The following is a 233233-nucleotide window of genomic DNA, read 5'->3' on the forward strand; positions in this document are numbered from 1 at the left end:
TTCACATCCAGCCCAGCTTTTAGCACGTGGGCTCCTTTACCAGGGCATCTCCAGACTTGGGAGAGAAGCTCTGGTGGGCGCTGGCAGCCTTAAGTGATTTGCAGGATTTTGATTTGCTTGCAAATATACGTGTTTGACAAATTGACTCCTGGGCTTTTTTCTTTTAGTAGCACAGTTCTGGACCTGGCCCCTGTCCTGGAGGAGTTACCTACAGGTGAAAGTAGCACTGGAGAAGAGGCCAGAGTTTGGCCCGTAAAATATGCCAAGGAATTTATTTGCCTGGCATCTAAACTTCCACTTCAGTTATTTCCACATTTGCAAGGAGATGCAGTGATTCCTCTTTTCTCATTGTATTTTTGGTCTCTACCACTTCTGGGGACATGATTGAAGAGGCAAGCTGCAGGCAGTGACTAATGAAGTGGCTCAGATGTCTTTCCATGATGAGGCAGCCACCGGTGTGGAAAATGCTGCTCTTTTTCTGGGGGGATTTTTGTCTCTCGCTGCCTGTTATAGGGAACCCACTTTCTTGTTCTTTATTTTAGCCTTCAGCAGAGGAGGAAGATGAGGAAAGGGGTTTTCAGGCCAGTCAGCAGGAGTTTTTTCTAGAGCTTCAGCAGATTCTCACCACAGTGGCACTCAGGTTAGGCTGTGTTTCCAATTTCCCCCAGTCTCAGCTGTTACAAATTTACCCAGAGTGGTCTCCCCATGCAGCCCACCACCCCTACCACTGTCATGAGTCACCTGTAGCCGAGGGACTTGGAGCTGAGGCACTAGGCAGCGTGGTGAAGCAGTAGCAGCCCCCAGGCTGATGATGTGTGGGACGTGCAGGCAGGTGCGTTGGTAGAGCATGGAGTGGCTCTTGTGGTGTGTGCAATGAGAGCAGCAATTGTTGGGTCCCTGGGTTTTGCGTGTGTGCAGTGTAGGTGCTCTCCTTGCTTGTGATACAGCTGCCTTTGGCTTTTATTCATCAAAAGCTTGGTCTGTCCATCAATAGAAATTAATGAAAACTAGACAAGGAAGCTGGGGCAGAACGTGGGAAGAAAGCAGAGAGAAGAGAAAATGAAATCTTGTAATCGTAGGGGAGCAGGGGAGGTGTGACATTGGCTTTTATGGGCAGTATGCTCGCTTTGTGGGTCTGGTGAAGGGCAGGTCACTGGGAACACTGCTGTTCGGTGGAATTACATGGGCAAAGCCTGACCCACTCTGGCACTGAGGTGTTGTGTGGCAGCTCTGCCCCAGGGGCTCCCCAGCAGAGGTAGGTCTGTGGCAAGGGGAACCCTGGCCCCAGGAAAGTGACCCAAGGCTCAGTACTTGTTTTTTACTTGTTACTTGTTTTTTTCCCAGCTTTGGGACTACAGTGGTGATGCTGGTGCAGGAGCACACACAGCAGAGGCACAAGCTGCCACCTGGCCCCTCCTGGCTTTCAGATTTTTAACTGGTACTGTGCAAGGCACCTGGCTTTAGGCCTGCTGTAACTGGTGCTGCATCTCCAGAACATATGCAGCCCAGCCTCCTCCAAATGTTTGCGTGTGGACAAACACGTGAGAGGTTTAAGAGCAGGAAAAGCTAATTTTATTTTATTTATTTTTTTGCTTCCTGGTTGGCCCCAGCTTTCAGAGAGGTGTTAGCTACGAATCCTGACAATTAGCAGACAGTTGGAAAATGTTTTAGAGGGCCGTGGCTATTTTGGCTGGAGGGTAAGTGGGGGTGAAAGCAGAAATCCAACTCGGTGCTATGCTGGTTGTTACTGTCCCTTTTATTATCCGTGTTCCCTTTGATGTGGAAACGTTGGCCACCCTTGCCCCCTGGAATGGTGCTCAGGTGTAATTATGTGGGACATCTGTCTGCTTTGAGCTGGTGCTACTCACCCCCTTCTCGTCAGGGCCAAATTTTGTATGCTCCATAAAGCCAGTGCTAAGCTGCACTTTCAGGCAAAGCTGCCCATGCGAAAAGGAGCTTCAGGCACTGCAGCACACATGGAAATTGTTTGTGCAGACTTTCTCCAAACTCCTGTGTTTGAGAACGTCCCATAAGGAGTCCAAACACTTTTACTAGAAAAGGATTGTTAACAGCCAGTCCGTCACAGATCCTGAAAGTGTTTGTTATCTTGAGCTGGAGCTGTAGATAGGAATGGAGTTGCTGGGTCCTGGCATTTGGTGCTCCTCCAATCAAGTACATCGTTGTCCTTCGAGGAGTGAGCATTAAATAAATAGCTCTTTAACAGATCAGAGTTGATTTGTCGTGGAAAAAAAAAGGGCTGCTTTGCTTGCAAACTTTTCAGTCTCCTAAGCTAGGTGTCAGTTGTAATAATTCTATTTTTTTGAAAGGAAACATGATCAGGTCAGCATTATCCCTCCAGTTTAGGCTTTATGTAATAGCAAACCTATTGGAATCACTCGATGATCAAAAATAAAGATCAAGTGAAGACTTTCTCGAGGAAAAAAAGCAAATGTGCCTTTGCCCATTGTGCTTACAGCCTTGGTATTACAGCCACGGAATGTGGCAGAGGAGATGGGCTTAAAAGCATGGGCAAATGTGAAACTAATTAGCCTGGTGTCATTGTCCAAGCTGAATGAAGTGCTGAAAGAAAATAAACATTCGCAATGAAACCCAGCATGGATCTAAACAAATTCTTTCAGCTTTAGTAATAATCTGTAGTGCTTCCTTAGTAAATGAATGACTGGGGAATTTTTTGTTTGAGCTGTGACTGTACTCTGACACCAGCAGCGCCGAAGCTGCACAGCTATGGCACGGACCTGCTCTTCGAAGGGCTTTTGCCACGGCGGCTGGGCCAGGCTCTCTCACTTCTATCAAAGTGTTTCTTCATGCAGGCAGTCGCGGCAGCTCTGTGTCAACGAAGCGTGCAGCTGCATGCACGGCTTTTCCTGTTGCTTTGGACTCCTGCCTTTTAGAGATCAGCCCATAAACAATTATGTATTTTTTTTTAACTTTGCTTTGCAGCTAGTGTGATCCTCGAGCACCTTCATTTCCAGAAGCAGCCGGTCATTGGCTTTCTCCTTAGATAAAGAATTTTTCATACCCTGCCCTGTGAGCAGCTCGTTTGCTGCGAGGATGACTGTAGCTGCAGTTACGTCGGCTGCGAAATTCCCAAGATTCCCATCAGCAGCCTCGTTTAAACATCCCCCAGCCCTGCTATAAACAAGCGAGAGACGCTCGCCCTGCACCCTGGCCGAGAGCCAAGGGCATCGGGCGCTCCAGCTGGAGACAGGAGGGGAGTGCAGAGAGGAGTGTCAAGTCATGAATCACCGCAGCGAGGACCGACAGCCACCGTCAACAAAACCAGGCGAACTCGGGGCTGGCTGCTTAATTAAGCGGTTTATTTCTCATCAAAGTGACAAGGTGCAGGCGAGCCGGAGAGGCAGCAAAGTGCTGCTGGCGAGCTGCTGCCTTTGCTCTGTGCACGTGGGGTGCCTCCTCACCGTGGTCTTCGGCAGCCAGATACCAGTAGGGCTGGGGATGGAGTTTACGGGCCCCTTGGCTGCTCCTGGCTGGTTTCCTAAGGTGACAGAGCCTACGTAGTTGTGCTGTTTACCTTGGGGCCCTCCTGGCAACTTCTGAGCGTATAGGACAGCTTCAAGCAGATTGGAGAAAAGATTAGGAATTTCCAAGATTGTTACGGATCTATCAATTTTGTGATGCTCTGCGGGTGGAAGGAGAATGGGGCCCAGGTCAGTGCCTCGCCACGGCAGAGGCAGGGAGGGTGCAGCCGATACAGAGCTCATCTGGTGGCTGTGCCCTGTGTGTGCAGGGTGCACGTGTTGGTGCGACAGCCAGCACACGCATACACCAGGACTGGCCAGAGCAGGGAGGGAAAGGAAAACTGGGGAAGGGAAAACTGGGATTAGTGCGGTGCAGGAGAGGCATACAGGGGCACAGCAGACAAATGCAGAACAGGCTCACTGGCTATTTTTATCTGTTCCAGGATCCTTAGCCATGCCAGGTTGCTAAATTCTGTAAAGAAATCTGTATGGTCTGTGCTCACCAGCAGAGGCTTAGAAACACCTCAGTAGCTCCCTGTTCGAGGTGTGAGACTCGCGTGGCTGGCTGCATCCTGAGCAACTTTGTTAAAGGGCTAGAAGCTTGAAAACAGTGCCTCCATCCTGAGGAGCTTTGGGGGATTTAGGCACAGCCCAGCAGCTCCTGGCAGGTTTTCAGGGTGGCATCGCTTCTTTGCTTGGAAACTTCTCAGTGCCTGGCCTAAATATGCTGTCATCCCTCACGTATATGGGATAACAATGGCTGGGGGGATGTTCCATGGCAAGTGAAGCTGCAGTGAAATTTTCCCTGGGTTCTGCCTGTGCAGAAAGTTCACAGCACCACAGTATAATTTCTTGGCACAAATGGCCTCGGACCCAAGCAGGAGCCGTGTTTTTTGCCTTATGGTACATCTTACCACATTGCTTTGGAAGGGCTGCAGCTCTGTTTTGCAAGGTGATCTCCCGCAGCACAGCCGCTGCCAGGAGATGCTCATGATTAACTGCACGCCCTGGGGCGTCCTCCTTCATCCCAGCCTCTCTGCAGTGCTTCCCACCTGGGCTGATCTGATGGGTTGCCTGTGTCCCGTGACTCTGGGGTCACCTTGAGCAGAAATCCCGTGCTTTTTTCCTGAATCGGGAGTGCACGGCCTGGTGTGTGTGACCAGCTCCCTCCCGGTTGCTGTGCCCCCTGCTCCTGCGAGGTTATGCGAGGAAAGATGAAACTTTCTTGCCAGAGGCAGGGGAGCGAATGCAGTCTCCAGCAAACCTGGAACAAGGAGCAGCTTGGAGAAGGTGTGCTTCCAGGCCACGTGCCAGCGCTGAACCAGCACCAAGAAACTGCGGCAGGTTTACAGAAATGCCACAGGCGAAACGAGAGCTCTGGTAATTCACAGGCTCCCTGGGTCTGACAGGCAACCATCCAGCCTCACCTCTTGCATAAGACTGGCCCCTTCATTTCGTGTAGTTACCCCTGTCCCACACCCAATAAGATGTGCTTGCCAGCAGTGCTTTTGGGAAGTCAAACAGCCCTGGTGCAGAACTGACTGGCGACAGGGAATCTACCACTTCCACCGGCTGCGCAGCCACGCTCCACAAAACAGCATTTTATTTCTAATCAGGAATTGCCCAGTTATGGCATCCGGCTGTGGTCACCATTCTTCCTTTCTTCAGGAGATGAAAGGCTTTCTGAGTGCCTCGTGTTTGCTCCGTGGGACTGCAGGGGCATAAAGGCACTTTCTTCTGCCTGAGAGGCCAAGCAGGTTGAACTTCCTACGGGGCAGATGGAGCAGCTGGCAGCCTCTGGGGTCTCTCTCCCCACTCCTTTCCCCAGTGCTCAGCAACCCTTTTAGAACAGGGAAGTAACGCTTTTACCATAGCTGTATGTCAGCAACAAGTATCTGCCATTGCCCCTACCCACCAGGTCCTCCTCTGAGTGCCCGCTGTAAGGCTGGATTTTAACCCACGTTCCCGAAGGGAAGTGCTCGGAGCCACTCTATATGATGCAAGGTGCACGTTGAGGGCCAAAAGGGGTTAATCACTACAGGGAAATGGGCTCTGTCATCTACACAGAGTGGAAGAGAACGAAAAAACTCTCTAGCAGGGAGAAAGGGAAGAGGGGCCCTTGCTGTGGCCCTGCCAGTACCAAAATAAATCTCAAAGAGGGGAAACAACAGCAGCGGAGAGCTACTAGCACGAAGGCACAGCAGAGGAGCAGATCTCTTCATGAACAAAGGCTGCCAGCTCTGGACCTTGGTGGTTAGTTTGCTTTGGTGAGCCCAGTAACCACTGGTATGTGCTCGTCCTTCTCACCAGCGGGCCGCTCGCTACACAGGCCAAGTGGCGACACTGAGGGCAGCAGCCTAAAAGGAATGTAGTTGGATCAAATGCTGGATTTAAACCAAGCCCGTTCTGTTTTGGAGCAACTAAACCGTCCGGTGGGCTGGAAAAAGCTCTGGGGAACCTTGACCAAGGTTGCTAGAGAGCAAAGTCGCTGAGAGTTTCCATCCAAAAAGGATCCAGGCAACATCTCCTTACAGTAAACAGCGGAAAGCCTTGCAGCTCCGTGATCTTTAAGCACAAGGGGGAGTGGATGAGGCTGATGGGAGCAGGCTGAGAGCCCTGGGAGGTTTTATCCTGACAGAGCACATCTGTGGCGGAGAGCTGCCAGCCTGCTGCGAGAAGCCATGGGGGGACATCTCCGCTCGGAGCACATGCCGTCTGCCTCTCCGGGGGCTCCTCACACCTTCCTGGACAGGACCGCAGGCGGGGAGGCAGCTCAAACCATCGGCAGCATTAACAGCGAATCTGACATCTGGGCTGGCCAGTGGAGCAGCCCAGGCATTTGGTTTGTTTATTTTCCTTAGGCCTTTGGCGCTTTTGCTCTTCGCAGAAGAAGGCCCGAGTGCGTTGCTAACACACCGCTCGGGGTAAGCACTAAACGAAACTCCCACTGTTTGCAGGAACCGAGCTCAGGCATTTCTTAAACAACTGCTTCATTGTGATTCTTGGACAAATTGAAACAAAAATTTCTTCCCTGCAGCACTGTTTTTTGTCTGTTTTGCTGATAGGCCATCCTGTAGCTGGAAATCTCCAACGTATTGAAGTACGCTGCTTCTGCTCTCACTCGGCCTAACGTGACACTCCGGAGTAATTTCATTACCATCAGCAGAGATACTTCCTCTGTCCACTGGCACGGAGCTGGTTTGGACGTGAGCCCCACCATACAGAGAGCAGAGCTTCACCTCTCCCCCGCTGCAGCTCGCAGCAGAGGTGAACTTGCAGGAATGCAGAACACGAGCGCAAGACTTCTGGGGACTGGAGAGCAGCTGGCCTTCCTCTGGCATGAGAGTGGCTTCTTCAAGAGCAAGTTCTCATCTTGGTGCTGCTGATTTCCCCAGTGCATCATCTACAGCACCATGGAAATACACCTTTGCTTGGAGAAGCTCTTCAGAGGCACCACTCTTCTTTTTTTTTCCTCTCTTCTATTCCAGATCCTCTCGTTGGCATCCCAGTACCTAGCACCATGAGCCACATGCTCTTTCAGCCTTAAAAACAATGGTGCTCAGAGCGTTAGGCTCTTTGGAGGAGCCAGGGCCTATTTTTTAGCCGAGCAGTTGAGGAGGTGTAGGTACAGTGTGTGGGGATGGTGTCTGAGCAGCCCGTGGCTGCCGAGATGCTGAGCAGAGCTCGGAGTCTGGCAGGGGGAGGTTCGCTGGTCCCTCAGGGGTGTTGCAGGGAGGGGGCTGGAGTGGGTGTAGCTGGTGATATGCACAGGCAGCCAAAACCTGGTGTTGTAATGTCTGAGACGGTCTGAGTTTGGAAAAGGCCCCGATGATATCACCCTGCAGAACTGTTAGCAGCAGAGTGCAGGAAAGGAAACATTCACAAGTCCTTTCCAAATCTGTAAGGAGAGGAATTAACGCTCCTTCTTCCCATACATACCACACTGCTTGGAAATGGCCTTCATTCATGACCAGGCATCAAAAGAGACACGGCTCTTTCTCTTTTCTCCTTGCTGCTGCCATCTCTCTGCCACATGTGGCAGGGAGTGCTGAGGACGGAGGGTGTGAGAGCAACGCCTCTTCTGTACTGTCTCCCTGCATGCTGAACTCCGCATAGCGTCCTGCAGTTCTGCTTAATCTACTCCCAGAAAAGGTAAACAAGCAGTGGAGTTTTCCTCGCTGCCACAGAGGTGAAGTTCTGCAGGAACCTCACCAAGAGGTGAATTCTGCAGGAGCCCTCCTGTGCTACCTCTCTGCAGCTCGCCGTGTCCCCTGTGGTCCTGCATAGCCCCTGGCCGCTGTCTGAGCCAGGTACAAGTCCTGCACCAAGCCCTGCTTGACTGCGAGGCTTCCTCTGAATGTTTTGTCTGCACAGCACAGCCCTCCCGCTTCAGAAAGCCTCTCTTTCTGGAGGTGGGGAGTGAAACCACGCAGGGAATGCTTTGCTGCTCTCAAATCTGCTTTTTTAGCGTGACCCACCCGCTCACAGGATCACTGGGAGGGTGGGAAGGAGGAGCTTGTGGCTGGAGCCAGTTCATGTGAATCAAGCGAGCGATGTCCTGCATAGCCCAAGGAGCATGAAGAATGATGTCAAGCAGAGACTGCCTCAACGAGCAATTATCTCTGTGGCTGCTCTCAAACCAAAATGAGGAGAACGTCTGTGAGATATTTCCCTCTATCGTTTCGTGTAGCAAGACCTGCAGGCTAACGGGGCTGTTGTGTCACGCTGAGAGAAGTGAAAGCAGGGCCTGGTAAGCTGCTTTGGCAGGCAGAGCTTTCTCTTTTAGCCACTTGCCCATGGCCAGTGCACATTCTTCTTGCTTTCCCTCCTCTCCAGCATGGTAACGTGGGCTTCTCAGTAGCATGGGCTGCTCTTCCCCTTCCACCTGTGGTGGATGGGATCAGTGTGGGGCTCCTGCCGTCCTGCTCATGAAGAGCCTGCTTCACGTGCAATTTAAGCAAAGGGTAAGGCAGATAACAACCCTTCCCTGAGGCTTTCATAAAACCTAGTGTCCCGGACTCACCTACTCCAGCAGGGACACTTGTTGGCAGACTGGCTGAACAGGGCTGTGATGACTCGTTTAAGCTTGCTTTGGTAGCAAGCAAAGTGCTGCTCCTAAGGAACCAGAAAGCTAAGAGGTAGAACTGATTTCCCTGCACCTTCTGCTGCTTTCTGGAGTGCAGCCCAGAGGACGGCAGCGGGGAGCAAGCTAGGGAGGGAGTCTTTGTCGTGTGATGGCTGCAGGATAGACCTGTGCAATTTTCCTCTCCAAGGAGGAGAGAGCGAGCCTTCCTCCAAACAGCTCCCCAAACATTGTGAGCTGAATTTGAGGTAGTTGGAGCTGTTGACAGACTGGGAAGATAGATGGAGCATAATGCTAGCCAGTTTAGCCAAAAGATGACTAAGGTGGGGGAAGGATTGTTGACTCCAAACATCTGTGAGGAGATGGAGATTGCATTAACAAAGGAGAAAATTTAGACAGGAAAGTGCTTCCTAGAAGCGAGCTGCGTCTCCCCAGGGAGGGGGTGGGGGTCCCATCGCTGGCAGGATGGGAATGGCCATAAGTAATGACAAATCTAATTCCTTGCCATGTAATGATAACAAATAATGCAGAATGAGTCTTGATAAAGAGCTAGATTCAACCTGGTAATAACCAAATGCAGGGTCTGATGCTGGCAGCGCGTGCCTCGCAGTTCTGATGACTGCCTTGAGCCATAAAGCTTGTATTTAGGCTTTTCTTCACTCAATACTTTGGATCAGGGGTAAATGCAATTCCCAGGCCCCTTCTCTGATTTTTTTAAATAATAATTTTAATTAATTAATTAATTAAGAGGAGGAGGAGTGTGGTACAGAAACAATCAGTTTGTGCTTTATTTGGTGGCAGTGGGATCCCAGGGACCCCTGCACAGCTTTATGTCACTCTCATGCTGTTTGGAGGGAAAAGATTTCCCAGCAGAGAAAGCAGAAAAGCAAATTTATGTTTTGGAGGAGTTGCTCTGTGACATGAGCCAGGGGCTGGAGTTGGGACTCGAGTGGACAGTCAGATCCAGGAGTATGTGAGAAGCACTTCCTCTGAGGTGTGGCCAAGACCCTAAATGCCCTGGCCAAAGGGAGCCCTGATTGCAAAGCAGGCAGAGCTGTCAGTGAGATGAGCAGCTGGATCTGTGGGCCCAAGTGATCCCCAGACACCAAATTACAGGGCCAAGAATGAGGGCTCCCCTGTGGCTAGCTTCTTGGAAAGAGACTAGTAACAACGTCCTATTTATACACCATTCAGAAAGATGGGGTTAAGGCCAGGGCTCTTCAGTATTTCGGGGCTTTGGCTTGGTCAGTGATGAAGTCTTGGTTTAATTTGGTAACGCTGGAGCAAGGTGGCAGCATTTTGTCTTCTTTGCAAACCTGAAACCTTGGTTTCATTTAGCGTGGGCTGCAGTGCCAGTCCTGGAGGGTTAAAATGTGAAAGGGGAACACCCTCCGCTTGTGCCCTTGACCACTTGGTCTGTTGATGATTATCTCCGAACTGGTAGTCATAAGATAAGGGGGAAAATGTGACAGTGAGGGTGCTGGGAGAGCTGAGGCAGCCCTGCACATCACCTGCCCCGCCAGTGTTAGAGGAAACGGGTGAGTCAGGGCCTGGGAGGGCAGCAGGGCAGGACGGAGGGGCAGCTGCCCTACAGGCTCCCGCTGGGAGGGCTGAAATGCTGCCCACAGGGGTCAGCCTCTGCCCCCAGCCAGCTCCGGGAGGGCTGGGGGAGAGGAGTTCCCAGCCCTGCCCTACAGGAACCCACCTCGTGGAAATGTCAAACCAAAGGGCACTTGACCACGTAGAAGTGAGGTATGAGGAAGGCAGGCAAGGAAAGGGGCTGGTGGCTGAAGTCACTGTTTGTCCTGGGGCAGGTTTGTCTGAGTACACACTTCAACAGCCAGATGAGGAAGATCATCGTCTACAGGGATCCCGAATAAGGGATTTTTTTTCCGCTGGTCACCCTGCCCTCACACAGCAACCAGACCCCCAGCATGCTCCTGGCATGCACCGGTCAAACTGCTATGCATAGCCTGGGAGAGCTGAGCACGGGGGAGAAAGAGCAAAGAGCTGGTGCTGGGCTGGATGGGGTGGCCAGGAGGGTTCAGCTCCCCGTGTCCTTAAGGCTGGAAAGACAGAAGTAGTGCCAAGTGCGCTTGGGTTGGTTTTCCTTGGGTGAGGGACCGACATGGCTCTGTTAGACAGCTCGGTACAAGGAAATGGGTCACAGACCACAGTAACAAGTGCAAAGAAGGGTGGGTTGACATGGGACAGGGCCAGCCTGCAGTGGCAGTGTACATCCACTGGAAAATTAGCGGTCAGCTTTCCTCCCAGGTGCTACAGATGGGTGGAAGAGCCCCAGCCAGCAGCACTCACTCCAGATACATTGTGAAAGGAGCCACAGCCAGCTGAAAACCATTGGCAGTGTCCCCTGTCACTTCTTTGCTTGTTGCTTGTGGATGAGCTTGCTGAGAGCTGAGCAGCCGTCCCAACCCAGCGAGCCCCAGCGGTGCTGCAGCACACCTCCCTTTTGTGATAGACCCCCTAAAATAAGCAAGTGTGGGTAGTCCTGGGCGCACCCACACCAAGACATCTCCCACGGCCAGCTGCTGAGCTGGTGTGACACTGCTCAGGAATGTCCCTTAATGGGACACCAAACCGACCTCGCCTCCAGAAGAGGAACCACCACATCCCCACACGTCCACCCTGATCCTACAGCACCAACCAGCCTGGCTGTGTGGGTCTCTGCCCGGGGCAGGCACAGGGGAAGGGGCGTCCCTCCAGCATCCCCCTGCTTTGGGGACCCAGTCCCAAAACATCCAAAGGATGAAGGGAGAGTCCCATGGGGCTGAGGCTGGGATCGATCCAGAGTGCAAGCTTCCCCTCGCCCCTCCCTAATGCAGACCTGCCCTGAGCACCATGAGGGCCGTGGAGAAGTTAGCCCTGCAGCTGGGGAGACATCTGTGATCTGGCGGGGAGAGGTTCTTTCCACAGAGGCTGCTGTTTCTGCATGACCTCATCTGGGCTCGCCGAGCCTCTGCGCGGTGACTCACGGCGTGCACGGTCCTTGGGTCGCTGCGGTGGGCCGCAGGGCTTCGAGGTGGCTTTTTGCTCTTCCTAGGGGACAGCTCTCCTTGAGTTGGGTGCCATGAACTCTTTGACACTTTCCCAGTTCTGCCTGGTAAGATCACCACAATCCGCAGCACCCATAGATTGTCATCCTAAGACCTTCTGAGCAACAAGCCATACATTATTAGCCAGGCAGGGCTTGCAGTGGTGCAGGATGAGGCCTGTATGCACAGCTCTCCTAAAGGAGCCATTGACAGCTCTCAGGAATTACAGACCGAGGAGCCACCAGCGTGGGGCAGCCTGCCTTGTCAAGGTAAAGCCTTACAGAGCTGGGTGGAGGGGAAAAAAAAAAATCTGGTTTAAAAATAAAGCAGAAGCTGGCCATTTATGGCGAGGCAAGCACTGGCTTCCTCATCAGCCTGCGCAGCACCCACGGAAAAGCTTTTGCCATCCGTAGAGCTGGCCCCTCGGCCTCGGGGCTCTCCTCCCTACCCTGCACCTCTTGGGGCAGCTGAGCCCCGACTCCCTGCAGGTTCCCGAGCTGCAAGCACTGGGCCATGGGTACCAGATTAGCTCCTTTTTTATTTCCTTTCATTTAGCAGGATCCTGCAGAGCTGGGCAGCTGCCAGTCAGTCTGTCAAGACGCGAACTATTTTGGGAATTTTTATGATGGAACAATATTTTTTCGGTAAACAAACGGAAAGCTGTTAAACAGGGACCTTCACCTCGCGGCTCCCGGTTCAGCTCCCTCACTGCTGCGATGCCACAGTGCCTGCACTGTCCGCGCTGCAGAGCTCCCTTCATGGCTCCAGCAGGGGCAAAACAAATAGCTTTTTTTTTTTTTTTTTTCCCTTTTCATGAACTCCTCGACAAAAAAAAATATATATATATATAAAAAAGAGAGAAGAAAAAGAGTCATTTTGGCTTAAGCAGCAGAAGCGTTCTCTTGGTGGACTTAACCCCTCACACACCTGAGGGCAAGCTTTGTGCTCTTGGGGCTGTGTTACCCCGCTGTACAGCAGCCAGCCCCATCCCAGGCTGGATTTCCTCAGGGCTGCTGGAATACAAATCCAAGCAGCAGTGACATGAGGCTGACTGTGCACAAAAGGAAGACTTCCTTTTTTACAGTGCCTGGTACTAGGAAGCCCCGATGGAGTCACGGAGTTCATGGAAGAGGAAGGTGCTTGCGCAGAGCTGAGCAGTGAGAGGAAGGGCAGAAACCTGTCCCGCTGTAAAATGGAGGTACCACGTCTCTCAGGGGACAAGCCTGCAAGGGGCTGCTTCATCCTTTGGGCTGAAAGATGATGGGCTCAGCCTGGCTTCGTGATCCCTCGTGTATTTGTGGCACTGGAGAACCCAGCTTTACGTGGCACAGGCTTTGGGGGAACTGGTTGATGCCAGTCGGCTGGAACAAGCCGGGACATTTGTGTGCACTAGGCTGCTCCGTGCACGCTTCGTCCATGTCACAAAGGCGTTTTGTGGTTTCCTTCAGTTCCTGGAACATCCAGTCCAGCTTGTACAGCAGCGCTGGCTCATGCAGGCCCTACTGGCAGCCCCTTGGCTCCGGAGCACGCGGATCACTGAAGAGTCTCGAGGGATGCCACTCTGCTTCTCTCTGCCCCTTGTTCCACTGTCAGGCTCATCGGGGAGCCGTAGGTTGCCCCAGTCAATGCTCACACTGGGATCTTTTGTTCGCCCCATCCCAATTCTGCCTCGGGGTCTCTCCTGTAACTCATTAGCTGTTCTCACTCTGCTACCAGTGCCTCTCTCAGAGAAGCCTGCAGTAAAGTTCCACCTTCTCCCTGGCCAGCTCTCTTCCCTCCTCCATGGCCAGCAGCAAGCCCTGCACTTTCCTCTCTCATTTTCCCATTTCTTCAGCTTATTCTTTGTTTTTACAGTCTTGGCAGGTCAGCTCTGGAGCCTTTGCCCCTTGCCTTTCTCCATCACACTCTGGCACATCTGGGAACTCCTCCCATGCCCATTCTGACAGTCTGCTCTCTGCCCTGTAGGAGCACAACTCACAGCCCCTCTGGGCACGCCTGTGTTGAGAGTCCCAGGAGTGCTGGAAGGCATGGGGTGAGCATCCCAGGAGCTGCGGCACTGGTGCTGCATGAGAGATGCACACTGGTCTTCAAGCCCCCTGGCATTTAGGGGGTCCCTGTTTTACAGGTGGAGGTACAGAGACCAATTTACTAAATTTTTTGGATCCCAAGTCTACATTTTAAACAGACACCTAAGCTGTCAAAATCCATGCAGCTCATGTTTCCTGTGATTACAGCTTCTACTGTCTGTTATTGGAGCCTCACTCCTACTTCCCCTTCCTGCTTTGGCTTCCCTCTCCTCACCCGCTGACTTCCCCTGTCTTTATTGTACCCACACGTTAGTGCCACGAAGTGAATTTTGTGTGCTTCTCCAGTTCCGCAAGGAGAAGACATCCTCCCTCCCCAGCAAATAGCCCTTTATCTCTTTCTCCTGAATCGTTTGTGCTCCTCTGCAGGGCGTTCATTCTCTCTCGAGCACTCAGCGGGTTACCTAAATCAGTGTCACTTATGCCTAGCACTCCTGTTCCTCCTGCTCAGCCTCATTCCTTCCCTAACGAAGGCTTCCCTTTGTGCTGCAGTTTTTTGCCTCCAGCTGTTACCCACCTTCAAGGTCCAGCTGCACTTTGTCTTCTTGTCCTCTGGCAGTCTGGGACTTGCCACACTGGGCAGTCCTACAGCGAGTCACGACAACGCAACACATTTGACTTACCTCATGCCTCTCTGGGCCTTAGTCTTACCTTTCCAGCTCCGTTTTCTTCACGTCAGGCTCTCAGGGCCAGCTCTGTGGGCCTCTGCTTGGCTTTGAGCATTTACCATGTACAGGCACAACAGAATATGTGCTTTGTGTCCCTGTAGATGCCTTGTAAGTGGGAGAAGCAGGGAAAAGGTCTTGAACGGTGGCACTGGCAAATTGAGTGCTCTGCTCAGCAGCACAGGGGCCTGCCTCGTCTTCGGTCTCTCCGCCTGTGCCTCCGTGAGCGATGTTCCTTCTCTTAGCTCCCAACCTGCAGGCATCTCCTGGACCTCTGCTGTTTATGACACTGCAATTTGTTGCCTTGGAAATAAGTGCTGTTTTATCCCAAACAGAGCCTACAGATTTGCAGCGCAATCCCGCAGGAGGAGCAGATGGTTTCCCCCATCTCCTCTGTCTTATTTCCCACTGTCCTCGTCTGCAGTTGGATGACAGGAATATGTGATTCAGCACAAGTGTCCGTGGCCCAGCTATAGCTACCAATGTAAACTGGGGAGCCGTGCTTCTGCTGGGATGTGACATGCCTTTGGGTCTAGCATCATCATTTTGGCTTCTTGTAAGCGGAACTCAATTAAAACCCTAAAATAAACAACTTTTCTTGCTGACTTCAGTGGTGTCCATGAGTGAAGCACAGAAAGAAAGTTTGGCACCTGCAGTTTCTGTTTCTCAGGACTTTGTAGTATCTCTTCTTCAGCTTTCAACTCTCTGCAAGCTCATTTTGTTATTTCATATGTTGCACTTCAGACAACGTACCTGTGTACTCCCTGCAGACACTGCGTTTCCTCACCTGCAGCCCTCCTGGGCTGAAGCTCAGCTGCAGTTTGGTGCTGGCTATGCGAGGTAGGACTCGGGGAGCCGGGTGGGGGATATGCCTTCATGCAAATGTGTCTTCCTGGAAGCAGTTTTCAGGAGAAGTGTTGGTACTGGAGCACAGTGGGGTCATGGATCTAATAAGCACTTGGGGAAGCAGAGTTGTGGGGACTCTGTAGGGCTGAGGAGCCCAGGGGATCTGAAATGGCTGGGGAAATGAATGCATCCAAGGCTGAGATTAATTGCTTTGCAAACAGTTCTGTTTCCATTCTTTGCCTTTACTCTTTGTGATTCAGCCTGATTTGTTTGAATTCTGCTCTGAGGCTTATGTCCTACCCAGCACTTTGCTGCCTGGGTGCTGTCTTTCATTGCCAGAGCAAGTGGGAATGAGTAAATTTAGGCTGGAGATTAGCAGAATGTTTCTTCCTTTCATAGCAGTACGATCCCTGAGAAGCTCTCTAGTGGGAACAGCGAGAGCAAAACCCAAATTGGTTTCAAGACTGAGCCTGGTTAGTTTATGACGAGGATTAAGTAAGTGATGGCGTTAGACCTTGTGGCTGGGTTCAGTGATCTCACATCTTTCCCAGTCTTACCTTTCTGGGGGCCACTTAGGTTTAAAATTCATTTGGAGATGAGGAAATTGCCCTCAAGGTTCAAATGTTCTGAATTAGAAATGGAAAACTGAGCTGAGACTACTGAAAACTTTGCTTCTTGGTTATCCTTGCCTAGAAGCAGGCGAGCTGCAGAGCCAGGGCAAGCGAGGAGGCTGACCTGTGGAAAGGAACAGAGGTCCTGTGGTTTGGGGAGGAGATGTGGCATGGCGAGGGCAAGGCAGGGCCCTGGGGAGGGCGGCTGTGAGTGATGGGGCGAGGAAGGAGGGCTGAGAGCAGTGCTGGGAAGGGGGTGTCGGGGTGTGCAGGTCCATGAGATACGGCTGGCAGGAGGGGAAGGGAGCGGGCTGCCTTTCCTGTGCGCGCTGCATCTGCCTCTTCTGCTTATCGCTGAATTTATCCTGTCTGCAGCGGGCAGCTGACTAAGGCTCCTTGTGCTGCTCCATTAATCTGTGGCTTTCCATTAACAGGCAGGTGCTTGTACCCGGGGGACCACCATGCTGACTGCCAGAGGTTCCTGGCACCGGGTGCCAGGGCGTTAAGCAGCCGGGCTGCGAGTGTGCAAACAAACAGCGAGACCTGTGCTAACAGCCCTGCTTTGTGCTAGCGGGAAGCACAGGCTCCAACTTCTTCCGATTTCTCACCTGTCCAGACTGGTACAGAGAGAAAATGCCTCTTGGAGCTGCAGCGCAAACCACACCTATTTACAGTGGATTCCCCAGGGCCCTCCTGTGGGGTATTAACCCTCCAAATGCTTCCTTCACATGGCAAATCCCCCACCTGGTTTTCCTGGGGAAACCGGCCCTCCTGCTGCCGCAGAGACCTCCTCTGTTGGCGGCCCAGGGCATTGGCTCCTCCGCTGCCTAGAGCAGGTCCCCGCTTTTCCTTCCTTCCCTCCCCATCTATCTCTGTCCTTTGGCCAGCTGTGTGCTGGGGCTCTTTCTGCGGGAGCTGGGCTCCCCGACACCGCTCCCTGCCCAGACAGCAGGGCTGCCCCCGCTGCGTTGTGTTTTTCTCAGACCCCACCACGTTTCCCTGAGATACCAGCTCATCCCTCCCCCTCCAAATACCCTTCAGCCCTCTTCCCGGTCTCACTGTTTGCTTTCCCTCTTTTCCCTGGTTTCGGAGCTTTCTGGGAAGGAATCCCGTGCCCCGGCCTCCCCAGTGTTGTGTTGTTGTTTTTCCCTCAGTCGCTATGGGCAGGGACCTCGAGCCCGAGCCAAGGAAGGGAGGGAAGAAGGGAGGCAGAGAGAGAAGGAGGGAGCTCGGGGGGGAGGGACGGAGGAAGCCAGGAAAGCCAGAAGGCAAAGCGTGCAGGGGAGCAGGGTGAGGAAGGCATGGGGAAGGAATGCAGTGGGGAAGGAGGACAGAGGGCCTTGTGCAAAGAAGGAGTTTGGGGGAAATACCCGGGAGAGGTTTTCCATTGGTCCTTTTATTAATAACGCTACTGCAGCAGACAGCAATCTCCCGAGGAAGGCAAGGAACCCCCCATCTGCCTAGGATGCGAGGCAGGAGAGGTTATTCAAGGCAAAGAGACATCCTTCAGAAAACGAACATCCGAGCCCAGAGCAGCCAGCGGGAGCACAGACTGCAGCAGGGAAGATGCAGGATGGGAGTTTGGTGGGTATGGAGAGACCGTGAAGCATAAAGACCCAGAAAAAAAAAAATAAAAATATATAGGATCTTATGTAAGTCTGTTGGAAGTGAGAAGCCTGGGAGAGGTCTGACAGACTGTCTGGGAACAGGGAGGAAAGTAGAGCAGCTAAGGGAAGTAAGGACACTGCAGGAACGCTAAATCATTCCTATACCCACAAGAAAAAAACACAACCCCTGTAATAGTGCAGTTCAGGGTGCAGATGAGGCACCCTCGGGCAGTAGAAATTATAAAAGGAACTGCTGGTGTGTTGGAAATCAGCAGTCCCCGGGATCGGGCACCAGCGCCTCGGGAACAGAGTGACTGATGGGGACCAGCAGCTGTGCACAGAAATAGGGGAGGGCAGGGTGAGCCAAGGAATTGCAGACACAGGACGTGTTTCAGTGCCAGGTACATCGGTCATTTAGGGTCTGCGTGTCCCCTCGGCACACCCACCTGCCCTGCTGCACAGCAAGGGAAATCTGCAGCTCGCTTCCCTCCGCGAAGGAGAGTGGTGCTCCCGGTGCTGCCAGAAGTTATGCAGCGTTTCCTGCTGTAGGAAGTGCAGCAGAGCACGGATTTTAAAATGGGGTGTGAGCAGGGTCCTTCAAAGGAGCTTCTCGACGAGGCTAAGTGGCCACGAGGTGATCTGTGCGAGCACTGCTGGAATACTTCAAAGGAGGAGAAGCCCGAGGCCCCGAAGGCTTGGATCAGCTCATGCCTGGGAACCATGCAGGGACGGTTTTATAGTCGGATGGAAACCAATCCAGATGTGACTGCAGAGCCACTCGGGGAGCCTGGGATGCACCTTCATTGGGATAATTCTCTGTATGCTTCTCATCACCCATGCTGGGAAAAATGGGGGAGATGCAGGCAGATAACGAAAGCCATTAGGAGGATGGAAACGCTTCCATGTGAGCAGAGGTTGCAAGAAACACAGCGTTTGAGTTTACAAAGAAGATAAATGGTAATAGGATATGAGTTGGATGGGACTATAACTTTTTTAGGAGAGGCTATATACTTCAAAGTCTAAGCCAATGCCTAGCTGACAAAGATAAGAAGGAAATTCCTCTCTGGAGAGGTTATTCCACAACTGTCCAACAAAGATTATTTAACTGAAGGATCCAGCCCTGCCAGAGGCAGGCTCTTAGACAACATTTGCCAGCCCTGGTATCTAATCAGCCCTGTTTTTATAAACAAGCAGCTTGGGGATCAATCAGCCTGTTAGTCCGTGTCCCTCAGGGCGCTGTCTGACCCCCGTGGGCTCAGCACTGACCGTCTCCAGCCCAGACCCGGCCACTTTCCCCAAAAAGTTCCCAGTGGTGACCTGGGGACAGCACGCCGTCCTCTCGCTCCTACTGCTTGTGTGAGTCGTCCTTCTGATCCCCGGCCCCATTCTGCAAAGTGACTGGGAGTAACTTTAAAAAATAAAATTAAAAAAAAATAATAATCAGATTAGACATTAATAGGGTTGGGTGAAGGGAAGAGCTTCAAATGAATTGTGGCTGCAATGCGCAGCCAGAGGTGGCTGAAGGGCAGCCAGAAAAGGCTGTAGGACGTCCCAGGACCATCGTTCAGCAGATGGTTTGTGGTGCTGTCCATCAGGCTAGCAGATGAGCCTAACGCTGAAGGCAAAGCAAGGAGCTGGGAGCACGGGAAGCAAGTTTACGAGGATCTGGGTGATTTAGGAGATGGGTGATGGATGAAAAACACCGCTTCATGTAGCACATGTCAGAGGGCCAGTGCGGGAGCAAGGAGCCTGTCCGAGGAGAGACCATGACAAGGGAATTTTACACGCGGGAGGTTAGTGTGTAAAAATTAACACCAAGCATGTAAAACTGTGCTTTGCGACTCCTCTGCAACCCCCCCCTGTGCTGGTGCAGCTCTGCTGTGCTCTAGAGTTCGCTCTGTTCCTGATAACTTTTTGGCCCCCGTGTTGTGCTGCTGGGCTGTGTTTCCACATCCATGAGCCTTCACCTTCTGCACACTTTATTTTGAACAGAAACGCGCACATCGCCCCTTCGGTGTGAGGAGAGAGCCGCCTTCCAAGCGGCGATGTGCTTGACAGCTTTTTATACTTCGTGCAGTGGAACTTGTGCTTTTTTTTTTTTTTTTTTTCCCCAAAGCCTCTCCTGTCTCTGTTGCAGATGCTGCCATTCCCGCTTGGTTAATTTGTCTTTGTCAGCACATGTTTCCACAGCAGTGGCAAGACTGACCAGCCCGAGTAGGACGGCCGTGTTTACCCGAGCGCTCGGCATCCTTCGGCAAGCAGTCTGTTTGCTGGAGACTTTGCTGTTCACTTTTACCCACTGAAGCCACAAATTCTCAATGAATTCCTATGCCTTTTCTAGCCCAAGTGAAACCGTATCTGAAAAGTAAACATGTTTTGTGTTTACATGAGGCAAAACCCACTTTGGGAAAAGAACAGTTCAAGCACAAGTGGCTGCAAGAACGAGGAAAATTCCCCTGTGAGACGAGAGTTCCCAACTCGAGAAAGAATGATGCAAGTCTGTCCCTCGAAGCGTGTGCGTAAGCACTGTCCTGGACAAGGATGCTTCCCTGGAACTAGCCCTTAAATAGTTAAGAGTAAGAAATCACAGGAATAACTCAGACTGTCATCGTGACGGAGGCTCAGCTGCCACCGGGACCTGCAGAGGGGAGTCAGGGAATTGGGGCTGGCTTTGGGGAAAGAGGAGCAATGAGGAGGTCAGCATGCGAGGCTGGGGCCATACATACATGTATCTGTGCTGCAGGGGGATGTCTCAGCTCTGCCCGCTAGGAAAATGGAAAAATCAGGTTGGGAAAACGCGTGGAAGAAAGAATGGGCAGAGCTGTCTTCCAGCCCCAAACTGAGGAGGGAAGATGGCACTTTCTCACCATCCCCAGGAGCAGGAGGAACCGTGCTGCCCTGGGTGGCCCAGCCAGGCCATCAGCCTCCTCTGAAATCCCCGTGCTTTTCCCTCTCCTTCCCCTCGGGATGCAGCAGTTGCAGGGGAGCTGCTGTGGTCTGCCCTGAAGGCAGCTGCGTGTGAATTGCTGGCGAGATATTGTTTGTCAACCACAGCGGGCTCCTTCCAGCTCAAGGCACTGCAAAAATCTGTCCTATCTGATATAGGAAGGGGAAGGAATGCGTATGGGAAAAATACATTCCTGCGTGCACGTCGCCCTTCCCCCTGGGATGAGGTGCCAAGATTAATGAAACGTTGGGGTTGGATGCAAAGGTGTGCAGAAAGTGTTCGGCCTCTCTGGAAACGAAAAGATAAAAGGCTACGAGCACGAGGAGAGCGGGAGGGAAGACAGACGTGCAGTGTCCTGCAGATCCAGGCTGTGTCCTGTAGGACAGCTTGGGCAAGGAGCATCCCGTGTGGAAGGGGGTGGCTCCGGTGCCCTGCTCCTGCTCAGACAGCGGTGGGGAGAGCGGGGCTGCGCGGGTGGTGGGTGATGAGCAGCATGCACCGCTGGGGGTGAAAAGAAATCAACTTTGTGGATGCTGAAAAGAAGCAACGGGGGGAGGAAAACGGGCTGGGGTGGGTGGTGGGAAGGACAGGGACTTGTGCACGGACTCGTGTGGCTCAGCAGGGCAGCTTCCCCAGCTGCTGCCCTGTTTCTCCTTCCCAGAGGGAAGGGGTTTTGTCCCGGAGCGGAGCTGCTTTGGCAGCAGCAGCACATCCAGTACCTGCGGCAGGTCCTGCGCGGCCCTGCGGAGCTGCCCTCCCACAGCACTTCGGCAGGTGGGAGAAAGGGCCGGTGTTAAAGAGGAAGGAAACGATTCAAATCCATGCAAATCAGTTCGCAGGAAGCCCGCACTCATCACCTGCCACCTCAGTGCTAGGGCACGAGGCCGGGGAGGTGCCTCGGGGGGCAACGTCCCCTGGGGGTATCCCAGTGCCAAGCCGGGAGGGAGCCCGAAGCAGCTGGGCAGGGGCTCCCCAAACCCTTCTGCTTCCTCTCCCCCCGGTGAGGGGCCGGTGACCGGAGGGCCGCCACCCCCCGGCTTCACCTCTGGGAGCGGGGAGAGGCCGGTGGGGGGCTGCCAGAGCCGCCCGTGCCGTCCTTCACCTCCCGGGCCGGGCGCTGCGTGGTGCCGGGGGGGTGCGGGTGCCGGTACCGCTCCCGGTGCCGGTGCCGGTGCCACCCCATCTCGGCGCTCCCCGCCCCGCGGCCCCGTTCGCTCGCCCGCCCTCCCTCCCTGACGTGTGGCGCTGGCAGCCCGGCCGGTTCCGCATTCCCGACCCCTCCCCGCAGCCCAGGGGCCGCTATATAACCGGGGCTGATGCAACCCACCCCGCCGCCCGCCACAGCCCGCGGGAGGCGCGCACCGGGGCGGCGGGGGGCGGCCGGGGCGGCCCGGCGGGGACCGGCACCGGCACCGACAGCGACAGCGACCGGGGGCGGCGGAGCCGAGCCGAGCCGAGCCGAGCCGGGCGGCGGCGGCGGGGCTGAACCCGCAGCCCGCTGCCGGGCCCCGCGGGCATCCCGGCGGCCCGCTCCCCGTGCACGGTGGGTGCGGGCACGGCGGAGCCGGGAGGGAAGCGGGGGTGGCCGGGGGGAGACCGGGGAGCGGATGCCGGGGTGGCCGCGGGGCGCTCGGGGCGCTCGGGGCGCGGGGATGGGGCCCCCGGGCGCGGATCGGAGCCCCCCGCTCCTTTTTGGGGGTGCGGGGAGGAGCCGAGCTCCACCTGCCCGTGGGGTGTGCGGCTGGGGGGCTGCGGGGAGCCCCGCTCGCGGTGCGGGGTCCTGGGGTGCTCGGAAAGAGAGGGGACCCCCCGGGACCCCCCGGGATCCCCGCCGCCCCGTCCCGAGCCCGCTGGGGCAGCCGGGCGTGGGGCTGAGTGGAAGTTGTGTTCTTCTGCACGGGTTGCTCCGGGAGGCACTTTGCTTTGCTTTTTTTTCCGTGGTAGGGAAATAGGGTTGGGAGCAAATTGGGGGAAAGGGAGAACTAGCAGGAGAGCAAGAGCCACATTATGTTTCCATTTTCCTTTAATGAAGGCCCTGTGGAGGTGTATTTGAAAACACAGGGTCTCCTATGCCTTCAAGGAGGGTGAGAACACTGCGCTGGCTGCTTCCAGGGCCATATGCAGCGTATGGTGGCCAATGAAACGGGGCCTGGCTCGTTCTGTTGCTTGTCTTGGCAGCCTCCTTCATGGCTTGTATTACCAGCCCTGGAACACAACCACTGCCAAACTGTGTGTGTGTGCGCGTGTGTTTGGACTCCGAGAGCTCGGCAGAAACAAATGCTTCAGCAGCTCGGAGCAGGATTTTTTAGCTGGTTTCAGGAGAACTCGCAGGAAAAACTCGATCTGGAGGCCGTTGCCAGAGTCCGCGCGGGGAATCTGGTGGTTACTGCTTTCACGGGGACATCTGGGAATGCCAATGGTTGGAGTTCACATCCTCGGTATGACTCCTGGTGATTCAAAAAGGGAAGAAAAAAAACTGCCCATCTGGGGGACGAGTGGGTGGGTGCTGGAGCTGCCATCCAAGCTGTCCTTGTGTCAGGCAGCGACTGGCTGCCGTGCTCCTCGGGTCTCTGCGATTTCCCGGGGCGGCCAGGAGCTCATGGCAGGTTGCTGCTCCCTCTGCCCGCTGCGGCTGCTGCTCCCTCCTGCTTACAGCTGAGCACGTCCCTCCTTACAGGGTGCCAAGGTCTCGGCTGTGACCCTGGCTGAGGAGGAGGAGATATCCCCTCCACCTCAGCAGCGTGCCCAGCTGGGCTGTTGGAGAGCAGGCAGCGCCAAGCATCCACCGGGTGCTCTCCTTCCCCATGCTGGTGTTGCCAACTTTGTCTGCTCCACCTGGGCCAGGTAGCGGGCAGCACGCAGCATCTTGAGAGCCTGAAGCTGCCCAGAAGCTCTTTGTGCTGCAGTGGGCTGTGCCTCATTGACCTGGCCCCAGCTCCCCCAGGACCAAGCCGTGGTGTGTGGCAGCCTGTACGTGTCCTGCGGTGCCCATGTGGCAAGGAGCAGGCACAGCAAGCCTGCTGCCATCTGCCTTTGGCTGCTTGCGTGGGTTTCTCCATTGCATGGACTGCCCAGAGCATCAGTCCAAACCCTGCAGGCTATTTAGCATGCAGCCTGGGAGCCAAAGGCCTGTATGGGCCTCTCAGCCGAGCGGGGCTGCTGCAAGCCAGCCAGAGCTGGTCTTTATATGGCTTAGAGGTCTCTGTGGATGACCCTGGCATTCAGGGCACAATTCTGAGGAGTTTGTAGGGGGGCCTCTCATCTCTGAGGCCACCCTTGCCCCTGAGGTTGGAGCTCTGTGCCAGGGGAGGGCTGTCTTCTTGAAGAAGATTCCAGCCCTGACCACATGCGGCTGTGGAAGGTCCTGGGGGATTTCAAGAAGTCAGTTGTTAACCTCAGTGCCTGAGCTGCAGCCTAGCTCAGATCGGCACACTCCCTCCTCCCCACGTCCATCTGAACTGCTGTGGGTAGGAACAAGGTCTCTTCTACCTCCCTGTTGTGTGCTGCTGTCCGTGGAGCGGTGCCGCGTTATTAAATGTCTGCCACGCTCCATGCCAAAGCCATAATTAATGGCAACCTCCTAATGCAGTAGCTGCGAGGAGCCTTGGCTGTGCTGGGTGCTGTGCGAACCCCTGCTGGTACAGGTTGCTTGAAGGTGCTGCATTGCAGTGCTAGGGGTAGCGTGGTGCTCAACTGGAGCTTTCTGCTGCCCTGCCAAGGTACGGAGGAAAATGCTGGAGGAAGGAGGAGGATTGAGCTGACTGCTTTGCTGATGGCAAAGAGGGGGTTATTGCTAAAGTTGAGGACTGGTTTCTTGCCTTCTCGTAATGGGAATAAGAAGCCAAAGCAGCAGACAGGCAGGTATGTGGGGGCTTCACACGTGCCCTGGTGAGGCTGCCAGCTCTGGGCTGCCCCTTGGGTGCAGTGTCAGGAGCTGGGTGCCTCCCTGGTGGAGGAGAGGAGGGAGGCAGCAGGGCTCTCCGTGTTCCTGCTCTCAGAATGCTCCTCGCAGCCTTCTCCCTGTGAGCAATTCAGGCGTTCTTCTGCCATCTGTGTGAAACCAGACATCCAGGGCTGAGCCAGGCTGCTCCCACTCAAGAAAACAGTCTAGATTTCCATCTCCTGAGGATCTCCTCCTCCAGAGCTCCTTCCTCTCTTCAGCATGATGGCCCGCTTGGTGGAGCTCAGGGATCCGGGCTGGGACACTACACGGAAGGGTGCTCGCAGACCCTGCAGCTCTTTGTCCACCACGTTGCCCGTGGGAGAGAAGGAACAGGAGGAGAGAAGGAGCAGCTGGGGGTGTCTGTGGGAAGGGTTCTTCTTTGCCCTGGGTTGCAGGAGCTGGCTGCAAACCTCTTGGGATGGAAGTGCAGTGGCAGTAGTGAGGCCCCGTGGTGTCTGCCATACAGAGGTGGCACGCTGCAGCTCGGCACACCTGGTAAGCCACGCTGTGAGACCTTAAACTGGTCTTTAGACAGGGAGCAACCTCCCCAAATGCCTTGTAGCACTCACTAAGCAGTCCTACCTCCTTGCTGAAGGGGGGCCTTGCAGAGTTTAATCCCAGTGGGTGTCACTGCAGCGCCTCAGTGCACCGCGGGTGCTGGGCTGTGCACCCACGGGCTCAGCAGATGAATGAATAAACGCACAGCGCCTGTTAAAGTCCATGTTTGCCAGCGCTGCTGCACGGGTGTCTGAAGGACAGGTTAGAACCAAAGGGCTTGGCTGTTGCTGTGTTTTGATGGTTGGCAAATAACTTTGATACGGATCGGTGTGGCCTTTGGCACTGGAAGTAACTGCTTTTAAAAATGCAGAGCAGAAGAAGTTAGGTTACAGGGTGACCTGCTGTAAGGAGCTCCTTCCAACGAGGTGCATCTGGTGTTCAGAGCTGGTGGCTGCTGCCTGGGAGTGGGAGCATATCACATTCTAGAAAACAGGGAAAAAAAAAAGGTAATTGCATGTTCAGGTACTTTTGGCACTGGGCATATGAGGTGTGGCTTTGTGCCGTCAGCGTGGTAGCGTTAATGCGGCGCTCACGGGGTGCTGAACTGAATCTTGATATGGAAAAGTGTTTGTGGGCTCCACTGGCCCTCAAGCCCCTGCAGCCCCCCAGCCAGAAAGTCCAGATGGGGAAAAAGCAAGTGGCTCCGTGCTTCAGAAAACAAGTGATAGCCAATTGCCCTGTCTTTGTTTAGAAAGTTACATTCTTGAGGCATGAGAAGTCGGGCATGTCAGGAAAGGGCTTTCATATAAATCATCCTTCTGCCAATGAGAAGGAACTGGAAAGATGCGGTGTAGAGCATACAGACTGAGCAAACTTGATAGCCAGGAGCTAAAAGCAAAAGTAAAAAAAAAAAAAAAAGGATGGTAAAGCCATAGTAAATTCCAAGGGACCGCAATTTGCTTCTCATGGATGGCAGCGTTACTTCTGATCTCCAGAGCAGAATTCTCGCTTGTTGGCCGTGAACAGATGAAGGGCTGACTTAGAGCCCAGGGCTCCAGGACTGCACGAACAAATGGCAGCAGTATGCTAAGTGCTAACGTACTGATGAAGAGATCAAAGATAGCTGGTACGGGAGGTTGCAGGCTTTGGCAGCGCTCCGACGCATGGCAGCTGGCAAGTAATGGCAGGCACCCAGGTCGGGCCTGGCGTGGCAGAACAACAGGCAGGCAGGGCCTTGGTTCTGCTGGCAGCGTGGAGAAGGGCTGCTGGGACAGACTGCCTTATGGCACTGCTTGTTAGCCTGGAAAAAAGAGGAAGAGGCTGATATTTACAGTGGCAATCCCCCCCGGCTGGCAGTAGGTGCCAGCCTGGCTCTCTGAGCATGGGCAGGGTGCTGGGGTCAACCACTGCAGATGTCAGAGCGTGTGGTAGAGCTTGTGCTGGAAGAGACTGTGATTTATAGCCAGCACTATAACCAGAAACTGAAAATAAGGTTGTAAACAGCTCCCACTCTCACCAAGGAAGCTGACAGCACAGATAAGGCAGCAATGGCAATTTAAGGTGAAGTGACGGGTGTCTGTCAGAAAGCTGCTTTGGTCTTCGCTGTAGGATGGTGCTGTTGACAAAGCAGCAACTGCATCTGGCTTATAAAGAAGCAAACCATGCGCTTGGCTAGGTGAGGATGCACAGGATGCTCCCGGGGGAGTAGCAGATACAGACAAAGTCAGCTTCTGCACAGGGAAATGAATGTGTGACTTCAGCACAGGTAGGCATTCCTCTGCTGGTTTTAGGCTGTGGGTAAGAATAGCACTGAAGAGGTGGCAGGAGGGGCATGAATGTAGGCTAGCAACCAGAATACAAGCCCCCAGGGACCCTGGGCTACGTGGATTATGCCTACGCACGTTAGATTTATGCAGTAACTGCTGCGCAAACATCAGCTACCTCAGAAAAAGGAAAAAAAAAAAAAAACAACAAACAACAAACTCAGAGTCCCCAGAAAAAGCAACAGAAGTCAGTATGGAAAACAAAACAACAACAAAACCACAAGGAAATAAAGACTTAAAGTGTAAGAAAAAGAACAGAAGCATATGCAGGGACAGTGAAGCTGAGCAAATGTGTGGGTCAGTAACAGCTCGGTAAAGCTTCTTCCCACTGGGCAGCTGGCTCCTGAAAAGAACAGACCCCAGCAACAGGAGAAAAACAAGGAGTGCTCCGTGCTGCCTTTAATAAAACATTAAGTGAGCCAGTGTCACAGACCGTTGACCATAAAGACGTGGTTGGGGGACAAAGGACAGAACGTCACTGCTGTGAAAAATGCTGTGAAAAATGCAGCAAAAAGGTGAGAAAAGGAAGCTGTACTGTTGTCAGCTTTTTGGAGATGAGGCTGCAGATAAAATAACTGAGCTTGCCAGCAGACTGCAGGTCTGAGACCTGCAGTTCCAGAGCGAGGATGCAAAAGGGACTGCAATAATTAGGAGGGTTTACAGACATTTTGGCAAAAGGTCAAGTCGTGTGTTCCAGCGCTTACCCAGAACAAGGGGAGGGTAGGAGCAAAGCTGAAGAAGTACAAACTGGGTTTTGACCCATGAAATCACGTGTTGACCAGATTTTTGCTGTAAGGTTAGTTGCTACGGAGAACATTGAATGACACAAGCTGTGCATCGCTGAGCTGAAGTTTTAAGAAAGCCTCCTCTGTCTCATAATTCACTGTGGAGCATCTTGAGATGTTGTGGCACAAAATGATGAATAGCATCAGTGCAGAACGCACAGCTACAGGGAATGTAAACTGGAGCAGCTGGCGTCATGCAGATACCAGTGTCAGATGGAAGACTACACATTCTCTTTCCCCTCGCTGCTTTGCTTTGCTGTTGGCTGCGTTATGTGAAGAAGCATAGCTGATACAATGCAGGAATTGTGTGGTTGTGCAGTAGGACACCAGAAAGCTAGGTTTTACTGAGGATGCAACTTCTTTCAGCTCATGTAAGGAGCCATTGAAAGACCGCCTGGCACCGAGGAGAAAAAAAAAGTTTGTGTTAACAACCAGTTATGAAAAGAACAAATCTAATAAGAGTCCCAGCTAAAGCACAGTGTTAGAAAGTGAAGGAATCAGAGGTGAGCTGGTTCACGTTCCCTAGAAATAACAAACACTGCAAGGGAAAATCCAGGGAGGAATTACGAACTGGCAATGCACCAGCTGTATTCACCACTTCCAGCAAGATCTGGCTATTGAAAAGCTGCAACTTAAAGGTCAAATTCAGATCTTGCACCTCAAAGTTATTTCTGTCCTAACATGCAAATGTGATAGAAATATGCTGGAGCTCTAGGCAGGCATGTTGGTGTCTTCCAGAGTAACAGCCTCAGGAATAAGGCCAAATATTCAATAAAATTACATCTTTTGGCATTTTTAACATGATCGAAGTACAACTTCTTACCTGTAGTGTTATGCAGGGAAGTAGGTGAAAGTATTTGGGACTTGGGTACCTGGGAACAGAAGTAGTTGGACGTGAGAGTCCCTGCGATCAGCAGCGATGGTGCCTGCGGCTGTGGTGCTTCAGGGCCTGGGCTGGATTAATGCTCACTGCACCCTGCTCTGAGGGGGGTGGCATCTCTCCTCATTCCCTCGTTTTTGCGGTTACAGCTCTGCTGGAAATGGTTTACATTCCTCTCCAAGGTCTAACACAGCTTGACTCTTGGCAGTTCTTGGTGTGCTCCTCAGCTTCCTGACCCCTGTGCTGGACCCCATTTGGAGGAGCCTTCCTTCTCGCCTAGTTCTCAGCTCGTCCTAATGTGCAGGCTCATGTTCTGCTGGGTGCCTCCTTGTGCTTTGGTTTGAACAGCTTTAGAATTAATTTAAGCTGATGCACGTGTGTTGTGGGCTTTGCCAATGCAGTAACTGGGTTCAGGATAAGTTGCTCAGGCAGCAAAACAGGTACTGGGCCAGCTCCTTCACTCAGGCTCCTTCAAGGCACATAAAGCCACTAGACCAAAGATGTAGAGGGAGAGGGTAGACCAGACAGAGCATAACATTTTCTCAAATCCTTAGCAAGCTTTCCCTGGGGAGCTGCTCAGAGCTGGAGTGCAGGGTGGCACTCAGTGCTCAGGTAGTCCCATAGCCTGGAAGAAAAAAAATAATCTCCCTCCTTATTTCATAAATTATATTGACCATGCATTCTCTGTAGCTGAAGACCTGGACTGTCCAGCCTGGCATGTAGATACTCTTGCTGTCATGATGTAAAACAATTAATTAAAACCGGGTTCCCCAAGTTGAGAACGAATTTAAGCATCCAGCAGTGGGCTCGAGTCAGGTCCCAGCCTGAACCATAGGAAAGGGTGGGCCAAGGCCCCAAATCTGTGTGTGCCAGCGCAGCTCACAGCATTTGCAGGAAGGAGGCTTCAGGGTGTTCGTATACCTCTGCCACGGAGTCCTAGTTTTTCATTATGTCCAAACTTTTCCAAGCTGGAGGTGGGTGTCCATGGGACTGCTGCTGGGGGTGTGCAGGAGCTGTGCTGCTGTTGGTGGGCCTCTTCCCAGTGCCACCGTGTGTCACCGTACTGGTGGTGGCTGGGAATGGGCTCGTGATGCAGTGCATGTAGTTATCCCCAAACAGCAGTGAGATAACTCCGCTGCTATGTCCTGTGGCAATGTGTCGGGGGAAGGTGTCCCCCGCTTTGCCGTGTCACCTCACTGGCCAGGCGCTGCCCTGTGGAGAGGGACAGTTTCTGAGGAAGATGGGAGGGATTTAGGCAATACCTGCTGGTGTTTTTGGAAGTGGAGTGCAGCCTAGGGCAGGACGGTGCCTGGTTTCTGGGTATCTTTGCTGCGTGAGGTCTGGATGGCAGGGAAGGGAGGTGGCAGCTTCAGAGCACTGCTGGCACTGCAACATGGAGTTACAGCTGTCCGCTTTGGGGAGTGCTCTGGAGGAATAAATGCTTCGGATTGTTTCAGGGCTCTGCAGTCCCAGGGAGTTGATATGTAGTCTCTTCTGAGGTCAAGCGTCACTACCAAGTTTTTTATCATCAGACGGGCAGGAGTCTGTTTCATCAGGTAGCATCACTTTCCTTCACAAGTCACCCATCTCTCCTCTCTTTCCCATCTGCTCCTTCTCATGCTGCTACATCCTTGTGCAGATCATCTCCCCCCAGCCCAGCATCCTCCCCCTGCATACCAGCACGGGGAGCGCTGCCTTGCCCTCCCCTTTCTCGTCTCTCCTGAAAGATGACCGCAGCAGAGGGCTTGCTTCCTGCTCACTGCGTGCCACTGCCTCTGTATGGTCATGGTGCTGCTGCATTTGCTTTCCATGCTCTTTTTCAAGTCCTGTTGGTTGCCTTGGGACAGCTCACACTGGCACCTGGGTCTCGGTGGCAGGTTAGAGTGTATGCCTGCTTACAGATTCTGCAGTTTGTAGGTGCTCTCTGATGCAAATCCCTTGGTCTGTCACACCAGGCCGCCCTGCACAGCACTCGTGCTGGGAGCCGTGGAGCTTTTGTTTGCCTCTCTGGTCTGGACTAACCTGTATGAGTGGCTTTCCTTCCCCCTCACTGCTCATCTGTTCCCTGACATTAACTAGTACATCAACTAATCTCCTGGGCAGAGAGACGTGCCAGTGCCAAGAAGTCCTTACCTTCTCTGCTTGTCGTGTTTGAGTTTGACTTGCACTTGCTGACCTGTGTGAGCAGGGGGTTGGACAAGGTGACCTCTAGAGGTCCCTGTGCAACTCAGCGCTCCGTCACTCCTGTCCCACGCTCGGCTCTGCGCACGTTCGCAGCCTGGTGGTGACAGATCTGCCACCTGGGGTGGCTAGTGCTGGGCAGCTGTGGCAGCTGCCTTGTTAACGTGTGTGTGCCTGCATTTAGCACAGCTGTACTGCGTCAACCAAAAGCCTGCATCACCCCTTGCCCTGTTTCTCAGTGTCCAAGAGTGGCTGCTTGGGAAGGAGCAGGGCGAGCATGCCTTACCCTTTCCCTCATGCATCTCCTGGCTCCGGCAGTGGGTGCTGCCAGCTTGCAGCCCCTCTCCCCTTTGGGGTGACTCCCAACATGGGGTGGGATGGGGTGGCTACCCCCAGGCTCCCCGTGTGGCTGTGTTTGGGGCAGGGGAATGGTGGCTGCATGGACAGCAGGTGACTGCATGTTGTAACTGGGTCACCAGAGTGTCCCAGGCCTGTTACACAAGCAGAGACAGGCTTAGGTGGTAGCCAACAGCCACCTGCTCCCTCTGCCTTTTGGCTGATAGGACAGCTCCAGCTCTACAGGCTTCTCAGTTGAGGTCTCATTTTATTTCTGTATCTCTTAGCCAGTTGTTCTGCACATTTCCTGGTAACTCCCTTTCTTCTGCCTATGAGTGACTTGCCAAAGCTTGTCCCAATCCTATTCTCTTTCAAGCTCCAATTTTTTTTTTTTTTTTTTTCTCTCCTGATAGAAGAAGCCTTTTGCACATTGCTCCACTTCCCCTCCCCTCCAGCCTTTGTTTCCTCGTGTTTGTGCTGGGCGATGTTTGCTCAGTGGCGGGTTTCTCCCTCAGCAGCTTTTCATTGTTTTATCCTCCATCCCCGTGCGCTGTGCCCCGACCCCGGTCAGCAGGCTCAGCCTGCCCAGCCGGCAGCCAGCCCGCGGCACGGTGCGGTCCTCACAATGCTCGTTTCTTCTCGGCCTAATACCTACGCATTAATCAAAACGCAGTAAGAGCAAAACCTTGATCTTCGGCACTCCAGACAAAGGTGTGCCAAGACCAACAGCCCATGGGACCACATCACTGTTGATCCTGTAAGTCCCTGCACCAAGCTCCTGTTTTTCTGGTGCTCTGCCTCTCAGGTCTCTTCTTCTTCCTCATCTACATGCCAGTAGCATGTCCTTCCTAGCAGGATTTGTATATTTTGGTCTCTGCCACCCAGCTTGTGCTCATTCCTTGCTTTTGCCATCCCTGGGGGAGAGCGGCAGCTTTCCCTGGGCCTGTGGAGCCGGCTGGGTTCGTGCCACGTTGGAAGCGGGGAGGTAACGGGCCGTGTCTCTCTCCCTGCAGCCCGCGGAGCCGTGTCCCCTGCTATGATGCCAGGGCAGATCCCCGACCCGTCGCTGACGGCCGGCGCGCTGCCTGGGCTCGGCCCCTTGACGGGACTGCCTGGCACCGCCCTGACCGCCGAGGAGCTGAAGTACGCCGACATCCGCAACATCGGGGCCATGATCTCGCCGCTCCACTTCCTGGAGGTGAAGCTTGGGAAGAGGCCCCAGCCCGTGAAAAGTGAGGTGAGGCTGGGGGCTGCTGGCTGCGAGCGGCCCCGCAGATGGGCAGGGGCTGCTCCCCAGGGGTGCCTGCCACTGCCCGGGTCGCTCTGTGGGGCTCCTGGGGAAGGGGTGGTGGGCGGCTGCTGCTCGGTCCCATGGGCTGTCACATCACGATTGTGTTATAGGGGCTTGGGAGGCACTTGCACAGCATTTTCCTTGTGTGCTTGCCTTGTGTTTTGTCTGGCTCTTTCAGCCTTGCTGTGCTGGTGCTGCTTGTGTCAACCAGTGCCAGCAAATGGAGCTGGAAGTCCATCAGTGTGAGGCCCCAAAGTGGTGAGAGTGGTGGCTTCGGTCAGGACTGTTTGGTAAACAGCCCTAATGAGCAATCCTCTTGCTCCTGCTGGAGAATACTTCAGACAATGCCGTGTGAGGATGGGGCATTGTGCATTGTCAGGGGTGCTCAGTCTGTGAGAGGTTGTCCATGGTGAGCCGTGAGCAGATGAAGCAGCAGCTCCAGGGAGCTCCGAATGAGTGCTGACACTTGGTTTCACCCAAATCTTATGGTAAATGCTCAGCAGCATCCAGGCCCACCCACTGGGAGGGTTCCTGATCCTTTGCACCCACCCCTTGTGGTGGACTCCTGCTGGCAGAACCTCTGCCATCCAGCCCATCGGTCACCTTTCAGTGGAGTGCTGTGTCCAGCGGTGTCCTGGCAGCTCACACTGTGCTGGGAGCCAGCTGGAACCCACCTGGGAAGGGGCTTGGCAGCTCCATAAGGATGGAGCAGGGGATGGGGTGCTGCAGGAGGCCAGCAGAAGACTGGGAGATGCTGAAGGCATTGGTCCCTCCATGGGCAGTGCAGTTATGAGTTGGCATCTAAAGCCAAATGTGTCCCAAGCTCCTGGTCTGCTACTTCTATAGCAGCTTGATCTGCAGGGAAATGTGGAGGAAAGATGAGGGGAGCCCCACCAGCAGCCCCCAGATGGCTGCCTCCCCTTGTAGCCTCTTCCTCCCCTGCACGGCCCGTGGAGCCAAAGAGCTGAGGATGGCAAATGGAGCTGCTCCTGGCATGGGCTTTGCAGCAAAAGCCTGGGAGAGCCGAAGCAGTAGCTGCTTATTCCGTGAGTAGCCAAGAAGCAACCCATGCGTAATTTTGCAATGCAGCCTGCAGCTGCTCTCCTCTTGCAGGGAGATGGAGCCTGGGGAGGCTGGGTGCTGGCATGTCATGCTCAGTGCAGAGCTGGGGAAAGGGCAGCTTTTTGCCCTGGCACAGGGGTGTTTGTCCGTGGCAGTGCACAGAAAGCCCACGTATGGGGTGGTGGATGCACTGTTACCATCCCTCGTGCCTGTAACAGAGCTGAGTCCTAACCCCCAGCACCAGGGCCATGTCACCTTTCTGAACTGAAACAGAGGCAGGAAGGAGAAAAGCTGCTTTCTTGAAGTGGCAGGAGCTGTAGGACAACAAAAAGCAGAGCCAAGAGTTCAGGCTGCTGCTATCTGTGCTGAGCCACTCTCTCTGAGCACCTGTGGGCCACATCTAAAGGGCACGGCCCTTCGCTGGCCCCAGTGGGTGTAGGGGAAGCTAAATTGGGCAGGAAAGGGACACTTACTCTTTGATCCCTAATGGGCAGAGCAACTAGGCATGGAAATGTGTCAGGCAGTTCGCAGGGAGACAGTGAGGCTGGTGCTCTCACTGTTCTTCCAGGAAAAGGCAGCAGAGCACGGAGTTAGAGCCTGCCTGGTCGCTTCTGCAGATGCCCATCACAATGTAGTGAGAGCTGGCAGCTTCTGATGGGACATGGGGGCATCAGCACAGATCCCATCCTGGTTCTCCTAAGCATAGTGCTGCTGTGGCAGAGGGCTGGCTGCAGCCTGGCACTGTGGGAAGTCTGTGCGTAGCTTGTGCTGCGTTTGCTCCCATCTAAAATGGTAAATTTGGTATAATGCTTGAGAAATAACATAGAGAAGATGCGAAAGCTGTTAGTGCTATAAAACTTGGACATTGTCCTTTAGATATTAGACATGCAGCTTACTTAATTCTGCCCAGTTAGCATTTCATTCTGTCCTGGCACATCACATCAAGATGTTTTGATTAGAGGAATTTTGATTCTGTAAATCAAAATCCCCACACCCACCACCACTTCATGCCTATTGTGTTGGAGACCTCTTGGCTTCTTATAAGGTCCCTAAGCCCAGGTGTGAGAGCAGTGAGGCTGTTCAGATGGCGTGTGCTGCGAGAGGCTCATCTGGGAGACACATTCCTTGATCACGTTGGGGAAGTACGAAGGGAAGGATGTGGCCGCCTTGGCAGGCTGGAGGTGCCCTAGAAGAAGGTGCAAGTAGACTGTGGAAGTGATCATAAAGTAAATGTGGCTGCCACTGTATTTGAAAGGATGTATGCTGTCAGCTGCCAACTGATAGGAACAAGGCAGTTCAGTCTGACATCTCAGAGTCCCAGGCCAAATGCTCACGGTTATTTTTGGGGTCTTAAAGGCCCAAAGGGTCTTTTCTCCACTGCTGTGCTGCAAGGTGTCACGTGGATACTGAGTTTATGAAGATTTCTAGCACTCGCAGTTCTCTGGAGAAGGAACTGGTTTGGGTTCTCGGCTGTAAGCGTGCCACAGGCCACTTACACAGACTTTTCCCTAAGTACTTTGATTATGGGTTTCCAGCCCATAGGGCTTATTAGCGTGGTCTGTGCGGTTTGAATCAGATAGCAGGGAGTGACTGAGTCATGGCAAACAGCACCGGCACTGCTGTGTCCCGTGTCCTTATTGGAGATGCACCCCACTGTCCCCACCTTCTGGGGTGGCCTGGTGGCTTGGCCCCCAAGTTGAAGGCACATCAACGTTAGAGGCTGTGGCAGCGACACGTTTGGTCCCTTGTAAGGGTTGGACCACGTCACTGGTGACCACTGGTGAGGGTGGCAGTGGGGCTGCCAGGGGCTGCCAACCTCCTCCACTTGATGGCTCTGACCTGGGCTTCTCCATCTTGTTGCAGCTTGATGAGGAAGAGGAGAGGAGGAAAAGGCGCCGGGAGAAAAACAAGGTAGCAGCAGCGCGATGTCGTAACAAGAAGAAGGAGAGGACAGAGTTCCTGCAGCGGGTGGGTGCCCTGACCTGGAGGTGGGCTCTGGGCCTGGGGGAAAGAGGGCTCTGATGGTCTGCCGGTGTCTGTGCTGGAGCAGGAGCACCCTTGGGAATGTGGCCCAGGACAGGGGCCTTCTGCCCAGATTCCTGGAGGTTTCCCCATTCAGAGGCCAGGTTCCCTCTGGCCGTGACCCCAAGGCAGAAGAACACTCCCACCGCCTGACTGCTTTTCTCTAAGGGCTGGTGGGATGCAGGCAAAGGACACAGCTGGGACAAGGAGCCATTTCACAAAGGCCACTCCTTGCTGACAGGGGGATGAACCTTTCAAAATTTAAAAATGCAGGTTTGTTTCCTGGTGTCCTTCCAGCCCATGGAAAGCAGCCAGGCAGGGTGTTCGCTGCCCTAGGAGCTGGCTGTGGGTTGGGTAGGAACTGCCCGGAGGAACCTGGTGTCTTAGCATGTCCTCAGGCTGCTCCTGTGCAGCACGGGCTGAGGGGCAGCACTGAGCAGAGGTGGCTTGTTGGCCAAATACTTCTTGCATCTGTTCTGTTGAAGCAGTCACATGCAGTTGTGTTTCTGCCCTGTTAGGAGTCGGAGCGTCTGGAGCTCATGAATGCGGAGCTGAAGGCCCAGATAGAAGAGCTGAAACAAGAGAGGCAGCAGCTGATCCTGATGCTGAACCGGCACCGTCCGACCTGCATCGTGCGGACAGACAGCATCAAGACACCCGAGAGCGAAGCCAACCCGCTGCTGGAGCAGCTAGAGAAGAAGTGAAGGTGGCACTGGGCCAGGAGGAGGAGACAGTGGCGCAGGGTCTTCCAGGGTCTCTAATGTATGTACTGTATGAAGAACTGTGCACCGAGGCCTGGTGCATCCAGGACCCAGTGGGCTTCCTTGGGAACTATGGACCAAACAAATTTTGGGGGCAGAGAAGATTGGGAACCTGTCAACCGTCTACTCTGAGGCTGAACCCGGGAGCAGGGCTAGCGGCGCGGGCGAGGGCAACCTCTCTGTGATACCTCATCGCGGCCCTTCGGCCTGCTCGCGGCCCCGTGGCCCCACGGCATGGCAGCACGTCCTGCGAGGAGGAGGAGGAGGAGAAGGAGAGGAGGAGGCACGGGAGGAGCTCTCGCTTCATCCTCTCTCTTCCCCACAGCCCCTCAGCGTGCCGGGGAGGAGCGGGGCCCGCAGGTGGCAGGGACGGTGGCGGAGCGGTGCCTGCAGCACTCCCGCCCCGCCGCGTGCCGGAGCCGTCCCTGGAGGCCGCCGCCGCTCCTGGCGCACACTCCACACGAAAACCCCAACCGAAGAACCGCAAACACTTGACGCGGCCCCGTCTGGTGGGCAGGCCTGTCGGGGCTCGGTGGCGCAGGCGCCCCCCACGAGCACACTCTCAGTATAATGTTTACAGCCCAGCTGTCCGCGTCGGCCGTGCTTTTGAATGCACATTTTTACACTTTTTTTTTTTAAGATATTTTTTACAAAGTTTTTATACAGCGATCTCTATATGGATTTATATAATCACTAGATGTGATCCCATAGAAATGTATGTTATGATGGTCTGTTTGTTACAAATGCATATGCCACAGTTATCTCCATTGTGTTACTTGTCCGGCGGCGTCCGGCTCCTTCCCCCAGCACGCTGGGAAGGGGGTCCAGCAGCCCTCTGCAGGGCCGTCGCTGCCGTCTCCATCCATGTATGTCCTTCATAATACTCAGTTCTGTATCTCTCAGTAAATGTTACCTTTACATACACTGTCCTCCTGTGCTTTGTCTGGGCCAGGCTGTGGTGGGCTTGGCATCATGGCAGCAGCTGCTGGGTTTCTGGCTGTGCTTGGGTGAGCAGGATGGGGAAGCTGATCCCAGAACTGTCTTGGTGCCTCTCTGTGTTAGTAGAGGAGTTCACCCCGGGGAAGCTGAGAGCCTCGGAGGTGGCTCTGAGCGTAGACGATCAAGAAGCAGCTCAGTACTGCACCTAACAGGGCAGGCAGGACATGACTGGAAGGCTGGAGGTGTGAGACACAGGAGCTTGAACTCCTTGCAGGGAAGACAAAAGGTAGGGGAGCTGTTGCAGTGCTGTGGTGGTGGCGATCCCTTTCATGGAAGGCAGTAGGAAGACCTCTGGGCCTCCACTTGGTCCCAGCCCTGCCCCTGACTGATGTTCTGGGAAAGCCGACCCCTGCCCTGGGCATCAGCCAGTGCCAGGCACAGGGATGTGCAGGTTCAGCAGATACTCAGCTGGGTGGTGGTGAGGTGCTAGGACTAAAGGGATTGCTGGCATTGAAAGGACATCCCTACATGTACAACCAAGCCCTGTCCCTACATTGGTGTATTTCTGAGCCCTACATCCACAGGCAGCGGGAAGGTACCTCAGTGTGGACTGGGGCAGGCCCTGTCTCACCCATGGGACACCTCTGGGCGGTGGTGACCCACGTATCTCGTGGGGCAGTGGTGAACACAGTCATCTCCCAGCCTGGTGTCATACCCAGTGCGGATGAAGTGACTTTGATGCAAATGGTGAGTGAAAGAAGTTTTCAGCATCTGGTATAGATGCACATTCCAGCCACTAACACTGATGTGGTGGTGGGGACAGGATGAGTTTGCCCTAAATGTGGTAATAGCATGGGAGGAGGTCTTCCCTGAGCACAACTGCTTCTCAAATGCATGTTTATCTCTGCAGGTTCTTCTTCTACCCCCTAACCTCCAGTGATATATTACATTGGTTCTTTGCCTGTCCCATACTTTCTTCCTGGATTTCCCCTCCCCTTCTATAACTGCTGTCTTTGGGACCTCCCAAAATGCTGCCAGCTGCCTTATTGAGTCTGAAGTCTGCTGGATCTGTCACAGGCAAATTGTTGCCACGGAAGGATTTGTTGGCTGAGGTGTGCTAGAGGGATGTGCAGGGAAGGGATCTGAAACAAAGCTGCTGAAGAAAAGCAGTGTGTGGCCTGGCTCCCACTGCCTGCTGTGCAGCCCTCGACAGCCAGGCAGCTTTCCTCCCCTGCTGCCCTGCCGCGGTGGCTCCGACCTGACCCAGTCCTTGCTACTGAAAGGACGCAGAGCACTTCTTGGGCCTGCTTCTCTCTTTGGGACTTCATTTCCCTCTGCAGAGCGTACAAGGTAAGGAATTTCCAGCCCCCTGCAAATACCAGTTTCCTCTTTGCTGGTCAGTGGGACATCGGATGGGGCAGCCACATTTATCACATGCTTTTTGCTCACCTGGACAGCCTGTGTGCTCATCCTCAGGTGGAGACTCCCCCCCACCCACCACACACCTCCAGCAGCCCTGATAGTGCCGTGGGTGCAGGCAATGGCCCTTCTCTGGCAAACAGCCACCCTGCAGTAAAACTGCCTGCTATGAGAACAGCTGGCTTCAAAGAGAAATGTAAGATGCCCTTTGAAACCAAGCGCACCAAAAGCAGCCAGCAAAGGCAGCAGCAACGTAGTGGTGGATCCCGGAGCTGGCGGTGGGGCTCTCTGGATACCGCTGATGGCTTGGCCGTGCCAGGGAGGGCTGGGAGAATCCAACCCCTCTCAGAGGGGCTGTGGAGGCTGCCGACAGCTAAGGGACTGAATGGAGTCAAAGAAATTTGGGCAGAATCTCTGTCACACCACAAGGAGGTGAGATGAGTGGCTGCTGCGCGGGGCTCTGCAGTCCTACATCAGCTCTTTGGGGGCACAGCTTGAATTATTTAAGTTTTTTCTTGTCACTTTTCCCTCATTAGGAACAGAGACCACCGGGGATGTGCATGCAGCCCCATCTGTGCTTGCACCTTGGAGGAGCCCAGCACTTGCCAGTGCCAGCGTGGTGCTCCCAAACCCAACGCACAACGATGGCAATGTCTTCCCAGCCGCATCCCATGGTGCACAAGGGATGATGATTGGGGACTTACTTACAAAGGCCATATCTCAAAGGCCACCCACCCACCCACCAGCAAGGTGGATGGGTCCCGTGCCAGCGCTGCCGGAGGCCGCGGGCCTCCCTCCTGGTGGCCTCTCAGGTGCTGCCACCAGCAGGAGGAGCTGCACGGCCACAGCACCAGCACACCTCTGCTCCTGGGGGGCCTTGGCCAGGCTGTGTGTGCGCCCACCTTGCCCAGTGCCAGCAGGACCTGTCCCCAGGGTCCAGATTTTGTCTGAAGTCCGGGCAGATGAGCCCGACCATGTTTCCTGCCTCCATCTCCCTGGTGTCTCATGGCAAAGCCTCTCTCACCTCTTCCCCTGCCCACAGGGGAAGGTGGGTGCTGCTCTGATCCAGCGCATCAGGCCTGAGGCAGTGCTGGGGTGATGGGCTGGGGGTTGCTGTGAGTGCTTCACACCCTCTGCCTGCCTCCCTTCTTCTCCTGGGCAGCAGAACCCCAGTTTCCCCAGTTCTGCAAGCCCACCAGCTTCTCACCCCTCTGTCTTGCAACCATTCCAGGACAATTGAGCAGCCCAAAGCTTGCTCACGGCTCCCTTCCCTTCCTCCTCCTCTTGCCCTCTCCACATCCCCTTCTCTGGCACCCCTGCCTGCAGGGCTTTCTCCTGCCAAGGGCATCCAGCCCCTTACCACTCCTTGGGCAGAGCAGGCTCTCAGGCCATTACTTTGCAGTTTTCGATAGCATTGCTCTCATCCTGAGTTTGAAAAACACCTCCTCTGCCCATCTTGGCAGGACCGGAGGGTGATTCCGTGACATGCGGTAAGTGTTATCAGCTGATCTTTGGCAGTGACCTGCCACTCTAGTTTCATTATGAGCCAAGGCCACCAGGTATTCACTTATCTTTCTCTCTATTGGCTCTTCTATTCATCTTGCTGGAAAACAACCTCTGAAAATCCCCAGCCTTGCTATTTACCAAGAGCCACGGAAACTGCTTTCATGATCAGGGGTGCCAGCGTGCTCTGAGTGGCACCAGCGCAGCCCATGGCTGGCAGCAGGACCGGCAGCTGGGAGAGGCTCAAGCGCCACCAGGATGGCTGCAGAGCAATGAGAAAACAATCCTGCTGCTTCCCCAGGCCTGGAAATACCGCCTGGCTCTCCACTGCCTTTGGGCATTTGTTTGTTTCCCCATCTTTGGCTTCTCCAGGAGCAAGGGGACAGTCCCAGCCCTGCCAGAAGGAGCATCTGTGATGTACCAGCCAGGCGCTGCTTCCAGAAGCCTGCGTGGCTCGAAGCAAAAGCACACGTTGGGTCTGTGTGACAGCGAGGTTTCGCTGCCGCCTGTCACGTCTCAGATGAAGCTTCAGGAACGGATCCTTTGCCAGTAACCACCACCTTGCGCTGATGTTATCTAGTTTCTGCAGAATGAACTTGCTGAGTTGTCATCTGTGGCGCTGTCAGGGGAAGTCCTGACTCCTGACGCTGCAGTTCCTGTGGCTGCTCCGCCAGCACCCCAATTCCAGCAGCACCTCCAGGCCAGGCAGATCCGCTGGAAATCTGCTGGAGCAGGTGAGGCCAGGGGAAACAAGGCTTTGACACAGGCCTGTGGGCTCCTAGAGCTGGTGGAGCCTCTGGGCAGGCTAACGCCAGCCTGGTTGCTGCCCACATCTCGCTGCAAGGTGCTGCTGAATGCTGTAGGCCAGCGACCTTGCGCTGGAATGAGTCTGTGGGCATCAGTGGGTGTCTCACGGTGTGTGGATGAGGTGGCCTGCCACACAGACAAGCCCTGTGGGTGCCAGGCAGAGTCACTGACATGATTATGTAGTCACCTACTGAGTGAGGCATCCCTCTCCTTTGGTGGAGGCCTCCCCTGTTACCAAAGTGACCCAGTGCGTGCATCACTTCTAGCCCACAGCTGTTGCATGTTTCTGAATGAGCCAAGATGCCAAGGTCTTGGCATGCAGCAGCGAGGTGGCTTAGATGTGGCTTCATGCCACACCACCAGCTCGCCAGCTGATGTGCACAGGGCTTTAGGAGCAGTGCTGGGTGCCACCGTGCTGGGCCTGGCCACCTGGGATGCACCATGGGCACTTCTGTCTGCCCGATGGCCTCCACATGCTGGGGCTGCTCGGTGGCCAGGCACTGGTGGTTTGTAGCTCAGTGAGAGCATGAAAGGATGCCAGGCTGTGCTCCAAATTCAGTGGATGCCCACCTGGCTGCACAGCAGTGGGGAAAGAGGAAAGGTGCCTGAGGAATGGGATGAAAGAGCCCGTTTGTCCTGTAGAAAGAATGGGATGGAAGAGAACCTCTGTCCTGCCAGTGTAGATGGCTGTAGGACACCTTGCCTCGGGTCTCGTGTTTGCTTCTGGTTGCCCCGCTGTGAAAACGGGAGACCTCCAAAGATGGGTGCTGACCTAAATCAGGGGTGTAGCGAAATTTCCCTATGCGGAGACTAAAAGTCCCAGCAGTTTAGAGTGGAAACTAGTGAAATGCCGTGTGATAGAGATGTACAGAGCAATGCCTGGCTTAGAGATAAGTCTGTTCCTCTGCTCACCCCCTCACAAGATGTTCAAAGAAATGGAAAGACAACTCATTTCAAGCTGGCAAACTGACACGCTTCTTACAGAGCAACGAACTGCTTTGCACAGGTGGACAAGGTGCCTGCTGGCCAGCCACTGCAGAAGGCTCATGAAGGACAAGGTGCTCATGGAAAACAAGGATGCCCACAGCTCAGGTCAAAGGCTGACCAAAAACATTTGGAAAATGGCATGGCTCTTGGAATAGCATGGCTCTGGAATTCAGGGGAAGGTGGTTCTGCCTTTTCCTGTCCCCTCTTTGAAGCCGTTGTTGGGGTTGTTGGGGACATCAGGGGCCTCTTGTGCCAGGGCCTCATGGCACCACTGCGGGCAGGGCTGAGGCTGCGGCCCCTCTTCCTTGGCCCACCTCCCAGGCACTGCTGGGGATGACGCCCTGATAAATGGGGGCAGAAAGGGAGAAATGGCATATCTGGCCCCCTAAGCGAAACGCAAAGCAGCTGCTGTTGGGCTGGGAGCAGGCTACGAGCAGTTGTGCTGTTCGCAGCCATCCCCTGCTGAGAGGGGTGGCTTGAGTCTTATCTGCAGGGACATGCCCTGAGGAAGCTGTGCCCAGTCCTTCTGGACATATCTTAAGGTGACGGGTGGCATTGATGAATGCTTTTCTCTGAATGGAGTCATGCAGCAGCCAAGTAATACATTCAAGAGCCGTGCATTAATTTGGGAGATGAGTAATGCGTTCACCCCTCTGCCCCCACACCATGGGGCATGGCAGCAGTGCCCAGTGAGCACCAGACACCCCTCAGGCTGCGGCCATCCCACGGGAGCAAAACGTTGGCTGTTTGGTCACTGTGGCTGGACACACTGCAGCACAAGCACAGGTCCAAGTCGAGGTCCTGCTGTCACAGCGGTAGGGAAGGCCTGCGTGGCCTGGAAACACACGAAGGAAGCTGGGGCTGCGGCCCCCTGCCAGCACCGGTAAGCGTGCCCCTGGGTGGATCAGCCATTCTGGTTAAACGGGTCACTGCCCTTCCTCTCTGGGCCTTCCCCATCATCGCCAAACGAGACTGCCACCGAGATGAGTCAAACCGTCAGACAACATCTGCGGCCCCGCAGTCCATGCGCTTGGATAGTTCTGCCGGCCCCGTGCAGCAGAGGCAGAGAAGCCCTGCTCCACCAGCAGCGTCTGCATGTGAGGCCTTTCGCAGCCCCCGGGCGGCTCATCCAGCCAGGCTGGGCAGTGGGGTCCATTCCTGGCTAGAAATGGACCAGGGGCTGTGGAGGAGGCCATGGGAGAATGGTCGGCCTTGGCTTCTCACTACTCTGCCAGGCTTCGGGATCTGCTGGCCTGGGGAGTTGGGTACATGTACACCTGAGCTTGCTCCTGAGCTGCTAAGCCCTGCCAGGGACTGATTAGAGGTTGCTCAATTAATTACCCAACCCGATGGTATGTACAGGATGGCAGACTGTGGCTGACCCCCTCAGCAGCCTGGGGCGAACACCAATTATCTGTGTCTTGAGCCTGAGGCTCTGCCAGCAGCCCTCCCCCCCACTGGGAGCACATTGGGAGTTTACTTTCTGTAGTTTGCTTCTTTTAACACATAGACAGCGACACGCCAGAAGAGTACTAATGACATTTAAAAAAATAATAATCATGAAAGTGTCATAGATGAGTACTGAAGAGCTAGAAATTGCCAGAAATGGCTTTGCCTGGGCAACCTAGTGTCAGATACCTTGCACATATGATCACCTCCTGCTTTTTGCCTTGGATGGCCACCTCTTCATCCCCCAGGCTGGACCACAGCCAGAGGGAATGAAAAGCTGGCCCACTGGGCTGCCTCTTTTCTTACCAGGGCTGAGAAACTGCTACCAGGCAAGAAAGCAATGGCCTGTAAAAAGAAAGAAGGTTTCCTGGGCAGGCCCTTAGTGCCTCCCTGGAGAGCCGCATCTGCCTCAAAGTAACTCGGTGAGCTGCACAAGCAAGTCTTTCACAGGAGCAGCCACTTGTTCCTCATTTGCCAGGTCTGGGTTACAGAAGAGCTAAAAGGTTGCACCTGCAGTTGCAGACATAGGGAGCTGGGGGTTGGTTAAACGAATTACTCTATAGAGCCAAAAACACTGAAGAATTAGATTCTAGTTGGTTAAAACTGTGTGTCTAAAATTAAAGAGTACTAATGACCTAAATCCCTCTTTGTCTTGTGTTTCACGGTGGTGAAACAGGGATAACTCTACCCCCTCACCTGGAAAGGTGGCTGAGAAAACCACTTCATTAGCAGTGCTGAAGCACTCAGATGCCTGAGTGATGGACCCTAGAAAGGGTCTGTGGAGAAATGGAAAAGCAGGATGTCGAAGCAGGATCTGACCCCAGGACAGTGAGAAAGGTAATGCAGCAATGCCAGGGAAGGAACCTTTGTGGATCATGCAGTTGTGGAGCCCAGCATGATATAAACAGCCCTGGGGATGGAGACAAGCTCTTCTGCCAGCTGGGGAAGCCACCCACGGTGCAGAGAGGACCAACGCGTGCTACCAGAAGGGGATGCAGCAGGATCTTGTCTGGTAGGGAGTAAGGACTTCATTCAGCACCACCATTCACTCTGCATCTCTTATCAGCACTGTATCCTACACGAGTCTTTGAACTCATATGGGGAATGATATGCAAATTGTTGTGATTGTCCAAATATTGTGAGACAGTATTTGCATGAAATGTTACACACGAAGCAGAAGCAACCTCGGCGGTTTACAGGAGGCTGAAGCTGACAGCTTCTCTGGGCTGGATTTTTAAATAGCACTATTCACTAAATGGTCATGCAAAAAAGGTGAGTGAGCGGGATGAGGTGAGCTGCAGTTCGAATGCTGCTGTTGAAGCCTGCAGCAGGTGGGAGGGCTGGAGCAGTAGGTTTATGGGGAAGCTGCAGCTTCAGCTTTCTCTCCTGTGTGCACAGGCAGGATGCAGGGACTGCCTACAGTTAAGACCTGACTCTCTTAGCAGCTTTATTTATTTATTTATTTATTTATTCATTTTTAACAGGTCTCCTTATTTAAACTCTGGGAATGCTTCTCTAACCCATCGTAGAGAGGCAGGATTAAACCTGGACCGTTTCTGACAGAGGTTTGTTCCTTGCTGCTTCACGTGAAGGGGATGGAATAACTTTCCTGAACGGCTCATCCCAAGGCCTTCCTAACCCTTAACCTGTTTCAAACCTCTGACCTGAATCTTCCTCACCGCTGTTGAAGCCTGGTTTGGCTGCACAGAAAACAGCTGACCACTCTTTCCATTACAACATATCAAAGACGGCTTCTTCCTCCCCCGCCCCCTGCCCGCCCCCAGGACTTCTCTTTTCTAGGCTAAACAGAGCCAGCAGCGTCTTCACTCCTTCCTCTTAGCACAGGATTTCGGTGTGTTCACCCCTTGTATTGTTTTCCTCTGGGCTTTTCTGCTCCAGGGCTTGGGAGGAGCCGTCGCCCCCTCGCATCCTGCACCCCCAGATGTGATCTGTGATGCTCTGCAACCCCCGGATATTTCCCTGCCATTCTGCTGCCTAGCTGGTTATTCCCCAGTTCTTCTACACACACCTCGTGTCGCTTTACATTTGCATTTGTTCTTGCTGAACTGCACCTTGCTGCTGCCAAACCATTTCTCCGGCACTCGAGGTCGTGCCCTCTGACCTCTCATCGCCCGCACACCCCGAGATAATGGGATCCCTTCGGCAGGCTCTGCTGCTGTTCACGAGGGACCGATGCAGAACTGGGTGGCCCCTTCCTTCCCCTAAACTCCTCTGAGAGTTATCCCTGCTCTGTAGGTCTGCTGGCACGGCAGTGGCTTAACCCTTGTAAGCTTTTCCAGTGGTGCTGATAACAATTTCACAGCTGCTGTGATTATGATCAAGAAACCTCAATGATCCCAGAGAGAAAGTCAGGGGATGCTATTCACTGAGTACATTTAGTCACCTAAAAGAGGTTTAGGGATTAGGGCTCTGGCTCCTGAGCTGCCCCCGCCAGCAGGGCACAGCCTGGGCTGGGACAGCGGGCTACCAGCTGGGATTCCTCCATCAGCCCCAGGCTGTCCATAAAAGCGCAGCTAAGGGCAGGCTGTGGCACAGCTCCAGACCTTCCTCCTGCGGATCAAACAGGATTTTCCTGCAGAAAAGTCGGGGCCAGCTTTGTGCAGACTGCCCAGCTCCCACCTGGACACCCAGCTTTCCGGTGCCATGCCCTGCCAATGCCGCCTGCTGTCACCTTTTGGCCGCTTGGGACTGCCAAATGCCAGAGGAGGGAATTCAGCTTATTTGCCCAGAGATGGGGCAAGGACATTTCTCCTTGAGGAAGGAGCTCCCTCCATCCTGCCCTGAGCTACAACAGCTTGTAGAGCCCTCCTTCGGAGGGCTCAAAGGAGCTGCTGATGCCCGAGTGGTGGTGGCCGGGTGCCGAGGCGGTCTGTGAGGTCTGCTCGGTGCGGGAGGAGCGTGGGTTTCCTCGGGACAGCGGGAATCCAACGGTCTGCTTCCTGGAAAGGAAGCGCCGTGTGGGGTTGCAGGGTTCAGAGGAAGTGTAGCGGTGCAGCGAGCAGATGGATGGTTCAATGGTTCAGCTGCCAGCCAGCAGCTTGGCAGCCCCGAATTCACTGCTCCGCTCAGCCCTCTTCTCACCAGCGCCCTGCATTGCCTTTGGGGGCTGTGAGCTGCTCAGGTCATAGGGCCAAGGGTAGCGCAGCGGTGCCACAGGGTATTCTGAAGAGGAACACGGACTAAGGCTGAGCAGCCGTGACACTGGAGCCAGGCCAAGTGGCTTCCCCGAGCCACCAAGCCGGTAGCCAGCCCCACATCCCTGTGCTGTCTGAGTGCCAGGGCTCGAAGAGGTGCCAGCAGTGCCCACACAAATCTGTGCTACGTGCCAAGTCTGCTCTCCTCTGCGTCAGTGTGCTCAGTGCTGCCCCGAGGCTGCCAAATGGAGCTCCCAACGCTTTGCCCTGATGACAAACGCATCTCAGGTGCCCTCGCTGATGTCCCACTGCAAACACTGCTCACCGCGTGAGGGGCGCTCACACAGGGCTGTGAGGCGCTGGCACAGGCTGCCCAGAGGAGCTGTGGCTGCCCCATCCCTGGAGGTGCTCAAGGCCAGGCTGGATGGGGCTTTGGGCAACCTGGGCTGGTGGGAGGTGTCCCTGCCCATGGCAGGGGGGTGGGACTGGGTGGGCTTTAAGGTCCCTTCCAACCCAAACTGTTCTGTGATTCTAAAGCGTGGGCTGCTGGGGCTGGAGGTGCAGCACGGGGCTGGGCAGCAGTTTGGGCTGCAGTATTCCTGGTCAGGGAGCAGAAGGAACTCCCACCAGTAAGTGGGAACTGGGAGTCGCTGCTTTCCACAGCGGTGAGTTACTGCTGTGACAGAGCAGGGGAGGAATAAGGGGCCGTGCCCCAAGCTGGGTGCCCACAGCATGTTTCTATCTCCCCATAGTCCTGTCTTCTGCTGCCAGCTGTGATGGAAGGGGCTAGAGGAGAGCAGGAGGGAGCCAGACCTGTACACGACAGGCTTGTGGAGTACGGGCACGCTCATGCTGAGGTGTGGAGTGAGAGTTATGTCTCAGGCTTAGCTGCTGGCCCCATAGGGCCATTACTCTCTACCAAAACCAGTCCAAACGTTCTTCCATCCCAAGCCTTTCTTCTTAGGTGGGCCTTGATCACCGCACATACACAAGGCACTGGTGCCTGCTGAGGGTGCTGGTCTCCTCCTGGGACATGCTGGGGGTGGTGGAACGGGGCGGGTGGGCTGCAGGATGGGGAAGGCTGCCCAGGGACTTCCCAAAGGGGCCGGGGTGGCGCTGGACCAGCCAGGGCGCACCGCTCCTCCGGCCCCTGGAGTTTCTGGGGCTCCCGGCACCACCTCCTCCGCGCTGCCCTCCTTTGAGGGTCCCACTTTCCCAGCCAGGGCCGGGGCTTTTCTTCCCTTTACATCTCTGCTGTTTGTCTCGGAGAAAACCCATCTCGCTGTTTTTCTACCGCTTGAAGGTGTTTTTCGGGGGTTTTTCAGGCTATTTTGAAGCTCGTTTTTCCCAGATGTGCTTTTTTTTTTTTTCTGCTTTTTTTTTTTTTCTTCTTCTTCTTCTGTAGCTTTTCTTCTTCGCCTTAAAGTTTCCGGCCACGTGACTTTCAGCTTACATCCCCTAGGTTCTGAGAAACCACAGGAGGCCTGAGACCTAAAGGGAAGGTGCAGAGCTCTGAGCAGAGAGCAGAGAAAGTAGCAGAGCGCGGGGCAGGAGGACAGCGTGCCTCCGGGACGGGCTCGCGCAGGGAGGCCAGCCAGCATCCCAGGGCAGGCAGAGGAGGACAGGGGGCAAAGCAAAGGGAGAAAGAGAGAAGCCGGGCACACCGTGAGCATAAAGGAAGCTGAAGAGGCCCTGGGAGCCAGAGACGGGAGCCATGCCCCACAGCTCCGACAGCAGCGACTCCAGCAGCTCCAGCCAGTCTCCCCCTCCCAGCAAGCAGGTGAGCAGGGAGCCTTCCCCAGCCCTCCCCTGCTGGCCTCCAGGGAGGGCAGGTGGCCCTGGGTGGCCGGGAGGAAGTGTACCAGCCCGGCATCTGCACCATGAGCCGTGCTGGGGCTTTCTAGGAACGGTGACGGGGAGAGCGGGATGCGGGGCTGAGCCGGGAGCAGTGCCCGCTGAGCGGAGAGGAAGCCCCGAGAGCTGGGGCTGAGCCAAGGGCAAGATGAGGGGGTCCCGGGACCCCTGGGCACCGTGGGCCCTGTGCTGGGTGCTGGGTGGGAGGCGGTGAGCAGGGTGCTGGTGCTTTGGGGAGTCTGGCCTCGCTGGAGCAGGTGGCTCCGGGGGACCTGCCTGCTTCTCTCTGCCCTCACAGCGCTTAGGGACTGGGAAAAGCCCCGCTGCTAACAGAAATCCCATCGCCTTTCTGGCCCAGCTTTATTATAGAGATCATTTCCCGTCTGCCTAGGGCTGGTACCACCAGCACCTACCCAAGACTTTGCTCAGGAATCTCTGGGTTGATCAGAGCAGGTGATTTGGGGCGTGCAGCCCACAATGGGGATGCCTCCTGGTGGAGAAGGGGATGGAGCACAGAGGCTGCTAAGGGCTAAGGACTGGGCTTGGTGCAGGGCTTGGGAGCTGCTGCATCTGAGGAGCTGGCAGGGCAATGAAGGCAAGGATAAAACGGTTAAGTTCAAAGAAGAGAAAAGATCTTGGGCGGGGTGGAGGGGGGAGAGGATGTGGACAGACTGATGGGCTGGGAAGATAACTTTTGTGGCTGAGTTTTGTAGTCCTGTGGGGGAGCAGTGATGTGAATGTTAGAGAGTCCACAAAAGAGGCAGTACCATATGAAAATAGAAGATGAAAGGGTCTGTGTGACGGTTTTAACTGTCAGGAGGCAGCAGCAGGACCAGATCTGAACAGAGAAGGGAGCTGCACGGAGCTCGTGACCTGGCACCGGGAAACCCAGCTCCCCTCTGCCCGAGGGGCTTGGGAGATGCTGCAGACACTGCCGAGGGGCTGAGAAAAGAGCAAGCACAGAGACAGGAGAGCTGCAGCAAAGGAGGGCTGGGGAAAAGGCAAAAGCCTGGAGCCTGCCTAGTTAAACATGCAATGTCTTAGGGAGCTGTGCCACACCGTAAGGGTCTGCAAAACCCTTAAAGGCTGAGGGAGAGGGGTGATGGGGAGGGGTTGGGACCTGCAGGGATGGAAGGAGGAAAGCACAGGCTGAACCTCTGGTAAGTTGCTTTAGCCAAGGAGCTGGAAGGACTGCAGTGCCATATCCCTGCAGGGAAATGGGGAACAAAGAGGTTTTGTGGGCAAGGAATTCAATTTGTCTCTCTTCTGGAGAGAGGTCCTTGCCCTGGTCCCTCAAGCCACATCCTGGGCACTGGCTTCTTGGTGAAGGCACAGGGGTCATCAAACAGCTGTGCCAGGACGGTTTGGGGATCAGCTTTGTCCCCCCTGGCATCTGAGATGCCAAGAGCATCACATGTCCCTGGGGCAGGGCTTTAGCTCGGTGCTGGAGAGATGTGTCCCATGTCCCGTGCTTCAGCAATGTTATCTGCGGTGTCCCCTTCCCCACCTCCTGCCCAGCAGGAGCGGGGAGAGAACATCACACTCATTTCCATGCCTCGTGTTTCCCTAGGACTCTTCCGATGACATGAGGAAAGTCCAGAGGAGGGAGAAGAACCGCATTGCTGCCCAGAAGAGCCGCCTGCGGCAGACCCAGAAAGCAGACACGCTGCACTTGGTGAGCGCTCCCGTCCTTCCCCATCCCCGGCGCTGAGGGCTCACACTGGGAACAACGTGCTTGCACCCTGGGGACCTGGAGAAGTGCTCAGTGCGGGCAGGGCAGGAGCAGGGGGGCCAGGGCAGGATGTTGGTGGCAGTGCCGTCGCTGAGAGCACACAGCCCCAGCACCGGCAGGTTTTCTCCACCCAGATGCCCAGGCACAGTCTTCCTTCAGCAGGTCCAGAGCGAAATCCTCCCGTTTATCCACCAAATGTCACGGGGACTTGTTCTGTGTCACCAGTACCATTCCCCTCATCCCCATGGGTGTCCTTGCTGGCAGACACAGGCCTGCTGCCAGGATTCATGCCTGGCAGGTCCTGTCGTCACCACCCGTCAGAAAGGGGGATTGCCACCGAAGCCCTCGGTTTAGCAGGCGGTTTAGTAACAAGAACAAAACTGATCTCTCAGTCTGACATTACCAATTTCCTCTCCAAACCTCTCCTGACAGGCTCAGGCAGAAGCTCTTCAAACGTGTGGGCTCGCCTGGGCTGGTGCTCCCTGGGTTTGTGCTTCATGCCGTCACTCACAGCAATGCCATGGTGCACAGGGACACCCCTCTGAGACGGTGGCACTTTGTGTCCCTTGGTATGGAGGGCGGTGCCCTGCAGAACCAAATGGGCTTTGCCCCTGATATGTCTTCTGAGGCTCCACACTGTGTAGATAGATAAATATTAATCAGTTTATAATATTGAAGATGTCCCTATGGCAGGACTTGCATCCCTTCCTACCTCTGAGCACTGTGCAGTACCTGGGGGCTGTTCCTCTTGCACAGCATGGATTTTCCCTGCTCTGGTTTCACTCTCACTGTCCTGTTCTCCTCCTGTGGTACCCTGGTGGCTCTTCCCAGCATGAGGGACTACGAGGCTGCATTTTGGGAGGGATGGCCACTTCTTGCTGTGTGTGTGTGGGCAGTGTCAGAGCACAGGGGTGCTTTGTGTTCGTGTGCTTTGCATTTTGGTAGGCGCAATCCCGTGCGTTTTGCGAGCCGTTGGTGAGCAGGATGCAGAACATGCAGAGACCGTCTGTGTCCCTGCCCAGGGCTTGGCTGCCCCTTGAAATGTGATAGGCTGGTCTTCAAAAAAACACCCTTTGACTTAGCAGTCTTTGTATTCCCCAAATCCCCATTTTTGGGATGGATACTTGAGAAGTTGGTCCTGAGCCTTTCCCTTTTCATCACGCCCTCAGTCCATGCTGGCAGTGGGTTTCCAATGGAGATTTCTCTCTTTCCTGAGCAGCTGCTGGTGCTGCTAGAGCAGGCACGGCTCTGGGCCGACTGATAGGTCTGTCAGCAGCGATGGCTCTGGGAGACCGTGCCTGAGAGGGATGGAGGGAGAGCCTTTCCTCGGGGCTGGTGCTCTGTCCAAGGCCATCCTAGAGGTGGACTTGAACTCTTCCCTCAGGAAAATCCTGACTTGCTGTGCTCCATGAGCTGCTCTTCTCAGGGCAGACAACAAACCACCTTGTTAAGAGCTGTTATGAGGTGCTCAGATGCCACCAATAGCACAGATTCCTACCTTCCCCAGGGGCAGGGACACAATGGCAGAAGCATTAGGACTGTGCCTCTCGGGTGCAGTCCTGCCCAGAAGAGCCTGGGCTGTGGAGGTGTCGCAGCATCTCCACCTGCCCCAGGGCTCCCAGCTTGTGCTTTGAGGGGAATGAGTCAGCGGGAGGCTGGCCCGCGGGTGATTCCCGTCAGCTCCCGCGTTTGACGTCAGTCACGATTTCCAAAGCATTTTGTCGTGTCCCGGAGATGCTCGTTTGGTGCTGCAGCTGCGTTTTACCCTCTGCATAGAGAGCACGCACCTCCAAAAGCCAGCATGGTGGCTGGAGAGGTGACAGCTTCGCTTTGCCAGGGACCTGCTGCAGCTCTCCAGGGCCTTGGTTGAATTCATGGAGCCCAGCACCGAGTCCTCCCTATCTCCTTTGATCCTGCCCAGACTACCGGAGCCTGGGATGCTCCAGCCTGGAGCTGGCTGCCTCTGGGCAGCAAAGGCTGTGATTTTCTCCTCGAGGCAGGGCCGAGCATCACCATCAGACCCTTTGTTGTTATCCTCATTAACAGCAGCAATACTTCGGTTCTTCTCAGGCCTCAGTTTCTCTTTTCTTCTGACTCAAGCGTCTCCCCCTCCTCCCTGCCGGGCCGCTGGTTTCCCCGGCTGCTAGCAGGAAGCAGTGAGTCTTTTCTTTCCAGGGCAATGACAGGTTTCCTGTGGCAGGTGGTTTTCTGGTTAAAGACGGCGGTTATTCAGCGCGCCCTCCCCCCGGCCGGGCGGCCCGGGAAGCGGACGACGGCGTGCGTGTGCGTGAGAGGGAGCGAGAAAGCCTGGGCGGGCGCACACCCCAGTCACTTCTCGTAAGCTGGGGCCGGGGAGCGCGCCGGGGCCGCCAGCATCGCGCCCGCACCCGGCCAGCTGGAGGAGGGGGGTTTGCCCAGCCACCGCTCGGGGCAGAATTTGCCGGAAACTTGTCATTTTGGAAACTGCTGGGCTGAGAGGTGCGGGGACAGGACCCCAGCCCCGGCACGGCCACCTCCTCTGCCCGCTCCCGTCCTGCTGGTGGGCGCCTCCTGCAAGGAGGTGGGTCAGGGAGGGCTGCATCTTGTGATGCTTAGGTGTGTCCTGATGCGGGGCAGCTCCTACAGACCCCACACACAATTATCGGGTACCACACTGCACCCCAGGGCCTCCCCACTCACACCTACAGCTGAGGAACCCCCCCTGTTTTTGTCTCCCCAGGAGAGCGAAGACCTGGAGAGGCAGAACGCAGCCCTGCGCCGGGAGATCCGGCAGCTGACGGAGGAGATGAAGCACTTCACCTCGGTGCTGAGCTCCCACGAACCACTCTGCTCCATCCTGGCGTCGCCCCCGCCGCCGCCCCCAGAGGTGCTTTACGCCACGCACTCCTTCCACCAGCCCCACATCAGCTCCCCGCGCTTCCAGCACTGAGCGGCCAAGAAGCAACCTCGTGGGGCTCGCTTTTCCATCCGGAGAGGGACAGACAGACAGACAGACGGCCCTTCTCACAGCATGTATGTACTCTGAGTGACTTTGTCCAAGACTTGTTCCCCGTGCAGAAACGGCAGGGCCACCAGGAGGCATCTTCGGGCAGTTTCCAGCTTGGATCCTGGGAAGAGGAGCATTCGCAAAAGGGCACCAACCCCTTCCCCGGTGCTTGCCTGGGGACCCCGCGGGAGCGTGGGCACGGGCAGCCCCCGTGCGAGCTGCAGCGGGAGCAGCGGGAGCTCCGGGCAGAGGAACAGAAGCAGGGGCAGAGGGGAAGGTTGGGGGCCATAGACTACCAGGGCAAAACTGGTTTATTTTTGTAAAATAAAGAATGAAAATGCTGCGCGCTTTGTTTTTCAACAGGCCCCGCATGGCACGGCGGGAGTGGGGCGGTGGCAGGGGAGAGCGTGGAGTTCAGGGAACAGCCCCATGTCTGCTGATGTCTCATCTGCCTCATTTCTGAGCAGCAGGGACCTGGGGGGTGGCCTGGGGGCTGCAGAAGCAGCACGGCCGGGAAGGAGCACGGCAGTAGGGATGGGGGCGGTGGCACTGTGCTGGAGGGGATGGGGAAGCGGGGCCTCACCCTTCAGCGGGACCTAACTCCCGCTCTGGCCAGCAGCACCAGCCCCTGCACAAGGCTGAAGCCTCCTTGCCAGTGCAGGTCCTGTTGCTAATATTGGTTCAGGACTGCTGGCCTTGCCGAGGAGCATCAGCTGCCATTTTTTCAGGATAAGGTACCAGAAGCAGGCTTTTAACTGAGGAACTGAGCTAAATGCCCTCAGTTTCTACATACCCTTCATTTCAAGCAAGGAGAAGGGGCATATTTCCAGGTGGGTTTAGACCCATCAGACTAGCCCCGAGAGCAGTCAGGAAAAGCCTGTAGTATGCTGTGCTGTGTCTGTTTTCACCAGTGGGGTGATAACAAAGCCATGTTGTGCCTGAGGGAGCCATCCTCAGGAGAGGTGCAGGAAGCACAGCCATTTCTCCTGCCGTGGCCTCTGAAGAGGTTTGAGAACCTCCTGCCTCCAGCTGGAGTGCCAGCATGGAAAGCACCGTGGATGGGGATGCCTGGGTGGGTGTCAGCTCATCAGCCCGGTTTTCAGCACCCTACAGAAGCAGTGCTGGCACAGGGGAGATCACGCTGGGATGCTCACACACAGGAGAGGATGGTGGCAGCAGGGGTATAAGACACCCAGACTGCACCTACAGGCTCCATGTTTGAAAAAACAAAGCCTTGGGAGCCGCTTCAGTTGTCTTGCACCTCCTCTCTCTGCTAGATCTCACACCAGGAGGCTTCATGCCATCTATTCACGCAGCAGCCAGAGCTGCTGGTCCCCTGCACAGGCCTTGCTTGGAGCCACCCAGGCTACACAGGCCCTTCCCAAACTGCATTTCTCAGGGATTTGGACCTTTAAGCCTGGCAGTGATGACCATCCTGAGCTCTACAGGGGTTTACAAGGCTCCACTTCTTCTCCTTCAGCTTCCAGTGGGTTTGCTCCTGGATTTTTCCCTTGCTCTGATGCACTTGTGCTTGCTGGGTGATGCAGAACCACAGAAAAAAGCTCCTGCTGCCTCGCTTGGGGTTGCTGTGCAGGGCACCATAGGCTCTCCCTCCTCACTGGAGGATGCAGCACAGCACCAGCAAAGCCTGCTCTGACTTACGATGCAGCATCACTGACAACAATGTGAAACCACCATCCCTGCTGCCAGCCGTTGTGCTTTCCGTGGCTATTAGAGGCGAAGCTTGGTTTTAGCTGCAGACGGAGACGGTCCGAGGCTGGTGCACAGGTACCACGCAGACACAAAGGCACTATTTTTGTTGCAGAGCTGTCAAGGTCTGAGATGCTGCAGCCTGGGTGGGGTTCTCTGAAATGCCCACAGAATTGCTAGACTACTCACTGGTAACGTCTCAGACTTCTTACTGCAACTCAGAACGAAAATAAGTGGTAAGCGGTGAGACTGGGAGACGGGTGTGCAACAACATCCTCCCCAGAACCTAAACAATAGTCCTGGCATCATCAGCCAGGGTGCCCTTCCCCTGCATGGCTGCGAGCTGGAAGGCCTCCAGGCAGCTCTGTGCTCGGCTGCTTCGGCCACACACTCGGTGTCGGCGCTAGGCCAAGCAACTTCCAATCTGACTTGTCTTTTCCCCACTCTTCATCACAGGAGATGATTTACATGGTTCAAGAGCCTCTCCGCTCTTTCTGGTTATTCTTAGGTGTCCCAGAGGCTGTCTTGCTGTGTTGTGAGGAGTGGTTCCCCTAGGAGACAGGCCCGAGCACCCAAACAGTGGGGACAGCACATCCGCTCAGGGCCACCACGCTTTCTGTCAGTAGATGATAAAAAGGTTGCCCTGAGGCTATGCTGCACAAGCTGCTTGTTCAGGCAACGTGAGGAGATCCCATCACTGCTGTACCTCTGCTGCTTCTTGTTTCTCTTTCCCAGGCTCCTGGGCCCAAATAGTTTTAATCCCTGTCCTCTGGCATGGCCCTCACTGTTGTCACCAAATGGGCTGTTAACAAGCTCAAACGAGGAGTGAAGGACAGGGTGGTGGCCCGGCAGGGCAGTCATCTTCCATTGCTTTGATTGCAATTCTCTTTGAATTTCATTTCAGCGGCATCTTGCACTTCTAAAGGGCCTTGAGAGCACTTCGTGGCCATGCCCAGCCTCCAGGGGCAGGGTGCTGCTCCCGGGAAGGTGACATGAGCACAGAAACTGGGTGCTGCTGGGCCTGTTCCCATCCAGGCAGGCTGCAGCCATGTGTCGGTGCCTTTCTGCTGCACCACGTTGTCCCTCATTTAGGTAAGAGCTCTCTCAAAGCAGCGATGAGGGCTTGCAGCAGGCAGAGAGGCTCTTTTTGAGAGGAGGAAGGCCAAGTGGAAAGATTGCTCTTCTTTGCTGTCACAGCCTGCCGAAATGCTGCATTTGTGCTGGCCTCTGCTGGGCACAGGCTGAGCTCTCACAGCCCAGAAACCTTTCTGGTTGCACTCCTGTACGGCACAGTGCCTTCGAGTTCAGCCTGGCTGATACCAGACCCCGTGGAAAAAATGGGGAGGATCAAGGTTAACGTGTGTGAAGGCTCCTGCTATGGGACGGTCAGGTCCCGAGACATTTGGGGGCTGAGAGAGCAGGGAAGGCAGGGAGGAGGTGGCAGCCGCTGTGGATGCCCTTCAAGCCTTAGCAAAAGTTGTCTCCAAATTTATGTATTGCCCAGTGTCTCCTCTGCAGCAGGACGAAACAGAGGCACAGAGCTGCTGACACAGCCAGAAGCTGGAGAAGGGAGCAGGAGGACACGAGAGCTGTGTTTTCCCTTATGTCCTTCACGGAACCTCGGCACCTCCCACAGACCACGGCGCTCAGGCGACTCCGCAGAAGGGCAGCAAGTCACGAAATACAGAAGGTGCACTCATTTTCTTCCTTTCCATCTCCCTGAAAAGCACGTACTCAGCACTTCACAAGGATTCAGGCTCAGCATTTCAGGGCTGCTTCTACAGTAAGATAAATAAAGATATGACACCCGGTGCTGACGTAAGCCTAATGTACCTCCCCAGATGGGAAGCCTGGGGCACTATTTATGCCTGGTATTCCCTTTCTGCTTCATCCTCCCCAGCTCAGCTGCAGGTTCCTGATGGGCTCGGTGTCAAGGTGGGGAGAAACAGAGCCAGCCCAGGGGAAAGTACATTCCTCCTATTGAATCAGGCTGTTATGGTCCCAGCTGTCATCACTGTGATGTCCTCCCTCCAAATTTATATAGGTCAATTTGTTCAGTTTTCTCTCTCAAGGGGAGAAAAAGGGATAATACACAAGCACAGCATGCAAGGAGCCAGAAGAGAAGTCGAGGCCTATGTCTTACTCTGGCAAAGGACAGACTAAGCAGCTCTGCTGCCCACTTTGCTGTGGCTCCAGAGTATTTATACACTCCTTTTGCAAAGCCTGTTCCAGAAGTCACTTCTCCTAGTGCTGCCAGCCCGCATCAGCAAGAGGATCATCTCCTGTATGCTGAACCGAAGCAACAGCCCACAAAAGAGACTCCCTCTTGTCTCTTAGAATGAGCATAGTGTCCAAAGCAGCACTTGTACAAGAATACTGTCTGGGTGCTGATAGTTCAGAGTTCAAAGAAGATCAGGAATCACTGCTGAGAAACAAATCAAAAGCTGGCAAGGAGAGAGAAAGCAAATGTGGCGTGAAATAGTGAGATTTTCTCCTAGAAAACAGCATGGTGCTTGTGTGGTCTGTGTCCTTGCTCTGCTGTGTTGTTGCCACCTTGTTTATTAATGCTCTGGATGGGATCTGAGCAGGGAGGCAGCGACATTTATATACCTGAGGTTGTATCAAAATCAGGTTAATCACAAGGTTTATGAGGTTAATCAAAAGCCTACCAAACTAAGCCGTAGGCAATGCATATTCATTTCCTGCCAGAGCAGGGTCAGAAGCAGTGTGCTAAGGTTCCTACATAACATCATTTTTCTTGAAGCTGATATTACAGATGCCAGCTGCTGAGACTCTTACCACTTCAGAGACATCCATGCAGTACAAGGGGCGTTCCTCCCAGCCCCTGCACCAATTCTTTACTCTCTCCTGAGCCCCAGTGATGGTACCCTGGTGCCCAGTACTTGTTCTGGGTTTCTCCTTTTTGCTGAAGTGAGAGTGGGAGGAAGAGGAGGAACACGCCTGAGTTCAGTACTGAGCCACATACATTTCCAGCACTCTTTAATTATGAATTCATTAATGCCAGCTGCAAGCATTAGGAGATGAAAACCTTTTTTTGTGTCATTGGCATGAACTGGTATGACTCACTGAGATCGAGGCTGGAGGATGCTGAGTAAGAAGGGTTTATATACTTCGAAAATTTGGCATTTGGGGTTAATCTGTGACCCTGATCTGGACTGGGGATGTAAATCTAGACTGTGGCTGAGTTTTGAGTCTAGCTGGCTCTTTTTTCACTTCTTTTATTCTGCACTGAGCAGAGAGGTGTTCATGCTCCATGTGCGTGCCTGGTGCACAGCAGAGAAGGGAGGTGGTTTTGCTCCAATGACAGAGCCAACAGAGACCGTGCGTGGCTGTCTCCACGGCCTTTCGCAGGAAAAAGCTCAGAGCTGGGCTTAGAAGCTGAAGCAGCACAGCCACACTAACCACAGATGCACACTTTTGGATGAGAGATGGTTCTCATCCAGCCAGATCTGAGCACGGGGCAGAGCAAGTTGATATCTGTCTGCAGAAGGCCATGCAGAGGTACCGTAACCGCCTTGTGTCTCAAGGGGTGTGTGCTAATCAACAACCAGCACATCTGAGGAACCAGGGCTCTAAGGGCTCTTCCACCCTGTACACTCCTCTTTTGCCTTTTTCTTGCTGCAGGAAGGCAGATGTGAATATTAGCACACCAGTTGTGCAGCCCCATGTACTCTTTGCAGCTCAAGCCTGTGCGATTCCTCCGTACAACACCACACCCGAGCTGGACCTGAGCACCCGAGGCTGGGTGCTCAGAGTCATCCCCTGACCAGCTGTGGTGGTTCTGAGGCCTGCAGTCTCCCTAGGTGAGATTCCAGGTTGTGCACCCAAGCCTTCCTGCTTTGTGTAGGGGAATTTTTTGCATAATTTTGAATGTTGCAGGGCCTGTGCACTGCACTTGTAAATGTAGCCCTTCGTCACTGTGTCCCCGGATCTCTACACAAGGAAAATAAGAGGAAAGACTCATAAAGGTTTAAGGTATCCAAATAATCGTCTATTTAACCCACGGCAACACACCAGGCCACTGGACTTGTTAGCTGTGCTGGCTCCCGCTTTCTGAAGGCCGGTGGGATGCAGAAAGCCACAGGTGCCAGCAGAGGGCTCGCAACCTTCCCTGCTCTGGCCTGGAAAAAGGGTTTGGGCTCGGATCCTGCTGCAGGGGCTGGAGGCTTGAGTGGTGGCTTCTGAAGACCTCCACTAAAGCACTTGGGGCGCTGGACCCAGTGGCAGTGTTGTCTCTCCTGGTGGGACTGCTGCAGCACTGTGGTTACGAACACATACTGCTCTATCTGCAATTTCTAAGGTCAGGAGCTAAAACGCCTTCAAGATGTTTCCCCAGCCGCTGTCCTTATCAGCCTAAACCCATGTGCAGCCCAGCTTTCTCCCTCTTTCCTTTCTTCTGATAAAGTCACTGAGTTTTAATGTCTAACTTCCCTGTGACAGCCTCCCCTGACACAGACCTCGCAATTTTCCCTGTTGTGAAAGGGGAGGTCTTCCGACATTGTTTCTAGACCTTAATCCCATCAGTCAAAGACGCGATAAGGCCACCTAAGGGCTGTGCTAACTAAATCTTTCAAGTGCAATGATAAGAGTTAAGAGGCACAAATCACTTCTGTGAATTTGAGAGCGAGGGACATCTTCGGATCCTGTGAGTGCACACATTTCCCATTCGGAGGCCCAAGCTTCCTTTGAAGTCTCTGCAGGATCTGCGTGGTTGGAAGATCCAGTAGATCCCTGAGCACCCACTTTTCCTTTGGTAACATTCACCTTTTGGCCACCTACTCCTTGGGCCTCTGACCCAATGTGGGAGGGAAAAGGCATCACGGAATCACTCTTCTGAACAAGTTTCTAAGGTGCTTTCCTCACACTTTCCAAGCCAACTCCCACCACCCGTTCAACGTCCTTGCCTGTCACTAAGGCCTGTTCTCATCCACCAGAAATCAGAAAGCTGTGTTATCACAGCCAACATCATCCCTAGACTTATGTCTTTTGGGTGACCTTTGAGAAAACCAAGCTCATTCCAAGGCATATTCTTCACCCCTTCCAGAACGTAAGCTGCATATCCTCACTGGTCACGAAGGCAGAACGTATTCCAAGAGTGTCAGAAGCTGGCTTTTCCTGAGGTCAGTAAGGAAGGCAGAAATGTTACGCTCTATCTGATGGCCTAATAAGTTACATTTAATTTGCGACCTGCCTCTGGTTTAGTGCCTTCCAACCTTCACAGATACTTTTGGCTACAGAAATCTGCAACCTCTGTTAGTACTCGTGCCAACCTCGCTACACAGGAGATTTCCCTCTAGCTTTAAAATCCACTTCAAGGGGTTGTCCTGAAATATAAATAATTCTTCATGGCTAAGAAATTTTTATATAAAGAGGCTGTGATTGGGGAAATCCAAAGGCAGCTGCTGTGCTGCTTCTAGAAGAGAGAGAGGCTTATCTGAGTAGAAACAGATGCAGCAATGAAGAGGGGAAGAAATGCAAAGCATAGGAGTTTTATTTTTGTCCAGAAATTGGCGAATGATATAAAGGGGTGATTGAAGAGTTCATAAAGCCAGAAACAAAACCAAGCAGCCCAGAAACCAGAGGAGAGGAGTTCTGGGAAGTGTGGGCCTATGTATATGAATGATACTCGACTGAATTGACTGTGGGGGATTCAGGGCTGCTTGGCTTGACAGGCTCCAGTCACCAGGGTCTGAGCGCGGCCTTCATGCTTCTGCTTTCAGCTGTTATTTTCAGTAGGGGCTGTGTTTTAGTCATTCTTAATTTACTCTTTGACTTTGCTGGTTGGACTAAGACAGTGGTTTGCTGTGAGCAGAAGGATTCCTACTTGGCAGGCTCTGCTCCTCTATGAATTTTTTGGTGGCAATTGGTAAAACTGAGGAGTTTAGGGAGAAAATTAGGAGCTGAAGTTGCGACTAGGAGGCAACTCAGGATGGCAGACTGCTTCTGACTCTACTTTGGAATAGGGTTGGCAGTAGGAAGAGAATCAAAGAGTATTAAGTGTATTACTTATTCCCCTCATATATCTAAAGATTTTTCTGCACGTGCCCTTTTTCTTCCTTTAGCCATGTGAAGAAATATATCTGCCCTCAATGTTTTCCTAATGCATACCAGTATCAAAACTTTTTTTTTTTTTTTTTTTTAATTACACTCTTTTTTACTTTTTCTTTTTCCCTTTCTTTTCTGTGACCCAAGCCCGCAAACAATGCTTAGTCCTGGATGGTCACTGATTTCTTCCTTTCTGCTGCCAAGAGCTCTTTGTCTACAGATTTCCATACGGGACACAACTCCGTTATTCTGGGTTATTCCTGGTTTACAAATTAGAGATGCCAAGGACGGTGATAACACTTTCAGTTCTGGACAGCTAAAGCTACAGTCCTGAAGTTGTATGACCTGCATACAAAATGTAAGTGATGTTTAAATTGGTCTTGAACAACACAAAAATAATGTCTTGCCATCTGCAAATTTTGCTCCCCCCTCTGCTTTCAGGATTATTAACAAACGACACTCCTCTGAGCAAATGCAGTTTGTCATGCTAAAATTGTCTGTTTATTTCTATTCTTGATCTTTCTTTTTCGACCAATGATATTCATAACCTCTGGGTAACTTTGATTTCTTTATGATATTGTGGGGAATCTTGTAGAGATCTTTTAAGATTTGATGAACCTAAAAGGTAAATTTCTGTACTATTTTATCCTCACAGTTCTCAGACTAAATAGCTATTGGGCCATGACAGTTCTTTTCCATTTCACCTCTGCTCTCTGTGCCACTATCACTCATCACATTCCTGATAAATTTATATTATCAGGAGAACAAATTCCTCTGTCCTTTCTGTTTTCTCAGCCCAGAGCTTGGAGTAAATCTGGATGCCTAAGCTAACAATAAATGGAACTGAAAACCTCTTTTCTGGCTCTTGCTTCTAAATTTGCCTTTCTTGGTTATTATTTAAAAGGCCGATGTTATTGTATGTTGTACCAATACTATGAGCTCCCCAGGTGAGGCTGGAGGCTCACTGGCAAAGCCATGGGCAGGTGACCTGGAGGAGCAGAATAGGATGGTTTGCAGCTCTGCTCAGAGGTGCTTTTAGCAGACTACACAGAAGGGGTTGCACTTGCTTCCAGCTGTGCTTTCTGGCCACTCCTGTGAGTAAGAAAACCCACAGGTGACAAGATATGACCTTTGTGAGGATACGCAGCAAGAGCCACTTAAGGTGACTTTTGCTCTCCTTGGAATTCGTTTGTCCAAAGCTTCTCTTCTTTTGATTGCATAGCAGGTAACGATAAAAAGGCACCAAAGCTGAGCATCTGCCTTAGATCCTGGCAACAGTCAGGTGGATAAGGTGGAGGATGGCACCAGTACATTCTGATAGGGGTCCACAAAGTAAATACAAGCCAAAGAAACATCACTCTTTCATCTGTGGCCTAAGATTTTGTTTCAGATTTTGTTTATGACGTCCTAAAGACAGGTCATCACTCACATATTTTCAAGTGAACTTTGAGCTTCTCGTTTAATGCTGGAAGAGAGCTGAACAACACTAGCATGCAATCACGTCCACGTTTTAACACTTATGCTGAGCAATCTTTATACAATTCAGATAACAATGTTAATTAAAAGAATTACAGATCATAAGTGATCTCTAGGCAGCAATCTGCCATGGTGACATGTTCCTAAAGCAATTGGAAAACACAAGCTGACTCACTGACTGAGAGTTCCCTGTGAGGATGAAAACAAACATCACTTCTATCTGCTTTGCTTCAGTCGAACTGAAATGCTTTAATTCTGACTTCACTGCGTGTTTCATTTCATAGTGTGCCCCAGCATAAAAACTCACTGAAAGCCAACTCAAGTGAAAAACAAAAACGCTTCCTTCTCCAGATACCCACCGCGGCATTTCAGACTGGGTCAGAGGCTGCACACACCCCCACAGTGTTGTCCCTGACCAAAATTCTGGGCCAATCCACAGCCTTTTTGTGACTCCTGTTTATCTATGTCTACTGCAGCCTGTCTTGCACCAGGCATTAGAAAGCACGCCAATAACCTCCCCTGTGCCCTCGAACATTGTGTCCCTGCCCGGTGCTTATCTGTGGGCTCTGGCGGGGGCCTTGGGCAGCCGGCTTGGTGTGGGGATGTGTCCCCACGGTCTGCATTGAGGGCATGGGCTGCCTGGTGCCTTCAATTCGCAGAGGGGCACCTTGGTGTTTGGGGGGGGGGATCTTTTGTTTCTGCTCTGAGGTGAGCAGTGCTGAGGGCTGAACACTCTGGCGGAGGGTTGAACACTACAGATGAGGGCTGAACATCAGGGCTGAGGGCTGAACACCCTTACTGAGGGCTGAACACCACAGATGAGGGCTGAATACCAGGGCTGAGGGCTGAACACCCTGACTGGGGTCTGAACACCCCGGCTGAGGGCTGAACACCACAGATGAGGGCTGAACACCCTGACTGAGGGCTGAACACCCTGACTGAGGGCTGAACACCACAGATGAGGGCTGAATAACAGGACTGAGGGCTGAACACCCTGACTGAGGGCTGAACACCAGGGCTGGGGGCTGAACACCCTGACTGGGGTCTGAACACCACAGATGAGGGCTGAACACCAGGGCTGAGGGCACAACACTTCCCCATCGCTCAGCCTGCCCCCGCAGCAGCGTGCCACAGCGCCGGGGAAGGTGCTACGATTTCTGGGCGCAGACCCGGGGCTGGAGCACACAGCACGGCGGCCACCCCCCGGGGACCACCGGAGGCCACCGCCAGCCCCCGTGGCCCTGTCAGCGCCCCTCCACACGGCGCTCCCCGCGGCCCAGGGGCGGTGCGTTGCGGCGGGCGGGGCGGGAGGGCCGGGCCGGGCCGGGGGCGGTGGCAGGGGCCGGGGCTTGCCGGCAGGGCGGCCGGGAGAGGTTCCCCGGCCAGGTGCTCGGTCCAGCGGCCGGAGCTGGCTGCGGGGAGCCGAGCGGGGCCGGCATGGTGCGGCAGAAGAGCCTCCAGGAGCCGGCGGAGCCCGGCGGGGACGAGCGGGGGCCGGGGGTGGCCGGGGAGGTGCGGGTGTCCCGGCGGCGCTGGGCTGTGCTGCTGCTGTTCAGCAGCTATTCCCTGTGCAACGCCTTCCAGTGGATCCAGTACGGCAGCATCAGCAACGTCTTCATGCGCTTCTACGGCGTCAGCGCCTTCGCCATCGACTGGCTGTCCATGAGCTACATGCTCACCTACATCCCGCTGCTCTTCCCCGTCGCCTGGCTGCTGGACAGGAGGGGTCTGCGCCTCATCGCCCTCACCGGCTCGGCCCTCAACGCCCTGGGCGCCTGGGTGAAGCTGGGCAGCCTGCGGCCGCCCCTCTTCCCCGTCACGGTGCTGGGGCAGGTCATCTGCTCCCTGGCGCAGGTCTTCATCCTGGGCATGCCCTCGTGCATCGCCTCCGTCTGGTTCGGCTCGCGCGAGGTCTCCACCGCCTGCTCCATCGCTGTCTTCGGGAACCAGGTACGGGGCGGGTGCTGCCCAGGTGGGGCTGGGTGACACCTGGAGGGGACCAGGGAGTGCCAGCGGGGCAGAGCGACAAGCTGAGGAGGAGATACACAGAGCCTCGGTGTGCTCCCTCCTGGAGGGATGGAGCCAGGGGAAGAGGCAACTGGACAAAGCTCCCCTCGGAGCCTGTATGGGGAGGGACACAGCTTGAATTTGGCTGTGGGGTGGATGCGGTGGCCAAGGTGAGTGGGATCTGGGTCTACGAAGTTGGAGGCGGTACAAGGTCTGGCATCAAGCAGTGCTGGGCCTTGAAGTCTTCCCCGTTTCCCTCCTGCTCCCCTCTCTGTGAGCCTCTGTGCCAGCGGTGTGGTCAGATAGCACCAGGGATGGAGTGGAGAGGGAAGCGTGGTGCTGAGAAACATGCCTTCAGCTGAGTGTCCGGCAAATCTCAGGGCTGTGGTTGCATTGGGATTTGACACGGCAATATCCTACTCCTGCCGACTACTAGATGGGGCGAAGGAGAATAGCTGCCGCCTCCTTGTGACTGGGCCCAGGGGAAAAGGCCTTTAACCAACTTCTCTCCCTTAAAAGTAAGGCACGGAGTCTCCACAGTTGTTGTGAAATGAAGCGAATCTTCCACCAGGCTAGGAGGACGTAAGGCCTCTGAGCACACTTGTATAAAGGCAGGTCAGGGAGGCCAGTGGCTCACGCTTGCTCAAGCTGTAACATGCTTTTCTGGTAGCTAGCTGGTGCTTGGAGGAGATAATTTTTTCACAGTTTTGAAAGGATCAGGGAAATGACTTGCTGACCCTTGCATTGGAACACCCACTGATCCCTGCTGCTTGAAGCAGATAGACTAATGCTGATGCAGCACAGAAGTGAGGCCAGCTCTGTGACATTGGCATGAGGAAGAGGGAAGTAGTCTGGCATTAGCAGCTTAGCTAGACCCGTGCCTCCAACTTCCAACACTTGATGTAATCCCTTCCACGTGACTGCACACTTCCCTCAGCTGACTCTGGTTTGGGCTGTGGGTGGACACCATTCAGATTTTGGTGTTTTTTGCCGTTTGGGTAGTTTGTAAAGCATGGTTCTTCCTACAGCATACAAAATTATCAGCAAGATCTGAGGTCTCCTTTCCCCTAGATCCTGCCTTTCTGTACTGATTGAAATATTGCTGTAGCAAAAAGAGGTGAATGCTCGGAGATAACATTTGAGGAACTGATGTTTGTGGAACTGTGTTAGGCAGACTCTGGCTTACAGCTTTTGGAAAGAGAAATCATGCTCACCTTTCTCTGAGTGAATCTAAACTTTCCTCTTTCACTTTCCTCTTTCCACCCAAGCTAGTGGGCTGTTTTTTATGTGTTTTAAATGAATCTTTAGAGTGGAAGGCATTTAACTTGGCATGAACACTGCTGATTTAGGAGTAAATAAGTAACTGAGCATTTCACTGTCAGACTTTTCCTTTTTTTTATTCAGGTGGAATTACTCAATAGTGTGCATAAGAAATCCAAACAATGAGGTGTTCAGCCTGTGCTATGTGCGTAGGCAGTATCTTCATCGCCCTGAAAGGGGTGGGTTAGTCTAACAATTGTGAAAGGCAAACTTTGGTTAGACATTTGGTTCTCCACACTGCTCTGGGGGTTGAACTGACATTGCAGTTAGGCCACGGGTCAGTACATAACCCTTGCTTTGTAAGCCCAGACTTTCCTTTTAGAGAATCAGGGAGACAAGAAATGGCAATGACTAAAGGCAGGGTGTACTCCATAGCAAAGACCTATTCATTTCATTCCCTTAATCAAGGGTTCTGATGTGCATAATTACAGTGAGTTAAAAGTAGCTATTTTGCTTAGCAGTGAGGTTGACCAAGGGGAAGAAATAGAAGCTTCCCTTTTTTTCCTGAGTCTGTAGTTAAAGAGTATGTTTTAGGGAGTGACAGTGAAGGGCACAGTATGGTGGGTTTGTAATTTCAGTATGGCAAATTATACCCTCTGCTCATTCATTCACAACTGTGTGGTTTTCTTTTCAGAGCCGTGTTACTTCATTACAGTCCAAGTTAAAGATCCTCAAGGTAGACATCTCTGACATGCTTATTTATCAAGTGCCAAGCACTAAGATCCCTATCTGGCAGAAGTACCAGCAGCTACAGGGGTGAGCAGAGCAGTTTGACTGCCTCTTTGTTTGATACACCTGCATCTTTATGGTCCTGTCCACCTTAAACTGCACTCAGCAGTGCTGTCCTGAGGGGAGCCCTGCTGCTCTGCTCATCCGTGACTTCTGGGCTGATGTCTGCTCAGGACACGGCAACTGCTTGCTGTGTGACAGTAACCTTCGGGTTCAAGCTCAGCTCTCAATAGTAAATTATTGAAATGCCAGGTGGTGTGTTAAATATCTTTAAAAAAAATAAATAAAAATCCTCTTAGATAATATCAGATTCTCCTCACGCTTTTCTGGTCATGGTGTGTTGGCTGTGGTATCACAGTGCAAAGAAGAATTAGAGCACTCTCACAGTCTCTTTATTTACCCATTTCTCGTATACATTACATTGTACTTCTTCCTATTTTAACAGAGAAATGCACTAGTTGTTGCATTCTTTTTCCTTGTCCATGCACGTTTGTATATGGGTTGGTATAGAATGGGATTTATTTGTAAATTGGATACTTTGACACGAGATCGTTAATGTTATTCAAATATTACTATCAGCTTATTGATTTAAAAGACCAAGAAAATCTACATTGGCATCTTTCTTCAGGCTGAAGTTCTAGGATAAGGAAATAGAAGTGATGCCTTTCAGCTGTGTTTTAATTTGTGAGGAACTTGACTGATAAGCATCAGAAATGCAGCCGTGAGTGGCAATGGGTCTTCTACGTCATCAGCAGTGTCACCTGTGGAGGAATGTGGTGCTGGATGTCTGCATTAGTCCTGTGCACGAAGGTTGGGTGGGAGAGAGTGGTATGCATCAGGGCTGTGCTGCTTCCAATTCTTGTGACTATTTGAGATACATGAGCTGGAGCCAGCTGGTCAGGTACTGCAATTCCTCAGCGCTCTGCATCAGCTCCTGTGGCATGTGCTGGACTACCATGCTTGGGCAACTCTTGTTCAGGCCTGTTGGCGTTAAGAGCACTGTGTTAACCGTGTTGTGCTGGAGCAATGAAAGACATTTGTGTTTGTGACTTTGTATTGCTCTGCCACCAGCATATTTTTTTTTTGTTTGTGTTGATTTTGACTAAACCTTTTTCCTGGTTCTCTCCATTCTGACTGAGGGACTTGGGGTAAGGATTCAGGCTGTTGGATGATTTTTCTGCTGTAATTTTGATGCTTCATTTTTTAGCAGGAGTTGATAGAAGTTGTTGATAGACTAGGAGGAAAGAAAACTTCAATTTTATGCTTGTCTCTGCCCGTGGGGGGGAAAAATGATGCAACAGCTTACTAATCTCCAGGTGGGGTCTGCCCTTGTTCAGATGGAGCTGGGATGCCTCTGTGACTTAGGTGATTTAGGACTTCTGTTAAAGAAACAGCCTGAGGCAGAGATTTTAGGTGCTATCTGCATAGTGCTGGGAGCGTTAGTCTAGCAGTAATGAGGTGATGGCTTTTGAAGTGAGTAAAGCAGATGATAAAGCATGAATGAAATGTTCTCTCTCTTCTGGTAGGTTCTTTTCTTGTGTTTTGAAATGAGGGAAAGAATCTGCAGGAGGTGGTGTGGGGTGAGTGTCTGGGAGTAATCAGGTCTGCGACATCTGAGTGGCCATTGCTTTTGTGCTGTTTGCCTCCTCGCTAACCCTCTTCTGTGCTGTTTGCCCTTCAGGTAAGGCAGCCTCTGAAAGCCCAAGAAGCGTGGAAATGGAGTGTGTCCAGTGGGATTCATCTCTTCAAGCAGACTTCTTCCTAGAGCTCATTTGCTCTTCCCTCTCTGCTGAGGGGCTCCCCATCTCTTCTGATGAGATCTGATCCCTGTTAGAAATAGGGACAGGGGTAGTCAACCTCACATGCCTCCGTAGTCTGGCCCTACGTCTCCTGGGGTTTTAGCTCTTAGGACAGAGAAGATTTTACTGAGGAGCCAGTAGTGGCGATAGTTAGAGGTGATATTTTCCAGCCCTGGCTCCTTTCCCTTCCTGCAAAGAAGGGCAGGGTGGATTTGGCCATGGGGATCACAAGGAGCACTATGTGGGCAGCTCCCCGAGATCCTGGATGTGGCTCAGTGTGGCAGAGTGTGCTGACCAAACAGCGACGTGGCTATCCCAGGAATGCCCAAGCTTCTATAAAGGGCACAGGAACCTGAAATTATCTTTCTGCTCATTTCATCTGGTGCTCCCTCCCCAGCCACACGCCAAAAGCAGCTCACCCTTTTCCCTCACAGAAGGGGACAACTTTTGGGTTTTGCTGAGTTGAACTAGCATGGGAGTTAAATGAATGACAGCAGTGTTTTTGCTGGGAGGGGCTGCCCTATGGCACCCTGAGTACTTGCCCTGCAGGATCCCTGGAGGCTGGCTCTGTTATGTGACTGTAATAGGTCCTTGACCCAAGTGTCATCCCGGCTGAGTACTTCAGCAGCTGCTGAGGTGGCTGTTGGAGCCGAAACCCCTCTTCTGCTTTACTGTCTCTTATCTGCTGCTGCTGTTTTGCTGCGTTGCATTTCTTCCCCAGTAAACCGGGCGAAGGTGTGTTCGGTGCTGAGAGGCCCCAAATGACTTGCCTGGAGAAGTGGCCTTCGTTATCTGGCATTGTATCGCGTTAAACAGTATGAGGAGATGATGCCACAGAAGAAGTATGATGAGGAAGGAGTTTACTTTGCTTCCAGAAGAGCTTTGGTTGTGCAAGTGCAGTTTGAAGAAATAACTTCTCTCTCTTATCAGTGTGAATGGATTAAAAAAAACAAACAAACAAAAAAAACAGCTTAAGCTCTATCTTATCTCTTCGTGAGAGCTGGATTACATTTTTTCCTCTTGCCACTTGGGTCCTTTCTGCTTCTTAAAACACTGCTAAAAAGGTGACTAAACTGTGGTATGCAAACATTTAAGTACATTGACCTCAACGGGCCTGGATTTCAGTGGGCCCTTATGCCACTGACAGAAATACTGAAATCCATGGAAGAAGCATATTCTGGGCAGCAATGCAAATAAAAATATACTGGGTAGGAAGTGGCAGCTGCTGCTTTGCACAGATCTTCTGCTGTGTGTATTTGGTTCTACTGTAGCCCTTTTGCACAAAGGCAGCTGGGACCTGTGCTAATAGCAAGGGGCTGGGAAGCTGGTGTGCAGTAGGAGTCACAGGGTGTGGAAGGGGGTGGCTGTCTGCTCTCTGCAGGTTATGACCCTGTAATTCCCTTATCGCAAAGGTGAAATATCGTGGTTACAGCATGGGAGACACCTGTAGTTAAAAAAGGAGGAAATGCTACAGGGCAGAGCTGTGACACATGGACATGAGTAACAGGAGAAGCTGTGGTGCCCAGGACTTTGGAACACGTGCCTCTTCCGAGGGGTTTCCAGGGTGAGTGAATGTAGTGAAGATCCCGGTCCGATGAGTTTTATTGCCTTGGCAGAACTGTCCGGTGTCTGTACCGAGTGGGGGTCAAAGTCCCCCTCCCATATGTGTGAGAGCAATGCACGGGAAGGGGAGCCCTTCTGTTCGCTTTCCTAAGGGTAATCCTGCCGTGACAAGACGTGGTGTCCAGATCCAGCAGACTGTGCTGCTTCTTCCTCCTCTTGCCAGTTAAATATGTGTCCTTTTGCCACTACCAGTTAGATTCTGCACTGGTTGGTACCAGAAGATCGCTAACGTGGGTTGTGCAGCATCCTGACCTGGTCTCACCTCTTACTGGACTCCGTAAAACGATTCAAGTGTCACTTGTTTTCTTCCAAGCATGATACTGCTCTTGGCTTTCTAGAGGATTCCTCATCTCCTTGGTCGCTGTGGATGTCGAGGATTAGAAGGGTAGAACAGCTCCAGTGGTGTGTTGACAAAGGCAACAGGCTCTCTTTGCTGAAAGCAGGTGAAGCCCTTGGTTATTTTTTTCACTGTGAAACAATTCTTTGGAAAGGTGCAGTGCACAAGTGCATGAGGACATGGGAGCATCTGGCCTAGGTCAGGCAGCTCTGGGGCAATCAGTGGTCCCTGGTAAGTGCTAAGGAAAAGAGAGAGGAGGATTTGCTCTGTTTTCACTAACTCAAAAAAAAGTCTCAGTTTGGGAAAGTGCCTTCCCGCATTCCTGATTTGAGTGTTTTGGTAAGGGACCAGAGTTAACGGTTTGGTGTGTTTGTGTGTGAGTAGCGTGGGTTTTCTGTTGTCTCGTTCTTCTCAATGTTTGGATGAATCCCATCTGGTCCTGCCACCTCATAGAACAAACTGACTGCAATAAATTGAATAAAGCCTTCCACTGATAGCACTTCAGACTTTTTGCCGTATGAAGAGGTTCTATCGAGGTGGAAGCTTCCCCAAAAAATCACGTAGTGAGTGCTGATGCAAGAGTTCATCTAGTTCTCCCTGTCTCAGATGTTTTCCTTCCATGGTGATCATCTTTTGGCTGTCCAGACTTCCTGGCAGGCTTCCTGATTGTGCAGCGTATGAAGCTTTTTAATTAGTTTGTCAAGCTGTTCCCCAGCCTTTTTTGGCCTAATTATGGCTTGACTTTAGTTTGGTCCAGCTTGCTGTCTCCTCTTTTTCTTGCTTGAAGAAATGAAGCACAGATTTTGAGGTGTGTGGTGTTCTTTTTTTTCCTTCTTTGCTCTTTAACCGTGATTGCTTTTATTTCTTCTGTTCTAGAAGTGTTGATAACGTTCTGTACGCTTACTCTGAGCCCCTGATGTGGTGTCTCAGTGTCTCTGTGCAGTCTCAATGCCACCTGCAAGCGGTTAGTTCCTTTGTCTTTTGAATTGCCTTTCAAGAAGCTTTCCTTTTAGACAGTTCCCTCTTGCAAGTTAAAATTGCCATGGTGGTTTGGAGCTGTTTCCACCCCCCAGCTCGTGGCTGCAAGGAAGCTGAATGTGAGTGCAGTGCAGAACCGTCTGCTAATATTGGTTGTGGGCACGCTGTGCTGCCCTAGGCCTGAATCATGAATTGTGCCTCTCAGAGGCTGTCTTCACAAGAGGGTATTTATGGAACCTAAAAATGCAGCCTCTGCATCATCCTTGTCATGACGCTTACGTAGCCTGCAAGGGCATTGTCACAATTTCTCTGTGTTGTGTTTTTTTGCCTTTGCAATATGTCTTTTTCTGCCTTTTAACACTTTAATCGACCTTCCTGGTGTGGTGGTCTCTTCTGTCAATGTTCCTGCTTGCTTGGGGATTTTATTGGGCTTCTGTATTCCTGGTGCTGACTCTTAGTTTTCTTTAAGGTGGAGACCCGCTCCTCCATCGATCATTCATTTACAGTTTCTATGCTGATTCTGCACTGATTATCATCCTTTGGCAGACTCTTGGTATACAGTCAGATAAATCAGACATCCCATTTTCCATTTCAAGACCTTGGGTACATGTATACCATCGTACTTGCCACTTGCTCTCAATTTTATCAACTGTTTTGGTGGATGGTTGAATATGAAGTCAGTGTTGGGACTGCACCTTGACAAAATTCAGGTAGGAAATAGATTCTTTCCGTTGTTTGTTTCTCAGCCTTTGGACTCTGCTGTGGTTGTAGACCTCCCTGTTATTCTGTTTAAATCACCCCAAAGCCGTAAAATGAAGTGCCAGCAGGCTGCTTCCTGCAGGGAGATTCATGAGGATCAGGACAGTGCTGTGCATTTTATGGGTGTGGGGATGCTCTTGTGTTGGAAGACTAAGGAAATGCTGAATTTTGGGAGTGAGACCCTATTTGTATAGGTCTTGGAGACCTTGCACAAAGGTTGGAGATGCTAGTTTGTGCCCTGGTGAGAAAGACTGCACTATGAGCCCTAATGGCTCTGAGAGGGGTAGCACAGAGCGTTGCAGAGCCAGCTTTGGTTTCCCAGACCTGATGTGGGAACTGTGGAGAAGGGAGAAAAATTGTTTCTCTGCTGTGAAGGAATGTTTAAATTTTCTTGCTGATGGGTTACGCTGTTGTCTGTTGGGTTGGTGGTGACAGGGGTACTGGCCTGCTGAGAACCAAGCTGAAAATCTCTGTGGAAGGTGAAGTAGGTGTGGTGTAATACTCATCATGATGTAGAGAACTTGTCTTTGTTGCTAAAAGTGCAATGAATAATCCAGGGTATCCCCTGGGAAATCTTCAGTTTTAGCCAAGTCATGGGATCTCCTCTTCATAGGATTAATAATGTCAGTGACCCTGAAATATAACATGTTTCCTAGTGCTATGCTGGCATTTTTTTTTCCCCTCTACCTTCTATTTTTCTCGCAGGTTTAAGAAACTCCAAGTGGACAAGCGTTACCTTATCTGGAAGGGGAACAGTGAGGACGAGCATCCTTTCGTGGTTAGGAAAAATTGTTCAGGTCTTCTGAAAAGCCAACAGAAGTATCCAGGAGAGCTGAGTAAGCCCTTTTTGATAGGCGGTGGCTATAGGACTTCTCAGAGATGGATTTACGAATGATGTGTAGAACAGATTCTCAATATCCTTTTTCAGGTAGAAGAGGATAGAGGGAGACCTGAAAAGAGTGAATCTTGACTGTGGCCCCAGAGAAACCTCCCTTCTTCCTCTGCATGTTTTGTCGTGGGTCAGCAACTCATGTGAGCATCATGTGATTGTTGCAGCAGCAGCTAGCACAGGAATCCAGCCTGGTTCTTCTAGGAATGAAAGGGCAGTAAGGCAAGGCAGCAGTTTCCAGGAAGCAATTTATAGACCTCATTTGGTAAAAGGTGGAGAAGCCCACGTGGAACCCAGTAGGTGAGGGCTGGGAGGGCTCCAGTCTCCTCTGGAAAGGAGCAGTGTTGAAAGTTGTTTCCTTGAAGCTTGAACTTCAGGGAATGCTGAGAAGCCCAGGGTGGCTGCAGTACTGAAGCATGGCTGTGTCCCGGGCTGGGCAGGCCTGCTGGAGCAGCAGGACTGCACTCTGGCCAAAATAAACTTGCTGCAGAGACAAACAGGCTTCTGCCCTCTGGATGTGCTCTGGCTTCAGTGTAAGTGCCTTTTCTGTGAAGCTACAGGCTTGATTGCCTTGTACAGAGAACAGGGAAGCGTGCAATTTAACAAAAGATTGGGGCTTGAAGCCCCTAAGCCAACTGATGGTCAAGCTCACGGGTAGTCAGCGAGTCTCCCGTGTCAGCAGCCAGCATGGGTTGGGAGAGCAGCCCTGAGCAGCTGTAACAGCCAGGGGACAGGCTGTGTCTGGACAAAGCTGAGCTCTGGCAAGTTCAGTCCTGTGTCGGAGGCTGCCTGTGCTGTGTGGGTGTTGGGAAGGCTTGCCTTTGCTACTGGTGGTATCTGGACTTGTCTCAAACTCCTCCAGTCCTTGGCTTACTATCTGGGGACATCCCAGTTTGCGTTTCACTTCACTGTGCTTAATGAACCCCTGAATGTTCTCGCTGCAGAAAATGGCCTGTACCGGCGTGGCACGTTTGTAGTCTCTTGGTGACTCTTCCCACCAGGTCCTGGGATGCCCCGGTGCTGGGAACGAACTCAGCACAGACGTCTGCTGCAATCTGGACCTCGGTATTGCAGCCTCCCAGTGGAGGAGGGCACAGTTTGACACAAAGTTTGGTCAGATGCTGTTGAAAGTTACATGTCCTTAAGCTAAATGCTGTCTCTGAGTCTAGCAGGCAGCTCTGTTTGATCTATGAGTGTTCTCCCCGTCTCAAAGATCCACCAGCTGGATGGAGGAGGAGGAGGGCTTGTGGGGAGTTTGCTAGAGAGCACAAGCCCATTCTTGTCCCAGCCAGCAGTTGTGGCACCTAGGATGTGTTTGTTCTGTGACCTTGATCCTGGCCAGTACAGTGGCTCTCCCAAAATGAGTCTGTCATCGTCCCCGAAACATGGAGGTGTGATGGCAAAAGCATGCAGAAAGTGCAAGGAGTTTTTGCTAGAGGGCAAGGCAGGAGACCTGTCTGAGCCTGGGACAGGGACAGGGCTCAGGGTTGTTCTGCTCTGTTCTGCCATGCTTGGCAGTGACGTGGGCACCACAGTCCTCAGTTTTCTTGATCCTTGCTTTCCTTGCCTGCAGAGTAAAACCAGTTACGTGAACTGATGCTCTCCAGGGACTCTGAAGACGCTGAGCACTGGATCCTTCTGTTGGGCAGCATTATTGTGGGGCAACGGATCTTCGTTTTGCTCATGGATTCCTATCTGGTGTTTCCCATGAGGAAATGGTACATGCAACGGGCTTAGTTTGAATATATTCTGGTTTCCATGCTTTGCATATTACCTCCTGTCAGCGTGAGGATGAGGGCAGTGGCTGTAGAGAGGCTGCACTGGTGTAGCATGAGTAATTTTTTTTTATACTGCTGGTCTGTATTGGTTCAGTTAGCACTGTACCAGTAATGTGAGTGCTTTTCTACCTCCCAGCTAATGGTACAGCCTGCAAAGGAGATTGGAAATCTTTGTTTCAAGCAGGGATGAGAATGGCTGCATGGCCACCCGCTGTCTCTTTTTTTGTGTCTTCTCAGTCCTTGAATCTGTTATAAGCTCTTCTGTGTGCCTTGTTACTGTCTCCAACACCATGTGTAGGATGAAACCAGGAAATGGGAGAGGAAAAAAAGTGTTACTAAACAAAAAAATGTGTTTGCCCTGTACAGAGCTAAGTGTGCAGAACCTCTCTGAGAGCAAGCAGGAGCTGAGCTCGTGTATGGCTCTTTTCCTGATGTCTGAGAGCTTGCAAGTGCTGAGGAGGGCCAGAGGAGGAGGTAAATACACTCCTTGGGAACTAGATGGTGATTGTAACGTGGCTGTAAAGGGAAACAAAACACAGGGGAGGGGGGGAAAAAAGGCGGGGGGGAGCTTTTGTATGCCTCCTCTTGTCTTTAGAGTACTCCAAATGTGCACTTTGGCTTCAACTTCATGAAGAGAGTGCTCCCAGGCATCAAAGCAGCTATTTCTCCTCTTTCGAGGGCTGGCACTGAAGGTGTGTGCCATTTAGTGCTGCTTGTCGTCGTGGCAAAATGTGCTCTGCTGCAGCTCCTTGCTGCTCTGCTGGAGGAAACAGCTGTTGAGTGAAGACCCCCAGTGTCCTCACCGAAGTGTGTGCTGTTGTGGCAGGAGCTCCTCGGCTGGATGTGTGGGGCTCTCAGCACAGCAGAGGCCACAGCTGCAGGGTGTCTTCTTGCAGCCCTTCAGAGCCAAGTGTTTCAGCTGGGCAGTTGCCAAGCCCCATCGCGCAACCTCGACATTTATGATGCGTGCTGTCAGCACTTCCTTCGCTCTCAATCTTTGTCTTTTTCTAGGTTCTCCTGGTGCAGTGGGAAAGGCGTGAGTGGTAGCAGGGTGAGCCTTGTCTCGGGAGGGAGCTCCCTCAGAACCAGCGTCATAAAACGGCTGAGGCAGATTGATATCTTACTCATCACGAGTGGGCAGGGTTCTGCCTCGCGTCACCCCTTGCGCTTGTCTGGCCTGAAGGGAAATAGGTTCAATTCATTAACCCAGTAGGGAACTGTGGTGTTTTTTGATGGTGTCGTTTTCTGCTGTTTTTCATGCGCCAAGCCAGCTGAGCAGGTGATCAGGTCAGCACCAGTGTGGGCGCAAAATAAGGAGCGGGATGTGTATGTGCAGGGCAAAGTGTGGGTATGAGAGGACAGGGGAAGCAAGAACTCCACTTTGGTGGAGGCAGGTATTAATCCTACTCAATTCTGCTCTAAAACCTTGCCTTGAATATCCTTATAGTTGTGAGTTTGGTGGGGGGGACCTCTCGTGGCCTAGTTACGGTGGGTAGCTGGCTTCTATCTTTCAATTATTAGGTGGTGAAGGGGATTTTCTCCTCGTAGGGGAAGCTGGAGGAGGCCAAGTTGAGGTCTTACTGTGTGCGGGAGGATTGCGTCAAAGGGCTGAGCTCTGAGCTCGTGGCGGTGTCGTGGTTCCATGTCACACCTGTGTCTCCTCTCTCTCTCCTGCTCAGCTTGGCATTGCTCTGGGCTTTCTGGTCCCTCCTGTGCTGGTTCCTAATGTGGAAAATGTGGAGAAGCTGGCCTACCACATAAGCATCATGTTCTTCATGACAGCAGGCGTGGCAACAGCCCTCTTCATCCTGGTCGTCATAGGTAAGGAGGTGGGAAGCGTGTGTGTGAAACCAAGTGAACTGAGATCAGCCTGAGTGTGAGGGGCCCCATGGGGTTGTGAGTGAGCCTGCCAAACTGTTCATTTCAGCCTTTGATTGCTCACAATAAAACTCTGGTGTGTATAAGTTCTTTAAAAGCCAGTCTTAAAAATACTGCAAGGTCCTCATCCTTCTTGCCTGCAAACAGGGTGCTTGGGGCTGATTACTTCTTAAGGGTATGGAGGAGGAGGTAGATTGTCTTGCCTCACAAGAACATGCTGTTCCCAGGAAGGGGAAAAAAAGGTAACCAGTTACGAGCAGGGTGAAGAAAGCATTACAGGCAGTAGACTTCGTGGACTCCTCTTGCCAGCTTGTTCATGTTGCCTGATCACTGAGTCAGATGTAGACTTTAATGATTCACAGGTGGGGAATAGACAAAGTACAACAGTGACTGTGCTGCCCCTAATACGGCAGTGGATCACCTGCAACTGGGATTCCTGGGTGCTGCTTTAGTGCGAGTTAGAGACAGCAGACAGCATGCCCAGACTGAGAAGGGTCAGGCCTGAAGGTTTCCCCCCTGGCAGGAGCTGTTACTGGGGAGACTCTGTCTTCTCCTGTTCCTGGTTAACTTTGTGCACAGAGATCAAAGCTTAAGGATGATGATGTGTTTTATACACTTTTACTAGCCCCTGTGGTGTCCCTTGAACAGCTCAAACCTCAGCGTGTGCCCAGGCTCCCCAATTACACTGTTACAAACAGGTCTGCCTTGTGTCTGGTTTCAGTCTTCAAGGAGAAGCCCCCATACCCTCCGAGCCAAGCTCAGGCCCTGATCCAGTCGCGACCGACAGTGGAATATTCCTACGTGCAATCAATCCTTCGTCTGCTCCGCAACACCAGCTTTGTGCTGCTTATGGTCACGTACGGTAAGGTCTGGCTGTTCTGGGCAGCCATCACTGCTGGACGTGCTTAGCTTCTCCCTCCTTCTCTGTGCTGTGCCAGGGCAGTAACTGGCCTGAGCTGTGGTAGGGGACTGTAAGGATAGCTGTGCTGCCACACACCAGGGTCCTTCTAGCTCCCTCCAGCAGTGGTTACAAGGAAATACCTAGAGGACAGAGGTCAATGCGTCCCACTAGATAATTTTTTTTTTTCCCAGCCTCTGACCACTTCCTGTTCAGGGGATTTTTTTTCCCCATAGTTGGTTAATAGCTTGACTAATCTAAGTGCTTGCCTAAGAAAGATACGGAGCTGTGTCTGAGTGCGATTTGCCGCACTGATGGCAAGTTACTTCCCAAGAAAAGTGTGTGCTGGCAGGCCTCCCAGCAGAGGTGATGTGGAGCATGTAGGTGTGCAGGCTGCACCAGCCTCTTTGGCAATCCCTACGAAGCAAATGAAAGGGGGGATTGGAGACCACGTACTTCTGCCATCTGTTCTTCCACGTTGGGCTTGCTTCTTCTCTTCAGCAGTGTTGCCCTATTTCTCTGAGGGGAGTTTGTGTTGAATCTGTTCCTGATGCTGAATTGTCGCATGGAGAAGCATTCTTCTCTTTAGCAGAGACAGAGGAGGCCACTGCAGCCTACGCCTGTATGATAGGATAGGATAAACTCTAGGCAGCTGTTCTGCTGAGAGGTCTGTCCCCATTTCCCACCTGCTTGCTGCGGAAGCTCCTCAGGAGGAAAGATAAATAGTTGTTGAACTTCTGTGGTTCCCCTAGCAGCTGTGCCTAAAGGACTTTGAGTGATAAGTCAGGTTGGAGAGAGCGTGGTGGCTTTGTACCTTCTGGGAGTGCTGATGGGCTTTGGACCTGCTGAAATCTCTTCTCCCTTCTCTCTTCTCCTCCCTAGCAGTAGGCTTCTAGCAATGCCCCTCAGACCACCCTTGGGCTCCGCTGGTTTGCGTTGCAGCTGCTCCCCACTCTAGTGCCTGATGACCTCTGAGAAAGTAGAAAAGTGGAGATACGAAAAACTGTCATTGGCAGACTGGCTGTAAAAGCTGGATTGTGGCATCTGTTCATTCACATGCTTCAGGGAAAAGAAAGGGGAAAGCATTAATTCTAATAGGGATAATCAGGCCCTGGAGGAGAGAGGCAGACTCTCAGTACGAAGAACATGTTTAGAATCTGATCTCCGTGAGATAATTCCCTCCTGGCAGTCACAAATGATGTGGAAAGCATTCAGTGGGTCATAATCCTGTCTGCCTTCCAGTCGTCTGTGCATTTATTCTGCTCCTCCCTATGTCAGCCTCCTGTCAGACTCCAACTTGACTTTCAGGCTGCTGGCAGTGAAGATAAGGTGACTGCTACTCAGAGAGGGAACTAAGCAGTGAAACTTTTTTTTTTTTCTTTACTAGCCTGGCTTTAAAATGGGGACTGTTTTTCCTACTCAAGTCAAAAGTTATGTTGGACAGGATTTAAGACAGCTGCAGCCAAGTGAGTGCAACTGAATCATCTTCACTGTTTAACACAGATACCTGCAGCCTCTTGTAGCTTTTATATTAACATAGTGTGAGTTAGGGGTGAGAGTGGGATATCGCCTGCTGGTTCATCTCCCATGGCTGTAGAAAGATCGGGGGCCCTCACACGATGCCAGGTCAGAATAGGGCTGCAGATATCTGAGGTAAAGTGATATGACCAGCACCTGCCGACTCCTTTCCTGCGGGAAGATTTGCAGTGCTGGAGACATCGGTGGCACTGCATCTGTGTAGTGTGGGTGAACTGTTTCTCAGGGAACCCTCAGCCTGCCTTTTCCCAAAGACTGTTGGCATTGCTTCAGTAAAGCTGAGGCATAACGCAGGGTGGGCATTAAGGGACTCTGAGTTCACTGGGTTGGGCTTTGCACTGAAGCCGTGTGTAGCTACGGAGAGGCAGCGGGAAGGAAAAGGGTGGGAAAGCCTGGGAAAGGCTTGTGAAGTGGGAGTGATGAGACAGCTCTGAAGAATCAGCCTTTGGAAAGGTGATGGGGCAGTGAGGAGAAGGCAGGGCAGCTGAGGAGATCTGCACAAGGAACCATTGTGCTGGAAGATGATGAAGGTGAAGAGGAGGAAGAGCAGTAGTCTGGCATGTAACTAAGCAGCGTAGTGCCTACAGGAGAATTGAGTTCTAGTCCAGGGCTTAATAAGGGCTCCTTTTGGAGCCTTGGGCAATAAGCTTCCCCTTTCTGGCCTCTGTAAAATAGAGGAGACACTGTGAGGTCTCAAATGTTGTTATGCAGCACATTACAAGCGAGCCATGGTAACTAACCAATGAATCAGGTGGGATTGGATCTTCAGATGTCTTTTTCTTAGCTTCTAGACCTGGTTTCCTTGTCTGCATGGGCAATTGGGCGCTGCCACTGGAAACATCCCTCGCCTGTTTTACAGGCATTCAAACAGCTGGCTGTAACTCACAGAGAAACTTCACCGAGCAACTGTGACATGTGAAAGGCGCACTTCATTTGCCAGCCTTCACAAATGCAAATCGGGCACATTGTCTCGATTCTTAGAATATTTTGTCTGACTCTGGTGCCAAGTGTTGCTGCCAACTCCGCAGCTCTTTCTACCCGGCTTGGGCGAAGGGGCCCTTCTTTGGGAAGCCACATACATCACCCAGCCTCTGCGGAGCTGGCGTCCTGACAGCATCAGCTGTCATGGTCTGGCTGTCCCTGGCTGTCCCCACCAGGTTGCTGTCCTCTTGGCAGGGTGGGAAGCAGGGGCACACACATGACTGGTCTATGTTTATGCCCAGCTTTGAGGTGAAGCAGTAGTGGGCAGAGGAACTGCGCTGGTCTGTGCTGAGAGGTGCTTTTGGAGCAGGGACCCCTGTTACAGGCAATCGGCTTACGGGATTACTTGCATAAGGTTCTTCATCTCTTCTGTCCCATGAAGCTGTGGAGTTAGCTCTGCTGAATGCTGTTGAGGAGGGTGTGCGAAGGAAGTGTGGTCTCCCCTCCTGCTGTCAATGTGGTGGCTCCTTGGAGCGCTTCAGGAGCTGTGGAGGGCAGTGGGCTTGCAGCCTCGCAGGGGAGGAGTGGGCTGGGCACAGCAGGATCGCTCAGGGCTTCAGGAGTAGGGGAGCTGGAGTTGCAGCTCAGGATTTTGTTCCTTTTGTCAGAGCTCTGCCTGCTAGACTGCACTTCTGTATCGTGTATTGCCATGTTGCTGCTTTTAGCTGAGGCTGAAAGAGGAAAAGTAGGAAGTGGGAACTTGACATGTGTCTGGGCTGTCAGGATGGCAGACGTCTGAGCCAGAATTTTAAAACCCATGCCACCTTCTGGAGCCTAGAGATGTGTGAGCTGCGGTGGTGAAATGCGTCCCCATCCCTCCCCCTACCAGGATCACTGAAGCTTTGAAGAGAAACTAACTGCAGATGTAAATGACTTTCTGAGAAGAAAGTTGAGTCGACTGTTACAGACCTCATCCACCTGGGGAAGGTTTCTCAGTATCACCCAAGGTGAGAGTGGAGCCGTTGCAGTGCTGCTGCTCCAGTGCCCGTGTGGATATTCCACGTGGATATTTCCACAGGGGGGAAGGGGAGATTCTTGTTTTCTGTGACCTTCAGGAAGGCATTGAGCTCAGAGTTGCTTGAATGCTGAAATGGAGCGTCTGGATGGGGCTTGACCAGTATCTCCCCCAACGGTTTCCATTCTCACCTTGGGTGATACTGAGAAACCTTCACCAGGTGGCTGACGCCTGTAACAGTTAATCTAACTTCCCTTTCAGAAAGACAATTACTTTCACAGTTGTTTTTTATTTTTTTTTTCAGGCTTCAGTGATATCTTGTAAAAAATATAAGCCTGTTCCCATGCAGACACAAACGCCAGGTGCTTGGGGGAAGTGCTGTCTGTGCTTGGCCATCAGCTCTGCTCCCACTTGCCTCTGGGTATCTCTTGGCTTTGGGAGGCTGTTCTTTGCTGCCTGTCAGTAGGGAGAATGGTGTCAGGTGGTTCTTTGGGAAGGAAACCCCGCTGGTCAATGGCACTGGTGTTCACTGAATCCCAGGCCCTTTTTAGAGGTGTGATGCTGAGGTGGGTGCTTTGCCAGTGTCTTACTTTGGCTGGGGGGAGGAGAAAGCTCCACTGCTGAAGCTGCCTCTACCTATGTGGGGTGGGTTGAGACCCTACAAAAGACTTGCATGACCTTTCAGTACTAGAAATATGCACAGCCTTTCTACTTCTTCAGGTAAGAGCCATCCTGAAACTGGAGGGTGCTTCCTCCTGCATGCTGAGATCTAGTTGTCCTTGGTCTGCGTTGCTGCCAGTAACCTCTGTCCAGCCAGTCCAGCTGGCTCTCCTGATACTCTGCTGCCTTGTTAGAGGACACTGTCCCGAAGGTCTCGCTGCCCTTTCACAACCCCGCAGGAGAGTAGCCAACTGAACGTGCTGCGTTTTTATCCCCCCTCAGGTCTGAATACAGGTTGCTTCTACTCCCTGTCCACTCTGCTGAACCGCATGGTGATCCATCACTACCCAGTAAGTGCACCCAGTTCTCTTGGCCCTCTGATGCTTGCTGTTCTCCAGCCTGCCGTTGTCCACCTGGGCTAGCTGCCCTGTGGGAAATACAGCATTACAGCACTTCTGCCTGCCTCTGGCACAGCTTGGCGGGCTGGCTTGAGAGCATTGGTTCTTTCTGTTCTTTACAACACCTCGTGAAAAAGCAGGTGAGCTCTAGAAAAGACAACTCCTTTACACCCTAAGTGGATGTGAGTGTTTTCTTCAGGTCCCCCTGGCTGATCCAGCCCAATCCTGATGCCAGCAGGCATTGTAGGGTTTATGCTGACTCCCCTGAGAGTGCCTGTTGGCCAGTGCTCACCTTTTTGCTGGGCTGGTTCAGAGGGAAGTGCCTAGGCCCAAAAGGGTTCTTGCTTCTGGTTATCATGTTAACAGGAGACGTTTGTGGGACACTGACTTTGGTGTCTCTTCCTGTCCGGGTTCTCCACACCTCGCTTGTTGTTGGCTGTGACTTGGCTCCTGCATTTGTGTGTGTCTTACCACAGGGGGAGGAGGTGAATGCTGGCAGGATCGGACTCACCCTTGTCCTGTCGGGGATGGCTGGGGCTCTGATCTCTGGCCTCTGGTTGGACAGAACCAAAACCTACAAGTAAGTCCCTTATTTGCCTTTGTGCCCCTAGTGAATCTGCTCTTCTCCCATTCTGTACAAGGAGCAACCCAGTGCAGCTGCAACTCAGCGGTCTAAGTACTGAATCGCTGGGAGAGGTTTGTAGGAAAAAAAACCACAGTTCTTGAAAATCCAGTTAGTCTAAAGTGAAGTTTAGAGGAGCGTGTTCGTTTGTGCTGGACCATACAGGGTCTGGTTCTAGTGCTCCCTAGGGAAGCACAGGGAGAGGATGAGATGGGCTGGCAGCTCCTTTGCCAGGGATGAGAGAGTTCTTGGCACAAGTGGAGTAATGACTGTACCAGACCATTTCTCTGCCCTTACAAACCAGCTTCTGTGAATCTTTGTCCTGCGTAATGAAAGACGCATTGAATCCAGTGCCCAGAGGCATTGTGCAAGTGTGTGCTGCTGGATTCAGGGCAGGGGCAAAGGGTGCTGGGGTTGTGGGTGGATGATTCTGGATTAGCTGCCTGGTGGGTTGGGAAAGCAGATCTGGCCAGCGTACCCTGCCGTTTGCAGTTTGGGTGAAGCTGGCAAGCTGTGGGCTCGCAGCTTCTGAAGCAGCCTGCGGTCCTCGCTGTCAAGTACAGAGGCCAAAAGAGGACAGGAACTGGGCTCCTGTGACAAGAAAGACGCGAGGACTCCTGGGGGTGCTGGGGGGCAGGAGCAGCTGACTAATAGAGAGACCAGCAGGTTGCTCGCTGCCGTTTCTAGATGGTGTACCATTGATTATTTCTTGTTTGACAGGCCGAGGAAATGGAAACACAGATGTTGTGAGCTGCACTAGCGAACTGTGCGGTCTGACTTGGCTCTTTCCAGCCCGGGGCTAGTGGCAAGGTAGCCTCAGCTGGCACTGCTGGGGTGGATGATCCTCCTGACTCTCCCTAAATGGAGCTTGGCTGTAGCACAAATGTTGAGAAGCTCTGTGGCTTGCGAGGCAGAGACAGGACTTGCAATTTGGCAGCACAGGAGGAAAAAAATAAATCCGGGATTTGTTCCAATGTCCCTGCTTGGAGGGACCATGTAGGCGGGCAGAGCTGTCTGAGTGCAGAAAAATAGGCCTCTGCCACCCATGGATTTTATCCTACAGACTCGTAAGGGTATCTGAGGATAGATTTAGCCTTAGATGAGGAGGAACACTGCTAAGAACTTGCTCTCCACTGCAGCCCACTAAGTGGGATTTCTGTGGAATGAGCAAATTTTTTTTTCTGAATACTACGGAGTCTTTATTTAGCCTCATTTAAAAGTCTATTTAAAAAACTGTCAAGATGCCAGATGTTCTAGGTAGGTACCCTCCCCCTTCTCTCCGCTTCTCAAATAGTGTCAGGAATGAAATGGTAAGCACATGAAAATCAGGAAGGAAAGATGTCAAGTCCTTTTTTTAGTCAGCTTGGGAAGAGAGAGAGAGGGGAGCAAATCAATGGGATCCAGCTGTGATTGAGAGGAGCAGGGGGAGGTTAATAACACAAGGCACTGCAGAGCACTATGTGGATGTTTGATCTTCACTGTCCCATCAGCAGTTCCTTGCAAGGGTGAAGCTGTGCTAAGTCCGGCTTCCCCCATCTGTTGTGCTCAGGCACCAAATGGCCTTGCATTCTTGCTTTTATTTGGCAGGCAAGTCCCTGCAGCAGCCCCAGAACTGTTCTTATTTTGGAATTACCAGGCACAGATTTGGCCCATGCAAATACGCAAGGGATGTGACGAGCGAGCCGGCCCAGAGCACGGGCTGCCTTTGGTGGATGTCTGGCTGAGAGCAGAGCACCTCCTTAAAGGAACATGTTCTGATGTTGGCTTAAACGGGGCTTCCCATACATCCTTCAGGTTCCTGGCTGAGAAAAGAGATGGGATTCTGACGCCTGGAGGCCGCTGGTTTGCTTTGGGTGCCTTGGTGTTTGCAGGGGAGCCTGGCTTAGAATCAGGGGTTTAGGGACTGGATTAATCAGTGCTTCTCTTTGACTTTTAAGGGCAGTGTTCATGTGGCCTCCAGGCTAATCCTTGTGTAGTGAACATGCCTTTACCATATCATGCCACTTTTCTTGTGTGAGGGTCACAAGTATTATAAAACTAAATGCTGAAGGAGGTGGTAAAACAAACAAACAAACAAACAAAAAAAGAACAGCAAAAAAAACCTCAAGCCAGCACTCTCCAATTCTTCCCATTTCCAGAATCTGATGCCTTAGTGTCTTTAATGGTGAGATCCTTATGGAAGTATGGGAACAAAGCCTTGTGCAGCCTGGCATATGTGCTGTGCTCATGGTAAAGCCTGCAGAGGCTGTCTGTCATCCCAGCCCATGCAGCAGAGAGCACTGGAGCTGCACAGAACATCCCAGTGAGCAGCTAAAGCTGTACAGCGAGCTGTGAGCCCACCTGTCCCTTGTTCATTTATTCTTTCAGGTGCTGTTTGATAAGCCTCTGGTGTTCCTGCAGCTCAGATCCCTTGTGAATCTGGTCCTGCTCCTTTGGCTTTCCTTGTCCTTGTGACCTCATGAGACACAGCTGAGCTGGGCTGTGGCTATTCCTTGCTCGAGAGCTTCCTCTGGAGTTGGCTGAACAGCAGAAGTGGTGCTCTCCATTTCAGTCCTGTGTCCTGCTGGTTCTGACCCTGGTTGCCTTTCCTCCCCAGCATCTCTCTTTTCTCACAGTCCCTTGTACAAGGTCTCTAGTCCACCTCTTAAGAAGGCTGGGGAATGTGGCCGTGGGGCAGGTAAGTGTCAGGACAGCATAGATTCACCAAAGCAATCAGCGTGTCAGCTCCTTCATGGATTTCCCTTTGCCACAGAAATGCAAAACCAGCTGGTGCACCAGTTGGTGCCCTGAGCTTCCTTCTCACCTTCTGTGGCATGGAGATAGGTTAATCCCAGTTGTCCTAAGGTGATGTAGCAGGATGTGTAACTTCCACCGTGCACTCACTTCAGTGGGCAGCCTCTCAGGGGAGGCTGGCTGTACCTGTCCCAGCCAAGGATGATTTTCAGTCCCTGTGGGGCCACCACGGGCACAGATTGCTACAAATACCAGGATGCTTTGCAAATGTCCTCCATGAGTCTGTTTCTTCTTCACGTTCTTCTCTCTCCCATAAGATATTTATGGCTGTGATAAGAGGCTTATCAAGGAAAACAAGGCATTTGCCATGCCCTGGTGCCCCTAGGGTCACAGAGCATTCTCCTTGTCCTCTGCCCAGTGAATGTGGTGACAAGACCACTTCCTGAGCAAGCACCGTGTTGTCTTTCCCTGGGGATTCCTTTGTTTCCCTGTGCCCCATCTACTTATGTCTCAGCGAAGCCCTTTGCTCGTATGCAAAAATCTGGGCCTTGTGTAGACTGCCGAGCACTGAAGTCTCCTTTTTTGTCATCAGTGCTATACTCAGGGGAGCGTGGCCTTGCTGAAGTCCGATTTAGCAGAAGTCTGCCTGGGTGCTTGGGGCTGTTCCCTGCAGCAAGAGGTGCATTGGGGCTGTCTGCTCCAGTTCCAGTTAGGGACTGTGGCAGGCAGGGACCTGCTCAGTGCAGAGATTCAGGGTCCTTCCTGGTGCGTGACTTCCACAGTACGCAAGCCTGGGGTCTGGTTCCTTCCTTAAGTATTTGTCAGTTCCTTTTTTACTGCTGAAGCCTAATGAGTGGGGGAAACAGGTTAACGAGGAAAGCTTGTTGTCTCCTTCAGCCAGCTAACATGTGGTAGGTGCAGTATCCATGACAAGATGGAAAAGCTTCCTCTGTTTTTTTTTTTTTTTTTTTTTTTTCCTATAATTCTGCGACTCCAGTGGAAAGCACCACGTGCTTTAACCCGCAAGAGCTGCTTGCTTCTCTGAGGCAGCCTCCTCTAGTTCTTAGTGAGGGATCGTGTGTTCTGGGAACTTCCTTCTTGCAGCTTGACTAATGACACAGCATCAATGCGAAACAAGGTCCTGACCACATCTGGTCACTAACTCGTTCATCCTCTTTGCCTGGAGATGAAGAACAAAGTGCAAATGTGGGCAACCGTCAAGAGTGTGAATCAGTTACAAACTGCACGCAGTGCCTGAGCCACGAGGCTGGGAAACTGGGTGAGATTTCATAGGACTAACCTGTGACCTCTGCACTGAGACCAAAACTAGTTGGGGTGGGTGCAAAATATTATCCAGGTGTCCCAGCTGTCCCTACTAGCAGAGATTAAGCTTTGTAGGTGCTTCTTGGAGGCCAATGCTGCTGAGCTGAGCATGTATTTTAGCACTGAATCCTGCATGGCTTGGAGACTCCTGCTTATGGAAGCCCCACCTGCTTTGGACTTGGTCTGTGCCGCACAATGAGCTGTAATTCTTGCCTTGAGCCTTGCAGTCAGCCCTCTTTTGACCAGGCTGCTGTGCTGTCCCCTGTCAGACTGGGGACCTGAGCTTCTTGGCTGCCTCATAGGTGTGATGCCCGGACCCCACGCAGAGCTAACCCTCTGTGAGGTTGGGATATAAGAACTCCTAGGTCCTGTTTTTGCTTCTCCTGCTGTCTGTGCAGACCATGCTGAGCTCTGTAGCAGTCCAGTTCCTCTGTCTGTGGTAAGGATGTGAGAAAGCTGTGCAACTTTTTTTTTTTTTTTTTTGTTTTGTTACTGTGTGCTGCAAACTATATCAAGATCTGTGGGTGAAAAGAATAGTAGGATTTGATTAAATGAAACCCTGACTGTGCTTTTCCTTGCAGGCAGACAACGCTAGTGGTCTATATCATGTCTCTGGTGGGAATGATAGTCTACACTTTCACTCTGAGTCTAGGCCACCTCTGGGTGGTCTTTGTGACTGCAGGTGTGCTGGGGTAAGTTCATGTGCAGGCTGCTTTCCTCTGTGTGTAAGCTAATAGGATATGGCAGGGAGGCAGGAGTCATGATCCTGGAGGGGTTGGGAAGAACCATAGCGTGCTCCCCCATGGGATAAGGACAAAAAGATCTGTGCTTCCCATCACTCTCATGTGTTTTGTTACTCAGGGACATTAGCACAGCCTGCTTAGCTGCAGCTGCCTTAAATGTCCCAGGTAATCAAGGCAAAGTGTTTGGGAAGTGAATGGGACGTGGGTGCTGTAGGTGATGCTGTGCCCCAAGGCTGTGGGCAAAAGTATTTGTGGGTAGGAGGGGGACCTATGCCATGAAGAGGGACTCGGTTCTATGGTCTGTAGCAATAATAGGGAAAACATCCCGTGCAGTCAGTCAAGCATCCCAACAGGCATTTGGGCTGCATTGTGCCTCTTTGGTCTTCTTCCTAGCAGTTACTGAGTCACCTTTTCCATGTGTTCCTTTTCAGGTTTTTCATGACAGGGTACCTTCCCCTGGGCTTCGAGTTTGCTGCAGAGTTGACGTACCCAGAATCAGAGGGAACATCATCAGGGCTCCTTAATGTCTCAGCACAGGTAGGTGTTCTGTTTTTTTTTTCTTTTCTTGCCTCTTTAAAACCAGATATACCAAACTGTTGTTCCCATCCCTCACCCCCATTTCTTGTCCATGATTATTGTCTTGAACCGTGAATCCAAGCGCATCAGGATGTGGCTTTTCAATGACAGTCCTTGTGGCATTTCTCTGTTCTGTTTCTGCTGAGGAGAATGTCCATCAGGATACCAGTTATCCTTGCCTTTTCCAACATTGCTCCTAATTGCCTAGGACCTGCCTCCTCTCCAGTGAGAGATGGGATTCCAGCATGAAGCGTCACCTGTCTTTCTCTTAGCTGTGAGGAGGTGCCCCTGGATGTGTTTATAACCAAAATTTAGCCTAGGTAGAGGCCAGACAAGCTGTCGGCCTATGCTCAGATACTGAGATGAAGCTGGGAAGCTGTTCAGGCTGCTTTGTGATAACAGTACAGCTTGACCCTGCCTTTCCTTGTAGATCTTTGGTATTGCTTTCACCATCAGCCAAGGGCAGATCATGGATCGCTATGGGACGAAGGCAGGAAACCTCTTTCTTTGTTCCTTCCTGCTCCTGGGGACCATTATGACAGGTAATTAAAGCTCTCAGTGTTCTGCTGTGACTCTTCCCCTTGAGCCTGGCATGTGAACTGAAGGGCTTTTGTGTGTAGTGGTGTCTTCAGGAAAGGGCAGGACCTACATGGCAGCCCCATAGCAATGCTGTTGTGCTTTTTCAAGAATCTGGCCTACAAAGAAGATCTAAGGCTTCTTGCCCTGGCTGCTGGCTGGGGTCTCCAAGATGTGCCTTCTGCATGTTGCAGTAAGGAGTCTGCCCTGCCTGCTTCAGAATTGTCTTCCTCCTCCGGGAGAGTGATTTCCATTGCTTCTCATTATGTGTTCTCCTCTGAGGCCTCTGCTGCCCCTTAGAGTCCTGGGGATATTGATTTGGGGTTTGTGTGGCAACTGAACTGCCTTTACATTTCTCTTCCTCTCTCTGTCCCAGCATTCATTAAGGCTGATCTCCGAAGACAGCAGGCCAATGTGGAAAGTGAACGTACAGTGAGTAAATCCCCTTCAATCCCTGTTGCACCCCTGCTGTTAGCTCAGGACAACTCCCAACCTCCCTCCCTTCTAGGAATGGGGCTGGCCCTTTCTGAGGTACAGCTGTAGCTGTGCTTCTCTTTTCTTATCCCACCACTTGCCCAGGCTATAGGGAAGCTCCTTGCTGGCATTTTCAGACAGGTGGCTGTAATCCCAGCTCTGCCAGCTGCTGGGAGCCTATATTTGCTTGCTTTAATGTCATGCAGTCTCTGTAGGCTCTGGTCCTCTGGGAATTTGCAGGGCTTCACACATGTTGGTAGTGGCTAGGAGAGATGTGGGGCAGTGCTGTGCTGGCCTCTCTTTAATAATGCACCAAGCCCTCCAGTGCTTTCCCCTTGTTCAGAGCTGGGTGACCATTCTTCCAGCTCCTTAGAGGGGCAGATTGTTCCTCTCATTTCCTGTCCTCAGCTACAAAGTGGAGTTCATTGCTTGGGACACAAGGAAACTGAGTAGCAAAGCCCAAACTGGGGCTTGAGCAGCCTGCCTCCTCCTGCTTCGTGCAGTTCTATACACAGGGCTGCTCGTTCATGTGTGAGCACTAGAATTCAGGGTACCTGTGGTGTGCTGTGCCATAAATGCAGCTGTTTGCATGTGGGAGAGGACCTCTAGTGAATGAACTGCAGTGGATATTCTCAAGTTCTCCCTGTAGGGAAAGAGAGGGGATGGGTGGCTTCTTGGGGCACTTCTTACTGCTCTGGGCTCCTCTTCTAGGGCATTAGCAGAGCCATCCACTCCATGTTTGTGAAGCCATCAACGACCATGACTACCAAAGTGCATAAGCTCTGTTCTCTGCTTGCTCAAGTCAGCCCTTTTCAGACGACAGTGCTGCCTTCCTTCAGATAACCTAGCCAATCTAATCTGGGGAGAGACCAGAAGGTCCAAGAAGCAGCCCTGCTCCAACTGGCTGCTCAGGAAGGTGGATTTTCAATTACAAAATATATGCTTTTAAATTTAATTTTATTTGTTTTGTTTTTACAAAGCTATCAGAGCACAAATGCAGAGGGTAGGGTAAGTAGAGGGAGCTGATGCTGCCTTGGGTGGTGGTTGCACATAAAGTTCTAGAGTAGACAAAACAAAAAGCTGCATGGTTGATCTAGTTTGGGTAAAGGAGTCCCTCCTATTGCCATAACTTAAGAAAAATTCCTGATATTTTTCTTCTCTGAGGCTGATAGCTTGGGCTGATTTCAGTAGTGGTGAGCCTCATGGCCTACAGGTCTGAGCTAGAAGACTACTGCTCTCCTGGAGTCCTGGCACGAGTGGAGTTAACTGGAGGACACTTAGCTAAGCTGAGCTGGGGTAAAGAGTAGTCTGTTTTGATGCACACCAAACTGCCTGTGTCCCTCGATTAGAGTGATGAAGCAGAAGATACATTTTAAGGCTAAACCACTCTCTACAAGCCCTGTGGTAACAACGGCCATGGGGAGAAGTGCTGGTGACACTGCCTGTTAATTCAAAGCGTGTTTGTGGAAATCCTTCAGATATCAAGGTCCTTTGGCAGTGCACGTGATGCCTAGTAGTAATAAGGTCCTTTACCTTTGTCAGACGCTTCTCTCACCAGATGAATTGTATGCTTTTACCATTTTTTTTGGTATAAATCTAAAATACAGTTGTAAGATCTTGCTGCTGGAGAGGGGGTGTTGAGACCAGAGCAAAAGATAGTATAGGTGTCACTTGTATAATCCTAAAGGCTTCCAAAACTGACTGCAATAAGAACCAGAGGGACGTGTGTGAGGTAATAGGTCTCCGTTAGTCAAAAACTTCACTGGCAGCTCCTTCTCCCCGAGGAGTCATGCTCTGTGGAAGTCATGATGGATGCCCCCCCTACCCCTCACCCCCAAATGTGGCCTCTGAATGGCTGAGCTCACCTGGTTATTTCTCAGGTTTAACGAAGAACCCTGGGTGCTTGACATCCTGAAACAGGGCTGACCCTGGTGTTCTGCATTAACGTGGGTGCCTCCATCAGCTGGGCTTAGGCACCGTGTGCTGCCTTTGTGGAGAGCTCTGATGGGGTCATGTACTGGAGCTTTGCTACATGGCATGCCTGCCTTACACATGCTTGGGTGATTTTTACGGGTTTCTTTCTTTGCCTGTCCATCTTACTTTTATTTTTCCCTCCCCTCATTTCCTTCCCTACTCGCTTCCCTCTTTTCTGGGATCTGACTTGTGGCTGTTGTTACAGAGACTCCAGGGCAGCAGTCAGATCACGGATTATGGACTTGTAGCTTGTAACCCTAACCCCATCAATTCCCATTCCTGTTCACTAGCTCACACACAAAGGTAGGAGAATCACGCTAATCTGCCTGTCTGAACATTCACGGGTGGCACAGGCACCAAGCCAATGACACGAGTGGGTCAGCAGCAATAGCCACGGAGTGCTGAGTGCTGGCCTTCCTGGGGGCAGGTTTGAGAGGAAAGATAAGGCAGCTTTCCCGAATGATCCCACCAGACTCGCATCAGATGGGGGCATTCAAAGAGGTGCAGCAAAGCAGAGCCTGGTATTGGAGCACATGAAAAACTGAAGTGTCAGTAAGTTACTGGAGAGAGGAAGTGCAGGTATTTGGAGGCCTTCCTCTGATACTTTTATTGCCCATATTCTTGGCTGGAAGTGATACCAGAAGCTCTGTAGAAGAATTGGCTCTCATCACAAGCAGGGTGTGTGGCCAACTCCATGAAGTTTATTTAAAAAAAAAAAAAAAAGACAACAAAATGTTTTCTAAGGAAGTCATTGGGTTGGTGCCTTTTGGTGTATGAATCTCTGAAAATTGTAAAGCTCTGTGCTTGGTGATCTGTGAATCTCAGCTGCACTTGGCATTTCCTCAGCTGTTGCTTTGGGTGCAGTGCTTTACTACTCACTGTGCTCTGCTTTGTGCTGGCTGGCGGCCCTGTCAGGTTAACCTTACTGCCCTTTGCTTTTCATTAAATGCGTCTGTCACTTCGTGGCCACAGCCAACAGGGCTAACAGATAACAGCAGAGTGTTGGAGAGTGCGTGAGCTGGGCGAGCCTGTGGTGGTGTACTGGTAATTTTTTTGGTGGCTGTAGCTTATGTCACTGCCTTCACTGCTATCAGCCCTACACTGGTACAGCTGCTGGTGTTACTGCTACTATCCCCACTGCAAAACAGACATTGTGAGGCTCAGGCAAGCTGCAGTGTGGCTGTTGCAAGGAGAGGACAGGCTTCCAGAGTTGGATTTGAGCTTCCAGAGGATCCAGAGTTGTGAAGCTGTGCAGGACCCATCCTTCCCACCTCTGGAGTATTGGCCTAGTTGGTTTGAGTCTTCCTGGTGGAGAAATAGAAATGATCTGGTGGAGAACTGTCACAATGTTAAACTGGATGTTCAGCTTTGGTGCAGGGTGGGACTGCAGAACAGCCTGGTTTTCCAGTGTACTAGGACACAAGGGAAAAAATATAGAAGTTAATTCTTACACAGAGAGATCTCTGCCTAGCAGTGTGTCCTGGTGATGAAAGGGAAAGACGAGGATCTGGCTGAACTGCTGACTTTGCAGGGAGGAGTGTGTCATGCCATAGGTTCAGTGAAGAGAGTGAGCATTTTTCAGCCTTGACTGCCCAGGGATCACAGCCTCTAAGCAGCCACCTGTCAGAGCTTTTGGTGACCGCATCCACACTGCAAGGATGTTTTTCCCTTCTTTCTGCAGGACCTGCCTTGTGCTCACAAGCAATTAATAGAACTTGTAGTGGATCTAAATTAGCCTAATGGCACTGTGAACACCTTGTCCTCTATTACAAAAGCTGTAATTTGGTTCCAGCAATCCTCCTGTTTCTGTTCCCAGAGCGTTATCAGGGTCAGCTTTCTGTATCTCAGGTCACTTGGATCAAATGCCCTTTTTGCATGATGACGAGTCCCTTTGTGAGCTACCTTTGTTATAGGTGTATCTGAAGCCACTCCAACATTCTGCCTTAAGGCTTCATAGTGCTGTCAGTTGATTCAGGATACATATCAGAGTCCTGTATATGCTGTGTACAGCCTCTGCTCATCCTATAGAGAAAGGCAGGATTGTCTTTTATTTCTATACACTGGACTTTGCCAGATCTCTTTGAAAATAGCAAATTTTGATTAAGGTGTGTTCAGGGCACTTTGTAGTGGTTTCATATAGGGGAAGATAAACTTAACTCTGTTTGTATGTCAAGATCTTGTTCTTGGTGGTAGAAAGCATGGAGTAGAGTGCTTTCTGACTCTTTCCTGGTTTTTGAATTGTAATAAAATCACAAAATTTATCTGGAGTGTTACTCTAGCAGCAGAGCTGAGCACTGATGAGTATAGATGGCTTTGAGGTCACAGGTCATTCTGGAGGTACAGCCACAGGAAGAGATTTGTTTGAAACGGGACTGAAGTTCTGCTGTGTCCTCAAGCCACGTATAGCATAGGTCAAGACTTGCTCAGGGCTAAGCACCTTGTATTGATGGTTGTTTAGTTGCAAAGATGCATGTGATGAATCTCAGTGGAATACCTGTGTGTGTGTTTCCTTTTCATCTCAAGGACAGTGTTATTTAGAGGCTGGTTAGGGCCTCAGGGAAGGCATTCTACCTCTATACCTTGCAAGCTGTAGCGTGCTCTAGCTCAGTAAAAACAAACAAAACCCACAAAACAAACAAACAAAAAACCCTGCTGGAATCTTGCATAGTAGGCACAAACAGTGTGCATGCCATCTCCTGCTGCTTAAACTTCCATGCTCCCTTACTGTATTTACTGTGTGGCAAGCTCTCTTCTCCCCAAGCCACAGACAGGCCAACTGCACATCCTCTTGTAGCACTCCCACCTGCGGGAGCAGCCTTCCCTTCCCCAGGCGGGGGAGCCCTGCAGGCTGTCTATCTCCTAAACCACTGTTCCTGTAGCTCCATGGCAGGTAAGCAGCGCAGAGATCCCAGAGCTGCTTGGGGAGCCTGTTCAGGGCTGCCAGCATGCTCTTCTGACTCATTCTAGTGGGATTTCCCAAGCCTGAATGCAGCTTTCCCATTATTCCTACCTCTGGCACTACTTCATGCAACCCCTCCTGCTGGTAGGAGGTTTTTCTGCACTGCCTGGCTTTTGCCTCGAGGCGTCTCTTTGGAGCTCTCCTCACCTCACTCCTCTGCTCTGGAATACTGCTGCTGCCCTCTGTATAACCTTTTCAGCTGCAGTTTGTGCAAGAGGCTACTCAGAATGAAACTGTTCTGTAACTCTTGCTTCCATGCTGCGTGGACTTCTCTTGAACAGCACCGGGGATGTGAGCCTTTCTCATGTACCTCTGACTCCTGCCTCAGATCTGTTTTGCCCACAGTGAGTTAACTCAAAGCCCAGGCTCCGGGAGACTCCACATTTACCCTTACCAGTCTGCGTGCTGTGCTCTGACTCAGTGACAGTTGTGTCCTGCTATAAGCAGTCGGAATTTGGAGAGGTTTCTGTTTTATTTCTTATGGCTCTTTAGGATATGAATAATGAACTTTGAAGAAGGCCTTATCAGTACTACTCAGTGAATTATCCCAGCCATAAATCCAAGCTGGGGTCAGGGAAGAAAGTGGGCAGAGGGTGCCAGTGCTGAACGGGGGTAAGATGGGGATGTGTACACTCGAAGGTGAGCAGTACCAGAAACATGTCAAGGAAATGAAGAGGCCCTCTGATGTGACACAGAAAAGAGGAGCTAGTTGCTCTCTGTAAAATTCGGAGGGTGCAGAGGATACAGGTTCTCTGGTAGTTGGATGGATACCGCCCTTCTCCCTGGCATGCAGGAGGAGTTCCCAGTTTCTTCCCTTGCCCAGAGAACTGGCCGTGCAGCTTCACCACTTTGAGGTCAACCTCACATCACAGGGACATCATGAGGACTGCAGCAAGTAGCTTAGGGGAAGCGGGATCGTTGCTCTGCCCTGCTGCCCTGGTGTCCCTTGTCTGAGCACTAAAACCCTCTGGAGGCAGAGGAGGGAGCCAGGCGCACTCGGATTGAGCTCCCTGAGGGTGGTGATTCTCCTTTGGGGATGTAAGTCAGGTTGGATGGGGCTTTGGGCAACCTGACCTGGTGAAAGATGTCCCTGTCTGTGACAAGGGGGATTGGACTGGATGATCTGTAAGGGTTCCATCCAGCCCAAACCATTCTGTGATTATCTGATGCCTGCATGCTTACAGGGAGTTGTGAATGAGCCAGCCTCTGGCCAGCTGGTCTCTGAAGCCCAGGTCTGGCCATGTGGGATCCTAACCATATTCTTTTCCTCTGTCTGACTTGCAGAAAGTGATGCCAGAAGCCTGCACTGTTCCCGTAGTCCTCAAGGAATCAAAGCTATAAAAAAGAGGGGTGGCAGAGCTGGGAGATGGAGGATTCGCCTCCCCCTGCCCTCATTCCCACCTTTGCTACCTGCACCATCCTCCTGTTACACCTGAATTCTGGTGGGGGGCTGCTGAGAACTGCTCCTAGAGTGAAACGAGAAGGGAGTTGCTCTCATTGGTTGTACCTCTGCATCTTGCTGTTCTGGAGACCGTGCTAAGAGGAAAAGTTGGGAGAAGCCCCTGCTGTCCCCACCATGTATGCTTGGAAAAGCCTGGTCGTGTGAGGGTGGCACCTTGCAGGTGGTCTCTTCTCTCAGGGAAGGTGTGACCTGGAATGCAGATGCTGGACCATGTTTACTCTGTGAGTAACCTTGCGGGAGTTGTGATCCCTCTGAGGGATTCCTTGGAGTGCCTGTGCTCTTCTGCGTGGTGCACGGGTGATGATAGAGCCCTCAGCACACCACCAGCCACTGCAAAGTAGTGCAGCTGCTGCTGCCAGGAGCAGTTTTTGTATCAGACTGAGGATAAACTGCCTTAGAATTCACCTAAGTTGCTCTGATGTTCCTGTGTAGTAGGAGTAACCGAGAGGTACCCATGGATCTCCTGTTGGAGGCAAGGTCTAGTTCTGGGGCAGATGTTGAAACTACAGCCTGAGCCCAGCTCAACACTACGCCAGCAACAGGACAGTCAGACCACAAGCTCCCCAGGCTGAGCATCACATCCTCCTCCTCACTGACAAAGTGCCTTTTGCAGCTTTTGACACTACAGAGAATTCTGTGGGGTACTACGGTGAGCTAACCAGGCAGGGCTGTGTTGCCCTGGGGAGTTGTTTTGGGCATGATGGGAACAGAAAGGTGCTGTAGTGTGGGAACTTCCCCCTTGTAATAGAGAACAGGAGGAGAGGGTGGGGGTTGAAGCCCTCTCACCAGCATTTGTGTCTTGTAGACACTGCCCCTCTGCATGCTGCTGCTCATCTTGCACTCACAAAGGGAGAGAGACCTGTATATCCCTTTGCCTTCCTTTCCAGCATCCATCCCCTGGTGGGAGACATTGAGTGTCCTTATACTTAGATCATGCAGTGATGTACGTGCCATTTTGGAATACCAAAAAACAAAGCACAAATATGGAATGGATAAAAATGGCCTTCTCTAACATAGGGTTTTTAACAACTTTTTAGTGAAAATGTGCAGTTTTTCAACCAGAAGTCCTTTCTTTGGTAGTTGGGGTCTAAAAAGGTTTTTAAATGTAAAGTTTATATTAAAAAACACTAAGTGTATAATGCAAGGTGACAATTTCCTATTAAATGCTTGAAACTGTCTCCAGGTGGTTTTTATTTAATAGCCTGAACTATTCTGCAGAACAATCCTTTTTTTGCCCACTGCTACTGTTGTGCTCTTTTCCTCTTTCCCTTTCTTCTGCACAGGCTTCCCAGCTAGCAGCTCCTGCTGGTTCCATCCTGCCTTCAGTGCACTGCCCATCTGTTGTGGGCATTATTTCATCTAGGTCTAAGCAACCTGTTCTGTTTTCTGCTTGCTGTAGCTATAGCTCAGTCCTTGCTCATGGATGCATGGGGTTTGTTGTCACTTATGTGCTGCAGAAGCAAGAGCTACAGCCTGTGTGTGAGAGGGAGAGAGATCAGTCAGCCCTGGAGCTTTGTTGGAAGGAGTCAAGGAAAGACTCCCATCTTGCTGCAAAGAGAGGATTTTTCCTGCAACGTGGAGTAGAAACTGCCTGTTCCAAGGCTGTACATCCTCTACTCCCTCCTGGATAGCTGAAAAGACAGACGCAGTGCCCTGCAGTTTTCTGTCATTTATTAGAAACAGCCCCTGTAGAACATGCACATGCAAGTCACAGCAGTGCCAGGGGCAGCACATTATCCCTCTTTCCTGTCTACATGGTCAGTGGATCCCAGGTGGCTCTACACCTCCTCCCCACAGGTGCACAGGGAGCACAGTCCTTAGTGCACTGGGCACACCAGAGATGTTCCCTGCCATCCCTCAGGGAGGCACTCACCAAATGCCCCCAGCAAGCTTTGACGTGAACTCCTCTGGGGCCTGATTGTTGGCACTGGTCAGTCAAAGTGTTGCCTGGACATGAAAAAACTCAGCAATGAATGATTGACAGAGTCCAACATCGATCTGCCGGTGGGACTGGTGTCCTGGGCGAGTTCAGCAGAGCTCCAGTCAAAGTCTGGCAGTGAAGACAGGAGCCAATGCTGACCTGGACAAGACACTTGGTCTCAGTTTTTCTTCTTGTTTTGTGACTGCGCTTCTACCTCCAGGTACTGCAGCCCAATCAACATCCCCAGGATAGAGAAACCTGTGATGGAGATACAGTCTAAGTCATGTAGAAAGAGCTGAACAGATGAGATAGTCACCTGCACCGCCCCAGGGAGAGTCCTGGGGGAGCTGATAGCTCCGGGGAGGCTGGGGGGCAGGAGGGAAGGATGCAGAGCTCTACTCACTTGCTACCATGAGGGGTGCCATAATTCCCATTGTCAAGGCTGCAGTGTGGTAAATGAAGACCTCTGAGAGGAAGTGAGCAAGGGCCACAACGAAGGTGAAGAGTGTGATGTAGTAGAGGCTGTTGGAAAGCAGGAAACAGGTTATCACACGCCCCATAGTACAGGCATGGCTGAGTTGAAAAGCAGTAAACCTGCATGCTGCCCAGTCCGTGCTCGCTGTGGGAGCACAGAGGGCACTTGGTTCACAGCCTAGCAAGGTACAGAAGCTCCATGGGCACCAGCTGGGAGGAGAACAGGGCAACATGTTCACTGGTGCACTGAAAGCCACTGTCACTGTCTGGCCTGAAGGTAAGGAAGAGGGAGGTGAGCAAAGGCAGGGAACTGGTGAAGTGAGAAGCAAGTGTGCATGCAAAAAGAGGTGAGAAGTGGATGCACTGAGGATCTGGGCAACAGGACATGACCACCTACAGGCTGCATCCCCCAGGAAGACATCTTCCCACCTGTGCTCTGCTACCCTCTAGGGGCTACAGCTGAAGGAAGGGAGCAGGTCCATGAGCTGCAAGATACAAAATCCTTCTGAGAAACAATGGGCTTTATTGCCATTGCCAGCACCCCCTGAGCCACAGATGAATACAGGTAAGCGGAGTCCCTGTACCTCCCCACCACAGACAAGCCTGGGCAGTCCCTGGGGCTGCAGGAGGCAGTGACAGCAGTGAGTTCCACCAGACTCCAGCACAGGCTCTGCCTAGCACAGACCCAGGTCACTCTGCAGGAAAATCCCACTCAGAAAGACTCCTGATACTACATGAGAGACACAGCCTGCCTCCTGCCGCATCTGCCATGGCTACACACTGTGCCTCAGGCCATGTCATCAGCCCCAGGTAAAAGCATATGACAGAAGGCTGAGTGTTAGGATCACAGCAAGGGCTCCCTCAACCTGCCGTAGCTGTTACCTGAGCTGTCATAGGAAAAGAGGTACCAGTGGGATCAGCATCACCAGTTAGTTTAACACCCACAAGCAGCACCCTCACCTGCAGATGCCTGCCAAGCTGGGGCTCAGAGACACATGACATAAAAACCTGGTAACACAAAGGAGCACACTCTTCTCACGCAGGCAGGAGGCAGAACCAGCTAATGCACAAGCCCTGCGCTGCTCCCAAAGCCCTTCCAGAGGGAGGCCCCCAGCCCCCCAGAAGCACCTTTTGCACCCCCCTACCACCCGTGGTGCTCCCCATGCCCCACGTTCGCCCTGCCTCCCCCACGTACGTCTGGTTGCGGATGTCCAGGGCGCAGAGGCAGCGGACCACGGAGGACAGCAGGGTCCAGACGCCAAACGTCCGGGCCTGCAGCCCGTTCACTGCGCGAGAAGGGGGGAGAGAACCGAGGTGGGCGGGGGGCGCTCCACAGGGGAGCCCCCCCCGAGGCGCCGCGGCCCTGCCAGGCCCCGCGATGCGCCCAGCCCCCCAGCCCTTACCGAGGCCGGGGCTGGTGGTGTAGAGCTTCTCGGAGACGAAGCTGTGGTCGCGGAAGCACTGCAGGGCGTTCCCGGCGGCGATGACAGACACCATGAGCAGCCAGCTGCGCAGCACGCAGAGAAACCGGCCCATCCTGCCGCCAGGCCGACCGGCGGCGCACTGAGCGCCCGCTCCCCGCGGGGCGCAACCCCACCGCCCTCCCGCGCTCCCATTGGCCGCCGGCCGCGCGCCACGCGGCGCGAGAGCCTCACCCGCCAATCAGCTCCCTCTCTCACCGCGCTCGGTCCCGCCCCCTTCTTTCAGCCGGCCGTGCCTACCGCCGCGCCTGCGCAGTGCGGGCGGCGGGTGGCGCCTGCGCAGTGAGGCGGGGCGGGGCCGGGCGCGGCGGTTGTTGTAGTAACGGGGAAGCGCCGCGCGAGCGGGGTCGGCTGAGGCGGCCGGGCCGGGGCCCCCCGCGGCCGTTAACGGCCACTAACGGCCGTTAACGGCCCCCGCGCGTGCCGGGAGCTTCGCGAGAGCCCCCCTGAGGCCATGCCGGGCGCTGCGGCGCGGGACGCGGAGCAGAGCGGCTCGTCCGCCGCCGAGGAAGAGGAGGAGGAGGAGGAGGAAGGCGAGGAGGGGGTCGCGGACGGGCTGAGGTGAGGGCAGCCGGGGGGGGCGGGCTCCAAAGCTGCGTCTGTCTGTGGTGTTTTTCCTGTGGTGTTCGCAGGTTGGGAGGTTTCTTGGGGGCACGTGGGAAAATGAGGGAAACTCGCGGCTTTTTTTGGTCGCTGTCGCTGTTTAGCTGCAGTTTTGAGCTCCCCGCAGAGAAGGGAGGTGTGCCCCACGCTGGCCTGCTGTGCGCTGTTCTATATCCTGTCTTAAAACTGGCTTATGGCAGCTCTGATGTCTCCCCTCAGCTTCTGAATTTCCTGTGAGTTGCTGGTGTATCTGTTCCATCCTTGCTTGGTAGCTTCTTTTAGTTTTGCTCCCTTCCTCTTCCCCAGGCCGGAATCCCTATTTTTTATATCAATTTCACTCACTTTAACGCATTCTGTTTGCTTTCTTCTCGCTAGGGCTCAGGATTTAGGGCTCTAGGGCGAAGTGAAACCTCCCTTCACACCAAGCAGTAGCTGGCTCAGCCTTGCCAGACCCTTACGGAGCACCAGGTGAAGAGCTGCCTTTGACTGCAACGTCTTCCTAACAGCCTGCCTGTGTTAAGTGGCCAAGTGTCAGGCTAGGAGTGAGTGATGGTCACCTGGAGGATTGTCTGAGCCCTGGTAGCCTTACTGCAAATCCTCGGGGCAGGCTTAACGTAACCTCCCCTTCTGTTGCCTCAGCTCATTTCCCACTTATGTAAGGCTCTGGCCTGTCCTGTGAGTTCTGGAATCCTCTTGGGTCCCTTCCATCTGAACAGTTCATTACACCCCACCAGTTGATTTCTGAAGGCAGCAGAAGCAGCTGGCAGTGCTGTGGAATTGATTTGTCAGGGGTAACTTGGTTAAGAGGACCAAGGTTACACTAAAAAGGACTTTCCTAGTGCTAGGTATAGGAAGTGTTTTGTCTTCTGTAGTGTCTCCAAACTTTTGGCATACAATCTTGCATGTTAAATGCTTCTCTCTGTCAAATGCTTCTCTCTGCTTCTTTCTCTGTGCCACTGTTCCTTTTTTTTTTTTTTTTTTTTTTTTTTTTCAGAAAGATACAGATATGTCTGTCCAACCCCTTGGTTTCTGTTTTCTCTTAACTTTTTCATAGTTTTGTTGCCTTGAGCAAGGAGTAATAAGCAGTCTGAGCTTTATTTGCTTCAGCAGGTTGACAGGTTTGCTTTCTGTCATCTTAGGATTTTGTATCACAAATTTTATTTGTGTGTGTGTCCTTAATTCCTCTATCTGAGCAGCCGGTAGTTCCCAATGTAGGGCTGTTGTTTTGGGCAGGACAGATCTGGGAACCTGGAGCATCTTTGACTGGCTTCCTGGGGGCATTGCTGTTGAATTCTGGGCTCACAATCCCCTGCGCCTGGCAGAAATTAGAAGGGAAGAACACACAAAATCATTGCATTGAGCCAAATCTTCTCTAGTCTGTCAAATTTTGCAGGAGTGCCCTTTTGCTCACTTTAGAGTCCAGGATTACAACCAGGCAGTATGCACAGATTTTAATCTCTTAAATTAGGGACTGAAACCAGTGCTGTAAGGTCTGGTTGTGTGGATATCAGTAGTTACAGCCTACTCTGAGCTATGGATCTTGTTCTCGGATGCGCTGTAAATCCAAAGAAATGTAGCTGTGAAAATTCACGGGTTTTCTCCCAAATTGTGCTCAATCAAATCAATACAAATTAAGCAAAGCTCCTAGTTAAAATGATAAGACTGACCCCAAAAGAGGATGATTTGGAAGGTTCCCTTTTTAGCTGAGAACCAGGGTACCTCGTGTGTGTCTGTGTGTCCTGCCCGTGGGCTAGGTGAGCAAGCACGGGCAAGCGCAGGGAACTGTTGGGTCCTCCCAGTCAGTAACTGCTGCGTGTGTGTGAGGCTCAGCAGCTGCTAACACTAACTGCCTTGCTATTTTAGGGATCATCCGTGCATCAGGTGGACTGGTGGTGGCTGCAGGCGGATCCCTATCTTCGTCTTTCATGCTGATGCCATTCTGACCAACGACAGCTACCTCCGCCTAATTGGAGGTGGGTCCAGCAAGGCAACAGCTTCTGGCCTGAAGGTGTGAAGCAGAAGTCTCACACTGAGATGTTCCCTTCTCTTTGAGGGGAAGAGGAATTGATAGGAAGGAAACTACAATCTTCTCTTGTCTCTGAGCTTGGAGACATTCAGAAACACTTGGTCGAATTGGTGAATGTGTATCACATTTGGTTTGTGATAAGTGCTTATCTTTGGCCCTCTGATGGGTCCTGGAACGTTTTGATTTGGAACAAATCAGATTTGGAGGCTGTGCTAGAACCTATGACCAGAAGATAAATGCACTAATTTGTAGCTGAGAACTTAAAATCAATCCTTCCAGTGAGTTTTGAGTCTTGAGAGGGTTTCATCATGAAACAGAGCCGCCAGCCCTGCAGTGGTATTAATAGTAGTAAGCTTTAAAAACAAATCTCAGCTTCTATAGCCTCACAACTGTGAGTAAGGCTGTAAGCAAAATGATTGCTTTTATAACAGCACTGCAGTCAGACTAAACCTGTCTAGTGTCAAACAAGGGAGAGCTTCTAAATAAGGCAAAGTTGTTATAAAGAGGCACTCCAGATTGCGAGAGTTAGTGCTTGTGGGTGTGTATGGCTGGGAACTCTTTTTGGATGTGCTGAGTTGGGGAAAAACTAAAATCCACTCAGCTTTTTCTTGTGTAGATGCTGACACCTCTTTCTTCTCTTGCTTCTCCCTTTCTTAGGTAATTGGTGCACTCATTTCTAATGTCCTAGCCAAGCAGAAATGCTCTTGGCTCCTTTGGGTAAGGGGTGGAGAAGGTGATTTGTGTGTAAAAACTCCTGATCCTTTTGATGTGTGTTACAAATGTACTTGGTGGCAGAAGCCGATGGTGATTGTAACTTGTGCCCTAATTGGAGTGCGGTGTTTCTTATACTTTTTCTCAGGCCATAGAGGATTTTTTGTTATTTAACATGTCTACTACTCGACAGTGCAACTTAATTTCCTTTAGACCTTTGTCCAGTCCCAGATGATGATACTTCTTATTCTTTTCTTTAGACTTATTTTTACTGGTAGAACATATTTTCTGAGACCTAATCATGACTTTTTACTTGGGTAATATTTTTTTTTTCATTTACTACTTGTCCTATTTATGTTATTTCCTACCATTTTTGCAGTTATTTGTTGGAAGATCAGTACAGTTGAAGGAGATGTGAACAAAAATTCATAGACCTTGAAAGACTAAAATAAAACACTAGAAGTAGTCCTGTAAGCTACCTGCCTCAATGAGGGGCATATGGCATGATTGCTTTTAGCTAGGAATACCCATCCTGAATTGAGAAGGAAGAGCTGAAATTGTTATTCAGAGTATTATAAAGCAGGCTATGAAGAGCTGTTAAAAATAGTAATAAATATATATATATCAGGACCTTCTAACAAATGAACAGGTTTTTATTTTGATAGGACAGGGTTCAGTGATGTAGAAATACTACACCTGATGACAGATGTAATTTGTTTCAATGCAATCATTGGATTTAATGCCTCAAGATGTAGGCAAATGGTGACAGAAATTACCTGTCTGTTACGTGCTGCTACCATGGATTAAGTGCAGCTGTTCTGTGTCAAGTCCTATGGTGCTCTTCTCTGTGGTTTGGTAGCACAGGTAACTGTGGTTGATTTTTCTAGGTGCAGACTCTAATGTTGTGTCTCTTGCTGTCTTAACAGAGCACTACCACTTGTCCTATAAGATCGTACGGACGGACAGCCGCCTGGTCCGAAGCATACTGACTGCCCATGGATTCCATGAGGTGAGTGCAACAAGCTCGGGATTAGCAGCAAGTTGGCAAGTCTGATTATGTGCTGAGCTGGAAGGTGTGTCTGCATGTGTACATGCCTTGTGTGTGGTGTTTTTTGTTGTTGATTACTTTGTAGGATTAGAAACAGGAAGTTCCCTTGGACCCACTTTGTTTTTTTTTCTCTTTTCCTTCTTTTTTCTCCCGCTCTTCTCTATATTTTGCCAGTTGGGGAAAAATGTTGTGATTTTTCACTCTAAAAGGATTATCCTTTACTTAATTTTGCAGATGTAAGCCTAAAAGGGATATTTAAGTCACGGTTATTGTGCATTTTTCTTCCTGCTTTTAGAGCATTGCTTCACGCCCTTGGGAAGATCTGAAGGATTTAATCTTTCAGCCTTCACAAGCTCATGGAAGTATTGTTGTGGTGTCATATGTTTCTTTCTCTTCTAGCACCTTCCTTGCTCTAAAGAATGTCCTATGTGCAGCTAGCGACAGTTTGAGAGAAGTGTTTGGGTGGTGGATTTTCTTCTGATTAAGGCAAAGTTGGGGAATTGGTCTCCCAAGTTTCCTGGAAAAATCTAAAATGCTTTATAAATTGGGTTTTGATGGTCTATTAAAAGAGCAAAGCCCTAAGCTTGTATAGAAAACGGATAAATTTATTTCCTAGCACCACTGTACAGTAGCTTAGGATAGGAGTCTACGTAGAAATGCCCTAATGCTAGAGATCGATAAAGGAAATTGTCTTAAACCAGAATTGCTGCGGTCCCTCAGGCAGAAGGGCACAGTCTGTAGGACAAGTGGTGGTGTTTATCACTATTTCCATAGCTTTATGTGTGTTTTTTTTATGTTGTTTTTTAGGTGCACCCTAGTAGCAGTGATTATAATCTCATGTGGACGGGATCACACTTGAAACCCTACTTGCTGCGTTCCCTTACAGATATTCAGAAAGTCAATCATTTCCCTAAGTAAGGCTTTGATATCATATTTTGCTGAACATCTTTGTCATGGTTTGCAGAAATATGAGCACAGATAGCTTGCTCTTTTTTTTTTGTTTTGTAATAATGATACTGCAAAGTCCCAGCATGCTGGATGTGTGCCACATACTGTCTTCATTCTAAACAGTCTCTGGGGATTTAGGAGGGATAGTATGTGAGCTGAAGCGTTGTCAATAACCCAAAAACTGATTTCCACCCCACGTTTATTTGATGGTATATGTAAAGTGTTTGGGGCTTGGGGTTCTTAGTTACGGGTTGTAGTCATACATCACCCGTTAAAGTTTGCAAACACCATTTTAACAGTTTGCTGTGGTTCAGTCCCTCTTGGGAAAAGCAAGAGGCACTACAGATGAGGGTGATTGTCAATGCAGCCATAGAGCAGAGACAGTAAAACTGAAGAGTAGTTGCAGGTTAGGGCTGAGATATCTGACAGGGCTATAGATGCTTTAGTAACTAGGAGAATAGGTTGTTACAGTGCAGTGGTGTTTTGTTGTTTTCTTTCTTTTTTACGCTGGGAACATAGATAATAGTCTCTTGTTTTGGGACTTCAGGTCGTATGAACTGACACGGAAGGACAGACTGTACAAGAATGTCAGTCGTATGCAGCTGGCCCATGGATTCAAGGCATTCCATATCTTACCTCAGACCTTCATCCTCCCAGCAGAGTACCAGGACTTCTGCAGTAAGTGAATGGCTGATGATGTCCAGACCTAAAGTAGAATAACTGGGTAGGAGGGAAGGGAATCGCTATTAATATTCGAGTCTGTTGGTCATGTCAGTGTTGATGAAGCTGGAAAGACTGTAGAAAAGGCATACATTATTTTTTTATATTATTTTCATTCTGCTGCCTGTTCCGTGCCTATATAAGTCCTCAAGAAGCTGATTGTGGATTTTGTGCACAAAGTAAGTTCAGTTCTGGAGGCCAGTGTTGACGATGATTAGCTTCATAATATAGCTAACTAATATCTGGGAGTACTGAAGAGAGAAATGTCAGAAGGAGGTGTAGAGTAGAGAAAAGAATATATCAAAGCAGCAGAAGGAACTGTAATAATTGCAGTGTGTTCTGAGGGGTAAAAAAAAAAAGTAGGTCTTGATCTCTTCCTGGAGTTCTCTACTGTAAGCAATGTTCTTGCTCCTCTGTAAATAATCAAAATGAAAGATGTTTCAGACTGGTGTTTTCTTTTAACCAGATACCTATTCTAAGGACAGGGGCCCATGGATAGTGAAGCCCGTGGCATCTTCCAGGGGTCGAGGTGTCTACCTGATAAACAATGTAAGTGTTCGTCAAAAAGGCTGCTTTTCAGTAACACGGCCTGCAAAGCTATGCAAGCTTCCAGGCAAGGTGCATGCAAACATCTAAGCAGACAATGGCTATGCTCTGGATTTCGACAGTACATTGATGAACAGTTTAACAGTCCTGAGCAGCTGGCAAAGTCTGCCCTGGCTTATACTGCGCAACCAAAACCAAACTCTTCCTTTATATGCTGTGTGTCTCTTGCAATCGATATGGTACTTTTAAGTCTTGGCTTATTAGGTGCAAGTTCATACTCCCTGAGACGGTTTGGGAATCTGTGCTACTTCATTCTCTCCTTGTGGCTGACAGTAGGCTGGCCTTGGGAAGATTCCCAGAACTCTCCTTGGTTGTTTGCCCTGTGCAACCTAACCAGTCCTCACCCAGTGTCCTTTTCTCCGTCTCACCCCTGTAAAAGACTAGATGAAATGAAACTATATGACACTGTAAGATGTGTATCAGTCTTAGAATTTTGTAATCTAAATGCTAGTGTGCCTTTATTGAGTAATAGGAATGATTCTTTGAATTCAATATACCGCTTAGTGTTTTGTTGCCATTGTGGCGGCTTTGCAGGGAGTTAGCTTGTCATAGGTAACAAATATATCTGGGCGGGAGCCAAAACACATGAGGATATTCCAACAAGTATTCTCAGCAGCAAAACTGACTGGTGAGTCACTTTGTTTTCACTCACTCAAACCCCTTTAGCCTCCCCTGCACTGAAAGGGTCATGCTGTCACATCTGTTCTCTACCTGGATTCTTTCCCATAAAATAAGGGAGCAATTCGCCAAGTGTATGAAGTAAGTATTTCCAGAGCTGCACTCAGCTTTTTCTTTGCTTGAAAGAGAGGAACGAGTTTAGGCTTAAATGGCAGTTGGCCATGAACTGGGGAAAAGACCCTTCTGGGACCAATCTCCCTTTGTGTACATCTGTTCCAGAAACATTTTAGCTAGTTTGGCCCAAGGACTTCAGTGTCCTTCAGTGTGATTTCGTTAAGGGAGTGTCTCCCAAAATTTCATCACAAAAGTGTTTGTTTTTTTTAAACAAAAAAAAAAAAAGCAAAAAACTTCAGTTTGTCTGGTCCATTGTAAAAGAGGCTGTCATTTTTGTGATATGCTGAAGGAAGTTGAGCTTGTTCTCTTATGTTGTACATATGCACTCTATATGCCTAGATTTCCTGCTTGTGACACTGATAAGGCTGAATATGTGTAAAATCGAATAAATTCAGGATGATGGAGTTCTTCTGGCTCTTTTGCAAGCTGGATGCTGGAAACTATTTTGCAAGAAACTGTTTCCATGAGTAGTTAAAACTGGTTACAAGAAGAAAGACTTGGATACAGCAAAGAAGTAGAAGCTTTTTCAGCAGGTCCCATGACCTGCTGTCATAGAGCTTTCTGTTCTGTGCAACAAGAGTAGCTTTCTGGTACCTTAGCCCCTGCTGTGAACTGATCCTCAGTAGAAGATACATATTCGTGTAAGCAAAAGGGTTGGGTACCAGCTCTGGGTCCGGCCATAAAGATCACGAGTATTAATTTTCTTCACTTGTGAATTCCTCACCAATTGTAGTTACATACTCCTTCCAGTGGCTTCTAGAAAATCCCTCCTCCATGTGTCTGGTTAAACACTCAGGAAACAAACAATGACAGTCGCTTTCAGATTTTTTCTTCCTATGTTATATTGTTTAGCCATGTGTCTGTTAAACCTGTATTTCACTCTAAGGAACACTTAACTGGAAACTTCAGTGGGCGTTTTTTGGAAATGCAATCATTCCCAAGCTTCTGGTTAGGATCTATTTACCTTAAGTGTATTGAGACTGACTGGTGATATTTTTTTTTTGTCATGTTTCCCCCTACCCCTGACATAGTTATTGGTGCAGAGTGGTGTTAGGAGGTGAATGCTGGAAAAATAGTAGGCTTGATCTAGTCATCTTGTTACTCCTTGAGCCTCCTGGTTTTCTCACTCCTGGATTCTCTCTTCTTCTGTAGCCAAACCAGATTGTGCTAGAAGACAACATCCTGGTTTCTCGTTACATCAGCAACCCCCTGCTAATAGATGGTGAGTGTGCTTAGAAATTGTTTCTTGCTTGCACATTCTTTCTTGCTTCTAGGATGTGAAGAGCTCAACAACTTTTGTAGGAATTTAGCTGAATAATTGAATGGTCTATCTTGCGGTAGTTCTCAAAAAAAAAAAAAAAGAAAAGTAAAAAAAATAAAATAAAAAATTCCTTGAAATCCGGAAGCTTTTTAACTGGGAAAGCTTCAAGCACTGTATGGCAGCAGCAGGTAATGGTTTATTCTTCCCAATGTTCAGAGGGTCTGTTGAATTTCCTCAGTTGGATATGATGTGTGAAAGATATTTGCAGTCACTGACTTTTGACAACTCTATTTCAGACTTCAAATTTGATGTGCGCCTGTATGTTCTGGTTACATCCTATGATCCACTTGTCATCTATCTCTACGAGGAAGGACTGGCCAGGTAGGGGAGCGTTTTTTTCTTCCTTAGTGTACCTGCACTCAGTGGTCAAGAGATGTCTTGGATTGCCTTTGTACTTCTGAGATGGTAACAAACGGGAAGGAAATGCCAGTTCTGGAGCTCCGCAGAGTTTTTGTAGATGATTTATCATTATGCAGTGTCCTATCAGTTTACTTTATAGAGTCTTTAGTGAGAGACTTTATTACAAAGGGAAGTAATAATAAAAAAAAAAATAAATCAACTTTTAAAAGTTGAATGGCCACATACCATTAATGGGATGTGTATTGTAAAGGTCATGTTCTTAAAACCATTGTGAACTATAGGTGCCTTTGTACCCCTTCTCCATCCTTTTGGCCTAGGAGCATGCTGGGTAAAGGGAATCTAAACTTTCTCAGTTTCCATTTAATCATAAAGACAAAAAGAGACCTGTTGTTGGTATCTTCTGTTGGTCTCTTCTTAATACCTTCAAATTGTCTTTTAAATTTTAGGTCAGCGCTTGTATTTTCTGCATTATCAAGTAAAGACTGGTTCACTGTTCTTATCCTGCAAGATGTCAATTTTCTTTTGCATTTAAATTATGAAAGATAGTTAAGATTCCCAGGAAGAACATTTATTTGCCAAAAATACCCGTTTCTCTTTCATCACAGAAGTTTAGCTAAATAGCTGAGCAACTAATAAATTTAAAACAATCACCCCTCCAAAATTCCAAGTGAAGATAATTAAATCCTTACTAGTTCCAGCTCAGACCATAAACTTAACTGTTTAAGATGAGAGCATCGTGAGGCTGTCATCTGCAACAGTCCTGAGCACTGTTAAATCTGTTCTAAACCCACCTCATAAAGCCAGAAAGAATAACTAGGGTTTCGGCCTGCATGGCTCTGACAGAGGCATGTACTGAATCCAGCATGTTTTTATCTGAAGCAGGTACCAAATCCAAAAAGATGTGTTAATGATGATCCCACAAGAGATATACATGTAATTCTTTAAATTGATGAACAGATTCCCTTCAGGTTTGTTGTGATGTGCCTTTGCCTGCAACGATGCTGTGAACAGGTCGCTTCTCTAAATGGGGACTGGAACAGGTGGCTCATCTTGGTCAGAGAAAAATGTGACAACTGTATTCAGTTTGGAAAAGGAGTCTTAAACATATCTGGCACACAAGTTTTATCTTTTGGGAATTGTTAATTGCTATTATTGCATGTTACTGGGGAGTGAAGAGGGGTGAACAAAATCATCTCCAAGATATCCAGTGTTGAATATGCCTGTTTTCAGAGAGTCTTAGCAGTCAATTGTAGGCCACCAAAACAGGAGTTGCATCATAACCAGGTTCTTAAAGTTAGTTCTGCTGATCTTGTTGTAACAAATAGGTATACTTATGGGAAAACAAACAAACAAAAAAACCACATCTGAAACAAGTTTTCTGCTCTGTTTAGGAAGCAAGTGTTCCAATTCCACGATATGTAGCATTTTTGTCTCTTGAAGACACATGTTACTCCACTGTTGATGTGTGTGTGTGTATACATGTGTTGGGGGTGTTTGTTTTTTTAACTACTCTGTTCATATCAGAGGTCTAGGGAAGGAAATAAGGAAGGAAGCCAGTATCTTCCTCTGATTGAAATATCCTGGCCAGACAGCATATATTAAGATTGAATCATCAAGCTATTTAGATAGCAAGGGAAGTATGGAGGTTTATAGTCAGCTTCCTTCTCAAGACAAGGCCATCTTCAAAGTTCAAATAGGTACTCTGTGGCTTTATACCATAAAGGTTAGAGTATTTTTCAGGAATGGAATTTTTTTAGCCTTTTGGCAACTTGTTCCAGTATTTGATCTTTCTCACTGTAAATCTGTCTTTTTTTTTTTTTTTTTTTTAATTTTATCTAATCAGAACTTCCCTCCTTGCAGTTGGACTGTTGCATCTTGTCCTTTTGCTGTGCTCATTTGAGAAGAACTTAACTTCGTCTGTGTAGCCATACATTAAGTAGTTGAACACAGCAGTCAGATCCACTCCTAGCCTTCTCATTTTTTGGCTGAACAATCTTTGTCTCCTCAGCTGCTCCTTATACACTGTATTTTTTCAGACTATTTTAATAATTCTGACAGACTTCTTGTACTGGAGGCTCAAAACTTAACTTTTTGAGTCTGTGAGCCAGTATCCTTACCTGGATAACCTGGATGCTGGCTGACTGAATTTCTTTGTTTTGAGGTTTAGAATATTCAGCTTTAGGGCTTGAAATGGTGTTGTAGTCAGTCCTGAACAAAGAACTTCGGTTTTCTTTCTGGTTATGCATCCAGAAGCATCAGTCTCAGGAATTCTGGACTCTATCTTGGTAAGATTCCATGAAGCAATAATACTACTTTTCAGTGTTCTAAAATCCTTAGTATGTTTTGATTATAGATTAAGCACATGGAATCTAATCTAGATGGCATGATGTCCATATACGTGACAAATATGTCCTGTATGCACAGGGCACTGATGTTACTGATAGCGTGTGGTAAATAGTTACACTTTGCTTTAAATTTCGTCCTATCTCATGGTTCTTTGTTGGAGGTAGCTAGTATATGGAGATGAGCTGTAGCATTAGATACATGATGATGTCAGCTACACGGTTGTGGGACTGGCGCAGGGGGATCAACAAGATGTGTTTTCTCTGGTCCAAGGATAGTCCTAGTTCTGTTACTGAATTTCAACTGCTCACTAAGTAACTTCAGCTGAGTAGTGCTCAAGCTTACAACTAAAGGCTTGTAACAAGACTTGCAGTTAAATGTTTTCTCATGGTAGGTATACATTTATGAGCAATATTCTTAATTACTCTTAAACTTTTACCTTTGTCTGTGGCTGCAGAGTTATGCTTGTGCAGCAAGTGTTGGCAAACTTGCTTTAGAAAATAATGCTCAAGTGCGAGTAGAGGTGACAGAAAACTTGAGGTGGGATGTTCTGTATGGCCTGCAGATGGCACTAATGGTCTTTAGTTTTAGTGATTTGGAATTTTCCCATACTCTGGATTTCCAGATTCACAGTTGGAAAGGTAAGGATCCCGGAGCTACTGGATTCTGGCTTCCTGTTTAGCTCCTTGGCCTTCCATTTAATGCTGTGGTGTTAAGTGCTGGGAGAGACTCCTTTATTGCTTCACTTGCTGTAACACTTTGGTTTAAAGCTGGGACAAAACTTGTGTGGGGCAGGAGGAAATGCCTTAACCTTTGGGAGAGGAAGCTGGTTTCTGTTCTTTACTTAGGAGAAACAGTGCTTAAGTGTGGAAGCAATTTGTAGCAGAGAACTGAGAGGTAACATAGGAGCCTGGAATAAAAGTCAGTATTGAAGCAATCTAAGGGGAAACCCACCAGCAGAACAAAGGACTCTATTTTAGGGACCTTCACTAGTAATTGCGATACTATGTGGTGCTTTCCATGTACAGAGGTTGCTTTCTGAAAGCATAGGTAGTCCCTGAAGTGTAGTCAGGGACGTTTTTTCCTCTCTTTTCTTCTTTTAGCCTGTCTGTAAGGTAATGTTTTCCTCTTATGGTTTGTGTATTCCAAAAATACAAGAGGAACCTGACTGCCTCAGTAAAGCTGGGACCTCTACCAGAAAAGGAGTGTTATCAGGAAACCATAAGATGTAATGATCTTGCGAAGGGACAGACTTGTTACTATACACGTTTATGATCTGATGTTTGACTAGATACTTCCTTAGGCCTGGTTGCTCTTGGCACAGCTAGACTTGTCATGACGTGATCTAGACAGGAATTTGAGGCCTCAGTGCTGAGAAGAAGAAAGGGATTATGGATCAAGCCTGTGTGACTTGTATTTCATTTTCCATGTGGAAAAATGAAGAAAAAGTTTCCTTTGAAGGAGGTCTGAAGGGTATATACACAGAGGTATGTAACAAAGCCTTCAGCTATTGCTAGTTGATTTGTGCTAGAAATACTGAATAACTGTCTGCTTTGTCCTGGTTGATGTTCTTCAGTGCAACTTTTCAGGCAGATGTTGACCATAAAGCTTTTTTTCATTTGATCTTCAAAGAGGTGTTGAATAGAACTTAGAAAGTGCCAAACAAACAAAAATAGGTAGACGAAGCATGCTGGCATACATCTGGTAATTGTCCTTTCAGGCACCAAGTTGCTAAATATCTGTATTTTATCATCTACGTTGACCATTTGTGACTTGCAGCCTGGAGACCTCTAGCTGGTACTTGTGTATTGAAGCTGTAGGTTTGGACTGCCTGCCTGCAGCATATATTCCAGAATGAGGTAGTCTTGACAAGTTTACCCATGTTAACCTGAGGGTATAACTCAATCATCTGTTCTCATGTTAAAGATATGGGTTGTTTTATTTGAGACTTCTTAAATAAGTGATTAGAATGTCCAGTATCCATACCCATGGATGTATCTCATCAGGTCCCATGGACGTGTGCATCTTCAGGTTCTTTACACGGTCTTGAACCTGATTTTTTCCTACACTGGGCACAGTTCATCATTCTTCCAGTCCGTGCCTTTGCCTTCTGGGGCCTGGGCCATGTACTGGAGCTTTTGTCGGCAAAGACTTCAGGAAAATAATCATTATGTATCTCAGCCTTCTCCATACCACAGTGACTACTTATGTGGGCATTAGCAAGTGGAAGTCCCACGGCAGCTCTTACAGCAAGTATTGAACTGATGCATTATGCTGATCTTTTCTCTTTTTTTTGGAGGGGCATCCTAGGATGATGAGAATGAGCCTAACTGGTATTTGAAGTACAGCTGAAGAGGACACGGGGCCAGGAATAGCCCATGCTGTTTGTGAGAGCCTTCCTTGTTTTGCCATCTAGGCATGCTCCTCTTGCCCATCTGACTTTCCCTCTTCTTGTGCATCTCCCAGTGGGACAGAAAGGAATCTGAAGGTCCGTCTTGCTTGGTGCCCCCAGACATAACAGGGACGTGGTGGTGGGAGTTCATAGTGAAACGTCTCCTTGTTTTTTTGGGATACTTCTCCATAGCCTACTTCTTGCCTAAATCACAAGATTTCGGCAGCCTTATTTCTGAGCCTGAGTGGCTGGAAGAGTCCTAGTCCAGTAGGAATTTGTTAGTCTGATTCACACTGAAATTGAAAAATAGATTTAAATTAAAAAAAAAAAAGTAACACTGAGCTAAAAACCAAATGTTCTTGCAAAGGGCCTAAGGAGCAGCAGCTGGGGGGAAACTTTCCAGAGTGACACGAGACTGCCAGTAATGGCAGAGGGGGCAGACGGGCTTCCCAGCGCTGCCACCGGCTGCCTTCTGCTGCCTGAGCTCACCCTGCTCCTCCACACAGTGCCCCTCCTTCGGTAGCCTGGCTTCCTAATTAGCACTGGCTCCGCTGGGATATTTACCTTTTCTGTGCTGGATTCCTGTGGTTTCCAAAGAATTCAGGTGTTTGCTGCGAGCCAAGGAACTCACATTACCTCACAGCCTGTGCTTAGGCCAGAGCCTGCTGCAGCAGCCCAGTCCCCCCTTGCAGTAACCCCTGCCTGGCAGGCCTCTGCTTCTTAGGGAACGCAACTTATTTCTGTGTGGACACTTGGGATCAAACTGCAGCCACTTCAGTAGACATCAGCTCGCCCAGGAGCTAAGGAGCAGTGTGTTTCACTACGCATCCCCGCTGGACTTTGCACTGGTGGATAGTGCAGCCAGCCAGAAGGGCTTCTGCTGTTTCCTTGCTTGAGATGAACAGGGTTTGAATCACTGAGGGGAAAGATTGATCTACCTCTGTGTGTATGGTTTTCTTAATAGAAACATACTGCCTCCACAGGCACCAGTTATCTCCTTTTAGACTGTTTTTTACCTTGAATTTGCTTGTATAAAATCGAGTAGTTGGACCTCAGGCTGTTACTGTCTTTAACACAGTAGAGTGTGTGTAATGTATATTTATGTATATGAATAAAACATACATAAATATAATATGTAAAATATATATTATATACGTATCTTTATGCATATATATAAAGTGATTGTATATATTAAAACATATATTGATATATGTAAGTATAATAAATATAATAATTTAGAGACTGGGAAACAATAGGAGAAGTTCACAAAATCACAGACTGGTTGAGGTTGGAAGACACCTCTGGAAGTCATCTAGTCCGAATCTCCTGCTCCACTCAGAGCAAGTCCAGCTGCTCTTGAGTATCTCCATGGACAGAGACTCCACAGCTTCTCTAGACAACCTGTGTCTGTCCATATCCTGCTAGGGGCAGTGCCTATGATGGAAACTCGAAGTGGTTATGAAAAGATGTAAAACAAACAAACAAAACCCAAACAAAACCACAACAAACAACACATACACACAAATACCACAACAAAACAACAACACCCAGGTGTTTTTCTTTCCCTGCAGCCATCTGGTAGAATTACTCCTGAATCTTGTTCTTTAACAATAAAAATGCATGGCTAATTTTATCAACCTTTGGTTAGAGGAAATTTGGCCATAGTAGAGATGTCACTAAAAGTCCTTTTTGTGTTTTGTAGTTCCCCTACAAGCTTTGGCTTCTATTCCTAAGCTTCTGCTAACTGACATATCAGATGCTGGAAAAATAAATAAATAAAAAAAAAAACACTATATTGACAAGAGGGGAGAGTGTGATGGTCCTTATATACTCCTGTATTTATTTTTTGACCTTTACTGCAAAGTAACTCCCAGGTGACATTTTGGAATCCAGACCTTGATACTGTTTAAAATTGAAGCATCTGTAGTTCTCTTCTACCAGTTCTAGTCTGTTGGACAGTTTCCCCAGGGCACTATATTTCTTTTAGTTCTGACTTTAGCAGCAGTTCACAAGAACCATAAAGAGAAATGAGTGGTGCAGATAACTTTCTATGTGGCCTTAGTTCCCTGAACAAAGTAGCAGCCAGTAGACTAACAGGGAAGCCAAAGACTAACATGTGAGGAGCAGAGGGGAGGGAAGAGGGATTGAGAAAAGTGACTCCAAGCAAAAAATGTGAGGAGCGTGCTTATAGAAACACTACGTTAGTTATTTCCAGGACATTTAGGCAGGAACCCTATGTGCAGTCATGGAAAAGACTATCGTAATGTGTGCTTTTTCTGTAGCACTTGTTTGAGAGAAAAGGGATTAACTATTCATTCCTTCTTCCCACTCTAAGGTCTTTTCTCCTCTTCCTTTCCCAGGCCCTGGTTAGATGTCTCAAATAAGCATTCCAGAGCTGCCAAGTTTTATGCAAAACCATGCAACATCTTATGTAAATATTTAATGATCCAGTTTACGTATTTGCAAAATGACTTGCATATGATAAACTTCACCTTGTGGTCAGTTTGTTTCCCAAAGCAGTGCTGAGAGTAAGGCAAAGAGCAGCGTGTGACCTCTTGGGCAGTGAATGTGTGACAATAAAAGTGTAGGTTATATTAAAGCAACGTAGGGGTGTGTCTCTGGGTGACTTACTGTTAAGTCTAGAGGCTGTGGGTCCTTCTGAAGTCTGAAGGAATTAGCAAGAAATTCTCCCTCTAATTTTCTGTTTCTGGTGGCTAGGCTACCTGCTGCCACTCTTGCCATCCCACTGCATGCTTTTCATTGCTCTTCCTCTCTCTGTGATCCAACAGAAAGTGCAGCCAGGGGGAAGGCAAATGTATTCTTGTTGAAGGTGAGCCCTGTCACAGAGTGCAGTTGCTGGTTAAAGGGAACTAGTTTTTGCCTTTGGCTTGAGTTGGATGTGCCTTTGTGAGTTTCAGCTGAGATGTAGGCAGGTGTGTCACAACTGTTGAATGCATGAGTGCCACTTCTTATTCTAGGTTTTAACTTCAGAAATAAAGGGTATCTAACGCTGTCCTGAGGAAAGAGAAGCTGCAGTGAAATGGATGGAGGCTGCCAGGGCTGTTCACAATCTGATTGCTGCTACTTCTGCTTGGGAGGCTGTATTGCTGGCAGTAGTTTAGTGGAAACTGAAGAGTGTACAGTCAACCTCACTTTCATGTTCCTTGTTTCTAGGTGTATTTTTGAGATAGAAGCTCTACCGGAATGATAGCACTTGTACTTATATCTAGAAGCTTTTGGAATCTAATCTCTTGTATGTCATGCTAGTGGGTGTCCTTAATTTTGTTAAAAAAAGGGGGTGGAGAGAAGGTTGGTTGTTAGTTTTTTTTTTAAAAGCCTTACATGAAAATTGTAAGAACCCGAAGCAGTGTGAGTTTAGTGGTTGAACCGTTCATGTCACATCAACATAACTACCAGCAATACACTACAATATCAAGTGTGCTGGGTTTCCGTGTTGCAAAGTATTCTGTGTAGTCCATAGCTTGGACAGGGCCAGTTCACAGCAGGGAAAATAAGAATTGGTTGAGACAGAGCAAGAAGGTGGTGTTAGTGAACACAAGATGGCATTTCTGAAGATTTTCACTTGGTAAAATAGTTTCCGTTGGCTGCAGATTTGCCTCCCCGTTCGGACAGGCTGGCCTGTAATTTAGGAGTACTCTTGGATTCCTGGCTGATTGCAGGCTCCCACATAGCAGCATCCACGAGTAATACGTTGGCTAGGAAATGGTCCTATCCTGGCGGATGATGACCTGGCCTCAGTTATTTGTGCCTTCATCACTATTTGGCTGGACTATAGCAATATGAGATACCTGGGCATGAAGCCTTTAGTGCTTAGGAAAATAGCTTGTACAGAAAGTTGCAGCATGTGCTCATGGTAAATTGTGTAACGGGGAAAACATCAGGCTTGCCCTTTATTTTCTGTGCCACCTTCCCATATAGTTTTTAAACTGTTCTTAGGATCTTGGCCCTTAACTTTTTGTTGATAAATGTTCTATGCTTCGGATCAATAAAAGGTTACTTACGCTTTTTAATGATGTGGCCAGGAACTTGATAATCCTTTAAGAGACCGAAAGAGTTAGTATGAGTTTGTTATGATCTCAGAAGAATTTACTAGGTGATCTTACAAACATTGAAGTCTCCCTACTTTCCAGTCATAGCCTCTTGCCATAACCTTATTGTATGTAAAAATAATTTTGAAATTTTTGTTGAAACAAGGCATTCTGTAGAGTGCAAGTCTCATGTTTCCTGGAGAGACTGAGAATGGTAGGTGAATAGTTTTGTTACTGTGTTGGAAGGCAGATGCTGTGATGTATGGTATGAAAAGCTGTGGAACTAGAGCGTGCTAAAGGTAATCATAACTGGTATTTCAGTGATAGTGACGCTCTTCCATTGCAAGCAAGTGCTAACACGATGTAAGGGGTGTAGGCTATTGTCCCAATGTTCCATCACCATTCTAACATCCAGGGAGTATTGATAAGGGCTGAAGAGAGAACTTGGGTTTTCCATTTGTAATTTGCAGACTTGTCCTTTGGATAAGGCAAGTAAGGCTGTCAGAGCAGCTCTGGAAGAATGTGTTAAGTTGACATTTGATTCTGTTTAAAGCTTGGAGTCTTTCTGATAGCAGACTTGAGTCACTTAACATTTTGTGTGTTTTTTTTTTGCTGCGTTACTGAACTGGACTGTGATTATGCCTTAAAATGACAGCATCCTACTAGGAGAGAGAGAAGTTTATGCATTGAGAGCTCACAAATACACTGGAATCCCTTCTGAATAATCAATTCCTACGGAAATGTAAATCCTGTAGTAGCCTTATTATTCTTATGGCATAGAGCTCAGACCAGCTAATAATAAGGATAATCTCTGTAGAAGGAAGCTAATGCAAGTGTTTGAAAGCTAAAAGAACTACTATTTAGAAGTATCATTTATATCTACCAGGGGTTGATATTCTCATATTTCTGATTATGTGCATAATTAGCAACAAGAACAACAAAAATTAAATTGATTAGTGTGATGAACCTAATTGTTCTCTTTTTCAAAGTATCAAAGGAGCCTTGACTTTCTGAAATAGCTTGCTACTTATGCTCAGTGTCTTCCAGAATCTGGTTAAAAGCATATTATCAGCAAAATGCTTTCAGTATGCTGCTAGTAAGTGATTGCTAAGGTGAAGATTAAGTCATAATTAAGTACCAAATACGTGATGGAGCTGTTGTCATTACTTTCAAAGCAGAAGAGCTAAATCCAGGAAACTTACAGTTAAACTGAAAAAGAAATGCAAATATTTTAAGCTGTGGAAATATTTGGAAAGGGGATTCAAACTTCCAAACTCCTTTCTGTTGCCAACTGCTCTAACTCCATGTATAGTTAAAGCTCAGAAAAATCTGGTGCAAGATCACGTTCAGTTTTTTAACCTTGCCACTCAGTTACACCGTGGAGGTTTTTTTTTTTTTTTTCCCTGCTCCCACCTGTGTATTTATTTTTAATTTTAATTTGATGTGGATTTGCTGGTATTGTTCCTGTGGGGAGAGAGATTTCTCAAAATGGCTACCAAATGAGGGCCTTAGTGGCTTCAGTTTCACTGAGAAATGGGATATTTGGCAGTTCTTTCTAAAGGAGGATTTTTGTGTGTGTATGTGTAACTTGTTGGATATCCTTGTATAGTCCAGCATCTTCTGAACTGTGGAAAATAAGGGAAGGATGAAGAGAGGTGACTTTAATAAAGTGAAGGAGGATGCGTTTTTATTTTGTGTATGCCAGGTTCACTGCACATCCGGATTCTCTGGATTTCCCTCCTTCCTCCTCTCCTATATTTTTCTTGATTTCTGTCTCCTTTTTCCTGCTTTGAGGGTTCATCAAATTTACTCTTCTTGTGAATGATCCTACATTGACATCTTAACCTACCAGGGTATAGGAGAAGGGTCAGAGTGAAGAAGGTGGATTTTTTTGGTTGGCTTTTTTTCCCCACTAGAACATGTCTGCTGTTACAAGCTGTGGTGGCTACCAATGGCTCACACTGGTATTTCTGCAAATCAGATGCCATGGATTCTGTGCTTGATGTTTTGTTCTATGTAATGTTCTCCAAAATCTGAAGTGTAAAATATATCTTGAAAAGAAAACTGATGACATGCAGAATAACTATTATTATCTCACACTTAACTTGATGTCAGGTCCTTGTCTGGTTGTAGGATTTTGCAAATATGGCCACAAACAGTATTATCCTCTGCTTAATGTTTGCTTTTTTAAGATGATTTGTGGCCTCCTCCTAAAATGGAGGCAGTACTGTGTATCCTGACTAACACCTTCCACCCAGAAGAGGGTGTACCTGTATCTGAAGTTAATTAGCATCCTTCTATACTTCCTCAAGTGGCCGTTCAGTCAGATCCATGAACTGATCTGACTTGCCTGTGTCTACCCAATTTGTGGAGCAGATCAAGGAGAGTGGCTGGAACATGGAAGTGAGCAGGTGATGAGCTTTCAGCTGCAGTGTATCTGTACACTAACAAAGGCTGATTATACAACTCTATGTTTAGAATGCAATTTTTTTGCACAAGATATATTATTAAGCACTTTAAACAGGTGTTGCTATCGGAAGAAACAGTCCTGTACTCTTCCTTGCAGCTGTTCTCCTTTTCCTGTTGACCTTTTCCTTTCCTGACACAGGTATGTGATCAATTCCCTTCTGGCTATATAATGTAAACTCTAACAGAGGGGTGGCATGTGCAACTGTACTACCAGTATTAGCACAAAAAGACTGTTTTTAGATGGCATGTCTGCAGTGGCAACACTCTTCCCTCGTGTCAGAATTGTGCAAGTAGAATGAAGGTGGGTAGTTGAGGAAAGAATATGGGTAGTTTATGTGGCCACTGAAAACAATTACTTATGAAATTACAACTTTCTTTGTAGCTGTACAGTAGGCAGGATCTGGGTGCTGGTCTGCCTTTTTCCTTCTTTCACATGTTTTTCTATCTCACACACCATTCCCTCTGCCTCCTTACTCCCAACATGAAGGCAAAAAAATAAAAAGAAAAAAAGAAAGTCCCTCCAACTCCTTACAAACCAAAATCTGGGCTGTTTTTCAGTTGGATCAGTTCTTTGATTCATTTCAATGCAAACATCTTTGATGGCAATTTATGGCTTAGGGAGTGTTGATGGAGCACTAGGTTGCAGTACAGCTAATTAACACCTTTTAATCAGAAATTCACCGCTGATGTTGCCATAATAAACAGGCTGAATTAACTGTGGCATTGTTGGCTGTAACAGGGTTCAAACAGAGACTAGGTGAGCTTGTAGCAGTGGCTTGCTCTTGATTGCTATCTTCCCTGCAGCACCTTTGTCCTTTCATCCTACACAAGTTAGATGACATCTTTGTGATACAGAAGGGTTGCACTGTCCCAGAGAATGACAACGCCCTGGAGCAGATGCTGCCTCCTTGGACAAATTGGTCTGGCCTGCAGGTTCTGCCTGGTTCCCTGAATACTTCTTGAGAAAGGGGATTGACAGTTGTAGGCTGTACAGATGTCAGCAATAGAAATCTGTTCCCACAGTCAGCCTTTCGTAAGGCATCTGCGGAGTACGCAAGAACTGAGCTGTGCTCGTAAAAGACTTCGGAGAATATTGACTGGTAATCATATGTAGCAAGACTGCTATATATGTGGGTGCTTTTCCAAGGACCAGTGGATCTTACATATTCATGGTAGGTTCTATTGTGAAATTGAAGGGCCTGTGACACTGTTAAAAACTTAAATGGCCTGCATGGCCAGAATGCATGAGGACCACAAATCTAAGCAGTCAGGAAAAAAAGTGCCTAGCGTGAAGTGAATACTGTTAGGCCACAGAAACTCCCAGGAAAATAAATGGAGCCCCCTGCTTTAAAACACTGCAAAGAGACTAAATGTGTCTGAACGTGGCCCTGAACTGTATTTTTGTGAGGAGTGGTTGCACTTGAAGTCACATTACATGCATCCTTTTCCTAGCTGTTGTAGTCAAACTGTCCATGTAGTAGGTCATATTTAGCAAGGACACGGCTCATTCCAGAAACACTATAAATCTTTATCCCTCTTTACAGGTTTGCAACTGTGAGGTATGACCAGGCATCCAAGAACATTAAAAACCAGTTTATGCATCTGACCAACTACAGTGTCAACAAGAAGAGTGGAGATTATGTCAGGTACTTGGCTGGAAAGTGGAACTTCTAGAGTTCCTTCTAGAGGCTGGGTTAATTTACCTAAATTGGTCTGAAGTTGGTACCAGCCCTCAGGGATAAGACTTGTGAAAGATAAGACTTGGTGTAAACTTGCTTCTTTTGCTTCTTTTAGCTGTGATGATCCTGAAGTAGAGGATTATGGAAACAAGTGGAGCATGAGTGCAATGCTGAGGTACTTAAAACAAGAGGGGAGAGACACTGCAGGTCAGTAGAGATCCTGTTGTTTTATTCCTTTATTGGATTTTAATCATCCCACTAGTGTGAATCCTAAGAAGTCAGGGAAGAGTCACAGTGAATCCCATTTAGCATCAGAGCAGGGTGGAGGGAAGCATTGTTCTTTACAGCGTACTCTCTAGAGCTGTGCACTTATTCTCTATCCTCAGAGATGAGTCCTATCCCCAGAGATAAGGCCTATCCCCTTCCCTTTTGCAAATAATATTCTGAAATTTTCTCAGGGTGTTTTTCTTAATATTTTTTACCTACATTTCCCGTTTCTTAAGGTCATCCCATTCCTTCTAAAAGCTTCCCTCCCTCTACTGCTCCCATGGCCTGCTCAGTCTGATGAGTGACCAACCTCTGGAGAACTGTGCCAGTTTGAATGACTCTTGGATGTGGTGTCATCTTTCCATGGCTCAGGTTTTTGCTGAGTGTTTTCATTTCAGTCTGTGTTTCATACAAAGTTGCTCCCTCTTCCCCACCTTTGCCAGGTCTGCTGGGAGTAAATGCATATGCGGAGCAGAATCCAGGTATATCCTTTAAGGGATACATTACCTGTGATACTGAGCTGTCAGTTACACTACTGATAGCAGCTGAGCCCATCCTGCAAGCGTTGCCAGGGAACACGTAAATGATGGAGGAAGGGGTTTGAATCTGGCTTTCAGGTGGAAGTAGACGTTTTCCCCATCATGTGTATGCATGGCTGGCCGATTACTTGTACCATACATTTTCAGTCAGCTCTGTAGATATAGCTATTAATATTGATAAATCCTGCTCCCTCACCCCTCAAGTACAAGGCGTGTGCTCATAGGTAAACTGCTGAGCAATGCAAGGAGGTTGCTCTGTAACTGTCTGTCACAAGGCTTCTTGCACCTTTCTCTGATGCATCTGGTTCTGGTCATATGGAGGCAGAACGCTAGCTGGAAAGTGCTGGCCATGTCTGGACTGGCGAGTTTTTTTGTGCTCTGGGATGCTTATGTGCACTTAGACATCCCCATGTTATGTTGCTTCCACTTAGTCTTCCTCTGGCACAGAAGTTCGCATCTGAATTTGCTTGCATGATCCTTTGTAATTATTCAGGCCCCTGCATGTCATCAGCTGAACATGAAAAATCGTAATTGTATGCCTAAATCGAACTCTCTAGTTAAGTGGTTTGTACTAGATGTTCTCTGGGACAGGGATTACCAAAGGTTTGCGTGGGTTTGCTGAGGTTTTGGTGTGTTTGCTTGTGTTGCCTTTGAGGGGTGGGAGAGGCTGCGCTATCATCCTTACTAATTTTTCAGACTATGGCTCCAGTGTTTACTCACTCCCTCTTCCTCTCACTTTTCTATTGCTTGTCCTTGAAAACAGAAACTAAGTGTGTTGTTCTTTCTATTGCATGACTCATCCCAAAGCCAGTGTGGGATCCAGGTCTCTATCTAACGTGCATCTTTTCTTGCCCTTTGCTGCATGTCTCAGCTTCTTGTTCCTGAGCTCTGTTTAGGGGTTTATACAGGAGCCAGAGAGAGCTTCCTTACTGAAACTGGAGATTATCTGTAGGTCAGCAGGACAGGAAGATATCGCCGATTATATCATTTTGAAATAATTTGTAAATCATGGTTTGGGAACAGCTGCTTTAGAGGAAGGTGCAACATCACAGAACAGTTATATCATGGAAGTCCACAAGAAAAAATTTTGTACTTCAGTGGTTGTGGCTTATACCCTGTAGTTTAAGGGCTCACCTCACTAGCACGCTCTTGTTTAATCCTTCCTAATACTCTGAGTGGGTGGTGATCAGACTCCAGCTGACTTGTGCTGATGTGCTTGCCACATATTTCTGCTTACTTGCACTGTACTTATTTTCTTATCATTCTCATTTGTGAGCACTTTTGCAGTAGGATATTTATGCATGTACATGTTCCTGCTTGCATGGATTTCCAAACAAACATTGCTTTATCATCCATAGGCTCTCATGTGCTTTGATTCACAAAGGTATCTGTCCATATACATATACTCATGCTTTTCTAGATATCATGTGCTGCTTCACAATCTACTTTTTTTTCCCCCTTCCCTCCCCTCCTTGCAGCACTGATGGCCAATGTGGAAGACCTGATTATCAAGACTGTAGTTTCTGCTGAACTGGCCATTGCTACAGCTTGTAAGACTTTTCTTTCACATCGTGGCAGCTGTTTTGGTAAGGAACTAGGGACATGTTTGTTGACTGGCTCTTGAGTTCTGTTTGAAACTTCCATCTTTCCAGTGCTACAGGGAGACTTGCGTTTCATATTGCAAGGAAGCCTGATTCTGTGTGTTTTTTTCTCGGTATAGGCCTCTGAGGTTGGAGGATGTTGAACCACAATTGCCCCTGTGCCTGCATCATTCATTAGAGTCTCATGCTAGAAAAGGGGATGGTGAAAAGAGACTTGAAAGGGAATTGGAGAAGTGCTGGAAAGTTGAAGTAACTGACCCACTAGTGTCCTTGCAAAGGATGGCTGTGGATAATGAAATATCCCCTCAGACCATTTAACACTGTGGGCAAGATGGCTCAATGTAGTTCTGAGTTAGAGCCCTACGTGGGTCTGAGGGTTAAGGAAGAAATGTGTAATGCAGTTCCTGGAATTACAGTGGTGGTAATGCCTCTTGGGCTTGTACTTGTGCGAGAGGACCGCATGGCGGCGTCAAAGCTTATTTCTGGCAGAAGCTGGATGCAGAGCTATGTGCTGGCAAAGGGATTTGAGAACTTGCTGGCAGCAGATGCTGGGAAGGGGTCCAGAGAGCAGCGGCTGGTACCACAGTGTGCCTTCTCCTGCTTTCCAGTGGCTGCTTCCCAACCTTCCCTAAAGAGGCCTCCTCCTGCTCTTAGCTGCCCTCCGCTCACGTGGAAGCACGCACAAGGGAGGAGTCTTGGGGCAGGGGAAAAGAGTCTAGAATGTGTTTCGGTCAGTGCTTAAACCAAAGACCAAGCTTAGCTTAGGCTATTCCGTGTTTGGGTGTTGGGACTTCTGTTTAAACTAGCTGTGGCAGGTAAATCAATTTGTGTGGTCTTTGCGTTGCATTTGGGTGTTTATAGCCGTACAGCCTGCTACACTAACGTAACTGCTGTCCTCTTTGGATTCCCTGGGCTGATGAGTCATGGTCAAGTACAAAGGAGGTGCCATGGCTGATCAGTTACCTGCCAAATCAGCTACCTCTCAGTCCTTGGCTTCTCCTCAGTGACTCTGCCTTTGTTCAAAGTTGGAAAACTGTAGCATACATGGGGGCTTGAGTTAGATGAGCTCTTTAGTGAAGTAATAGTTCAGCAGCTACTCCAGAAATATCAACAACTGGATTAAAAACAAAAACAACAAAAATCCCTCTTAACTGCCTCTTTTTTCATTCTCCCATTTTCCTCTCTGTCGTGTCTCTAGATTCCACTGAGCTGTGTATGTGGAAACTAATGTTCCTCATGTACTTTCTGCTGGGCCTGGCTCTGAGGTTATCCCACTTCCTGCTGCCTCCCCAGGGCTGCAGTAACCACCCTCTCAAATGCTCCCCCACAAATAAACTGTTTTGTTCCATTTGTTTCAGTGTAAACATAAATTAAGAGCTTCCCAGGAAAGAGAGCTTAAGCAGGAGCCATACTGCTTCCCTAGGGAGCCTGAGGCATTCCCAGAGCTCTGTACTTTTTGCCACCTTCCCCCACGAAGAAGTGGTGGTCCTTATCCCAAGGATTTGAGCTGCCCTTGTCATGCTGTTTGGCTTGTTCTTCATCCCCTTGTCTTGTTCTGATGCCACTTTTAACCCTGTTGTAAAAAAATTAAAAAGGCAATTTTTCTAGTCAGAATGGCTGAGTTCAGCTGTTAACATGAGGAAGAAAACTGGGAATGAAGATTTCAAGGCAGCATGCAGAGGCTCCCAGGAGCCTTTTTCTTCATTCTAGGCTGTGAACAATGAAGCTGCATGTGTGTCCTGAGAGAGATTGATCACTTACAGAATATCTCAGACTTCTGAAACATGTTTCTGAGGTTCAGATACAGAAGTAGCTTTTATTTGAAAAGATTATAGAAAAACATGAGTAACTTAATGTGTATTATGTTGTAGTCTTTAAAATGCTGTTGTGGGAGATAGGACTATAGCACAATTACCACCTTCTTCCTAAAAATTAAATCAGAAATAATGCGTTTAGATTACACTGTCAACTTTATTTCTGTAACAGTTTAGATCTGTCATTGTGCTTCATTCCTTTCCCAAGTAAACTTTTTTTACGTAGTATACATTTCTTTTAGATTTGAGGGAAGAGACTCATGACATGGCTTCTTCATGTTCTAAAACAAGACTGGTGAAACTGTCTGTATGGTTCCAGCTGCCCATGCTTGCCTAGAAAGTGAGAGTGGTAGGTCAGAATGATTATTTTCTAATGTTAAAGGGTGGTACTGCTTAAAATTTGTGGAAAGATTGTAGTGAGTCCCCTTTTGGTTATGCAATGTTAGCTGTTTACTGCATTTTAGTAAAAATTGATTCTCAAAGGACTTGTGATGCTCACAAGTTTTGTTCTTCAAAAGCGCATCACAAAGTAGTGTAAGTACCATGTGCTTTTGTTGCAAGCTTGTTTGTACATTGATAATAGCAACGTGAACTCAGGTCTTTATTTTTTTTTCCCTTTGATTAGCCAATAATTCCTCCTTTAAAATTAAGCTGCAAGTTAATATACTTTACCAGTAGTTCCTGAAAAGGGCTTGCTGCAGTACTCTGAATCAGTGCATCATCCTAAAACTGGTCACCAGTTGAGTTGTTGGCTGCTGCTGGAGCCTTCTTTAAGAGAAACTGGATTTTGCACTGACTGGATTTTTATGCACACTGGATTTTTGCATCTTTGTGTGAACAGGAGGTGCAGGGGGCATACATGCAATCAAGATGACTAAAGACTGCATTGTTCTCTCCTGGAGTAAGCACTTCTGGGTGGGCTAGAAAAGGCAGTGAGGACTCCTTTCAGACAGTCTGAAAACTCTCTCCATAGGATTGTTCAGTGGTAGATGGAATGAAGGCAACTGGGTGCAGCATTTGTTTATGCCAGCATTTGGTGTAGTACCACTTTGTGCACTCACTGAAACATGAGACTGGAGAAGCAATACATTAAGTCCCTTGTTTCACTCCCTGCTCTAGCCAACCCAACAGTGACACCACTGAGCTCTTCAGTCAAGAAGGCAGAGCAGGCTAGGATATTATGCATGTTTCTTGTTCCCACCAAGGCATTACTGAGGATCCATCTTAGCTGCTTCTTTGTCCTAAGGGTGAAATTGGCCAGGCTTATGCTACTAATCTACATGAATATGGAATGGAGCATATAAAATATTGTACTACTTGTGTGGTGCTGACCTGGAGCTAAACACTTAAAAAGTCTTAATTTGTATCTAATCACCAGTCTTCAACCATTTACATTACTGCTCTTTGTGAATGCTTGGTTTTCCTAGTAGTAGCAGTTGACCTGTTTGGAGTAATGGTAGTCTTTTGTAGTATTGAGCAGTGTTGGCCTGCTTCATAAAGAATTTTGAAGGATACAAAAAATGTGCAATTAAGGGTTTTCTGCACTGACTTGTTTGACATGATTACAGGAGAGTCCCTGCTTGGAGACTTAGGCCATCCTTATATATACCACACACGTTTTCGTCTATGAAACCAGACTAAGATATGCCAAACTAATAGCAGAATAATTGTTCCCCACACTTAATCTTTCTTTTGCAAAGCTTAATCCATTCAATTTAGCTCCTTAATGTCAGTCTGTGCTCTAAAACTGGTATGTAAAGATGCCAGCTTTAATCTGAATAAGATTGTCCTCTGAGTCTTCTGGCTCCCATGAGATTCAGAAGTGCTGTACCTTTCTGAATAGGTCTCCTAATGATTGTGCCAAAGTAGTTTTTGTTAATATATGTATATCTTCAGATTTGACTGAAACAGTCAGCTGAACATGAACAGTAAGAAGAGTTTGTGGAATACGTCTTCAAGGCATTGCTCAAATAGGAGCTAGTCTCTATCCATGCACTGTTTTCCTTAATTGTCACTTCATAGCTCTCAATTGTACCTAACTGATGGATTTAGGACCCAGAGCTCAGCTGAAAGTGAGAATCCCTGCTGCCACAGGAGTTTTTGGTTCCATTAGGAAACTGTTCTCAGCTTGCTAGCACCAGTTTCTTTAACCTCTTTTCTTAGGGCACTGTATCAGACGTAGGAGGAATGAACTCTTCCAAAAACCGTAATAAGGAAATGACCATCACTGTCAACTTTTCACAATCAGTGGACTTGTTACTGAAGTCTGAATCAACACTGTGCTCTCATTCCATCTTTTACTGTGTCATTGGTTTTGCAGTGACATTAATGTCTTCTGCAGATAGCAAAGAATATGGAAGTGAGGTCTCCTGCATTGCTGGGGCTAAGGTTAATGGAGTTTGGAGTTTGAAGTTAGAAATCAGAAGAACCTGTGTTAGTAAAGTCAGGAAATATGCTCTATTTTTTTCTTCACTTCAGGTATCTGTGGAGTCAGTTGTCTTTATTTGATCTACCTGCTACTACCTTTTCTTAACTTGGCCACCCAAATTTGTTGAAGACTAGGAAGTAATATACCAACTCTTCCATTCCTCAGTGAAAAAAGGGAAGTCAAGTGGTGGCATGAGGTGGTTATTGGGGTGCTAACCTCTTCACTGACTATGATTTCACATAATGAGTTGAAAAACATTCTCCTTCATGGAGGATAATTTATTTACCCTGTAAGATTAGCACTATAAAGGCAGCCCAGTTTGCACCAAGACTTGTGTTCTTTGTTTTTTTTTAACTGTGAAGATTGCCTTTTTAGCTTTTCTGCCCCCACAGTGGAAGGATGATCCTGATTCTGCCTGTTGTTTCCCCTCTCATTGGATCCTTTCTTCTAATGTTAACACTGAGAGATAAAGCCTACCTTTGTTAAAATAAAGTCCTCTGAAGAAGGGAGTTAAAGAACTTGTATTATTTGGAATGCAAGGCAAGTTCCTGCTTTCCCCAGAACACTGTCCAGAATAGAGGCTTTGATCTACTATCACTTGGTGTGAGACACTGTGACCTTTTGCTTACCAAAGCCAAAACTATTCTGCTGGCCTCCTGTAGAGTAACAGGAGTGATTGAGAACCTGCTGGTGATAGGTCCCAACATGCAGACTTTTTATGGCACTGTAGCTGTTAAGATGTACAGTTGAAGCAGGTACTGTACCATCACAAGGTAGAGCGATCTCTGTGTGTTCATTGACTGATTTACAAAATACTTAGCGGCTTCTGAAGCCTCAAGTAAGAAGGAAAAATGGAAGTCTGGAATTCCAGTGGCACAGGTGTAGTTCCTTGCACTTAGGAGTTTCTTTCTCAAAATAAGACTGTCTGTTTTTGTTGCAAAAGCAGCAAAGTTGCATAGTGTGCAACTTTTTTCAGTGTGTATGTGTCACTTCATAACCTCAGGTTGCCTCCATTCAGTTGCAGAAAACCTCCTCTGCAATAAGGCTGCTGCTTTTTCCCTAGTGGACAAGTTGAGAACAAAGACTAAAATTACAGTGACCTTCTAGCAATTGAGCTTATTCTATGCAAAATCATGGAAACATTGTTTGCACTATAAGCTATCTCTTGTGAGTTAGTTGCTAGATTTATAGAGAATAGCAGATTCTTTGGGAATATTTTCTGAAAAGGATTTCCATTACAGTCTCTTACAGGATTATAAGCCAAACTTGGAACACATGGTAATTTATTAGAACCAAGAAGCTTGAGACATCTCAAACCTTCCTCTTATTCTTAAATAATGACATTGGTTTAAAATAAATAAAAATCTCTGGCTGAGCCGTTGCTGCTAGACTTTAGTCTAACTCTAGCACTTCTCTTGGGAGGATTGTGAAGCTCTGTTAGCAGTGACTTGTCTTTCTGGGAGTGGGAGGGTAGACACTGTTCCTGCTGAGTCTTGGCAATAGCCAATACCTCCTGATATAATTTCAGTCTCCTTAGCAAACTGCAGGGGTGAAACATATTTTTGTAGATTACAGTAGCAAGAGAAGGGGATCAAGGGAAGGCACAGTAGAAAGTTGCTATCTTTTTTCTTCTGTTCTCCTGTTAATAACAACAGTGGTGCAAGAAGGGTTGTTGTACACCTACCGTTGCTGCAGCCTGAGGCACACGTTTCTGTTTTGCCCACTCTGTTTTCTTCATCCTCTCTACAAAAGGAAGCAGCAGTCTTGCTGAAGCTGGTAATTGCAGAGGGTATACTTCTGGTCTTGGCTATGCTCATGTGATTCTACATTTTTGTACTGCCTACAAATAACCTTGACTTTTCTGTATTTTGTACAAATGGCAATGGAGTTTCATAGTAGGAGGATGCTACTTCTGCATTTAATCTAGGTAGTGCGTTTTCCACATGTGGAGGAGGGCCAAGGAGAGATTATTAGGATAATTGAAAACACAGGTAATTAATCTTCTTTTTGTGCTGTAAGATCCCAGTCAGACTTGAGAACTTTTTGTGCTGTGCCTTGTATAGGAACCCGTGGGGCTTGATTCAGGTGCCAGAACATGGATGATGCATAACCGCTGAGGCTCTGAGGTAGCAGAGACATCTGCCTAGGCATTGAAGATATGATTTAGGACACAGGGGAGTCTTGGGCCATTGTGGAGTGGTGGTGGAGTATTGCAGGAAACCCTAAGGTGTTGTGGGTGGTATTAGGTACCTGTGTTTAGCAATGGAATTGAGTGGAGAGGGATGCCCAGAAGAACCTACCTTCTTAATAAATAATGCAGTCACAAGGGAATGGAGCACTAGCAGTGTGGTCAGGACCAGCCAAGGTCAAGAGGTATCCAGTATGTATTTGTAACAGTGCACGGAGTAAGTGAGCAATTAGGACTACTGGGGTGGGAAAGAGGGAGGCTTAAAGAGCAAGTGGTTTGGAAGAGGGAGGTAAGTGTGGGAGGATGACAAATACAGAGGAGCCAAATTATTAGCAGAGGTCCTCTGAGGGTCAGAAGGGGGGAATGGCCAGCAGCAAAAGAAGCAGAGGCTAGTCAAAACAAAATGCTCTGCTTCCTGACTGGGCTTGGGAGGTTGCAGGCTGGCAGCTGCCACAGGCCCACTCATTGCTTCTCTGCCCTGGGCATGAGATTCCTGTCCACTGGAGTTTGCTGTGCAGTAAGAGTCACAGGTCTTCACTAAGTCTGGGATTATCTTTTGAAATAACATATTAAAAGCACCAGAGGTTTCTCTTGGTTGAAGTGCTTTGTTAATGTTTACTCTTATAATCCCAACCTCCTCCTTTTTCCTACAGTGCAACCTTCCCAGTCTGGGGAGCAGGAGAGCCAAACATAGATTCAGCCTCATTTCTTTGGAGTGAACCAACTCCTTAACTCTCTGTTGTTTTGCTTCCCGCTCACTGTCTGGCTACAGAGTCTAGAAAAGTGAGCAGGCAACACTCACAAATCCTGCTGCCATTTCCTCCCCTTCCAAGTCCCCCCTGCAGCTCATTAACTTTCCATCATAAGCTCCATGAACTCTCATACAGCTCTCTGCTTAGGAAGATCTTGTCAAGCAGTCCAGCTCCCTGGAGCCAGTGTGAACGTCAGGCAGGCGACAAAAAGCCAGGGCCAGAATTCAAGGGAAGCAGCACAGCAAAGAAATTCTTCAGCTTTCACTTCAGGCACTAGGGAACTGATTGATTCCATGGAAATCTTTCTTCTCTGCCAATACCCTGTTCTGTGGTGTTATGAAAAAATGTGCATAAGTTGCCCTCGTGGTCATTAACTGTATTTCTTAATGCTGGAAGAGAGAATTGCATTAATGCCAACTTCTGATTTACAGTTGTCTTTGTGTAGCATCCTTCTTGCAACTCTATCCAAACTAGAGAGAACGTGTGTATGGAGTGAAGCAGTAAAATCAGTCTTGGAATGGGAAGCTGGCTTCAGTCTGGCCTGTGTTAAGCAGAACACATCTAGCAGATGTAATACGTTATGAAGGAGAGAGACATTTTAGAAGCTAAGGAAAGAATATTTTTATAGTGACTTGCTGCAAAGTGGCAAACTGTCAATAAGATAAAGAGCTGTGGGAGGTTTTCCATGTCGATGGAACTGCAGAGAACACCCTTGTATTCTTATGAGAATATTGCAGAAAAACATATAGGAATAATTGGAAAGAAATTGATGTTGAAGGACATAATTTTCTATATCTGACTGGAACAACAAATACAGGGATTAGAAGGCAAAAGGAGAGTGAAGTTCTGTTGTTGCCAGGGTCCAATGAAAAAAGCAGAGTGGACTGCTGTGCTTGGGTAAATTCTATGTGGAAACAAGTTCTGCATGAACTGAAGTTTGTGGATGGCAAAGAATTTTTTTTTCTATATAATATTTCCTTAGAGTCATTTTGTGCTTCTCTCTTTTCCTCACAAGCAGAATATATTTAATCTGAATTCTGAGGGAGTGAAACTTCCCGCCTGTGGAATGCTGTTTATTCAGCCCTAGAGAGTTCACTGGATTTCACATGCATGATGTAGATAGAAATGACCTGATAGAGACTAATGTTGGACTTTACCTGGATGTTTAAAGGTGCTGGAAGGTAAATTTACCATGTTTGCTGTGTTTTCAGAGCTGTATGGTTTTGATGTCCTTATTGATGATACTCTCAAGCCCTGGCTGTTGGAAGTGAACCTCTCCCCATCATTGGCCTGGTAAGTGATTTCTAGGTTAATACGAGGCTGGAACTGTTGCTGGAGATAGTTGTCCTTGAAACTTGTTGCCCCCATGTGAGGGCATGATTTCACGAGGCCTGCAGAGTATTTGTTCCACTGCTAAGAGCTGACAGGACAGTCCTTTGCTTTTCCCTTTACAGAAATAAACTCATTGCAGCAAAAGGCTTTGAAAGAACCCAGTTGGGATTCCATTTTCTTTTTAATTATTTCTCCTCTACAGTCCATCATCATTGTTAACACATCTTAATCTCCCATCATAGACAAATTTTGAAACTCTCCAGACTATTGTGTGGTGTTTCCATCTGCTTGGCTGAATAGATGCTTTAAGGTTTAGGAGTCAAAGCAGAGTTCAGGCATTATGTGTGACTTGTGCATGCAGATATATTATTGGGCACATTTTTTTGGTCTAGTACTTGTTAGCTAAAATCCACAATATGAGTGCAGTCTTGGCCCTTATTCTGACCTTTGTACCCTAATAAAGCTTGGGATTTATTTTAGTAGGTCTTCAGCCATTAAGTAATGTGCATATTAATGTGTAATTAGCCATATCTGACCCTCCTCTTGGGTTTACCCCCCTCCCCTCTTTCTTTATCCTGCATAGAAATTTCTTCAACACACTGTTCATCACCCTAGTTTCCACAATACCTATTTGGTTTTCAGGTGCAACTAGAATGTTTATACAACATTTAATTTCTGTGTTTGTTGGTCTGTGCTTATATATGTACATAGTGGATTATTTGCATTCTTTACCACTTAAAACGCTCCAACTCACACACACATCCTTTGCTCTGCTTTGTTATGATTGCCAGCCTTTTTGTCCCAGTTGTTGGCATCTTCCACTGTGTAGTAGAAAACTGATGATTTCTCTGCTCCCAAGGAATCCAACTTTGCCTATCTGACCTGAATTTTATTTATGTTTCTAGTGGAAAAATTATGGATGTGTTTTACCTGACCTCACTGTCTGATCTCTTCATATCTGTCACTTTCCCTAACCGTTTATTCCCATTTATTTGAGTTAATCCATCTGTTTTCATGATTTTACATGGAAAAGGCATCGGTAATTGTGTTTTTTAAGAATGCTAAGAATTCTGTGAAAACAGAAACCTTTCCTCTATTAAACACAGTGTAGATACATTCAGAGAATGTTTCTGGCCAAGCAGAGGTAAAACAAGGCTGTATGTTTCTGCATTAGGAGACAAAAGCTGTAAAAGAATTCTAAAATCAACAGATGCAATGTCTGTAAACAGACATACACAAATCTGTTGCTGCTTGGTATTTACTTATACGTGTGTGAATCACCTAGACTTCCTCCCATGTTGATCATGACAATGTTAAGGACCAATGCAAAGAAAATATAGATTTTTGGTTACTGGTATGTTCCTCTCATTTAAAACCAGATAAATAATTCCTCTTGTTCTTTATTGCATGTGGGGATAGTGATGCTCCTTTGGATCTGAAGATCAAAGCTAGCATGCTCTCAGATATGTTCACCCTTGTAGGTGAGTGTAACAAAAAGCTCCTTGAATCTTTCCACCATTTAAAACTAATAAAAGGTATGATCATGAGCATATGCTAGAAAGCACTTGGATATTAGGTTATTACATGAGTATAATAAAGGAGAATTCTAGTTAAGGAGAAAAAATGCATTTAGCACTGGGAAGTTCTATGTCAACATTTCAGCTTCACACTGTAAATAATCTGGTTGTTTGCGATGTTTAGGTGGTATTAAGAGTTTATAGTTTCTGTATTTTAAGATGCCACTCTTTGTTTTAAGCAAGTAACTTCTGCTTAATTCTCAGAATCAGTGTTTGTGCACTTTGAGGTTGAACATGTGGGTTCTGTTTATGCTTTGTAGAAGTGGAGTCATAATTGTGAAAGCTGCGTGACTTCCTAGTGCAAAACACCTTTTAGGCATCTGTAGTACATCTTGGTTCAGTTACTTGAGCAACTTACCCCTAATGATTAAAAAAAAAATAAAAAAAAAATTGTCATGTATATTCAGTAGCCTGCTCAGTTATTTGAGAAAGGAAGTCTATATCTATGCTGCTATACAGTTACCCCTCTTACTGATTAAAGCATGTGCATTTAGAGCAAGATCCAGCTTTATTCCAAAAATGTAATGCAGTATGCAAAGTTTGGAATTAAACAACACTGGACAAAAAAAAAAAAAAAAAAAAAAAGCATCCTTTTCGGTCCTTGAGCAGGGACGAGAAGTCTATGTATAGACTAAGATGAGAAACACTGGGTTTATGTTTCAGGACTTGCCTGTCTTATAAACTGTCATATGGCTTCTGATTCTTACAGGCTTTGTATGCCAGGATCCAGGCCAGCGGTCAGGCCGGGCCATTAATCATTCATCTGAATCTGGCAGGAGAAATCTGTACCAGAAGCTGCAGGTAAGTGACTTCAACAAGCCAGAGCTGAAGAGAGATAGCAGGAAAGTAATTCACATTGAATTTGGCTCAAAGGTGAGAAACTCAGTGAGTGAGGGGCCTACAAGAAAGAGACTGTTTGTCAGGGAGTGTAGTGATAGGATGAGGAGTAAAGGTTTTAAACTAAAAGAGTGGATTCAGATTGGACATGAGGAACAAATTCTTTACTCAGAGGGTGGAGAGGCACTGGAACAGGCTGCCCAGAGAAGATGTGAATGCTCCATCCCTGGAGGTGCTCAAGGCCAGGCTGGATGGGGCTTTGAGCAACCTGGTCTAGTGAGAGGTGTCCCTGCCCATGGCAGGGTGTTGGAACTGGATGGTCTTTAAGGTCCCTTCCAACCCAAATCATTCTATGAGTGAGTGAGTTTATCTGGATTTCCAGCAAAACTACAGAAAAGCTTCAGAGAATGCAGCTGAGCTATGAAAATATCTGTTTAGGCATTTTCATTTTGTTGTGGGCAACAAGCTTCCAGAAGCCTAGAGCTTTGTGAATGTATTGAAGACCTCCTCCTAGGCAGGAAGAGCTTTTGCATTTGAAATGTAAAGCTTATTGCACATATACTCCTGGAATCTCTCCCTGACTTTCCCTTGGATCCTTGGACTGAGGCCTGGTGTGGCTTGCTGTGACTGCACATTACCTTTTCTGCTGAGACGGCACTTTCTTAGCACTGTAATGCTCAAGGGCAACTGTTCTGTATCTCCTTCTGGCTCCACTTGGATCCCATAAATAGCTGTGAGAGTGGAGCAACCACAAAAGGCAGGGAGATCCCCAATCTCCTTTGAATTTTTACATGAATGTATATCTTACCAGGCAAGTAGACAAACAGAATATCTTGATATTCTCTGCAGCTGATGTCATCCTGCGAGGAGCATTCAGCATGGCTGTTTAACTCAAACTCAATTGGGAAATGAAGTCGTCTTCATTCAGTAATAGAGTACCAATACACTGTCCACCTTTTGGTTAAGGGAAAGTTTATGGAAATCACAAGACTTTGCTTCTTGTAAAATTTGTAATTTGAGATGTGTAAATAGTTGCTAACATGACATTTAAACACCTATAGATTGCCTGGTTGAATCCGAAGCTTCTGAGGCTCATTTTATAAATAGGGCTTCATGCAGATCTCCTCTGATCATAAAGGTGTTCTCTGTGGCAGAAAAAAGATATATTAGACAAATAGTAGAACCATTCCAGAAGAAGGAAGTAACCTTTTCTGTTGCAGTAATTATATCAGATCCTAATAACTTGAAGTCTTTTATATGAAAAAATTGTAAAAGTCTCAGAAAATTGAACCGGAAGCACTGAATTTTAAGGAGGTTTTAAGCTTATCAATTTATTTAGCTTAAAAACTACAAATATTTGTAAGGTCGGGACAGCTGAAACCTGCAAAGATTCACATGACAGAGCAGTGGTTACAAGATAAGACTAAATTCTCTTTTGGGACACTTGTCTGCTTCACCTACGCTTACTGGGAATGGCCTTCTGTGATAGTTTTCCATGACTGTTTTATTAAGAATGTGATTGGGAATCGTACGGGTAAGTAGGTCTGTAGATCTTTCTGTGCTTCAAGACTGTTTTGGCCTGCTTTTTGCTGAAAGTGTTTTATTTCAGGTTTTGCCAAATTCTTGATATTTCTATACCTACTCTTGATTGTGGCTTCTTGGTTATTATGACCTCTTTTTTAAAACTTCTTCAAGATTTCTAAGTTTTGTTTACATAGGCCATCTTTAATCATAGGAATAGTCACTTCCTGGGAAAGAAATCCTGACACCAGCATTCTGGGTCATGAGATAATTATGGTGACTTCTGTTGTCTGAGTTTCACCAAACTGGACTGCAAGTTCCTTGTGCAATTCCGTTGGTTTGACTCTGAGCATTTCTCCCTCTAGAGAGATGAACAATGTAGTGGCTTCCTTTGTAACTTGTTGATTTGGTCTGGAACTCTTTCAATTAATCATAAACAATGAAGGGACCTTGGCCTGATTTGTATGGACAGAGTATAGAGACGAACTTGGCAGTAATACAGCTAGAAGAGATGGATAGGTCTCCTGAGAATCCCTTCCTATGCCCTTGGGCACTAGAGAGGAGGAAGGCAGCCTGACTACCACTAAAGGCAAAAAGAACTGAAGCTCCTATGATAACAGTTTTCTTTCCAACATACTGCTGCTATTGACCTGGTCTTGCTTGTAGGCCTGATGCCAAAGGAATCCTTATTAAATAATACAGGGTACTTTTTAACATTCTGCTGATGTTTCTACACCTGTACTAGATTGTTAAATAGCATCTTGTTTCTCCACAAGAACTGGAATGATGTGGAGACGTTTAAATGAAATAGCTTCTGTTAGGATTCTTACTATTTTTTCTTCCATCTGTTCTATGAACAATTCTACTTGGCAGCATCTGTTTCTTCTCAATACATAGCTAATAAATATTTTCCTCCAGGTAACTCTTATCTTACAAAAATATGAATTCTTGTCTAGAGAGTTGAGTTCATTCATCCATTCCAAAGAGCAGTTTTCTGTGTGCTTTTGCAATGCCTCTGCAGGATTTTCAAACAGTTGAGCACATCAGAGTTTACCATTAGTGCTGTATCTGTAACGAGGACAGGATACATTTGTGGTGGATTTGAGCAAGATCTGGAATGAGGTGATAGAATCTGTTGACTATTTCTCTGGACTTCAGTTATACCTGTTTGCTTTAGGGCACTCACCGTTCCTCTGCAGCTCAGGCAGGGATGATAGTGTTTTGAAGAACCCGAGGTTTTTATTCCCTTTGTGCGTTTCTTGCAGCGTCCTGTGTCTGCACAGTCCCAGCCAGCAAGCACCAGACTGGTAAGTACTGGACTTGATTCAACTCCCTTCACCAAAATAAAGAATGTGTTTTCATGTTACCTTGTGCACAACTGGTCCCAAAATATATTTTACAGCTAAGTAGCCTGGGTGTGAGGAAAAAAATAAGGTAGGGGAAAGGAGGGGAAGCCTAGAAAAGAGGAGATGGATAGGTACTGGAATATATTTGGAATACATTTCCCTGTTGTAGGAGCTAAGGCTGGAAAAGTATTTAGATCAGTACTAGCAGCTTAAAGAATAGAAGTATGCGGGAGGCAAGATCAGCTGCATCAAATCTGTCAAAGTATTTAAGCCTGCAGGTGTTTCTGGACTGCATTTTTAAGACATTTGATAGGGATATTTAAAGAAAGCTCGCTTTCTCTTCATCAGTTGATGAAGACAGCGGCAGCACAGCGTTCTGGATTTTATAAGATACTGAAAAGGAAAATATAAAAACTAAGAGGTGATAGGAAAGCAGCAGCATATATAAGGAGTGTTGTATCAGACGGGAAAAGGGCAAGCAATATTTGTCTATATACTACAGAGGATGGAGTAAGTTTGGGTGAAAAGGATAGCACAGGTGAATCTGTATTGCCAAAATTCAGGCTTCACAGTAAGTGAAGTAATTATTGTCTGTAAGACAGTTATCTAAAAGAAACTACAAAAATTTGAGTGAACTGGGTCCAAATTGTTTGGAGGAGATTAGAAGAAAGATTTCTCACAGATAGTGGAAAACCATAGAACTATCTTTGGTATAAGTCAGACTGATCCACCTTTCTAGGTGTCAAATTTGGCACCCTCCTTGCAAGCCATATGGACAAATCAATGTTAGTGTACAATTCTAAGCACCTGGCTGTATGGGGACGTGGTAGGCATTATTTTGCTGCTGGGCTTCATGGGCTAGCACAATATATGATTGATTCTAATTTTCTGCAGTTTCCCAGCAGGAAATAAGGTAGCACAGATGGAATCATCTTGAGATCCTAATTCATTCTCTGGGCTGCCATTTAGGTCATTCAGTATAAGTTTAGCTGAGGCTATGAGAAAAGATAAGACTGGAAGAAAAAACTCTGACTGAATAATGAGGTTTCACAGAGAATAGGAAAGATCTTTGTGCCAACTGCTGTCAGTGATTAGTATAATGAGAATCATGATGTGGGAACCAAAGATGCTTTCAGAATTTGGAGATAAATCAAAGTGGTTGGATTTATCTGTACTTTTAAAGATAAGCTGGGTCAAAGAGGAAGCAAGAATTTCATGAAGTTGGAGACATTTCTGTGCTATAGCCAGAGAGAGTCCTGCAGTAAAGGAGGAAGTGGAGGTTACTGAAGCAAAGTTGTTGAGCTGTGCTTTTGGCTTGGAGGAAAGTTTAGGAGGAAAGACTAAAATCCTTTCCACTTAAGGCCATCTATTGCATCATGCGAACCTGTCTGGCTATTGATTTTTCTTTTCTTCTACAAATGCTTTTGTCTCCTACCCTCTCATCCAGAGGGTGCCCTCTTGTCTCATCTTGTCTTGTTTTATTTAATCAGTTTCCATTAACAAAATGTTTCCGTTGGCACCTGCTATGCCAGTTTTCTCTTTGAATTTTTCTCTGCCAATCACTGCAGCCTAACTCACTCTAGTGCAATGCCTCTTGCTGTTGTTGCTTTATTTATAGATTCTGAATAGCGCACAATTTCTAATGAAATAGAGACTGAAATTCAATTCCAATTCAAGCGGTCTGTACAAAAAATTATAAAACCTGATGTTGCCATGAGTTTAGTTTTATATGAGTAGTATGGGATATTTCCCTGAGCTTTTCTGAATTAAGGTTTTTGTCATGTTTTTCACTTCTTTCTAGGCAAAGAAGGCTCTCTAGTGCATTCTTTGTTTGTTTTCCTCTCAAGAGGAAATTTGAATTTTATACAAAAGCATGAAAGCTTCTAAGATAAACTCTTTTAATGCATTTTTTTTATTATAATTATATAGATCAGATTCTTAAACAGCTGTAGTGCAGAACCATGAATTCTGGCTTTAGTATTCTGGAGTGTAGATTCTGCTGGAAATGGGGTCCTGGAGTTTGAATGTGACTTTTTTGTTTAAAGTAAGTTGAGAGAGGAAGGGAAAGACTTGGATTCACACTGTCTCTGCAGCGTACCCGTCCTCTGTCTGCCAGTGATGCTGAAATGAAAAACATGATGTCCTCAGGCAGGGAAAAAGCAACAGGAAGGCAAGGCAGCTCTGTGCTTGGTCTCTCCATGGAGGAGGTAAGTAGGTTATTAAATATCTTTTGTTTACCGTGACTTTCTCTCAATATATGGGATCACTTGCTCAGCAAAGAGCAAGGGCACATGTCTGAAAAACGTGACAAAAGTATAATGTTTTTGGAACAGAACTACTGGGTTTTATTGCCTCTGCCCTCAGTCATGCCAACCATATATATGCGCTCCAGGCTATGTTGGACTCCATCAGAATTTAAATGCAAGATAAAATTGCCTAAAGATGTAATATGTACCCACCTCACCCCCAGGACTGTAGTAATAGCATTCTTGTCCTCCAAAATTCAAGGATTTTTCTTGGGTTTGTTTTTCATTATATCTGTTTTGCTAGCTATTTTTTCCTCTTTTTATTCTAAGATAAGAGTTCTTCGTCGAGTGAGAGAGGAGAATGAACGGAGAGGGGGTTTCATCCGCATATTCCCAACCCCAGTAACATGGGACCTTTATGGGTAAGTATCAGAATCCTTTAGGATGGTTTACTGTTACACTGACACTCTGTATTGAGGAGTATTCTGTGTTAGGTACATGTAGATTAACAAGGTCAGCAGTTGTGAATTTACTGAGGATTTTGGTAGAGTTTATTCTTAGTGCTGAGGATTCTTTTTTTCCTGATCCCTTGTTTTTAACTTCTACTTTGCTTAACTGTAACTTAGAGAAGGCTTTTAAACGTTATTTTACAAGTACTGATACTGCTTTCTGTCAGAATAAAAATGTCTTCACTATAAATAATCTGTTGCTGCTATCTGCTTTTACATCCTGCTGCATATACTGTGTACCTGTGTACTCTGTCATTGGGCCATAAACCCAATATAGGACTCATCCTGTGAGTGGTACTATACTTTTTTTTTTTTTTTTTCTCTTTCCAGTCTGTAATATTTCTTTATGTCTCTTGCTTCTTCAGGAACTTCAGCTAATAATTGGTAGCTCTCCTAATGTTCTCTTTCTATTATGGTACAGCATGTTGTTTCGATAGACTTTCTGGGATGTTCTTTATAGATCACCTCTTTCTGTATTATGCTGCCTTTCAATATGTTGAACTCTAGCTTGATACGTCATTTATTTTGTTTTGGTTTGGTTTTAGATCGTTTTTAGAGTACAAGACGTCAATGAACTACATGCTGGCCACGCGTCTGTTTCAGGACAGGTAGAAAGCTTTTGGATTTGGGAGGGAGGCAAAGGAGACACAAACAGCATGAAAAGGACTAATTCCTCACTCATCCAATGTTATAAACACCAGTCTGTCATTTACAAGGGTAGTAATAGTTGTACATCTCTTTTCTAGTGTGCCAGTGACTGTGGAGGTTTCCTGCATTTTTACATGACTCAGTTCTGAATCCAAGGGCAAAAAGGGCAATACATAAAAGGCATGGGAGTCATTGGTGTGACAGATGACACTGTAGACATGTAAAACCTCCAAGCACTTAGTTTTCTCCGTGAAGAGATGATATAGATGGTCCCTGCTTACCTTTTTGTTTCGAATTTAAAGTCACATCAGAGCTGTCCCTCATGTAAAATAAACACTGGAAATTTACTCCAGAGGTTTAGTATCCCTATCTCTTGACCCATGTGAGCATTATTTGATGCCTCTTCCACTGGGTTGTGCTTTGGTTCTTACATCTAGCTGAACTTCCATTAAGAGTTGTATGCACTTTCACTGTACAATTAGCATCCCTGCTCTTCCTCAGTTTTTCTTACCCAAGTTCTATCGTAAGGTTACTACAGAATAAAGGTAAGGTTGCTGACTAAAAAGACAATATTAACAGAAATTTTTCCTGTGTCAGCACTGTAATTTATTTTTTTTTACTGTGTGATTTCAGGGATGTTTCTAGAGGTTTAGCTCCAAGTGACATCATCTCCAATTTGAGTTAGACAGATGCAAGCATAAGTTGCAGAACATCTGTTCAGAGTTCCTCTTTTAAAGCCTTTTTTCCTCCTTTAAGATAGGATTAAGAGGACATTCTGTAAATTTGGCCATTTCACTTTATATATGAAAGGCTTTTTCTTGCAGTCTATGATCAAGAATGAAAGGTAATATTTCCCCTTTTTCCCTTTGTAGGGACAAGATGAAAGGAGACTTCGTCACTGGGAGATCCCGGTAAATTCCTTTTAGAGAAATAATTTGAATTTTTAGTATTTATTCTAAATTTAGATTTCTACAACTTTGCCTTAAGTCCTGGGTCTATTCTACCGGAAATCAATCAGAATAAGAAGAGTCTGTGTTGCTCCCACCTCTCACAACCAATTTTGTCAAGTAAACAGCAGTGAGCAGTGTCCCAGCATTTGGAAAGCTAAAGTTTTTGTTGGATTGGCCCTTAAAATTGCCCCTTTTAGGATTGCTAATCTGGCATTTCTGCTGTATTGATGAGCATTACACGTGAGCTCTATCAAAAGGTTACATAATGCATGAGGATTTTTGACTTCATACACTCATATATTCACTTTGCTAGATCCAAAAGGTAAATGGAACAACAAAATTTTTCTGTGGATGTTCCCATCTGCATCATAAAGAACACTTTGCTGGTTCTTTCTGCACTGGCAGAAAATTACAATGTTTGTTTCTCTTAAGGAATCTGGCAGGGCTCCTTCTTGGGTTTAGTCAGAACTTGTAGAAAGGTTCTCACTTTTCACCTACATTATGTTATGTTTCTGACCTAACAGTGAAGAACAAGCTATCTACGTAAAAGGTTTTGCAGGCAGGATTGGAGTCCACGTGCTCTCTCCATACTCCTGTCCCTTATTTTGTATTCCTGTTGTTCAGTTCAGTTTTCCTCAATGGTTTTGCCTTGAGCTGCTGTATGTTGGACAGATGCTGCTTAGTTCTTAAAGCGAGACAATAGATAGATGAGTTTGGGGGTTTTATGAAGTACTTGCAAGATGCACTTCAAACATTTGTAAGCTTTAAATGGAGCAAAGCTAGGCTGATCATAACTTTTTTTTCCCATGTCAAGAAAACCGTTTTTAGAGGAAATTTACTCTGAGTTTTTGTATCATCAGGGAGAGAAGTATAAAGAGAGTTTTTGAGGATGCCTCTCTATTATGCTTTCCAGAGATGGTCTTAATGGGAGGCTGGATATGAAGCTGGAAGCTGTAGACTCTCATGCTCCATTTTATGAGAGAAAGCTGCTCTCACTGGAGTTACGGAAGCGCCGGCGATGTCACGGCAGGGCTAGAGCAGCACGGGCAAGATCATCAGGTATGAATTATTAGAGAGTTAGATGAGCATCTAGTCAAAAACAATTAAGAGGGTGGTTAATTCATTTTTGTTGGTTTGGTTTGTTTGTTTGTTTTGCCCAGAGAATTTGTGGATTCCTCATCCAGGAATTCCTAGGCCAGGCTGGATGGGGCTTTGAGCAGACTGGTCTAATGGAAGGTATCCCAGCACATGGCAGGGTTTAGAACTAGATGATTCCAACCCAAATAGTTCTATAATGCTAAGAAGTCCATTCCCACCATTCCCACCCCCACACATATGACTAAACGTAATCAATATTTTCTTGAACAGCGGCTTGTAGCTGCATTTTGGGTACAATAATTTGTCAGTATGTATGTGCCTCTATAGTTCTCCAGTTTTTCAGAGAAAAATGAAAACTTGGGACCTTTCAGGCTGCATTTTCTGCATTACAGTGACTCTAAGCTGTTGGAAGGAGAAATCCTTTTTATTTGAACCAATGTGGGAAAGACTTAAAAGGATACAGAGGGGAATGATCCTCATAAGTGGCTGTTCCTTAAGCCTTTATCTAAACTCTTTCCAGTAGCTACATGATACAACCTTTCCCATGGCAGTCAGTACATTATACAATTACTTTTGGTGCTATGTTAAGTTATGCGATCTTTATTGGCACACATGAAAGCTTAGTTTTCTTAGCTTTGGTTTTCCTGATGCACAAAAATCCAAAAGGTGAACTTAAGGCCTGCCAATGAGACAGGAAAGTGCCTTTCTTTTATTTTTTGCTTGTAAAGTTAAGAACCTTGTTTTGTCTTGTGAAATTGAGAAAATGGGATTCTCAGCTGTTTAATATGCAAACAGAAAACCAGAAAGAATAATAAAAGGCAGCAATAGCTACCATGATATTCTAAAATGGTGGTGGTCTTTCCTTCTAGCAGAAGAGTTGAGGAGTAAACCAAAGGTAATAGATAGCAGGAGAGTCTCCCTGTCTACTTTTTTTTTTTAACCAGCAGGGTTGATTTCTTCTCTACTACAGGGTTGTCAGAACCGACAAAGCTGTCCCTCAGATCAGACACAGAAGGTGAGGAAGAAGAGGAGGCAGATGAAGATGAAGAGCTAGATGGAGCTGTTGGCTCTCTTTCGGACACCCAGGTGAAAAGCAAGCCAAAACTCTCTGACTTGGTGAAAACAAGTTGCAAGGAGCAGTTCACAAAAAAACTTCATAAGAAAACTGGAGATGGAGGAGAACCACTTGTTGAAAAAACAGATTCAAAACCTCAGTTTAACTTGCTGCAGATTCTTCAAAAGAATGGAAATCTAAGGTGAGAGATTTCTGCATATTGCCCTGAATTTTGACTGGCTGCAAATACCTGTTTAAAATATGGAGGATTTGGACTTAGTGCCACATTATGAATGGGTGTGAGGAGATAAGAGGAGCCTAGAGTAATGGGCCTGGGTTTTTGTCTGTGGCCTGCCTAAGTGACTAATTGGCATAGGAGGGAGATATTTGCAGAGACTTGACAGTTTACCTAAATGCCTGACCTGTTAGATCAGTGTAAAGCATAAGCTGTAGCTTCCATTGCTGTTCTTTAATCAGGTGATGTAAGCTGTTCTTCAGTCAACTTGGACTTCTGAGCCACTATCTTAATGCGAGATGCCTGCTATTGAATTCTAAAATTTAATTCTTTTTCTTTTAATTCTCTGCATTTCTAAATAAATAGGTGTAAATACATGTTAAGCCATTCAAGAAAGGTTGGGAAGGAACATATCAGTGCTGCCTCTCCATAAAAATACAAACTTCTTATTTTTTTTATGCTTATATTTTGTATGATGTGTTTTTTTTTTTTTTTTTTTTTACCTCTAACAGAAGTTTCTGGTGCTCAGGGGCAGCACCTTCTGAGAGCAGGACAAAAGGTCATTTGAGAGACATAAGTTACTGAAACATTTTGTTGCCTACTGTTGAGCTTGACAGTGTGGATTGACTAAATGTTTAGAAGTCATCTTCCCCCTTAAATGTGGGTAGTAAAACTGCCCGTTTGCAGATGGACATGAAGGACAAAAAGTGATCATACAAAGCTGTGTAGGAGGATTTTACGTTTTCTACATAAGAAATACTGTTTTGCATGATAAGTGTCTAAAGATAGATAAAATAATTGTTGCTTGTTGCTGCCTTCTTAGTTTAGTTTCTGGGAGGATTTATGAATTATCAAATGGATTTGGGGATTGCTTAGAGGTTTTCTTCTGGCAAGAACACTTGCTGTAATGACAGAAGATTCTGAAACCTGTTCTAAGGACGGATGTAGCAATGCTGTCATCTACCTATATATAGAACTGACTCTTGCCAAGAACGTAAGCTCTGTCTGGTGTTCCTGGCAGAATCTTGCTCAGCACCCAGTGATGTTGGGATTCCCCCACAGAAGTAAGTCTTGTGGTGACTTCATGTTCCAGGATTGTGCTGGGCTTGGCCTCATCCAGTCTGTCATTGATGAAAGCTTTGCTGCCGGGTCAACAGGCTGAAGAGCTGAAGTAATGACATTTTCATCCAAAAGAAACCAGGACTGTTCCAGTCAGCTGTCCTGATGAGGCAGCTTCTCTGCCTTCCTTGCATTGGGCGTTATTGATGGAGAGGTGACAGTGGAATTGAACCACAGAATCACAGAATGGTTTGGGTTGGGAAGAACCTTAAAGATAATCTAATTCCAACCTCCCTGCCATGGGGGGGAACCATGTTCCCCACTGTACCATTCCCAGGGAAGTTGAAAGTAAAGGGAGAGAGTAAACCTGAGGCAGCCTCAAGTTTCAATATTCCACAGGCTGGAGGAGGGGCAGCATTTTAATTTACCTCAAGGACATTCTCCAGTTTCCTGTTTTGGGAGTCATAGAAGTGTCAGATACAGGTCAAGAATTGTACTCCTGTTCTCAAGCTGATGGTGGAGGTCCTGAACTCCTACCAGACTTGAACTCATGGTCATGAGGTGTTTGAGTTGCACCTAAAACAAACTAGGAAGCCCTACAGAGCCCCCAGAAGAGAATCTTTTCTGATATATGCTGGCATGGTGATTAGAGTATTAGTCAGGGTTCAGGCTGTTCTTCTGATGTTGCGCTCACCTGGGAAGAGAAGGTAGCTGTGGTGGCTGGCAGCATGTAGAGCTTGGAGGTGGAATATGGCCTGTGGTGTATTCTGGAGGTCACTGGAAGACACAAATCGTAACCAGGCAGTTTTATCATGTTATTTCCCTCTTTGGGCTGGGCATAGTCTTCCAAAAGCATCAAAAGCTTATGATTAGGCAGAGGCATGAGTATTTATAATACATTTTATTTTAACTTCAATTCTTATTTCCCAACATACGTGAAATTGCTGTGCATCGTTTGATGTGCAGTTATGTATTGATCTTTATAGGTACCATTGTGTTGTATGAGTTTTGTAGCACTGTAAAGAAGTGTTCCTGAAATTTGCAGGCATATAAAATAGGAAGATTTAAGTTTCTGGACTGATGTTTTAATGAAGTCTCAGAGATTTGTGTAGATAGAGTTGTGAGGACCATATAAGTGTCTGAGAGGATTCCGAAGAAGCAGAGAGTAAGTAGACAAAAAAGGGTGAGGTTCCTCAGGAATAGGTTTGAGACTGATTTTCATAATCAATTTAGGAATGATGTAAAATGTAGAAATAAGCTAATGAAGTTTGTTGATGGAAAAGACTTGGGAGTTATTCCATGAGAGAAAAGTAGTGGAATAAATATGGGAAGAACTGGATGACCTTGAGGATAGGACTAATATAACTAGGATGAAGTTCATTAGCACAAAGTGTAAGGGCAAGCTCTTACAAGCTTGTAACTTACAGCAGAAATTCTATTGGCTGAATGTTCAAGTGAAAATGAATTATAAGGAAAAATACCTTCCAAGCTTGTTGATCACAGGTTTGTGAAGCTCTAGCTCACACATGCATGAAAATACCGAATGCAGTCTATGCTTTATTGCTTGAGACACTTCTGAGACTTCACTTGTTTGGTGTACAGCTTCTAACCTCTACGTGTTCATGGAGGGTGTGGCTGGAACAGGTGGAGAGGAGCTGCTAGTCTCATCGTGGTCAGTGTGCTTTGTAAAAAGAGACTGGAAATGTAATAGTTTATGCCAATAAAATGAAAAGGATGTGATTGCTGTTAATAAATGCATTCCCCATCAGGGGTAAAATTATTTAAGATATAGGATAATGCTGGAAAAAGAAAGCAAATATAACCTGTCCGTGAATGAAGCTAGGCTGGGTAGTAAAAGAAGGTTCCTTATTATTAAAACAGTTCTGGAATAACATTCCAGGAAGGTAATGGGTTGAAAAATTTTATTTGTTTTAAGATGAAATGTGATAATTTTATAGAAAAGGTTATGTCAGAGCCTGAGACAGAAGGGCAATCTGTCACTGACACTAAAGCCCATCTGCCTCTATGCTCTTATGAAAAGGCATGGAGAAAGTGTGCTTGACAATGCAAGGGACAGCTTGTAGTGGCTGTAGAGGAAGCTGTGATGAAGAGTAGAGAGTGGGAGAGCAGAATGCTGGAGAAGAGAAGAGAGTTTCAGCCAAAATGACACTGAACAGAAATAGCCAAAGCTTTCAGCGATTTCTCTTGCAACAAATGAATACGTTAAAGTGACTACTATTGTGAGGGAATGAGAATCAATATGTTCCCTTCTGTCCTGCTCCAGTCTTCTCCTCAATTCATGCTCACAGCTTCCCAATGTGCTCAGCCAGCTGCACAGCAGATTTACTGATGTTTTTTCTTCCTTCAGTGGTGCCTTGCTCAACGAATTTGGCCTGTGTTCTTGGGCCAGCAGGGGAAGAGTTCACTTGCACAGATTTAATTCTGTTATTTCCAGTGGGAATTGCAGGGCCTTTGTTACAACTCTGGCAGTGGTGTTATGCCCTTTGTTTAATTTATGGTCTGTTGTTGTGGTGTTCAAAATGCTTTGTAGACAGAGGTCCAGGAGAGCCTTGAACTGGGTTTCAAAAGACACAGTTTTACTGATTTTTGTAATGTTGGCTTTTGGAGGAGGGTTGCTAAGGCTGTGAGAAGGCAAGGAGAGCACTCAGTTTTCAGAGGTGGTCTTAGAACTTAGAGGGCATATGCAGTCTGTTGCACCTCTTGGACTACGTCGCCTATCTTGGTGAAGAAAATACTGGTAGGGTGAAAATACTGGTGGGGCGAAGTTGTTCTTCTATCCTTGAGCTTCAACATTTTTGTACCTGCAAGGTCTTTGTTAAATATACTCCATAAGCTGTGCCTGACTGTTGTATTTCTTTCTGTTACTACCCTGAGGGTATCTGACTGTGTTTTTCTTGGCCCACAGCAAAGTGCAGGCTCGCAGGGCTTTCTCTGCCTATCTGCAGCATGTACAGTTGCGACTGATGAAGGAGGCTGGTGACCAGTTCCAGAATGCTGCCTGGGTTGCCAAAGAAGATGAGCAGATGGTAAGGAGCTTTGTGTTGGTCTAGAGAATGTGAAATCTACCCTGAGTTTTGAGGTTGGTTGGAAAAAATGAAGTCCAAAAGTACCTTGAGATTATTATACTTGTCTGTCTAGTTGCAAGTGCTGTATTTTTAACATAAAAACAAGGTAGGAATGCTGACTGACATCTGAGCCATGACAGAGTAGACACTAGATGAGTAGTGTGGTTGACACTTGAGCTGCTCAGATCTTTCAATGGTTCTACTTCACTGGATCTCCCGGCTCTGAGCCGAACTTGTTTTGAACTCTTCTGTCTGAGATTCTTTAAGATTATTTAGCAGTATCTGGTTCCTGCTGTAATTCATTAAACAAAACACGCATCCACTCAAATAGAACAGGTATCCAGTTAAGATTTTTCTTTGATGGACTGTTTTTTAGTCATGGGCATCTGCATTTAGGAGTGTTTTGTGTATTCTGGATAGAGAAGAAAAAGTAAGAAATGCTGAGAAGGGAAAATTACTATCTAGCATAGATGTTTTTATTCTTTTTTGTTTGTTTTTGCTTTAAAGCAATGTGATATATTTTTCTAGGAAATATTTTAAGATGCATATATTTAGCATATATGCATCTTAGAGTGCAGCAAGCCCAGATTCCCTTGTAAAACCTTCCTAAATGAGCTTTGTACAGCAGGCTCTTGAGTTTTCTGCAAACCCAAATGTGTTCTTGCTGAATGCATGTTTCAGGGAAACAGCCAGTGCAGTTCAGAGATAAAAGTGTGTGTCAGGAATAATCAGTCGACTCAGTGGAAAATGTTACCCCTGCTCTTTCCAAGTAGAAATTAAAACTGGCTTTTTGAGAGTCACTTTGTCTGCTGTGCTGTGAGAAATAATATTTAAAATAACAGATCAAATCAGCCTGGAGTAATGGCAGTGAGAGGCGAGCTGTGAAATCCAATAGTTTGGATGTGAGGCTGCTCATTTATGCATTTGCAGTGCTTCTAACCAAAAGCAAATCCAGAGGAGAGACAGAAAGGGTTCAAAACACCCACAGGATCTATCTTGCCTTAGGATCTGACTTGCCATGAGTTTCCCCCACTGGAAGTTGCACACAGATGTGGAGCCTGCTTGGTTGGGAGACTGGAATTACATGGCTGTAGATGTAGCCATCTGTTGCTGTGGAAAAGCTGTGGTGACAATGTACATACATGAAAAGTGCTGAAATGGGGATACATTACTGTAGTGGAAATACCTGACCAAGGTTCCCTTCCCTGTGATAGTGCTCAGGGGGGTCTATGTCAGTGTATGCACTTCATTACTGGCCTTCTTTAACACATTACAGGTTGTCTTTTGGAGATGTTCTCCTAAAGCATTGGACTTCACAGGTTATTCTATGTTGTTGCTACTTTGTGCTTTTTTCAGACAAATACTCATCAGGTGTTCTCAGTTCTGGCTCACCTTGGACAAGGCACAGCATCATTCCTCTCCACGGTCTTGGATTTGTAGGCCTATGTTAAAAATGCACGTTACAGAACACTTTTGTCTGCCAGTTGTCAGCGCATTAGACACAGACAGTATGTTTAGTACTTGCCAATCAGGAGCCAATGTAGTACCTCTGATCTCTTTTCCCCACATCTCGCAACTGCTCCATTTTTAACTCCACCTTCTTTGCTTGCAGGAGCTTGTGGTGCGCTTTCTGAAGCGAGCTGCCAGCAATCTTCAGCAGTCCTTGAGAGTGCTGCTCCCCAGCCGTCACTTAGGACTAAATGATCGTCGTCGTATCCTGGCTCACCAGCTGGGCAAGTTCATAATCTATTATAACAAGGTGATTAACTCTGGATTCTTCTTTTGGTATCTTACACCACTGAACAGAGGGCTAAGGTACTTAGTTCACTTCAGTGCCTTCAAGCTTTGCTGCTTTTGTAGTACCACAGTGCTGGTGTATAATATTCTAGCACAAAAACAGTGGAGTATCCAGGGCTGCTAGACTCCAGCAGTTCCAACAGCAGTGTCTACTGTGGTTATTGCATATTAAGGGCCAGGAGATAGCTATGAGTCACCCATTCATATATAACTGCCAAGTTATTAAGGATTTCTGAAGCTTAGGACCCCTTGGAAATGCTGTTGGTTTAAACATATTATTTTTTAATCTAACTTGTGTAAGAAATTATTATGAGGCAGTTTACCATAGTGCTGTTAGTGATTTGGTTTCTATTATCTTCTTCTAATGTATCTGCTGCTGGCTGCTGTCATAGTCAAGACAAAGTTGTTTGAAGGGCTCTGTTCTGTAATTTACAGTCTGTTTGTAGTTAGGCATCTAATAATGGCAGTTTGTCTCTCCAAATTGTCAGATAGACAACAGCATTACTATGTTATATATGTAGTCCAGTAATCATGTCCATAAAAGTTAAAATAATAAAAATCAAAGAATGGGAATTTAACTGGCAGCTTGCTTTTTCATTGGTTTGTCTTTAGTTCTAGAGTTTTGTAAGGCCCCTTCCCATTTCTTCCTGTTTTTATGATTCTTCTACAGAGGTTAAATATATATTTCACATACTGTACATATACATGTATATGTATATATGTACATATATGTATATATATACATGTATATACAATGGTATATATATATTTACCATTCATGTGGTACACTTAAGGAGTGCTAGCCATCTATAGCGTAGAGCTCTGCAGGCTAAGCGACAAGGAGAAGTAAATCCCAACTTTAATAATTTTTACTTCTTTCATTTTTGAAGACGATGTTCTTAGCATAGTGGTTTCATGCTAATCCTTGTTTTGCAAATACAGCCTCCCCTTCCCCTTGCATTTCTTTGGTGTTAGAACAAGGGTAGTTTGAATTTTGCTTTCAGAGGCTGCTGTGCACACTGGCCTCCAAGCTAGTAGAGGGTGTTCACTTGCAGCACCTTTTCAGAATTGACATCTGGTAACTTGATCTGTCAAAGCAAGGTTGGTATTGAACCAAATCTATTCCAGGAAGTGTCTTGTATGTCTAGTGTTCACTGGATTACTGTGTTCGGAGTAATTGCAAAACACTCAGGTGGCTCTGTGGTGAGTTAAGAATGCAACAGCTTTGGATATAATTTCCACTCAAATTGTATTCAAACACTAGGATTTTCTGCCAACTCTCAAATTCACAAAATAAAGCTGTGTAACTGGTAATACATCACTGCATAAACATTTTCTTTGTTAAAACACTTGAAAACAGATCATTTGAGGTTTTAGGACATACTTGTTTAAGCTATTGAGAGGCTCTTGACTTAAGTGGGGGTTTTTTGGTGTCTGATTTCAACATATAGAATTCTTTAACTGACTTGTAACTTTGCATTTAGTAGGGGACTCCTACTAGCTGTTATGCATCGTCTGTATTGACACAAGAAAAAACACTGCCTCCAGCAAACTAAGTAAAACAAACTGCATATTGTCAAGACTTCTACTTATGTAATGAAGAGTAGACACGGGTCCCAGAGTGGCCTTTTCTCCCCACTCTTTCACAAGATATATCTGACCATTTTGTCCTGGGAAAGCTTGAAGTAGCAGTAAGAAGCAGTGAAGTGAAGGTCAAGTCTGGTCAACTGAGGCTTATATGTTGGTATTAGTATTTCAGATAGGTCTGTAGACTTCTTTTATTATTTTATTAACAGTAGTGTTTGTATACAACCTCTAGTGCCAACAAATTCTAGTTGGAACAACTAGTGTAAAATATAAGGATCATTTATATCTGATAGCTTGCTCCCATTCTCAAAAAGGTTTATCATCTTTTATTACAGTATATTCTAGTGTATGTGTGTATTTGTGACAGGCTGTACTGTTTTACTGTCTTTGCTTTTGCTATGCGGTATATTATTTGTATGTAGATAAGACCTCTGCAATTTGCTGTATGACAAAATAAATTAACTCAAAAGGAGAGCTCTTAGTTTACAGTAGGAAATGTAGATGCCCTTTGCAACCTCCTTGATTTAGTTTCTCCTGTTTAATTTTACATTTCTGTTCTCCTCTCCTCCTGAATATCTCCTTCTGGGACAGATGCTGAAATAAAAGGTATTGTGAGGAACTCTATTTGTGACAGAGACAGCAGAAGTAGAAAGGGGACCTAATATCTGCAAAGAATGATTTATTTCCCCTCCATATTCTCTTATGTCCCAGCAAAGGATATATCTGAAGTAGAAGCACGTATTTGTCAAACTTTCATATCTTCTCAGCAAGTCACCTCTAGTAAGTTATGTCAGGTAGATGAATGAGGTGTAGTGTATGTTTAGCCTGCTATCTCTGGGGCTCTCTACACACATATTGAAATACATTTATAATTTGTCACTTTGGAGTTGATGTTCTTCTTCTTAGATTCCATGGAATTGCTTTTTTTCTTCTCTGTGTGGCAGTTATGCTACAATACATAGAATAACTACATAGAGAGGCTTACTAATACTGCTTATTCACAGGAGACAGAGCAGATGGTTCAGAAGCAATCAAAAAAGAAACAGGAAGAGGAAGAGGAGGGAGTGAATCCTGAAGGTTTTCAGAACTTTATTACCAGAGCAAGGTAGGAATGAATTTTATTCCCTTTGGTAAAGGATCTCCCAACCCCGAAGATGATTGGATTGTGCCTCTAGATACCTTTACTGACATTAGCACCACCTTCTGCTGAGGGACAGCAAACTTGTCTCCTAGTTTTCCCCTTCCAGCAACCAAATGCAAGTCAGCATCTGGTGCATAGAGAAGGGCATACAATGAATGTTTTGAGCATTAAGTAGATCCCCAAAGGACAGCACTGGTTGCCCTGGTCTCAGTAAATTCTAACCTGATGGTGGTGAGCTATGGTCTACTTTCCTGTGATGCTGGAACAAATGCAGAAGTATTTGCAAGGAGAAGGAGACTAGAGCTGCTGCTCAGATGACCTTGAACTGCTGTGGTTGAATGACTGTTGTGGCTCTGGGTCTCAAGTTACTGATCCCAGAAACAAATTTAATGCTTTCTGCCTCTACTTCAGGAACCCTGCAGGACTACACCCTCTGAGATGAGGAAAAAAGGGAATTAAGCTCCCTGTCATCATCCTAGCCTTTTACTTGGCTTGCTAAGTCAGTTCAGTGCAAGCAGTTACTTTAACAAGAGAAAATGCAATGTTTTCTAACTGTGTACACTCAGAACTATCTGACTTTCTTACAAGAGTCTGTTGGGAAATGTATTTTGAAAATAGGTAATTCCTCTTCGTGCCCTGTGGTACTGTAGGAAAAACAATGGTGTTATAGCCCTCTGACTATGGAGAGGTCTGAAATGATTCAGTGAACCAGAATTACTTCCTCAAGTTTCTGATTCTTGAGCACAAAATCTGATTCCTTTTGACTCCTTTATTTGACCTATGTATGATATGCTTATGTTGGCAAGGACCACTGTTACTATCTGGACAGCTAGAGTTCATCTGCCCTTTTAATGCATTTCAATCTTCTCTAACAAAGTTCACAGTCACTGCTTCCTTCTTTCTTACAATCAGTTATGAAATTGTTCTTTGTTTTCCTCTCTTTGGGGATAGCATTCTTAGTGACTGATCTAAAGTGGGTGATAGCTGAGTCCTCTCAGCTACATTCAGGAGGCTTCACAATCTCCTTTGCTACATTCTCACAAGCACAATGATTTTTATATTTTGCTGATATAATTGGAGTCGTTACAGCAACAGATTTACAGGCTCCAAGAAAAAACTTGCTGCCTTTCAGATAAATAGTGTTCTAGAAAAGAATGACACTGAAGATATGACTACCATATATCATGGTATCTACTCCTGTCAGCGGAAATGCAGATTACGTGGGTCCACAATATGCTCTTGGTTCTCTGACATCTCTCACCACTAAAACTGCTGTTGTCTCCTAGGGCAGGCCATTTTCTTTTCCACCAGAAATGCTGAAAGAGATGGCTGGTTAGGGCAGAACTGCGTACTCTTGTGTGTTATTGACTACCATGCCATCATGGCCTGATGCACACTGTAGGCTGGAGCTGGAGATTTTTGCTGGTCCCAGTGATAAAGAACAGTTTCAAGTGATTATCTGTTTGCTTCTTAAGAAGTACTAAATATGTTTGAGAACTCTGATAGCTGACACTGCTTTGTGCTTGAAGTTTAAATCATCAAGCTAGTCATACGCAGCCAAGAAAACGGGACATTTTTATACTTCTGTGTGTTCTTCAGTACAGGGAGTGCACACAGGAGAAGATGGGCAATAAATGTTACCGTGTAATACTTGGGGTTGTCCCAATCACTCTGTAACTTTGATATTACATGGATGTACTGTGTTTAATTATACACATGCTGTTACAATTGCTTCTAAATATCCTCATTGCAATATGAAAGTGTATCCTTGTGCTGGTAAACTCATTTATAGCTGAAAGCATCTTTCCACCAACTCTTCACTCTTATGTTTCTTCTTCACCTTATTTTCATTGCTTTTGGATAGGAGAACTTTGCGGCATGCCCTGAAGATCCAAACTCTCAGTTAGACTTTCTTCTTGTCAAGAAAATAATAAAAAGAAACATATGCAAGTTTTGTGAGATTCACAAAAGTATCGACTGTTCTGTTTGTTTGTCCTGCAGTTTTGGCTAATTAACAAGCTCTTTCCTATTCCCTCCTTACTGCTGTACTGAAACTACTAATGACGACCTTAGAGGCTGAGATTATTTTCTCACATGAACATGACAGCTGCTTGTCCTACAGAGCACCTGGGGAAAATTAACTAATTTAACTGAGAATTGATTCTTTCCTGTTGTCAATCTCCCCTAGAATGAGTTTAGAGTTTTCACTTGCTCATTATTACCCTGGGTAGGTTGCTGGATGCCTTGAATTTTCGACTGCAAAAAAGAATGTTATTTTAGTGGGAAACTCAGATTTAACCACAGCTTCCACTCTTATTCTGCAGAACTATGCAAGTAACTTGCCTGGCCTCACCATTTTCTCACTTTTCTCTTTAACCTCCTTATTGTCTCTCCTCTTTGATTGTTCCATGAAGGCAGAAAAGCTTAGAGACCTCATTTAGTTCCATTCTTCTCTCCTTATTGTAGTGAGAGTGAGCTGGAGGAAGTGCTGACGTTTTACACCCAGAAAAACAAGTCAGCAAGCGTCTTCCTAGGAACAAACTCCAGAACTACAAAACCCAGGAACACCAGTAACCAATCAGAGAATCAGCCTAAAGTGGGTGAGTATTGTAGGCTGCTCTGAGGTGATGTTGTCCAGACTAATTCAATTTCAGTTTAGTCTATGGAAAGTGAACAGCCCCTACAGAAAATTATTCAGAGTTCTGGAGGCTGTGGTTTTTTTGTTTTTTTTTTTTTTTTCTTTCTTTCTTTTTAATCCCCAGTGATTCTTTGTAATGAAGACTAGAGTAACTCCAATCCCATCTTCTTTTAGTGAAGTGAAATGGGGTGAATTGGGACTAGCCTTTATAAGGAACTGGATATGGTGGCTTGTGACTGAAATCAGAACGTGGAAACTTGAAGATACTGACATTTGAAATGTGAAATTCTGAAATCAAAATAATGGATGAAAGAAACTGAGGCTTATTAAATTGTGTTGCCTACAGTGAGCATACCCATTAGAAAGTAGAGCCTGCATATTTGAGTATAATTAGGCATTCCATGGAAGGCAGTGTTGTGCTGGCTGTTTGCATCCAGTAGTCCATGCTACCATACATGACAGCATAATTGTGATCAACAGAGTTGCATGGTCTAAAATATTAGCAAGTCCATTATAGCAATGTTTAAAAAGTCCCATTCCAGTGGTATCCCAGTTTGAATTATTCTAATTCTTAACTCCTGGATTGTGTTATAGAGCATCCTGAAGTGACAAAAAAAATAAAAGGTGATCAGCCCAGAAGTTCAGTTGCAGATTTGCCTGCAGAAGGACAAGCAAGAGGCTATAAACCCAAAGAAGTTAAATCAACCCGTAAGTGAACTGGCTTCATTCATCATCAAGAAAAAAAATAATTAATCTACTATTTTTAATATGGTTTTAAATAGAGGTTAGAATCTGTGGGTTCAAACTGAGGTATTTGAATGACCACTTCTGGGGAAGATTCTGCATTTTTTTTTTTTTTTATTTTAGACCTAAGACAGGTACCGTAGGGTGAGCAGTACAAGTGAATTAGCTCCTCTTCTGTGGGGAATAATCTAGATATGGCAGTCATTGAAGGAGGATATTCATCATGTAGAGCTACCTCTTGTCTTTACTGATAGATGAGGTCATCTTGGCTTCAATGGGTCTATGAATAGAGGCAGCTCAAGTATGTTGTTATCTGAAGGACCTCAGAGGCAGCTTTTCTCATGTAGTGTATTCACCATCTCTTTCTAGTTCCAGAAGGACCCACCTTCTCCTTAAATACTGAACTGAAATTACCTCGGTGCAGCCCTTCTAGTGCTTCTTCCTCTGTTTCTGGTACTATGTTCCAGAGAAGTACCAGTTCCCAGTTACCATCTCAACCTGCAGCATCTGGAAATCCACAGGTGCCTGGTTACCATTCATTGCCGGTTCCCCCAGTTGGTCCCAGGCTGTTTCAGTCTTCATCTTCTCTACCTTCCTCCCAGAGCGCAGCACCTGACAGCTCTTCTGTCTTCACAAATTCAGTGTCCAGTGAGGCTTCTAGCCTTGCAGGGTTACATCGTTGTCGTTCTGGTAGCTACACCATTGGGCCATTCTCGTCTTTGCAGAGAGCTGCTCAGATCTACAGCCAAAGATTGTCCCGCCCATCATCTGCAAAAGCAGGTGAGTGTTCTATGTTGTTTGATAACCAGCTAATTCACTATACAGATTTTGTAATCTCTCTTCTGGAATAGGTGGTAATTTCACATTTCTAGAATTATGAGTCTTGTTCCAATGGTGATAAATTCCTCATGGAAGGGAAGAATGCAGGAAGCATCTCTTGTTTGCCAAAGATGCCCTTTTATGGAGCGTATAAACATGGAATTGAACTTCTGAAAAAGTTGGAAATGAAGTATTGTATACTTGATTGTATTACTGATCTATTGTTATCTTTAGTGATTTTAATGTAGTTTTGTTTAGCAGAAGTCTCAGCCTGTGTTGTTCTTCGTGCCTTATATTCCTCTCACACAGAAAATCTGCTAATGAAACCATGATTTTTTAATACTTAAAGGTGTGTAAAGACCTCTAAAGAAAGAAAGATATGAGTGGATTGGTATTGTATCCTATTCTCTAGGACCTTTCAGAACTTATGTAATGAAGAGTATCTCAAAAACAAGACCCAGAAACTACACATTTACTGTTCTAAGATAGGACATAGTTAAGCAAGGCATCTTTAGAGTGTAAGGAATCTGAAGGGTGGAAGAAACTGTAGAAACTTATGGATGCAGACTGTAACATGCTAAGAAAGTTTTAGGAAGCATACAGAGGCTAACAGCTGTGCTCCTGGTAACATGCTTTTCTTTGATGTGCTTTTGCTTTGGGTTATACATCAGTCAGCACACTTTCACTAGAGTTGCTATGCAGCAACTCTATATAGTGACAAGCTTTCTAGCATTAAAATAAATTTGACTTTCCAACTGAGTACGTTATTTAAAGGAATCCAGTTGTTTTCAAGGAAAAGCGTTATAGATTTAACTTACATAATAGCCAGACAGCATTCTCTGGCAGTGGGTGCTATTAGATTCATTATAATAAGAAGAATGGAGGTTTGGCATTGACAAACGCTCATATAGGTAATACCTGTGCAGAACAGAAAGCTGTATTACCCTTAAAATCTCTAAGAAGTATCATACCTGCTTTTTCATCCGTGATCAGCAGGCTGAGAAAGAGTCTGACATACTATTAGGGTAGATCCAGAGGAGGGTCACAAAAATGTTCAGAGGGCTGGAGCATCTCTCCTGTCAGAGTTGGGGTTGTTCAGCCTAGAGAAGAGAAGGCTTTGGGGAGATCTTCTTGTAGCCTTCCAATACCTAAAGAGGGCCTGCAAGATAGATGGAGAGACTATACCTTCTTTACCAGTGTGTGGTGATAGGACAAGGGGTAGTGGTTTTAAACTAGAAGACGGTAGGTTTAGATTAAATTTAAGGAAGAAACTCTTTACTATGAGGGTGATTAAATACTAGAACAGGTTGTTCAGAGAGGTTGTTGATGCCTCTTTCCTGGAAGTGTTCAAGGATGGGACTTTGAGCAACCCAATCTAGTGGAAGGTATCCCTGCCCATGTTGGGGGTTGGAACTAGATGAGTTGGAAGGGACCTCAGAATCATAGAATGGTTTAATCTTTATGATACTGCTAACTAAGCATGACCAGATGTTTGTTTGGTAGGTTTGTGCCATCGCAGTCCAGGTGGACAGCATGTGGGCCCAGCCGGGATGCACAAAGATACAGAAGATGCTACTTCTCAGGGCAAACGTTACAGCCCTAGTATGGTAGCAGCAGAACTGCAACAGCTGGCAGAAAAGCAAGCAGCTTGTCAGTACTCCCCACCAAGCCACATCAGTCTCCTTACACAGCAGGTATGTAAGCTGCAGTCCCCGTGACAACAGAAAAATCTGTCACAAACTTCTGTGTCAGCACTGAGGTATGCTGGAAAGAGTAAATCTCATGAAAATTGATTTTTTGTCATGTTGTTAATTGGAAGTGTTTACATTGACCAGAATTTTGATTTTCTGTGAGATGACAAGAACATTGCTAAAGCCCTTTTTGTAGAAGAAAGTGAGCCTGGGCAGAAGAATAGAAAATATGTTGTGAAAAAAACAACAGACCCATGCTTGGTTTTATTAAACAAACCAAGTCTTCTCAGATTTGTGCTTCCATGAGAATTGCTTCCTCATTCCTCAAGTGTTCCCTTCTTTGTGACAAGCAAACAATGAAGACCTCAGAAGGTAGCACGAAGTGTAGATTTTTCTCAGTGACCTTGATACATTTTTGCATTAGGCTACACACTGTTTGTATAGGCTTTGCTTCTATATTGAAATTCAGAACATGGTTTGGGTTGTGTTGGTGGTCTTATGTCACAATGAAGAAGGGGTTTAATGAATCAATGAAAAGTTTAGAGCTGGGGCTCTGTCCAGCAATGAGTTTCTTTCCCAGGTTTGCATCTATTTGTCTCTAGACATCGTTCTCTACTGTAATTCTCTAGGCCATGTTTTAGTAATAATCCCTCTGGACAGGTTAAATCTGAAGCCTGCTTAGTATGAAAATGTGGATAGTTTAGTTGAGGACAATTTAATTCTATTCTTTTAAGAGAATGTACAATCTACAATTAAGGCAATTCTATAGTACTGCATTACCTTCCTATATGTTTCTAGTCAGGGTACTCTGAATTGATGCTTTCCCTTTTTTACTTTTCCATTTAAGCCTCTTGAAATATCACAGTCTTTTTGAAGTAGAAGTATTTTAAAACAAATTGTTGTGAAAACCCCTGGAGGATATCATCACTTACCGAAATAATAAAAATAGTACAGTTGTTTAAAGCCAGTTCAGCAAACTAGAGTTAGTGTACCTGGTTTGAAAGTACCTGACTGGTATGAAAGGGACTTGATATTTGGATTTAATGGTGTTTAATGGCAAGATTAGGACTATTGATTGTTGGGTGTGGGGTGGGGAGAAAAACTATTGAAAATATTACTACTGCTGTGGGCCTCTGCTTTTCCAAGGGCAAGAACTTGTATGTGAGTTGGGTGCCTTTTGACTGTGCCTTGGTTCTCTGTGTTGTACCCAGCTGTGTCTTGGGGGTGGGGGTACTCTAATCCAATGCATCCTTCCAAGAGCAGCTGGGAAGCTTGTTTTCCATTCCAGTTCTTGTGAGAATTGCTTCTACTATCCAAGTACTATCCTGGGTCTCTGGGGTTCCTGGGAATGTAGCCTCAACAGCTGTGATTTGAATGATGTTGCCATTCTGGTTGGGAGTCCATCTCCGGTTCTCTAATCCCTGCTGTTGCTCACTGTTTCCTATCCATGCCTGCAGCCCCTGCTTCACATTTTCTCTCACACTCCTATATTCTACCGTCTGTATTAAATGAATTTAATTTAAATCCATTGGCTACTGAAAGGACAATGTTCAAAGAGCAAATTTTATATGTAAGTAGCTGAAGAACTTTGAACAAATGTAACATCTGTTTTCAGAAAACAAGATTTTGTGATTATATCATCCGACTGTCTTGTCAGTCCTCTCCATTTGCTTCTGAAACACCAGATGGGTGACTTGTGTAACTGTCATTAACGATAACTGCAGGAAAGATGTTCCTTAAGGACACACCAGAGAATGACAGCCTCAAGTTAAGTTATGAAAAATAAATGTTCAGTTTTACAAATGAATAATACACTGAAGCTGCAAGGGAGAATCCTTATAGTTAAACATAAAGCTAACATTCACTGTTAACACCTTCTATGGAGTTTTATTCCATTTTATTTACATTACACAGACTTACATGAAGTCTAATAATAAAGCCAATTGTGAGGTTTTGAAAAACAGTGAGAATTCTGTACCTCCATCCATATTAAATCTTTAAAACACTTCCTGCTTTTTGCAGTAGTCACCATCTAAGTTCGGTACTCCATAGTACCCAAGAACAACAAGGTGTTCCTCTTGCAAACTCCCTCTAAGTCCTGTAAGCACGTAGTGTGGAGGTATCTGTGGAAGATATGTACCATCCAGGGTCCAGCATTACCCCGATAAATTCCTGGCTAAGTGAGGCATCTGAGCTACAAAGGTCACAAGAAAACAAGTATGCTGTTGAGAAACCCTGTCCAAATCCCCTGAGATTCAACTAAATTTGTCTTAAAAAATAGAATGTCCTTATTTCTTTCATGAAAATGTTAAGTGCATAGAAGTACGAGGCAAATGAATGTTTCAGTCAAGGGCTACAAGCAACTGCAGTTCAACTGTACCTGTGTTGTTTGGATTTTTGACTAACCAAACAAAATGCATGTATTAATTAGCAGTGAACAGGACTAATTTGGAACTACCTGCAATGTGTGCAGCATCTTGCTTCTAAGTTACTGGCTGTAGGGAGGTGAGATCTTGGTGTCACAGGGAACAGGCTTGTAAAAGACATGGTGGTTGGCCAGGGAGATGTTCAAGGATGCCACAGAAACCAGATTTTCTTTATTCTGCTATTGTTAGATTATTAATGTATTGGGGATATAGTCTAGGTCTGTGGAAACAAGTCTTGGAGGATAAGGGCATTAGAGAGATTACATTTCCTTTGTATTATTTTTTCTTCACTGTAATAGATGCGTTTTCTTTCCAGGTAACGAAGTTAGACTCCTACCAGAAGAAAAGATAGGATAGGCAAAAAAATGTTTAGTGAGGCTGAATGTTATGAAGAAATGAAACAAGTGACAAAGTTTCAAACAAAAGGTGTGGTTGGTGGTGACATTGTTACAGAAGACAGAAATGTAGCAAATATACTTTTCTGTAACAAAGGCTCTAAAAGTTTCCATTAAACTAAAGTAGGGAGTCTTACTCCAGAACCAGATGACCAGGCACTGAAACAAACAAACAAAAAAAAAAAACAAAAAAAAAATTAATTCACACAAACATAATATAAACAAACAAACCACTATCACCAACAACAAAAACAACCTTCCCATGTCTTGGTCTGTTATAATTCTTTGAACTGAGAAAAGTGGTAAGTTGTGGAACTGAGCCTTGTTGTTTACACTTACAAAAGAGTTTTTGGCGATCTTTCAGCAAGGACTGTTAAGCCAGGTGTTTCAGGGTGAGGAGTATGTAGATTGGAAACAAAAAGCAAGTAAATGAGTATCTGGCCACTTTTCAGCTCAGCAAGTGGCTAACTGAAGTTAGAAACTACAGAATGCACAAGATGGAGCGTAACATTAAATTTGAAAGGAGGAGGTTAATAATGACTGGCAAATTACTACCCAAAGTGTGAATACAAAAGCAAGTTATTGCAAGGTAATATAGGGTGTGAATTTACAGTAGATTAACTGCTCTGTAGTGTTCATCCATGTGAACACATACTTGTGCAGCTTATGTTTACTATGTGAGGCAACTCTTGTTATCTTCTGTATAAAGTGGGCTAGAAGTGTCCAGACGTTCATTTGCTGTGAAGCTGTGTGTGCTGTAAACTTGAACTCTAGCCTAACTCTTGGAATTTGTCAGTATATCTGGATTCTTCTGTTGATTATTATGAGAAAGGCAAAGAGAAATCTAACTTCATTAAGTGCAGCACAATGCTAGATGAAGTTCAGTGTTTACAAACAACTGATTGCATGATGAGCAATAACCTCAATTGCATAAAATAACAACAAACAAAAATAATTGCCTGTTTTAGGAACAGGATAGGAAATAGTATGCAATTATGTGAAAATTAATACATTCCCTCCCTCAAAGAACAGTTTACAATTCTGGTTGCCGTTTCTAAAGTGAATTTAGGAAAATATCTGGGATGCATAGATGAATGACTGCAATGGTTAAATACATAATGCTATTTTCACTTTCTCATTAAAAATGCAAGATAGGTTGTTTAGGAAGGAAGTAATATGAAGGAATTATACACAGCAGTGGATGACAAGGTAAATAGTGTTGATTTTTATTCATGTTTCTCATAATAGAAGAAGGAGGGTATTCAGTTCAGTAGGAAGACATCTGACTAAAAACTGGTAACAGTAAATAGCTACTGTCACAGAACATGCTTATTGTCTGAAATGACCTGCAACAAGATGCAATTAAGGTAAAAAGCTTAACAGGATCCAGAGCTATACTGCCTATTTACATGTATGTGGACAAGACGAAATGGAATAATTGCCTCAGAATAATACTCTTTCAGATTGTCCAAAAGTTTTACTTGTTTGGTTTGCCCATTGCCAAGCATGAGCCTAGGACAGTAAGAGTAGCATTGGAGAATGAAGGCAGATACATTAGTGAATCTGGGAATGAAGTCTGAAGATACAGTGAAAAAGGCTTACTAAGCTGTATTAGGGAATGAATTGCTTTTGTTGGCTTGGCTTGTAATACAAGGTCCTTACTCACTCCTATGCTACTTCTGGACAGCTGAACTAAGGGGTTTTTTTGGTTGTACCTACTGTCAGTGATTGGTCTTACCTGATGAATTGGTGGATGAAGGCTGTGACAAAAATAATCTAGATTTATTTTTCCTCTGCTGTATTCCTTACCAGGCATTAATCCCAAAGTCTGTACTTAATGTGTGTTTAGCATAAAATACTTCTGTGTGCTTGTATTGTAGGACTTTCTACAGGGAGAATGTTAAAATGCACAGCACGTGTGTAGATCTGGCACCAGGTGGCTGGATCCTGGATATGTATATGCTTTCCTTTGTGAATAGCATGCTACTTCTCTCTGAAATACACCATAAGGTAAAAGGAGGGTTTTCTCCTGCAGTGCTGGGTCTGTGTGAGGTCCCTATCACTGGCTGGTGTGGAAGGGCTGCAGCTGATAGCTGCCAGGCTGGAGTACTTTATAGTTATTAATGCTAGTGAACAGAAGAATGTGTTGAATTGGCCAGCTTCACTAGGAGGAGGAGGAAGAGAAGGAGGAGGGGAAGCCTTGTGGGAGCTCTGCCCTTCTCTGTGAGGAGGAGAGTGAGATTTCAGGACCCACCTATCATTAGGAATAGCTCCAATTCTTCTAGCCAGGGAGTTCAATCATAGGGATAACATCAGACCACCCAGGCAAGGGCTAGACCCAGCTGTCTCCATCTCAGCTAAGCAACCAGTCAGTGCCCAGAATCTAGCAGCTAGGATTCCTGCAAACATGCTGACAGGCCCATAGGAGGACGGGGCGCTCACTTCATTCTGCATTTTTTATTTGGACAGAAAGTGGAAACTAGGACGAAGGTGAGTTTACTGAGCATTAGGACAGTGGAGAGGAGGTGAGGAAGAAATGGAACGGGCAGTTTGCAGTGCCCCGGATTGCCTTTGTGGGAATTGTTTGCCACTGGAATCTCAAAATGAAAAGCTTCAACTTAACATCAGTTACAGCAAAACTTGAACCCGTATCATTCCTCCTCTGTTACCCGTCTCAACTACACAGCTTGGTACCCTGGCCTGCATTGTCCTCAGCAGATGAAAAGTGTCACAAAGCCAACTGCCAGTGTGTGAAAACCATATACAGGTCCCAGTGGTCATCACTTACAGTTCTGGACCTGAGCAGTGCAACATGGTGACTACAAAGACTGCAGTAAATACTTTCAGATCTCTGGGGGTATTTTCCCCACCAAATTTTTTTTTCCTTTTTTTTTTTCTCCAGAGTTAGTCCCTTGCTTTGACTCAACTCCCTTTATCTGAGTCTTAGTCTGATTTGATTTCATTACGTAACTGTTTGGTTGGCTTTTACCTTTACACTGATAGAGTGGAAGGGAATTGTAGAGGAAAAAGGCATCTTGCTCTGTAACCAGGAAGAGGAGCAAGAAGACAGGAGATGAAGTCTGAGGTCTTCATCTCAGGGCCCCATCTCCTCCTCATCCCCACACTGCTGACGCAAGATTTAGAACTGCTTCTAAGACTTGTAGCATCAGCAATACTACACCTGGGTACAGCAGAGGCTGTAGGAAGCAAAAATGTCAGTGTGGCTTCTGCAGAGCAGGGGTTGAACCCTTTTGCTCTGGGACTCCAGAGGGACTAGGAGCAGAGGCTTTTGTTTTGCTGCAGCAGCATTTGCAGATCTAAATGGGCCAGGCTGAGCAGCTAGAACTCATCTTATGGGAAAGATTACACCCTGGTCATCAAATGTTTGGCAGGACTATGTCTTATCAAAATCACTCCCACTGGGAAGTTTTGAGGCAGAGTGTGTCTAAATGAAAGCCTGACTTTTTCAGGAGGAGGAGGAGAGGAGTTCAGTCATCCACAGCAGCAGTACTAACCTTTTTTTTTCATTGTTAAGTGGATGCATACGCTGGAGACACTACAAAGGAATTTGCAAGTTTGTCAGGTTTCCCAGGAATGTCTCTGGCAGGTCTTTGTCTGGAACATTTTCTGGAGACTGGAACAGTTGTGCTCTGTATGCATATGTATATCCTGTAAGCTGGTAAGCTCAGCAAGCAGCAAAGGAATGTCACAGGCCTTTGGCCAGATTAGCCTTGGTACACACACGGATTTCACACTTCCCAGCCTGCTGTTAGCCCCAGTTCTTCCCTTCTTGCTGGCTGCTCCTGCAAATTCAAATTTGTGCGTGAAACGAAGCTGTTTTAGTATGGGGTGTGGTCAGCAAGCTGACCTGGGTCACAAGAAGGTGGCCCTAGAAAAATGTTTGTGTTGTGTGGTTTCTCCAAGGAACCTGTAGTAGGTGTGTTCTGTGCCACTGTTCAGCCAGTGGAAGTGCACGTGTTTGAGATTGTGGTTTGGGGTTTCCTTTGCCATTTCAGAAAAGAGGCACGTTAAGGTCCACTGATGTTTCCCATACTGGGATTGCCTGTTGGATTCCAGCCTGTCAATATATTAAGGAAGATGGACTGCAAGGCAGATGGACTGTGCTCAATAGCTCTAGAAGACCTGGGTGCTTTGTTAGACCACATCGTGTGGGCCTGGGCTAGATCAAATGTACATGGGAGCTCTGTGGTGAAGACAAGAAAATGCAGCACAAAGGCTGATGAGGGGACTGATTAATAATGAATATTTATGTTATTGCAGTATGTAGTCAGTCGTCTCTGAAGGCTGAACAAAGAGAAATATCATTGAAAGAATGTAGCAAAATACTTTTTTTTTTTTTTTTTAATGGCAAGTTGTTAGCTGTTACCCTCAGTTCCTGGGGATATAAATATTTCACTGATCTCAAAAGCTCTGGGGGATATGTGTCTAAGGAAAGCTTGGCAGGTGAAAATAAAGTCACTATGCGAGCCAGGTAATGAAAGAAAAGAAACATTTGTTTTACAAGCTATTGGATATAAAGATGGCATTGATGGATGGAATGGATTAGTAAGTAATAAAATGGGAAATTAGGGATTGACTGGGGGGTCTTGAAGAAGTCAGAGTGAGCACAAAGGAAAAAGTAGATCAAAAGACAAAAGAGAAGATCCCACAAATGATTAGACATTTTGCATATTTTTCATTAGTTTTCTAATGGAATGATTCCTTCTTTGAGCTTATGGTACAGTGTTATCTTCTCCTATCTGAGGCATCAAAGCTTAAATGTTCTGGTCTGAACATAAAGCCAGTGCTCTTCTTTCTGCCTTACATGTGTCTTACCATGATCCCTGTCCAATCTTTCTTTAAAGGAAAAGGGTTCCTCAATGAACTGTTGAACCAACCAACTTTGAAACTTACTGGTTATAGACATTGTGCCAAAAACTGTGACATTAGGTCTCTTCCTGTTTCAGCCTGAGATTTGCATCATACTGGAGGTTTTTCTGGAAGGAATGAAGTAGGACTATGGTCACTGCATCTTTGGCCCATCTTAGTTTTGATCTTTGAAATATGTCTTGACTGCCTGGATCCTTTTTCTTCCTCACTAATCAGGAAGACCCAAATGGAAATCTGAGATGTGTGAACTGGAGAAGATGGAAGCGTGGCTCCAAGTAGAAGAAATAGCCTTAGATTCTGTAGATCTTTAGTTGTCAGCACACTTTTTATAGGTAAAAGGATATGATTGGCCTCTGGCAGAAAAATATTTAAGCTGTCAACTGGAGAGTGCGAAGTAGGCATTTTTTGTACTGCATTGCTTGCTTAATGTTGTAACACAGTGACCAGTGAAATGCAGGATCTGCTGTTCAGGATGTTGGTAATGAAACTTTTTAAGACATTTTTCCACTGCCAAGAGGGGCAGAGTAACAATATCTGATGATTATGTGTCCCTATTCATATACTGGCTCCTGCAAAGCAGCAAGAGAAACACTTGACCTTTTGTGAACTTTTTCCTGCATCCTTGAAGGAATCTGCAGCACTGTTTTGTTTTATTTTTATTTTTTTTGGTGTCATTGTTAACAGTTGCTACTTTGGAAAAATCAGAATGTCTGCTGCTTTATGCTTTAGCCTATTTGAAATGAGATCAAAATGAAAATGATGTGTTTTATTCAAGTTCTTGAATATGATAATGGGAAACTGTTGAAAGAATGGTGTAATGTAGATTAGGAACGTGAAAGTTATTAAGCTTCTCTTCTGACTTTTGCTTGTGATTTATTTTAAAGGTTCTTTGTCTATAGAATACTATTTTTTTAGAAACAAGTTCTATATTGGAGCTTTCATTCTTCCTACCTATATTTGAATATTTCACGTTTGTAATTTCTCAGTTATAAAGCAGATTAACAAAACCAAAACCCTCAACTCTTGTATCTGGCACTTTTGAGTATCATTCTCTGATCTTGGTTTCAATCTTAAATTTATTCAGAAATATATTTCTCTGAATAAAGCAAGACTGTAGAGACCTGATTCTTTTAAGCTTATGCATTTCTACTGTCAAGAGGGCAAATGCATTGCTCACCTTGAAACACTTTATTAAAAATAAACAACAAACACACTAACTTTTTTTGTTGTAGATCCTCATGAATAACTATCTTCCTTTTGAGCTCCACTGCATTTCTTTTTTCATTGTTTGTTTATTTTTTTCCCACTACTCCTATTTTTGAAGCTGCAGGCTTCAAAATATACAGAGTTTTTGGTATCTGCTTTGGTCCAGGTACTGTACATTATCTTCTAAGCCAAAGAAGCCATTGATTTGTTGCTAAGTATTTCTCTTTTTACGAAGAGAAGAATACCATTGCATCAGATATACAGGAGGGCTCATGTCTGGAAAATGAACCCACTCTGTGCAGATGTGTTGGGGGTCCCTCGGCAATCCACCAAAACATCCTGGCGAGCTAATTATAGCAGCTGGAATGTCTCAACACATGGCACAGTATCAAGCAGTAACACCCATCTGGGTGGGCTGGCTGCTGCTAAACCTTACTCTCTTGCTGATCTTCTCTCCCTCATTCTGAATCCCTTGCCTGTTTTTAATCCTGTTGTAATTTAAACACCTGTCTCTCTGGAATGTGTGAAATGTCCCTTTACCTATGCTAAGTTATTGGCTCACCTGCTTTGGTTGGAAAGACAGCTTTCAAATAAACAATGATACAGTACGAGAGAAGAAAGCATACCACATTAATAGAGCAGGGGTGAGTTGGTAATTCATCAGACTAAATGCATCTCGGTATCAGGATGATGAGGACAGAAGATTGGATAAAGTTATCCTATGTTCACACATGACTGTGTTTGCAAAGTTGTGATTGCTGTTGCTGACAAGCTAAGAATTTTATAGATCCTATTTCACTTACCATGTTGGCCCCTGCCTCATTTGCCATTCTTGCCTTTTTTTTTCTCTCCATCATAAACAATTTGTGGCCAGAAACTGTTAGGTATTTGTATGGTGCCTGGCACACTTAGACCTAGATCTAATTTGATTGTTTTTACTGTTGCAATGAAAAGGCTTTATATTAAAGTCTGCCCAGTATGTCCCACCATAAGACCTTGTTTTAAGGTCTTAGAGGTTCCCTCCACACTGAGGATGCTAAGCTGAATTTCTCTGCAGACTAGAATTTCTTGCGCTTCTTGAGTACTGAGTTTTGAGACACTTTTCTGTTCTGTTTTCAGTGGCCTGGTCTGTGTTATGCTTGCAACCTGGCTGACTTGAATGCAGAATAAAGAGAAATTCCACAAAGGTGTGGAGAACAGCTTGAACAAGGGGTCTTGTAAAATTTGGACCTGGACACAGCATGGGAGAGGATGCTGAGAATTATTAGGGTGAAAAGACAGAAATTGAAGGACGTGTGGTATACGTGGTCCAAAGGGGAACCCAGATGTTAGGATTGGGTGAACAAATAGGTTGGCAAAATGAGCAGGCTGGGGAGGGGAATAAAAACTAGAACAACTTGGATAGGGTGCGTGAGCAACTGGAAGAGGAACTAAGAACAGAAGCGTGGGGAGAAAGATCAAATGAGCTAATCCTGTGGAAAGTTCCAAGGTCAGGAATGGTGTGGCTCAAAGGCCAGTAGTATTGTGGACGCCAGTGCTGGAATTTAGGAAGACTGAAACTGGAATGAGCAGAAAAAGGAGAATGATGTATGAAGTGTGGAAACTGGGACTGGATGAGAAAAACGATGCACTGACAAGGAAGACGAATGGGAATGGATGAGACAGAAGGGCTCCTTCTGGAGACGTGGGCAGAAAAATAGCGTGCAACCATAATAATTTAACTCTGTCCAGAATTTGAAGTAGAAGTTAAGAATTCTGAAGTCAGGAAAAGCCTAGGTGTCTTGTACTACAAAACCACTGAGGGGGTGACAACCTGTTGTGTTTCCAGATCCAATGTTAGTTCACATTCCAGAGTTCAGTCAGAGGATATGAAGTCTGCAGGCCTGCGTAAGACTGTTGTAGGTATGAGTGTAGTATTATGTGATGAAGCTTGTATACATTTGTTTTAGTACAATTTCGCATGAATTCTGGTAAAAGAGTATTGTTAAGATAGCAAAGCTGGGAATTCACAAACTATGCTTAAGCATTTAAAGGAAGTTAGGTCACACTTGAGTGACTTAATGAGCATCACCTTTGAGATCTGGAGCAGATGTAGGGCTAGTCTTCAGGCTCTTCTTTCTGGTTGCCCTGTGTCTCACAGGCTATGTGCTTTCCAGTTGCCACAGAAATGAGCAGGGGCAATACAAACAAGTCTTGTTTAGCATGCAACCTTAATCTTGGTGCAGAAGCAGGTCTGTTCTGTGATCCTAAAAAAGCAAGATGTGATTGTGTAAAGGCAGTCAACCTTTATAGTGTTTTGTAACCTTCATAAAATGTTCTTTAAATATAAACCATCATTTACGCTTCTATAATGGATACCATTACCTTATGAATGGTGTCTCCATTCAGTAAACCAACAGGTAGAGTATGCTTGAAGAGTGTGATCTTTTTAGAAGATAAGCAGCACAACGAGAATGCTCGGAGAAAGAAACAATGGAATGCATTTTATATGCTTAAAAACACATTGATACTTGCTTTGCAGTTTGATTTACCAAACATCTACCAAACATGATTACTGGCTGTCATTAACTAACTTGTATAGTTACAAGTGTGAACACTTTGGAGGTGGTTTGGGTGAGAAGTTTTATTTATGTGTGGTGTAGTTTGATACTACGTTTTATATCCAAGGTATATCTCTGTGCATAGATGGGGACGGTAGAGAGGAGACAGATGTATACAGATGGTTTGGTGACACAGCTCATGATGAAAGGGCAGATACACCAAGCCCTGCTCAGAAAGAGTAATATAAGCATCTAGCTTTTGATTGTATATTTAATATTTTTTACTGCATCCTTGTTATTTGTTCTATGGCAGGAAATGCTTTTGTGCTTTAGGATTTTTGCCCGATTCTTGTTCTCATCCTCCTTTGTGCTTCTGTGAATGGAAGGATTGTAGTTTTAATGCTGGTATGTGAATTCATCTCAAGCATGGTTGCTGTTGGTGTCATCTCTGGCTCCTTTATGTAGCTAGCAAAATTCTTCCGCATCTGAAGATTGACTTCTTTAGCAGTCTTTAGTACATACTCTCTCCAGTTTACTTCGTGTCACCTTTTGTTCATTTCTTGGCTTTTAATGGCTTCTGATGTCTTTTTCTTTGCCTCTTCAGTTAACAAGCTTAAACTTGGCAAGTGGAGCTGTAAGCAAGGGGAATGCAGCTGGGCCCCAGAGCTACCGGTCAACAGTCAACAGGAAAGGGTCACTGTGGGCTGTTCAGTCAGACACTCATGCAGCTGACAGAAGATCTTCAGCAGTCAGGTAAGATAAAGCTGGTGTTCCAGATTTTTGAAGGAGAATGCGTGGCACTCAGGAGCTCATTCATAACTTGTGTTTATCCTCTTGCTCAGAAGATAACATCTAAGGGCCAGTTCTTTTCATGTCTATCCTAGACACTAGGCCTACAAAACCGAATTTGTTTCCAGTGCTGGCAGGTTCATGGTGAAATAAAGAAATAAATGAACATGTGGAATGGAAGGGAAATGTCTGTTTCTCTTTCCTGATTATTTCTTATCCTGGTATTTGTGAGTCTGGGTTCACTGCTGTTGAGACATGCAGAGTACAAACCTATTCCTGATACTGCAGAAATCACCACCAAGGCTTCATCTTCATGTGTTTTCCTAGAATATCAAGTTTAAGTTGTTCAAAGATAGAGCAACATCCTGTAATGTTATACTAAGTTTCCTTTTGTGGCTTCCTTCTGCTCTTTATTAATTTTGGATATTGGAATTTTTGTGTCTGATACACTCATTGGACTCAGGGACTATGATTTTGCAGTTAGAAAAACTATTCTTTCTGGGACTGAAAGAGCAGCAATATTTACTCCAAGGATTCTGGATCTTGGAAGCTAAGAGCAAGGTGAGCTTGCTGCAGAAGGCTGGGCCTAACACAGGCCCAGAACCACTTGGGATTTCTGATTTCTTCCTTTGCCTGAGTTTGCCTTCTTGTCCTTTTAAATAGAATAATGAGGCAGGGCTTCCACAACACAAGTTTAGGACTTTAATTTGCTGTGTACATTAAAATATTGATTCTTGCCATTGGTACCTGAATGCTGCTGGAAAATGGAGGGAGGTAAGGAGGACAGATATGCAGTACAGAAGGAATACGTGACCTGGGTGGTCATCCTTTCCCAAACGGGTCCTTCAATAGGAGGATTGGAATGGGTTTTGGAAAGCTCAAGTAAAATTGTTCTTATTTCATCAGTCACTGCTTTTTGTCCTGCCTAGAGAAGAGGAATGTGAGAAATGAATTCCTGGCCTGTTTCTGTTCCAGCACAATGTTTGCCTCTGGGGTTTGGAGTTATTGAGAGAGGTGGTGATTCTGTTCTTGGAGCTGAGCCAGGGGAGCTATTACCTAATCCAAATAAAGAACCTATCCAACAGGTGTAAGCTGCCTTCCCCTTCTACACAGTTTTAGAGAGCAGCAGCGTGCAGGCTGGCCTGGAGCTTCTGTTCGTTTCTCATCTCTGCAACTCTGCATGGATTCAGATATGGCTGGAAAGAAATTACTCAGTCAAAATCTTCTGTTGTGGATCTCTGCGGAAGGCATTGTAATTACCACATTTTTCTGAAACCATTTCTGTTATGTCACTACCTGTAGCCCAATTTCTAATGTCCAGAGCTCCACTCTGAACCATTTCCAGAGCCGTGCCTCATCTAGCATTGTACTTGTAGTTCAGTGAAGAAATTTGTTTTATTTCATACAAAGATCCAAAATACTTCAGAAGTGTCTGACCACAGCTGGTGATTCCATCTTCAAACTTTTGATGAAACATTTGGGCTTTCAGTACTTGAATTATTCTGTTATTATTCTCAGAGTAAGACAAAGAAAGATATCTTAAGAGCCTTTGTTGAATTATTTTATCTTTGTGGCTGCTTATGTCAAATGGCCAGAATTTGCCAGGAGTTAAAAGTTTTACGAGTTAAAAGTTTTACATAAAAATGGAAATGAAAAAAAATAATTCTTGAGGCAGTGCTAGATTCCGTGAGCTGTGAACTTGTATTTAATGAAAGAATTCCAAAAGGAGTATTAATGTTATATATGGGGATGGCTATCTTGTGTTGCAAATGCCTTTTTTGCTACTCAGTCTGTTACATTGGAGCTCAGCAGTTCACAGAGGGTCATCTGATGGGGGTCAGCCTGTGCTCTGTACTAGATGACTGTTTGAAGAAAAGCTTCCTGTTTTGTTCCATTGAGGTTCTGGTCTATCAGTTGTAGAATTCAGCAGGGATGGAAATATTTTGTCAATGGGTCTCTTATCTGGCTTGTGCTTGGCTCCAGTTCAAACATCTGCCTCTGAAGCTCAGTCCCTACAGCTTTTGTATGGCTCTATGGTAAATCTGAGCCATCTTAGTGCTTCTGAGGTTTGAAAATTTGATTTTGATGCTTTTGAGCTATGGGATTCAGGCTATTAATGACAAATCTTCCTCCTCTTTAATTCCCACTCTCCCAGTACTGACTTATCTATTTTTTTTTTTCTGAACAGAAGTTAGTTCTCCATTCTTTTGTTGAATTCCTTTGGCTGTATGAGAAGGGTTGCCCAATCAATAGTCTGCTTGCCAAGAGGCAAAGGAGATCTTGAGTTTGTAATACACAGAGAACAGTTCTGGATACATTAAAAAGTTATTGTACGAATCTGTAGTGCTGTCCCTTTTGAGACTTTTTTGTTTTAGTCACTTTCTTTGAACTTTGTCTCTATTTCCACTCAGCTTGTGATTTAGGCTTTTGCCATGCCCCGGACAAAGAAGCCTGCAGGGCTGTACAAGAGGTGAGATGTTCCGAAGTTGCATTATCGTAATAGAGCTGTCCAAGGCCCTCTACCATGTTTGTAGCAGCCCAGCCTTTATTGCCCTTTGAAGCTCCCGGCAGCTATACTAAATCTGCTCTTTCATTCTTTAACCCTAGTCCTTTGGGCCTTATTTCAGTTCTGTCTCATCTTCTCACTCTATCAGGCAGGATTTTCACTTATTTACTTTCTGCTGTAAAGGCATTAACATGTTACAGTTACATGTTTTGTAATTTAAGATTACCATTGATAATTTTTCACAATATTAATAATGTAACCTAAGGACAACAAATATGAAAATGATTCCTTATTATCCTTTGGAACTCATGTCCAGACATGGATGCTAAGACCTTACTAGAACTGGGGCATTGAGCAGCTCTTGAAAGCATTCTCAGTTGCACGATAAAGGTAGAAAGTAGTGTTTAAGAGAATGAAAGTTGTTGTTCCGAACCTGAACTAATTTCTCAGTACCCATTGGCAAATAGTTGCACTAGTGATGAGGATGGTCAACTTTCCTAGAAGCTTCTGTCACTGGAATCTGCAGCTGCTGTGTCACTTGTTTTTGAAATTCTCCTCAAAGAATCACTTGGACTCTGCAAATCACTTTCTGTCCAAGACCTGAATCAAAGCTAATGAATTTTTTTTCTAATTGGTACAGATTTCTGTGTTTTCAGTGGGCGCCTTGGATTCAACAATAGCTACCCTTTTCCAGGTTCACCTTTTTGAACTCCTACAAACAGTCTGTTGGCAAGAACTCAGTGGTGATTCGGTCACTGTTTTCCCACACCTCTGTTTCATTAGCTTCTTGTTCTTTCATGACATCTTTCTCAAAACTAAAGACAAAATCAACCCAGCTTAGCATATGGTTGCCTTGGATCTTCTGACAGATTTATCTAACTTGGTCAGGGGAGGCAGGCAAGCAAGCCTCTCTATCACCGTTGAGAGGGTAGAATGGCAGTCCAAATTTTATCAGGCAGCTTGGGAGGGCTACCGCAGTCAGAAACAACGGGTTCTGCTCTTCTTGTTATTTAACATGCTCAAAATACTTCTTTGCTCACACATTGAGCCAAGGTGCTTAGGTTCATCAGAAAATGACGTTTTGTTGGCAGGCTCCCTAATCTGGGTTAAACAGTTTAAAAACAGAGTTTAGATTTTCTGATCTAGGAGTTTATAGGTTGAATTCACTCTGTTGTCATTATTAATGGTAGTAACAACTCAGAGCATTGTGGGCTGTGTGCATATAGTGGCCATATGTTCAGGTTCCCAAGCAGGTTCTACTTTGTGTATTTTCATTTTATTTTTTTCTCTTGCCTGGAAATCTCAATTGGGATGGGAAACTAGAAGATTCCACACAGACGTTTGGCATCTCAGGCTTTCAGGAGCCCCAAACTGTATGCCTCAGGTCTGAAAATCCTGGTTTTCTGTGTCAAAGGGGTAGCTTGTTTTACGTAAAGGGAAGGTGAAAGTGGCTTCACTGTTTGCTCAAATTTTTATTTTTAATTTTCAAGATGTAGAAGGTAAAAATATGAAATCAGGCAAGTGGTTGGACCTTGACTAGACAGGATATGAAGAGCTACGAGTAGAATCATGCTAAAATAGCCAAGAGATGTGCTAATGTACAAGGTGGTTCTCACAGTGCTAGAGGGTGAGAAGTTGATGGGATTGTCTTGGTTTTTTTGCAAGACTCATGCTAAGGTGGGCTTAGCATGGATCTTGCAGCAGGGACTCAGGGAAAGAGCTAACTACATATAGGCTTGCAACTAGAGGTAAGGAGGAGGGAATTCCTAGTAATCTTGACAGCTAATGACAAGTTTTTGTAAGAACAGAGCTCTTTCTCTTTGTTGCCATGCAGTTCTGCATCTGAAGGGTTAGTAGTGACTTTACACTCTTCCAAGTTGCTTGATTCAAGCTCCTTGCAGTCACTTGCCAGGTAGAGACTGTCCATTCTCTGTCCTGTGCCCTGCTTGCCAAGTGTGCTTGCTCAGCAGCTGGGTGCAGGCTAATGCTGAAGAGTCTGTGCTGTACTGATACCTCTGGAGGAAATGAAGGGAGAAAACAGCAGGCACTGAGGGCTACACAACAGGCTTTCAGTTTCAGGAAAGTCTGTGCTGACCTTACGCTTCCAGCTAGACTGCACAGAAGTGCCAGAGCAGCAGTAGACCAACACGACTGAGTGCAGTCCTGTGCCAGCACTGCCATGTGTCTGTTCCTTCCTCCTGATACAACTTGTCCCCTTCACTTTCCCTCTTAGAGGAAATGTCTGATTGTGAGCTCAGTCATCTGCACTACACTGCATTTTCTGCAGGCTTCATAATTACCATAAGGTCTTTTTCTTTCCTTCCTGGTGTAAAGATGTTGCTTCTAATACCCAGCACTAGCAGAATGTGCTGTCCTCATTCTTGCTGAGGGGCAGAAGAGTCTTGAGCATGAAGTAAATCTAACATGGGTTATTCTAATGCTGCTACCTTTGATTCTTCTCTGTTTTAGTTAAATCACTGGGAGGGACCCCAGCTCACAGTGTCCTTTCATGCTGCTGCTTGCAGGGATGAATGCTGTATTAGGAAGACTTAGGAAGAACAGTTCCTTTTCAGCCAGAGTGGCTATTTGCAGTAGGGCAGACATATGAGGTTGATTCCTGTTTCCTGATTTTTTTCCTTATGGCAGGCCTGTGTTATCTTAATGCCTAAGTTAATTCAAGTTCTTTATTCGTGATGGAAGAGTAAATGAGGATGGGTGTAGTGATTTTTCTTTTTTTCTGTGACCAGTCCCCTGTCCACTTCCCCTTGGCAGCTCTGTCATACAACATATGTTTGTGGCCCTTGAAGCAGCATTTCTGACAGTCCTGAAGCTGTGGGTTGATCTATTATCACCTCCTATTCAGAGGAAGGATGAGGAGGGAGGATGAAAAACAGAAATGCTGCCTGTAGCTGTATGTTCTTGCAGCTCCTCCTGTCTCTAGTTCGTGCATGTTCTTTCTCCATCCCCACATATTTGTACACATAACAGCCTTCCTGCCCCGGTAACCTCTTACCTTTTTTTACATGTCTCCCAGGGTCACTGGTGACAACTTGTTAACTGTGGAAGTGAATTGGCTGACTTAAACTTCAGAAGTACGTGTTTTGCCTTGTGTTACTTCTTATAGAGAAAGATTTTGGTCGCGCTAATGAAACTTGTGATGGCAGGTCCAATTACTCTCCATCCTGCTTGGAAATTGCCCTGAGCCTCCGCACCACGGGTTGGCACCGTCTTGAAGGATCCCTGCTTCCCACAGCCAGGCCTTGGCTCTGGCTGCCTGGAGCCTCCGGGAGAGGAAAGGCGGAAAGCTCGTGACTTGCCCAGACAGTCTGAGGCCTGGCCCTGCAGCCTCGGCTCCCCAGACGCTGTTGAGTCGGACTTGGCTGGCAGCCGCCGCGCTGTTACTTTTCCGAGGTAATAAGTGAGATTAATCGCAGGACCCTTTCCAGAGGCGAAGGGGGTTTGGGCTGAGCGCAGGGAGAGAGCGTAGGAGCCAGTGCCGGGGCTGGGAGCTGGAGGCGAGAGCTGGGGCCTTGCAGCAGGGCAGAGCAAGGCACAACTCGTGCGAGCGTGGCCTCTGCTCGGCTGCTGCTGGAGGCTGCTCTGGAGCCGCAGCCTGGGGGCCTCCCTTGGGCTGGCTCCAGCTGAGCAAAGTGGACACAGCCTTGGCATCGCCTGCACCTGTCTACTGGGCCTGTGCAGCTGGGCTTTTTGCAAGTAGTTCTAGTGATGTGAGGGGACAGGTTTCTCTTCCTGCACCTGGCTCTGACTGCATGACTTCCTTTCAGAGAAGGTATGACAACCTTCCTCATTATTCCCAGCGACCAGCCCATGTTGGTAGGTGGAGGGGAGTGACAGGGGTTTTATACCTTCCCTGAAGGCAGTGCTGCATAATGGTTCTTGGTTTTCTCGTTTCAGCTGCCTACACAAACTGACCTTACCCCCAGCGTAAATGTAGGGTTTACTATTCTGGATTGGGCTGCTAATCTTTTTGGTTCTCCTGTCCTGTGTTTCAGAGTAACTATCACCAATGTCTTCAGTGAAAGCAGAGAGTCTTTTTGATTGGCAGTAAAGAAATTCCCAGCCTCTAGGGGAAGCTTGCTTTTGCCCCCCAGCTGCAAACAGCTGACTTGTAGATCTCACCATATTTTCTGTTCTACATAGTCTAGCTGTGGGTGTTATCATTAATCATATTTTTATTTTCTGGGAATATTGTTGCCTCGTTCATGAGCTGTAGCAGTGAGTCCCACAGGTAAATTCCATATTATGCAGACGTTTCCTCTTTAATTTTTTGGATTTTTTCCAAATTTGCTAAAAGTCTCTGCCCCCTTATTATGTGAAGGCAGACAGAAATGCTTGATTTATTTTCTGCGCTATTTATTCTGTATGTTTCTATCATCTCCCTTCTTATTTGTCTCTCCTAAACTAAACAGTACCATTCTCTTCAAGTTCTAAATGGAAATCTTCCAACCCTCTAATAATTAGCTCTCTGTCTTTATGGAGATGACAAGAAACGAAAACAGCACATCAAGTAGGAGTAAAACATAGATTTTATGTGACACTATCATTTTTAGCTTTTATCTCTCATAACTTCCATATGCTTACACCTTGCTGGCTTCTGACCATACTAAACACTGGATTTTATTATTAATATGCAGTTGTTTTTCTTTGACTACTGCAATTAATGTAAAACTGAGCAACAGGTATAGGCAGTTCATGCTGATACAATTCTTTTTTTGATTCCTCACCCGTGAACTCTCCTCTTCCTGGCTTTTAGCTGCCACCAGTGGATTTTGTTGGCTGTGATGGAAGTCACGTGCTGTTTTCCGTTCTAGTAAGCATTCAATTTAATATAGAGCTTGTTGAAATCTTTTAGTGTCTTCCACTACTTCCCTCATATCCTCGCCCCCAGCCACCCCTGATCTTAGATCTCTTTGAAATACCCTGTTTAGGTTCTAGATATTTCATATTGCCAAGTGATCAGCAGATCTCCCTTTTCTCTGCATTTAGTTAAACCTCCAATTGCCATTACAGTAGTTTTAGAGTGGCATTCAGAGGGTTAATGTGGCCGTACCTCTCACTTTGGTAGTTTGTGGGGAGAACTCTGCTGCCCGCAGCTTTCTAGGAAAGAGGGAACCCCAATAGCCTGGTGCTCTTTGGGGGCTGCTCTGCCCAGAGCATTCTTTCTTTCTAGAGGAGCTCTGAAAGGGTTACAAGGGAGCCTTGGCTGTTTCTTTGAGCTATTTGGAAAGGACGGGCCTCAGACAGCTTGGCAGGAACCTGGGGCCCTGTTTTTTCCAGCCCAGCCCTTCCTTCTGCACGGAGCTGTCAGGGAATCCCACGAATGTCTGGTTTCTCCCCTTTCTGAAGTTTTTCAGCAATATTTTTATCCATCCCTGGCTCTTTCTCACACAGGGACCTCAGGTTTTGTTGATTGCTTTGCCTTGCAGGTAGTGAGATGGAAATGAAAGCCATGCTACCATGCCACAGCCATTGGAATTAGTTCACCGTTGTGCAGCTGAGAAGGGCACTGGGAAGTTTCCCAGAAGAGTGTCCTTTCTGGCATTGATCGTAGGGCAGGTCCATCTGGCCTAAGAACAGAGGGATTGAACGGGCCCATCTTTGAACTGTGCTATTCCTGTGGGTCACAGCGAGGCACTCAAAACCTCCAAGCTGCATGTTCAGTATCCTCCCTACCAGACACACAACGTTTGTGAAAATGGAAAGTCCCTTTGTAAACCAGTCTTACAACGGACAAGACAGGTTAGCAACCTTTCCTTCATTTGCCTCATGCTCTCCAGGGCTGTCCTGAGGCTGAACTCTTTGTGATTATTTTGTGTTTTGGAGGTTTCTGGGTCTGCCGTATACCTTTTCACTTAATAAATAAATAAATAAATAAATAAATAAATATGCTTAGAGGATGAAAATAAAGGTTGTCTTAGTGTTAAAAAGAAGGTTTGTTGAAAGTTTGGTTACTGGTAAGTGCAAAGGTCTTGAAAGGTCTCTCTGGTGTTGGAGCTACTGGTATTCTATAATCTCAGGAAGCCTGTCAGATGCTGGGAGCAGGGTGTGATCTAAGATCCATGTGGAAAGCCTTTCCAGAAGGCAGCCCTCATGTGGTGCAGTCCCTGGACAACTCTTGGAAGTCAGCAGCTGAAGAGCCTGAAGTCAAGTTCAGATAAAATCAAGTTTCAGTGACCAAGTAAGAAAGCCAGAGCAGGAGGTAGCAAAAGGGGCCAAAGGCTTTTCCTCCTTCCTGTTAGGCTTTGTCTTGGGGCTACTTTCCCTCGTGCAGTGAAGTTTCCACCACCAAAGCATGTTCACATTTTCCATCCAGCCCAGGCTTGGCTTACTCAGGGTGAACACAACACTCTTTTTGGTGTTTCATCCTGTGATATAAACGGGAATTCCCTTCCAAGAGCACAAAGAAACCCCTTTCCTATCCCTGAAAGTGTTAGTCAGCCCTTCCTATGGAGATCCTGCTTTGTCACCTAATTCTCCCCACCTTTCAGACTGGGGAAGTTTTGTAGCTGACACAGGAGTTTGTGAATGTATGTGGTTGGCTTCGTGACAGCCTGTTATTCTCCGGGGCTTCTCTGGGCTGCAGGTATCAGTCAGCAGCTGTTTGTGAGCCATGCAGGACTCCAGCATTTAACAAAAACCTCTTTTGAAAATAGAGGAGGAGGGGAAAATAAAAGCATAAAGAAGTTGGGAAGTATTTCAGCTCTCCTGTGTACGTGGTGACAGCTTTGTTGGAGATGCTGTTCACTAGCTCATAGGTGTTTGAAGTTGTACATACATTGTGTAAGCTGAAGAAGATGGGGCAACCAGAACTCCATGGTGGAATGCCAGATTTTTGTTTGGGGAGTAAAGTGAATTTATAATACTGAGTAACACTGGTGATTAGTAGTATTTTCTTAGTCTTTACCCAGCGCTGTATGCTCTCAGATGGTGAGTAGTTTGACCAAAATGTTGTGGGCAGGAGGATTTGATTGGTGATAAGCCAGAATGTGTTTCAGTGGCTCAGGAAGGCTGGATATATTGGACTGTCCAGAACCAGCACCAATTGCAAAGATTTTTAAGTGCTCTGGTAAAGGTAGGTTCTGCAATAGCAGGATAAATTAAGTCTTATATAGAAATACCAATGTATCCAGGGTCATTTAGCACAAGCAGTTGTTTCTAGTTGTTCTGTACCAGTAGTTGAAAGCTGGATATCCTCTTTTAGAGGATGGAAAAACAAAACAAAACACCTCCACCCTCCCTTCATCCCCCAAACAACAAAAGTCAAGCAAACCCACCAGGTAATGTTTAAAGATACTGCAGTTTCCAGACACTCTCCTGTTGCACTCTCTGAACTTTTATTAACATTTCTCATCCAATTACTGTCCACAGCAAACCAGGTGGGGAGAGGCCAAGGCAGCCTGGCTGATCCAAGTCTACTGAAAGCTGGCCCTGGGACAACAGCCTTTAGTAAGAAGAATTTCAAAGTGAGAGGGCCTTATCAGAGACGCTGTTTGTTTCCAGCTGCTGGTATCCATGATGTTGCAGGGCTTCTTTGCCTGAGTTATAGATTGTATCTGGCTCAGTAAATGTCTTTCACTGCCCTTTCTATCTATCTGCTGTCTGGCACGTGGGACCTGACGAAAAAGTTAGTCCAAGAAGATTGTGTCTGGCAGTGCTGTGCATGCTACTTGGCAGCTGTCTGTCAGGGATGCTCAGCCTGGGCAAGAGTCACCCTTTTGAACAAAGCAGCTGTGGCTTATGTGGTCTTAACCTTTTGTATGCAGAAAAAAAAAAGTCTTTATTTGCTTGTTACTGGGGAGAAAAAACACATTTGATGATAATCTGCCCTGTGAAGACTGTAGCCAGGCTGAGCTGTGCATGTCTTTAATGTTGGAAATGCAGTTTTGTCAAAATCTGTCTCAGAAAACTTCCAGTTTGGTAGACTATCTGAAGAGTCTTGGGTCTGGACCATCTTGTTTGTTTGTTTATCTGTTTTGTTGTTGTTGCTTTGTTTTGGTATTGGGAAAATGATGCTGATGAGCAGAGAGGTGTCAGCTTCTCTTCGGTCAGTGTTTTGAAAAGCTGCAGATGCTGAGACCCAAAATGAATTAAGTTCAAGTACTTTTCCTTGCTGTTGCTGCTGACTGAGTGTAGATCCACAAGGAGGGAACGTTCATAGCAGTGAAGGCTTGGCATCTGTAGAAGCTCTTTGAACTTTTACATCCACACTTCAGATTTTAGCCACAGGACAGCATAAATGGAATAATATTCTTCGCATTAGTCAGAAGGTCAGGTTAGACACCCATGTTAGTCTTTTATAGTCCTGATGAATAACCATCTAGGATTTATGGCTTCTGACACTTACAAGCAATAATTCTGAATTTCAAATGAAGACTTTCCAGTACTTAATGAAGACAACATACAGCTTGCTGTGTTGTGACTTCTGTTTCCCATGGCTGTTCCCTGAAAGACGTGAAACTGTGGTTTAAGGAAAAAGCTTGAAGTAACTTTGGTTTGAAAGTGTGTTTGTATTCAATATGTTTCTGATCTCAGCTCCACTAGCAGGCACTTGGCTGTAGGATTCTTTGACAGACTTATGATGCTGAAGACTTGGGTTTCTCCATAAATACTTTCAGGTGGATGAGTAGTAAAGGGCTGTCCAACTTAAGCAGCCAACATGGTAAAGAGAAACACAATCTCAGTCACTGTGAGGAAAACAAACAGGGAAAAAGGTGTATGTGGAAAATCTAAGCACAGGCTCTAGAAACTCTCCAAGAAGAGACAGTCAAGAGACTTTGCTGTTGTTCTTAAGATGTTATGCATTGATAAATTCATCTCCTTCTGGAAATACTGTATGCAGTTCTTTTCTAATAATTTTCTCCATGAGAGTGAGATTTTGGTTCTTACTGACAGTGATCCCACTAGGATTCTGTTTTCAAAATTCCTTATCAAAATATCAATGTTAGAGCTTATCCCTTATGAAACAAAAGGCTGCCCAGTTTTAATAGTTGGGTTATTTTGGTATATTTCAAGAAATTTAGATCCAATCCATTTTTATTTTTAAAAATATTTTGTCTTTCTGTTCGGGACTTTGTTTTTGCATAACATTTGTTATTTTCTGAAGGTCACAGTCATCTTTCCAATTCTTTGTAAAATTCTCCTTTCCTGATGCTCACCTAAATGATTTAAATATGAAAGTATCCTCTGCTAGTAAAGGGAACTAAAGTTATGCACAGATTTCTAGACTGGTATGATGCATATGGGACAGAATGATTCATGTAATGCAGTGATTTTCGTTACTGATGTTTTCTAAGTAGAATAAATTCTTTGTAAACATTATGACCTCATTGTGGAACCTGAATACATGAGCATAGATATCATTAGGCTTGTGTTATTGAATAGCATTTCTGTGGAAGGAAAGAACTGTGCTGGTTTTTTTGTTTGTTCGTTTGTCTGCAGGTCTCACTTGGAAATGATCTAAATTCCTGATATCACATAACTTCATACATTGTGTCACTTGTATACATTGTTAGGTAGCAAAACCAGGTAACACCTATTCTTTTGATTTACTTTCAGCTTTTTTTCTGGTGTCCACTATGAGAGGTTGCTTACTGTCTTACTCTGACTAGTCTCTAGAGAGCCATAAGCACAGTACACCAAAACTGGAAGATTATCCTCCTTGCAAATGTTACCGGGTTCAGCTCAAGCCATCTGGAGGCCATGTTTGTCTTTTCACAGAAAATGAGCCTGTAGTTATGTAGAGGTTCTGCTGTTTTGAGAAAAGCCCACTCTGTTTAGAGCATTGGCTGAAACAACACAAAAGGCATCGAGTATAAAGATGTGACATGTAACAGAGACTTCTTGTTTGGACATTTGACACTGTTGTTGTTGTTTTCTCCTGGTGTGCCTTATCTGTGCTAGGAGGGGAATCTTGAAAGAGTGTTATTCCTCTAAGTGGCTGGGATATTTAATCTGGCCTTATAAGGGTTTAGCATTTGCAGCTGCATCTTTGATGTGCTCATGCTTAGCATTACATGCAATCACTCGGTGAAATTCCTGAGGTACTGATTCCATGGTTCCCATCTGTGTTCCTGAGTCTGGGAGCTTCTGACTAATTATACAATTTTCTCTGTAAGCTGTAGGAAACAATTCCATTTTGGCTCTAGAAAAAGGGTTTGGGTTGGACTGAAATATAGGATTGCATAACTTTTTTTCATCTTCAACCACAAATTCCTAAGAAAGTTATTGCATTTCTCTGAAGATACCTGCTTCTGGCTTTTGGTTTTCACTGTCATTAGAAATATTCAACACCAATGTACAGTCTAGAAGCAATTGAAAGCCTGCTGAGAATCAGTCATTAAGGCAACAAAGTTGTATCCCCTAGAGAACAGCATCATCCCTAGGTTTCTATCCTTCTCAAACCCCTGAGGGTGGAAAAAGCGGATGTAGTGTGCAGTTGTGATGACCAGCAGAGCTGGCACAACTGTAGAGTAGGCTCTTCTGGCCACACTGGAGGAGAAAGCATCGCAAAAATATGTGCTTTATCAAATGGACTGAATCTAAAACCTTTTTATAGGTGCTGCAAATTAAACCAGTGCTTAGTCTCCTAGCCTGCAGTTGTATGCAGAGGCAGAATGTTTGTGTGTAAGACTTCAAGTGCTAGGTGATCTAAATAAGTTTTTGTGCAACTCGAGCATCTGTTGCAAACAGGGTCTGACAGAGTGGGATCTTTCAACAAATCCTAGACAAGTCTGGGAACTGTCTCCTAGAGCATGCCAGTTCTTTGTACCGTACAATGTAACTATCTGAACATCCTTTTATTTACTTTCCTTTAATGACAGACTTTGTCTGTCATCAGATTTGGCAGTTTCCTGGAGAAAGATACTGCCAACCCAGATGAACATGGGCCTTTTTCTGTGTTTTCAGTGGTGTAATCACAAATACCCTGTTAGCTGCACCTAATTGTGGTCCGTCAGCTGGACTGCTTGGTCAGCACACGCACTGCTGCCAGCTGGGGAAAAAGGGAGACAACTGAGTGATTTGGGGCTCTCCCACAATTTTCCACTGCAGCACCTGCTTTGGAAGCAGCAGTAGAACTGCCAAACATGCTGAAGTGGTTAAGTGTACCAGCTCCTAAAGAAGCTGAAGGGGAGGAGTGCTTCTTGCCTGATGGGTTTTCAAAGGCAGCTGAGACTTTGAAGTTTTGTTTTAGCAGCTGCCAGGTATGCTGCCTCAGCCTGGTGCAGCACTTCTGCCCCCAGCTTTGTGCGTTGCGTTCTTCTTTACACGTGCCAGGATGGAGAGAGGGGAAATTAAATAAAATTAATTAAACCAAGAGTGTGCTTGTTAGCAATAGTGTTGCTTTATTGTACCCTTTGGGTTAGAGTGCTTCATGCCACAGTGAAGCACCTTGCGCTCGCTTGGGCCTATTAGAGTAATAAATTTGTTTCACTTTAGTTTTCTTTGCTTTCCCACTTACTGTTTCCCTGCCTCTCTTCTGCTTTAACTATTCCAGCCAGGAAATAGTTAAATAGTTACACCAGGACAGTGGTCCCCCCCTCAATAATCATAGTAATTTTAATGTTTTGTTCTGAGTTGGCCACATAAAATAGGCAGAATTTTACATCCATGGTACCCTAGAACTCCCTGCTGAAACCAGAGGGACCAGATCATCTTTCCAGTGAGGGAAACTGAGACAGAGAGAAATGTGGTGGCTGAACAGGGACCTCATAAAGGCTCTGTCAAAGCAGGGACAGACACCATTCACTGCTGGAGGCAGTCTGCTGGGAGCTTCCCCTTCACTCGCTTTCCTCTGCCAGAAGGGATGTGCTGTAATTCTGTTTATTCCGCTGAATATTGAACTCCTTTATGATGATGTGAACTCCTCAGTGATTTTTCTTATCGAGACATTGGGTTACTGGAGATGCTGTAGGCTGTTTTCAGCTCTGTTCTTTTCTGCAGAAGTAAAGGTAGGTGCTCCCAACGGGAGCTGGCAATTTATGGAGCAATATTGGGAGTGAAATGGGGGGCTGCCTTCTGTATAGCTTAAAACAAAAGGACAGCAAGGAGGCCAAAACTGTCATAAACTGGAATAGTCTCCTCTGCAAGGGAATGTGCTTCTGTGGTATTAATCCTTGGGGGGACAAAGTGCCAGAGATGAGGAGATTCTTGCTGTGCAGTACTTGAACAGCTTGCTTTTTAAGGTGAGGCTTTATAAAAATAAGTGTTTCCACTCTGTTCTTGCAGTTCCTTATAGGCCAGACCTGGTAAGTCATCACCAGTTTCTGGTGGCTGTAGTGGTGGACAGATACATAGAAGTTTTGAGGAAGCAGTGCAGTGGGGTTTTTGTTGTTGCCACTCAAATCCAGTCCATTTGTTGCCGTACCTTATTACAGTATCTAAATCTATCTGGGGGATGAGGAGAGCAGAAACTACGTAAGAAAACAAAGGTATAACACGGGGAAGATAGGAATGCTTGAGATGCCTCTTTGGTGAGCACATAAACTACCTCAGGTTTGTGGGACTATGTGAATATATCCTCTTTTTTACTGGGAAATCCCTTTAGCTTCATTACATTGGAACTAGGTTGATGATTTTTAGTTGTTTGTTTGTGTCTTTTTTAGGAAAAAGATCTTTTGAGGAACTTTACTTTGCCAACGTATCAATACTTGGGATTTGATCAATTGATTGGGGAATAACAAGAAACTGTTAACCACAGGCATACAGCCTCACCGCAAGGACCCAGAGAAATTTCTTTTCTTGTTTTTCAGCAGCTAAATGTTGTACAGCTTCACTTATGTTACACCAGATGTCTCTTGTTGGTGCCATATTGCTACTCACTTTTCACTGGAGTGAAAAGTTCCTCCTAACAGTACTGTTGCCCAGCCAGCTTTCAGATGACACTTTCCATAATCCCTGATTAGCTGAATTTCCACATCTTTGCTCTGGAAGTGCAGAACTGATTCTGGCCTTCCCTCTAGGAATACAGATTATAAATATAGAAGTGTTGCTTCTCTCATGAAATTCTGTTACCTGGCTATGATTCTTGGCCTTGAAATTGTAGTGGCATGATGTCAGGAAACTCCATACTTCAGCATGCTTTGTCTCCATAACCAGGCCTTCTAAGCTATGAGATTTATCAAGGCTTCTCTAAAAGAAGCACATCAGAGTGTCTCCATCTAACACAGAACAAGGTGATAGGTGCACTGGATGTTAAACAAAGTTGATGAACTCAAAGCTTTCATGAACTTCAGTGCAATTTCTTTTAGAATTTAGAGGCTTGTGATATTCTTTAGATTATTATTATTATTATTTTAAAATATTTAGGTAACAAAGAGCATGACATTTCTACTCTGTGGTCATATGACACAACTAGAAAATCGTTTGGGCCTTGAGAGGTATGAGACTTGGACAAGACAACCGTGGAGGAACCCTTGAAGCCCTGCAGTGTAATGCCATCCTGCCCTGCATCTTCTGGGAGGTCAGTAGTGGCAGAGTTGTTCAGCTCTGCAGGGTATTTCTGCTCTTGAGCAGGGGCAGAGTGCTTTGAGCACTCTCTCCCATCTCAAGCATCCTAATCCTACCAAACTCAGCAGCCTGTTTTGTTTATTCTTCTCAAAAGCTCTGGATTTCACCAGTTTAGCCCAATTATAAGTTTTCATTTGCCTCTTGAGACCTGAATGAGGGGCCTGAGCTGCTCCCTTCGTTCCCCATTCTCTGATCCAGTGGGATCTTGCAGCTGCTGCTTGAGCACATAGAGCAAGGAGCACAGCACTCTGGGAAAGCCTACGCAGGAGGAATCTTAATGGAAAATATTAAGGAGAAAAAAAAAAGTGTTTGATGGACTTTTAATATAAAAGGGGGAAAAAAAAAAGAAAAGGGGGAGGGGGAGATTTTTATTCACTGTAATAGAAACCAAATGTTGGCTGGGACAGCAGCTGCACTCACTCTTTCCCTGTAAACTGTGAGCGGCTTTTCAAAGGAGGCATTACAGGGTGCAGGGCTAACCTACTGGTCCCGGCTTAACCCTTGCACCTCTGGAGAGAGGTAGGGAATATGCATTTCTAGGGGAGTTACAGAGTAGTATCTTCAATTACAGAGCCAGTCATAAGCATATTCTAGACAGATAGTGGTGCCCATTTATTATGTTTTCATCCTCTTGTGATACTGCTGCTATCCTGAAATGCAAAATCTGCTTGGATAAAGCACTAACAAACATATAGTCAGGAACAGAGCCCATCAGTCTCTTCCAGTTTGGTTTTCAGTAGGGTTACCTGCTGCCTGTGCAAGCCATGATTTGTTTTGAGCCACTTGATGCTAGGATTTTACAGTGGAACGTCTGAAGCAAGGAATACCTTTCCCATCTTTGTAAGTGGCACAGCATTGCATTTGAGTTTGTGGTGCATTGAACTGTGTGGTGTGTGTGTTTGTGTATTCACCCCAGAAACTCCATGGACTAGGACAAATGAGAAAATTTAAGTAATTTAAGTAAGTAATGAGTACTTACATAGCCCTTTCTCCAATTCTGAATTATGTATTGTAGTCTAAGCAGAGCAAGACAGTAGCGAGGTGAATTCACTCAGAGTTTATCTGCTCTATCTGAATTTCATATCAGAAATTCATGTCAGAAATTTAAGTAAATAATCTTCACCAAGATTCCCCTTACAAGAGCAGGATGATACCAGGCTTCTGTGTTAGTTTATCTTGTTATTAAAACGTTTTTGCGGGCCTTGCTTGCATTTGCAGGTATGAAAGTATGTGCAGGGATCATGAGGCCAGCACCTTCCCCTCAATATGGTTCACCCCAGTGTTTGTACTAACTGAGGCTACGTGATCTTGTTAAACTAGGTCACACAGAGGAGATGCACTCTGTTGCCTTCATTGCTTCTCCAGTGGCTTGCTGAACCTCAACAGCATGGAGGCATTGAACTTTACAGCCAGCTGGCTGCTGGTTTTCTTCTTGATTTAGTCTTTCTACTTGTGAATTTCAAAGCTGCCATGTGTAAAGAGAAGAAGAACAAGCTGTTTTTTACCTGCCACATATTCCCCAGATCAGAGAGACTGGAGCCAGAAACACTGCCAGGGGCCCAGCAGAAAAAAAACAGCTCTACAGAAGGGTAAAATGTTTCATTTCATTTACTAAGACTGACAAGTTTAATGCTCCTCTAAATAACAGGTTGATAATGCCAGCTAAATCTTGGAATAGTTGAAGTAGATTAGGGCTCACCTGCAGAGGTTTGCTGGTGTTCCATAATCACAGCCTGTTCTTCTTCTGCTAGGCTGCCACAAAGCTGTTGGATGCATCTGATTTCAAACCTGCTACCCTCATGGCTTTGCCTGTACACAGAGATCCAGGACCCTAAAGTGCACTTAATTCCTGATCTGCAGAAGAATTTAGCAGGCAGTACCTTGTACTTGTTATAAGAACCTCGTTTTGCTCCAAAAACTCAGGTTACTCAAAGGCAAGGAAAAAGCAGGAATAGTTTACAGAAGCTGGGGAGCAGGAAATAAAGCATATTATATTATATATCAGCATATTCCAGAAAAGAAGAAAGCTCAGTAACTTGGATAGTACTTACAGAATAAAATAAAGAAGCAGGAAGGTAATGGGCTTTCCCTCTATAGCTGTTGTGTGTGCACACCTGGAATAATGTGTTCAGGTTTGAGCACCCTCCTAGCCCCAAATAGTGATAAAGTGGGGAAAGTGCAGAGAAAAGCAATGTACGATCAAAGGTCTGAAGGGTCTGAGTTAAGGAAGAAGATGGAGTTAAGGTTGCCAAGGCTGGCCAAGCTCAAAGGAGGCATCAGGCTAGGAGGGAAGGTTTAGACCCAAAGTAAGGAGGTTTTACAGTAAAACAATGAAAATCTAAGTTTAATGGGGAATCTCAGGAAAAATTCTGGACTTTGAATGTGTACCTGCCTCCGATGGTGTGCAGCTGAGGGTGCGACACAGGAACTCCTCCAGCTACTGGAACATGTGCTAATCTTGCACCACAAGGAGATGAGTTGGATGCTGTTGCTCACATCTTTGTTTTTGAATAAAATTCTTGTGACAACATCAAGTCTCTCAGTGGAAAGGAGGAATTGTGGGAATAGCAGAGGGGGACTCCTGACATTTGCTAATAATTAGGCACATTAAAATGTTCTGGGATGTTTGAATTGTGCCTCTGGTAGCTATTACAGTTAACCTGTGAATGGATCTAGATCTGGGAATTGTATTAAATCCACAGTTCTTTCCCTAGACCAGCTTTTCACGCAGGCCTTGTGTCTTTGTGCCATGGGACAGCAGATGTCCTGGTGCCTCTCCTACCTGCTGTGTAGGTAGAGGCAGGCTGGATTGCCAAGAAAGCAGGGAGCCAAAGAGCTAAGGCTGAACCTATTACAAGTTGCCTGCATCTGTGCCTCATCACTAAAGAAGCAAACGCTTGATTGATGGTCTGGGACAGAAACTCTTCTGCATCTCTGCAACACCTTCACTGTGGGAGATTGTATTTGTCACTTTGAACTGGATTTGAACCCAAAATGCTGTTCCACACGTTTACTGTACCAATGCAGCCTTCACAGGCTGCACATTAACTTTGAAAGTTTTTCCTTGGCTTCTCTTGCAGAGCCTGAAAGCAGATTGCAGGCCAGGTGATGGCACCCTCCTTTTATATGGGCCAGCTGCTTCCTGCCCCTTCCTTGGCTGGAGGTACCTCTGCCAGGGAGAGGTCTGGACACCTCCCTGGCCTTCAGGAGGCCTCCAAAGCCCCAGGCAGAGCTCATTTAGGAATATCAAAAATGCTTTGTTCCCCCATAGATTTTTGGAAAGCTAACTTTCTTTACCCTCTGTGTTTTAGGGCTGGCACGTTCCAGCAGTCACACCTACAGACCATGCTAAAACACAGGCTCTTGCTGACCAAACCATACCAAAGATACTTTCATCGACACTCCTGATAACAGCAAAGGACAGGAGCAAGCCACTCTGAAAGGCTTGTTGCTCAGTTTTTAAATTTGTAATTCATTGCTTTTGAAGCTGAGGGGAGGGAAAGAGGGAGAAGAGACAAAGAAAGGCCTTGAGGCAAGCGGCGCTGCGAGAGGCCCGACAGTCCTGCACCCCAGCCAGGCCCCCAGCGTCCTGGGCTTTGTCCCACTATGTTTATCATTGCTCCATAGCCAGCCCCAATCTAGGGCCTATTGTTAGGGATGGAAGAAGCTTGTAGTGTGCCAAAGAAAATGTTCTGTGTTTTTCTGAGTGCCTGAACATAAGTCAGCAGGATGCTGGGAGCTGCCACGCTAGACAGAGTCATTAGTTATTATTCCAACTACTTTCTAGCAGCTGGTGCCCACCAGAGCTTTGTACTGGAAGCTTCCTGGACGTGTCATACCACCTGAATGCCCTGTGGGTAAGAAACTACTGCCTGAGATTGTCTTGCATTCCTTGGCAAGGTGGGAGCACTGATTTATAAATGCACTGAGTTCACTTATTGCCAGCAAGGGCCCTTGCTATTCCTTAGCTCCAGCCTTTAGAGGAAAGGATGTAAAAGATCATTGTCAGCTTGTTTCCTCGTCTAAAAGGAGGATCATTTTTTTCTCTGTTTGCCAGACCTCCCGCTCTACTGATTCCTGCTGCGATCCTATCAATTCTTACAAACTAAGCAGGGTTAAACATAAAGGATTTTTTTCAGGACTGCTGAAGCGCCATTTTCACAAGTAATTTGAGCATAGTTTGCATTGCCTTTCAGTAGGATGTAGGCACTTTTCAAATGTTTCAAAAGTTCCTGCTTAGTAAGTGATATATGGGGAACACCAGCATACTGCATGAATTGGTATTGTTGCCTGCCACACAGGAGTCACTATCAAACAAGTGCCCAGCTGTGCCATGGGAAGAAGGCTTCAGCTGAAACAGAAATTAAAGTAAATGAAGTCATTCTTTCAGCAGGGTCTTGCTGCATGTCAGATAGTAACTACAGGATTCTCAGAAAATGGCATTCTGAGGTCTTGACTACAGCTTCAATCCTTGGTATTCCCTTTAAGTCCATTTGAAGTGGGTACAGAAGCCAGCATCCTCCTTTTTTTGTAAGAGCTGATCACCTCATCTCTTTCTTAGAGAAGAAATGCATTAGCATTTAGTATTTGAGGTGTAGGTAGTTGTTTGTGAAAGGGTAGCTTACATCGAAGGGGGTAATGAATCGGGAAAGAGTCCTTTAGAGAAACAAAGCAGGAAAGGGAATTTGGAAGCAGTGAACCCGAAGGTTGGTCCGTGGTGTTCTAGCACTTTTAGGCTGAGCTGTGCTCATACTAGCATGGAGTTCTGTTGAAATTGCTCTGGAAAGCAAACCTGTGCCTTTTGTGAGGCAGAAAGTTTGCAGCAGAAAGGTCTTGTGCTGTCAGTGAAGAGGAAGAGAGAATTCTGGCCCAGGCTTTATGAAAACTGCAGTTCAAAGAAAGGAACACAGTGGCTTTCTTGCCAAAAATACTGAGTAGCCCTAAGAGCTGCTGGAAGGACAAAATCTTGCTTACAAAGGATGGGCCATAATGCCGAGGCTGAGATTTCCTGTACATAGTGAAGGTCTGAATCCTGGCCAGGTCTCTAAACTAAGCAACCCATAAATAATCCTGAGCAAGCTGTGAGAAGATTGCTCACAACCAGCCTGGCTGACAGAATGAAACCCAATCTCTTCTGGTGGCAGAGGCAGGAATTTCTGTTTCCCATTTGCGTGTGTGTGCATCTATGCCTATATCTGTCATCTGTACATGTGAGCAAATCCATATTCAGGGAATCATTAATGTTCAAGCAATAATCCCTAACTGAAAGCAAGAAGGCCTGTGCGTACCAGCTCTAATGAAGCCTCGTTTCCACTGGGGGTGTGAGTTTTCTTCTGGTCATTTTTGACTTTGCCTAAAAAGGTGTGAGTTGTGAAAAAGCTTTTCCATCAGCTGGGGCATTTTTAGAGTCTCTTTGCCATGCAAACTCTTTAGGATCTATTAAGCTGTGAGGTCCTCTACAGCCTTTTTCCAGCCTTCATTACTGTGCTGAGTCTGTTGCAGATTTCCCTCGGCAGAGAAGCTGACTTCAGGAAGGGCACAAAGGTGCTATCATGCTTTGATAAATCATCTGACAGGCAGAGCCTGAGGATCCGCACCATGGAGGCATTCCTGTGAGCATGGCAAATAGACTGAGGGCTGGAGCACGTCGCTGGCAGCAGCACATTGAGTCTCAGACCATAAGCCCAGTTCTTCTGTACCAAGGGAAGCTTGTCCTTCAGATGTAATATCCTATATGGGGACTTTCCAAAACTGCTGATGAACTACCTATATATGAAAGGGATCTGAAGACTTGCAAATACGCAAGCTTTCTGTTGTCAGGTATTTAATGCTTACGTTAAAGATGTTTGAAGTTTAGTACAATGAATTTATATTGAATTCCATCTATAAAGAAGGAAAACCCCTGGTATCTAACAATTATGTTCAATAAAGGAGGATTTTGCAGGCCATGAGAATGAAATCTGTTCAGGCAAGCAACTGTTTTCAGTAGCATATCTAGGAAAAAGTAAGTGCTTTTGTGCTGCATTGCGTGGAATAGAAGTATTGGAACTGCAGGCAGTTGCATATGAGCCTGTCTACACTGCACAAAAAGGTTAGGTGGTTTTGGGGGATTTGTTTTGTGTTATTATTTTTTTTAATTTAATTCTTCCTAAAGATTTGGAGGCATAGTTTCAAGAGTGTTCTCTTAGGTAGTTTAAACTAAGCTTACCTGGGCAATATTCTATCCTAAAAAAATATTGTAGTCTATAAATCATGTATTAGTTAGAAAAAAAATGTATTAAAACTGGTTAGAAACTAAACAAAAGCATTTCAGAATCCATGTAAGTGAACAAATGTTAGATCCAGGCAGCAATCTCAGTGCATTTTTAAAAACTGGTTCATCAGTCTGCATTGTTTGTCTTCCTCTAACAGTTAATCCCTAGCTTGGTATATCAAAACAAAAGAAATAAGGATCAAGGAAATGATACTGAAGTTTTGCCGTTCTGTCAGCGGCCCTCAGTACTACAGACTGCAGTCACCGTATACCACATCTGCGGCACAAAGCCAGTTTGGCTATCAGCAGGTCCACCTTCAGTGTAGTTTTCATTTACATCAATTTTTTCTCCTTCATTTCATCTTGCCTCAATCTTTAGCTTCCCAAGCATTCTTTTGGATCAAAGGATTGAATTTATGCATTGCAGGTTCTGAGTTGGAGGTAGATATGAGAGACATTGGAACAGATACTGATTTCTAGAATGAATCGTGTACCTTGACTGAATTCTTTAACTTCTGATTGAGACCTGAGACAGGTTTAGTTTCAGACCCCTGAAGCATAAACAAAACTGGTTGCATTGCCTCAGAGCAGGAGTACTGTGGTTCAGTACCCTGTTCAGACAGTGCCCTATGGCAGATCCCGAGGGAAGAGCAGTAGATGACATTCATGATGGTAATTCCCCAGTACCCTGTGGGACTCAGTGGTTTTCTGGCTAGGAGTTGGTATCTTTGTGTAGAAATAACATTAGTGGCTCTTGCTTCCATTAGTTTGTCTATTCATTTTTGAACCCCTGTACATTTTTGGCATCCTTAGCTTCCTGTAGTAAGAAGGCATCCACAGTTTTATTATGTGCTGAGAAAAAGTAGCTCCTTTCATTTGTTTTAACCTGCCCACCTGATGTCTTCATTTGTTTTTCCCTATCTTTTGTAGTGTAAGGAGTAATTGTTTCCCATTCTCCTCCCTGAAGCTCATGATTTTAAAGGTATTTTTCATACTTCCTTTCAGTTGTCTTTTTTTCCATGCTGAAGAGTCCTTATTTATTTAGTCATTCCTCAATGCATAAGTTGTTCCATACCTTTGATCATCTTTACATCATCATTTCTCTGTAGTTTTTCCAGTCCTACTGTATGTTTTCTGAGATGGGAGGAGAAACATGGGGAAGAATTATCCTCAGTATCAAGAGATTGCTACAACATAAGCCCAAATTGCATTTCCTTTTTGAGTGTATTTTACTGATGTTTTCAAAGAAAAAGCTACAATAGTTATAAGGTCTTTTCATGAAGTAACTGGTTCAAATTCCCTTACTGTGTAAAGCTAGGATTGCATTTCTCTGGCTGCACAACTTTGTAGTGAAGTTGAATGTCATCTAGTGATTTGATGTCTGATCATCTAGTAATGCGATGTTTTTTCACAGTTCTCAGTGACTTTCACTTTTCCAGCAGCAGACTTCCATTTATTTATTTATTTCCATATTCTGAAACCATTGGTAAGTGTTTTGAACAGGAGAGACCATAGCACAGATTCTTATGGGACCCTAGTGGAAACTGTCCTTTCATTCTAGCTCTTGTTTCACATGCTTTAACTAGTTATTAGATCCATGAGAGGGATCCCCTTTATCCCATGTTGGCTGACTTTCTTCAGGAACATTTTGAGTGACCTTATCAAATTTTTCTCAAGTGAGGAATTGGTGGTGTGAAAAAGACTCAAGGCAAATTGACAAATGAACATTGTTTAGCTCAAAACAGAGGTATTGAAGGTCATGATCTCTCAGTAGTGCTGATGAGTAATTAATCAGACTGTTTACTGAGCACTACAGTGACTTTAATGAAGCTCCTGAATGCTTTTCGTCTTTGTACCTGCTGTAGTTGATGTTTGTTTCCAGGCCTGGCCTGCAGTAACTGCCAGCTATCTTCCAAAGGGCACCTCAGCACAGTCCTTTGTGCTTTTCAGCTGTGAGTGTACCCTAACTTTACTGGAAGGTAACAGAGACTGCAGCTGCTTCATACAAGGGAGAAGTCCAGGGAGCTGTAATATGTGGGTGGGTGGGTGATGGAATCAGTATCCGTGCCATGGAAGGACCAGATATTCCCCTTGGGGTGGGAGTTGAGTCCAACCTGCTGATAACCCATGTGGTGAACTGCTGGGATCGGAGAGGAGACAGCTGGTGAGTATTTCAGAGATTCCTTGTGCGTTGTCATGTTCTTCTTTTAAGCTGTGCTTTTTGTGGCATCCTGTGCCCAGCAGGGGACACTGCTGGAAGGCCAGCAGCACACATGGATCCATAGCTGAACAATTGCAGATGAAAGCACAGTAGCAGAGAACCACGACCCCATTACTGTCCTAGGGGAGGTTAAAAGAATACACATGGCCTGAATGTAACCACTGCAGAGGTTACCCAGTGCTCATCTTGTTTGAGGATGGAGAGAGAAAGGAGGAAGTATCTGAGATTCTTTCACAGAATTAAGAGTAAAAGGAACACCTGAGAGAGTCTTAGAAGGAAAGAAAGAGAAAAAAAATCAGTCTTTATAGGAGGGGAAACTGAGGAATGCTGAAAAACTGAGATATTTATTAAGTGTATGTATTTTAGTTTTTTAATAGTATTTTCAGAAATCAATTGACCTTAGAGAACTGTTATGGTATAAAGCAATAAGAGGAGGTGATCCCTGCTCCATAAGGAGGGCAGAAGGGGAAAGGCAGGTTCAGAAGAGGGGAGAAACTCTCCCAAGGGAGTGAACCTCAGAGCCAGATTCAGACCTCTACAACTTCGGTTTCAAGGCCTGAGTACCGCCAGCAACAGTGCAGTTCTCCAAGAGCTGGTGAGAAGAAAATAACTCAAAGACTGAGAATCTTGAGGAGGTGTGACAAAAGATGGCAGAGTGCAAGAGTAGTTCATCCAGCATTGCACTGGGTTGCAACAGAAGCAAAGCAGTGAAGAAGCAAAGGTGGGATCCCATGAACAGAGAAGTCTAAGAGGAAAAGCAGGTGGAAATGCTGGTGGCTTAATGTCTTTTCCGCAAGGTTGTCTTACTGCTCCGTTGTTGAGGAGATGAGCATGGAGAGGAACCCTTTACTAATTGGAGTCCTTGTAGTCAATTTATTTTGAAAGGCACACTTTAGATTATTTTTGAGGCAGAGGACGTAGTGCTGGCAGTTATTTCTGGTGGTGTTTGAAGAGCATTTTAAGGGGTTGGTGTGATAATGAAGATTACAAGGGAAGCTGAGACACATTCGGAGAATCTAGGTTCTAAGCTTTGATGGTATCATGAAGTAAGGAGGTTGCTGTTGACTCTCTTGCCAAAACCATAACCTACACTCTGAATCATGGCACGAAACACTTGGTGTCTTTTACATCCCAGATAGTTATGACATACACAGGAAATACAATGGGAGTCTGCTCTGGGAAACAAAAGGAAATGTTTGGAAAGAGTGGCTGAGAGAAACATGACAGAGATCAGCAGAAACTTGGGAAGCTTGAGCACTGAGGCTTGAAGGTTTTATTAGCCAGAGTGTCAGGATTCAGTAGGCCATATGGCATCCTGTCTTGTGAGCAGAGGGTGTGTGGGTCGCTGGGCCATCATAGCCTCTTCAGGACACCTTGTGGCCCTGTCAGTCTGCCACCTGTTCTCTGCAAAGCCCCTGGGCCCTGTGTGTAAGTGTGCTGGTGCTGCCTTCTTGCTGCGGCTTACAAACTTCAAAGCAAGGCAGTGAGTTCCTGGCGGTACTTATCATGTTGCAGGCCACAGCTGAACTTCCACCACATAAGCCTGGGTTGTAAGAACTCCTACCTCTTTGCAGGAGGCCTTTTCTCCTCTGGGAAAGGCTTACATGACTGAAATGATGAAAGAAATGAACCTCTGAGTCCCCTCAGGTCTTGTGGATTGTAACTGTGTGGAGTCAAAATATGCCCTAGTTGCAACCTCATCCTCCCAGTCCTTTATCCCTTCTGTGGATATTATTTTACATGCCTCTCTTTTATTCCCCCCTCAGTGCAGCATGTGTGTGCTTGGTGTAAGCCTTATTCTGGTGTATTAACAAAATCTCTACAAATCCAAATAAATACTTATCTTGTTAGTGATGGGAATCTTCAGCTCTTTTTCTGTTGAGATGCTGCCTCTTTTCAGTGCTAATCAGCCACAGACAATGACATGCTCCAGGTTTGAATTTCTCTTCTCTTTTGTCTTTCTTTGTTCCCCTCAAGCATGGTGTTACAGCTGGTAATGCAGTTCTGGCCTGGAATTCAAAACACCCCTCAGCAAGGTGGCAGTTAGCACATGATAACCTGTATCAGGTGTTGTGCTTGTCAGAGCAACTTAAAACAAATTCGTAGCTGGCTAAATATTAAGGGGGTCTTAGGAAGCAATGGTGCCTTGTAAGCAGGAGTCCTTAAAAGCAGAGTGGTGAAAGAGTGATGTCTTGTCTTTCCTCAGGGCTCCAGAGAGTGATCGGTTTGCCTGGGAAGGAGAGATGGAGAACAGTGGCTGCACCCCTGTGACACGGAGTCCACTGACACACCCCAACTATCAGCTGCATTTTGCTGTACAGCAACTTCAGCAGCAGAAACTTCAGTCACGACAGCTGTTGGAGCAAAGCCAAGCCCGGCACCAGGTAACTCAGAAAAATCCTGCCTCTGACATAATAGCAGTACTGACTTGAGTCCTACATGTGCAGAACCAACCCAAAACAGTGCATGTGGCACAGCTTTTGTGATGGAAGTAGCTCTTCCAGCGTGTTACAACAATAGAACTATTATTAAAGTCACTGAGCATTAAAATTATATTACCTGCAGTTCCCTTTGGCCTCTAATACCACATTGACATCCTCCTTCATTTGGCTAGTGGCATGGTGCTGCTTGCTTTTCTGCACCAGTTCAAGGCATTCTCTTCCAGTGCCTCAGACAGCTTTAGAACTGTCCGTAGTCTCCATGGCTCTGTCACTTGTCACTGGGTGACACGGTTCTGCTTCGACTTGCGTTCCTTTTGGGTAGTGCTTCAGGCTGGGTCACTGTTATATTTCAATGTTATGTTTCCAAACGTGGGGTTTTGAAATTGTGTTGGCAACTGTGCACTCTGTGGCAAACAGACCCCATCAAGGGTTCATCTTGACTAAATTCCTCTCCTACTGGATGTCTTCTCATAAGATACAGTTACCAAAAAATAGCATGTTAATGGACTTACATAAATATTTTGGAGAATCTTCATCGTTCTTTCGGAGAAATATGTTAATTTCTTTTAAGAGCTTTCAGTGCGCAGGAGACATGGCCACTGACCCTGATGCAGGGTGCAAGTTTTTCTGCAACCCTGAAAATCTTCTCAAAGCCTCCTACACATTTTGTTATAACTACACTTAAGATTTCCTTTCACTGCTTTGCACTGACAGCCATATGACTCCTTTGTCACAACTGTAAGGAGAAAAGATGGGCTGAATGTCCAAGAGCCAGAGAAAATATGAAAATGGCTTTGTATTATTGATGCTCTGAGCAATTTCTAGATGCCAAGGGTAGACCACTGTGTCTGGAACACCATTTCCATCCTGCCTGGTGAACCTTCTGAAGTCACAATGAGCTCACTGATGCACTCTTTTCTCTTCTTTGTTATTATTGAGAAGGAGGTATGTTTTTTCTTCTGAGTGGTGGCCAAAAGGCTTTCTTGCTAAAGAGAAGTGTTTGCGTGAACAAGCCTCCACTCAAAAGAGACTGCTCTCAAATAGGTTGGAACTATTTGCTGGACAGTCTGGCAGAACTGGACTTCAGCAAGACCATGAACAGAGCTAACATGTGAACACCCACTCTCCCTTCTATGAAGTGGATGAGTCACGAGTCAGAGTCCTTGAGAACAGCTTATAAGCAAATTGCCCCCATCCTTTTCTGAAAGTGTCTTGAAGAAGAGGCCCTTCTGCCTTTGCCCCTCACGCTCCTTCTCTCAGGGTCCTCACTTAGCCATGTGGTTTCTGTCCCTGAATTCCCCCACCTACAGTCTACTTGCAGCCCCCCTCAGCAGGAGCAGGAGGTCTTCCTTTCATCTGCATCCAAAGGGCTCTGGGTGGGCAGCAGTGGCTGCTCAGGAAAGGACTATAAGCTGGCTTGTGCCTGTGAGGAGGCTGGAGCTGGCCATGGGGCCTGGCTGAGCCTTCTTCTAATTGCTGACATTGAGCTGATGTTATTCTTGGCCTGGGGTAGAGCCATTACTCAGGAGTTTCTGTTAAAGTGATTCTTTGTTAAACCTCCACTCACCCCCACAAGATCCCCCTCACAGCTTTCCCTCCCTCCTCTCTCTGAGCCAAGCAGTTCAGAGTTGCAGTATTGAGGCTATTACTTTACCGCAGGGCTCAGGCTGCTCTGAAGTTGCCATTAATGAAGAAAGGGATTTGCTGAACATGGGGGCTTTCAGACTTTCTGGAGTGTAAACTACATCTTAATAACATGACCGTCTCTTTTGGAGCCAGCCCTACCTCCCTTTCCAGTCACAGTTGCATGGATGCTCTGATGCCACTCCCAGTGATTGCGTTACCCTCATCTTCATCTGTTTATCCCCATCTCCCTCTCAAGTTTGTTGTTATTGACCTTTTCCTTCTCAGACTTCAGTCCTTTGACTTGACCTTTCCAGGAACTTGCCTTCTGTTTTTGTTGTCTTATCTTCACTTCCATGATAAAGCATCCTTGTGTCAGTGGCATTGACCTCCCTTGTAGGAAAATCATGCCAGGAAAGTATGGAAAGTGTTTCTAGTTTCCTTAATCAGAGTGAAAACTATGGACACAGGAGAAGCCAGAGGCAAGTCTCTCATTCTGAGCTCTGCATAGTGTAAGAACCTCAAATTCAGTGCTTCTCCTTAAATCTCCTTCTTTGCTGTCTTTCTTTTCTCATACATTCCCTCTCTTTCTCATCTGCTGTAGATTGCCATCCATAAAGGCCTTTTTCTGATATGGTATCATGTTTTTTGCCACTCACTCTTCCCAAACAGCTTTACATTGATGCTGGAAATGGGAAAAGCATACCGGTCTTCTGCAAGATGCATGCAACTGGGAGAATTCAGAGTTTAGAAAAAATTGAATGTTTTATGGGAAACCTTCAGCAGGGTACTAAGGACTACATTTTTCAGTCACATCACTGACAGACTGGTCTGGACACAATTAACAGTTGTTAGTTACTTTGATCTAAGAAAATACATTGGACAAGATTTGGAAAAATTCTACATCCATTTGGAAATTGCTTCTCCAAATATTTAAAGCACTGCAAGTGATGGAAGGGAGGGGGATCTAGCAGAACAATTTGGGGAGACTGCCACAGTCAGAGACTGGCGGTGAGGGGAAAGAATGATAAAGAGGAAAACAAGGACTCAACCTTGTCCATTTCATGAACAGAAAACCATAGAAGTCAGCTCTGTGGGATCCACAAGTTTGGATTCACCCTTTTTTAGTGGATCCTGGATCTTTCCTTAATGATCTTAATTAGAATTAAAGGCTACTTGGCCAGAACACTGCTCTGGAGTGTGGGAGGCCATTGTTTTGGTCTTGGCTGCTGTCAGGCAGTTACTGGATGATCCTTAGAAAATGACCTCCACCCTGTGTGGTCAGTTTCTCAGATTCACACTGATCCCCTCCATGAAACGCTTTGCAGTTGTGAAAGCCTATTTCCATCAACAGAACAAATATATCACAAAAAGGAGAGGGTTTGTTACTTGAGAGGGTGTCATGATCTCTCTGCTTTGGGAAATGCATGCAGGACGTCTCCAAATCATGCGTTTCATCTCATTGTTCAAGTTCTTGTTGGAAGGCAGACTAGCCATTCGTCAGTAGCTGAAGTGTATTTATTCAGATACCTCAAGCTACACTGTGAGTGTGGCATGACCATACAACACGATTAGCTGCACATCTTTCCTTCTGTCTGTGACAAATGAACTGGTTGTATGTATATGGATAGCATGTGAACAAATAACAGAAGCACTATGATTAATAACACAGCCAGATGCTTCTGCCTGTATGTTAACCAGTTCGATATGTTGGAGATGAGCTAGATGTGTTGGGAAGCAAAAGAGTTGTAGCCAAGTATTTGTGTAATAGGAATACTCCCCGCTGCCATGCAGTGGATGTATCTGATCATGAGGGCTTATTGCGTATTTCTTTGTGGTAGCGCCCACTCTCGGATGAGTGCTTTCCAGACACTTAAGAATGATGATTTCTCCTCCAAGCATTTCACAATTTGCAGGGCAGCACGTACTATGGAGGTGGATAAAAGGATAATAACCGATAATTTCCACTCATTGTATATGAAAGTTAGTTCATACCATGCAGTAGGGTGGAAATAAATCTTCAGTGCCAGAATAGGTATTTTGTTCCCTGGACAAAAAGAGAAGCACCAGACTGAATGAGAATCGAGAAAACAAATGGATAAAGCTCTGCAGTGATAGGGACCAGGAACAGAGACAATACAAAGCCTGAGGGAAAAAAAAAAATAAAAAGGGACAGAGTTTGAAAGTGGAGACAAGAAGCTTAAATCTGATATCAATAAAATCAAGGAAAAAGAATTACAAAATCATACCAAAAGACAATAAAAACAGGTTTATAGCAGTATTTTTTAATGTTTAAAGGAGGCTCCATGTGACATGTTATGACCTAGATATTAGTATCACTGCTGCAGTTGGCAAGGCAGTTAATATACCATCATTGTTTATTCTCTAATTGTTTCCTGTACTGGAAAGATGCCATTAGCTGTTAGGGAGGTTCCTCTTTCTCTGTGTGGCTATATTCTGTCTGCTTAGCCTAGCATCTACTGGGTTTAGAGTTTTATGCCAAACATTTCACATGGGAAAAAAAGCTAAATTAAAACAAGAGAAGTTCAGTCGTATAGTGGAACGGTCCCCATCAGTCCTACTTATATCAAAAAAGGTCACGTTAAGCAAGTCATAAATCCTGTTAATGAGTTGTGTGGTCAGTTGTGATCACATTTTGAATCAGAAGTTTAAGTAGATTTTATACTACGAAACATTGGGCTAAATAAATCTTAAATAATTCTCCTCTTTTAATCATTTGAATATTTGAAAGGTCATGGTACGTACTCTGAAATATTCCTTACTTTGTGAAGTTCAGCAAACATTATTCCTTTCAACATATGCGACTCCAAATTTCCTGCCATTTATTTAAACCTTACTGGGATTAATGAATGTTTAAAATAATATTCCTAGTATTCCTAGAACTACATTATTCTGGCCTGAGGATACAGGACCTCTTTGAGTGCAGCCTTAAACATCATTAACTGTTTTCTGAACTATTATATATTGGACTGCTGTCAGATTTGCAGTCTCTCTTCCCCTTGAGTCTCTCATTCTTTCTTGTTTTGCAGCCTTCTCCCTCAGACTGTTTTCCCTCTAGATGTGCTAACTGCCATTTTCCTATCTGAATCTTGTGATACTGATGAGTCAAAGACTTAGACTAAGTAAAGCAGAACAACTGTTCTGAAAGCAGTAGACTGTGCTGATTTATACCAGCTGAAACTTTGTCCCCATGTTTCCAATCCCATCGCTATTATTAGAATTATGGTAACGCCCAGATGTATTAAGTGTCTTTGCAATACAATGATATGGCCCAAATCTTTCCTCAGAGAGCTCCCAGGTTAAAAAGATAAACCATATACAAGAAGAGACACAAAGAAGAAAGCACCAAGTCAATTTATTTCAGTATATTTTAATGCCTCTATGAAGAATTTACCAAGGAAGACTTGCTTCATGACATTCTGTGAATGCCATGACTTTGCTCTCCTTCCTTTACTTTTTTGATGACCCCAAGATGCTCCTTTTAATGGAATTTAACACCGTGGCAGTTAAATAACAGGGTCAAAATGTGCTATTATCTTAATTTTGTGAATTTTCAACTCAACTGATTGTTGCATCCAAACTTATTTAACTGATCATATTAATATGTATTCAAAGGAACCTGCACTAAACAATTTGTATAAATCCAAAGCTCATCAAAGCCTTTTGAATCCCTGTATTTTTGCAAAGTCATTGGAAATGCAGTTTCCTAAAATTTCTAAAAGTTTTTTGGATTTTTTTTTTTTAAATTAAATCCTCATCATTTTTTATTCCATATCAACATCTTCCTTTCTGGAAGTAGAGATTTGGAACTGGCTGCCTAGCTGCACAGATCTTTGTGCAGTCCATGTGCATGTATATCTGTCAGTTCTCACACACTGCTGAGTCTCTCATCACTTTCAGTCTTGCTTATTCAATTTAAACTGAACAACTATGGTGTAGAAATCTCAAAGCTACATTTCATACAAAATTCATGAAAATAAAGACTTATGAATCTGGGAAGGGAACTCAGCTACTGTTTCCATTAAGGCAAAGCTGCAGCATCGGGGCACTCATAATTATACAGCAGAAATCCACACACGAATGCCTCAAACCCATGAAGGGAAGCATAATTTGGGGCATGCTTTATATTACATACTGTAAGATTCAGCCCCAAGACAGATTCACAGGAAATGAGCTTCATTAGCTCCTCTGGTCACAGAATGAGCATGTTTTTGCTTGCAACATTTGTTCCGTTACTGTGCTAGGGATGGGTGTTAGATACAGGAATGGTAAGTGCCAGGAACATTCCTTCTGTTTTTAAAGATCATTAATATATCTGCTTTTCTTCAAAGTACCACAGTACCTCCCTGCTTTTATTCACGAGCAGCCCAAGCTCAGTTGCTACCGGCAAATAATACCCTTAGACGTGTATTGTCATTACTGACAAGCTGTACATGTTGAGATTTTCTAATTAAAAATGACTATTTTTGTGCAGATAACTTCATCTATGCAGTGCAGTGTAGATGTGGATGTAAGGAGAGGTGAGTTATAACAAGGCAAATTGGGGATCAGGACTCAGGATCCTCTCTGAGCTCACAACCTAGCAGTTCATATTGCTTCAGTCTGTGGCTTGGGGAAGATCACTTGGTCAGTGCCTAACATGCTTTGTGTGCACAACAAGGTTAATGCTGTCCTTTTCTGAATGGTCCTATCTCCCCAGAGAATTATGCAAGAGAATTAGCTCACTAATGCTTTAGGTGATTTTTAGCGAAAAAATCTGCTAGTGTTTAAGGACTTTCAGATTTGTAGCCTGAAGAATTTGCGGGGGAAGCAAATGTCTTCTCAGAATTAAATTAAATCTGTCAGCCTGGAAAGTGTGGGTCCAGATTATTTACTTGCAGCACCAACAGTTGCAGGGTGCTACCTTCTTTAGAAATGTCTCTGTCAGGGTTTCTCTAGGTTTCTGCTCTCCCTAGGTCCTGAGCAGTCAGGATCCTGAGCGATGAGGTGTGTCTCCCGCATTTTGGTTATCTCTGGAATCTGTTCCCAACCTCTCCTTTGTGTGGTCAGGCTTTGCTTTCCCCAGCTGCCCCTTTTGTTTGCACAGTAGCTTCTCCTGGTTTCCTGTCCTGTCCCCGTGGAGTTCCCAGCAGGGCAGTGTGCTTTGTAGCTGAATCCAGAAGCCGTGGTCCGTGTCAGCTTCCACTCTCTCCATCCTTGCCTGGAAGGCAGCCAGGATCTCAGCACAGCATGGAGACAAAGGCCGTTTTGGAAGTCCATTAACCCCAAGAAAAACATCCGTGACCTTTCTGTAGGCAGGTATCAGCCCAGCTTTTGCTAATCAGGCTTTATTTGAGCATCCATTCTTATTCTTTCTTTAGAGTCACAGACCTCCCTGCCTGTGCATGTTAACACATGGAAAGGGTAAAGACTGTGTGCTTTGCAGACACCAGGATCATAATGATTTTAATAACAAGAAAAAAAAAAAACTTACAGGAAATATGCATCATGTCGAGCAGCACACAGTGAAATGGCACCCCTGAATAAGAAAGAGCAGAAAGGGGTGCAGTGACTTGAGGGGCTCCATCCCAACCCCGTACTGCTTGAGACTCTAAGATGCAACAGAACCGAGTTTCGTTTTAGTTTGTTTTGTGGGGAGAGGTGGGGTGTGACTGCTATTTTCCAGACTTCTGCTTTTGCACCAGCTACTTATTTCAAAACCTGAAAGCTGCCATCAAGGTAGGGCTTCAGGGGAGGGAGAGGTTAAGAAAAGCTTGGGAGCTCAAGGGGATCTTGTCAGTGAGCTCTGGTTAGGAAACAGGCCTGTTTTGGCTCCCGCACTTCCTTTTCTCCCTAGAGCTCTGCCTGTCAGAAACGCCTTCCCACACACCACTGCCCTGCCATTTGCCAGAGAATTGCGGGGGAGAGGGGCTTTTCCTGTCTGTGTGCTGAGACGCAGCCAGCCCTCAGACTGTGGTTTTCTCTGGAGCCTGGAGCCCACTCTTTGTGGCTTTGTTGTGTTTTTCACCGGAGAAGAAACTGAGGACAACTGCAGTGAAGTGCGCTGCTCCCAAGGTCACACCAAGGTGCCTGGCAGTTGCTCAGCTGTTCCCCTCAGCTCCTATCACTGACCTCTAGCTGCCAAATTACAGGGTTATGGTATTGCCTCTTTGCCCTGGGAAACTGACTAAGAAACTTCGAGGAAAGGCAAGGCTGAACTCCCAGCAGGTTGCTCCTTTGTGAAAAGAGCCTAGCAGTCTGCTGAGCTCCCCAAGGGAACCATTGCCTGCTCCCTGCTGGGCCAGTCCACTGCCCCGGTCTCTGGTATCTCACACAATGCAGGTTCTTTTGTTCCCTGGATCAAATCTGCAACATCCTTACTCTCCCACCTGCTTTAGGAATAGAAATATTTTCTGTTCCCTGGTATGACTAGGGGATTTCCATTTTGTTAGCTGTTGACCTCAAGTCCCCTTTTTCAGAGAAGGTAGCTTAGAGCCTTCCTGTTATTCCAAGCACCTGCAGGGTTGGACTGAAGAACTGGCATTGTAACATCTTCCTCATATTTTTTTTTTCCTTGAACTTTGTCTCAATCCCAGCTCCCCCACAAAGAATAGCTTACCTGGGTAAGTGCAAAAGTCAGTCAAAGCAATAAAAACTTTGTTTTTGAGCCCACCGCATGCTTAGGTTGGGGATATGACCTCTTGTTGTTTTTTTTTTTTTTTTCTTCCAGGATAGTATTGTTATATGGCAGTAATAAGCCTCCTAGAAGCTAGTTCCAGCTTCCAAGGGTATACAATTCAGTTCTTAAAACCACTTCACTGACTTGATCCCTTATATCTTCTTTTTGTGCTTGGGACTGTCCCTGGAGCCCTGGGGGTTGCCTTCACCAGACAGATAACATCACCCACTTCCATCAGCTCTCTCAGCAGTATTCAGAGAGACAATCACCGATTACTATTATTTTGTTCTGTTTTTACCAGGCTCTCTTTGCCAACTACTCGCAATCCAGCACCAGCCATATATCTATGCCAACTGGCTCTGGTGCCTGCAAGACATCAAGTGCCACTTCTAGTCTCCAGAAGGCAGCCAGTTTGCACAAAGTGATGCCATCCCAGAGTACGCCTTCTCAGCTGGTTCCAAAGCCTCCAGCAAACCACAGACAGACAGTAGCCAGAAAGGCTGCAGCCCAGAGGATTTCCAAGTAAGTTTTATCTCTTCCCATCTACAACAGGGAGTTGGCACTGGTTCCCCTCAGGAGTACGGGTGAAGAACCTGTCTACGTGTGATTCAGACATAGGCCTTTCAGGCTGTTTTGTTCAAGATAAATCTCAGAACAGCTCGACCTGTGTGAGCTGAAGTAAATGTGTACTGTCGTGCATTTTCATCTTTTACAATGGTAAGGTAAACATGACTGTAGCATCATACAAACATAGGGATGTAACTGCCAGATTGAATCAGAGAAGTGTGTGGTCCAGGTTGGGATTCAGTTACCTAAACACTGGTTAATAGTGCGATGTTAGATGCCTAAGGCTATCCTACCTGGCTGTAGCTGCTGCTCCAGTTAAGCACAAGTCTTCTGCAAACCTTGCTGAATCTGCCAGTCCCATGCAGAAGTCTCAAAAATCTTGCAAGTATCATGTATGGTACTAGACAGCTGTGTTTAGGCACTTGAGTCACTCGCTTCATGTTTAATCTTTGATGGAGGCCAGAGTCTGGTGGGTCAGAAAAGGCTGCCAAAAAAAAACCACCCTGAACCCACCAATATCCTTAACAAGCTAATTTGCCCTTTAGCCAAGCTTTCCTGTAAACTTAACACATGAACATTGACTCATGCCTTTAGGCACAAGTTTTTATTTCATTCAAATTGTTTATGTGTCTAATGTAATGATAGCTTTCTTCATTATCTGTAAAAATGTCTACCCTTCTAATTTTTACTAATCTTTTAGTTATAGCACTTGACATTATAAAGAAGATGAGTTTTTCATGTGTTATCTTTAAAAACAAAATACAACACTCACCTTCAAATGTTGTTTACTGATTTTAAGTTTCCTTCCTTTCCATTTCTTTGTGTCTCTTCTTCTGTGCATTATGAGAGAATGTGAGCAAGGCTTCTGTTTTCTTTTTTTCTTATTCTTTACATTTCTTGTTAACTCCCTCAGCTCTCTGTTTATCTCTTCTTTGTCTAAAGAAGTTCTGCCATTTAAATTCTTCATCAGGTTTTTCCTCATATATCCTCAGATGTATTTCATCCCTGAATGCTGAAGGGTAAAAATTGCAGTCGTAACTTCCTCCCTTATACTGTATGGCCAGAAGAGTTGTAAAACTTTAACAGGTTCCTGTGAGGTTTCCTGGTTCTTTGTTTCCTTCCTGGTTTAAAGAGGGGAGGCTTAGTAAAAGATCACGAATGAAAGACACCTTGTGAAGCTGCTGGGGCACTGTCAGTGTGTGGGGATCAAATCTGGAACTGCAAGGCATATTTAAGGAACTTGGACAGAACTGTGCTGGGGAAGCTTGTGTATTTCCTGCTTCTACTCTTGCTATTCTAAGAGCTAGCACATTAAACAGATCCCCCAAAACTATCTAAAAGGAAAATAAAATGGCAGTAGACTTTGTCAACTCAGCAAATGCAGAAGTGAGCGTAAGGTCTGGCAGGTATATGCTGGTGGGTTTGCTATCTGATGTCTTTTATGTTGGATAGCTCATGTTAGTACAGGTGACAGGCTGTGTCAGTGGGTTTCTCTGCTGGGCAGCAGGGATGTGTATTTGAAGATGCCGGTGTGCTGTGCTCACTTGTTGGCAGAAGAAATGTTTATCCTTGTGAGATGGAATTGCAGCTCCTTGGACAGACTTTACTTTGCTGCATTTTTGTGGTTTCTGCTCTGTGACAGGCAGGAGTGTGGGAAAACCGGAAAAAGTTCAGCACCAAAAATGCACAGAAGGGGGAAAAAAAGCAAAAGATTCCTTCAGAATTTTAGAAAACTAATCCAAGTATTGAAGGCTGCAAGGAGCCACTCCGGAAATACTTTCCAAGTTGCCTTTCAGACTCCAGTACGAGGCTCTGAACCCATTCTTGCCATTCATGGGATCTTGCAGTAACATTTTTTCACTTACATGGAAAGCAGCAGTGCCCAGCTATATTTCCAGCATACTGAGAGCTAATAATTTAAAAACTGCTGTGTCTCAGCCTAATTTAACCCATCCTTTGTTGTCAGGAATAGACCAGAGGTGCATTTACAGATGAGAGTTGATGAAGACAAGCCTCTGCCTCAATTGAATCTAGATTAGAGATGAAAAAGATGTCTTGCATGCTCCAGCCTGTTCTTTACAGTCCCTGGTTATTCCGTGCAGAATACTTTCAGACACTGTGTATAGCCTGCCTTCAAATAACTCGAGTGGCAGAAGCCCCATCATGTGCTATATAAGACCTTTTAAGAATCTAAATAACCTTATTATTAGAAAGTTTCTCCTGATGTGCAATCTGAGTTTTTCCTTTGTTTCATCCTATTGTACCTTGTTTCTCCTTCCTGAACCACCCTCAACATTTTCCCTTGCAAATACTTTCCGTCTTTTGAATAACTTGTGCTTCTTGGAGTTTCCTAATGTTGTTTAGACTTGTTGAGGTTTTGTTAATCTCAGATAGTAGTTCCACCTGCCAAGTTTTTAATTGTCTTGAATTTACTGTGTTTTCTTCAGTGAGGATGCTTGCAATTGTGGCACCTAGAATTGTACTTTTCCAGTGTGGGACTACTGGATCCTTAGGTTATAACATAGCAAATATCCCTCTCCATAACATCTAATCTAATTTTGGCTTTTGGCTGCTTCATTCCTCTGTAAGGTCATCTTTGATTTGCTGCTGCTAGCTTTCACCCCCTAATTCTTGTTGGCTGTTTTCCTGACCTCTTTCCTCAAAGAAGATCTCACTGATATATATTATTTCCACAAGGCTCACTGAAACTAATCCTGTTCTGTTAAAGCTCTCGTGTCTCTCTCTCTCTTTTTTTTTCTTTCATATTTTTCAATAAACCAGACCTTATTTCTCTGTCTGCTCTTGCACTGCCTGGCTTTTGTTTAACATCTTAATAAAGACCTTCTTTTTCAAGTTGTTTGTAGAAGCCCTCTAGAGACTGGACCATGAAGACAAACTAAAATCAACTTTGTCTCTTTGACCTATCTCTTCTTTGCATGCGTTATCATTTCTCTCCTAGCTGCACACATGGCTTCCAGAAGAGAAGGAAAAGAATAAGTAGTAGTAGAAAGCTTGACTACAAACAGAGCGAGATGCTAAAATGAACAATACTGACTAATTTAAAAGGAGTCTAGTAACTTTGACGCTTCTCTGGTTAAAACATAAAGGAAAAAAGTAATGCAACAGCCAGACAATTCAGTTTTGTCTTTTCAGTTCCTGGCCTCTCTTGTTTTTGCAGTCTCTCAACTTGTAAAAGGTGGTAGGTTGACTTTATAATGGATTGTGTCCAAAGCAGACTCCTTGCTTAAGCTAACAGAGTGGAAAACTGGGGCCCACATTAAGGTGTGGAAAAAGACTATAGTAACTGGGAGAAATGGTTTAATACGTAGCTCTACTCAGAAATGTATACTCATGAAATGGTCTCCTGGGGCTCCATAGTTTTGATTAAACATACTCAGATTACAGGTAGTAAGATAATTTTTTGAACAGCTAACACAACGAACTCTTCTTTCTTTCCAAGAGTCAGATTGGGTCCTTGTGTTGCCACTGTTACTGGCATGTCTGTGAACCATAAAGGGACCTGCTGCTAACTGTCAGCAATATCTTGAGGCAGAGGTCACTGAAATAGTATTTGTAAGCCACAGGATGAAGCAGATATCCCTGGAAGCAGCATTTGGTGGGTAGGACCTTCATTACAGATGACAGCATGCAAAGCAGGGAAATATATTAGCACAACTGTGAGAATTCAAGAGTGATTTTGTACAGGTGGCAGATAGAAAATCTTTCTGCTTTTAGTAATGAATAAATCACAATAAACACAGATTTCTGCATCATTCCTACACTAACTTGCTGCACTCTAACTGTAAAAGCATCAGGTAGGGCAAGGCTTGGGCAGCCTGTGAACAGATAGTCAAAGGAAAGATCTCAGAAAAAATACGGCTGTCAATGTTAGATCACTGCATGCAAAGAAAAAAAATGCCTGGTAGAGAGAAGGAACATACAGTTCAATATTTTATCTGGAAGAGAGTAAGCCCAAGAAATTGCTGACTTTACCAGCAGTAGACTGAATAGACTGAAACATCAAAAACTATTGGAGATGTTAAACAACACAGCATAATTTCTTCATGGCATGTTTACTGAACTTCTCTATAAATGTTATTCCCAACAACTCTGCTCAGGAAACCTTTCAGAACAAGTATTTCCTTCAAGTCCCAACACCATAGCACATAGTCTTTCTACCTTGTTCTTCTCTTGTATATTTGCTTTGCATGGTGCCAGCAGCAGAAGATCCAAAGCTCTGCTCTATTGTAGCTAGTACAGAAATAGGGGAGAGGTGATGCATTTCTCCAGGGTTCAGGAACTCCATCCCACAGATGGGTGGAGTCCTGACTATAGTCAGATATGGCAGCAGCCAGCTGTTACAGGACAGGCTGGCCAAGCTTGGCAAATATGCCAAAAATAGAAGAATGGCCACAAAGCAAGCTCTGTAAAACGCTATGGTTCTGGTTTGTATCCTGTCTTGCCCATGTGTGCTTATTCACAGGCATGTGTGAAGCGTCTCAAATGAGCTGATCATGTATACAGTCTGAGTGCCCACTAAAAAGAGGACAAACATCAGGGGAGCAAACATGTAACAGTTACTGAGACCACTTTTACTTTTTTGCTACTGCTGTACTGAGGCATACTTGTTTTTTTAGCTCCTGAGCATCTGGGTTAATCAGGCTGCCTGACCCTTAGACATTTTTGGCAGCAAAAGCAGTGCATCTGAGAGACGTGCCTTGATTTAACACCCTGACACAGCTGGGCTCACTGGGCCTGCAGCTCTTAGCCCTTGGCTAGCCTCAGATCTTACACGCAGATACACATGTGGAGATACCCTGGCCAAGAGCAACAGGGGAACAAGCCTTCCTGGCTCTGGCTCTTCACATCTGTTGCTGTCCTCTAGTCAAACCTGGGCTTTGTGTGATGTGAATTTGTTAGTGTCAGTCCTGTCCCCACGGAACATTAGATGCATTTCGTGATATCCCAAGAATTGTTTTTTTTAAAGGTGTTCAGACTTCAGTCAAGAAAATATTTCTTTGTCACCTCTAGAACAAGAGCACCCTCCAGGCTGGGCAGCTTAGAGGTGGTTTAGTGCCTGCATTAAGAAACATCAGTATCAATTTCAAGAAGAGCTTTGCTGCATAAGAGAGAGAAAAGGCCAATGGCAAATAGTTGGAGGGGGACAGCGGAGAAAAGGCTGGTTTTGTTCATTTTAAAGAGGAAGAAATTGAGAATGTAACAAAGGATTTCATTGCAGAAGCAGAAACAAAAACTTCACAGACATTAAAAGTAGGAAAATTAGAAAGGTAATGGGGTTTCAGCTAACCCAAGGAGGAAGAAAGTGGAAAGGGATTAATTCAGTTTAAGCAGTAAATATATTCTGGGACTGGAGATCCTATCAGGACAGCTGAGGGAAGAGAGAACTTGAGGGGTGAGCTTAGCATGGTGGGAGGTCAAGGTTGTGGGGTAGATCTGAGAATGAGCTGTGTGGAGGTGACAGTTGAAACTGCAACAATCAGTATACAGTGTGGGCAGAAAGAAGAGAGGATGGGCAAGTCTGGAGAGGGAAATAGAGTCTCTATATGTAAAGCAGACATAAAGATAGAAGGGTAACTGTTCCCTGATATTTTTGTTGTTGTTGTTGTACTGGCCAACATCCCTGATATTTTCAACTGCCAGTCTTGCATTCTACCTACAGAAGGGTGAACTAGATTTGGCTGTCAATTGTGCTATATTAATGAAGTGGACCAGCTAATTATGAGCATGGAATGTTTATGTAAAAAGGACAAAGATCCATCTGGATTCTCCACCCCCAGATGGACCATGCAGTATCCATGCAGCAAAAGAAACCATAAGTACAGATCCAAAATTCTCTCCAAGAGGCAATAAACATAGAAACAGGCACCTCATTTGACAACAGCATTTCAAATTACAGCTGATTGAAGTAAGGCGTTGTGCTTTGCAAATGTCATATCTGCTTCCCCTTCCCTTCCCATATGGACTCTAATTTATTTTACTAAAGTCCAGCTAAGATAAAATACAGGAGTCCCTCACTGGCCTTTCAGCTGCCAGGAGCACCTGGATTGCTGGCAACTTGCTGACTTCAAAATTTGAAGGCAGAATGTTTCAGGAAAAAAAAAATACAGCAACTGCACATATGTGCCTGGGTCTGTTAGTCATCATGGCATCACGTGGGGATTGGAGATCACAGTGTTCTTCTGGGGAAGAGCTCACAGGAACTGTATTTCATGGCAGAGGTGAATGAGTGAGGGAAAAGCACTGTGGCAGAGAGACAGGGGTGTACACACAGAAGTCTGTGGTGATCAGAACAGAGTTGGGCAGGGAGGAAAGGCAAGGAGGGATAAGAGAAGAGAGGATAAACCAAGAATAGGTGGATTGATTGTGTAGATTTTAAGGACAGAAAAGGTCATTGCAGCTGTACAACTTGACCTACTTTTGTGAGTAGACACTTTTTTTTTTATGTAGGAGAGAATGGTCTCATTTTGGTAATGAATCTTTATAATAGCTACAGAGAGTGTGGTTGTACTCCACAGAGTATTGCTTTGCTGTAATTCAAATGCTGAGCTAAATGCAAGAGGATTTGCATAAAGTGTCTGCTAGAGGACTTGTGCTACACTGCTGGAGACTATACACGTCCTGTGGGTCTCAGTTTCTGAGGCAAGTGAGAAATCTTGCCCAGATCAGTTGTCTCTGTTGAGACAAGATACAAGGACTTAGATTTTCTTAGATTTTGAGAGCAGCATCTTGTGGCTAGCCCCCTTCTCATGTTCATTTTTGTTTTAAGGTTGCTTAATCATTTTGCTTCAGATCACTGGAGAAAGTATACCACAGCATTACTAGTTGAGTTGTGCATTGGTAGACCAATGTTATTTACCATTTCCTTTATCCTTCAGAATCATCTTGCAAGGCACATGGGACAAAAGCTTTAGGCACATTGAAGTCTTGCTGGCAGCTCGAGTGTTTGTCTGTCATCCCCTGCCTTCTTGGAGCCAGTTGCTGTCACTGCCTATCTCATATCATGTTCATAGCTGCAGTCCTAGTGAAATTATGTGAACTAGGAGAATTATAACTTTTATGTTCAAGACCATTACACTTCCTTGGTATATCCTTTCTCATTCATCCTTTCTAATCTGATGCTTTTACCTGCTAGGGTGGCCTCCACTGAAAGGCAACTGAACGGATTCCAGAACAGCCTTCACAGTGCTGCATCCTGTGAGCCAGGGTCAAATTCCGCAGGTGAGTGCCAGTGCTGAAGACCAGGAAGTGGGGGGGGTGGGCATGCTGGGATGCTTTTATCTTTCTCAAGAACTGGCAGGGAAAAAAACCTCAGCAAGAGGAAGAAACACAGCTGTCTACCCTGCACATAGTGGTTCCTAGGTAACAGCCTGGGTTCAGCTGTGTAGGGAATTTATTCCTCCTGGGACAAAGAAGACTAAACAGAAGGGAGCAAAGGCTGAATTTTGTAGAGTTGGAAGAGGAAGATCCCTAAAAATGTGGCTGGGAAAAAAACTTGGCTATAATGGCCCCTGTTTGCTTTAGGCTTTGGCTCAAAGATGCTCTGTTGTTTAAGCTTGGGCTGTAATAAAGGGCCAGGACATTCTTTACATTTTTCTTCAGTCTTGCAGAAAAGTGCTTTAGTTCAGGAAGACATAGTTGAGACTTGTGAATCAGCTACATAGTGAAGTCAGTCAGTAGAGGTGAAACCTCCCAAAGAAAAATCACTGAGGCCTATAGAATCAGATCTTCATCCCTCCCTAGTGATTAATTTGTTCAGTGAGGATCTTAGTAAATGAGGACCCAATCCATTTTTCATTGGCACAGACATATTTGCAGAAGAGTGTGGTTGTGATGAACCCATGTTGCCCATGGCCTGCAGTAATCTGTGATGATGCTGTAATGGAATATATGGGCAAATTATCGTCTAGAGTGCCTTGAAAGAATTATGTTTCTGACCTTTAGTTTTGCTGCGAAAACCTTGAAAACGTGACTTGAGTATCACTGAAGCAGTGTTCTGTATGTTTTCACAAGCTGAAACAAAAGTTAGCGCAGGGATGAACTGCCTAATTCATCTTGTGGATATTTAGCTCTGAAACTTCAAGATGACATTTCCAGTATTAATGTCAGTGATTTTATTGCTGATCCTCTAGCACAAACATTCAGCTAATGCACTTATTGTACAATTCCAAACTGCCTCCCACGCTTTACCACCTGCCAAAAACTTCAGCTATCCTACCAGAGATTTTATAGGATGAATAGCGAGAGTCAATAAAAAAGACCCTACAGCACATTGGAACACGACAGCGTAGGAATGCAATATAATGGAATAATCAAAATACAATTTTGTCAACATTGTATTATATGTGCAGTTGAGACAAAAGTTCTGGTTTACTGCATCATTCAAGTTGAGTTTTTCATACAGTATATAAAGGAAGGTTGCACACAAATTTACAAGTAAATGTAAAAATGTAGTTCTCAATATATGACCAAACTGTTTTGCTAAGTGGATTTACATGAAGGCATTTGTGTGCCGAATTCTGTCCTCTTTTTAACAATTTTAAGAGCACTTCACAGTTGTCACCCTGTAATTTTAGGGGTAGGTTAGCAGAACCAGGATCTAGTGAGCAGGTTACTCAAAGCTTGTCCCTAGAAAAGGTATATAGCTCCAAGAACAGGGCTAAATTTTGCTGCGATTGAAGTAAGTAGAGCAAAATGTTTGTTCTTGGAAACTGGGGGAATTATATTTTTTTCAGCTTTGCACCAAGCCACTGGTATGCGTCAGAGGCTGTTGTGCCCAGTCTGTGTGTCTCAGAGACTACTTTGGTCCTTCCTGCAGGAACAGATGTTTTTCTTCTTCACTCTTTTCATCGATTGCTTACACTAGGGCCCTGATTTTCCTCATCAACAACTTACTTGGGGTTACTGTTCTGCATGTATTTGGTATCCTAGATACCAACTAGAGGAATTGGAGATACAAGTCATAAAGCAGATTACAGAATAAACTGCAAACATTCAAAGATAGCAGGCTGTGAAAAGTTGTGGAGATAGAAGAATTGGGCAGAACCTCCATATAAACACGCACAGGAATGTTCAAAATGTTTGAGAAGTTTGAATAGGCCTTATTTGAATAAAGGTCTGTGGGATGATTAATCGCCGAGATGGCACAACCATTTCATACTATTTTATCAGACAGCTTCTGTGAAGAAAACATCCTGGCAGACTGAGGAAGTCATTTGAGTACCATAGGCTTGTCTGCTATTGAACTGGGCCCTTGTCTGACTTTGGCAGATGCCCTTCAGGCTCCTAGTCCATTCTTCTTTTCATCTACTCTAATAGTCTGTCCAAGGAATAGCAAATATTGAAGCTTTGCAGAGAAGCATAAAGATGTCACAAATGAGCTAACCAAAAGTGAGGATGACGCTCAAAGGAACAGCGAGTCAGGTAGTATGGAAACTTTTAACCAAATTGTTCATAGAACAGTTCCCTGGTGGTTAGTACTGCAGTTGTAGGAGTGGGCTCAAGGAGTGTTGTGCAGTGGGCTCAAGCTCTAAAGTACAGATTTCATGAGATGAAATAAGAGGAAGACTAAAAGTCAGCATTTCTGCAAAGCAGCTCAGGACTCTGGAAAAAAAGCACCATTACAAGATAAGTGGCCCAGCCTCTCATCCCCATGGCCTCATCCTCATTTCATGGACAGATGAGTTCTATGTGAGCTGTATGCCACTGGGGTAATGAGAGATAAGGCACAGGTTCTCTTGAGTATCTACTGGAGGGGGGTTGATATTTAAATCTAGAGGGGAAGATCTAAATATCAAAACCTGCATGCTATCACCTGGGGGTTATTTGTATTTTCTGAACAGACAGTTCCCTATCAAAGTTACTGGAAGTTGAAGGGAATTTATTATACTAAAGAAGTACCAGGAATTACTACCTCTGGGGAACACTCAAAATGCTTCTGACCCAATTTTTCAGTGAAATTGAACACCCAGTTGCCTAGTCTACTGGGTTGTCAGTCATTCTGAAAACAAAGCTGTACCTACAGCCATGATCATTGTTGTTTGTTTGTTTGCATCCTGCATTACTTTGAGGGTCTCTCAGCATTGTGCTGATTGCTTTCTGCTTCATGAAACTTTACAGTTCAATTAGTATTAGTGCAATAGGGTGATTTTAAATGAAGAAATCAGTTCTCTTTTCAAGTCTTCCTCTTCTCCAAGTCTTCCAAGACTATAGTTTGCTGAGTAACAGAAGGCTAAACTAAGTAGTATAGTGGGTTGTTCAGCTCCAGGCTGTCTTTATGAGGATGTATTTGATATGATGATGAAGGAAGGAACCTATGGGTTGGTCATTTTTTATTCTGTATGTTAACAATGCAAGGCTGTATGGAGATGATTTGCTGTTTTACTTTCTACTGCTCTGTAGAGGCATTAGGTGAATATTGCATGATTTTTTTAAGTGGAATTCTAGATAAAAAGGTGTATTTTTTCAATTAGAATTTAGCTTTTCAACAGCTGGCAAGAAACATCCAGGAAGTGCTGTAGCAACTTTAAAGACCATGTAGTTAGATACTTAATATATTTATTATTCATCCTTTTTGAAAATGCTAACACAAAACAAGTTTTAGGGAGAATAGAAGAAAAAGTAAAGTTTTACTTTTTGAAAACATAACAGCACAGTTCCAGGCAGTTTCTCTGTACCTAAGTTGGACTCCTGTATGCGAGAGCCTGGACACAGAAGTGATTTGAAAGTATAGTTAACTCCTCAGTGCAATTGGGGTGTGGACCTACAAGGTACTGACCCCAACTGATTTGATTTGTAACAGTAACAGCAACTGTGAGTGAAATCTCTCTTCTGTCATCATGTTTCTCTCTTTCCTATCCTGCCAGCTTCTTGAGTGTTCATGAAATCTTTATTTATTTGTTTCTTTGCATTTTAAAAGCTTCTGAACACAGAATGCTTATGGGGTTCTGGTTTGCTGTGGCAAAAATATAAATAATATGCTAATAACTTACATATGTAATTGCAAACAAGTATGAATCATGATTAAAACTGGGCAAGACTGATGCCTGGCTCCACCCTTGTCAGTACTTTCACCTTTTTATTCTCAGGCTGATTAACAGCGATGCAGTTTTATTATGCTAGTTTATATTACTAGTGTCCTCATGGCTCTTACAGTGAGTGTGGTGAGAGAAGAAAAGGGTATTAGGGCTACTGATTAGGGGAGAAAGTTAATAATAAGAAAGTTAATAATATGCTATCCATGTTTGACAGTAGAGAAGACTGCCAGTTCATGTAAAGTCTCAGATCTCTACCTAGCATGGCTTAAAGCATGAGTCCCAAACTGATTTCTGTGTATTTGAGTTCTCTGAGAATACTTCATAGAGAAGGTGAATGTCAGAACTTCATCTGAAGCTAGTAAGGAAACTTCTTGTGTTAGGCAGTTGATTTTGCTCACTGTGGTTCCTAGGCCTGTATCTGAGCTTAGCTGCAGGATGATGTACAATTGGCAGTTTACTTTGGACATTCACCTGGTCCCCATATGTGCATAAATGCCAACTTCAGTTGCCAACTGAAGGTATGCAACTCTTTGAAATAATGTATCATCATCATCTGTAAGGATTTAGAGCTGGATCCTGCACTGCCAAGAGACACGTTGAAGAATAAGGGGATTGGTAAGTTGTTTTGGACTTCATCCACATAGAAGGCAGGCTGCTGTTCTTAGTTTTCTAGTGATTTCCTTCTTCAGGCTAAGGTATCTGAATGTTATCCAAGTAAGATGAATGTGCAAGCAGTGTGGTCAGGTGTAGAGCAATGAATAGAACCTGCTTGCCACAAGGATAAGAAAGAGCACTTTTTTACTTGCTCTTCTTTGCATCTTCCACAACTCCAGAATTTTTCATTTTACAGGAAATATACAGGTAGACTGCACACTTCTAAAGACTTTTTTATATCTAGGAATGTTGTATGGTTCTTCATCAGAAGGTCACGTACATCTTGTCATCAGAGACCTGAAATTAGAGTTGATGGTGGAGATGCTCAGCTGTAACTGGCTGTTGGCTACCCGCTGCCTGAATTAACATCATTCTTGAAATGCAGACTCTTTTGTATAAGGCTGGGGGAGGGAGATCATTTTAGCAGGCATGTAAATGTACAAGCTTCAAAATTGTTCTGCATCAGAAAAAAAAAGTCAGCTACACACAACAGGCACTTAAACATGGTGTGTACAATCATTTTGTATTATTTGCCAGATCTTCACAAAGAAAATGCCTGGAAATTGAAGATGCATTTATCAGCCATTGTCTCTCTACTCTCCTGTAGTACAAAGGCTGGTGATGGGATGGAATGGGATGTGTACTGTTGCCACTGTGCATGGCCTGTGTCAGACACCCAGCCATTTGCTGCAGTAGGGTGGAATTCCCAGCTGCCCAGTCTTGTCCAGGCTTCCTCAGATTCTGCCAGGCTCCCCTGTAGTATGGGGAGGCAATAGATTGTTGAGCACCAATGTATTTATTTTTATGTTGATACCACATTCCCGAGAGGAACCTTGGGTACGATTTCAGCTGGTCTCACCACACTGTCCAAATCCTTCATCAGGAGCAGCTGGGAGAAGTCACTCAGGTTTCTGCACAGAGCATTGCTGGTACGCCTCCACCCTCCCACTAATCCTGTTAATTCCAGTCTTCGTTTGCCACTCTCCTGGTTCTCTCTTGTTGCTGTGACTGACTGCACAAGTGGTCTTGACTTTGAAAGGTGACCTTCAAATGGGCACCTCGAATAACCTCTACCTCAGACTACTTTGGCTACTCACGCAAGAAATATCTTGTGACACAAAAGAGCAACTTTTGATGGCTGTCATCTCATTGCTTATCCTCATCCCGGAATAGAATAACAAACTTTTCCACATAAATCCTTCCAGAACCACCTGTCTGGCTGAGGAGCTCTCAGTGGGTTACTGAAAGGGATCATTGGTCTGATATCCAGCACCTTGCATCGAACGTCCAGTGCTGCTTTTCACCCCTTATACAGCCATTGGCAACAGCAGCAATAACATTCTGTCAGCACCTTTCTCTGTCCTCTCTGTAGTCCCATCTCCACTCAGAGAAAGGCTTACTGAGAAACATAATCAGTTTGTTGTATCACATTTTGAAAAGCAGTGGAGCTTGAGGTAAAATACCATAGAATCATAGAATGGTTTGGAAGAGACCTTAAAGACCATCTAATCCCAATGCCCCTGCTATGAGCAGGGACATCTCCCACTAGATCAGGTTGCTTAAAGCCCCATAATCACAGTCTTGAACACCTCCAGGCATGGGGCATCCACAGCTTCTTTGGGCAAAAGAGAAAAGAAAGATGAGGTGAATCCTATTGTCTCCCAAAAGGGAGACACAAAAAAAAGAAGATGGGATAAAAAGATGGAATGGGGGAAAAGATCATTTTTCTCCCTGGCATAGTTGTTGTAATTATCCCATATCAGATAATGACAGATAAGCCTGTATTTACCAGATGGACCAAAAGCAAAAGGAGAGAGGTGAAGAAAGACCTTCTCCTTAAGCTATTTCTTGGTATTCTTTGAAGAAGCAGGGAACCATTCCCTTATGGCTTGCAATAAGCATATATTGGTATGTCTAACACGTACATGCAGAATAGATGCACTATAAAGGTGTACTCCTAAAATTTGAAACAGGGCCTGACTATGTTTGATGTCAGAAAAATGTGGCAGTCTCATTGAATCTCAGCAGAGTATAAAGCCCTGCCGAAAGCAGCATTTTCAGCCCTTCTCAGATGTTAACAAGATCTTGTCTCTCAATCGCCTCTCAGCTAGAGCCGAGGGTCTGTGTTCACTTCTGATGATCAGAAATTACATTTAGTGCTTAACTTGTGACAACAGCCCACCTCTCACACCTTTAGTCAACCTTTTGCCGTTCTTTTATGAAAGAAAGCCTTTTATGAAAGTCTTTTTCCTGTTGCTCCTGGTCTCATGCCACAGCCTCATGGAAAGGCCATTCCAAGTTTCAGGAACACTGGGAAAGCAGGAGCAAAAGGAAAGGAGAGCCTCTAGAAATTGGCTTCCCTTTTTGAGAACTAGAGCTCAGCTTGAATTTTAGGAGCTTTCGCTTCTGACGGACTCCGAGAAAACTCTGAAGCAGGATAAGTAATGACTTCAGGCAGCTGGCATTTTTGCCTGACTGGAGGCTGAGCTTTGCTTGTTCTCAGTAGTGAGGTGATGGCGAACTGCCTGTATTTCCTTGCTGGGTTGGAAATGTCATTCAAGATCAGGTGTGCAAAGGCTGGGGAGAGGTTATATAATATCTTGGCTACGCCTGTCTCACATCTGGCCCTTTGGCATTAAGCTACCTATAGAGAGGATGACTTTGCCCATCCAAATTGGATTTTGTTTTAATCTGGCATTACTTTATTGAGACTAAAAATAGAAGCCAAACTTTGTGTGAATAGAGTAAAAGCAGTGTCTAAAGTTATGAAATGAAATGTGTGGAAGAGCCAGAGAACAGAGAGCCACAGCAAACCAGGGAGTAGGAAACTGAGTAAGAGAAAGCAGAATGAGGCCTGTCAAATGCAGAAGGCCCTTAGCAGTCGGGGTGAGGAGCCCGCCCAGCCTCTTCTCCGTAACACAAGGAGGAGGGAGCCTCATGCTGGCTTCCCCCACCATGTGTCCATTTGTTAACGAGGCTGCTCACTGCTCTTTTAATGCAGAGAGACTTCACTCTAATGAATGCAGCTGTGTGTGTGCTGTTTGTGTGTGTGTCCCCCCAGTATTTTTTTGTGACTGGGAACTGCTGCTTTCCTTTGTCTGCCCAGTCCAGCAAGCCAACTTGAAATTGTGCCCATAAGTAAAAGGGGGAGGGAAGGCTGGTCTTCAGTTGTCAGCTGTCCTGGCTTGCTAGTGTCAGTCACCCAAGGATATAAATAAACCCCATCTATTTATTGCCTTTCTTAGTTGTACTATATATTATCGAGAGAATGCTGGGCATCACTCTGGGATTAGAAATTCCCTCTGCTCTGGGATAAAAGATCTGAGTTTCTAGGATTATCAGAGCTTTTCAGGAAGAGAGGAAGTTCCTGTTTTCAACGCTGGATTCAAGAGATTTGGACATGCTTCACAGTTCTGCTATAGACTTGCTATGGGTATGATGGAACAGCTCAAACTAGCACTAAGAAATCTTACCGCAGGTCCCTGACCCAGTGCTGTCAGACTAACCCAGTATTCTGCTCTCATTCCTGCAGGTTGGAAGCAGAGTAGATGAGGTGCTGGTATCTGACCAGAACTCTGTAAACCTGTGCTGAGAAAGTCTGTATAGCATTGGATGGTAGCATACACATATCATCACATTTAAACAACTCCTGTGATTTCCTTGTGACTCAGTCTTATCCAGAAAGTGGAGATAATACTTTTTGCCCCCATGTGACTGTTCAAAGTACCAAAGTGTTAATGTTTTTGAGGTGTAGTCATGGATGACATAATAGTATGTAAACATGTGGACAGACACACAGGCAGATACTTTGTTTTAACACCTCCTGGCAGGCAAGGGATAAAGGAAATTCATTCTGTTTTATGTGGTGATTCACTGCAATGACGCTCATCGCAAGAGGGAATCAACACTTCATGTTGGCTGCTGTCAGTAATCATCTGAGGTTTTTGTTCCCCCTACTCAACCAGAACTTAAAAGGAGGTAGAGTGCTCACAAGTAGCTCTGAAATGATAAAACTTCATAGGGTCATTTACATTAAGATTTATGAAATAATTAAATCATAGCAATGGCCATGAGTTGGACTCATGGTCAGAATGCACCTATTTACCTGTAGACATGGGAATGCCCCTCTGTGCTGAGTCCTGAAGGTAGCCACACAGGAAGAACTCATATTAGGTGATTTTAATTCAGTTTGTGAGAAAAGAGAAACTATATTGTGCATTTCTATAAGACAAGGAAGGCTCAAAAAACCACTTCAAAACAGGAAGATGAGGTTGAAGTTGGCTGCTTCTTTCATGTGCCTTTGTTTTCTTCATATCAGCATATTGCCAAGGGACAGTGTTCTGCTCTGGTATCCTATCTTCATACACATAGTTGACAGTTTGGTGCCTAATTCAGGTTCCAAACTTTCTGTGCAGGGCCATTGCTGGCAATACTGCTTTCTAAACATCTTTCCAGATCCTCTGTACTGTGTGGTGTTTGTCTCTATGCTGGGATTTCAAGGAGAGTGTATTTTTAAAAATATAGCAATATTTTTAATAAACTCAGCTCTCAACAAGTGTCAGTCGTATTTAGGAGCAAGCTGATGGGCTAAATACACAGGACAATGCAAACTGTCCAAAATAAACTTTTTACATTTCTAAGTGTTTTGAATTTTTCTCTTAAGGGAATATCTAAGGTTTTTGACATAAAAGAAGTGACAATGACATTGACTTTTTCCCATAACTTTCCTAAGAAGGAAAATATTGCAGTATGTCTCTATTTATGTCTCTATATGCAATATGTCTCTCTAATAATGAAAAGAAAATCTTTCTTATCCCCATCTTGTTTCTTTTAAAGATCAACTTTTTCACATCCCCACCTCTTCTGCACCAAGGCACTCAGCATCTTTTGGAGTGGGGGAGTAGATTTCCCTGCAAGCAAATGAATAAAAGATGCAGAAAGAAAAAGGCAAAGCATGCTGATATGGGAGAGGGTTTAGAGTTAGTTACTGGAGGAGCATGTGAAGAGATGAGCTGGATTAGGGAAGTGCAGATTTTTTAGGGAAGTTTTGAGAGGAATATCAAGAACACTTTTTCGGACAGTAGCTTATTAAGTTAGGTTTGTCATACTGTGATCTCATCTTGTAGTGCAGAGCAAGGGTATATGGTAGGGAGATCCAGATTTCTGGTGGTGGCTGAGATTTGCAGAGCAGTTCAGCAGTATTTTAAATAAAACAGTCCTGTGATTACTCAAAAGCTTTGCTTTGTGTTTTGTTTTTTTCCAGCCTCTGCTTGCAGAGAAGGACTAACACTGAACATCAGGTGAGGAATCCAGGGTGTTGCTTCAAGTATGGGGCAAAGGAAAAAGCAGCAGTGACTTCAGACCACCACACACCCGTAACACCCAGGGGACGGTGAACAGGTCCCTGCTGAGAGGACAACCCACTGAGGAGAGTACCTGAACATCTACAGAAGCTGGTGATACAGCTGTAGGCTGAGGTGAATGACTGTCTGTGAGAGCTTCTGGTGCTGAGCCTTGGGGTCTTTCCTCCAATCTCTTCCCGATCACTAACTGTGAGATCTTTCTATAAGGCAGAGGTCCTCCAACTGTCTGTATCGTTCTTCCCAAGGTCCAAGTTTGAACATAAAGTCTCAAACTTCTTTGCTCAGCCATTTCAGTCTGTCCTAGTCCAGTAACAGCCAATATTCTCTGCTGTCATCACACGGCAACCAACAGCAGAGAAAAATATTAGACCATATGAGCAGAGACATCCTTGTTAGTCGCCGACTTGAATTTTGGCACAGAGCCATGGAAATGCTCAATTTGAATAAAGTCATTTCATTTGTTTGTTTTGGTTATAATTTCGGTTATTAATTCACACCCTCAAAATATTTGCTTTTGCTATATTGGACAGGATTTAAAATTTGTCTTTATGTTTCACTGTTGGGTGCTTATGTTCTGTGTGGCTTATTTTTGTATTTTGATTTCTGTTTGTTTAGGCTATATAAACTTTTTTAATTGGCTGATGTTTTTAGACCCAAGGTTGAACCCTAAGGTCCAGGTGGCTTTTATCAGTTGCAATAGTGGCTTAGTGAAGTACTCCAGTTAGAATTTGCTTAATGTTATGAAAATTAATTTGCTTGTGTTAGCAAACAACTTCAGCAGCTGGAAAATGTATTGGAGAGAAGATCCACCCATCCTTAAAATGAACAGGAAGCAGCTTCAGCTCTGGCTCTTTGTTAGTGCCAGGTTAAAGGAAAACTATTTTCGTGGTGTTTTCCAACTTCTCCCTTGTCAAACAGCACTCGGTATGATTGCAATTCTCAGAGTACAGTGTTTCCTATTGCTTGTGTTGGAGCCCTCAGGGATTGGATTGTAACAGCCTGTTTGATCTGTTTTCTTATTCCACAACTCCCCTGTCACATCTGTATAATCCCCTCATCACCCTGTATAATCAGTGTTAAGAGATCATTCTAATGTGCTGGCAAATTAGATAATGATCAATCCAAACGGCTGACAGAAATAGTGTCAGAGGGCAAAAGTGTTTTCTCTTGAAAAGAGTGTTTGTGTTCATGTTCACTCTTGGGTTGTGCATACTTCTTGTCATTCAAGACCAGATAAATTGTGAGAGGATGAAACAATTAGGTTCGTACCCCATTAGTTTAACTATCACTTGCTCCAGGCATAAACTCATAGGACAGAACATGCATTTTACTATTTCTCTTTCATTCACACATATGACAAAGATCAAATACTTCATTTGTCCAAAATCCAGTTCTCTGATGTAGCGTTCCTCTTCTTAATTCATTGGCTTATGTTTCAGTTCCTAGACAGTCATGATCTAATTCGCTTTCTCTGCATTTTTCAGCTCTGTTCTTCAAGAATCTCTGCAGTGCTTGTCTGCTGCCTGTTCCACCATGATATATCACCAGTGACCAGGAGTTCTGTAGAATCTTGTGAAGTTACTACCAGATTATGTCACTTCTGTACTCATCGAATTTTTAGGGATGTTTAAGATAAAGGTTTCTACTGTTTCTACTGGTGCATCACGTTGTTGGCTCATCATTAGTGAAAATTCAGTTACAGATGTTTTTTATTTCAAACTTCTGCACATCCTCAGCTGCTGCACATCCTCAGCTGCTGTGGGCTTCAAGACCTTGGGTCTGTCTTCTCATAGCCTACTCTGCCATGTTTGGTGTTGGCTATAGCCTTCAGCTCTGTTCCAGAACTAAGGTGCTATTTCCCTACAAGATTTAACTTCAGTAGATAACTGATTCCATTCCTTGCTTCCTCCCAGGGGATCCAAGTTGTCCTTTATTCCACTGGGTTTCATGTGCAGGATCGAGTAGCTGTAGGATATGCATCCTTGTGGAATTCTCATCTCATCTGGTTTTTCTCTCTAGTTTCTTCATTCAGGTTGTCACAGCCACCACTGAAAACTGTACAGAGGTTTGGATGATAGCTCAGGAAAGGTGATTGTCTTCAGAGTATCATTAACAGAAACAACATTCTTATATCTTTGTCTGGCAATTTACCAGTTAGTGCTGGCTTATTATGAAAGTAAGTTATTTTTTTTGTCAGATTTGCTAGTCTCCCGCCCACTGATTTTGGGATAACAAGTTGTACTCAGTTGTAGCCCACGTCTTCTGAACTTCTTTGCATTGTATGTTAAACGTAGCCAACACCACATCTGTAACTATGATGGCTTAGTGGAAGTATATCAGACATCTTTCCTCTATGATTTTTTAAATATTCAGAGAAATGCACATTGCAGTCTAAGACCATCCTTTTGAAGGGATGAGTTTTGTCAGCTTTAGGAGCAGTGAAGTCATGCATCGTTTGTCCTTGAAAAATTTTACTTCTGCTTCCAACAAATGAAAAATCCAGAGATATCAAGACTGGTCCTTTACCTCCAGCCAAACACTTCATTTTTGAACTCCTGTTCAGCCTCGAGATATGTTAGGGCAGCCAGATCTTCAAAGGAAATGGCGGTATTACTTTGCCTAGGGCATCTGCTGATCCTAGCTCTGAGCACGGCTGCTGTTATCTTGAGAGCATGTGCAGCGATGCAATAGAGAATCAGGAATAAATCCTGCAATTCCAGCTTGTTATTTTTCCTACTTCCTTATACTCATCAACCTGGAGTCCACATATGTATTTGTGCCTGCTGGATACTGTGAACTGAATGTAGCATGTATTTTGTCTCTTTGCAGGCCTGCTACTTCCATGTCTGTCTCTTTTCAAAAACCTCTCTCAAAGAGTGTTTCAGTTAAGTAATTCAAGAGGGAGGCATAAAACTGTTTTCCCCACGGCTCAGAGAGAATGCATTTTGTGGAAAGTGTTTTCTGGTACAAGAGAGACAAAAGAATGGCAAAGCATTCTGAATTTATAATAATTGCACGTGAGGGGAGTACAATTATATAAATTTTCTTCAAGTGGGTATTAGTTTGTCTCTCTCTGCTTTTATGACACTTATATCCCTGCGCTCACCAATGAGTTTCATCAAAAGTGCCTTTGTTTACCATAAGAAAAGAAAATTGCCAGTACAGCACCCCCAACAATCATTCAGCATCTGCTTTGGTGGTGAGACAGCATAATGTAACCAAGGCGTCCTCTCCTCTCCTCTCCTCTCCTACTCAGTGGTGTTGGCATCACTTGTAAGTTACAGAGTCTTTTCCATGACAGAGAATGGGGCTTGTTGGTTTTGAATGGATTAGGGTGCACACTAGAGGCCACAAGGGAGAGGTTCATACAGAGTTCATGCAAGCCTTTTATACTGTGTTCAGGCTAGGAGCACATCACAACATACATATTAAGAGAAGAATATGAGATGCCCTCCCTTCCAGAAGTAGCTGACTGGTTCTCGGTACATGATGTATTAAGCTCATATTTAGGTTGTTCATCTTAGCCTTTATAACAGCCTTATGGGTGGTGTGAGTACCATCAGTGGAAGATCATGCTCTGATACTAGGTGTAGACCACTTGGACTTTGATGCCAATGAGACATACTGGAATTTGTATTCACAAGACCAGATGTTCTCTCGGACAAACGTGTTTTGTTGGATAGACTCCTCATTCTGAGGCCTTGAAGGCCACCATACATATCTGTGATACTTTTTCCATGAGGAGGTTTTGGTATCAGGACATCTGTTTGCTAGAAGGAATTTCAGTGCTGTGTCTGTGGAGTCTCTGTATGGATGGATTTGAATGGCTGGCCGTGAGAGACCATTCCTCTTCTTGAGCTGTGAAGGAGATCATCAGCTTATAGATGAGTTTATAGAACAGCCTGGAATCTCAGCTTGCATTCTCTCAGGGCTGTACCTTGTACTAATATAACAGTTCCAGTCGTTTTGGATTATTTGCTGGAAACTAAAGTAATCTGGCTGCTGACTTATTTTTGTTAAGGTTTACTTGATCAAACTGCCAAGGACTTTTTTTCTCAGTCTGTCCTACATTTGCTGCTCATGATAATCCTGGGCTTACTGTTTGAACCCATATGGGTTATTTGGTGCTATTTAAATAGTTGGATTTTTTTGTTGTTGTTGTTGCTGTTTCAGTAACTGGCTGATTGATCCTGTTCATATCACTTCCTTGTGGACACATTATTCCTGTGAATCTGTCATGAGTTTCTTCCAAAAGAAACTTCTGAGCTTTACTTAAACATGGGACTTGACCTCCTTTTCTTCTTTCTAGAGTCTCATGTTTCTAGAGCTAAGACATCCCTGCTTGTGCTAAACATCATAAATAAAACCTTATTTTATCCCTACAGAATCAGGTCTGTCAGAGAGTCCTTGAGATTGGTTATATCGTGAGCACAAAACTTAGCATTCATAGTTCTTTTCAGGCAGGAACCATTAAATAGGAAAAGAGATAGATGAGGAGTGTAAAGGAGAAGGAGAAAAAGGAATGATTGTTCCAGTCTTGCCCACTAAAAGAAGTAGGATCATCAAATGAAATTAGCAAATAACAGATTCAAAGAAAAAAGTGGTGGTGGTGATTTTTTTTCACAGTATATAATGGACAGTATTGTCACAAGATGTTGTGGAGGCAAAAAAAAAGTGTAGTTTGAAAAGGCAAGTAGACAAATAGACAGAAAATAAATCTATTGGGGCATATTAAATATTAAAGTAAAAAAAACAGCAGAGTATTTCTAAGCCTTTTCAAATGACTGTTCTGGGAAAGCATCACAATGAAATTTTCCAGTTCTTAGCTTGTCTATGAGCTATATGCTGTTGACCACGGTCAGAAGCAAGGTGTGGGCTAGATCATCTTGTAGTCTGCCTTTGTATGGATGTTTTATTTTGTCTGTTGCAGTACAGCCTACTAGAATAGCCAAGTCAAGTTACCTTGTATATGCACACATTCACTTCTTGCAGTCTTTGCCTTCTAAAGTGCTTGAGTGCAAAGCACATTCAAGGTGAATGTGCACAATCACAGCACATCTTAAAGAATTACAGTACCTGGTAACTTTTCTTCTCACTTTAGAGCACTCCTGCCCTTTCCAAAAAATGAGATCAAGTTTCCTTGCTGCCTTAGAGATGAGTAGTTAGGAAACACAAACTGCAAAATTGTCGGATTCCCAGGTTTTTGAAGCAGCCTCTCTGTGCAGTTTCAACAAAGAGGACAAACTCCACTGAACTAAAGGTGACAAACAAGGCACCAAGCCTGCCACGAGGAGTCTGCTCTGTCTGTTACCTTACCAAAAAAGGATTTTATTGGCACTCATTGAAAATGAGTTTTCACTGCTGTTTCCAATTTAAAGGAAAGAATCACTGATGACTGTGGAGACCCTGGTGTGAAGTCTTTGCCAGTGGTATTCAGTGAATCATAGTGGTTCCCTGGGGAAAAGAGTATACTTAACAGGGCCTCTTCTCTAAAAGTCCACGCCTACAGTGCACACAATGAACTCGAGAAATCTTACATTCTTTGAAAAGGGATCACTTCTTTATCTGACCTATTGGACAAAAAAAAAAAAAAAAAAAAAAGGCCTTATAAAAAAAAAAGATGTAATTATTAGGAATTTTGGGGTAGTTCAAAATCTATCTTTTATTACTAGAATTTTAAACATTTACTTGAGGCAGGTGGAGGTGGTGTCATCTCTGAAAGAAATTTCAGCATCGTATTTGGCCTTTTGCTTACTGGCATTCTGGGATGTGCAACACGAGACAAACCCAGAAAATTTGTTTAGTTTGGTGTCCCTGCAAGAGTATTTTAGAAAATATCATTTCACCGCAAATATAGCAATGGTAAAGTGTAGCCTCCTTCCCCTGGCTTAAGAGGAGACAGGTTACTGTGCTCAGCATAGTTATGTTTGAGTCATAAAGTCTCCTTAGAAAAAATGTATTGGGCTTATTGATCTAATTAATCCCTGTGTCACAAGTAAGACCATGTCAAAATCATGAAGGGATCTTTGAAAAGTTACTTTACTACCAAGTCCAAATGTCTGGCTGTCATTGTTCCCTCCTTCCACTATATAGAAAAAATTGCCTTTTCATTGAGATGGGCAAAGAAAAATGAGAAGGGATTTTTCCCAGCTCTTTCCAGTAATTAATAAATAGGATTCACTTCATATATTTCAAGCGATTTTGCCTTATTTATGTGACTTTCTGAAAAGTACATGCTGTATCAGATCTATCTAATACACCTGGGATGTCTGTGCCATTCTTTAAGGTGTGCAGACAGACAGCTGTGAATCTCCCAGCAGGGCAAGTGAAGCTGTAGCCATCGCATTAGTGTCACTAGTCACAGATCTTATGCTTGCAGTTGCGTGTTGTTTCCCCCATTCAAATCAGGGATGTCTTCCCTCCTGAAAGAGTATTATCTCTACCATTTCTAACTCTAGAAATTCAGCATGTAATACATTTTGTCTTTGATATCAGCCAGGATTGTTGCAAGCTGGACATCTTCCGTAGACTGTTGTTGCAAGTCAGGCTGTCTGCTGCGGTCTTCTCCAAAAAGTGAAGTTTCTTACAAATCCTTGAAAGCAATGGAGTTCTCCTAAGCGTGTAGGCTACCTATAACAGGGTTTCAGCACTTCAAAAGACAATACATAATTTTGTTTCAAGAAACACACAGAACATGGTTACCAAGACATTCCCCAGTCATTACACTACATGCATTGTACAGATCCTGTAAGTTTTGCGCCAGGCTGTACAGCAAATCTTTGCTTTGTCAGCTTCCTGAAGGGGATAATAACCTCAGAAGAAAAAAGAAATCCTTCCTGAAGAATGTCAGGATATCTCTGGTTTGATATGACCCAGCTGGCTTCTTTCATCAACTCAGGTACACGCAGTGGTCCTGACACATTATTATAATGCCTCGTGCTAATTTCTGTATGTGATCAATGAACATCTGCACACAGCTAGTGAAAAATGTCCGGGTGTTGACAAACCACAGAAGAAAGTCACTTTCGCTTTCTGCCACATGCATAGCCCCTACGTGGAATTACTTCTTGCATCAGTCTTTGTGGACAGCAATGAGGCATCATCTTGCCTAGCCAATTAAGTGGAATGAGAGGTGAAAACTATCACCCTGCACAAAGAACACTACCTCCTTTAAAGGGGGAAAAATAAATCTCTGTCTTCAGAAGATGCTGTTTGAAAGATTGGTATTCCCTGGTGTAACTGAGCAGTGCCAGCATATACCACAGGGAGCAGAGCTGTTGCCTGAAAGCTGTTCACTAAGTCTGCAGGAAGTGGGAAACCATAATGTGTGTGTTTTGTTTTTTTTTGTTTTGCCACAAACCACAGCTGTAAAGAACCTCTATTCTGTACTAGATATAAAGGTCCTTATCCTTAAGTGCATTTTTCATGGAATCATAGCCCAGTACTGGGGAAGGACCGGCTGCTTGGTTGAATGCCTTCAGACCATCTCTGTCATCTTTCCTGTGCAACCTAGCCCTAGATAAGGATGTTTGAAAAGCAGATGAGTAGCTGTTAAATCCTAGAATCATAGAATACTAAAGTCTGTAATCTTTGAAATTGGTCTTTCCAGGAAACATACTGTGATATCCAAAGTACTGTATAATGTTGTTTCTGAAACTGTGGGCATAAGTGGCGTTTCAAGTGCAATACTGTTATTTAGAGAAGTGTGAGAAATGACAACCATTAATTAGCAATTTTCACTTGCTATATTTCTCGCTGATGTGTCTGAAGTCATTTCAATGACGGTCTGTTTCCCAGTGAGTAAAGCTGCCTCTTCTGTTTTGACTTGCTGCATGATAAAGGATCTTACATTTGTACAGGGCATCTGAAGCCTCTCTTCAAAAGAAGACAAAGGACACTGAACATACTTGCTTCTGTCTGTCAGTTGTGGAGCTGCGTCAAGAATGAACCAGAGCTTAAATGAAATAAAAAATGAAAGAAAATATTTGTAAATCAAGGACCCGAAAATCCAGGTTCTTTTACTAAATATCGTAGTGCACACACTAGTTATTAATTTTATACAGCTTTCAACCAATATATTCTAGTGATTTTTATTGTAAAAAATGTTAATAGATATTATTTTTTAAATAATTATAAGGCATGCATTCTTCCTTGTACTTTATTCAAATCTTTGCTGTTATTCTAAACCACAATTAATGTAGGTTATAGGCAGCCCAAACAGCCATCTATTTTTCTTCACACTTGCAAATCAGTATAGCTTTGCAAGTGTATAGATACCACCCTGTTGGTTCCATGTTCAATGAAAACTGTTTTCTTGATAGATTTAATTGCCTTCCAGCCACTTTTTAAGAGAAGACAACCTAGTACTATAGCGTTGATGATTTGCATGCTACTAGAAACACTTGCAGTGCATAAAGAGCCTTTTCTGTTCAATGGACCTGGCCCTAGGGCTGCATCCTGTGCACCCTGTGGTACTGAACCTGTCCTGCTCTGGACCCTGGATGATGCTGAAGACATCTGCATCATAAGACAGTGTTGGCAAGGGATCCTCGTCTGCCATGGAATGGCTGTAGTGATTTCACTGACAAAAGTAATCCGAGCCAGGAAGCCTCCTTTATTTCTGCCCTGAAGAGGACACCCTAATCACAGGTAAGGAATCTGCAAACGGAGAGAATGAAGATTTGATCATCACAACAGAAGGAGCTGTAAGACATAGGACAGAGCAGAACAGAGCCACGATGTTACCAGAGGAGCGGACAGGTATGTTTGTCTTTTATATCTTTCATTGCTTTTCGACATGGTCTGTCTGGTTTACTGTTTGTTCTGATGCCTCTTGGTTATGGAAGGCTGAAGAACAAAGCACCATATCCGAGTTCACACAGCAGGAACAGGAATGTGCTGCTGCTTTTTTGTAAGGGCAGCAAGATAGCCAGAGACCATCCATCACAAAGACCAGGGGATAAAGACTCATTTAGTCTGCAAAGAGTGTATTATTTGCTGAAATATGAGGGTATGTGCCTGTATTTACTGAAGCAGTATTCCTTGCAGAGCTCTACATTACACTGTAGCCTGAAAAACAAGGTGTTCAAGTTCAGGTCTAGGCCTCTGGCATGCTGTCAGAGTATGCCACAGAGAAACAGGGACTACAAAGATGGCCATTTGATCGGCTGTGTAGGATCTTCCCTATTGCAGTGCAGAATTGTTTTTTTTTACTCTTTCTAACCATTGATCTTTGTTAAAGAGAGGGAAAGTGTGCTGGGATTGTTTTCATCAGCTTTTGTTTGTTCCTGGGAGCAACAAAAGGGAACTGTTGGGAGCTGTATTCATTGTTGACAGCGAAGAGCCCACTTTTCTTTCCCATTGTCTTCCTCAGTTTGCCACCTAGTAACACAGCATATAGGGAACTGCTCTCTGCCTCTCCTCCTTCCCACACAAGTGTCCTGAAATGTTTTGGTAAGCCTGGGCCCAGGAGTGTGTTCAGTCTGTTATTAACCCCATATAGGTAGTAGAGTTTGTTGTTGGATTATAGCTAAAACAGCCCTAGGGAAGTTATTTTGACTGTAAGAAAATGAATTCAGATCCTATCTCACAAACCTAATTCTCAAACGCAGCTGGGAAAACTGA

General features: G+C 46.1%; 5 protein-coding genes across 8 annotated transcripts; 4 read left to right on the forward strand and 1 right to left on the reverse strand.

Annotated features, from left to right (window-relative positions):
• Positions 1-21902: 21902 nt before the first annotated feature.
• On the forward strand, positions 21903-36277 carry JDP2 (Jun dimerization protein 2). The gene is made up of 4 exons (XM_032187624.1): positions 21903-21939; positions 31856-32079; positions 35059-35163; positions 35736-36277. The coding sequence occupies exons 2-4, from the start codon at positions 31879-31881 to the stop codon at positions 35919-35921; spliced, it is 492 nt and encodes a 163-aa protein (XP_032043515.1). The 5' UTR covers positions 21903-21939; positions 31856-31878; the 3' UTR covers positions 35922-36277.
• Positions 36278-47951: 11674 nt separating this feature from the next.
• Positions 47952-52752, forward strand: BATF (basic leucine zipper ATF-like transcription factor). The gene is made up of 3 exons (XM_032187557.1): positions 47952-48017; positions 49662-49766; positions 52543-52752. The coding sequence occupies exons 1-3, from the start codon at positions 47952-47954 to the stop codon at positions 52750-52752; spliced, it is 381 nt and encodes a 126-aa protein (XP_032043448.1).
• Positions 52753-63432: 10680 nt separating this feature from the next.
• Positions 63433-96205, forward strand: FLVCR2 (FLVCR heme transporter 2). Of its 3 annotated transcripts, none has more exons than XM_032188008.1 (11): positions 63433-64011; positions 75960-76101; positions 76880-77020; positions 81471-81538; positions 82063-82166; positions 86846-86956; positions 87439-87544; positions 88014-88125; positions 88536-88591; positions 90813-90910; positions 94851-94913. In XM_032188008.1, the coding sequence occupies exons 1-11, from the start codon at positions 63499-63501 to the stop codon at positions 94855-94857; spliced, it is 1458 nt and encodes a 485-aa protein (XP_032043899.1). In that variant the 5' UTR covers positions 63433-63498; the 3' UTR covers positions 94858-94913. The 3 variants fall into 3 exon arrangements, with proteins under 3 accessions (XP_032043899.1, XP_032043898.1, XP_032043900.1); XM_032188007.1 differs by lacking the exon at positions 94851-94913 and adding an exon at positions 93848-94830; XM_032188009.1 differs by lacking the exon at positions 90813-90910 and having other exon boundaries at positions 94851-96205.
• A 477-nt stretch (positions 96206-96682) lies between these two features.
• On the reverse strand, positions 96683-98974 carry ERG28 (ergosterol biosynthesis 28 homolog). The gene is made up of 4 exons (XM_032188010.1): positions 98827-98974; positions 98619-98709; positions 97353-97471; positions 96683-97207 (listed from the first exon to the last, which is right to left on the reverse strand). The coding sequence occupies exons 1-4, from the start codon at positions 98957-98959 to the stop codon at positions 97128-97130; spliced, it is 423 nt and encodes a 140-aa protein (XP_032043901.1). The 5' UTR covers positions 98960-98974; the 3' UTR covers positions 96683-97127.
• A 377-nt stretch (positions 98975-99351) lies between these two features.
• On the forward strand, positions 99352-224086 carry TTLL5 (tubulin tyrosine ligase like 5). 2 transcript variants are annotated; one of them, XM_032188217.1, is made up of 33 exons: positions 99352-99465; positions 101371-101480; positions 103171-103253; positions 104100-104206; positions 104788-104918; positions 105427-105509; positions 107511-107580; positions 107916-108000; positions 120837-120938; positions 121087-121178; positions 123256-123363; positions 131772-131853; positions 133312-133373; positions 134179-134270; positions 137093-137134; positions 139267-139380; positions 139750-139841; positions 140474-140536; positions 141449-141487; positions 142440-142585; positions 143595-143880; positions 147899-148019; positions 149671-149817; positions 152447-152547; positions 155050-155183; positions 155816-155929; positions 156335-156745; positions 158288-158478; positions 170537-170685; positions 197435-197612; positions 206273-206493; positions 213692-213777; positions 223510-224086. In XM_032188217.1, the coding sequence occupies exons 1-33, from the start codon at positions 99359-99361 to the stop codon at positions 223548-223550; spliced, it is 3990 nt and encodes a 1329-aa protein (XP_032044108.1). In that variant the 5' UTR covers positions 99352-99358; the 3' UTR covers positions 223551-224086. The 2 variants fall into 2 exon arrangements, with proteins under 2 accessions (XP_032044108.1, XP_032044109.1); XM_032188218.1 differs by lacking the exon at positions 123256-123363.
• Positions 224087-233233: the final 9147 nt, after the last annotated feature.

The sequence above is a fragment of the Aythya fuligula genome, chromosome 5 (genome assembly GCF_009819795.1).
Source record: "Aythya fuligula isolate bAytFul2 chromosome 5, bAytFul2.pri, whole genome shotgun sequence".
Lineage (NCBI taxonomy): Eukaryota > Metazoa > Chordata > Aves > Anseriformes > Anatidae > Aythya > Aythya fuligula.

What these genes read in the sequence shown, in the direction of transcription:
- TTLL5 (XM_032188217.1), top strand. Translation starts at nt 99,359, where the DNA reads ATGCCGGGCGCTGCGGCGCGGGACGCGGAGCAGAGCGGCTCGTCCGCC. An exon ending in CCCATCATCTGCAAAAGCAG is followed by an intron (nt 156,746 to 158,287) that starts GTGAGTGTTCTA and finishes TTTGTTTGGTAG; the next exon opens with GTTTGTGCCATCGCAGTCCA. An exon ending in AGAAGATCTTCAGCAGTCAG is followed by an intron (nt 170,686 to 197,434) that starts GTAAGATAAAGC and finishes GTCTTTCCTCAG; the next exon opens with GGCTCCAGAGAGTGATCGGT.
- JDP2 (XM_032187624.1), top strand. Translation starts at nt 31,879, where the DNA reads ATGATGCCAGGGCAGATCCCCGACCCGTCGCTGACGGCCGGCGCGCTG. An exon ending in CCCAGCCCGTGAAAAGTGAG is followed by an intron (nt 32,080 to 35,058) that starts GTGAGGCTGGGG and finishes ATCTTGTTGCAG; the next exon opens with CTTGATGAGGAAGAGGAGAG. An exon ending in GGACAGAGTTCCTGCAGCGG is followed by an intron (nt 35,164 to 35,735) that starts GTGGGTGCCCTG and finishes CTGCCCTGTTAG; the next exon opens with GAGTCGGAGCGTCTGGAGCT.
- ERG28 (XM_032188010.1), bottom strand. Translation starts at nt 98,959, where the DNA reads ATGGGCCGGTTTCTCTGCGTGCTGCGCAGCTGGCTGCTCATGGTGTCT. An exon ending in CACCACCAGCCCCGGCCTCG is followed by an intron (nt 98,710 to 98,826) that starts GTAAGGGCTGGG and finishes CTTCTCGCGCAG; the next exon opens with TGAACGGGCTGCAGGCCCGG. An exon ending in GGCACCCCTCATGGTAGCAA is followed by an intron (nt 97,208 to 97,352) that starts GTGAGTAGAGCT and finishes TCTCCATCACAG; the next exon opens with GTTTCTCTATCCTGGGGATG.
- FLVCR2 (XM_032188007.1), top strand. Translation starts at nt 63,499, where the DNA reads ATGGTGCGGCAGAAGAGCCTCCAGGAGCCGGCGGAGCCCGGCGGGGAC. An exon ending in TCCTTAATGTCTCAGCACAG is followed by an intron (nt 87,545 to 88,013) that starts GTAGGTGTTCTG and finishes CTTTCCTTGTAG; the next exon opens with ATCTTTGGTATTGCTTTCAC. An exon ending in ATGTGGAAAGTGAACGTACA is followed by an intron (nt 88,592 to 90,812) that starts GTGAGTAAATCC and finishes CTGTTGTTACAG; the next exon opens with AGACTCCAGGGCAGCAGTCA.
- BATF (XM_032187557.1), top strand. Translation starts at nt 47,952, where the DNA reads ATGCCCCACAGCTCCGACAGCAGCGACTCCAGCAGCTCCAGCCAGTCT. An exon ending in CTCCCCCTCCCAGCAAGCAG is followed by an intron (nt 48,018 to 49,661) that starts GTGAGCAGGGAG and finishes GTGTTTCCCTAG; the next exon opens with GACTCTTCCGATGACATGAG. An exon ending in AAGCAGACACGCTGCACTTG is followed by an intron (nt 49,767 to 52,542) that starts GTGAGCGCTCCC and finishes TTGTCTCCCCAG; the next exon opens with GAGAGCGAAGACCTGGAGAG.